This window comes from Crotalus tigris, unplaced genomic scaffold (assembly GCF_016545835.1).
Source record: "Crotalus tigris isolate CLP2741 ecotype Arizona unplaced genomic scaffold, ASM1654583v1 scf7180000023722.550826, whole genome shotgun sequence".
In the NCBI taxonomy this organism is placed as follows: domain Eukaryota; kingdom Metazoa; phylum Chordata; class Lepidosauria; order Squamata; family Viperidae; genus Crotalus; species Crotalus tigris.
In genome coordinates this window covers 194,370-482,727 of record NW_024100140.1, presented here as the reverse complement: position 1 = coordinate 482,727, position 288,358 = coordinate 194,370, and the positions used below count along the sequence as shown (strand labels likewise).

General features: G+C 38.0%; 5 protein-coding genes across 9 annotated transcripts; 4 read left to right on the top strand and 1 right to left on the bottom strand.

Moving 5' to 3' along the window:
- Positions 1–65,170: 65,170 nt before the first annotated feature.
- Positions 65,171–89,461, top strand: DAZL (deleted in azoospermia like). Of its 2 annotated transcripts, XM_039321235.1 has the most exons (11): positions 65,171–65,306; positions 66,875–67,015; positions 67,373–67,464; positions 68,380–68,431; positions 70,116–70,182; positions 70,501–70,631; positions 74,454–74,531; positions 76,931–76,978; positions 86,591–86,695; positions 87,536–87,634; positions 88,578–89,461. In XM_039321235.1, the coding sequence occupies exons 1-11, from the start codon at positions 65,304–65,306 to the stop codon at positions 88,629–88,631; spliced, it is 870 nt and encodes a 289-aa protein (XP_039177169.1). In that variant the 5' UTR covers positions 65,171–65,303; the 3' UTR covers positions 88,632–89,461. The 2 variants fall into 2 exon arrangements, with proteins under 2 accessions (XP_039177169.1, XP_039177170.1); XM_039321236.1 differs by lacking the exon at positions 87,536–87,634.
- A 10,536-nt stretch (positions 89,462–99,997) lies between these two features.
- RFTN1 (raftlin, lipid raft linker 1) lies at positions 99,998–218,451 on the top strand. Of its 2 annotated transcripts, none has more exons than XM_039321231.1 (10): positions 99,998–100,363; positions 118,696–118,848; positions 147,911–148,094; positions 159,904–160,012; positions 171,322–171,652; positions 177,338–177,541; positions 191,168–191,283; positions 206,839–206,942; positions 210,028–210,109; positions 217,363–218,451. In XM_039321231.1, the coding sequence occupies exons 2-10, from the start codon at positions 118,704–118,706 to the stop codon at positions 217,804–217,806; spliced, it is 1,719 nt and encodes a 572-aa protein (XP_039177165.1). In that variant the 5' UTR covers positions 99,998–100,363; positions 118,696–118,703; the 3' UTR covers positions 217,807–218,451. The 2 variants fall into 2 exon arrangements, with proteins under 2 accessions (XP_039177165.1, XP_039177166.1); XM_039321232.1 differs by lacking the exon at positions 99,998–100,363 and adding an exon at positions 114,502–114,602.
- A 10,942-nt stretch (positions 218,452–229,393) lies between these two features.
- Positions 229,394–263,335, bottom strand: OXNAD1 (oxidoreductase NAD binding domain containing 1). Of its 2 annotated transcripts, none has more exons than XM_039321228.1 (8): positions 262,537–263,335; positions 259,633–259,778; positions 256,964–257,027; positions 246,726–246,832; positions 241,229–241,370; positions 234,048–234,290; positions 232,705–232,813; positions 229,394–230,197 (listed from the first exon to the last, which is right to left on the bottom strand). In XM_039321228.1, exons 2-8 carry the CDS (start codon positions 259,752–259,754, stop codon positions 230,046–230,048), a joined length of 939 nt encoding a protein of 312 aa, XP_039177162.1. In that variant the 5' UTR covers positions 259,755–259,778; positions 262,537–263,335; the 3' UTR covers positions 229,394–230,045. The 2 variants fall into 2 exon arrangements, with proteins under 2 accessions (XP_039177162.1, XP_039177161.1); XM_039321227.1 differs by having other exon boundaries at positions 229,394–230,200; positions 262,537–263,155.
- Positions 263,336–263,496: 161 nt separating this feature from the next.
- On the top strand, positions 263,497–272,577 carry DPH3 (diphthamide biosynthesis 3). Of its 2 annotated transcripts, XR_005553934.1 has the most exons (4): positions 263,497–263,845; positions 265,488–265,562; positions 269,686–270,355; positions 272,331–272,577. XR_005553934.1 is itself a non-coding variant. In XM_039321230.1 (3 exons), the coding sequence occupies exons 1-3, from the start codon at positions 263,738–263,740 to the stop codon at positions 269,749–269,751; spliced, it is 249 nt and encodes an 82-aa protein (XP_039177164.1). In that variant the 5' UTR covers positions 263,497–263,737; the 3' UTR covers positions 269,752–272,572. The 2 variants fall into 2 exon arrangements, 1 of the variants encoding a protein (XP_039177164.1); XM_039321230.1 differs by having other exon boundaries at positions 269,686–272,572.
- Positions 272,578–280,324: 7,747 nt separating this feature from the next.
- LOC120297957 (vitelline membrane outer layer protein 1 homolog) lies at positions 280,325–281,964 on the top strand. The gene is made up of 3 exons (XM_039321229.1): positions 280,325–280,569; positions 280,661–280,773; positions 281,610–281,964. Exons 1-3 carry the CDS (start codon positions 280,366–280,368, stop codon positions 281,908–281,910), a joined length of 618 nt encoding a protein of 205 aa, XP_039177163.1. The 5' UTR covers positions 280,325–280,365; the 3' UTR covers positions 281,911–281,964.
- The last annotated feature ends 6,394 nt before the right edge of the window (positions 281,965–288,358 follow it).

Here is a 288,358-nt window from a genome sequence, read left to right as displayed (position 1 = left end):
AAAGTAAAGTTTGGTGTTCATCAGTTTTTCCACTGCCCCAGAGCGTGTCCCATGTGGAGCAGTGCAGCCAAGGATATGGCAGCCAGACAGCGTAGACAAGACTCTGCCCTGACACCCCATCGTGCACAGTTGATACTGCAGGGCGCGGGCAGAGGGAGTGGCCGCCATGGCACTGCTGGGCGATCTGCAGCGGGCTCTAGAGGCGGTGAGTGGCCCTGAGGGTAGGCGGGGTGGGGACAGGGCAGGGAGTGGCTGGGGGCGGGGCCAGTTTTTGGGCACTCGGTCTCTAAAAGGTTCGCCATCACTGCCCTAAGATAACAAAGTGGTATTTTAAAATGTGTATATTTAAATTCAGTGAATCTTATATATACTCATGAGAGTGTATATTTACTCATCAGAGTAAAACACCAGGGTTTGAAAGTCTGCTTATAAAGCCGGCTATTTCAGCGCTCTGCTCATAGAGCGCGTCACGGGTCTGCCGGTTCTGATTGACCGTATTATTTCTAATTGTTTCGCTTCCGTCTGCATGTTTTTGGATTTGGACATCCTCACCTCTCTCGTTGTTGCCGCCCCTGCCAGCTTTGCTCATGTCCAGATATATGCTGTTGTCAAATCATTCTCTGGTTCCTCTTGTCTTATAGCAGTGCTGGCTGTGGAATTCTGGGAGTTGAAGTCCACATGCCTTAAAATTGTCAAGGTTGAGAAACACTGTCTTATAGCCATCCTCCCCTGCTGTGTGTCTGAATGTGATGTCATGCTCCCCATTCTTAATTCCTGTGCGGGCTGTGCTGAAGGTTTCTCTCATTTGCTGGTTATGATTCTTTGCTGTTGCATGAGCCAGCCATTCTAATTTTGCACTTGTTGTGAATTCCTATGTTGTTGTTCACACTTCCTTAGTGCCTGATAAGCAGGCAGTAAGTCTATGTGATGGTTGATTGAGTGCTCTTCTGACAGCCAAGCTCCCTCAGTAATCAGTCATCTTTATAGGTGTCCTGGGCAATGGCCTCCGCCCCTGCAAGATCAAACGAATGGTTGTTGCTGGCCATATGGATCCACACCTGTGAGCGTTGCTCGTGTCATCTAATGGCCAGTTTGTACTAGTGAATCCTAGTTTTGAGTAATTTGGTCATCTCCCCAATGTAATTACAGCAGCAGTCATTGAATTTAATTCTATATACCACCAACAATCTTTCCTCATTGGGTAACGGCTCTCTGGAGTGCATTATTTTGGTACGTAAGGTTTGGTTTGGTTTATGGTCTATGCTGATGTTGTATAGAGCCAATATCCATGCCATCACCTCTGACACCCTGTTAATGTAAGATAGTGTTATCCATGCCATAGGTGTGCCTGTATTTTGTACTCGGTGAGACTTGTGCTGTCTGCTGTACTGCTTGATAAAATCTACTGGATAGCTGTTTTGTCTGCAAACACAGTAGGGGTGGTTCTTCTCCTCAGTTTTGCACGGTCCATGTTGCATGAGCGTCCACATGCTTAAACAGTGTTCTGATACAGCCAATCTTATGTGACATGGGATGATTGCTCCTATAATGCAGGATTCTGTCCATGTGTGTTACTTTTCGGTAGATGGTCATATGGAGGGTGCCGTTGGACTGGCAGCTGACCAGCACAATGGCATAGGAGTGCCATTGGTCTCCTCCTCCACTGTAAACTGAATACCTGGGTAGACTGAATTTAATTTGTTCATGAATCTGGCACTATCTTGCTGTTTGATGACAACAAAAGTGTCGTCCACGTATCTTGCTCAAAATATGGGCCGATACTCGGACATCAATTTGGACTCTAGTTGTTGCAGGACCGCCTCTGCAATGATTCCCGAAATCGGGGATCCCATCAGCATTCCTTTCACCTGCTCGTATATGGTGCCCTGGAATGTCAAATATATTTATAAGCAGACTTTTAAACCCTGGCATTTTACTCTGATGATGTTGGCAGTGGACTGACGAAAGCTCAGCTTATTAAACAGTCATTTTTTTACATTTATCCTGAAGTTTGACTATTTCTAATAAAGAGTATAAAAATACCTGAATCTATCATGAACTAAATTCTGTGATTTCCTTTTGAGAAAATAGCATGTAGAGACTTCAGTGTTCTCTACCGACAACAATGGATTTCCTTTCCTGTTTTATTTCCATTCTTTCTTGAAGATTTGACATGATATATGGTGTTTATTCATCTCTTACTCTTAACATTACAAACAAACAAAAAACAAAAACAAACCCACTACAATCTGTCATGCAAATTACTACTGAGAACTCAGCAGGAGATAGAAAAAAAGAACTCAACATTGTCTACTGTACAGTGTTACAAGGGCCATAATTTTCAGCACAAAGGCCATAATGAGAACTTAGTCAATAAAATGAGACATAAAGTCTACTTAAAATAGTTTAACTACAGCTGGATGTAGCTTATTATTATTTAAGATTTAATCTTCAATTTGCTTCACAGTCTGGGACTGGTAAAAACTTAACAGTTCAAATCCTAACCTAGGACCTAAGAGCTGTTAAGGTAATGTCTGAGTATATAGGCAGTTCTGAATAAGGTGGGTTTTTTGCAAAGTCAGGATATTCAGGTCTAATAAGTTAAAAATTTCCGTGTACTGTATCTAGGAAATCCTTTGGGTATTGAAGTTGAGTGAAAAATTTTAATTTACAGATTGCGGTATTTCATCATTTTTTCTAGTTGTTTCTCTTCAATTAGTGTATTATTATTATTATCAATCATCGCACAGTCAGCCAGATGTTCAGACTGGATTTGGCATTTTGTCTACCTATCGAGTCCTTACCCAGGACCTGGGATAGGCAGAAGTAGATGTTTGATGGTATTATAGGTATCGTCGCAGGATGAAAGCAGTTCCTAATAAGGCCGCCTTTTGCAATTGACTAATAGCAAATTTGTCAATGCCAATGGTGTTCAAGTGGTGCTCCAGTTGTTTTGGATTGCGCCCAAGGAGCCTATGACTATTGGTACTACCCTTGCTTGCTTTTGCCACAGTCTTTCTATTTCTATTTGTAGGTCTTTGTATTTTGTTATCTTCTCCAGTTCTTTCTCTTCTATTCTGCTATCTCCAGGCACTGCCACGTCCACTATCCAGACTTTTTTGTCTTTCTTATCGACAATTGTTAAGTCTGGGGTGTTATGTTGCAGGTGCTTGTCTGTTTGAATTCTGAAGTCCCAGAGCAGTTTAATTTTATCATTTTCTATGACTTTCTCTATTTTATGATCCCACCAGTTTTTGCTTACAGGCAAATGATATTTTTTGCAGATCTTCCAATGCACCATTGTTGCTACTTTGTCATGCCGCTGCTTGTATCAGTCTGTGCAATCTTCTTGCAACAGCTTACCAAGTGGTCCACTGTTTCTTCAGCTTCTTTGCATAGGCGGCACTTACTGTCTGTTGCTGTCTTCTCAATTTTGACTTTGTATGCATTTGTCCTTAAGGCTTGGTCTTGTGCAGCCAGAATTAGTCCCTTCGGTCTCTTTCTTCAATTTTCCTGCTCTTAGCCATTGCCAGGTTTATTATTATCTGCTTTCCCAGCTATTTTTTAATGTATTGGCCATGTAGTGCTTTGTCTTCCCATGCCTCTATTCTGTTCTTCATTTGGTCTTTCTTGTAGGCCAGTTTGGTCTCTCCAGTAGTTAGTAAGCCTTCCTGATATACTAATTTCAGTGCATCTTCATCATTGTTCTTCAGATATTCTTCCAAAGCCATTTTTTCTTCTTCAACCATCTGATGTACTTGTAGCATTCCACGCCCACCTATTTGCCTTGGTAGATAAAGTCTATCAATGTCACTGCGTGGATGAAGGGCATGATTCATTGTCATTATTTTTCTGGTCTGCCTATCCATTGCTTTTAGTTCTGCTTGAGTCCAGTCCACTATTCCAGCTGTGTACCTAATGACTGGGATTGCCCAGGTGTTGATTGCCTTTATGGTATTTCCTCCATTGAGTTTGGATTTTAAGATCTTCTTCACTCTCTTGATGTATTCACCTCTAATCTTTTTCTTGACTTCAGTGTGCTTGATGTTGTCAGCTTGAAGGATACCCAAGTATTTGTAGTATCTTCCTCATCCAGACTCTTAATGTTATTTTCGTGGGGCATCTTGATTCCTTCAGTTTTCACTATTTTTCCTTGTTTGATAGTAAGTGTGGCACATTTGTCCAAGCCAAACTCCATTACAATATCTTGGCTATATATACGGACAGTGTTGAGCAGCGATTCTATTTCAGATGGCGTTTTTCCATACAGCTTCAGATCATCCATGTAAAGGAGATGGGATAGTCTAGCAGATGTTTTTGATGTTTGATAACCATGTCCTGAGTTATTCAGTATTGTTGACAGAGGAAACAGTGCAATAACAAATAGTAATGGTGATAATGAATCTCCTTGAAATATTCCTCTCTTGATATTAACCTCTCCCAGCTTTTCACCATTGATCTGCAACTGTGTCTTCCATTGTGCCATCGATTTTTGCACAAATTTTCTGATGTTTCTACTTACTCCTGTTATTTCTAGGCACTTGATTATCCAATCATGTGGCAGAGAGTCAAATGCCTTTTTGTAGTCAATCCATGCCACATTCAGGTTGGTCTTCCTTCTCTTGCAGTTTTCCAAGATCATTTTGTCTATTAGGAGTTGATCTTTTGTTCCTCTGCTATTGGGGCGGTTTCCTTTCTGCTCAGGTGGAAAGAGATTGTTTTCAACTAGATGCTGTTGCACTGCATCAGCTACTACACCAGTTAGTAATTTGAAAGTTGTTGGTAAGCAGGTAATTGGCCTGTAGTTACCTGGTGTTGCCCCTTTTGCTGGATTTTTCATTATTAGGTAGGTTTTCCCAGTTGTTAGCCACTTTTCAATTTCTCCTCCTTGTAGTATATTGTTGAACTGTTTGGCAATGAGTGGGTGTATAACAGTTAGATGTTTCAACCAAAACCCATGCAGTTCATCTTCACCTGGTGCTGACCAATTTTTGATTTTCTTTGCTCTTTTTTCTACCATTTTTGTTGTTATTACTAGTTCTTTCATTTCAACTTCTGTTTTATTTGCATCCACCTCTTTTAACCAAGCCGCATCCTTGTTGTATTTCTTTGGGTTATCCCATATCTGCTTCCAGAACTGCACTGTTTCTTCCTTGTCAGGTACTGACTGATTCCTTGCAGTTTCTCCATTGATGGATTGGTAGAAACGTTTCTGATTGGATTGAAATTGGAGGTTCTGCCTATAGTTTGCAATTCGAGCTTCATATCTACTGATTTTCCTGGCTATAGCTGTTATTTGTTGCTTTATTATTTCCAGTGCTTCCTTGATCTTCCTTGTTTCTAAGTGGTATTTCTTGATTAGGTATTCTTTGGTCTTCTTGTTCTTCAGCTTCTTTTCTTTCATCTGTTCTAGCTTGCTTGCATGTGATCTTAACTTGCTGATCTTATTTTCTAGTCTAACCTTCCATTTTTGTGGTGCACTGTTTGTTTGTTTTTCTTTTTTGTTGATTTTACATCCCAGGTATTCTGTTATAACTGCAGCTGTGCTGTACATTAATTGGTTTGTTTCTTGCAATGAATTGGTGCTTATACTTGCTATTGCAGTATTTGCATCTTTTAATGCTTGTGCTAGCTGTTTCTTTGGAACAAGCTTCAATGCAGGCAGCCTTATTCTGTTGTTTTTGTGCTGTTCTAGATGCTCAATTATTCTTTGTTTCAATTCTTTTATTTCTTTAGTTAGAGGGTTTTGTTCTTCCTGAGGAAGAGGTGCCTGGTTTCCAAATGAGAACAGTTGTATATCTCTACTGGATTCTTTCACTGCCAACTCCCCCTGGTTTGCCTCTACATTCTGAATTACTTCTTGTAAGGCTTTGATTTCTTTGCCCTGGGTAAACCTTTGCAGTTCGTCCAATTCTGTTTCTGTGAATACTTTATTTCGTGTTATAAATCGGCGTTGATCTGCTAGTCTCTGTTCTGTTATTTCTGATTCTGGATGTTGTTCTTTCCAGAATTGGTGCATTCGTTTTAGATATCCTCGCCTTGTTGGACTTGATCTGTAGTAACAGATCATTATTTCTTTGTTTTCCATTATTATTATTTATTATTATTATTATATTATTATTATTATCGATCATCGCACAGTCAGCCAGATGTTCAGACTGGATTTGGCATTTTGTCTACCTATCGAGTCCTTACCCAGGACCTGGGATAGGCAGATGTGGATGTTTGATGGTATTACAGATATCGTCGCAGGATGGAAGCAGTTCCTAATAAGGCCGCCTTTTGCAATTGACTAATAGCGAATTTGTCAATGCCAATGGTGTTCAAGTGGTGCTCCAGTTGTTTTGGGATTGCACCCAAGGAGCCTATGACTATTGGTACTACCCTTGCTTGCTTTTGCCACAGTCTTTCTATTTCTATTTGTAGGTCTTTGTATTTTGTTATCTTCTCCAGTTCTTTCTCTTCTATTCTGCTATCTCCAGGCACTGCCACGTCCACTATCCAGACTTTTTTGTCTTTCTTTTCGACAATTGTTAAGTCTGGGGTGTTATGTTGCAGGTTTGGTCTCTCCAGTAGTCAGTAAGCCTACTGTTAAGTCCAGGGTGTTATGTGGCAGGTGCTTGTCTGTTTGAATTCCAAAATTCCAGACCAATTTAACTTTTTCATTTTGTGACTTTCTCTATGTTATGGTCCCACAAATGATATTTCTTGCTGATCTTCCAATGCACCATTGTTGCTACTTTGTCATGCCACTGCTTGTAGTCAGTCTGTGCGATCTTCTTGCAGCAGCTTACCAGGTGGTCCACTGTTTCTTAAGGCTCTTTGCATAGGTGGCGCTTACTATTTGTTGCTGTCTTCACAATTTTTGTAACCATTTGTCTTTAAGGCTTGGTCTTATGTGGCCAGAATTAGTCCCTTAGTCTCTTTCTTCAACTTTCCTGATCTTAGCCATTGCCAGGTCTTGTTATTATCTCTTTCCCAGCTATTTTTTTAATGTACTGGCCATGTAGTGCCTTCCTATGTCTCCATTCTGTTCTTCATTTAGTCTTTCTTGTAGGCCAGTTTGGTCTTTCATGTAGGTCAGTTTGGTCTCTCTAGTAGCCTTCCTGATATACTGACTTCAGTCCATCTTAATCACTGTCCTTCAGATATTCTTCCAAAGCATTTTTTCATCTTCAAACATTTGATGTACTTGCAACAATTCATGCCCGCTGGCAAGGCTCAGGGGAAGCGCCAGGATCAGCGCCTGTTTCTGCCTGATTTGTGCTTCTCCTAGACTGGGAGAGCTCAGGGGAAGCACCAGGATTAGCGCCCCTTTCCTCCTGATTGGTGCTTCTTCGAGGCCAGGAGAACTCGGCCCCTTTCCGCCTCATCGGCGCTTCTCCGAGGCCAGGAGAGCTCAGGGGAAGCGTCAGGATCAGCGCCCTTTCTGCCTGATTGGTGCTTCTCCGAAGCTGGGAGAGCTCAGGGGAAGTGCCAGGATCAGTGCCCTTTCTACCTGATTGGTGCTTCTCCGAGGCTGGGAGAGCTCAGGGGAAGCTCCAGGATTAGCACCCCTTTCTGCCTGATCGGTGCTTCTCCGAGGCCAGGAGAGCTCAGGGGAAGCGCCAGGATCAGTCCCCTTTCTGCCTGATTGGTGCTTCTCCAAGGTCGGGAGATCTCGGCCCGTTTCCATCTAATTGGCGCTCCTCCAAGGCTGGGAGAGCTCAGGGGAAGCGCCAGGATCAGCACCCCTTTTTGCCTGATTGGCACTTCTTCCGGAGCTGATCCTGGTGCTTCTCCTGAGCCCTGAAGAAGTGCCTATCACCTGGAAAGCAACATTGATCTGGGCCAGTGCACTCACACACACACAAACACGTGCAAGCAGTTACAGCTGAAGGCATTTCAGCCTTCAGCTATGGCTCCCAGTCCTCTGGCACCTCATTGGCTCAGACCAGCCGTCCATCAGAATCCACGTCCCCTGATTGGCTGGCTCCCTCAACGCATCCCTCCCTAGCAGAAAGGGTTTGGCTCTTCATGCCAGCTTACCGCCTCGCAGGGCTCCTGATACTGTAGGCCCCGCTAGCCGGGAAGGCGCACCGGAGTCCCGGCTGCCAGTAAGGTGATCGACCCACTCTTCTCCCATTGCCCACTCTGCCCAGCTTGAGCCTGGCTGGAGCAGTTTTGATGCTTCCAAAGGTGGCCACTTCAAAGTCACACAGGCAGCCCTCAGCCACTCTCCTCCCCTCCATGCCTCCAAATCGATCCCCAATTGGAGAGAGAGAGGGAGGGAGGGAGGGAGGGAGGGAGGGAGAGTGGAAGGAAGAGAGGGAGGGAGAAAGAGAAAGAAAGAGGGAGAAAGAGAGGGAGAAATAGAGAGGAAGAGAGAGAAAGGGAGAGAGGGAGGGAGAGAAAGACAAAGAGGGAGAAAGAAAGAGAGGAAGAGAGAGGGAGAGAAATACAGAGAGGGAGAGAGAAAGAGGGAAAGAAAGAGAGGGAGAGAGAGAGAAAGAGAGGGAGAGAGGGAGGGAGAGAGAAAGAGAGAGAGGGAGGGAGAGATAGGGAGGGAGGGAGGGAGAGAGAAAGAGGGAGAAAGAAAGGGAGAGAGGGAGAGAGAAATAGAGAGAGGGAGAGAGAAAGGAAGGAGAGAGGGAGAGAGAAATAGAGAGGGAGAGAGAGAAAAAGGGAGAGAGGGAGAGAGAGAAAGGGAGAGATAAAGAGAGGGAGAGAGAAAAAGAAAGGGAGAGAGAAAGAAAGAGAGGGAGAGAGAGAGAGAAAGGGAGAGAGAGAGAAAAGAGGATAGAAAGAAAGGGAGAAAGGGAGAGAGAGAAAGAGAGAAATAGAAGTGGAGAAAAAGGGAAAGAGAGGAAGAGAGAAAGAGAGAGGGAGAGAAAGAAAGAGGGAGACAGAGAGGGAGAGAGAAAGAGGAAGAGAGAGATTAAATTAGTAACATGGTTGTTAAGTGAATCTGATTTCCCAATAACTTTGCTTGTCAGAAGGTTGCAAAAGGTGATTGTCATGTGTCTGATTAATGAAACACTTCAAAGAACCTTCAGGCATTTTTTTAACCTAAAAAGCCTTTAGTGTTACAGAGATGTCAGCGCAGCATGGTGGAATGCTAAGATCTGAATTTCCCTTCCTTTGCACATAACATTCCAGGTATTTCCCCTCTCCTATTTTGGGGTTATGATTCACATCTTCCAATTAACTTGGAGGGCAAAGATTCACTTCCATTTCTTTTTCCCTGGGCTTTCCTTATATTCTCTTCCCCTTTCACTGTCACCAGATTTAACTCTAAAAATACCAGACAGTTCTGCATATATTGTCAAAGCAAGAATATTCAATATTAGCAGTGTTGACAGTGATCACATGATCCTGGAATAATATGACCATCATAAATATGAATCAGTTGCCAAGCATCAAAATGTAAATCACATGACCTTGGGGATGTTGCAATGGTCATAAGTATGAAAAATGGTCATAAGTCACTTTTTTCAGTGCCGTTGTAACTTTGAACAGTCACTAAGCAAACTGTTGTAAGTCAAGGACTACCTGTACTTTATCACTTTTTTCCAATTTTTGACACCTTGCTAGGTGACTGGTGGTACTCGAATGTTGCCATATTCTAAAAGTGGTACAATTGGTGAAAAGGTTGAAAAGCCTTGATCTAAATAATATTATCAGTAGGAGTGAATCCACTGTTTTTCCAACAAGATTGGAAATACTTTTATTTTTAATGTGATGGTGTAATAAATTCTAATCCAGGAACTCTCAGTTTCATTGCTTAATTTTCTTTCCATCTTACTGCTTATCTTCAAACTCAGTTTGTTTTTGTGATTGATCACTATGCTTTAATTATGTTAAATTTGTAACAATGAAAATACATCCTGCATATCAGATATTTACATTACAATTCATAACAGTAGCAAAATCACAGTTATGAAGTAGCAACAAAAATAATTTTATGGTTGGGGATCATCACAACATGAGGAACTGTATTAAAGGGTCGCGGCATTAGGAAGGTTGAGAACCACTGCCCTATACCATTTCGGACAAATGGTTGTCCAGTCTCTTCTTAAAAGCTACCAGTGTTGGAGCATTCACCGCTTCTGAAGGCAGGTTGTTCCACTGGTTAATTGTTCTAACTGTCAGGGAGTTTCCCCTCAGTTCTAGATTGCTTCTCTCCTTGATTGATTTCCATCCATTGCTTCTTGTCCTGCCTTCTGGCACTTGGGAGATTAGCTTGACTCCCTCTTCTTTGTGGCAGCCCCTGAGATATTGGAACACTGCTATCATAACCCCCCTCGTCCTTCTCTTCATTAAACTAGACATACTCAATTCCAGCAACCTTTCCTTATATGTTTTAGCCTCCAGCCCCCTAATCATCTTTGTTGCTCTTCTCTGTACTCTTTCTAGAGTAGGGCTTTTCAACCTTTTCACCCATTGTATCACTTTTAGGATAAGGCAATATCCGAGTACCACCAGTCGCCCAGCAAGGTGTCAAAAACTTGACCAAAAAAAGAGAGGAAAAAATGATAGAGAACAGGTAGTCCTCGACTTACAACAATTTGCTTAGTGACTGTTCGAAGTTACAACGGCACTGAAAAAAGCAAATTATGATCATTTTTCACACTTAATGCTATTGCAGCATCCTCAGGGTCATGTGATTTACATTCGGATGCTTGGCAACTGATTCATATTTATGATGGTCACAGTGTCCGAGGGTCATGTGATCACCTTTTGCAACTTTTTGACAAGCGAAGTCAATGGCCAAGGGGGCATGGCCAGCTCATCACTCAGGTTGCGGGGTGCAGGCGGGGATGTGGGGGGGATCTGTGATTCTCTGGTGGATGGAGGTGGGACAGGCATGGGCACCTTTTCCTCCCTCTCTCCCTCCCATTGTCCCTTCCTTCCTTCCTTCCTTCCCTCCCTCCCTCCCTCCCTTCCATTGTCCCTCCCTCTCTTCGTTCCTTTCCTTCCTCCTCTCTTTGTCCTTTTCTTTCCTCCCTCCCTCCTTCCCTCCCATTGTCCAGTGCTACGGGAGCGGGAAGGGCATAAAAGAGCCTGGAAGAGGCAATTGGACTTTGGCTACCGCTGCCACAACCACTGCTGCAGTTCCTGCCTGCTGCTTCTCCTTGGCTGCTTCCTCTGAAAAGGAGAGGCAGTCGCGCTTGGTGCAGCCAGGAGCTCAGCACAGCCACTGTTCTTCTGCAGGCGGAGGAGAGCGCAGGCAGCGGAGGAGCACACAGGGTGGGGAAAAAGCTATGGCTGCCGGACTCCCTCTTCTGTATTGTGCATGACCGCAGCTGGAGGAAAGCAGCAAGCGGGGAAGTGGCTCATTCATTGCTGCAGCCCTGGGCATTTCTTTTAGGGGCATGGCAGAGCCTCAGCACCAGGCTGGACCCTGGGAGGCTGTTCATCATCAAGCCGAAATGCAGCTGCAGCTGCAGCTGCAGCAGCTCCAACCCTTCCCCAGGTGCAAAGGGGCACTTTTCAGGCTCCAGCCCCATCACTGCACTGACCTGCGGGCGAAAACGGGCCTTGCTCTCCAGATGAGAGCCGAGCCCAGCAACCGGAGGGCAGCCATGAGAGCGATGGGGAAAGTGGGTGGGGCTTGCCAGTGAAGGCTGCCTCACGCCCTCTAATGGCAGTTGGAGTGATGACATGCAGCTACCAATCCCTCCCTGCTCAGCTTGCCCATTCTTATTCCCCCTCCCAAAAGATGCGCCCCTGCCCATCTCACTCGCTTGCTAGTGCCCACAATCTGCCCAGCCTCCCCTCTGCCTGCTTTGCGCAGCTCCTCCTGGGCCCCCCGCACCCACCGTTAACCCTTCCGCCACCATACAGGGTAAGGTTGGTGCCCCTACCCAGATGCCCTCGCCTCCCCCAAGCATTTTTTTTACTCACCTGCTTTCAACTGCACTCCCTTTCTCCTTTTGCTTCTCTGCCTTTGCCACGTGTTTGTGGGTAAAAAAGAAAAAAAAAGTTCCATGAGACCTTGCGAGAAGTTAGAAAGTCTCATGGAACATTTTTTTTTTGTCTCACAAATACATGAAGGCTGAGAAGTACAGGAGAAAGGGAATGCTGCTGAAAGCAGGTGAGTAAAAAACGCTTGGGGGAGGTGAGGGCATCTGGGTGGGGGCAGGGGGACCCAGGCAATGCATCGCGCAGCTCCAGCAGAATCTCCACTGAAGACTGCTTGAGGCTGCTTGCTACCTCCAATGCTGCTGCCAATCACCTGGAGCTGCGCGCTTTGATCCTGGGCTCTCAGTAGGACCCAGGAAATGTGCAGTTTCAGCTGATTTTGCTACAAGCCTATACGGCGCTGCTGCCGCTTCACCTCATCCACTTTTACACTTTTTTTACTTGTTTGTTTTACAATTTTTTTACATTTTTTTTTCAGTCCGTCCTATGCGTACCAGTTGAAAAGGCCTGTTCTAGAGTCTCAACATCCTTTTTACATTGTGGTGACCAAAACTGGATGCAGTATTCCAAGTGTGGCCTTACCAAGGCATTGTAAAGTGGTATTAACACTTCATGTGATCTTGATTCTATCCCTCTGTTAATGCAGCCTAGCACTCTGTTGGCTTTTTTGGCAGCTGCAGCACATGTTTAAGTGATTGTCCACTAGGACTCTGAGATCCCTCTCATAGTTACTACTGTTGAGCAAGGTACTCCTTATACTATACCTGCAGTGATTCTATTTCAGATGATGTTTTTCCATACAAATTCAGATCATCCATGTAAAGGAGGTTGGATAGTTTGGCAGATGTTTTTGATGTTTGATAGCCATGGCCTGAGTTATTTGGTATTGTTGACAGAGGACAGAGTGCAATAACAAATAGTAGTGGTGATAGTGAATCTCTTTGAAATATTCCTCTCCTTATATTAACCTCTCCCAGTCTCTCACCATTGACCTGCAACTGTGTCTTCCATTGTACCATCGATCTTTGCACAAGCTTCCTGATGTTTCTTACTGACTCCTGTTATTTCTAGATACTTGATTATCCAGTCATGTGGCAGAGAGCTGAATTCCATTTTGTAGTCAATCCATGCTATATTCAGGTTAGCCTTTCTTCTGTTGCAGTTTTCCAAGAACAGTTTGTCTATTAGGAGTTGATATTTTGTTCCTCTGCTACTGGGGCAGTTTCCTTTCTGCTCAGATGGAAAGAGATTGTTTTCAACTAGATGCTGTTGGACTGCATCAGCTACCACTCCAGTTAGCAATTTGAAAATGGCTGGTAAGCAGGTAATTGGCCTTTGTTTCCTGATGCTGCCCTTTTTGCTGAATTTTTTTTATTATCGGGTAGGCTTTCCCAGTTGTTAGCCACTTTTCAATTTCTCCTCCCCGTAGTATGTTGTTGAACTGCTTGGCAGTGAGTAGGTATAGAACAGTTAGATATTTCAACCAAAAACCATGCAATTCATCTTCATCTGGTGCTGAACAATTATTAATCTTCCTTGCTTTTTTCTCTACCATTTCTGCTATTATTACTAGTTTAATACTAGTTCTTTCATTTCAGCATCTGTTTTATTTGCATCCACCTCTTTTAACCAATCTGCATCCTTGTTATATTTCTTTGGGTTATCCCATATCTGCATCCAGAACTGCATTGTTTCTTCCTTGTCAGGTACTGACTGATTCATTGCAGTTTCTCCATTGATGGATTGATAGAAACGTTTCTGACTGGATTGAAATTGAAAGGTTCTGCCTATAATTTGCAATTCGAACTTCATATCTGCTGATCTTGCTGGCTATAGCTGTTATTTACTGCTTTATTATTTCCAGTGCTTCCTTTTTCTTCCTTGTTTCTAAGTGGTATTTTTTGATTAGGTATTCTTTGGTCTTCTTGTTCTTCAGCTTCTTTTCTTTCATCTGTTCTAGCTTGCTTGCATGTGATCTTATTTTCCAGTCTGATCTTCCATTTTTGTGGTGCAGTCTTTGTTGATTTTGCATCCCAGGTATTCAGTTATAACTGCAGCTGTGCTGTATGTTGGTTGGTTTGTTTTTTGCAGTGAATTGGTGCTTACACTTGATATTGCAGCATTTGCATCTTTTAATGCTTGTGCTAGCTGTTTCTTTGGAACAAGCTTCAATGCAGGCAGCCTTATTCTGTTGTTTTTTGCTGTTCTAGATGCTCAGTTATTCTTTGTTTCAATTCTTTTATTTCTTTAGTTAGAGGGTTTTGTTCTTCCTGAGGAAGAGATGCCTGGTTTCCAAATGAAAGCAGTTGTATATCTCTGCTGGATTCCTCTACTGCCAACTCCCTCTAGTTTGACTCTACATTCTGAATTACTTTTGGCAAGGTTTTGATTTCTTTGCCCTGGGTAAAGTTTACAGTTTGTCCAAGTCTGTTTCTGTGAATACTTTCTTTCATATGATAAATCGATGTTGCTCTGCTAGTCTCTGTTCTGTTATTTCTGATTCTGGATGTTGTTCTTTCCAGAACTGGTGCATTCATTTCAGATATCCTCTTCTTGTTGGACTTGATCTGTAATAACAGATCATTATTTCTTTTTTTCAATCACTTACGATGGGTAAACACCTTTTCTTCCAGTAATTCTGCAGCTGTGGCCCTGGTTGCTCAGCCAACAGTCATGAGTCTAGCCCTTTTTTCACCAGATATCCAGGAACTCCAACATTTACTACAAATCTTGTTAACTTAGGCGAAACTGAACCAGTATGGCTTTCTGAAATTTACGTTTCATCATATTTTTTATGGGAGAGACACTCTTTGTCTGATTCCTCTGATGAGACCTATCCAATATGGTTGAACCTCTGGCATAACTCTCATGTTCCTCAGAGTACACAAGCCCCACAACCACCTCAAGGTGGTGCCTCACTGGGGAATTATTATTATTGTTGTTATTGTTATTTGCACAGCCAAATGTTTAGACTGCATTTGGCATTTTTGTTCACCTATCAAGTTCTTTTCAAGGACCAGGGATAGGCAAATGTTGTTCTTTGACAGGGTTAACAGTATCATTGCAGAACATAAGTGCTCTGAATATTATTATTGTTTGCTCCACAATCAGCCATATGTTTAGACTGCATTTGGCATTTTTGTCCACTTAAGAGACCTTCCCAAAGATCTGGGATAGGCAGATATTATTTGAAGACATTAAAGAGTTCATTGCAGGATACTATTGTCATAATTCATCACACAGTCAGCCAGATGTTCAGACTGGATTTAGCATTTTTGTCTCTCTATTGAGTCCTGAGGTAGGCAGATATGGATGTTTGTTGGCATTACAGATATTGTCCCAGGATGTAAGCTGTTCCAAGTAAAATTGCCTTTTGCAATTGACTGATGGTGAATTTGTCAATGACAATGGTGTTCAAATGCTGCTCCAGTTGTTCTGGGATTGCCCTCAAGACATCTATTACTATTGCTTTTACCATTGCTTTTTTTGCTAATTATTATTACACATAACAATATGGCCCTCCATAGATCCCTCCCTTGTTATAGGGGAGGGGCTTGTAATGCTCTGATGAGGTTGAGAACTATGTTGATTATATTCTATCAGAAAGGCCACCCATGACAGACAGGTCTAAATGTATTCATCAACCCATTTAATAGGGTGAAAAAACAGGACAAAAAAGAATCGTATATTGGATCAATCATTGCTTGGATTACTGTACCGTGGCAAACACCAATGTTATAGATTGCAAATTCATGGGAGATCTTTACTTGAGTCATGTAAACATAAAGTGCTTGGCAGCAGTCTTTAATATGTTGTAAAAGCTTTCCTGCTTCAGTTACAACCTTTAGATCATGCATTCGCCAGTTAACCATCATCCATCATAACACCTTTACTGTTACCTTCAAGACCTAGGATTTAACTGTTAAACTAAACTTAAACTAAATTAAACTAAACATAAAGTTGAAGCATTCATGACCTTAACATTAAGATTAAGATATTAATTAGAAACCCAGACTTGACATAAGGTGCTAAGTACAAAACATTATTAAATGTTAGCATAAATGTTAAGAATTTATAAAGAAATTGGAGCAGAAATATAGCCTCATGAAAGCGGTTTTAAATGCCTGGTCATGGAATTATTTCAGAGCATAATGAATCTGCAAGAAAAAACCATTAAGAGAAACTCCACTCTTGTCTTAGATCTATATTTAGCAAAGAGACAGTATTTATTACCTTCATGTATGATCTGACCAGAAGAAACAATAGGAGAAATATGACCTGGTTGATATTCCAATTCCTGGTCTTAAGGGAAATGGAAGTTGGAAGAGAGTACTTGTCTCCTTGGGAATTGTCCTAACATGTCTAATATTCCATCCTGTCTCATATACACTTAAAATCTACACTAAGCTACTGAGAAACTGGATTTGGAGTTATTTGCCATTATTGTGCTGATCATACTGATCCAGTTTTGGTCACCACGATGTAAAAAAGATGTTGAGACTCTAGAAAGAATACAGAGAAGAGCAACAAAGATGATTAGGGGACTGGAGGCTAAAACATACAAGGAACGGTTGCTGGAATTGGGTATGTCTAGTTTAATGAAGAGAAAGACGACGGGGGATATGATAGCAGTGTTCCATATCTCAGGGGCTGCCACAAAGAAGAGGGAGTCAAGCTATTCTCCAAAGCACCAGAAGGCAGGACAAGAAATCAGTCAAGGAGAAAAGCAACCTAGAACTGAGGGGAAACTCCCCGACAGTTAGAACAATTAAACAGTGGAACAACCTGCCTCCAGAAGTGGTGAATGCTCCAATACTGGACGTTTTTAAGAAAAGACTGGACAGCCATTTGTCTGAAATGGTATAGGGTTTCCTGCCTGAGCAGGGGGTTGGACTAAATGACCTCCAAGGTCCCTTCCAACATCATCATCACCATCATCATCATCATCATCATCATGATTATTATTATTATTATTCAAACCTTTGGGTAAATAGTGATTTATCCACATTTTTTTCATGTTTCATTTCAGACACTGCATACTAGGTATATCAATCTATATTATAGGTTACTAGGAAGACAATTCACTTGTCCTTTGTGAAATGAATTTGTATTCCCAGACAACTCCTTTAAAGTGTTATTTAAAAGATCTGTCTAGGAATTTAAATTCATTACTTTATTGATAGAGGGCAAAGAAATCACAGAGGATTAAGAAGATTAGAACAGTTACAAATTCTTATCTATTATTCAAGAGTCTTGTAAATGGCTAGTGGAACACATTTCGTCCATTATGTTTAGTGCACACAGAATGCAGTCTACTATATAGGGGTCTCTTTCTTATCAGCAATAACACTCTCTGTCTGATTCCTTAAATGGCATATCTACAAAAAGAGGATATGTGTATATACATTTTGGATAGGAAAGGTGGTAGTTCACAAAAAAAATCTAACAAAAAAATCCGAGTGATTCAACCAAATGGCACAAAAATGTCAATAAATATTTGAATTATCTAGTCTTCTCAATTTATTGTCAGCCATATGTAGATCTAGATGACAGATAGGCTGAAGTCTGAAAATAATACTTCTACTAGGGTTTTCTTAAAAGGAAGATAAAGAATCTGAAGATGAAGAAGAAACTACAGTATTGATAAACAATGTTGATCTCCCACTTTTCTCAACTTTTTTCGGAAATTTACTGTTTTCTGTATTTGTGATTCAGTCAAGGATAAAATCCTAAATATGTAAGTTTTTATTTTGTTTTGTTTAACTACAATCTTATGGTTTCTTTTAATATGGACCTTTTTACATGTCTGTTTTTCCTAAAAACACAAAATGACTCTAGTAACTTGTAGCTTCATGTGCAATAAAAATCAAAACATAAAAAGTAAAATTGAAACAAGAAATGTATAACTATAATTCAAATATATTTTTATATATCAAACATAATTTTGTGAACAAATTCCATTATATCATATATAATACATTTTATATCAACAATTGTTTTATATTTGTAAAATGACTATGAAAGTATTCTATATAACCCAATTTTTCTAAAGCTTACATTCAAAAAAGGTAAGTAAATATCTTTCTTAAAAGTCTAATATCCCATGTTTTTAGGATCCTATTGAAAACTCCCAAGTGTTATTAAGATCATATGTTTCCTGATGGAATTTTAAAGCTTTCTATGAAAAGGATTTTGTCAGGTGGAGAGAGATATTAATCCTGGGAATTTTTGGATGATACACTGTAAAACCCTAGGGCAGATAAGAATCAGGAGCCCAATTACAAGGAACAGTAATCTAGCCACTTGTTTCAAAATGGTGCACTGGAAAAAGGAAAATTAAATTGTGCTGAGAATGAAAAATGAAATTTCTTGAAGAATGCCTATTAAGAGTTGCTATCAGAACACGTAGCAACAATTCATCCTTTAACAGTACGTGTGTTTGACAAAAGCCCCTTTAGGATCTTAGTGGGCTGGGCCCACACTCTAAAATGTAAACAAAGTGAAAACAAACACTGTTTTATTTAATTAAAATTTAAATCCTATCAGTGACATTGAAATTAATAAGAGAACTTCTTGTCAGCCGTTCATGATAGACCCAATCAAGAAATCAACTCCAAAGAAAGGTTATGAGAGATAGCTAGCCATTAGCACCCAAATGAAACACTTTAGACATCAGAGTTAGCCCAAACCCTGAAACAAGTGGGCAATTTCCTTTAGAAAAAGAAATCTTACAATTAAATATTCTCAAAAAAGAAAATATTACAAAGGAAACCCAGGCCCATAAAGGATGTAGATCATGGGTGTCAAACTCAATTTCACTGAGGGCCGCATCAGCATTGCAGTTGCCCTTGGGCGGCTGGGTGGGTGTGGCCAGAGTGGGTGCAGCCTACTGGGTGGGCGTGGATGGAGCGGGTGCGGCCTACTGGGTGGGCGTGGCCAGTTCTACATCATTTGCGTCAAGGGTGCCTGTGGGAGCCTGGGCAGGAGTGGGACAGATCTGAGGGTCTCTGCCAGAAGGGGGTGGGACTGAGTCAAGTGCCAAGGTATGGTCCACCGGGGCAAGTGCCAAAATCACACACTGGCTTCCGGCTGGCCTAGGCCAGGGCCAAGGCACTGGGGGCCATTCCCTCACTGTTTCCAGGATGGCTTCGTGGGCCACATGAAACCACTTTGCGGGGCCCCAGACCTTGTGTTTGACATGTCTGATGTAGATGATCCCAGGAAAGGTGGGGAACACCTCAAGAAAAGGTCACTTAAGGGATAAGCCAAACCAAATGAAGCCCAAAGAAAAGTTTTTTCCCTCTCTTCCCCCCGCCCTGAGCAATTCTAGGCAAGAATTGTTTAGCTAAAAGAAACATTCTGAGGACAGGAAACTGGAGACACACACACCTTGGACAAACAATCAAACCCATCAATCCCACTAGATAGGAGCCAGGGAAATGGGCTGGGTGGGGGGAGCTGCCAATGCCACTGCCCTGAGGCTTGGCAAATCCCCCCCCCCAAGCAGCCATTATTCCCCCTCCCCAGCCAGCCGGCCACCATCCCCTGACCTACTTTTTGCCTGCCCGGCCGGCTAGCTCAAAACCTCACCAATCTTCTCTTCGGCGGTGGCAGCCTAATGGACCTGAGCAAGCTTCTGGTTGCGCCGGCCTGAGGCACAGGGGAAGGGGAGAGGGGGGCAGGTGGTGCAGCAGCTTGGGTACCTTGGCTCCATCCAAGTTGAAAGTGGAAGCACAGCAGTGGGATTGCTCTCAAACAATAAGAGCCGGGTGTATTGCTTGCTCATGTGCACCTGCCTTATTGAGAGCAATCCCGCTGTTGTGCCATCTCTTTCTTCAACTTGGATGGAGCCCAGGAGCCACTGATGGCCGCTTGAGTGGGGAGGATGAGCTTTGCTGCTGCTACTGGACCACGGCAGGGTGCTCCATCCTGGGGGGAAAGCAGCGGCAGCCTAAACCTAATACCTACCCTGCCCCCTCCCTCGCCTCACCTCACCCTGCAGGACGAGCCTCTTGCCCACCATCCCATTTGCCAGAGACCCTCTGGATCTTCTCCAACCCTGCCCGGCCCCCACAGGCATCTCTCTCCAGGATCAATATCGAGGTGGCCACACCCACCCAGTCTGCCCTGACTGCCGTAGCCATGCCCACCCAGTGGGCCATGCCCACCCGGCACCCGGTGATACATAAGTAGGTTTTGATTTGCAATTTAGGCACTCTGTCTCTAAAAGAATAGATCATTGGCGCTTCGAAAGGCTACATCCATGCCCACGATGCAGGGAGGAAGGAATGCCTGACCATAACTGCCTGCACTGCTATAAGTGCAGCAAAATGGACCACTTTAAATTTAACTGTAAGAAAACCTCCTTGCGAAATCACCACTTGCCACCGGAGCCCCTGTCATTCCAAAACAGAGAAAGGAGATATTGGGAAGAGCCCCTTTGGGAGCAAAGCAGAGGAAACAACATCCAAGATCAGTGACTAGAACCAGGAAAGGAGGAGTTTCTGGCCATTTTTGCCAGGCTTGCCATTCCCTTAAAGAATGGCCAGGATGGAGAACCCCTTGTCACAATCACAACTGGGGAAAAGAGTATGAGTGTTTGGTAGATAACGGGGCCATCTCATCTCTTATCACCACCACCCCCTTTAAAGACTCTGTAATACATTACCAGGGAAGTTCATGTAAGATTTCTTAAAAGATCTATATGGGATGAGATCTTGAGAGTAACAAGAGATCAACCACTGAAATATAAAGATAAAGAATTTGTAGTTGTTAAACAGATTCCAAGAAGGATAAGAGAAGCCAAAGAGAATACCAATTTTTAACGAGGAAACTCTTTAATAGGGTAGTGAACTTTAGATGGTTGGTCCCAGAGGGATTATTAATCTTCTGGGACTCGAAAAGATATAGAATAGATACTCCATCTCAACCTGAGGAATTTTTTAACAACCACAGAGTCTTTTTAAAAAAAGGCGATGCTGAATCCAAGAAAACAGAAGAGACGATGGGTGCAGGAGTACCAAAACAATCGGAGGAGGGAGAATAAAAAAAGACGCAAACAGAGGAAGATGTAAGACCGAAAGATCAGACAGATTACTTCTCCTAGAAGATTGAGATCTAGATATAATTGAAACTATGGAAAAGATTGGAATTTTTTCAATAAACATAAATGGACTTAACTCCCCATCAAAAAGGAGTAAAATATTTAATAGACTACAAAAATTGAAAATGGACATAATCTGTCTTCAGGAGACACATATCAAAAGACAGCATTCAAAAATTTTAGAACAACCAAAGATAGGTAAACTTTATTTTTCTTCAGCACAGCAAAAGAAAAGAGGAATAGCATTTTATATAAAAGAAAAGATGAATCCAAAACAAATTTATTTTGACGGAGAAGGGAGAATACTAATGGTGCAAATTACATGGGATCAAAAACAAATTTTGATGGTTGCAATATATGCTCCCAATGAGAAACAAGATCACTTCTTTCAGTAATTATATGATAAATTAGTGGAGTTAAATTATCAGAATCTTTGCATACTTGGTGATTTTAATGTAATAATTGACGCAACTGTTGTTGTTAATTGCGAAGTCGTGTCCGACCCGTCGCGACCCCATGGACAACATTCCTCCAGGTCTTCCTGTCCTCTACCATCTTCTGGAGTCCATTTAAATTCACACCTACTGCTTCAGTGACTCCATCCAGCCATCTCATTCTCTGTCGTCCCCTTCTTCTATTGCCCTCAATCTTTCCCAGCATTAGGCTCTTCTCCAGTGAATCCTTCCTTCTCATTAGGTGGCCGAAGTACTTGAGTTTCAACTTCAGGATCTGGCCTTCTAAAGAGCAGTCGGGGTTGATCTCTTCTAGGACTGACCGGTTTGAACGCCTTGCAGTCCAAGGGACTCGCAGGAGTCTTCTCCAGCACCATAGTTCAAAGGCCTCAATTCTTTTGCGCTCAGCCTTTCTTATGGTCCAACTTTCACAGCCATACATTGCAACTGGGAAAACCATGGCCTGGACTATGCGTACTTTTGTTGGCAGGGTGATGTCTCTGCTTTTTAGAATGCTGTCTAGATTTGCCATAGCTTTCCTCCCCAGGAGCAAGCGTCTTTTAATTTCTTGGCTGCAGTCCCCATCTGAGGTGATCTTGGAGCCCAGAAAAATAAAATCTGTCACTACCTCCATTTCTTCCCCATCTATTTGCCAGGAATTGAGAGGGCCGGATGCCATGATTTTGGTTTTCTTAATGTTGAGTTTCAAGCCAACTTTTGCACTCTCCTTCTTCACCCGCATCAAGAGGCTCTTTAGTTCCTCTTCACTTTCTGCCATTAGAGTGGTATCATCTGCATATCTTAGGTTGTTGATATTTCTCCCGGCAATCTTAATTCCAACTTTTGATTCATCTAGCCCTGCCTTTCTCATGATGTGCTCTGCATATAAGTTAAATAGGCAGGGCGACAGTATACAGCCTTGCCGGACTCCTTTTCCAATTTTGAACCAATCAGTGGTTCCGTGTTCGGTTCTCACTGTTGCTTCTTGACCCGCATATAGGTTTCTCAAGAGACAAATGAGATGGTCTGGTACTCCCATCTCTTTAAGAACTTGCCACAATTTGTTGTGATCCACACAATCAAAGGCTTTTGCATAGTCAATGAAGCAGAAGTAGATGTTTTTCTGGAACTCCCTAGCTTTCTCCATGATCCAGCGTATGTTGGCAATTTGATCTCTAGTTCCTCTGCCTCTTCGAAATCCTGCCTGTACTTCTGGTAGTTCTCGATCCACATACTGCTGGAGTCTAGCTTGTAGGATTTTAAGCATAACTTTACTAGCATGTGAAATGAGTGCAATGGTGCGATAGTTTGAACATTCTTTGGCATTGCCTTTCTTTGGAATTGGAATGTAAACTGACCTTTTCCAATCCTGTGGCCACTGTTGAGTTTTCCAAATTTGCTGGCAAATTGAGTGTAGCACTTTTACTGCATCTTCTTTTAAGATTTTGAATAGCTCAGCTGGAATACTGTCACCTCCACTAGCTTTGTTGTTGCACAGATTTTCTAAGGCCCATTTCACTTCACATTCTAGGATGTTTGGTTCGAGGTCAATGACCATCTCATTGTGGTTATCTGGGATGTTAAGCTCATTCTTGTATAGTTCTTCTGTGTAGTTTTGCCATCTCTTCTTAATCTCTTCTGCCTCTGTTAGGTCTCTGCCATTTTGGTCCTTTATCATGCCCATCTTTGCATGAAACGTTCCCTTCATATCTCCAATTTTCTTGAAGAGATCTCTGGTCCTCCCTGTTCTGTTGTTTTCTTCTATTTCTTTGCACTGTTCATTTAAGAAGGCATTCTTATCTCTTCTAGCTACTCTCTGGAATTCTGCATTCAATTGGGTGTATCTTTCTCTTTCTCCTTTGCCTTTCGCTTCCCTTCTTTCCTCAGCTATTTGCAAAGCTTCCTGAGACAGCCATTTTGCTTTCTTGCATTTCTTTTTCTTTGGGATGGTTTTAGTTGCTACCTCTTGTACAATGTTGCAAACTTCCATCCATAGTTCTTCAGGCATTCTGTCTATCAGATCCAGTTCCTTAAATCTATTTGTCACCTCTACTGTATATTCATCAGGAATATGATTTAGTTCATACCTGAGTGGCCTAGTGCTTTTCCCTACTTTTTTCAATTTAAGCCTAAATTTTGCAACGAGAAGCTCATGATCTGAGCCACAGTCAGCTCCTGGTCTTGTTTTTACTGACTGTATAGAGCTTCTCCATCTTTGGCTGCAGAGTACATAGTCAATCTGATTTCTATGTTGACCATCTGGTGATGTCCATGTGTAGAGCCGTCTCTTGGGCTGTTGGAAAAGAGTGTTTGTTATGACCATCGTATTCTCTTGACAAAATTCTATTAGCCTGTGCCCTGCTTCATTTTGTTCTCCAAGGCCAAACTTGCCTGTTATTCCGGTTATCTTTTGGCTTCCTACCTTAGCATTCCAATCCCCCATGATGATAAGGACATCATTTTTTGGTGTTAATTCTATAAGGTGCTGTAGGGCTTCATAGAACCGGTCAATTTCATCCTCTTCAGCACCAGTGGTTGGGGCATAGATTTGGACTACTGTGATATTGAATGGTTTGCCTTGGATTCGAATTGAGATCATTCTGTCATTTTGGGGATTGTATCCCAGTATTGCTTTTCCTATTCTTTTATTGACTATGAAGGCTACTCCATTTCTTCTGAGGGATTCTTGCCCACAGTAGTATACCTGATGGTCATCTGAGTTAAATTCACCCATTCCTGTCCATTTTAGTTCGCTGATTCCTAAGATGTCGATGTTCATTCTTGTCATCTCTTTTTTGACTACGTCTAGCTTGCCTTGATTCATGGATCTTACATTCCAGGTTCCTATGGAGAAAAAATCTTTACAGCATCGGACTTTCCTTTCACCACCAGATATATCCACAGCTGAGCGTCCTTTCGGCTTTGGCCCAGTCGCTTCATTCTTTCTGGCGCTACTAGTACTAGCCCTCTGCTCTTCCCCAGTAGCATATTGGACACCTTCCGACCTGAGGGGCTCATCTTCCAGCGTCATATCTTTTTTCCTTTTAGTACTGTCCATGGGGTTTTCATGGCAAAGATACTGGAGTGGTTTGCCATTTCCTTCTCCAGTGGATCACATTTTGTCAGAACTCTCTGCTATAACCTGTCCGTCTTGGGTGGCCCTGCACGGCATAGCTTATAGCTTCATTGAGTTACGCAAGCCCCTTCGCCACGACAAGGCAGTAATCCATAAAGGGGATTGACGCAACACGGGATTATAAAAGCTATAAACAAGGGAAAAAGGGGGGAAATACCCTACCTAAATCTTTTTTAAAGATGAAAGATGAATTGTGTATAAAAGACATATGGAGAGAAATGAATCCAGAGAAAAGACAATATACATTTTATTCAAATAGGCATAAATCCTGGTCAAGAATTGACATGATATGGACCTCATATGATTTAAAGACTATGATACAAGAGGTGGAAATTGAACCCAATGTTTGGGCTGATCATAATCCAATTAAAATGATTTTGAAAGGAACTAGGAAAAAATTAAGATGGTCATTGAATAAATCAATATTAAAAGAAAAAGAATTTTTACAATTGACAACGAAAGAAATGGAAATCTTTTTTCAAATAAATAAAAAAGAAGAAACTTTGATTCAAAATCTTTGGGACACTGCCAAAGCTTATTTTAGAGGCTTGGCTATAACTTACCTTGCTAAAAAGAATAAAGAAAAGAGACAGACACAACTTAGCTTGAAAGGACAATTTAGGAATTTAGAACTTGAGTTACAAAATGATCCACAAAAGAAGAAGCTTAAGACACAAATGGAATTAATAAAACACAAATCAAATTTATTGGAGATGGAAACAAGGGCACAACAGATAAAATATTCAAAACAGAATTTTTTTGAAAATGCCAATAAACCAGGAAGATGGCTTGTATATAGACTGAAAAAAGAAAGAGAAAAAAATTGATAAGTAATTTGCAAGACTCAAAAGGCGAAATACATTATCATAATGACACATTGAAAAAAATTGCTAAAACTTACTATGAGACACTTTATAAGGCGAGGTGGTTTCCAAGGAGGCAATACAGGAATACCTAAGAAAAGCTAACCTTCCAAAGATACCAGAGAACATGCAACATATGTTGAATGAGAAAATAACAATGATGGAAACTACTGAAGCTATAAAAAACTCCGGGACCTGATGGTTTACCAGCAGAATTTTATGTAGCTTTACAAGATATAATAAGTCCGATACTGAAAGATCTTTGTAATGAAACTTTTTTGGGGATGAAAATACCAAAATCCTGGACAGAAGCTAACATTTCTCTGATTCCCAAAGATGATACTGATCTCACACAAGTTAAAAACTATAGGCCAATATCACTATTAAATGTGGACTACAGAATATTTACAGCAATAATAGTGGAAAGAATGAAGAAATTTTTGAATGAATTTATTCATTCAGATCAAAATGGCTTTTTGCCTAAAAGACAGCTAAAGAATAACTTAAGAATTATTAAATGTGTTAGAATACTATGAAAAGCATCCGGGGAAACAAATGGCATTGATATTTTTGGATGCACCAAAAGCTTTTGATAATCTTAACTGGCAATTTATGTTTCATCAATTGCGAGTGATGGACTTTGGTGAAAATTTTATAAATGCAATTCAAGCAATCTACAATGAACAATCAGCAAATATATTTATAAATGGAGACTATACAGATAATTTTGAGATTAGGAAGGGTACAAGACAGGGATGTCCACTGTCTCCCTTGTTATTTATTCTTACACTGGAAGTATTGGTCAGGAATATTAGACAAGATGGGGAGATCAAAGGACTGGAGATAAAAGATCAGAAATATAAATTACAAGCTTTTGCAGATGATTTGGCTTTTATCTTGGAGGAGCTTTGGAAACAGCCACTAAATTATTGCAAAAAATAAAGGAATTTGGAGAAGTGGCTGGGTTGAAAATAAATAGGGAAAAGACTAAAGTACTTACAAGAAATTTAACAGAAAAACAGAAAGCTCAATTTGTGGAAAAAACAAATCCCCAGATAATTAAAAAAGTTAAATACTTATGTATTTATTTAACATCAAAATGTATTAACAGTAAAAGAAGATAACTATGGAAGATTATTGAATCAAATAAAAATGGATTTGGAGAAGTGGAAAAACTTTCAATTATCATTACTAGGAAGGATAGTGACTATTAAGATGAATATCCTACCTAAATTGTTATTTTTATTTCAGACAGTTCCTGTTAAACTAAACCAGAAATTTTTTGATGACTTAAATGCAACAATAATGAGATTTACATGACAAGGGAAAAAAGCAAGAATCAAAATTAAACTGCTATAAGAATCAAAAGACAGAGGGGGCTTTGGGCTCCCAGACTGGAGACTTTATTACCAAGCCTCTATTTTGTTGTGGCTTAAAGAATGGATCACACTGAGAAATAAACGACTTCTTTACTTAGAGGGACATGATTTGCAACTGGGTTGGCATGCTTTCCTTTGGTATAAAAAAAACATAAATACTTCCAAGCTCATGCCATAAGGAATGTATTACTTTCAGACTGGGAAATACAGTAGTTAAAAAGAAAATGTACAGTATATGAAAATACCTGAGTGGCTTTGCACAATGAAAGCATTTGCGTATTCAAATTTAATTAACTATGACAAACTTGTGACCTATAAAGACATTTTAGATAAAGAAGGAAAACTTAAAGATAGGCAAGAACTTCAACAAACTGGCATTGATTTAACATGGTGGTCATACTTGCAAATTCAAACAAGATATGAAAAAGATGTAAAAGTAATGGGATTTTACAAAAAACTGACACTAGATAAAATACTTTTGAAAACAGATGAAAATCTGATTAAGAAACTTTATAAATTCCTGCTAAACTGGAAGATGGAAGAAGAACAAGTGAAAGAAACAATGATAGTGTGGGAAAAGAATTTTGGTTATTCTATAGATTTAGAACAGTGGTTCTCAACCTTTTTAATGCCGCGACCCCCCAACCGGTCGTAAGTCGAGGACTACTCAACCGGTCGTAAGTCGAGGACTACTCAACTGGTGCAGCACCGTTTGCAGAACAGGACTTTTGGTGGGCACAGCAGGGCAGAGACAGCCTGGACAATTCCTATTGGTTTTTGAAAGCCAATAGAATTAGACTCTATTCAAGAGAGTCTATTTTATTGGCTTTCAAAAGCCAATAGAATAAAAGGGAGTACCACAGCTAAGGAAAAGGGGGGAAAAATGGTGGACTGCGTTGTTTGGCGACCCCCATAAAATGGTTGTTCGATCCCAAATGGGGTTCCGACCCACAGGTTGAGAACCACTGATTTAGAAGATTGGCAAAAACTACGGGACCGAAATATTAAATTTACTAAAGCAGCTGCATATAAGGAAAACTTATATAAAATGTTTTATAGATGGCACATGACACCAGTTAGATTAGAGAAAATGTTTAAAAATGTATCAAATATTTGTTGGAAAGGTAAACAACAACCAGGCACTTATTACCATCTCTGGTGGATATGTCCTAATGTTAAAAAGTTTTGGTTTAAAATCCATATGTGGCTAGAAGAGATAATTAAAATACAGATAGAATTTAAACCAGAACTCTGTTTGTTAGAAATATTAGGTTTGAATTATGGAAAAGAGATTGAGTATTTAATATTGCATGTGCTGACAGTTGCAAGAATAATATTTGCCCAATTTTGGAAAAATGAAAATTTACTATCTGACCAGGCTATAATAACAAAAATACTCAAATGTGCAGAAATGGATAGACTGACTTTAAAAATGAAAGAGAAAGAAGACACAATTTACTTTAAAACATGGGGAAAATTTTATTATTGGTTAGAAACACGCTAAAGTGAGAAAAGGTTATGAAATTTAAAGAGATAATTGATAATTTGTATTTATATTCCATGATTATTTGTATGAACTTGTTCTTATTTCTTCTTCTTCCTCTTTGTATATTTATAATCTTAAATAATATGGTAAACTATAATTAATATGTAATATATTATTATTTTAAAGTGATTATAATTAATATTAAGCATTGTTAAATAGTGAAATGAATGAGGTTTATTGACTAATTTATTTATTTATTTATTTATGAGACTTATATACCGCTTTAAGTGCAAGCACTCTCTAAGCGGTGCACACCAGTAAGCAATATATATATATATTTACATTGCCCCCAACAATCTGGGTCCTGTTATTTACATGAGTATATGGAAAGTTTTTAATAATAGAGTAATTATTAAGATTTAATATGTAAACCCGGACTGGTAGACTTGCTGAAGCGATGTTATTTTGTGGGATTAATCCCACTTTTGTGTTACCCCTTTCCCCTGGTCTAACCTTTTTGTATGTTTCCCATTGTCTTATCCTTTTTGAACCTATCCCTTTATTACCTTTATAAAGCTCAATAAAAATATTTTAAAAAAATAAAAATAAAGACTCTATAATACCTGGAGCCCAGGATAATATTGTCGGAGTGGGGGGAATTATCCTGGTAAAACTCACTGAAGAACTAAAAGTAGAGATCGGCTCCTTCTCTGTGGAACACGCCTTCACTATTTGCCCAAAGTCTCTTTTGTCCCTTATGGGCCAAGACTTGTTGTGCAAAATGGGGGCCACAATAAAGTACACAAGACCGGAGTAATATTAGATATCCCTGCAGAGTGCAAGCAATTTTTAGCCCTAAACAAAGAACAGCTGCACAAGGATTTTAGAAACCTCCCTGCCCCCCTCTGGGGCTGAGACTCTACTGAGGCAGGATTATTGAAAGGAGACACTCGTGTTAGGATCCAGGTGAAAAAGGGACCAACCCTGTGCATACCTCAATACTGGATCCCAACTGAAGCAATAGAGCCCATTAGGAAACTGATAGAGGCTTACCTAAAGCAGGGGATTCTCCACCAATGCACCTCCCTCTGTAATACACCTATTTTTCCAGTCCGCAAGCCAAAATTAGACCAAAATGGAAATCCAGTCTACAGGTTCGTTCACGATCTCAGACTAGTGAACAGTCACGTGATACCCGTGCCCCAATAGTCCCCAACCCAGCTACCATCATCGACGAGGTTCCAGCATCGGCTATGTGCTTTACTGTCATAGACCTCTGTTCTGCTTTTTTTAGCATCCCAATAGAGCGGGATTCCCAGTACCTTTTTGCCTTTACCTGGGAGAATCAACAATACACAGGGATGCACCTACCCCAAGGGTATACAGAGTCCTCCACCCTTTTTTCACAGATCATCAAAGCAGACCTAGCCTCCATTGTCCTGCCAGGGGAATCTACACTGATTCAATACCTGGATGATCTCCTGCTAGCCTTAGACACTAAACAGATCTGTAAGGCTGACACCTATCACCTGCTTTTATCATTAGCAGAGAAAGCGTCATCATCTAAATTACAATACCTGAAACAGGAGGTCACCTACCTGGGCTATATTATTGCTCCTGGAATCCGGAAGCTAGCTGCAGGGAGGGTTGAAACCATCCTTAAGAAGTCCCCTCATATTAAAAGACAGGTGTGAGCCCTACTGGGAGTTCTGGGATTCTGCCGTCATGGATTCCATTATTTGGGGAGTTAGTAAAACCGCTCATTCAATTAACTATTAAAGATATGCCGGACCAAATTGCCTGGACCAAACTATTAGACCTCACTTTCTCTAAAATAAAACAAACCGTGGCATTAGTGCCAGCACTAGGTCTCCCTGATTACAAGATCCCTGCTGTTTATCCACGAAAACAGGTGTCTTGGCTCATAGATTCAGTTCCCTAGTACGACCCATTGCATACTATTCAGTATAGCTTGATCCAGTGGCAAAGGGAATGGTCTCATGCCTGAGGGCTGTAGCAGCCACTGTAGAAATTGTAAAAAGATCAAAAGACCTAGTTCTGGGTTACCCCATTGTCCTAAAGGTATCCCATGATGTGTTTGCTATCCTTCTGAAATCACAGATGCAAACCTTTACCCAGTAGCGTCTACCTCAATATGAAGCCGAGCTCGTCACTTCCAATCACATCTCATTTGAGAGGTGTATGACTTTAAATCTTCATTCATGCTTGAAGGGAGCAGAGTGACAGGAGCAGCTGTCATCTCTCTCCCCAAAATTGTGTGGGCTATGCTGCTCACTCTGTTTTACAACACTCAAGCCGCTGAGCTCGCAGCTTTAATACAAGCCTGTGAGGAAGCAAGGGACCGGTCTACCAATATATATACTTATTCGAGATATGCATTTGGGATCTGTCATGCTACCGGAGCGCTATGGAAACAGCGAGGATTCCTGACTGCATCCAGACAGCCCATTGCCCATGCCAAATTAGTCTCTACATTATTAACTGCCATTCAGTTGCCTTCAAAAATACTAATTATACTTTGCAGGGCACATCAAAAGGACAATTCAGAAACCATAAAAGGTAACCACTTTGCAGATCAAGCTACCAAATGGGCTGCCACACGGCCCCTTTCAGCAAACCCAATAGCCCCTGCCTTAAGGGTAGACTTTGAAATCCCATACAAAGATTTACTGGAAAAGGAAGTTGTAGAACACTGGAAAAGAAAATTTGAGGCTGAATTTAAGGAGGGCTTTTGGAGGGTCCCTGATGAGAGACCCATAGTCCCCTTTGGTCTCCTATGACTTATCTGCCAGCGACTACATGTCAAAGGCCATTATGGAACACAAGAAATGGTAGATGCAATAAGGCGAGTTTGGTATGCACCCAGAGCATATCAGGAAGCCACACGAGTAGCAGGAACTTGCAAAACCTGCCAAGCTAATAATGCCACCTCCAGAAAAACCACTCACATTGGAGGTAGACCATGGGCACAATGCCCATTCAAAAAAGTACAAATGGATTACATACAGCTGCCCAGAGCAAATGGTTTTCAATACGTCCTTGTATGCAGGGACCAATTAACTTACTGGATTGAGATTTCCCTATAGTAATCAGTGTTCAGTCATTTCAGGGTGCAAAAAATGGCCACTCGTACGCAGAATTTATTGCCTTTTATATAGTATTATAAGCAGCAAAAGTTTTACATGGCAATAGCATTTCATTGGTTAACTCCTTACCGATCCTTATGAATATAGAAGCCAGAGGCCCCAAACAGGGAGCAGTTTGGCAATAACATCTTGTTGGTGTGAGCTAGCTGATATCAAGCAGGCAAGGTCATTGCACCAACCTGCTTAGCTTCACATCACCATGGTGATGTGAAGGAATGAGATAGATGCAGAGAGGAGGGGCACACAGGCTTTGGAGGAGCAGTTTTCTGCACACAACCTCTGCCTGGCCTCCACCTCTACATCTCACTCTTTTTTGTTTTGTTAGATGAAATATCGTCGTAAGAGGGGTTAATAAAAGGATTATAATCAGGAGAGGAGCATCCTTGCAGTTGTTTATGTAGGGCCAAAACCTGACCCTGAGGCAATGCGAGAGAGGATCTGGGGTTTAAAGCTTTGATACATATATTGCAAAAAGAAAGGAATACATTGCATAAAACAGCACCCACCAAGATCCTAAAGTATCAGTTTTCAAATCAGAGGCCAAATTGTGTAAAATATTAATCTGATGCTGGATGGTTCATGAATTATCAGAAATATTGAAACAACACATTCCCTCAAAACTTTCACAAACCAAATGTTGACGCAAAAGCAAATAATCAATAGCAGCACAATTTTGCAAAATAGCCTTTCTCAAATCTCGCAGTTCATGGTTGATTGCTGAAATAGCTGAAGAAGTAGCATTAATTGTTTTTGCTAAATTACATGCAGTAGTATTAATGTTGAGGTGAGCACGAACAGCAAGTCCTGGTACACCCACTAAAGATATAGCCAATGCTACATATTCTGCTTTATTAAGTAAAGTTGTCTCAGAGTCACAAGTGCTGTCTAGCGTGACCCCATGTCGAGAACGGTTCGAGTGAGCTTGTTGTTTGGAAAGCAAAACAGGAAACAGCCGGCTGAGGCAACACTGCGCTTCACTAATATTAGCAGGAATTTAATTAAAAGTTTCTTGACCACATGTAAAAAACCATCCTTGCAGTAGCCAAGCATGTCCAAAATGAAAGGAAGTCTCTTCAAAAGCTGTGCAGTTTAAAACAGGTGAGCCAATGTGATGACAATGAGGTTTTTTATTTGAAGAAGTACAATTAACTATTTTTGAACATGTAATATTTGCAGGGATTGCTACCACCAGGGTATGCAAAGCAATAGCATCAGGGGGTGGATAATAAGTAGTAACCCCCTATCTAGATATAGCCTTATAGTTAAAGTTCCCATTGAATAAAATTCTGCTATCGTCAGTGAAGTTTTGAATTACTGCAGAAGGGGTGAAACAGGGACTAAACATGTAGAAAGCAAATTTTCCATGTCATACATTTCAGATAAACAAAAGACATCATTTTGTGTGATGTTAGATTTTGCTTCATTCGTTGCTCAAATGATTGTTTGGGTGGGATTTGAGGGCTAACACACACTTAGGTATTAACAAATTAATTCATTCAGTTCCATGCTAACTGCTTGTATAAACAATTCCACATACAAAGATTTCATTTCATACTTTCTCCAGGCAAACCATGTATTCTTAATAAGGCCTTTTTGTTTTGTTGTTATCAGAGAAGGTTTTGACCATCTTCCAAGTCTTGGAAATAACATAGAACAACACAGACAAACATATATACACAAATACTGTTAAAACAACATTTATTTAGACATATGATTTGTCCTGCAAGAAGCGAGAAAAATCATGAGGTGATTCCAGCCAAAAGTGGTTTTGAGGGCCCTTAATCATCTCCTATTTTTCTCACCATTCCAAGTCCAAGCATAATGTTCTGGATGGCCACACACATACATACATACATACATACATATATATAAACACAATACTACACACCAACACAAAGCACCACCAGACATTGTTTGACAGAGTTAAACTTAACAGCCACATGAAGTTTCAAAACATTCCAATTGTTCAAAACACATTGCAGAGGAGTACATTTTAAGTTAATTTATGTCTTTAAATTACTCTGACGATTCCCCTTATTATCTTTTTTCTACTTCAAGATAGTTCCGCTAATATTTTCCTTGTGGGGGTGTATGATGGCTGGGAAGAAGTAAAAGAATTAGCCTCTTCAGAAGGAGTTGGAAATCCAATTAAAGATACGTTATGAGGAATAAATTTTACTTGGTTGTAATCAGAAGGGGGCTGGTAGTTAACTGCTGCCCTTTTGAAGCATCTGAGCCACATTTTTCCACTGCTTGACAGCACTGAATACCATTGATGTCTGTACTGGAGCCCAAGGTTCAAGATGTAAAGTATGCCCTATCTTTTAGTCTAAGCATCCGGTGCTCAGGATTCCAAGGGCAACGTTTCCCTACCTCAGCCGCTAGCTTCCTTATGTCTGCCTCAGGCTCTAGCAGGAATCTGAGTTCCTGTGCCTGTACGTGTAGCAGGAATCTGAGTTCCTGTGCTTGTTTCTGCTGGTGCTGAGATAACTTGTGACCCATACTTACCATTGAGAGGTCCCATAGGATGAAAGTGCACTTAAGGGTCTATTCCAGATGATGGTAAGTATGTTGGTTGTTGCTCTTCCCCGGAGGGGGTTCCCAAAGGTCCCTGTCGGGTGCCAGCTGTAGTAATCAGTGCTCAGTCATTGCACGGTGCAAAAAATCGCTGCTCGTACGAAGCATTTATTGCCTTTTATACAGTATTACAAGCAGCAAAAGTTTTACATGGCAATAGCATTTCATTGGTTAACTCCTTACCAATCCTTAAGAATATAGAAGCCAGAGGCCCAAAACAGGGAGCAGTTTGGCAATAACATCTTGTTGGTGTGAGCAAGCTAATATCAAGCAGGCAAGGTCATTGCACCAGCCTGCGTAGCTTCACATCGCTATGGTGATGTGAAGGAATGAGATAGATGCAGAGAGGATGGGCACACAGGCTTTGGAGGAACAGTTTTCTGCACATGACCTCTGCCTGGCCCCCACCTCTACATCTTCCTTGCCGCCATGCTACAGCACTAGAAACAGCCAGACACCTACTAAAAGATATAGTGTCACAATTTGGCCAGATATGGATAGAGAAAAACATTTTGTGGCACAAATTCTCACCGACCTATATCAGGCCCTTGGCATCACCCAAAATGTACACACCCCTTTTTCTCCAACCAGTTCTGGAAGTACAGAAAGGGCTAACCAGGAAATAAAAACTCTCCTGGGTAAACTCTGCCAGGAGACACATTTAACATGGCCACAAGCCCTACCCATTGCCTTGTTTTTATCTAAGAACCAGACCTCGACGAGACATGGGTCTGTCACCATTCGAACTACTTTTCGGCCGCCCACCAGACACATTAAAAGGACTAGACCCTCACTCCCTTAACCTAGAAAGGGGGGATATGGTTCTTTCTGCTTATCTTTCAACCCTTCACCAAAGACTGTGAACCCTGTGGAAGCAGAGTGCACTGACACAGACTCTGCCCCTGGAGGAGGCCCTTCATCCATTCGAGCCAGGAGAAGGTGTGGATCAAGACATTTGCTAGGCAATCCCACTACAGCCCAAGTGGAATGGACCCTTCCAAGTCCTATTAACAATGCAAACCACCATTAAGGTCGCTGAAAAGGATGCCTGGATTCACTGGACCCACGTAAAGCCAGCCGTATTGGACCACAGCAAGGATCTGATTCCAGCTCGAAAGGTGCCACCCATAAAGCTCAGAAAAGACCCAGAGACAGGCAAGTGGCCGCTGAGAACTCTTTTTGAAGTAAAAGAAGATGGGAGGGAAGGCTATGGGAGTGATGGGAATGGGGGTTGTTAGAGTTTGTTTCATATTATTATGTATAAATGTTGTATCAGGACTCTTGGAGATAAACCTCCTTCCAGAAAAGGGAAATATTTGGGAGTATTTAGCATGGAAGATTCTAAACACCACCCACTTCTGCCTAGCAGGGGAAAAATCTGTAAAGGACATTCTTACTACCTACTTCATAGGTGCAGCTTCAGGACCACACGCTATATTTAATTATACCAGGCTGAGAATTTCGACATCATATAATACCATTTTTGACTGGGGAAACACTACAACTTCTAAGGACCAGAACATGTACACCCTGAAAATTGCCGAGGTAATACAGGCTGCTTACTGCTTCAAAATGGCTATAGGGAACACAGGGTCCCCAAGTGCGAGGATCTCAACAATAGGGAACTCAGTTGCAATTACACTGAAACCATTCCATTCACATACAGCTACATAAAACTCCCTTTAGGATGGTTCCTTTTATGCGGGTTGAAGGCATACTCCTATCTCCCAGCTAATGCAACAGGAGGGCCATGCACATAGGGAGACTAACTATGGTAGTGCCTTCTCTCCAAAGACGACAAAAGAGAGATCTGCAGGAGCTGACCCGATTGTGACCCAAAAAAACCTGGCTGTTAATAAAAGCAGAATACGGCTGGCCATCTCTTTGGTCAGGGTACCCACCTGGCAGTACATAATGCCAGGGCCCTGAACAGCCTAGCTTGTGCACTAGTGAAAGGTTTAAATTCGACTTCCCAAGCGTTGGATGCCTTGAATCAAGAACTGAAACAGGTGAAAGAGGCTACACTTGAAAATCAAGCAGCCATTGATTATTTGTTGCTAAGACATAATCATGGGTGTGAAGAATTCAGAGGACTCTGTTGTTTCAACTTAAGCAAACACTCACAGCTGATAGAGGGTGATATCCGATGGCTAAAGGAACTTACACATAAAATTGGATATGAAAATTCTCCCTTTGACTTCTTATCAGGACTTTTTGATTGGCTACCAAATTTACATTGGCTAAAAATTCTCATTCTGAGTGCAATCACAGCTACTGGTGCAGGTGTTCTTCTATGTTGCCTTTTTCAGATCTGTCCAAAGAACATGTTTCTCACTAATTCCAAAGCAAGACACCAAAGAAAAGCATGTTTCCGTAATGATGAGTCAAATTGACCATGATTACCAGATTTACAGTAATAATGAACCCGGTTGGACAGAAGGGAGAGAAACAACACCCCATTCCTCTCCTTTGCCCAGAATGGGGGAATTGAGAGATAGCTAGCATTAGCACCCAAATGAAACACTTTAGACATCAGAGTTAGCCCAAATCCTGAAACAAATGGGCAATTTCGTTTAGAAAAAGAAATCTTACAATTAAATATTTTCAAAAAGAAAATATTACAGAGGAAACCCAGGCCCATAAAGGAAATAGATGATCCCAGGAAAGGTGGGGAACACCTCAAGAAAAGACCACTTAAGGGATAAGCCAAACCAAATTTAAATACCAAAGAAAAGTTTTTCCCTCCCCCCCTCCCCAGCAATTCTAGGCAAGACTTGTTTAGCTAAAAGAAACATTCTGAGGACAGGAAACTGCAGACACACACCTTGGACAAACAATCAAACTCATCAATCCCACCAGATAGGAGCAATATAATGCTAACAAAACAGACATTAATCACATATAGAAACCCATTTGCATAAACAAAGAAACATTTCCTAGGAACAGTACTGAATTCTCCCTGTCTAAACAAGCACAAACTAGGAGAGATCAGGGGAACAACTTCCTTTACAAAATCTAAATCATAATCTCAATAACTCAAGGAGTATAAAAACAGGACCCTTCACCTTGGGAAGGCACTAGCTAGTCCAGGAACCATTGCTGTGTCACTACTCTGTCAGGTTTCTGCAATAAATCTACTTTCTGGCAGCTTGCTTCATTTTGTGTCAATTCTTCTGTCTGAGCTGAAGGTCTGTTTCCCAGCTGGAAACACAAACAAAGGGGAATTCTTTCTACAATTAGAACTCTATTTTATTGAGATAAGTATAATAACAGAATTTTGAGAGCCTGTCTGTGCTTTACCTCTCCTCCCTCTTACATCCCAGTAAATCAGGGACAAGGCTGGAATCTTTTCTGAATGCTATCTTGTTTCCCAGGACTTAAGGAATGTGTATTTTTCAGCCCTCTTGCCTATTTCTCTCAAGATCATGTCCCTGATTCCATACTATTCATGCATTTAATGATCACATTAAAACTTACAACTTAATGGAATTGCAAGTGGTCTATTGAAAATTCTACACCGCTAAAAAAGTGAAATAAAAGAGAAGTGAATGAAGTGATGGACTTCATTATTGCAGTGCTAGTTATAAAATTAAAAGTTCAGAAGGCCCAAGCTGGGGACAGATCAGCCTGGAAAAGATTTGTCTATGTTGTTGCTACAAGTCAACACTATCTTGTGAACACGATTAATATATAGAGTGCATCCAGGACTTTCACAGATTGTGATCTAGATTCTCAAAGTCGGGGGGGGGGGGGGGAAGCCAGATTTGCTTAATGACTGCGTGATTTATGTAACTTCAGGGATTTGCTTAACAACCATGGCAAAAAAAGTTGTAAAATCAACCCTTGATTAGCAATGGAAATTGTGATCCCAATTGTGGTCGTCGGTCAAGGACTACCTATATATAAAGGTAGTCCTGGACTTACAATCATTCATTTAGTAACTATTTGAAGTTACAAGAGCATTGAAAAAAATGACTTATGACCATTTTTTTGCACTTACAACCATGCAGCAACCTAAGGGTCACGTGACCAAAATTTGGACACTTGGTAACTGACTCATATTTATGATAATTGCAGTATCCCAGGGTCATTTAATCACCTTTTGCGACCTTCTGACAAGCAAAATCAATGGGGAAGCCAGATTCACTTAACAATCATGTTACTAACTTAAGAACTACAGTGATTCACTTTACAACTGTGGCAAGAAAGGTCATAAAATGGGGAAAAACTCTCTTAACAACCATCTCACTTGGCAATGGAAATTTTAGTCTTAATTGTGGTTGCATGTTGAGGGCCATCTGTAGTTAAATTATTGATTGAATATCATTGTTTTTGAGTGAACTCTGAAACAGGTATTTCATATTATTTTATATGTACAGTACTTAGAACATTTTAATATTGTATATAGGCATCTAAATACTGCTTCTACTGCTTGACTAATCTTTTCAAGGAAAGTGAATGAATCATTGGCAATAATGAGCCCAAAAAGGATAATTTAAGCTTATTCATTTGTGGCTTGAATGAGAACTCTGGTTTGCTTGATTTGTTTTCTTGGCTATCTATGTCATTCTCAGGAGTTTTCACCAACATCAAAGTTCCAAATTCTACTTTATAATCACAGGGAATACCACTGCTTTTATTATTCTGATTTTTGTATGTATAGACACATCCCAGTATAGGAATATCTTTTCATGGCTACTCTACCAAATCTGTGCCATATTTGATGGCTTCTTCCTTTGCTATTTATCAATGGTTGATCCTAAAAAAAAACCTTCATTAAAATATTATATAAAATTAAATGAATAAAAAGGAATACATTGTTAAGAAACCAATTAAAAACATAGACATGATACCATGGAAATAAGTTAATTAAAGAAATTCAATGTATTTTTTTAATTGAAACACTAACATTTTTTTCAAATAATTAAAAGATTCGTCTTTTTGGATTTGCTGAGCAAAGAAAAATATTTTTTCTACTTCAATTTCCTTTCTGAGAAAGTTAATGTGTTAATTTTTTAACAGATTAACTTTTGTAGATGTGGGATAAGCAAATTTTATTCATATCCTTGCAGTCTTGTTGTTAAGCCCCATCTTGTGGTGAAATGGAGTATCTCTGGAAATAACATAGGACCGGAACTGAATAGAATTACATCCACATTTATAATTATAACTTTTTGTATTATTCAGTTAAGAAAAATACTACAATACTGTAATTAACGGAACTGAATCCTCAATTCTGATTTTAAATTAGAATTGGCTAGGTAAAATTGTAGAGTTGATCTTGTGGAATGAAAAATCTTCATCAGGGTCCAGTCCAAGCTGGGAATAAACAAAATGGAGACTGCTTTAGAAAGAAAGTTGGAGTTTATTGAAGAGCAAAGCCAAATAGCTGACCATATATAGTAGGGAGTGGTGGGTTTTTGTACCTTCTTGAGCTTTTGTTTGGAGTTATTCTTGTGGCATGAACTTTGACCTGAGTCTTAGTGTGCCTTTTTGGTATTCTGATGGTGGTGGGTTAATCCTATTATGTCCCAAAGGTCACATCCTGCTTTCCTGGGGGTGTGGCTGATGACTATGTCCTGTCTTGAATATTTTTGGGTGTGTGTGTGAGGGATTATTGATTCTAGGGATCTTTGTCTTTCTAATCTCATCAGCTCCAGCTTCCTGGCTCCAACCTTTCTGAATGGATGATGATATCTGCATTTCTACAGAGCTGGTTTCTTCTTGGGGGAGGGACACTTGGGGTTATTAAGAAAACCTGGGCATGCTTTTCTGCCTTTTTAAAAATCCTTTGAGGAAACATAATATTCTGCCTTTTTAATATTTTCTTCTCAGGGGAGGGGGGGCTGACTTCCCACAATTCCCCCCTTTGTGCCATATAAGTGCAGATGACACATTTTTCCTGGAACAAGATTAAAATTTGATCTGGTCAGGGAGACTTGATGGGCATTTCTATGGGGGCTCCAGGATGTGAGGAAACAGGCTGTCAGTTGTCCTCTGTCTGCTGCCGACAAACTCCAAAACACGGGAACAAAGTGACCAGCAAGAAGTTAATGCATGCAAAATGAAAGTCAGCACTCCTGACTTGCTCCTATTGCTTTACGTAGATGTGCCCCGCCCTCCAACCACCCCAATCAGCAAGCCAGCATCCGGTCCGTGTAGTTAAAAGCCATAGCTCAGTGTCCGTCCCTCTTCCCTCTGAAGGCATCAACATGGTCTCCACAGACACAGCTGTCCCAGCTGGCAACCAGGCAGTTCCCCCAGGAGGCAGCTCTACGCGGAAACCAGCGTTCTTCCCCGGCCGCTGGCAGCGCAGGAGAGGCAGCCGCAGTGAGAAACGGCTTGCCCAAAGCCCAGCTGATCGCCTCCGCCGCCCGGTTTGTCTCCAGGAAGGCCCCCCTGGCTCTGATGGAATGGAAGGAAGATGCGACCACGGCGAGAGACGGCCTCCCCCGACGCCCAGCTGTTCGCCTCTGCCGCTCAGCTGGCCTCTGGGACTTCCCCCCCCGGCTCTCGGCAAGCAGGAAGAGGCGACCGTGATGTGAGGTGGCCCCTGGTGAGGCATGGTGACCTCGCCGATGCCCAGCTGGTTTTCGGCAGTTGGGAGGCACACGGGGTCGGCACACCAACATCGGCTGGCTGCTTCCCCCACTGGTTAGTGTCAAGCCGGGCTTGACACACGCTTTTAAACTGTTAATGCAGGAAGGGGAAGACATTAATAGAGGCAGCAGAAAAAGATCCCTGCAGTGGCTCCCAAAAGGGGAGCTTTTCAACCATGAAGGTCTAAAAGGGCAAAAGTTCTGTTAGGTGGAAAAGAAATTGGACATCCAATGTTCTATGCCAATTATTTTAGATATTTGATGCCACTTTGAGCTTTCCAGTCAGGTCTGCACATGCCTCCAAAATTCTTCACAGCCATGTTTTGTCTCAGTACATAACCACTAGCTGCCTATTTTCATAATAGCCAGGCTATTAATTTGCACACAGTGAGCCCTAAGACTCCCACTCTGAGTCCACCAGTGCAACATATTTAGGGCTTGAGTTTTGGATATCTCTTTCCTGCTACTTCCTCTGTGAGAGCATATGAATTGTAAATAACCTGAGGGGGCATAGTTCCTCCCCCTTGGAATTTGCAGGAAGGTATGCATGCAAAGGCCTTAGTGCCTCAGAGCAAGAACCAGCCTAAGGAGCTTTACTGAAGGTTAGGTGAAGGGAATAGTTTCAGCGTGATTCTGAATGGTGTATGTGCATGTGTGCATGCAGCTACTTCTACTAAACAGGCAATACAAGCATCCTGGACAAATTTTCCCTCCCACCAAACAGAAATCCAAGGTGTTCAATATTTGCTGTGCCAACCATTCCAAAATGCCATCCCTCCATAAATACATACAAATGGCTTATTACAATACAAATGAGGCAAGAAAGAAAATCTTACAATGAGTTTCTGCCCTCCCCCCATAGTCTTTCCAGTTGTCTTCTGAGGCTTCACGTGAGGGTCAATGGCTCCAGGACTCCTTCCTTCCTCTGCAGCTTTCACAGGTATCTGGGGGGATGGTAAGACTTGGGAAGATCTGTTCCATTCTGGTTTTATGATGGCTTTCTAGTGGATGGCTAGATTCAAACCCAATTCCCTGGCTCAAATGGATGGAGGCAGCATCTGGGTCAGTGTGCTCTGCTTCCAAAGATTGTAGGAGTCATCTGTGCAGGGCTGAAAGACATGAGAACAGAGTCCCCTCGCTCCTTTCTGGGTAGACTCTCCCAGGAGAAGTCAGACAAAGGCATGGAGAAGAGAAGACAAGAAATGAAGAAGTGGAATGGGGGGAGGTGTAGATTGCAGACAGTGTGAAAAGGCATTAATACTGCAATTGTTAAAGAAACAGATAAGACCAGTCACAACAAAATGGGGACACCACAGATGAGGACGAAAGAGAGGATGGATTCTGGTAAGAGAACAACAAAAAATGAAAGGTCTCACTTCTGAAATTGAACATTTGTAACATGTTAAAGAGGACGTAAGGACTTGCAGCTTGAAAATGCTGGGCAGCTTGAGAATGTTGAAAGCTCCAAATAATTTTATAAGCTAGTATTTTTATGTGTACAATTTGTGAGGGCATGGAGAATCTACCTTTAACATTTATTTTAGAATAGACCACATTAGAGATTGAAAATAAATGCTTATATGTTCCAGGATTAGTTTCATAGTAGTTTCACTAATTAGTGATAGGATAAGAAAAGTAATTTAAGAAGAAGATTATTTTCCTACACAAGCAAATTTGAGCTCATGAGGCTCCTGTGGGTAGACACACCTCATGTTTCAGAAGGATAGACAGATAAAACCCATTTACAACACAGAAAATGCACAAATAAAACAAGCAAATGAACAAAATTTTCCTTCTGAATGAGCCTAAAATATTCTCTCCTAACAAGGAAAGGAAAAAGGAAATTCAATTCTCTTCATACCGTTTTGCTGGCCAGGCAAACAAGGTGAGAGTATTTTCCTTTGGGTGGCTTATCTTAAGCAGAATTTCTAGCAGAATTTTAAAATTATTTTCTCTTTGGAGAAAATAATTAACAGTTACATTTACCTCACACACAAAGATTTTGACACACATATACACACAAAGACAAGGAAAAGAGAACAGAAAAGGGAAACAGAACTGTTAGTTTTACACACCCTGGTCATTCCCATTATAAATCTTAATTAGATGAAATTTGGGAAGACACAAGTCTTAAACATATTAACCGGTTGCATAGAAAAGAGAGAGAATCGTTGTTCCTATATATATTTTCCAGTCCAAGCTGGAAATAAACAAAATGGAGACTGCTTTAGAAAGATGGTGGTAGTTTATTGAAGGGCAGAGCCAGATAGCAATGTGGCTCTGGGAAAGCTGATCACATGTAGTAGGAGTGGTGGGTTTTTATACCTTCTTGAGCTTTTGTTTGGGTTTGTTCTTGTGGCATGAACTTTGACCTGAGTCTGAGTATGCCTTTCTGGTATTCTGATGGTGGTGGGTTAATCCTATTATGTCCTAAATATCATATCCTGCTTCTCTGGGGTGTGGCTAATGATTATGTCCTGTTTTTGGATTTTTTGTGTGTGAGGGATTGTTGATTCTAGGGATCTTTGTCTTTCTAATCCCATCAGCTCCAGCTTTCCTAGCTCCAACCTTCCTGAATGGATTATGATATCTGCATTTCTACAGAGCTGGTTTCTGCTTGGGGGAGGAAGACTTGGGGTTATTAAGAAAACCTGGGCATGCTTTTCTGCCTTTTTAAGACCCTTTGAGGAAATATAATATTCTGCCTTTTTAATATTTTCTTCTCGGGGGGGGGGGCTGACTTCCCACAATCTTTAAGAAAGCTGTTTTAGTAAGAAACAAAAAAATTAAATCCATATTTAATATTTCATCCATATTTGGAAAGCTGAATGGGATGTAGAGGTAACATATTTAAATAAGCATTAACTTATTGCTGATTTTAAATTTGTATGTAAAATAAAAGTTTAGAAATGCAGTCTTGAACAAATACAATTAACTCTCATATGTCTTATTACCAGAGAGAGCAGCTTATTAGAAACTATGGGTTACGCTTTTTTATTAATAGACAAAGTCACAGAGGACACTATGGCATCATTTCAAATAGACATGAAAATCAGTTTTTAGGTGCATGAAATCACTTTTTAGGTGCATGAAATATATCCAAGGTAAGTATTACTAAACAAAAAAGAAATGGGGCTGCATATGCTTACTCAAAATCTCCATGGAATGCTTTCTTGTCTGTAGAATCTCCAATTTTGCCATGATCTTAGTGTCTAAAGAGTTTTACTTATCCTTCCAAGTTTCTGATTATTTGGTGACTTCTACACATTCAAGTATAAATTAGTTTGTAATCCAGAGAAACAAAATTGAAAAATATACAAACGGATATGTGTGTTGACATGAAAAGTGTGGATTCTTGTTTCTATAGTCTCTCTTCTATGGAGAAGTACCTGATTCCGACTGAATAGCAATATAGGAGGAACTCCTTCTGAATAAACATGCACAGAATTGATTATGCAAGTTAAGAGACAGAATTACATTATATTACATCAGTGGTTCTCAACCTTTTTAATGCCGCGACCCCCCAACCAGTCGTAAGTCGAGGACTACTCAACCGGTCGTAAGTCGAGGACTACTCAACTGGTGCAGCACCGTTTGCAGAATGGGACTTTTGGCGGGCTCAGCAGGGCAGAGACAGCCTGGACAATTCCTATTGGCTTTTGAAAGCCAATAGAATTAGACTCTATTCAAGAGAGTGTATTCTATTGGCTTTCAAAAGCCAATAGAATAAAAGGGAATAGCACAGCTAAGGAAAAGGGGAAAAAAATGGCGGACTGCGTTGTTTGGCGACCCCCGTGAAATGGTTGTTCGACCCCATATGGGGTCCTGACCCACAGGTTGAGAACCACTGTATTACATTATATATTATGAACTATTTTGTATTGATCATCTTAGAGAGCATTGTAGTCATTATACAAATGGCATACATTTGTGATAGACTACAGTGAAACAACAGTTTCCAGGGATATCTATTCCAAGGAGAGGGAGTGAGACAATAGATATTACAACCTGGAGCTGGATAGGAGGCAGAGGAAGAGAAGATAGTGGCTCCCTAGAATTCTTCAGGGTATATCCATTAGGGTAATAGTAGTAAAGGTTTAGTAAAGCAAATCTGTCTTTCTATTGGGTATGAGCAAATAAAGAACCAAACTTTGGTTGGATTGGTCTATGTCAGGGATGTCAAATTGGCGGCCCGTGGGACAGATATGTCACGCAAAGGCCATGCCCAGCCCAGCTCTGCAAAGGCAAAAAGCATTGTGATACGTAACAATACATCACATGACGTAATTGAGTTTGAGATCTGTGGTCTATGTCATTCTTGCACTGAGTCTGATAAAATCTCTGCTCTATACTGTGAAGAATATATTGTCTCTGAGGACATAAAGAATGTTGTAACTCAACCTATCTATAAACTATGCACCCAGCTGACAACACAGATGATATTGATGGACCAATATAATATAAAGGAACTTTTTGATTTTAAAAAAACAACACACTATCAGTAAGGAACTTCCAACCATTTGGGAGTATATCAGAGTATAGGTAAAATGCCAATTTACCAGAAGACATTGGAGAAGTTGTTGCATCTACTGCTCTAAATACTCTTTATTATTTTAATTGATCTTTTTTTCTTTTGCCTAGTGAAGTAAGTTAATTTGTTACATGCAGCCACAAACCATTGTTTTCTATTATATAGTGCCAGAATCAATTATTAGAAATACAGACATGATAAATGTCTAGTTTTGATAGGACACTAGGGCATCTCCCAAATCACGTGATAAACTGACCCCATGTGGAGAGGCCTGAATATAATGTTTCTATTTCTCAAAAGAGCTTTTCTTATATTCTTCCATTTATTTAAAAGCACACTTGTGAAAACCAGAAAGTACCAAGTCAGTTTGGCCTTCAGATAAATTCTGATTTGCTCAGTTGACTCAGGATATCAGAAATGGAACATTTACATTGATTGGGCAAAGCAATAATCAATCTCTTTAAAGAGGCTGGATTTCACTAATATCAGAATTAAATTAGGAATAAGTGTTTAGAAAATAAGTTTTAATAAAAAAGTTTTATTTGATGCTGGTGCTCTCCTCTGTAGTGACTTTCATTTTTAAAAAATAAACAAATATAAATAAATAGAATTAAGTTCACAAACAACTTATTTAGTTACTAAATCTTAGTAGGTACCAAGAAATAGTGGCAGAAAGTAGTGTCAATCTTTATGGAATGGAATGCACTAATTACAAATGAAGCTATTTACCCTCTCTCAGCCCAACTCACTTCAGCTCTTCTTATCCTAATGGATATGCCTGGAGGATTCTGGAGAGCTAGTGATGATTGTGTGAAAATAGGAGAAAGAGGGAATATTAGCTGTGATTTTCACCTTGAATTATTTATAACAATAATAAAAGGCATATTTAAAAAATCTAAAAAAAGGTTTCCTTATCACTGATGGAAAGCAGATATCTTCTTATTTATGGTTAAACAAGTATATTTTTCTCTAGGCTAAGGGAGAAATATTTTAAATGCATTTCATCTAGACATGTGGTCTATTTATGCATAGGATATGTCTTATTTTTACAACGGTATGCATAGATTTTGCTATATGATACCTGTAATTGACAAGCCAGCTTTTATAAAGTGGCATTATTTTTGCCTATTTACTTCAGCCTATACAAACTTCAACAATATAAGAAAAATAGTCCAACAATGGAAACCATTATATGACTGTTAATCATAAATGAATCAAGACAGAATACAATGATACATTCCTATTATTCCACATCCCAAAATGATACATTGAATATCATTTCAACTCTGGTGATAAGATACCATTCTTTAGCCCCACAGAGTACAATAGCTTTGAATATACAAAACAAGCTGCACAGCATCCATTATGCCTTTTTCCCCCATCCCCAACACACACACCTCACTTCTTCCTGCTACTCCCTTATGGCACATTGCGTTGAGACAGGTATCTCATTTTTCCTAACATCTCATAGCTCTCCATTCAAAGTTTCTTGATGGTGAACAAATTACAAAATCAGAATCAGGTTTAGTTATATCTAGCAAATAATATATTATCTAGCAAATAATATATTATCTCAGTTTGAAAAAGACACTGTTTAAATGCTCCGCAATTCAAATATTACATCTGAAGTTGAATCAGAAGGGGCATTGTCTTACCTGAACGCCTTTTCTCAGTATGGAGATGGAGAATACACCAATGGGTTTTCTGTTTGCCTGCTCTTAAGACCAAGTTAGCCAAACTTGACATGCCCCCTGTTGCTAGGAGATCCAGTCTTGACGAGGGCAAAAGTGGCTGATGGTAGAACTAGGTGTTGGCTCTCAGACCCCTAACTCCGGCCTAACTGATCTAAGGGGTGAGTGTGGATTCTCCATCTCTGTACTGAGAAAAGGCGTTCAGGTAAGACAGCGCCCCTTCTCCAGTACAGGAGATGGAGAATCTACCAATGGGACATACCAAAGCCTCACTGTCCCAGTGGGTGGGAAACAGATAAGGCCGGCTCTACGTCCCCGGAGACCACCTGCTGGAGGACCCTCTGACCAAAGGAGGCATCCGCTGAAGCGAAGCGGTCAATCCTGTAATGGTGTACAAATGGAGAAGGCGAGGACCATGTTGCAGCCCTGCAAATCTCCTCGATGGATGCCTGAGTGGCCCATGCCGCAGAGGTCACAGCACTGTGAGTGGAGTGGGCTGTGATATGACTTGGAGCTGGCAGGGAAGAAGACTGGTATGCCTCCGCGATACAGGCCCTGATCCACCTGCCTATGGTGAAAGTGGACACCTTCTGCCCCAGGGAAGCTGGGAGGAAGGAAATAAAGAGGGCCTCAGACTGCGAAAAGGTGCCGTGCATTTGATGTAATGCCTCAGAGCCCTGCGGACGTCCAGTGTGTGCCACTGCCGCTCCAAGTCATGGGAAAGATTGGGGCAAAAATTAGGCAAAATGACTTCCTGTGCCCTAAGGAAGAGTGAGTTGGCCTTGGGCACGAAGGTGGGAATCCAACTGGTGGAAGATACAAAGACCGTTCCTGATTGAGAGAGCAGCCAGCTCGGAAATACGTCTGGTTGACATGATAGCGATCAGGAATGCGACCTTGTGAGATAAGGCCCATAACAGTATAGTAGTAATGGGCTCAAAGGGCGGTTTCGTAAGTGCGTGAAGCACGCGAGGCAGCTCCCAAAAGGGATACCTGTGTACCACGGGAGGTCTAGCATTGCATGCGCTCTTGATGAAGGCGCGTATCCCAGGATGGTGAGCTAGAGGGACTGCATTTGTGCAAGTGAGCAATGTTAATAGAGCTGCCACCTGCCTGCAGATGGTCACAGGTGCCAGGTCACTGCCAAGACTGTCAAGAAGATAGTCTATGATCTGAGGGATATCAATTGGTAAACATCCAGTTGCTGCCTTCCACACCAATGGCAAAAATTTTTCAGGTGGAATAGTTAAATGCAATTGGTCGCCGGCCTGCGAGAGGCCTGAATCATAGTGATTGCCCGTGGTGAGAACAACTCTTGAGTCATGATCTTGCGCTCAAGCGCCAGGCGGCTAGCTGTAACCACTGAGATTCTGGGTGTTGGAGGACCCCCTGGTGTAAGGACATGCGATCCGGGGGAATCTTCCACGGGGGAGAACGGGAGAGATTCATTAGGTCGGCAAACCAGGGTCTCCGCGGCCAGTATGGGGCCACAAAGATCACCTCTGCCTGCTCTTGGAGCAGTTTGCGGATGGTCACTGGGATGAGCGGGAGGAGGGAGAGAGGTAAAGTAGGCCCTCCGGTCACAGAGTCTGCAGGGCGTCCGTCCGCTCCACCCCTGGGAAGTAATAGCGGGAGAAATACCTGGGGAGTTGGGCATTGGTCGACGATGCGAACAGGTCGAGGGCCAGTTGGCCGAACCTTTGGGATATCTCAGAGAAAAGATCCGGATGTAGTCCCCATTCTGAGGGAACTATCGTAGAGTGACTCAGAAAGTCTGCCTGCCGGTTCTTCTCCCCTGAGATGTGCTCGGCCCTGAAGGAGGCCAGGTTGGCAACCGGGCCTCGAACATGAGGGACCTGGACCTGGTGCCCCCCTGCCGGTTCACGTGGGCCTTGGACGCCATGTTGTCCATAAGGACCAATACGTGATGGCCTCTGATCTAGTGTTGGAAGTAGTGAAGAGCTAAGTGAATGGCCCTGAGTTCCAGCCAGTTGATGTTGTGTCTCAAGTCTGCACGGGACCAAAATGTGCAAACTGAGACTGTAGGTGGGCTCCCCAGCCGAATAGGCTGGCATCTGTCGTGATAGTGGCGGTCGGGCTCCTTGAAAGGTGACCCCTTGGTAACCACCTGTGAGAACCATCAGTGAAGGGAGCTCAGTGTTTGGACCAGGAGCCTCATCTGCCGGCTGGATGCGCTGGCATTCAACCGCTGGAACGGTAGAAGGAACCATTGGAGCGCCTGCAAGTGGATTCTGGCCCACGGAACTATGGCTATGCAGGAGACCATTTTCCCTAGTAGCTGAGAAAGCAAGACCAGTGGAACGATGCGGTCCTTGTACACTCGGCGAGTTAGGTCCCTGATACTGTCCAACCGTTCCTGGGAAAGATAGACCACACAATTGGTGGTGTCTATGTATGGCTCCCAGGTGCAGAAGTCTGGATGAGGGAACCGTCTGGTTTTTCCGGAAGTTCACCGAGAACCCGTGCTGTTGGAGGACCTGAATTGTTAGGTCCAGGTCCGATTGGGCCACCTGGAAGGAGGACGCTTGGATCAAGATGTCGTCCAGGTAGCACTGGACATGTACCGGTACCTTCCGTAGATGGGTGGCCAGCACAGTCAGGATCTTGGTGAACACCCTGGGCGCTGAGGAGAGGCCAAACAGGAGGGCCCTATATTGGAAGTGATGGCCCCTGTAACAGAACATGAGGAACCACTGGTGATCCGGGAGGATGGAGATGTGGAGATACGCTTCCGTGAGGTCTATTGACGCCAGGAAGTCTCCCTGTCTGATGCCTCCCAGGATGGACTGGAGTGATTGCATCTTGATTTTTTTGTAAGCGATGTAATAATTCAGACCCTTGAGGTCTAGAATTGCCCTCCATCCCCTCGAGGTCTTGGGAACCACGAAGAGAATGGAGTAGAATCCCCTTCCCCTGCAATCTGGCAGTACCAGTTCTATGGCTTGTATTTCCAAAAGATGGTGAATGGCCTCCTGCATAAGCCCGGTTGATTGGATCCCAAGATGTGGGGCAGGTGATGAAATGACCCAGGGGACTGGACAGGAACTCGAGGGACAGGCCATATTGAACGGTCTGTAATACCCAGCTATCTGTGGTTGCAACCTCCCACCGATGGAAGAAGTGGGTCAGCCTGCCCCTATGGCAGTGGTTCTCAACCTTTCTAATGCCGTGACCCCATAATACAGCTCCCCATGTTGTGGTGACCCCAGGGGCGTGGCCACTGAGTGGGTGTGGCCAGCGAGTGGGGTGTAGCCACCGACTGGGCATGGCTACTGAGTGGGCATGGCCGCTGAGTGGGCGTGGCTACCGGGTGGGCGTGGCCACCAAGTGGCCACCGCGGGTCCCATCGCCGCAACAGATGCACAGCTGCCCTTCCTCTTCCTTGACGCAATCTTTCGCCCACCCCAGTGACTCCCTCCCATTTCTGGGGTCCAGGCATACCCTCCGGAGCCCCGGTGTTTACCGACTGCAGGAAGCACAGGGTGCCCACGTAATCCTGCTCGGTTGAGGACACAGAGGCGAAGACGCAGCTGGCGGTCCGTATCCTTTGCCGGTTCCAAAGGGAGAGCACTGGTGCCGGGGGCCACTGCCCCCGCCGCCGCTGCCGACGGTTTAGATACCGACTGCACTTCCATGGCTCCTGCCTGCCTCAGCTTCCAGATCATCCTGACCCCACTTTCCTCACTCCGTGGCCAGCTTTAGGCGCCCTCCATCCCCGAGGCGCACGCCAAACGCACCACAAGGATCGAGTCTCTCGAGCTCGACCTACCAGCAGGAGCGCCGCGCTGGGACATGGCGAGGAGGCGGCGTCGGCGGCTAGGAGCAGAGCACAAACAGCGCTGAATGGAGAGAAGTGTTTCTCTCCATTCAGCGCTGTTTGCGCTCTGCTCCTCATAGCCGCCGCTGCCTCACCATGTCCCAGCGCGGGGCTCCTGCTGGTAGGTTGAGCTCGAGAGACTTGATCCTTGTGGTGCCTTTGGCGTGCGCCTCGGGGATGAAGGGCGCCTAAAGCCGAGCGGGGAGTGGAGCGTGCGCCAGCAGGAGCGCCGCGCTGGGACATGGCGAGGAGGCGGCGGCGGCTACGAGGAGCAGAGCGCAAACAGCGCTGAATGGAGAGAAACACTTCTCTCCATTCACCACTGTTTGCGCTCTGCTCCTCGTGGCCACCGCCGCCACCTCCTCGCCATGTCCCAGCGCGGCGCTCCTGCTGGCGCATGCTCCACTCCCCGCTCGGCTTTAGGCACCCTCCATCCCCGAGGCGCACGCCAAACGCACCAAAAGGATCGAGTCTCTCTCGGAGATGGAGGGCGCCTAAAGCCGAGTGGGGAGTGGAGCGTGCACCAGCAGGAGCGCCGCGCTGGTACATGGCGAGGAGGTGGCAGCGGTGGCCACGAGGAGCAGAGCGCAAACAGCCCTGAATGGAGAGAAGTGTTTCTCTCCATTCAGCGCTGTTTGCGCTCTGCTCCTCGTAGCCGCCGCCGCCTCGCCATGTCCCAGCACGGCGCTCCTGCTGGTAGGTCGAGCTCGAGAGACTCGATCCTTGTGATGCGTTTGGCGTGCGCCTCGGGGATGGAGGGCGCCTAAAGCCGAGCGGGGAGTGGAGCGTGCGCCAGTAGGAGAACCGCGCTGGGACATGGCGAGGAGGCGGCGTCGGTGGCTACAAGGAGCAGAGTGCAAAGAGCGCTGAATGGAGAGAAGCAAGTGGTGAGTGGAGCGCACGAAGGGACTTGACCAGGGCAGCGGGCAGAGGGGAGGGTCGGCTCCGGAGGCGGAGGTGGCACTCAGAAGTGAGGGAGGGGGTGGTGGCGAGACGAGCCCAAAACAGTAGTCTGGAGAGCACAGCAGGCGGCGAGGGGAGAGCCCGGAACAAAGAGAGAAGCGGCTGGGCAGCAGGAAAAATGACGGGATTTCTACGATACGATGCAAAAAAAAAAAACACCTTGCCTTGGCACAATGGGAAATAGTGAGAAATTGATGCACAAAAGTAATTTGGGGCTCATGTTGCTTTGCGATCCTTGACGCTTAGAGAGATAAGTATGCAAGAATTTTTGATTCATTTATTTAACTTTAACAAAACGAACTACAAACTTAAACTCCACTGAAATAATTAGGGAGTACCCGTATACGCCGGAAAATACGGTACATATATTCCTCTGCCAAGCAGAGGAAGCTTAGCGGCAGGCCAGAGAGGAAACTTACTGTTTTTAGTTGTTTTCTCTCTTGCTTTCTGCTGCTTGCTCTCTCTCGCTTGTCCTCTGTATTGCTTTCTTCCACGTGCTCCGAAACCGAAACTTCCTAACTTTAAATAGAAAAAAGCTGCGCATGCGCAAGGAGGAGGGAAGCAGGAACGGCACTTTCTATATAGCCAAATAAGGAAATAGAACAGTTAGAAAAGGGAAAAAAAATGGCGAACAGCGGGGTTTGGCGACCCCCGTGAAATGGTCGATCGACCCCAAATGGGGTCGCGACCCATAGGTTGAGAACCGCTGCCCTATGGGGAGGGTGACATGAGAGTCACTTGGACCTCCTGAAAGGACATCCTGTCCCTCAAAATGGCCATTTGTTTTAATTCCGCTGTCTGGGCCAAAATCCTGCCCTGTCATATGGACAGTCATATGGGCAGTCCTGTCTGAGCATAAAAGAACGGAAGGGTTGAGTGGTTGTTGAGCCCAAAGTCAGCCAAAAGGACTGCCTACAGGGATAAGGAGTGGCACACTTGTCAGACCGTTTGGTGAGATGAGCCATGACCTTCCACTTGTCCTTGTTTTCCACAAGTACGGGTTCAAGGATTCCTCAAAGAGGTGGCTGCCTTGGTAGGGGGCGGTTGCAAGACGCCATTTGGCCTTGGCATCAGCCTGCCAGTGCTTAAGTCATAGCATTCTCCTAGCTGTAACGCTGGAGGCTAAGGACCTGGAAGCAAAGTTGGCCGATTGAAGAGTTGCGCCCAATGAATACACTGTTGCCGCAACCATTTTGCTTAGGTCCTGATGGGTCCAAATGTCCTTGGGAGGGAGTCTGGCCTGAAGCTGACAAAGCCATAGGAGGGTGGTTCGGGCAAAAAAGGATGCGAAAGTGGCCGTTTTAATTGCCCACGCGGCCTATTGATGGGTCTTTCAGAAGGCTAAGTCCCATTTTCTATCCTCTGCCTTGAGCGCCTCGGCCATGTCCCCAGAAACCACAGTCTGGGACATGAGAGGAGTCCAGGCTTCATCCACCTTTGGTACCTCCAGAGCCTCAGTTAAGTCTGTAGAGGTGCTAAATAACTTTTTGTCTGTTGCACCTATGGAGGGGAAAGATGATGGGGAAACCCATTGCTTCTTAACCCCTTAAAAAAATAGAGGGACAGGGAACATGGTGCTGGGCTGCCACGATCTCGAAGAAGACCGGGTTCGGGCTTGCCTCGGATGTGGATTGCAGCTGAGGGGACTGATCGGACCCTATGTTGGCCATTGTGGTGGCTTTGCGGAGTAATGGAAGGAATAAGGCCGGATTGAAAAGGCCTCCTGACGGGGAGCGGTCAGCTCTTCCTCCTCTGACAAGTTGAAATCCGGCTGATCACCTCCCGTCGGGGACGAGTAGCCCCTAATTGAGGAATGGGCGGGAGATGTGGGTTCCTGATATAGGGGAATCCCTGTTGGAGGTACATAAGGCAGAATAACAGAGGTAGAAGCCTCCTGCCCAGGCAGTTGATAAGCCCGTGCCACGAGTGCCCGATCTACAACTTTAGAGAGTAGGGCCTCAAGGCGGCCATCGGAGAAAATGTCTCCGAATTCTGGCTCCCTGAGTCCAGCTGCTGTTGGGGTAAAGGTGGCCTCAGGGACCGAGTGCGAGGATTCCTGTCCTCGAACTGTGGGCGGGCTGGCAGCTGTGTTCTGATCTGTTGCTGAGGTGGAGGCATCCGCCAAGGACCACAAACCCTGAGCCGAGGCCAAGGAACCTTAAGGGACCGCCAAATGATCCGTCTCTGGCCTGGCCTGCCTCTGCGCTCTGCAGAACTCCTTCTCCAGAGCCTGGTACCTGCGGCTGGCTTGCTTCTCCGCCAACTTGAAAGGCTTTTTCAGAGTGGCCTTAGCCTTGTTCTTGAGCTTGCCTGCTGCCTGTTTGGATGTTTTGTGCTGGCCGTAACTTGAGGACGGGGAGGCAGTGCTCATGGGAATAGGTACCGTTGAATCCTCCATCCTGGGTCGAGCTACCTCAGGAAACCTGAGAGGGAGCTCTGACAGGCAAGCAGTTGGTGGGAAGAGGAATTGGAGCAAGTAATGTGGACTGCTCCCCTGACCACCTGACCAGTCAATGAGTTTCTCTGGGCTTAGGACATGGCTGTGAGGGCAGGCCGAAGGCACGGTTGCAATCCGCTAAAGATTCCGCCCCGAGACCTTAGGTGGCCAGTCAAGGTGCACCAGAAAGTCCAATGAAGGACGCAGAGGGCCTAAATTGAAGGCCTGGCAGAGGAGCTGCTAAAGGAGAGTACACTCACGAGCTCAAAATGGCGGCCTAGGATCAAAGCTAGCTGAGAATGGCTGAGCACCCTTCTACTCCAGTTAAGGGCTGCAGTAAAACTGATTAGTCTAATTGCTGGCAGTCCTAAAAACCAATCCACAAGGGGAGAGAGTGAAAAGTGCCCCTACGAGCAGACCACCATTGAGGACTGAATGATCTGCAAAAAGGGCGCAGTCAAAATGGTGGCCGCTCCAAATGCGTCAGGGGGTTCCCTGAAGCTCCGTGTGGAGCCAGGAACCCTTCCGCTGACCCCAGTAGCTTGAAAGTTAATTTTAGAAGATCTGTGAGGGAAACCTGCTTTAACGAGCAAACAGTCGTCTTCGGTCACCAGATGCTTTGGCAGCACCCAAAATGGTGGCTGTGACTTGCTGGCCATTGGGGAAGCTGTCTGAAGCCTCATGAGGCAAAATGGCTCCTTTACAATTTTCGGAGGCTTCGGCGGTACCCAAAATGGCGGCCGCAACTTTCTGGCCGTTGGGGAAGCTGCCTGAAGCCTCGTGGGGTCGTTTACACTTAGTAGATGATGGGAGCAGCAGCACAAGTGAGGGGAGAAAGAAGGGAACTCATCCAGAGCCCTGGGGAAGGAAAAAAACGGCTGCAGACACCACCACTCAACCTAGCCTCAGATCTTCTGATCTGAGGTAGCGCTGATCCCAGTGTTTCTGGAAAGGAGATGGGGTGTGAGGAGAGAATCAAAGAATCCACCAACCTGCAGAATTTGAAAGGTAAGAGTAGAATCCAGCAATGGAAAATTATCTGCTATCTAATCAAATAGAGACTGTTTAAATCAGAGAGCCAAACCTGACATGTGTTCAAGAGCTTGAGACCAAGTCAAGACTGGATCTCCTAGCAATAGGGGGCGTGTCAAGTTTGGCTAACTTGGTCTCAAGGGCAGGCAGACAGAGAAAATCCATTGGTGGATTCTCCATCTCCTGTACTAGAGAATGCAGAATTTGGATGACTTAAATATAAGAAACCAAAGGACTAGAACAGGTTTGAGATAACATGCTGCTTGATCAAAATTCTACCAACTATTGCATTTCTATATCATAAATAAAATATAATCTTTTTAAAAAAGCAATAGATTAACAAATATTAAGAGCTCGAAAAAATATCTTGCAGTGATATTATTGAACGTTTCTTATAATTCTGTTCAATTATAATTATTGTTTATAAATCCAAAACAATTACTTCCATGCTGTGCTAATTTCTATACATTCCCTGTGTTTTTTTAAAAAATAGTTAACATTGGACTCCTTTTTTTTCTATTATACTATTCATTCAATATATTTTTGTAATTATTCTTGCCGCTGTCTGATTGTTTCTGGTCTTTTGTTTTTATTAATATTGTGAATTTCAAACTATTGCCAAATTCCAAAGATCTGTGAATTTAGTTTAATGAACCATATGTCTTTTCAAAAATAATTTTCTTGGAATTCAGTTAGATTAGCTTCCAAGTAAAACTTGAGTTTAGTTTTTTTAAATGATTTTTTCCCCTTTATTGAACTGCTCTCCTGTCTTATTTTCAAGTATCATGTATCATACTTACTTTCTCCAGTTTTTCCCGTCCACAGCAATCTTGTGAGGAAGGTTGGGCTGACAGAATGATTGATTCAAAATCATCCTGTAAATTTGGAGATTAGGGCTTTAAACTCCTAGTCTAACATGCTTTTGAAATAGCAAAGTATTGAGTCAGAATAATCTAGACAACAAAATATGTGTCCTAGTCCACTGAATTTATAAATTTAATCCCAAATATTCAAATCCCAGCAGTCATTTCAATTTCCAATTAAACAACAAAAAATTTAAATCAGATGTCTAACATCCCATGAAACTTAAATTTTCTATACTATATATGAGTGGTGGCAAACCTTTTAGAGCAAGAGTGTCAAACTGCAGGCCCGTGGGCCGGACACGTCACGTGGAAGCCGCAATGCTAAAACCGGACCAATACGTTGCACGATGTCACAAGTTTGACGTGCCTGTTTTAGAAACTGAGTGCGCAAACTGCAAACCAAAACCCACTTATGTATCACGGAGTACCGGGCAGGCGTGGCTCGCCAGGTCAGCGTGGCCTGCCGGGTGGGCATGGCTATGGTGGAAATGGCAGACTGTGTGGGCATGGCCAGGGTGGGCTTGGCCAACTCGGTGTTTTTCTGGCGGGTGGGGCAGTGGGCAATTTGCTCAGTGGGAGGGCATTGGGGTAGGCTCCTGAGCCCTGCAGCTCTTCTGAGGGAGCAGGAGGGGCTATACTGGGATCGGGGCTCCTCGTGCCTTCTGCTGCCCACCTGCGCTCTTCTGCTGAAGATGCCGCGGCTCAGCTTGCCTGGCAGGGCAGGGGCGCACTCGCACACGGGGATGCATATCGGGCTGCTGCCTCACTTTCCATGCTGTGCCGTGACTAGACTGGGCACAGAGCCTCCTCACAGCTTCCCCCGTGGATATCTGGAGCGCCCACCCTACCTACCGCTCATCCTGGGGCAGCTGCTGCCGTCCCATGCTCTCCAGCCCATTGCCGACTAGCCGGGTGCACCGAGCTCTGGCCTTAGCAGATGGAGGCCGGAGGAGAGTGAGAGCCGAGGCCCGAGCTCAGTGCATCCGGCTAGCTGGTGACAGGCTGGAGAACATGGAATGGCAGCAGCTGCCCTGGGACTAGCGGTAGGTGGGGTGGGTGATCCTGATGTCCGAGGGGGAAGAAATAGCAAGGAGGCTCTGTGTCCAGTCCAGCCCAGCCACGGCACAGCACGGCAAGCGAGGCAGCAGCCCCATGTGTGTCGGACCCAACCCTCGCAGAGGCCCTTCTCCTGCCACCCAGACCCAGTTCCTTACCTTCGCATGGCTTGTTCTGCGGCCTCATGGCAGCGGCATTGGGCAGGAAGCAGCAAAAGGGGCTTACTGAGGATCGAGCTGCATTTGCCACTGCCCTTGGAGCTGGCAATCAGCAGAGCCCCTTCACAGAAGGACTCAGGGGCGCCAGGATCCAGCTCTACGAAGCCCACATTCTTCTTGCCCGAGCTGCCCAGACACAGCCCCGTTGCACGACTTCTGCAGCAATGCCACAGGACAGAGCGGGACAGCCATGCACGACAGAGACACTACTTGGGGCCAGAGGGGAGGCCCGCAATCTGCCCAGTCCAGCCCAGCCCCGCCTTTTGCTACCACCCTAGCCCCACGGGGCTGAGGTGAGGCAGCCCTACCCTCCCCCAGCTGCCATTACCTCTTTTCTTGCTGCTGTCACCAAACGAGGCCGAGACAGGGCAAGGCGAGGCAGGCCCCAGCAGGCTGAGTCATTTCTCACCAGCAATGTGAGCTACCTACCTGGGTAGAGGCCAACTCGGGAGGAAAGTGTCGCGGACAGGACTTGAGAGGCAGCTTCTCTGTTCCTTTCCTGGGTGAGAGAAAAGAAAATCTTCAGAAAAAGGAGAATCTCTGGTCAGTTGGTGCCGCCACTGCCGCTTTGCAGGCGCTATTCAGGTGAGGAAACCTGCTCTCCTCACTCGCAGGAAAGCCAGAGGGCTTCACTTTCTGTCCCCCTTGGCTCCCTCATGGCTAGACTCCGAGCTGCAGGGAAGCGAAAAGGGGCCACAAATGTGCAGCTGGCACCCAAGAGGGGCCTCTGAGCTTCCTGCGCCCACCTCCTGCCAAAGGTTGGGTGGAAGACGGGAGATACCGCACGCACTCGCTGTCCCGCCCACCCGCATTAGGCCAGTGCTGCTGCCAGCGGCTCACACGAGGACAAGCCAAGGCACGACAACCCCCTCTCAGCCGCCATTATTGCTCGGCCGCTGCCACCTTACACATAGCCGAGGACGCTGCCACCGGTTTACACAAGACAAGGCAAGGCAACCCCCTCCTGGCCATTATCACTTGGCCGCCACCACCACCACCAATGCCTTACACGTGGCTGAGGCAAGGTAAGGCAACCCCCTCTCGGCCGCCATTATCATTCGGCCACCGCCACCGGCTTTTACAAGGAAAGGCAATGAAAGGCAGCCCCCCTGCCCCTTCCACCCCCATTACCGCTCTGCTGCCCCCAGCGCCCCTCATCCTCATCCTCCTCCTGTGCGTGGCTGGCTGCTGAAACTTACCACTGTCGGCTCATGCTCAGTCACTATCTGCTCCGACTCGTGCTCGCTCTCTCGTTGTCTGCAGCAAATGCTGCTTCTGTCGAAAGTTCCTCTTTTTATAGCCTATTGCCTATTCCCAGACTGTGCATGCGTGGAGAACTGTGCATGCACGGAGAGGAGGAGGGAGCAGCTTGGCCCAGCAAAGGCTTGCATGCCACCAGAGATGCTCTGTGTGCCGCCTATGGCACACGTGCCATAGGTTCGCCACCACGGCTATATATGATTCATTAAAAGCTACTGTTTTAGTCCAAATTTCTGGAATACACAAATATTCCAATAGAAAAATTTCAAAGAATTTTCAACTCTCAGTCTGAAATAGTTGAAATAAAATACACAAAGATGTGTGATTCTATTCACTTACATATATTTTTTTGACCTGTACAAATAGCAATAGTACTTAGATTTATAAGGTTCATTCTCCAAGCTTTTGCATTGCTTTCTGAATGTTTCATTACCAGGCTAGTTTACTTCTTCAGAGTTGGGGATGTCAGTGCTCTTCTGTTTATAAGGGTTTCAGGTGTGAGTGTGTCACGTGTGGATCCATGACTGGTCTTGTGATGGGTTAGGTGTGAGTCATCAGTGAGTCTTGTGATGGATCTTGTGATGTGAAGGTTATATCAGGCCAGGGTCATTCTGTTTCTGGTTCCCTGTGCAGTTGTTTTGGATTCTGAGGGATTCATAGGCTGGTTGTAGGTCAACTGATTGTTGATGAAATTGCTTGTGGAGTGCCAGGCAGGCTTTGATAAACTCATTCGCGTGGCGGGTGGAGCATGGCCGATGATTTTTTGTGTTGTTCAAATTGAATTGGTGCTGTTTGGTGTTAGTGTGGGTAGAGATAAGAATTTGGGATCATGGTGCTTGACTGCCAGCTGGTGTTTGTGGATCCTGCTTTTTAATTGATGTAATGTTTGTCCCATGTAGAATTGGTTGCAATGGTTACAGTTGATTTTGTAGATTACATTGTTTCTTTCATCCGTCTGTATCTTGTCTTTGGTTCTGGATAATTCCTGATGGAGTGTGACTATGGTTTGTGGGATATTACTATTCATGGGGATTGGAGAATTCTGACTGTCATTTCCAACACCTCTTTTCTGTTATGGTAGGGTTAGATTTGTGTAGTGATTGGCTGTGTGATGTGTTGTGGTTGGGTGCTGTGTGTCAGAATATGAAGGCTTTTGGATAGTCATTACAGAGAAAGAGGTTGAGCAGCCATTTTTCTTCTGCTTTTCTTAGTGTTGTGCTGCAGTGTGTCCTGACCCTTCTGAAGAGGGTCTGAACACAGTTTCTTTTGTGTGCAGTGGGGTGGTTGCTTGTGAAGCTGAGCATCTGGTCTGTGTGCATGGGTTTGCAGTAGACATGGGTTTCCAGTTCTCCATTGTCTAGTTTCCTTATGGCAATGTTGAGGAATGGGAGTCTGTTATCTGTTTCCTCTCCGTATATGAATTTGATCCCAGGAAATATGTTCTTGAGCAGGTGGTGTGTTTCTTCAATTTGGGAGTGTTTGATCATGACAAAGGTGTCATTGAATTAGTGTGTCTGGAATTTTGGTTGGATGGTGGGTAGAGCTATGGATTCAAGTCGTTGCATGATTGCTTCTACTATTATGCCTGATATGGGTTATCCCATTGGGGTGCCTTGTACTTGCTTGTAGATTTTCCATTGAACTTGAAGTATACGTTGAGGCATAGACCCAGGAGTTTTATGATGGTTTCTGTGGACATGGAGTGTTCATAGTGCCATTCATCTTTTGTGGATATGGTGTTTAGTGAGTAGGTGATGTATGGTTTGTTTAGCCAGGTTGATGTCAATTGAGAGCAGTGATGTCAAAAGAGACCATAATTTCTTTCTTGTTGATCTTGGTGTGTTTGATGCATTGGAAAATTGTTCTTGGGGGTTTATGGAGTGGGGTGAGTCATTGAGTTTCCTCTGCAGTGTTTTTGCTAGTTGTACGTTGGTGTTCCAGGCAGAGATACAATTGGGTGTAAGGAGATCCTGTTTTTGTGTATTTCAGGGAATCTGTAGAACCTGGGTGTGGAGGAGTCTTGAGGTTGCATGTGTTTTTTCTCTAGTGGAATCACCCATATCAGGCCTAATAGTAGAAGCAATCATGTCACAACTCAAATCCATAGCTCTATCCACCATGCAACCAAAATTCTGGACACACTAAGTTGATGACACCTTTGTCATCATCAAACAATCCAAAATTGAAGAAACACACTGTGCTGGATCAATGTAACCCTGACTAGAGCATAGAGATCTGTATGTTAGAATGTTTGGCATTTATTGGGTTAAGCGCTGTCTTCTTAAGAGATGGCTTATGGGTAATGTAGTTTAGCTATTTTAGTTAATCTCATGTTAACAGGTCAGTAGGAGGAGCTACTAAGTTCTTCACAGGATATCCTGGCTACGTGCCAGTTTGGAATGCCTTTGTCTGAGATAAGCATGGGACCACCGCAGGACATACAGGGTCCCATTCCACGTTAGAAGTTGGTATGGAGGAATTATTGATTTCTTACCTAATAAAGATGGATAGATATACTGAGTTCAGCAGTATTCCTGAATTAAATGTCTGTTTTATAATCATCTTTGTTTGAGTCATCTGTCTGATCTAGAATTGCAAAGCATCTTAGTTCAGGATCAGAACATACATCATCTACTCAATGACATATTCCCTGGGATCAAATTCACACATGAAGAGGAAACAGACAATAGACTCCCATTCCTCAACATCAACATAAGGAAACTAGACAACTCTGCTTGCAACTCATACAAATAGAACTTTGCATGTGAGTGCAAGCACTGATAGCTTGCGCAAGTGGAGCTGCATGTGCATGCTCTCCCGCCTCTTGTGCAAATGGAGCTCCTCATGCATGCTTGCCTCCCCCTACACTGTCCAAACAGGCTGCAGCCCGGTAGTGGGCTGAGCCCAAGGGTAGGGTACCCCTGTTGTAGATGACTCCTGTTTTTGTTTTCTTGGGGCTGCTAAGTCTTTTGATTTACTTAAGATGTTTTGAAGGAATTTAATTGGCTTGAGTGCTACACTGATTACATGTAGTTGTAGTACTCTGTTGGTGGTTTCTGAAATATTCTTGATAAATGGCAGTATTATTCTTTTTTGGACTTATGTTGGTTGTGCTGTGTTGAATAGTTAGGTACTTTTTGATAAAGTCCCGTGGATACCCATTTTGTTGGAATATGTTGTACATATGTTCTGTTTTCTTTTTCTGCTGTTCAGGGTTGCTGCAATGAGTTTGTGCTCATCTAAATAAAATTCTTACATAGCTTTTGCTGTGGAAGGTTAGGTTGTTGCTTTGGTTGGTGTGGGAGGTTTTTCTGTATATTTGTATTTCTAATTTACCATTTTGATCTCTGCTGATCAGTATGTCCAGGAAAGTATAGTGAGTTGTTGTTTTCTTCTTCTCTGGTAAACTGGATTCCTTTGAAGATGTTGTTGTTGGTTCTAACTGGTACTTTTTTATTATGGTGAAGATGTCATCTACACATCTGATCTATATTTTAGGTTGCATTTGTGGAAGTGCTCTGGCTTCTAGACATTGCATAATGACTTCCACTATAAGTCCTGAAAGCAGTGAGCTCATAGGTGTACCTTTAATTTGTTGGTAATTTTATCCAACTAATTGAAAGTAAGTGGTTAGGCAGAGGTTTACAAGATCCATAATTTTATTTTATTTTATTTATGAGACTTATATACCGCTTTAAGTGCAAGCACTCTCTAAGCGGTGTACACCAGTAAGCAATGTATATATATATTTACATTGCCCCCAACAATCTGGGTCCTCATTTTACCTACCTGGAACTATGGAAGGCTGAGTCAACCTTGAGCCGGTGAGATTTGAACCGCTGACCTGCTGAACATAGTCAGGTAAAGTGGCCTGCAGTATTGCACTCTAACTGCTGCGCCACCTCGGCTCTTTTTAATCCTGAATGTTTAATCCTGAATGTTTCAGTCTTGTATTTGGTTAAGTCAGATGTGCTGCGGAGCAATATGCTCATAGATTCTTTCACTAAGAATTCTTTGACTTTGACTAATTCTGGATCTATGGAGGTGTTTGTTATGTAAACTAAAATATATTTTTCTTAGCTTCTTCTTTTCAATTCTGTTAATGTTTTCTTATCTCAAAGTTACACCAAACTTTCTTATTACACAGAATTTCTTTACTTAAAATAAATGGCATTTTATCTTTCTATACACATAGTATAAAGTAATAATCTTTTGCTACACAATATATATATATTCATTTGTTTAATTAAGGGTCTACTATTGACAGGTACCAGAATTACTATATTTTTATACATAAGATATATGTCTTCCTAATTGCAAGCATCTTCAAAAATTCCTATCACTCCAGGTAGAAAATGAGAAGGGAGGAATATTTATCTTTTTAGGAGACTTTTTAGGTTAGTGTTTCATGTTTTTCCTATTATCTCCATGAGAGAAAAAACAAGTCAAAGAAAAAAAGAAAGTAGAAAATGTTATGAGTTATAGCTAGAAAGATAAATTCCCTAGAGTTATGAATCTAGGAATAATTAATAGTGTTATAACTTTCTAAGTATAAATCTTATTAATAGTAATTAATGAAATATTTAACTAGTAATCCTTTACCAGTAATACTTATCTAAAAATCAAATTACCCATAAGATATTGTGATTCTTGTTATATACTGTTGTACATATGCAACCCATTTTAATCCCTACGTACATGTAATTATTTAAAACTGTCTTTAAGAGTAAAACTTTCCACAAAAACAACATTTTAAAACTGATGGTTCAAGAATTAAAACAATAAAAATTAAGAGAACCTAACAAATTTTCTGAACACTTGCAATAAAAAGATTTTGAACCCCTCCCCAGTGGAATAATTTAATTCAGCTACAGTACTGTGATTATAACACCCTTAGTAACCACACATTGTAGATATACTTGTTTAAAACTTTGTGAAGAGTCAAAGAATTTAGCAAATCTATATAATAGAATTTTTTTAAAAAAATCAAGAATGCACATAACTTTTTTACATGGCGTTGTCCCCGCCCAGACTACAATTAAAGCTGAAACTGAATTATAAATTCACTTCTTACAGCTACCATGATAAATGTTGTCATGAATTTTTATGATTCTTACAAAGAATACATATGGATTACAACTATAACCACCTATTAAAAATAGCATGCTCCACATTTACAACTTTTTGAAAACTTGATCTATAAAATGCATTTTTAGGCACAACATCCACTAAAACAAGTCCAGGTCTTAATTTACACCTATGAAATTGCATCTTTAAAAATTAATCAGAAACTTGTAAGTTATACTTTGTCACGGATCTTCTGGTGGATTTACCAATAACACCAACAAATCCCAAATATGTTTCTTGGATTTCAGTGTAAATGCTAAGACTCAGACACCTCACATTTTAAAGAAGATATCCACAAACCACAGTGGTTTTGATGCATTACAAGGAATATATGTGATGTGTGATTGATGTGGTTTGCAAGGGTTATACTATAAAATAACATTTTTGTACTATGGTGATTCATTATAAATAGATCTTTGATTAAAGAGCTGACTTCTATGGACTTTAAAGTTCCTGTGGAAAAAAATTATAAAGCTTTGTTCTGTTGATTATACATTTTTGTGCAATAGATGCTAAATCCATTTTATTTATCCTCATGTGAAGAAATATGTATATTTGGTAGTAACTTTGTGGGGAGTATTTCCAAAAGTAAATTAGATTTCATGATTTTATATAATAAAAATATAGATTTGAACTTTTACACTGCAGTCAAAAAGACAAGTGTGATATACACATCATTACTTTGGGAAAAATACCACTAAACACATAATTAGATCATTTTAACTTTTCTGGATCTGTCTACTGAGAACAATAAAAATACCAAAAATATTGGCCATTTTAGTGTTGCTAAGGACGGAAGAAGGTAAGTGCTATAGTACTTCCAACTAACTCGGATTACAATAATTCTAAATGGAAATATTAAAATGGTCTCACAATCAAGAGTTCTTCTCTTTTAAGCTGATCTGTTCAGATGAATAATAAACACTTCCATTGCTCGAATTTCAACAAGGAAGCCACAAGGCGACAACATGAAAGACAATTTTGGTTGTTGGTTAAGCACTAGGGCTAGAAACAGGGTGAGTGCGAGTTCTTGTTCTGCTTTAGGCATAAACTTTAGGTCAGTCACTCTGAGAGACTCCCTCACAACCGAACTCATCTCACAGGGTTGTCGTTAGTATTAGGCTTGAGCTAATTATAAAGGCAGGATAAACATGAATAAACACGACACAAGATGTACCTCAGCAGAAGTGACGGGGGGAGTGAGGGGATGGGAGCCAACAGCGTTAAAATTATTAAACTGACCATGATGTTAACAGCGCTAAGAAGGCTACCACCAATGGCTTAATAAAATAACAAAATACCTTCATGGGATTAAAAACGGAGGGAACGCAAGCATGAGAAAAGTTACCGTCCAAAGAATTTCCCCCTCCCCTCTCCCCCCGCCTTCCTTTAAAAGGCAGCTCTCATCCACTCCCGAAGCTCTGGGTGTGGCAAAACCTCGGCTGCTCACCTCGGGGCGGGGTCTGGGCAACTTTCTGATTAAGCGTCGGCTTAAGAGGCGCGCAGGTCGTGTTTTCGGGGGGAAGGGTGGGGGTTTTGTGGGGTTGTTACTTTAAAACGGGGAACACCAGTCTTAGTTATTGTTAGCGGGAAAGGCTTTGCTCTGACGTGCGGTAAGATGGTAAGTTCAAGTAGACCATGGGTTGGCTTTTCCGTGATACAACTCTTGTTGTGTTTTAAAAAATGGTTTGAAGGTCCGGGGGGGGGGGGAAAGGCAGTGAGAATAAAAAAGCATAGTTTGGCATACGGGCTGCCTAAAGCGAAAATATTTTATAAAACCCAGCTTTAAAAGCCACTTACCCTGGGAGATTTTGATGCAGGTTGTTCAAATGGACGGGACTGAAGGCCCGGGGCGTTGTGAAGAAGGGGGCAAGAAAAAGGCGGGAAGTGGCTGCACTCCCCATCCTTCGAGGTGGAGGCGTGCAAAGGATGTATGGAGATGGTAGGCTACGTCGACCAGAGGAAAGCCAAATGAAAACTGGGCGAAGATGCTTCTGAGGTGGAGGCGCGATCACCATTTTGTCGTCGCGTGGGAGTCAACGATCGATTTATGTCCGCCTCGAGTCATTTTGCGGGGTTCGTGCTAGACCACAGTTGTAAAAAAACTCCGTCCCCCGCCCCCTCGTCTGGGGATATTTTATGGATGGAGAGCGCGTTAATTTTCGTTAATAGAATTTACGGGTGTGAAATTCTTCCTGGATTAGCGAAAATCCTATCTCTAAAGTAGTCTTGGAGATATGACTAGCCCCTTTTGATTTCAGTGGGAATTCCTCCAAGATAAACGTAGATCGGATGGTAGCCAGTATTAAGGTATCAGACTTCAATTCTTTCTGCACTTATTTCAAAGTAAATCTTCAGAATTTGAAGGAATAAGTTGATCTCGGACATTGAATCCGCCAATAGTGTTGCAAGTTTGGAATGGAAAAATAACGGCTGCCTTTCTTTTTTTTTTACTATGTTAAGTGGAGACTGGCAAAGGCTCAATCCCAAAAAGAATTAACACCCAAGTTACAACTAACTTAAGAGCTCAGTATAGTGGTTTTTTTTCTTGAGCTTGGTATATATCAAGCATATATTGAGACTAATAAAATGGATGCTTTAAAAAGTTTTTGTGTTTTACTTACCATTATCTGAAATTGTATCTGTAGCAATCCAAAATATACTTGATTAACTTGTTATTTTGAACTCCAGTTCGTATAAGCTTCATTCAGCATAGCCCAAATATGGTAGTTCAATACTATACTCTTTAACAGGGCACTTCTGATCAGTTGATTGGGAGATTGTTCCATAAAAGTTTCCTAAGTTCCTATTTGCAAATAGTAGTTTAAAAGCATTAATATAAAGGATTGCTATAATAAATTTAATTCCAATGACCTTGATTAAGAGCACCAAATTCCTACTATCAATTCAAGGTGTATCCTTCTATAGCTTTGGAAGCTGCTGAATTGTTGCAACTGGGCAGTTTATCTTGAAACTGAAAATACTCCAATACATAGCCCACAATTTTAGAGAAATGTAAAAACAAGGATCCTCTATTTTGGATCAGTAGAATATATGCTTGGGTATCCTTTGTATTGTCATCATTTGTGTCACATTTTATATATACAAGAGGAATATTTTTTAGATATAAGTGTAATAGTATTTAAGAAGGAGGAAGATTTTTTTTAAAATTTAAAATTTGTTTTGCAGTCTACTTCAAATCAGGACTCTCAAAACACAAGTATTCCACGGGAAGAAAGCGCTCAGTTACCTGCTACCAGCCAAGGCTATGTTCTGCCTGAAGGGAAAATCATGCCAAATACCATTTTTGTGGGTGGAATAGATGTAAGGGTATGTATTTATTTTGTAATAGGATTTCTGTTGTTAGGCTGTGTCTTGTGTATTCACAAAAACTTGAAGCAGTTGAATTCTGCACAGTTGAATATTGCAATCTCAACTGAAAATAAACCCATTGGTGATACTTTCTGTGAAGAAACCCAGAATTGTAAAAGAAGTATTATTGTCTCCAAAATTTTCAGTGGATGTTTCATATGTTCTTATCCTTAGTATGTGTTGTTTAAATTGCTGTTTAATAAATAATTTGATAGTTATTTGGAATTTTTTTTAAAGTTAGAAGTATTTTACTATAAGGCTTTCTGTAGTATTGCCTTCATATATTTAGTATGCCTTTACATAATTTATCCCTAGATGGATGAGACAGAAATTCGGAGCTTTTTTACACGATATGGCACAGTTAAAGAAGTGAAAATAATCACTGACAGAACTGGTGTATCTAAAGGGTAAGTTGTTTGGTTTGGGTGGCATTGATAAAAAATAATTATGGAGGCATTAAGTAGCTATAGTACTTAGATCAAACACTAGTATTCAAAGATTAACTGGTTATGAATGATATTAATGTGGAATAGAATTAAAAGTTTGTAAACTAAACTATAAGTTTCAGGCATAAATTTTCTTTCTTTTTTTTTTTCACCATACACCATACACCAAAACAAACTTAAAATACATAAACATAAATCTTTTCTTTTAACAGAACAGTGCTATACATTTTAAATATTCTTTACATCTTATTTACATTTTATTTACATCATTAATTATATCTTTTTCTTTCTCTGTTCTAGCCAATTATAACATTTATTCCAAATTTCATAAAATTCTGTCGCCTCCTTGTCTTTTAATTTTCATGTAAGTTTATTCATTTCTGCGCATTCCAAGATTTTATACATAATCATGTCATTTGTGGGTGTATTTTCACTCTTCCAACATTGAGCATAAGGCATAAATTTTCATTCTTCAGTGGTGCTCTCAGTTTTAATTAGCCATTTCTTTGTTGCTATTATGTTTAATTGTAATATTGTTATTTTATTGTATATTATTTTAATCTATTGTAGAATCAAATAGAGGGTTATTGATTTTTTAAAAATAAAAATAGATAGTATCACTAGAAATGGGGCCACGGGCCAACTTAAAAGTTTTACCTTCAATTTCTTTCATATTAAAAGTAGCCATTGGTCTTCTAGTTTGAGAAGTGCGTAAGATCTTTCTTGAAATTATAGGGATATAAACGTTCTTATTAATTTGATCCCTTTATGTCATACTTCCTCTTCTATTTTTCTAGATGCAGCCATTTTAATGGACAACAGTAAATTACATAGTGGGGTATTAATTGAATATTAATATACTTTTTATCTTTATAGATATGGATTTGTATCATTTTTGGACAACGTAGATGTACAGAAAATAGTAGAAGTAAGTTGTTAGTTTGGGATAATGTAGATGTACAGAAAATAGTAGAAGTAAGTTAATTTGGGATCTACGTGGAATTGTTTAGAGACCTATTGGTTTCTTTTTTTGGAATGCAATCATAAGAAAAAAAACTAGATGAGATATTTGATTAGACTGTTGATAATTAGAATTTGTTTACAATTCAGTTAATAGTACTTGGACCTAAGAAATGATTGGACTCACTATTTTGATCAGCTTTCAGGGTGAACAAAATGAAATAGTTCAAGAAAACTGGATAAGTGGTTTCCTTGTATTGGATTCTGGCTTTCTGTATGTAATCCAAGTTGCAAAATTTGAGTTATTTTTACCAGAAAAAAATGCAGGTGAAGATTAATTGGGTTTTGAAATGTCTCCCAGACTATCTTGAGTCTAGTTTATTTAAAATTCTTTAAAATAATCTTTTCCTATTTTGTGTTTCAGTCCCCTATCTAAATGCTTTATTACTTTATGGCCTATGTCTGTACCATATTAGGAGATATTGAAGAAAAATTTCATCTGTAATCAAAGTCTTCTGTGTTCTATAGTTAACTGTAATATCAGTAGGATTTGATTCTGTAGTGTTTTGAAAATTCACCTAAAGACTGGGCCACATAATAGATTTTACATTTCTTGCAGAAGCTTGAGTCCTAGAAATTTTTTTTTCTGTTCAATTAATTCTATTCAATTAGTCAATATGCTCTTAATATTTGTAATACAGCCTAACAAAAACTAGATGAGCTGCATACATTGCTGTATATAAATTATATACAGAGATAGTCATAAAATGCAAGTGACTCCTAATAAGTTTAGAATAATTATTCAAATTCCTAAGCATATATTGAAAAAGTTTGAGCAGAAAGATAGCTAGGTATTACAGTGATAACTATCAATCTTTGATGGCTTTAACATGTCAACCCCTGTGCATGTGTCTGGCATAGTATCTCAGTACAAGGATGGACTTGAGATTGATCACGATGACCTCATTTCCTCACTAATCAGATGCCTCTGATAGTGAGTGGGTTTTTATTATTTATTATGTAACATTTAGAGATTGTCCCACATAGAGCAATTCTGGACAATGAATATATATTCAGTTAAAACAAGAATAAAATAAATTAAAATTTCCAGAATTAAAAAATATAGGAGAGGCTTTAGTGAATTGCAGGATCAGGTTTTCAAGTATTTCTGAAAGATCAGGAGAGTGGGTGCCCACCTCAGATGGTTGTTTTATAATCGTATTGCTAGCTCCTATGGTCACAATGATTGCTTTTTTATTTAAGATATTTCCAGTATGATTGATTATGTGTCATCAAGTTATTGTTGACTCATTTGTCAAATGGAATAATGCTAGATAGATACTTTATTTGACTTTTTCAGTACCATTGGTTTTTCTTGTTCTTCTGGTAACAGGTGGAGAACTGTAGCTCTTCTTATCTTCTCATTTTCGACCTTAGCTGTCTCAGAAGTCTAATACAGCTAGTCAATACAGCTAAATTCATATTTTATAACCTAGAAAAGAATTCTCTGGTGGTTTTTACATTTGCCAGTATAGAATTCTGTTACAAAATTGTTACAGACTTTAAGTAGTTGTATTAATCAAAACTATTGATAATATTTAGCCTGTTGAGAAAAGTACATGAATCAAAACCTTTAAATTACTCTTTTCTAGTCACAAATAAACTTTCATGGGAAGAAGCTCAAATTGGGACCTGCAATAAGGAAACACCCAAACTTATGTGAGTATTATTGAATTGGACAGCCTGTATAAAGAAAAGCTCTTGATAGAGGAAACAGTTTTGTTTCTAGATAAATATAAGGATGGCAAAAATACGTGGAGGCACAAACATATAACATAGATATTTACTATTATTCTACCACCAGTTACCTGCTTTCTTTTGGAAGATGCATATGGGAAAACGACTGTCATTGTGCAATAAGTCTTTTCATGTAACTCAGGTGCATACTGATAACAATTTATGTGGCAATGTGAAATATATTTGAGTATTGAAACATTTTTAAAGTAGAATACAACTTTATTTTTTTTATCTCACAAGGTGCCTATCATGTGCCACCCAGGCCAATGCTTATTAATTCCCCTACACCTCAGTTCCATAGTGGTTGGAGTAACCAGGAAACATATATGCAGTCTCCAGCTGTGATGAGTCCTGTCACGCAATATGTTCAGGTAAGGTTTTTAGAATGAAATTTAATTCATTTAATTGCATTTTAGAGAAAGTAAAATTGTATAACTAGTTTAAAAAGGATTCTGCTAAATTGGCATAATTTCAGATGCATGGAGTACAAGCTTATTAATATCTAAACATTTTATAAGAATATAATAGAAACTATTCCCATTTTCTATTCCTACTTTGAAATATTCTGGGGATACTGTCAATACTTTTTTCCCCTTTTTTCCTGTGGAGTCTGTCAAGAGTTAAAATTACATAAGTTAAATTCAATTGAATAAGATGGAATTAATGTTTATTCATCTGTCATTTCCCACATTATCTTCTGAAAGAGTAGTACTATTTCTTGAGCATGTCTGGGATGTGGAGACATTGTCCTGGATTCATGATTACTGCTGGATGAACAGATGGAAGCTATGGCCAGGAGAGCTTTCTGGAATGGAAAGCTATGGCTACAGTGATTAATACCTTATCACTATGCAGTTAGACTTTTGTAATCTACTTAGCATGGGGCTACTTCTGAAGATCACTTAAAGACTACAGGAGAGGCAAAGTGCAATGGCCCACTTGCTAACTGTTGCTATTTCTTAAAATATTAAACTTATTTTTCAGATCTTGGGTTGAGTAGCCATAATTACTGGGTACAATTCAAAATGGTATTTTTGACTTTTGTTTTATTATATAGTATTTTATAACAAAATTACAAAATACAGAAGATAAACAGTGAAATTAAGATAGTTAATGAATTGAAAAAAGCTGAATAAATGCATAAAGAAAAGAAACTTTTTTTAAAAACCAAGCATGTAATAAGATAGAAATCACTGGTTTATAAAAAATTACCTTATAATACTATATTGTTATCAAATAGTGTTGACTTAAAACAGTTATAAAAGATTTGAAATTAAGGCTTTAAGTTACCTACTTCTATTAGAATTGACATATCCAAAGAGATCCTCCCAGGGATGAGGGTGGCTAAGACCAATAAGTATTGCTTTTTATCATAACATCTGCTTTCTGAAACAATATGGAAATGTGTTGGCTCCATCAATGAAGGCCTCTAGAAACTAATGAAATGGAACATTTCCATTGGGTTTCTAGAATATTATTTGCCATCATTATTTCTATTTTGTACTGTTATTGCTGATTTTCCTATTCTCAGTATTATATAGTGTAAAGGATGTAACAACATTAATCATGCAAAGGGCCGTGAACTTCTAAAATCACCTTTGTAGTTTAAGGCCACTCTTGAACAATTCTGAATGCTGTATCAAAAAGCGTGTCTTGTCTCCTCATGGTTGTTGTGTTTCCAAGCTAAACACATCCAGCACCTGCAACATTTCCTTATAACTTTTTTCTACTAGCCCCTTGTGGTTGCTTTCCTATGAAACACTCCATTTTGGCAATGTTCTTCCTAAAATGCAATGGTTAAAACTGGATGCAACTATCTTAGTACAATTTTACTAAAGCGGAATAGAGAGATACAATAACTTCTTTCCCTTTTAACTCAATGACTTCTGTTGATGCACCTTAGAATAACATTTCCTTTTGGGGTGAGCCACATCATACTGCTGGCTCATGTTAAGCTTGTGATTCACAAACATCCTTTTTTTTTTTTTAACATGTTGTGTGATTATTCTTCACCCTTCTTTCCTAAGTTTCATCTTTAATTGTCCTTTGCATTTTACCTTGTTGAAATACATCTTGCCGGTTTTGTGTCATTGTTTCAGTTTGTAAATATCTATCAACAGTATATTGTCTTCTAAGATTTCTCTATTATCTCTGTATTTGTGTTAAATGAAAAGTTGATATATTTTTAAATCCCTCTTTCGAAATGTTTATATTGAATAACACAGGAGACTTATTGTAAGTCACTCAATAGTTTCTTCTATTTCAGAGCCATTCACTTATTCTTTTGGTCAATCTAATGGTTATATAGTTAGTTTATATTTTTCCATGTTTTCTAGTAGAGTCTCCTAAATGATTTTTGGGTGCTTTGCTGAAGTGAAGATATATTGTATCTTCCACATCCATGGTCAACTAAACTGATCTGATGATTTGACATATATTCTTGAAAAATCCATGCCAAGTTCTCCAAAATAATGAATTATTTTCTAAGTGATCAAAGACTGATTTTATAATGGATCCTTAAGCTTTCCTTGCTACCTGAAACTGATCAGTTTGTGGTTGTAGGGAGCTTCTTTTTCCCCCCTTTTGAACATTTGCTTTTCTCCAATGTTTTTGTGCCATACCCATCCTCTATAATTTCTCTTAATATTCTGGAAAGGATCTCTATGAAAAAGCTTCTTTAAAACTCAGATGAAATTGAACTGAGATTCATAATAAACTTACATTCATTCATGATAAAAGGGTTTAAAATTTTCCCCTGTCCATTCCTGACTAACTCAAGGGAATGGTGCTCATCTCCAATTCTCAGCTGAGGGACCCTGTCTTGTCTACGAGATATTTTCATCTGGCCAACATAAAAATGTGGATCTAGTAATCTTCCTGCCAAGTGGTATCTATTTATCTACTCACATTTGCATGATTTCAAACTGCTAGGTTGGCAGGAGCTGGTGTGAGTAATGGGAGCTCACCTGTTACAAAGCATTTGGATTTGAAATCCAGGTTGTCAGTTTTGTAGCTGACAGGCCTAGTGTCTTAACTGCTAAGCCATCATGCCGCTCCATCATTGATGATAGCCAGGTGCTTCCTAATCATCTATTTAATTCAAGTTTTATTCCTTCCTTTTGCTTATGCTCAGTCAAATACATTTCTACTTGGGGGAGAAGGAAAGAAACAGAAGGTATTGTGCTTTCCCCTCTAGTTCAGAGGTCCCCAACCTATGGGCCGAGGCCCACTACCAGGCTGCACCTTCTTGGCCACTGGGCTGTATGAGTGGCTGGCCAATGCAGCTGACGCTAGCTAAGCTGTGAGCCTCTTGCTGGCACTAGGCGAGCCGCAAGCCTCTTGGTGGTGCTAGCAGCCCCATTTGTGGAGCATGCATGCTTTCAGCCCCATTCAGGCACACGCAGCCACATTTGTATGTGTGCGCATTCACATATAAAGGCCCCTATCATTCCCTTTTTCACTGGGCCGCCAAGCAGAAAGGTTGGCAACCCCTGCTCTAGCTGTCACCTGTTCCTATAAAATAATTTTGCTTGTAGTATAGCTTCTCCCTTTCTTTTACAACAGTACAGAAAAAAACCCCTTTTGTGTTTTTAGACTCTTGCAATTCATAATTCTTTTGGTATTTTTTATCTTTCTGCAGATACTAGCTATATTGGTTTCCTAAAATGCCTTCAATTTTTTTATCAGAAAATTTTGTCAATACATTTTTTTCAGAATTGTATGTACAATTTCTATAGGTCTTTCTCATTCTAAATCTATTGTAAATGTATTTAGATAAAACTTTGTTGTACAGTTTTCAGACATTAGTGAAGACTTATATTCTGTTTTTGTGAACATGAAAAGATAGAGAGTTACACAGTGCATTATTACTATTAAATTTATTTGCTGCCAGTCGCTGTGGCTTCTTGTGATATAAACTAATGATTACATTTGAAAACAGCAACCAACTAAGAATTGCTAACTAAAAAACAAAATGATAACACAAAATAATAAGAGATTCATGAATTTACACCAACTGGTTGATGCACAAAATATAGTTTGTTTGGGATGATGAACCACGTTCTACCAATAAGATATTTTATGGTAGAATATAGTTTGTCCATGACTTCTATCTTATAACATTTTCAAAACAGATTTCCAGACTTGTTCATATAAAAAACTATCTAAAATTAATTCTGTTTTTGAACTTACAGGCCTACCCTTATGGTTCCCCAGCTTTATTAATTCAGCAACAAGTTCCTGTAGGATACCAGCCAACTTATAATTACCAGGTTTGAGTATATTTCAGTTTTAGTATCCAAAAATAGAAGTGAAACTTAGAAATTAAGTCATATCTTAACTAAAGATGATTTAATGTGGCTTTCAGATCGTGCCATTTGATATTTTGAAATGTAATTGTAGGAATAACTAAGCAAGAAGAAGGTTGTACATATACTGGGTGGTAGTAGTTCTTGATAAATATGAATTGTATTTCAGTTATGAGTTTTTTTGTTACTAAACTGCAGTAATCCAGATTTTGAGGAGAACAAAATAAGGGGCTTATACCTTGCACCTGTCAGCAGTTGTGGGGACTTTTAAACTATCTAAAACTATTTATACAATATTAAACAAAGTTAGACCTTAGGATTGTCTATTGATTGCATATAAGATCAGGATAATTCTCTTTAGGTTCCCTTTCAGGAGAGGCAATAAACAAGGTCCAGAAAAGCAAACTTTCAATTGCTACTCCCTTTGTCTGGATCATTCTATCTGAGATCTGAGCATTCCATCTGATACCTGATAACCCAGTCCCAATGCTGCTGGGTTTTAGGAGGGCTATAAACACTTGGACTAGGAGAGGGCAGATATATTATCAGGCTGTTCTCTCTTACAATGGAGTTGAATTTATTAAGGAATTATTCAGTAAATGATAATATTGCAGATTCTTTTTTTTCTTATGTATTTAATCTTATTTACAAAGAAAAATATGCAAGCTGATTAGAGTTGGTATAGTTCAGAGCAAGAAATACAGTGGAAAAAAAATTATTTGATCCCTGCTGATTTTGTACATTTGCTCACTGACAAAGGATCAGTTTATAATTTTAATGGTAGGTTTATTTTAACAGTGAGAGACAGAATAACAACAAAACAATTAGTTATAAATTGATTTGCATTTTAAGAAGTGAAGTATTTGATCCTCTATCAAATAACAAGATTTCTGGTTCCCAGGTGTCTTTATACAGGTAATTAGCTGAGATTAGGGAGCACTCTCTTAAAGGGAGTGCTCCTATCTCAGCTTGTTATGTGTATAAAAGATACTTCTCTGCAGAAGCAATCAATCAGATTCCAAACTCTCCACCATGGTGAAGAGCTGACCAAGGAGGTCAGGGACAAGATTGTAGATCTACACAAGGCTGGAATGGGCTGCAAGACTATCACCAAGCAGTTTGGTGAGAAGATGACAACAGTTAGTGCAATTTTTCGCAAATGGAAGAAACACAAAATAACTGTCAATCTCCCTTGGTCTGGGACTCTCACCTCATGGAGTTTCAATTATGAGAATGGTGAGGAATCAGCACAGAACTACACAGGAGGATCTGTGAAATCCTGCACTGCCTGCTCAAGAAAGCACATGTACAGGCCCATCTGAAGTTTGCCAGTGATCATCTGAATGATTCAGAGGAGAACTGGGAGAAAGTGTTGTTATCAGATGACACCAAAATCAAGCTCTTTGGCATCAACTCGCTATGTATGGAGGGGGAGGAATGCTGCCTATGACCCTAAAAACACTATTCCCACCGTCAAACATGGAGGTGGAAACATTATGCTTTGGGAGTGTTTTTTTGTTAAGAGGACAGGACAACTTCACCGCCTCAAAGGGACAATGGATGGGGCCATGTACCATCAAATCTTGGGTGAGAACAAAATCCCTCCTGAGATGTATGCAAACCTGGTGGCCAACTACAAGAAATGTCTGACCTCTGTGATTACCAACAAGTATTTTGCCAAGTACTAAGTTATGTTTTGCAAAGTTGTCAAATATTTATTTCACTCATTAAAATGCAAATCAATTTATAACTTTTTTTGAAATGCATTTTTCTGGGTTTTTTTGTTAGTCTGTCCCTGTTAAAATAAACCTACCATTAAAATTATAGACTGATCCTTTCTTTGTCAGTGGGAAGAGATCAAATAATTTTCTCCCTCACTATAATCCTGACAAGCAAGCAAATAAATTTTATCATCCCTATAAACTTGATCATTCATTTTACTATTCCTGTGTTTTGAGTTGTGTAAACTTGGTTGCTTAGCTTAGGGTACCAACTTTAAATTTGGAAAACAGACATTCATATTTCTAAAAATTACTACTCAAAGATGCTTCATTGCAAGAGGGAAAAGCCTCAGGTGCTTTTTTCAAAAGGCAACTGGACTTTCTTAGTTTTTTTGTTTTAAAAGTTTTCACTTTTCATCCAAGAAGCTTCTTCAGTTCTTCAACAAAATGTTTTCAAACAAAGTCCAGTTGCCTTTTGGAAAAAGCACCTTTGGGATAACCATGACCTGGGTAATTGAGAATATCCATAGACACTGCTACTCAAAGATGCATTATTGTATTCCTATTATTTTATCAAGCAAGTTAAATGCTATATTCTGCTAAAAATCTGTTAATAGTTTCTTTGCTTACTGTTTTTTTAAGATTCCACCACAGTGGCCTCCTGGAGAACTAAGAAATTATATCGTGCCGGTAAGTCACATTTCTTGTTTTTATTTAAATTCAGTGGCTAATATTTACAATGATCAAAGGAGACCTGCCATCCTTATTTATGTACTAGCTACTGAGTATTTTTATATTGGCATATATGTTAGATTTACATGAACATAATTTCTCTGATATTTTATTAAACAGTGACTTCAAGGTATTTTTGAAATTTAGCAGAAACAATCAAAGAAGCTCCAAAAAATTACCTAAGTATTTGGATGTACTTAGGAGGAACACTTTCTTTAAATAGTCTGGATCAGATTCTGTAGCACTTTTAAAAAAATGATGCTAATCTTTTATGTTTGTTAGAAAATTCTGTTTTATTATAGAAATGGTAGGAGAGGATTATTATATAGCCATACAGATTGGTAGCAACAGATGGTTACATAACCGTACATACTGAAATAAAGTGTACAGTATACAGTCAACATGGATCTTGCCTACAGGAAACTCCTCAGACAGAACGTAAGGGAACCATAGATTATAACCATAGATGCCATCTACTGGCTGAATAATTCTGTAATTGTTGCAATACAAAAAATACTTTCTAACATGTTGAGACTCTTAGAAAGAGTACAGAAAAGAGCAACAAAGATGATTAGGGAACTGGAGGCTAAAACATATAGGGAACGGTTGGTGGAATTGGGTATGTCTAGTTTAACAAAGAGAAGGACGAGGGGGGACATGATAGCAGTGTTCCAATATCTCAGGGGCTGCCAGAAAGAAATTTTCCAAAGCGCCTGGAGGCAGGACAAGAAGCAATGGGTGGAAACTAACCAAAGAGAGAAGCCACCTAGAACTAAGGAGAAACTTCCTGACAGTTAGAACAATTAACCAGTGGAACAACCTGCCTCCAGAAGCGGTGAATGCGCCAACACTGGAAGTTTTTAAGAAGAGACTGGACAGCCATTTATCTGAAATGGTATAGGATTTCCTGCCTGAGCAGGGGGTTGGACTAGATGACCTCCAAGGTCCCTTCCAATTTTGTTGTTGTTGTTAGTATTATTATGTATTCCAACATCCCCCCTCAACAACTACTCCTTATAATAGCCCCATTTTAGCTCTTAGTTCTGTTTTCAGATTTTTATATTTCTTCTTGTCCTTTTTCTTCCTTTTCTTGCTGTTCTGGTTCTCCACAGAGCTAGCACTGCTGCTTTGGCCTTGGCTCTCTGAAGAGCTGACACTGGAGCTGCTTGGGGCTCTGGTTATGCTCTGGCTGGACTAGTGGACCAGGATCTCTTTCTCTTTCTCCTTTATGTTTCTGCAACATAGAACAGACTTTTGGCTGGGATGCTTTTATGCTTTGTGTGTATCTCCTGATTGAAACTTCTTGTGGCCCAATGCCAGCTCTTCTTTCATTCCACTTAGATCATCTTTTTCAGTTAATTTCTTTATTATGTTAGGACTTCTGTTTCCAAGTGAATGAATGTTTTTTTTCTATTTGGAAGTATTAGCTACCTGATTGCAGTTTAGCTGATACAATCTATCTGTCATTTTAGCCTTTGTAAGTAAGATATCCCTTTTGTGATAACAAAACTTCCTCTTTAAAGGTCACTACATTGCCTTGTTTTGTGAGCTTCATTGACAAAAGATTAGTTTCAAGAGCAAAGATTAGTATATTTTTCACAAATAACTTTCTGGTGACACTCTGAGAAATAAGACAGTAAAGAAAACCATCTCTGACCTATTACTTCTGATTATTTGTTTCTGTGGTGTGATTGTTTCTGTTTTACTCTGGTCAAGGTGAGTAATTAAATTTCTGTCATCAAGCGTTGTGACAAATGTTTCATAATTTTCTGATAAACCACTGAGTAATAGTACTGCAACATGAAAATCTTTTATTTCTTCTCCTATACCTCTCAGACTTCAACCATTTCCAAGGGTGCCTTGTGTTATGTAATCCTAACCTTTCATCAGCTTGATTTGATATAGCTTTCTAATCCAGCGGTTCTCAACCTGTGGGTCGCGACCCCATTTGGGGTCGAATGACCATTTCATGGGGGTCGCCAAATAACGCAGCCATTTTTTTCCCTTTTCCTTAGCTGTGCTACTCCCTTTTATTCTATTGGCTTTTGAAAGCCAATAGAATGTGCCTTCCCAAGGTGAAGGGTCCTGTTTTTATACTCCTTGAGTTATTGAGATTATGATTTAGATTTTGTAAAGGCAGTTGTTCCCCTGATCTCTCCTAGTTTGTGCTTGTTTAGACAGGGAGCATTCAATACTGTTCCTAGGAAATGTTTCTTTGTTTATGCAAATGGGTTTCTATATGTGATTAATGTCTGTTTTGTTAGCATTATATTGCTCCTATCTGGTGGGATTGAGGGGTTTGATTGTTTGTCCAAGGTGTGTGTCTGCAGTTTCCTGTCCTCAGAATGTTTCTTTTAGCTAAACAAGTCTTGCCTAGAATTGCTGGGGGGGGGGAGGGAAAAACTTTTCTTTGGTATTTAAATTTGGTTTGGCTTATCCCTTAAGTGGTCTTTTCTTGAGGTGTTCCCCACCTTTCCTGGGATCATCTATTTCCTTTATGGGCCTGGGTTTCCTTTGTAATATTTTCTTTTTGAAAATATTTAATTGTAAGATTTCTTTTTCTAAACGAAATTGCCCACTTCTTTCAGGGTTTGGGCTAGCTCTGATGTCTACAGTGTTTCATTTGGGTGCTAATGGCTAGCTATCTCTCAATTCCCCCATTCTGGGCAAAGGAGAGGAATGGGGTGTTGTTTCTCTCCCTTCTGCCCAACCGGGTTCATTATTACTGTAAATCTGGTAATCATGGTCAATTTGACTCATCATTACGGAAACATGCTTTTCTTTGGTGTTTTGCTTTGGAATTAGTGAGAAACATGTTCTTTGGAAACTAAGACAGATCTGAAAAAGGCAACATAGAAGAACACCTGCACCAGTAGCTGTGATTGCACCCAGAATGAGAATTTTTAGCCAATGTAAATTTGGTAGCCAATCAAAAAGTCCTGATAAGAAGTCAAAGGGAGAATTTTCATATCCAATTTTATGTGTAAGTTCCTTTAGCCATCGGATATCACCCTCTATCAGCTGTGAGTGTTTGCTTAAGTTGAAGCAACAGAATCCTCTGAATTCTTCACACCCATGATTATGTCTTAGCAACAAATAATCAATGGCTGCTTGATTTTCAAGTGTAGCCTCTTTTACCTGTTTCAGTTCCTGATTCAAGGCATCCAACGCTTGGGAAGTCGAATTTAAGCTTTTCACTAGTGCACAAGCTAGGCTGTTCAGGGCCCTGGCATTATGTACTGCCAGGTGGGTACCCTGACCAAAGAGATGGCCAGCCGTATTCTGCTTTTATTAACAGCCAGGTTTTTTTGGGTCACAATCGGGTCAGCTCCTGCAGATCTCTCTTTTGTCGTCTTTGGAGAGAAGGCACTACCATAGTTAGTCTCCCTACGGTGCATGGCCCTCCTGTTGCATTAGCTGGGAGATAGGAGTATGCCTTCAACCCGCATAAAAGGAACCATCCTAAAGGGAGTTTTATGTAGCTGTATGTGAATGGAATGGTTTCAGTGTAATTGCAACTGAGTTCCCTATTGTTGAGATCCTCGCACTTGGGGTCCCTGTGTTCCCTATAGCCACTTTGAAGCAGTAAGCAGCCTGTATTACCTCGGCAATTTTCAGGGTGTACATGTTCTGGTCCTTAGAAGTTGTAGTGTTTCCCCAGTCAAAAATGGTATTATATGAGGTTTCCATGTCGAAATTCTCAGCCTGGTATAATTAAATATAGCGTGTGGTCCTGAAGCTGCACCTATGAGGCAGGTAGTAAGAATGTCCTTTACAGATTTTTCCCCTGCTAGGCAGAAGTGGGTGGTATTTAGAATCTTCCAAAATAAATACTCCCAAATATTTCCCTTTTCTGGAAGGAGGTTTACCTCCAAGAGTCTTGATACAACATTATACATAATAATATGAAACAAACTCTAACAACCCCCATTCCCATCACTCCCATAGCCTTCCCTCCCATCTTCTCAGCGGCCACTTGCTTGTCTCTGTGTCTTTTCTGAGCTTTATGGGTGGCACCTTTCGAGCTGGAATCAGATCCTTGCTGTAGTCCAATACGGCTGGCTTTACGTGGGTCCAGTGAATCCAGGCGTCCTTTTCAGTGACCTTAATGGTGGTTTGCATTGTTAATAGGACTTGGAAGGGTCCATTCCACTTGGGCTGTAGTGGGATTGCCTAGCAAATGTCTTGATCCACACCTTCTCCTGGCTCGAATGGATGAAGGGCCTCCTCCAGGGGCAGAGTCTGTGTCAGTGTACTCTGCTTCCAAAGGGTTCGCAGTCTTTGGTGAAGGGTTGAAAGATAAGCAGAAAGAACCATATCCCCCCTTTCTAGGTTAAGGGAGTGAGAGTCTAGTCCTTTTAATGTGTCTGGTGGGCGGCCGAAAAGTAGTTCGAATGGTGACAGACCCATGTCTCGTCGAGGTCTGGTTCTTAGATAAAAACAAGGCAATGGGTAGGGCTTGTGGCCATGTTAAATGTGTCTCCTGGCAGAGTTTACCCAGGAGAGTTTTTATTTCCTGGTTAGCTCTTTCTGTACTTCCAGAACTGGTTGGAGAAAAAGGGGTGTGTACATTTTGGGTGATGCCAAGGGCCTGATATAGGTCGGTGAGAATTTGTGCCACAAAATGTTTTTCTCTATCCATATCTGGCCAAATTGTGACACTATATCTTTTAGTAGGTGTCTGGCTGTTTCTAATGCTGTAGCATAGCGGCAAAGGAGATGTAGAGGTGGGGGCCAGGCAGAGGTCATGTGCAGAAAACTGTTCCTCCAAAGTCTGTGTGCCCATCCTCTCTGCATCTATCTCATTCCTTCACATCACCATGGCGATGTGAAGCTACGCAGGCTGATGCAATGACCTTGCCTGCTTGATATTAACTTGCTCACACCAACAAGATGTTATTGCCAAACTGCTCCCTGTTTTGGGCCTCTGGCTTCTATATTCTTAAGGATTGGTAAGGAGTTAACCAATGAAATGTTATTGCCATGTAAAACTTTTGCTGCTTGTAATACTGTATAAAAGGCAATAAATGCTTCGTACGAGCAGCGATTTTTTGCAACGTGCAACGACTGAGCACTGATTACTACAGCTGGCACCCGAACAGGGACCTTTGGGAACCCCCTCCGGGGAAGAGCGACAACCAACATACTTACCATCATCTGGAATAGACCCTTAAGTGCACTTTCATCCTATGGGACCTCTCAATGGTAAGTATGGGTCACAAGTTATCTCAGCACCAGCAGAAACAAGCACAGGAACTCAGATTCCTGCTACACGTACAGGCACAGGAACTCAGATTCCTGCTAGAGCCTGAGGCAGACATAAGGAAGCTGGCGGCTGAGGTAGGGAAACATTGCCCTTGGAATCCTGAGCACCGGATGCTTAGGCTAAAAGATAGGGCATACTTTACATCTTGAACCTTGGACTTCAGTACAGACATCGATGGTATTCAGTGCTATCAAGCAGTGGAAAAATGTGGCTCAGATGCTTCAAAAGGGCAGCAGTTAACTACCAGCCCCCTTCTGATTACAACCAAGTAAAATTTATTCCTCATAACGTATCTTTAATTGGATTTCCAACTCCTTCTGAAGAGGCTAATTCTTTTACTTCTTCCCAGCCATCATACACCCCCACAAGGAAAATATTAGCGGAACTATCTTGAAGTAGAAAAAAGATAATAAGGGGAATGTCAGAGTAATTTAAAGACATAAATTAACTTAAAATGTACTCCTCTGCAATGTATTTTGAACAATTGGAATGTTTTGAAACTTCATGTGGCTGTTAAGTTTAACCCTGTCAGACAATGTCTGGTGGTGCTTTGTGTTGGTGTGTAGTATTGTGTTTATATATATATATGTATGTATGTGTGTGTGTGTGTGTGTGTGTGTGTGTGTGTGGCCATCCAGAACATTATGCTTGGACTTGGAATGGTGAGAAAAATAGGAGATGATTAAAGGCCCTCAAAACCACTTTTGGCTGGAATCACCTCATGGTTTTTCTCGCTTCTTGCAGGACAAATCATATGTCTAAATAAATGTTGTTTTAACAGTATTTGTGTATATATGTTTGTCTGTGTTGTTCTATGTTATTTCCAAGACTTGGAAGATGGTCAAAACCTTCTCTGATAACAACAAAACAAAAAGGCCTTATTAAGAATACATGGTTTGCCTGGAGAAAGTATGAAATGAAATATTTGTATGTGGAATTGTTTATACAAGCAGTTAGCATGGAACTGAATGAATTAATTTGTTAATACCTCAGTGTGTGTTAGCCCTCAAATCCCACCCAAACAACCATTCGAGCAATGAATGAAGCAAAATCTAACATCACACAAAATGATGTCTTTTGTTTATCTGAAATGTATGACATGGAAAATTTTTTTTCTACATGTTTAGTCCCTGTTTCACCCCTTCTGCAGTAATTCAAAACTTCACTGACGATAGCAGAATTTTATTCAATGGGAACTTTAACTATAAGGCTATATCTAGATAGGGGGTTACTACTTATTATCTACCCCCTGATGCTATTGCTTTGGATACCCTGGTGGTAGCAATCCCTGCAAATATTACATGTGCAAAAATAGTTAATTGTACTTCTTCAAATAAAAAACCTCACTGTCATCACATTGGCTCACCTGTTTTAAACTGCACAGCTTTTGAAGAGACTTCCTTTCATTTTGGACATGCTTGGCTACTGCAAGGATGGTTTTTTACATGTGGTCAAGAAACTTTTAATTAAATTCCTGCTAATATTAGTGAAGCGCAGTGTTGCCTCAGCTGGCTGTTTCCTGTTTTGCTTTCCAAACAACAAGCTCACTCGAACCGTTCTCGACATGGAGTCACGCTAGACAGCACTTGTGACTCTGAGACAACTTTACTTAATAAAGCAGAATATGTAGCATTGGCTATATCTTTAGTGCAGGGGTAGGCAACCCAAAACACTCAAAGAGCCACTTGGACCGGTTTCCCACCAAAAACAAAACACCGGGAGCCGCAAAACCCTTTTGATATCTAAAATGAAGATAACACTGGATATATCCTTTTTTACCTTTATTATAGGTGTGTGTGTGTGTGTGTGTGTGTGTGTGTGTGTGTGTATACACATACATACACACATACATACATACATACATACATACACACACATTAAAAATAAAAGTATGGGAATATCCATACTATTAAAACAATGATCACCAAGAGAATGCTTTAAGAGAATAAAATTACATACACATACAGGTAAAAAAAGGATATATGCAGTGTTATCTTCATTTTAGATGTCAAAAGGGTCTCTCTCTCTCTTCCTCCCTCTCTATCTGCCCTTGGTCTGCCACTCCTCTTCCCCCCACTCTCTTTTTCTCTCTCTTTCCTCTCTCTCTCTCTCTCTCCCTCCCTCCCTCTCTCTTTCTCCCCCCCCTCCTTTCTGCTGCCCACCTGGCAAGCTTCAAGCTGTTGTCCAACAAGCTCAGGGGTAGGCAACCTCGTCTCTTTTATGACTCATGGACGTCAACTTCCAGAATTCCTGAATCAGCCTAGCTGGGCTAGCTAGCTCTCTCCTGCCCTTCCTGCAGAGACGCAGCAAAGGGAGGAGCTCCGCCCAGTAAGTTTTTCAGCTCCTCGGAGAACACTGTGAGTGCACTCTCTTTTACACACAGAGAGAGAGAGAGAGAGAGAGAGAGAGAAGCAGAGAAGCGCAATTGTCTCTGTCTCTGTCTCTCTCTGCAAAGGCAGAGAAGACTGGGAGCCACAGGGGAAGGCTCAAAGAGCCGCATGTGGCTCCGGAGCCGCAGGTTGCCGACCTGTGGAATAGACTCTCTTGAATAAAGTCTAATTCTATTGGCTTTCAAAAGCCAATAGGAATTGTCCAGGCTGTCTCTGCCCTGCTTAGCCCGCTAAAAGTCCCATTCTGCAAACGGTGCTGCAAGTGGTCTGCAGCAAAGGTGAGCTGTCTGGAATTTTCCACCCCTCCCTGCTGAGCAACTACTAAAAATGTAAGTAAAAAAGGGCCAGGGATGGGAGATGGGAGGGCGGCGGGTGCAGGGAGGGTTGCTGGCGTGCATGGGGCCCAGCGGGTGCCTTACCTCCCTTGGGTTGGGCCAGCTGTGGTCCAGCCAGTGGTCGGCCTGCTCCATCTCTGCCGCTTGGCAGCTACACCTCGGCTGGCGCAGGGGGCAGCACCACGCATGCGCAGCGCTCCCAGGCAGGGAAAGTCCTCGACTTACGACTGGTTGGGGGTCGCGGCATTAAAAAGGTTGAGAACCACTGTTCTAATCAAATGCAGTTTGCTGCTTAGATTAAAATGCAGTTTGCTGCTTAGATTAACTACTTCGTGCACCTTTTGTAATCCTTTCCACACTTCTTTAGCAATTTCACATTTACATACATGTATGATTTGATAATTTTCTATGCTAAGAGAGATTACGCTCTGATCTTTTTGATCTTTCTCTGTCGATTCATCTGAAGGCTGCTCTAGCATAACTTCATTTATACATTTTCATGTACCTTCCCTTATTAGCACCATTTTCATCTTGAATTTCCAAGACTGGTAGTTTGTTTCAGCTTTGTCACTGGCCATTTTCTTCTATTTATTTATTCTGTTACAGTCTTCTTTCTGTTGCTGTCTTGCACTTATTTGCTGTAGCTGGCTATGATTGGTTTATTTTTTTCTGTGCTGAATTTTATATTTGTCCTCTATTCTGGTTTTATACTGGTTTCATCTCTGGTTTTATACTGATTTCATCTCTGGTCTACCTGGGTTGAAGCTGGTTTACCTGGGCCCATAACCTGCTAGAAAATTCTGTTCTATAGAAATGGTAGCAGAGGATTATTATAGAGCCATAGAGATTGGTGGCAGAAGATGGTTACATAGCCATATAGATAAAATGTAGAGTGTACAGTCACCATCGGCCTTGCTGGTTAACAGTTTCAACTGTCACAGGAATCAGATCATAACTATAGATATAAACTAAACACTGTCCTATACTGGCTGAATAATTCTGTAGTTGTTGCAGTACAAAGTACATTGTAACATGTATTCCAATAAAGTTGCTGCTAGAAATGAACTTGAGTCTATCTACTGAAGCATTGGTTTACATGATTACTTTAACTAATTTGATTATAAATGAAGCCACGATTTCCAACGTGATGTCTTGGTATTTTTCAGTAGGATCAAATTGCTACATGTCTGCCAAATACAGTGGTACATCAGTACTCATTGTTAATTGGTTCCGGGAGGTGCGATGAGTACCAAACAAATTTTTCCCATAAGGAATAATGTAGTGAATCACAGAACAGCTGACAGTGACAAATTCTAGTTTGTGTGTTGTGTATCAAATGATGAGTATCAGGATAAAATTTTCATGTGAAAATATGTTGAGTACCAAATTTAACAAGTTTCAAAGCAGTCAAGTACCTAGGTACCGTTGTATAAGCAATGAATGAATGAATGCTACAATTAAGTTTTATGTATGTTTCTAACTTGCAATATTGAATTTTTTTCTGTAGTTTCTATTTCAGATTTCTTTGATCAGTTCATAAAATGGATAGCATCCATTTCTATTAACTCTTTTTAAACAGGCATATACTACAGTGAATTATGGTAGTGAAATGGATGTAGGAACTGACCAAGCAGAGTGTTCTATGACTGACACTGCACAGTCATGTGCAAACAGTCCACAAAAGGTAATAATGAATTATATTGTGATTCACCTTTACATAAAGAATAATTAAACTTTGGATGTGTAATAAATGAAAAGCAAGAGCAAAGTAAAAATAGTACAGGTAGTTTTTGTTTACCAACCACAATTGGAATTTACAATTCTGTTACTAACTAAAGTGTTTACTAAGTAGGAAATCAGGTGATTGCAGCTGTGCTTTCCAAGGTGTCAAGACTCATCCGTTTTGCACCTATGTTTTTTTTTTTTTTTTTGCTTACTAACCACTCCCCATTCTTTGGAATGCTCATCTAGGGCTGAGATAATTAAAAAGAAGGGAATTATTTGTATTTTCATTCAGTGGATAGAAAAGGGATTATAAGACAGTAAACAGGGACTCAATGGGGATTGAACCTGAAAGCAATGGCATTTGTTGAGCTCTATGGTAAACAGCCTGGTTAGTCCCCATTGTGTACTTGTTTACTCTCTTGAGATATTACCTACAGAAATTGCTTGGCTTTATTTCTCTCCCCCACAGTTAAAAGGTTAGGGATAAAGGGATTACAAGAGAGTATGCAGACATACAATTGGAACTACATCAGGTTGTATGTACAATGCATTAGCAGCTCTTGAAGACAATTTTTAAAATGTCCATCCTTAATACATCTGACCCAAGATTAACTCTGACTCTGAAATTTGGCTGTTTTATAATCAGATTTAGATTCATACATATAGGGCTTTCAAAGGATGAAAATGGAAGCAGATAAAGTAAACTGAGGGTTATCTCTTCATACAACATTTGTTCAGGCATTAGAAAACATCTAACACACAATATTCATAATATATTAATAAAGTTTAATTGTTTTAGAAATCTGTGGATCGCAGCATACAGACAGTAGTATCGTGTCTATGTAATCCAGATAATCGGTTGAGGAACAATATTGTAACTCAAGAGGACTATCTTAAGGTATCAATAAAACTGAAAGATAAGACTGCTTAAGAGATCTGTTACTAAGAATTATTAGAGAAGGTCAAATTTACAGTGATAGTATGTACTGGAAATATTCTGACTCCAGATTTGACAGAGATGGCTACAGTTAAGTACTCACCTCCTTTATAGATTTATTGCTGCATTCTAATTTGGTATTCAAATGCTTTTTGTACTGTTTTGATGATGGAAATTTGACAGCAGCGTCACATCACAAAGCTATAATAGAGAATGCATAAATAAATTCTACTTTTACTTTCTCACTGCAGAATAAATGAATAAATAATGAATATTCATTTATATATATTATTATAGTCACACACCAAAACAGTTTAGCCTAATTTAATCTAAAATATAAAATATATGTTGTTACATTTTAGGTCAGTTTTGTATATCTAATTAGCATTTGATACTTAAATAACAGTCTAATAAATTATGAAAATAGCAGAAAGGTAGTCTTATACCTAAAACTCAACCAAGTGTGTAGAATTAATGGCAGAGATAATCCCTTTTTTAAAATTTAAAAAAACCGAAAGGCCACCTTATAATTAAGATAAGGAATCCTGTCTTAGAGAAAGTTTTTACATCAATAATATTTATTTCCTTAGTTCCTTAAATTAATACCATCTATTTGAACCTTTACAATATGGACAAAAATGCTGTTCCAGAGGATCTTTATAAAAACTTTTACAATACAGTAAATAATGTGAATAAATAGCTTGTAATTAATAACTACTTGTTACCTTGCTAAATTGCCCCAAAGTATGGAAAGAAACTACACAGATAGCTTTTTACTTCCAGGCTTTCCTTAAATTGGTTTGTTCTTTGATCCAAGAGCTCTATTTTTAGAAGTAAATAATAAGAAATTTTTAATTTGAATCTGGCTGCACTTTAATTTATTTTCTTTAATCTTTATTTGTAGGAGAAGAGAGCACATCATTTTAGAAGAAGCAGAGCTGTTCTTAAAACTGTTTGACTCAACAATATATACAAAAAACCTGAAATATTCATGTTTGTCATTTGTAAAGATAGAAAAACTTGCAGTTTAATATTGGTGACAAAACATACTTGACAATTATGTAGCCCTACTGACAAAAGTTATTTGAAGTTGGAGTTCATTTGAAGTTTGTATATGATATGTTTCTCAATGTTTGAATTTATATGTTATTTATTTCTAGACATGTTTACATGATTTATCTAATCTAGATTTTTCTGTATTCTAATTCCTTACCAGAAAATTTCATGTTTAACAATTGGAGTTCTTAAACTTTCTAAATACAAGGTTGTGTTTCTAAGCTTTAAAATACATTTTACTGCATGTTGACACTTGTTTCTAACATTTTAACTTTCTCCCAGCTCACACTTAAAATAGGAGGATTTTTTTTTTCAAGAGATGTTTTTAAAACTGTACTTGAATCAGGTGATTAAACAGACATCCAGCTGCATCTCAATTACTGCCACAAATACATACTCAGTACAGTACAGTATTGCCTTACATATCCAATCAGTGGGGACCATTCATTAGCTGTGTGTGCTGCTTAATTATCAGTTTTGAAACTGATAGGAATAAAAGTGTACTCACGGATGTAATTAATAGTATTAACTATACTTCGTGAGTTACACTTTTTTATACTAGGCCATCCTGGCTAAAATATCTTAAAATTGTGGAAAAAAATGAGTACTATATGATCTTGTGCTTTTTAAAACGTCACCAGCTTTAAATCAAAGAATTTGTAAAACTGTTTAATTATGTAGACTTTTAGTTTTATATCAGTAACGTTCCACAATAAACTCTTTTGAGGTGGATTCCTTTTGTCACTGCGGTTTAGCAAGGGAGAATTGCAACATGTTTTTAAGAAAGTTGACTTAAATATTAATATTGCTTGTTTTGATCTCACATACCATAATTCGAATAAGACTTACAAACTGAGAAAGTAGTTTTGTTGTAAATGTTTAAATAGCCTTAAATTGAATTTATAAAGAAATTTATAAAGAAAAGTATTAAGATTGCATTTATTTTGACAAAATCATACTAACTTTACATGGTTAGGTTTGAGCACTTAGTGTTGGTAAGTATAGTGTGTCTTTTATTATTTCCCTCAATCTTTTTTTTATTTATTTAAAAGTTTTATAAATTTATTACAATATGAACCCCCCCACCCCTTCCCCCCTCCCCCACTTCCCAGAGCTGATTACAGGATAAAAAATAAAATAAACAGACATAATCTAACTAACATAAACCAACTATACTATCAATCAAAACCATAACACACTTTAACTCCTTCTCAAAACAAATATTAACAAATTAAGTAAAAAATAATAAGATAATTAAAACTAATAATAATTATCTAAGATCTACTCAAAAGCAAGATAATACTTTTCAATCTCATATTTCTTCTGAATGTAATCAATCCATCTTCTCCAAACTATAATATATTTTTCTTGTGAGTGATCCTTCAAATAGGTGGAGATTTTCGTCATTTCTGCTAAATTAGACACTTTAAATATCCATTCTTCCAGAGTAGGCAATAAGTTTTTCTTCCAATATTGCCCCACCAATAATCTTGCAGCTGTTATAAGGTTCAACATCAAATTAGTTTCTTTAACATCAAAATCTACAATAATACCCAACAAAAATAATTGCGGAATAAACTTTATCTTTCTCTTAAAAATCTTTTGAATATTCCACCAAATCTTAATCCAAAAAGCTTTAATATTGCTACAAGTCCACCAAATATGAAAATAAGTTGCATCTAAATTTCCACATCTCCAACATTTGGGCTGTAAATTCAGATACATGCAGGATAACTTTTGGGGATCCAAATGCCATCTATAGAACATTTTATAAAACTTGAGTGAATTTTACATTGGCTCTTGAATATTTTGTGCCCATTTGATCACACAGTCTTTAACTAATTCTGTTTCAGAATCCAATTCTATTAAAGCATTATAAATTCTTTTTATATAAGCTCGACTTTGATCTTTAATCTGTTTTACCAAATTCATATCCTCTAAAGTAATACTAACCTTTTGATCTAAACTCCACCTCGCTAACAATTGATTATAATGAAACCAAGAGTACAATATTTTCTTGCTTCAGCTCAATCAGACTTTAATTGCCAATCTTGCCCAACCAAACTAAGTAATTCTTTATAAGAAACCTTATCCAAATTCACTCCCCTAGATACTCCCTCTATCACGTGTCCAGGAATCCCCCAAATTGGGATTTTATAATTTAACCTATAATACTATTTCTTCCAGACACGCAACAAGGCACTTCTCAAAATACGGGTTTTAAAAATCTGATCAACTTTTTTATCATAAATTAAATAAGCGTGCCATCCATATAATAAATCCCATCCCTCAAGAGAAAGGATATTTTTATTTGTTAAGTTGAGCCAATCACTAATCAAAGTTAAAGCCGCCCTCAATCTTAAAGAGTAAATAAATCTATAGATAAAAGCACAAATGTATTCTTTAGCTTTCAGGAGATGGGACAACTAAAACTCAAGCATTTCTATTTACATTATTACCGCTACCTTTTCTGATTGTTTACAGTCTCGAATTTACCAAGAATATGTTTTGGCTTTCACTAACTTTAGGATGTGAAAGAAAACCTCTATCCAAAATCACAGTGTATTGTGCTCTTCAGTCCTGCAAAAAGAAGTGGAATACTCCTCATAAATGAAGAACCCTGGAAATATATTTGTGAATTCAGATTATTCTGAAAATAAGCACAAAGATAATGAAGTTTAAATGAAGGAGACAGACATATCTTTAAAAACATATAATGGGGATACCCTGCTCTCTGTTTCACTAGAAGGCATAATTTCTTGAGGTTTCAGGAGATCAACCCCACTGACAGTTTGTGCTCCTAAATTGAAAGCCTGTATATCCCAAGCAGAATGTTAGAGTTTACACTAAAACATTATAGAAATGATGTATGGGTATGTGAATTAAGGGTAATAAAAAAGTAAGATGTCCTGAAATAATTTGCACAGCACTAGTGTATGAGAAAAGATTCTAGAATGATTGTATGCTGTGAATCCAATGCTAGACAGATAAGGCTTAATGGTTGAGCCATTTGATATTAACATTTATGAAATCACAAAGCATTCAAGGGATGCTAGGTGGAATACAGTAAATAAATCACATGATTCAAATAAAACTGTATAAAAGGGTACTATGATGAGTAACAAGATATATTTTAATCTAGTGGTTCTGAAATCTGAAATTCTATATAAGGGTAAAGCAAAATAACAAAACGCACTTTTCTGAGTTTTTCAAAATTTCATGATGCTGGGAAAATTGGGGAAATTTGAAAAAAGAACAACCCAGAATTATTAGACTGTTTCTCAGAGAAGCTTTAGATAAACCAATAGGCCTATGTGAAACGACTTGTATTTGTCTTGGTAAAGTCCTTTGTACTGCAAAGATAACATTCCTCATTGATTTGAAGTGAAGGTATTCATGGTGATCTTGTCTAAAGTGGATGAATTGATATTTCCCCAGCTATTGGAACTGCCTGAGAGGCTTCAGAAAAAAGGAGAAATCAATGTGGTCATTTTGCTAAAAAGCACTGAGGGAGTGCTTCACTCAAGGTTCTCTTGAAGTGAAGGATTACAAACAGTATCTTCAAAAAAATGTATTGCCAAAAATTTCTATACTCTATATTGTAGGAAAAAAAATAAGCTTCAATAGAGGACTTGAAAGAATGCTGACAACTTGCATGCCAATAATCTAAGTATCACAAGACAATTCATGCAGCATTCCCAAGAACAAAGGTAAATGGATCCTAATGGGTACAAATTTCCATGTATAGGCAATGTCCAGCTAATAGACATTGTGTCTTATCTTGCATTTTGTATTATGCCCTTTCTTTTCCTTGTTCCCATTTGGGTTTGTTTTATCTGTCATATCTATTTGGGGTTTTGTAGTTTCCTTGTTTTTAAATATTTTTCACAATTTATAAGTCATCCAGCGCTGCTGAGAGTCTAGGGCAACATGTACACATTAAGATTAATAATATAAAAAGCTTCAATTTTGGATCCACAATCACAAATGTTTTTAAGATGGTTGTAGGGACTAGAGATGTTTTAAAAATCAAATAAGCAATTCATTTGAAAGATGTGCTGTTTCTTGTTCTTACAAATTTATCTTATTACAAATTTATTATGAAATTATCAAGTGCAGGAAATAAGGAGTTCAGACTTCAAATGAATATATAAGTTTATTGCAAGCTTAAGCGCTACAAAAATCTGAACTACTAAATTGGGAGAGATAAAAGTCAATAGAATTCAAGATGAGCTGGACTTAAATCTCTTGTGGGCTTGTGTGGCTCAATCTGATCATCTTAAAGAAATATATCAAACCAATTATAAAAAGAGATGTAACAACATCTTTGCTAAACTCTGCTCTCGTACCCTTCAGATACTGAAAATAGGTGTCCCAAGTTCTGAAAAGATAACTATCTGCTATAATTCTATTTGTTGATTAAAGAATAAGGCAGCCATTTTAAACTATTAGTATTAAACTAATTCATTTCTTGAATTTGCTATTTTATCAATAATACAAAAAAAGTTTAGCAGAGGAAAATAAATGTCAGACTAGATATCAACTTCACTAATGTTATCTCTTCTATCCCTATTGCAAAATAATCACTGGCCAGCAGATGGTGTATTAGACTAAATATTACTAAAATTTTAAGAGATAGCAACAAATGTACAGCTTTTATTTCTCAGCTTTCCAGCTGTACAAAGATATTAATATAGGGATGGCATATTCTTGAGCTAAAATACATAAGAAAAAATTAAAAATAGCATGAAGAAACCTGTATGGAAGATGTGTGTACGTTCATTTCTAATATCAATAAACATACCTCTATAAACTCCATATCTCACTTAACACATACTGAACCCATACTTGAATAAGTCAGTTTAAGGAGTTGAAAAGAACCAAAGTTATTGTTTAAAATCTCTTTGCTCCCCATGACCTACCTACCTACCTTCCTTCCTCTCACCTGCCTTGAATTTTTCTTCTAGATGTTTTAGAATTACTTGGTTATAAGTAGTCATGGCTAGTGTAACGTTTAGTAGATTTTTTTTTTAAAAAATCCTGATATATATGTGTGTTGCAATGTTATTCTTATGGACAGTGCTTTTTTTCTAAAAAAAAAAAAAAGTGCCTTAACTCACACATGTCATACAACCCGCCTTGTCTACCCTACAAGGTTCCATCCCAAAAAGGTGCCAGAACTCTGTTCTGGGCATTCTATGAGGGAAAAAAAGCCCTGCTTATGGTAGATGTTTTTTTATTATGGACACCAGTGAGTGCAAAGATGCTATCCTTGCTTCCCACTCAGCTCCCTATGCCACAAGAACTTCTAATATCTCCCCCCCCCAATGGACCCATATAGTCCATATACTAAGTATTTTTTTAAAAAGGTACGTAGCTGCATGCCAGGTTATGAATGGAAATTTCATCTCAAAAAAAGACAAGTAGAGAACATTCCAAGAAGTTTTCAGCAAATGGGAAGAAACAGTCTAATTTGCTTTTAGGTAAATTGTATTTTGTAGTTGATCACTCCATCGTGGCAGCAGTTTCGGGAATAAACCTTCCTCAGAAATGTCATTCATTTGTGAGAAAATAAAAGGTAAAGACTTTAGTTAAATAAAATAGCTAACTGATTCCTGTATTAAAATTTTATATTTTAATCTTCCATTCATCTTGGTACTTTCAATTAAATATATTTGAAAAACACTAAGAAATTCAAAATGATGAATTATTGTAATGCGGCAGTGGTATATTTTTTATTGACTTAATTAAACAATAAAACAATAAAAATTTCTACAAAAAAATACAATAGCAGCCATGATGATTAATCAACTAATAATATAGCTGTAGGAGATCTGCATCTGGTCAATAAACCTTAAAAACATTTATTTAATTTATATCCCACCTTATTTTTAAGGTTTCGTTATTTTTAATTTAAGGTGGCAAACATATCTAATGTTTCTTCCTCCTATTTTCCCCACAACAAACCTGTGAAGTGAGTTGGGCTGAGACAGAGTGACTGGCCAAGGTCACCCAGCTAGGCTTTCATTGCTAAGGCCAGGCTTGAACTCAGTCTTTCTATTTCTAGCTTTGTGCCTTAACCACTAGACCAGGGTTGAAGTCCATGAGTCATAAAAGAGCCAAGATTGCCTACCCCTGCACTAGACAATACTGGCTCTCTGGTTTCTGATATTTGCATATTGTACTAAATGCAAAATTATGTAAAATTCCTAAAAATAGTTCAATAGTACATTTAGTTCATTATTGTCTACATTGGATGTCATATTTTGCAATCTAAGGTATGACTTCTATTATGGATAGCAACACTTCCATTACAAGGAAATCCTAGCAATTATTTTTTTAATAAATATTTTATTAATTTTCTAATTTTACAATCATGAGTACTTAATAAACAATATGTTGTCTGGGTCTATTGGTAATTCAGTGGTACATTTTAATTTTCTCAGTCTAGTTCCAATACTACACCATCCAGTGCTTCCTTGGGTCTTTCTTCTTCCAGTGGTATGCATTTTTCCACACTGGGCAAATACAATTCTGTTAATACATATACAATTAAATATAGACATTTTCATATTTTTTCTGGTATTATACATAATATTGATAGTGCTAGTTTATAATATCTTTTCTAGCCAGTTGTATTTGCATTTAAAATCCATTTGTTCAATCAATATCCTGTTTTTCCCGCTTTTTAAATTTTTTAATTTCTCATAAATGTTCAAAATATCTCTATCGCTTATAATTTTCTCATAATAAATTAGATTTGGGTAACCAAAATCTTCCCTTATTCAAACCCTTTTAAAATTTTCATATAATATTATATGAATATTATACAAAGTATAATGTTCAAGTTACAAATCGTATCCTAATTATAATACTTTTATTTCTAGCTTATCTTTTTCTTAACAGTATTCAAACATCTGTTTAATAATATAATATCCCATCTAATAGGTCAAAACCTCTATTTTCTTCAGTCTTATTCTAGCTTTCTTTCTTTGCCAAATAACTTTCCAAGTCAGTGCATTTGAATCATCAAGTAAATTCTTCCTCTGTTTTGGTATATATTGTTTGGAATGAGGGAGAGAATTTGACTGAAGTATTTTTGGAAGAACGCTCAACCCATTTATATTCATTAAACAGCCTCCATCCTTCTCCTTTAGTTTTTCTTTTCATTTCTTGTTTGTCAATATTCAGTATTTCTCCTAACAGCTTTATCATCCGTTCAATCAGCTCTTCTTCCTTATCCTCAAATGTGTTCTGGGATCTTGACAAGTAAGATATCTTTTCCATTTCTGGTGTTATCACTACATCTTCTGATTTTTCATTTGTCTTATCTGTTAATTCCTTCCTTTAGGTCCTCCATCTTTGAATCCATTTCTTCTAATTTCCCTTCTGTTTTCTGGGTTACTAGTTCCTTCTTTGTAAGTTTAGGTTAGAAAATTGTTCTTTTATCTCATTTGCATTATTTTTTATCTCATCATGAAATAAAACAATTGTCTCTTGGATTGATTTCAACATAGAAAGAATTTCTTTCTGAGTTTCATTTTCTTGCTTGTATTTCAAGCTGGGGGCTTTGGAGACAAGTGTTAAAAATGTTTTTTTTATCATTTGTGGCTAAGTATGGAAGACCCATTTTGTTTTTATATGTAGTCTTTATAGTCCAATGGGGTCCCCAACACAGTTAAGCAGCCCAAGAGTTTTTCCCCCTTTTTCCAGCTGCAATTTGTAAAAGTGAAAGTTTCCGGGAACAACAAAGAGTCTTATCTAAGTCCGGGCTTCAAGCCAAGTTTCCTTTAAGCATAATAAATTGTAGTGTTGTGATTTATCACTAGATGTCATTGACACCATCTTCCAGCTTTCCAAATCCAAGCCTATTTTACAGACTTTCAAATATTTTTCTTTAAAAAGTCTCAAAAGCACTTTTAGTTCTCAAATTTCAAAGCTATATATCTGTATTAATTCTAAATTGATCTTGTAGTTTTCTCTATTTTTCCCCAAAGAAAATAATTCACTGCTTTTCTTTTCCAGAGGGAGCGGGGAAAATACTTCCCTCTCTCATTGGGGAGGATTCTTTGCTTTGGGCATTCTATTTTTCCAGGTCATAAAAAGAAGATAAAGTCTCACCCAGTTCCATCCATGTTGCTCAAAATTTGCTAGTTAGTGCTTATCTTCAGTTGTCAGCAGCTTTTTACTGACCACACAAATGTAGCTAATCTTTCCCCCACTGGTTTGGAAGGCTTCCTCAGATCCAGAGGAAGGGCTGCCACTCCTCTGCGATCAACAAGGGTCCCCTCCTTCTTCGTCACCTCTCCGGGGCAACTTTCAACCCTTTTTAGGATCCCCAGTGGGGAGAAATAGAACATGGAAGACAGAGCCCCTTTTTCCTGCATCCGTTACTCTGCAACGCCTAACTGGAAGTCAATCCTAGCAATTATTGATTTGCTGAGGGTAGGATGTCAGAATAGTTAAGGCACACTCTGTATTACCTAAAAATGTAGCCCAAAAGCATTAATAATTAGAAAAACTTGGATAATTGTTGCTTCTAAAATTCAAACACAGAATATGTTTATCCAGTATTATAGAATAAGCTTACTGCTATATGGCATGCTTAGAGGAGATTCTATATCATACAATACAACCAGGAAACAAAAAATATGAGTTTTACAAAATGCAAATTCCCCAAACAAATTTACAAACCATCTACATTTAAAAAAGAAATAGTGTAAATATTTTCTTACACTATAGCCTAGTAAGGAAGTGAATACTTATCTTTATTGAAAAAACATAGTGGAACAAGTGCAGATTGAAATCACTTTGGGATGAAATATTTTACAAACATTATTTTATGAAAAGATAGATTTCAGCTTGTTCTCTTAATTCAATGCTGTTGTGCAATATAAATAATTGCATCCTATATTGCTGATAGTAAAGCATACTGATCACCTATCCATCCTTTTGTACTTCAGTACATTTCAAATGATACAGGGATTATCAGATGTTTAACGGATTTTGAATACCTTAATAGAAATATTGTTCAGGCTTTTTAAAATTCAGAAATCTGTAAATTTTAAATAAAAGGTCTGAATCCTTACTTAGTCCTGTATCATTGAAGACTACTAATATTAGATAGATCTGAAATTGTTCCTGACTGGAGTTCTTATAACAATATATTGGAAATGCTGCATTTTCATTCTTCTCCATAGGCTGTAACGCTACTATCAAAACCTATACAATTATAGGGTCCCCTATTGGGAGTGCATGCTGTTTTTTCACACAGTCAGTAGACAAGTCAATGAGTAGGAAAAAAAAATGATGAGGTAAAGAAAGAGGGTATGAGAGAAAAACTACAAATGTAAAAAAGGAAATTCAAGGAAAGGAAGAACAAAAGACAAATCTGAATCAAAAGTCAGAAAGTAAAATTATTGGAAAATGTATAGGAATGTTTTCTAACTAAAGACAAGAGGCTGTTTATGCTTTTCTTTTTTGGCAGTTTTTAATTTTTCTTATTTTGTGCTAGATGGCAGCATTATTTACATTATCGGTTATTTGCAAATGAAACTAATTATCCTCAATAAGCCCCCAGTGCAACTTCTTTTCCCTTGTGAGGTGACAGCACGCAAAATCTTTAAAGTACGTCTGCCCTGTCTAGTTGATTTTTTATGGCAATGATGACAAGGTTAGGAAGGCTAATTTTACTGTAATTGTTACATGGAGTAAGGATACAGTTTACTCTAAGCAAAATATATGTATTCAGATTCTAATGTCCTCTAATACTGATCTTTCTATTTATACCAGAAATAGTATTAAATTATGTAAGGCTCCTTTTTTAAAGATAGATTTAGTCTGCCTACTAAATACTTACTTATTATGATCTAAATATCTAAATAATTTACTATTTGTGGTCCTAAAGTATAACCTTTCATTAGGCTACTAGAAAATAATATTGAAAGAAAATTAACACTGCTTGGGTACTCTTGAAGGTGCCTTTTTCCTAACATATATATAAATAAAACAATAAAACAAATGAAACATACACTATATCAAAACATATACAGATTATATGCTATGTGGTATATTGAGAGATAATTGTAATAATAAGTGATGAGAGATTGGTTTCACTAAATTTGTGAATGAATTAATATCCGAATGTCTGTTTTACTAAATTCATTTCCATAATTTCTTTATTCTTGGAAAAAAGACCAGAAGCTGTAACAGGCACAAATTAAATCTTTTTTTCAGGATAGACTGCACTATCACTATTTCCTAATTCCTATCCATACTTGAATGCAAAGGATTACACTGCACATTTACAAAGGCATAAAAATGACATTAAAATTAATCTAGAATGGCAATATTATACGTGGAAATGATCTCGGAATTGTAGTAATCACAGGCTGAATAAAAGTTTGTGAGTGCCATGATGTTAAAAAAGTAAATGCAATTTTAGGTTGCATCATTGTAAACATTTCCCCCCAAATCATGGCAATTTATTTTAAATTTATTAGGACTTACTTCCAGTACTTTGCAAAGATTAAGGAAACTAGAATGTTTGAATTTGGGGTGAGGTGGGAAGAACATGAATATTTGGAGCCCTGTTGTAGAAAAAAATGTTCTCTTTTAGTCCCATGGGATATACAGTAGTCTTCCTAGTATAGGAAAGTAGGCAATGTTAGGAAACGTCTGGACTCTCCTTTACTAGATGTATTGAAATAATGGCTGGGGATCATCTTTGGGGATGCTTTAATACAGATTTTACAGAACAGAAGCTGGATTTGAGTGCCATAATGGTCCATTTGATATTTGATTCAATGGTGAGTCATGTTCAGCAAAAATTATTCTAAGCAGCCAAGCTGTTTAGTCTCTAACTTTTTCCTCTCAAGACTTGTGCTTTCTAACCTTGTTTGCTCAAATTTCCTTCCTTTTTTTAGTGCAACTATGATTTGCTATTAGATCAAATCAATCAAGTTATGTTTAATTAAATATAAAATCAGAATCTGAACACAGTTTCAAAGGTTAGTTAAGCCTGCCCAACTTGATACCCTCCCCATAAATTGGATTATGGCTTCCATCACTCCGATCAGCAAGGATTAAAATTATTCAGGAGGCTATTAACCCGATGCAATTCCGCAAGACCTTCTCAGTTGGACGGCGGAGACTCGCTCGGAGAGTTGGTTTCTTTAACTCAACAGAAACTCCGAGAAATCAGCGTCGAGGGTAGGGATCATTAGGCATGCCTAAGGGAGTGTCCCGGCCTTTAAAAGCAGCCTCTATTCGGGGGCGAGAGGCGGCGACGGTTTTCTCATAGCGAGCAGCTTCACTTGGCTCCTCCCCGCCTTTAGCCCTGTGTGTAGTGAGGAAGCAGTTTCTTTCGGAGACAAGGCGAAGCATCGCGGTTCTCAAGCTGGTTGGGTTGCTGCACCCACAGTTCTTCCTCGAGTCGAGGCACCTCCCAGACCCGCTAGGGGTTCTTCCTCCGGCAATTGGTGAAGTGCCGAGTCTGCTGCTCAATTCCGAGAGGGTGGCGAGGAGCAAACTTTCAGCATTGGCGTCGCTGTGGGCTGCTCGGCGGAGCCTCTTTAAAGAAAGCAAAGCGGACTAGCGGCGTCGATTCAGAAAGGGAAGGCGAGCGAGTCTCAGGTGCGGAAAAATGGGGCGGTGGGACTGTGGAGGCAAGCAAAATAACCCCTAAAGTAGGGAATTGGGAGGAACGATCCGCCGGGCGTATTCGGAAAGGACGCTATTTCGTTTCCGAAATTTGTCTCGCCTTCTACTCTCTCGGTCTTCTGGGGGTTGGCGTTCAGCTCCTCGTGAAACTTTGCCGTTAGGCGGAAATGGAAAATGGGTATGCATCCACCTAAGTGCCCGTGCGTGCGGTGCTCGTGCTTTGCATCAGGTTTTTCTCCACACAGGTGTGAAATCTCACTCCCCGCACGCTCCTGCTTTTTTTTTTTTATTTAAATCTGCGCAATAGGCGACCTGCGGTTACCGTTGGTTATTGACGAAGCTTGGAGTTTTTGCAGATCCGAGGATTCTCTCTTCCAGGTTGAATTTGAAGCAGAACCATTTGGAAAACGGGGGGGGGGATGTTAAAGAGCCCCGTCTGTTGATTTCTTTGCAATTGAGGAAAGAAGAAAAAGAAACAATGCGACAACGGATCGCGGCCTTTATTATTGGTTTTATTAAAGAATTTAAAGGAAGAAAGTTGAGAATTGGTGCTTGTGTTTTGCTAGCCTCTAGTATTGAATTATTCTTGAAAACATCTAAGAAGGATAGCTTCTGAAGATCCCATAATGGAAGGTAGTAAGAGAACAGGAAAATTAAGGGCTTTTATATCTAACGCTGGAGCTATCTCGGCATATCCCACAATGAGTAAAAGTCTGTGCTGAAATGGTTACGGTAGAATGTCATTACATCCTATAGAAATGTACATTGGTATCAGAAACAAAATAGGTTTAATCCCCCCCCCCAAGCAGCTAGATATGATGCTTCCTCAATAATAGATGTCATTGCTGAAAGATCTAGCATAAACTTCGTTGAACAGTTTTTTTATTATTTGATGTTATCTCTGTGAAAGTCTTTTATGACTCTTAAGGAGGTATGCAAATTTTCTGTTGATGCTTCTTGGGCCTAATGCAAAGTATACAAGATATATTAGTGTTGGTGATGTGTCTAGCTGCAGGCTCAAACTAAACTTGTCAATTATGGCTTTTTAAAAACTAGCAATATTTTTCACAGTGTTCTAGAAACAGCCATTGGTAGTTTTTTTTAAATTTTATCTAAATTTAATTTTGTCTAAATCTTAGCATTTTTTCCAATATACAGTAAACTACATCAGGGCTTTTCAACCTTCTCACCGATTGTACCACTTTTAGGATATGGCAATATTTGAGTACCACCTAGAAAGGTGTCAAAAACTTGATGACCAAAAAAAAAACCTGTTCAAAGTTGCAATTGCACTTAAATGACTTAAGACCATTTTCACACTTATAACCATTGCAGCATGCCCAGGGTCATGTGATTATATTTGGATGCTTGGCAACTGATTTACATTTATGATGGTCATAGTGTCCCAGGGTGATGTGATCCCCTTTTGCAACCTTTTGACAAGCAAAGTCAATGGCAGGGCTGCTGGCGGCCAAGTGCTAAGGCGGGACTTCCTTTCTTCCCTCCCTTCCCTGCCTCCCTTTTTCTCATGCCCACCTGAAGGAAGAATTTGAACCCCCCCCCATATTTTCTCTCTTCCATATATTCATCAAACAAGGAAAACCTCCAGAGATAAAAAAGACAAACTGCTGAGTGAACTAGCTTAAAAAGGCACATTTTCCTTTAAGAATTAGCTACTGGCTAGAAAGGAAAGTTGAGCGCAGCCGTCACTTAAGAAAAAAAAAATGTACTAAGTTTTGGCTGCGGGTAAGGCAGCCTCCCCAAATGGCTCCATTCATAACTAAAGGAATGCTACAGGCAAAATCCATTCAGGAGAAAAATACTGCAAAATCCCTTGCAGCAAAACTTACAGCTAACAATAGTAAAGCAATAGAAGCTAACATCAGACATCAGCCAAATAGAAATTGCCAAATACTCCTTAAGAACACAAGGCCCACATTGCACAAATCCCAGAACTTCAAAGTCACAAAAGTACATAAGAATCCTTCCACTCTCCATCTCCTTCCCTCCTCTGTGCCTCACCTCCAGCCATTGCTGCTTTTTTTCATTCCTCTTGGAGAGTGACCCCTCCCCCACTGCATTTCTTGCCTGTTTGCTGCTGCCAGCACAAGTGGCTGCTACAGCAGTTGTAGATCTGCTCATGGCTGGCCTGCTTGATTCCTCCTCTTCCTCCTGTGCAGCTAGAGTTGACTCTGCCTCCTCCCAAGGCTGCTGCTGCGCTCTCTCTCTCTCTCTCTCTCTCTCTCTCTCACCTGCCCAAACTGCCTCCTTTTATAGCCTCTTCTGTCTCTGCCCCCCTCCTCCTCCTCCTTTCTCATGGGGGAGGGTGAGCCAGAAGTAAGCCTGTGGCTTTTGCCTCCCCTCAGCCACTCTGCAGCTCCAGAAGACTCTCACAGTAAGTCCTTGCCTGTGCTGGCTCTTTCCCTCCCCCTCTACACTTGGCTAGGCAGGGCTGCGTACCACCTGCCACTCTTTAATGTACCACAAGTGATACATGTACCACCGGTTGAAAAGCCTTGAACTATATTACTTTTCTTTAACTTTCTCTAATTTGGTATCTAAGTATCACCACAGTGACATTAGCACAACATCTGTTAGAGTTGAACATGCCAGGGCTTTAACATAAGAATATACAAAAATGCTGTTATGTCAAATCTATCATCTATCTAGTCTAGCACTGGACTCTCACAGTGTTAAAGCCAGTGTCTGTAGCTGGTTTCTCTAATGAGATGTCCTATACTTTTTTTGAGTGACAAATGGTAAGAAGACTGTTAATGTGGAGACACAAACCACTTAAAACTAAAGGATGTTGTGATTTTTACCATATGAATGATGAAGTCAGGTCACAATAGAATAGGTGGATTGAGGTACAGCAGTGCATATGCTATATTCAGAAAGCTAAATTGGCTTTAGGGAGAACTCTTTAAAGGACTTTCAGAATGCAGTGGATGTGGGATTGTAAATATACTTATTTTCTTGATAGAGAAGGCTCCTGTTAAGCTAATAGCTATTACCACTTGTGCAAATAGCAATTGGATTTCTTAGATTTGCTCTACTTACTTATCCTACTAAAAATATATCTGGTAGTTAGAATGGCCTTAGAAGCAATCCTTGACTACGTGGTTTGAAAAATTGGATTAAGCATTTAGGATAGGAGTATCATCAGAGCTTCCCAGTTTGTGTTTCCCTATCTACTCCAGCAAAGAAAAAATATAAATGGAGCAAAGAAGCAAAATCATACTTCTGGTGGGGGAGGAGGTTATATGGATTTGTAAATCAGTTACTCCACTAATTTCTCTGCATATATATTTAACCTGTTTTGGATTAACAGATCTGAAGATGCTCTGGAATTCCTTGGTTTCATTGGGGATGCTGGTAAAATATTTGTAGGTATATTTTTATTAGTTTTGCCATGAGTCTGTTTGAATAAATAATCGTCTCTGCAATGAAATAGAGTCTATTTAAAATTAGTTTGGATTACTATAATGTAGTCTTTGTGGGATTGCATTTTAAACAAGATTGGAAACTTCAGTTGATACAAAACATAGCCACAAGAATGCTGGTAAACATAAAGTGTTGGAAATATGGCATATTATTTTTGTTTGATTGTATGGTTTTGTTCCCAATACCAGTTCAAAGCACCCTAAAGCCAAAATTGTCTGGCTTGATTGTCTGGCTCATCACCTGTTATCATGCTAGGTCCATATTATGCACGTGAGCATACATTGTCAAGGCATAGATTGGTCAGATTTGCTTCCCACAAGCAAAATTAATTGTGAATTGACAAGGAAGGTTAAAAATTGCTCTAGTAAGTCCCCCCAGCTTTTCTATCTTGCACTGTGCCCTCTGCCCCATTGTCTTCCTGCACTCATGCAGCATCACATTGCTCCGCCCAGCATCCTCCAACTCACCCATACCTGTGCCTGGCCACTATTACCACCACCATGTGGCATCCCCACACTTCATAGTTGAGGCTCCCACTGCTTCCTGCTTAATAACCTGCATTTCTTGGGGTTATGACAGCAATCAAACTGCTGAGATTGTCATTATCAAGCAATGCAGTTATGTGACATTGCCATTTACAATTGTATCCCTTAGTATTCCTGTATTGGAATAAATAGCAACAAGAACAATAAGTTACTGAAGTTTTTGTAAGAATTTCAGTATTAAGGTGGGATATATGAAGCATTCTGAATCTTCAGAATATGCTATATAAATGCTAGGTATTGTATCTATTAAATTATATGTATTAGTTTTCCATAGTTTGGTGCCTTCCAGATGTTAAAATCCTGGCTCCCATAATTCCCATCTGCTGTGCGGTTTTGGGGTTATGGGTCTGGGTGAGCACTCATTGAAACAAATGGAAATGTATCCATACATATAATGTCCAATACCTGCATAGTTCATGTAACTTAATTAAGGCTTGATAACAGATTGTTTATATAATAAATGAGTAAATTAACCTGTACAATGCCTCAAGATCCTGGCCATTTTGAATTTCATAGAAATTTTGAAACCGTTCTGTAGCGCTATTCTTTGTATTTCTCCACTGCGTCTCCCAACTTTATTTTCTTCGATTGATAAAACTAATTGCTTATATCTGCACGACATATTGTATATATGTGGTCTATTTCCAAATTCAACAGAAAGATTTATCACTTTTTCTTCACAAAATGTTAAGACTTCAAGCCTTGTCAGAATATATATAAATTTGCTGGGTTTAAATTTTATATATGATCTATCAGTGGGTTACTTGTACAATAATACAGTGCAGTGTGCTATGATAGCATATTGTACAATAATATGCTTTTTTAAAAAACAGAAGAAAGCATTAACACATAGAGATAGCATTTCCTCACTAGTGGTTTGTAGTATCTCGTAGTGTGACCCAACTATTGTTGCAATTTAAAGCATGTCCTCATACTATTTTAGCGGTACAATGAAGGCTGGATAACTCTTGAAGACACTAAAAAAACCTAGTGGAAAAATGACCACGTGTGACACCCTTCTTCCCAAATACAATATTTTGTGCCTGAGGTTTCTGACAGAAAACAGATTTAACAAGAGCAGAACGTGAATAGTGCCTTAAACCATGGACCAAGTACTCTATTTCCACTTCCTATATAATCACAAAAGAATTTTTTCCCAAATAGTCAGGCAAGGCAGGATATGTGGATGTCAGCAAATATTGAATAGAGAAGGAGAAACTTCTCTTTCCAATTAGATTGCTCTGAAAATGTCCTGCCTATTTGTTAATTTAGAAAAAAAAAATAGTGGTATGAATGAATGCCCCTCCTTTAAGTTTCTGTTACTCCCAGGAAAATTGTTTAGGGGTGCAGAGAGGGATAATCCTTGCTTCTGCAATGGAAATCTCCTGAAAATCCTTGCCATATGACTATTAAGAAAAAAAAAAACCTTCTATACTCTATAGAGATTTGCTGTACATGACCTAACTCCTGAAAATCATTCCCCTTGGTAGACAGCTGTAAACTTTAGAGGAAAACCTTGCTTTGTGCTAATGGACATTCCATTTTAAATGAAATGGCTATGTGGAAGGAGGATTTTCGGGGAGTGCTAATAAGAGGGAAGGTCTTTAACATTTGATGTCAAGAAAATATATTCATAGTTAAGACAGCAAAGTCCCATGCCTAGCAGGGTTTTTACTTTGTAAAAATATTAAATTTCCCCTTTCCACTTAAAAATGTTCAAAGAAAAACTAATAAAAGCTTTATTTTATCCCAGTTGCTACTTTTTTGTTTAATTAGTTTTCCTCCGCTTATGTATTGTCTTCGACTTACAACCATTCACTTACTGTCTGTTTGAAGTTACAGTGGCAATGAAAAAGTGACTTATGACCAGCTTTCACACTTGTAACCGTTGCAGCAAAGTCATGTGATTAGAATTATTTAAGGTTACGTGAAGAACTGTCTCACCCCATTGGGAGTGGCCTTCTCCATCCACCTCCTCTTTCAGCAGAGGAGGCATGCTGTGGGCCCCATAGATCAAGGACTTCCAATTGGCGGAGTCCAGGAGAAGAGCCTTCTCTGCTGTTTCCTGCCCTTTGGAATATCTCCCCCCGAAGAGATATCCGCTCCCACCCTTCTGACCTTCTGCAAGAACTTGAAGACCTGGCTCTGCCTGATGGCTTGAGGCCCAACAGAGGAGTATCACACTGAAGATGGTAGATGAATTAAGAGGCAGTCTCACAGCCTCCCCTGTACATCATGCTCCCTTCCTACCATTTTTAACAATAGTTCTATTTTTGATTATAATTTCAATTTGTATTGTTTTAGGAATATTTATCTTTTATGCTCTTCATGCTCTAATCCAGGGCTTTTCAACCTTTTCACCCATTGTACCACTTTTAGGATATGGCAACATCCAAGGATCACCAGTCGCCTAGAAACTTGACAAAAAAAAAAAAAAGAAAAAAAGAGATGTACAGGTAGTCCTCAACTTACAACAGTTTGCTTAGTGACTGTTTGAAGTTACAATGGCACTGAAAAAGTGCCCCCCAAGGCACAGCCGAGCAAGATACCTGCCTGCCCACCCAGTGGCGCTCTTCTTCCTGTCTGAGGTTTTCATTGTTGTAAGCATTTTTGTTGAGGATTGGCAGTGGGGGTGGAGTGGGGGTGTTTGGTTTTTATTCCCCTGTCTGCTGGGTGGTTGCAGCAGATTTTGGTCACTTCACCTGACCCTGGGACACTGTGACCGTCATAAATATGGATCAGTTGCCAAGCATCTGAATATAAATCACAAGACCCTGGAGATGCTGCAACATTCCAGCTGATCGGCACTTCTCCTGGGCTCAGCAGAACGCCAGGATCAGTGCCAAGCTCCAGCTGGAGCCTGGTGTTGATCCTGGCGCTTCCACTGAGCCCTGACAGCCCCGAAGAAGCGCTGATCCTGGCACTTCTGCTGAGTCCTGACAGCCCTGCAGCTCCAGCCATCTCTCGCTCAGGCTTGTGCAGTGCTCCCACTGGTTCAGCTCATTCCCCTTCCCCGCTACCACTTTTCTAGGATGGTCACGTACCACCTGTCATGTGCCAATGTACCACAGGTGGTACCTGTACCACTGGTTGAAAAACCCTGCTCTAATCCACCCAGAGTTGTTTCATTATGAGATGAGTGACAAATAAAATACTCTTTATGACCCTGTAATCCTTAATTCAGAATACAGTCAGAGTGACTGAATGGAGCTGAGCATTTATTGGACGGATGTCCTTCCTGATACCATGCAGAGTTCACAGCAGATATTTTTTCTTTGCGCCTTAAGAGAAAAACATCTGCCACTACTTAGGATTGAACTCTCAGCCTTCTAAATGGGAGGGGAGCATCTTCACCATGCTGCTCATGGGTGACAAATACATTTAATAAATAAATTATAAAATAAATGCAAATTTGGTGCTTTGCAACTGACATATGTTTATGACAGTTACACTGTTCCAGTATCATGTGATTACCATTTGTAATGTTCCCAGCTAGCTTCTTACAACAAAGTCATTGGGGGGGGGAGCCAGATTCACTTAACAATCCCATTATTCATTGCAGTGATTTGCCTAACAATTATGGCAAAAAATATCATATAATGGGGCATGACATATTTAACTATTTCTAAGCAATGGAAATTTTGGGCTTAATTGTGGTCTTTTAAGTCGGAGACTGCCTGCATTGTGATTTTCATTGATGTTTATACTTTACTGTTGTTAGTCTTTTTTGTGAAATATTTAGCTTTATGTTACGATTCATATCTTCTTGTTCTGTCCATAGTTATTCTTTTATATCTTGAAAATTTATATATACCATACCATACAATTTGACATTTGAGAAAAGCTATATTAAAGCAAGAGTTAGAAATAGGTACTTTTTTTTTTACAGATACTTATTATAGAAGATACTCTTCCCATATCTATTTTTGTGTCCATTCCAGTTGATCTAACCTAGCATAGAATTGCACAAGAGAGTTTAATACTGTTGTGATTCTGATAATAAGAATTCTTCCTTAAGAGGAGAAAGGATCCAAAGATATTTTATTAGTAATTGACTGATCTTACTTTCTCTGTGTACATTGTAGACTGACTTAATCAGGATTAGGCTGTTTTAGGAAGTAGAACTGAAGCAGAGTTAACATAGGCTTGTATGGACTAAAACTACTAACTGCATCACTAAACTGAAGTGGTAAATGAGAGCAAAAATGCAGACAAACAAGAAACAAACAAAAGGTATGCTTGCCAGACCCTCATCAGATTTAGTAGTACAAAATAAAATGCATATAAACATCTTACCCCCACTCCCAAATCATCAATAGGGGTTGAATATATAGTATTTCAGCTAGGAATAAAAAAAAATCAGATTGTGTCTAAGAGTTTTGAGATGGGTGTGATTGACAACTTAAAATCCTGAATAAGAGCACCATAGAGTTAGGAGGAAAGAGTACCCTGCTACATTTTGTTGGAAATCCCACTTGGGTTTTTTTGTTTGTTTGAAAATTCTTCAGTGTATTATTACATTTTATATGACTTGATTTTCAGATAACTATGAGTATAATACATAACTAAAACAACTAGATGATCAGTTATGTGACAGGTTCCATAGATATGTCAGGATAATAGAGTTCTTTTTCCTCTCTCAAATCTCATTCTATTTTAAGACTCTATGTCTGGATTGCATTTGTGCATTTTTGTTGCTCTGTTAAGAGATTATATATCTGTGGAACAGCAGCGGTTTCTGTAAAAGTGGAATCTGATGAAATGTGTGAAAAATAGTTATTTTAGCTGCACATGAACTTGCTGAAAAATGGGAATTGTAGTATTTTTTTTCTCCCACAACCATGATGAGATATCTTTCATAACCAGGAGGTGTCCTATTAATGATGCTCTCAGCATGCTGCCAACGTCTTAAAAATGGAATTTGAATGGACTCCCCTTTGAGTTTATGTGTGATATTGTTAGATTGGTCAGAGGGTTGCTGTTAAGCAACATAAAACAAAATTTACATACTAGGAAACAGCCTGGTAACTATTAGCACTTAATCATATTGATCTAAATATTTCTGCAAGTAATCCTGCCAGCTGAGTGGACCTGATGATTGATTTTTTTAAAAAAAAAATCCTGCAATTAATTTATTTCAGTTGAGATTATTTACACTATAATTTGAAATCTTTAATTCAAGCAAAAAGTTAATCTATTTGTCTTTAGATCAGTACTATTTTAAAAAAAAACAATCACTTCAATTGGAGACTTTTATTTATATCTCAGACTTAAAAGTATTACAACAGAAATGATGGACCAATTGATTTCTTGTTATTTTTGTTATCCTGTAGTCCTTATTTCTAGCATGGAAAATATCATAATTTTGAATGTACTGTGTAATTCTTTTATGTTTATTATTGTCTATCTTTTCTTTAGTCTATTATGTTCATACTCTTAACTTTTGCATAACACTGTCTGTTCTAGTTGTGCGATCATGAGTGGCCACGTTGCATTAGAGCAGTGATGGCAAACCTTTTAGAGACCGAGTGCTTAAACTGCAACCCAAAACCCACTTATGTATCATTGGGTGCTGGGTGGGTGTGGCCCATTGGGTGGGCATGGCCCATTGGGTGGGCATGTCTTCGGTGGTAATGGCAGACTGGGTGGGACTAAAAAGTTCAATCGATCAATTCCAACTTTGCGAGATCTTTTTTGTCCCACCAGAAGTTGAAATTGATTGATTGATTGAACCTGTTGTTTTTTTTTGCACACGGCGGCAGAGGCCTAAAGCGAAAAGGTTTTATAAAACCCAGCTGAAGGCCTAGGACAGGGGCAACGGCGCACATGCCTACAGAGAGGGCTCTGCATGTCACCTGTGGCACGTGTGCCATAAGTTCGTCACCATGGTATTAAGAGTATCCAGATAGTGGGATTATAGTTCTGCTTTTATGAGTAGGGAATGAGAAATAATTTCATCTGTGGTGGGACACCACCCTTGGGAAATTACACTAAACTGTTAACTTCGTTGGAGAATTTATAGAAAGAATTGTGTGAAACTGAAATTATTATATAGAAAAGGAAGAGATAATTTGAAGACATATACATGCATACATACAGGTTGTCCTTGTTTAGTGACCATAGTGGGAACTTGCAACTTGGTCATTAAATGACATAGTCACTAATTAGAAAATCATGTTACTTCAACTGTGCTTACAACTTCAGATTTCTTTTGCGGTATCAGAAATACATGAGCCCAAACAGCTAGATAAGCCGAATCAACAGGGAGAATTTCTATAATTTAACTAACAAGGATGCCTGATACAGGGGCAAATCTTAAAGCCCTTTTTTCTTACTTCCACACCATTTGGAATGCTTACTGTTGTGCTGGGATATACTATATAGCAGTGGTGGTGAACCTATGGTACGCATGCCAGAGACGGCACTCAGAGCCCTCTCTGTGGGCACGCGTGCTGTTGCCTCAGCAGAGTTCGCCAGAGTAGCGAGCACGTGGTGTTTGGAAGCGACAGGGCAGGAAGTGAGTGAGCAAGCAGTGTTGGCCCCAGGGGAAGCCCCGGAGATGGCGAGGGACTGGCCCCTGCCACCCTGGTCCCAGGCACGCTCACCCAATCTGTTGTGACCACTGCAGCCATGCCCACCCAGTGGGCCACGCCCCCCCTGAGGGCACCACAATACTGATGCAGCCCTGGCACTTTGTGATAAATAAGTGGGTTTGGGTTGCAGTTTGGGCACTCGGTCTCTAAAAGGTTCTCCATCACTGCTATATAGGAAGAAAAGTATCAATGTTTGCATTTACATTCATTGAAAAAAAGAGATTAGAAGAGAGTAAACAGGCACAAATGGGAAATACATATCAAAAGGAATGGGCTGATGTTGGCAGTTTGCCTAGTGTGATCCTGGTTTCAAGTTCCAAGCCACTTAAAAAAACAACGATGTAAAAGTGATTAAAATCTTGTTAGTTTCAGGCAGCAGCTGTGAGCTACCTAAATAAGATCACAGAGATGAGCCTATTATCCTGAGGTTAACATTTTTTTAGGGACATTCTGTGCTGCAGAAAAAAACAGGAAGAGATAACTTCTTTAGGCAATCCCTTTGCTTTGTGACAAGGGGAAGGAAAAAATGGGTCAGGGACCAGCAACATCAACTAATTGACTATAATGGTGAACATTTGACTGAGAGAGACTGCATAAAGTCATAAAGGTGAGCATTAGTTGTAAAATTACTTTTTTTTATCACCCAAGGGACTTGTTAAGCAAACACATACATACATACATACATACATACATACATACATACATACATACATACATACATACCTATACACACACATACACATTATTCTGTTCTGGAGAAAGCAACAAACAGACCACCAAATAGTGAGCAATAGAAATAAAAGGTATAAGATTTGAGATGAGAACAGGTAGTCCAGCTTAATACATCTTATTCCATTCACTAAATTTCTCCAGAATTTTGCTAATGTTCCTTGTTTTCACCATCTACTTAAATTGATTTGTATATAATTGTATTTTTTCTTTAAATTTCACACTTCTCTCTTCTTGAGTATCATTTCCTTCCAACTACAACTTCTTAATTGGCTCTCATTCTTCGCTTCCTCACAATACCATTCTCTTTCCCTTTATGTTGAGTGATAACACCATTGTCAAAAATTACTTTGCTGATGTGCCATTTGTTGGTTCTCATGCAATGCGTTTAGAAACTACATAAAGAAAATAGATACATTTATGTTTTAACAGTGTATTAATAGTGTAAATATTGTTTAAGGCAGTGGTTCTCAACCTGTGGGTCGGGACCCCATTTGGGGTCGAATGACCATTTCATGGGGGTCGCCAAACAATGCAGTCCGCCATTTTTTCCCCTTTTCCTTAGCTGTGCACTCCCTTTTATTCTATTGGCTTTTGATTGTCCAGGCTGTCTCTGCCCTGCTGAGCCTGCCAAAAGTCCCATTCTGCAAATGGTGCTGCACCAGTTGAGTAGTCCTTGACTTACGACCGGTTGAGTAGTCCTTGACTTACGACCGGCTGGGGGTCACGGCATTAAAAAGGTTGAGAACCACTGGTTTAAGGGATTTGTTTGTTGCTTGGAACCATAAGGACTGTAGGGAGTTTATAGAACTTCCATGCAAAGCACAATACAAGTCAATATAATAATTAAAGTAGTAATTATTTAATATGGAGTTAAATTAAAGCTAAAGCCAATATGTTAAATTGATGATGCTATTGATTATAATTAATTCCTAAAAGCCTTCTAGAAGAGACAGCCCCAATAGAGCATCCTTAGTCAGCCTGCAAACTATTCTAGAGAGAATTGCTATAGAAAACACCCACTGAATTGGTTGTTTTTCCAGATGTTTCATTATCCAAGTAGATAACATCATCAGAACATCAGATCCCACAGTTCTTAACTCCAACCTACAAATATTTTCTTATATCAGTATTCATCATAGTTCCTGGTAAATGCAGATTTTTAGAAGGCATTTCTTAGTTTGGGTAGGATAGATAGAAATGTTGGGAAAAGATGGTCCTAAGATATACAAGCCACAGCTTTTTAGGTACAACCAACACTTTAAATTGCACTCAGAAACCTATTGGTAACTAGTGCAGCTCCCAGAATTGAAGTGTAGTCTAGTGGTAATTGATCATATGCATGCCACTCCATTCTAGATTAGCTACATTTCCAGTGATTTTCAGGGATTGTCCCATGTAAAATAAATAATCTACATGTTACAAGGGCATGGACGACTATCTTTGATGCATCTTCTTCCAAATAAGGCCTTGATTGGCTGACACTCTGCAAAAGCCCCACTTGCCACAGTTTCCACTATTCTTTGAGGATCCCCAAATGAAAACTGCTCTTTCTATCCAAAAACAACCCCATAAAGAGTAAAATATAATAGAATAAAAAGTTTAGATGAATGCATTTTATCTGTTATGGTTTCCCCATTTACACCCTTACCACCTCCAGATGCTAGATCTTGATTTCCATCACATTTTTTTCAGTGAGCCCATGGTAGAATTGTATAACTAAGTATCATCTATCTGCATATTAATGATACCTCACTTTGAACTGATAGATGTCCACTGGTCCAATACAGATGTTGAATAGGATAAGGGGCATTTCATACAGATAATCTTGATTTATGAATAATTGTTTAAAACTGTTCAAAGTTACAACTGCTTTGGAAAGAGTGTTTTATAGGCTATAAATTACTTCCACTATAAAGTACTAACATTGCACCATATACATATCCCAGTTACATGATCGCATTTTGGATGCTTGACAATTTACTTGCATTTATAACCTGTTGCAGCATCCTATAGTGATGTGTCCAGAATTCGTAGCAAAAAACACATTTAAAAAAATGGATTTGCTTAATGGCCATGCTATTCACTTAACTATTGTAAAAACCAGGTGAAAAATTAAGTCCAGTTACTCAGATTCGCACAACTTATAATCAACATTCTGATCTCAGTTATGATTGTAAGCTGACTATCATTCTTACCTGAATGAATATACACCTGCATTAAAATGCGTATGTGTTTAACCTCCCTCCCAACAATCACATTTAGATCTGGACCCATTCAGGTGACAGTAAAACCATTGTAATATTATGCCCCAACTCTCAACCCTTGGTTTAATAGAATACTATAGTGAACAGTACTAAAGGCTGCTGAGAGATCTAAGAAAGCAAGAATTGTTGTACCATATTTATCTAAGTGTTGCCATACTCATCGTCTGTGAGAGTGATTAATACAGGTTTTGTCCCATGTGTAGGGTTGAGTCCAAATAGCCAAGAAACTAGATAATATATGTTCTCATGAGGTTTCTTGCATTCCTTTGAACTTCTATAACTGTAGATCGTCATTTTCTCCATAACCTTTCACCGTAATGAAAGATTTAATTTAGACAGTAGATGGCTACTCTAGTTGTCCAAACCTGTTTCTAAGAAGTAGAGGAACTAGTGCTTAGGATATCTTTCTCTCAAAAAGGCGTTGATTACAGTCTTGATTTAGAACCTAATCTCCTCTTTGGTTGCTTTTGTTAACCAGGCAGAGTACGGTGTCCATCTACAATGGTAGAGCCGCAGGATTTTGACCATTTCTTGGGGTACTGTACACAGCTTTAGAAGTCTCCCAAATAATACCACACAAGGAATTACCTCTGTCACCTTAATAAGGTTGTCTGATTTTCAGTTCATAGTAAATGTAAGTAATGTTATTTGTAAAGTGCTTAGCCAGATAATCATAGTTTACACTGCCTAGATTTTCAGCCCACCCTTCTCCAAAAAGACACTTTCAAGAATGCAGCTGGTGATATTCTGCAGATGCAGAAAGGGCAGAGGAATAATTATGCCTTGACATCTTTATTGTCCCCATAGTAGGTCATCTGTGGGTTCTTATTTGTACTAAATCACATTTGCTGCTGCTTCTTTTTGTCCACTGTCAGTCACTCTAGCCTTCATTCTTCAGGAGTTGCATAGAATCTAAGGGGGGGGAGGTCAGGGAGAGATTTGTATAAACAAATAATAAAGCAAAACAAAAGACATAATTGCCTTTCAGATCCTGATGGTTTCACCATGAAGAGTTTTACCACCCATTGTATTATATATGCAATATACATTTTAAGTACCAATTGATAGGATATGAAAAAGCAGCTGTTTCCTTGTTTTTTATTTGATAGATCCTGCTAAAGTTAGCTTATATGTACTGCATATACCCATGTTGCAAGGCTTTTATCTTTCTCATCTACTACCCCCTCTTATTGGTATCATATTATTATTATTACTTTGTTGTTTTGCCTATACATTGAGAGCTGCTGCACCAGAGACAAATTCCATATGTGTCTAATATTATTCTAATCTAAAAAAATATTTAAAAGAAATAGCTTTATTAGAGAAATAAAGCAATCAATCAAAGCAACCAGTAACCCTTGGCTTAGTAAAATATGCTAAGCGGACACACATGTTCTTTACCTGTCTCTTGGAAGATAGATTTTTATCTGTTTCTTTCTTTCATATTATCTCTCATATCTTAATATTATTGTCCTTTGCATCTCTGATTTTTTTCATCAATGAAATTCACATATTGAGAGGCAATGGTCTCTTATGTCACTTCACTTGCTGACTAGCAATGAATCTTGCTAGTAGCTTTACCATTTTAGTAAAATGTTTCATCGAGAATTGGGCGGAAATAGCAAAGGGAGAAATAAGAAACAGTTAAAAGGATTCCTGCAACTGACAAATTGTTATAGATACCAGAATATAATATTCAACATCCTAGGAAACTGTTTATATTGAATCATATTGTTGATCCCTCTAGTTCACTGTTGTCTATATTTATATATATTAGCCCCAGGTTGGCGAATCTATGGCACGCATGCCACAGGTGTGGCACGCAGAGCCCTCTCTATGGGCATGCGCACCATCATCCCAGTCCTAGGACTTCAGCTGGGTTTTATATAACCTTTTCACTTTAGGCCTCCACTGCCGTGTGCAAAAAAAAAAAAGGTTCAATCAATCAATCAATTTCAAAAAGATCTTGCAAAGTTGGAATTGATTGATTGAACTTTTTCGTCCCGCCCAGTCTGCCATAATCACTGAAGCCATGCCCACCCAAAGGGTCATGCCCACCCAATGGCCACACCCACCCAATGGGCCATATCCATCCGGCAGCCGACGATACATAAGTGGGTTTTGGGTTGCAGTTTGGGCATTCGGTCTCTAAAAGGTTCGCCATCACTGTATTAGCCATTTCTCTCTCTCTCTTCCATGAAAGACTGCCTATCCAATTGCTTTTTGCTTCTTGATAATGTTTCATGTTCTAGCACATAGGTTTGCTTGCTGTTGCTGTTGATTATTATTGCCCAAATAAAGGAAGTGTTTTCCTTTATTTGCAAAATAATTTACTAGTTTCTGTTGCATCTTACAAAAGATAAATTGAGAGTTTCACAGCTAGTTGCTGTCTGAGATGAATAGTCTTTAACTCTCAGAAGGATGTGCTGTATGCGATGAGGCAGAGTATTCTGCTTTTGATGCTACCATTTTTTTATCACAGAGAACTTTAGAAAGTATTTAATTTTAAATCTTGATGTTATATTTTTCTTCAATATTAATGCCATTTACAATAATACCGTATATGCCGGCGTATTAGGCGACCTGGCGTATAAGACGACCCCCATCTTTTATCGCCGAGTCGCTTTCCTAGAACGTCGTCTTATACGCCGGAAACTACCAGTATTTCCGGCGTATAAGACAACTCGGCCTATAAGACGACCCCCGTCTTTGGCACCGAGTTTAGCGCTTCCGTAAGTCGTCTTATATGCAGGCATATACGGTATATACATTCTGTTAATAGTGTATGCCAGTGATGGCGAACCTTTTAGAGACCGAGTGCCCAAACTGCAACCAAAAACCCATTTATTTATCGCTGGGTGCCAGGTGGGCGTGGCCCACTGGGTGGGTGTGGCTATAATGGTCATGGCAGACTGGGTGGGTCTGGCCAATGTGGGCATGGTCACCTTGATGTTGGTTGTGGGGAGGGACACCTGTGGAGGCAGGGCAGGGTTGGGGGAGATCCAGGGGGTCTCTGGCAGGTGGGGCAGTGGGAAGGAGGCTTGTCCTGTGGGGTGAGGCAAGGCAAGGCGAGACAGGGCAGGGGTGCTATTGCTGGAGGGCAAGGCGAGGCAGGGGCCGCACTGCCCCCGCACAGAGGCCAGTGAACGCATGGGGGCCAACAGTGTCTGTCAACAGCCACAGCCTGCCAGCCCCTCAATCGGCACTCTCTGGGGCTCCACAACCCACCACCAACCTATCAGAGAAGCTGCCTCTGAGCTGGACAGATGACCGACAGTTGAGGAAGCGATGCAGTGGGTCGTGCCCAGAAAAAGGAGAGCATGCAAGGCCAGGAGGGATGGGATGGGGGGGGGAGGAAACCAGTCATTCTGGGATGCATTCGGCCATGTGGAATCTTGTCAAGTTAGCAGGCGGCTGATTGAAGAGGGACGGTTGCCATCTCTGAGGCATGGCACGCGTGCCCACAGAGAGGGCTCTGAGTGCCACCTCTGACATGCGTGCCAAAGGTTCGCCACCACTGGTGTATGCAGTCTGGTATAGATTTTCAGTCTATAGTTATTCAAATGGCTGAGCATTTTAATGATTTAAGAGTTTCAAGATCATAGTATTCATGGGGCGATTATTGGATCGTTTAGATAATTTGATAATTAAATAAAGACAAAATGATTTTTTCTTCTACCATCTTACATTGTAGAATGTATAGTTTTAGAAATATTTTTCTGCTCATCATGTTTTATATAATTTTGTTTTCAGTTCATTTTTCATTTCATACATAATTTGAGTTTGATTACTAATTTAATTATCCAGAAATAGTTTAGGATGACTTTTGAGATTTTTCTCATTTTGTCTTTTAAAAAATAAAAATTAACTACAAGGTGGTTTTTTCTAATCCTCTGAGAAATTTTCAGGTGCACTCTTAAGTGACTTTAATGAGCGGGATATTTTTTTAAAAAACAATTATTTTAATAAATTGATGTCCCCCACCCCTTTATATTGGCTATTTTGCTATTCTCTGCCTGTTTGGGGCTTTTAAATAATTTACAGTGTGGTCAGTGTTGAAAAGAGAAAGGATAATTCCCAGATTGACGTTATATTTCCTTTAAAAAATTGCTCCTCAGGCTGCATAAGAAAAAAAAGTACGCCATAAGAAAATAAACTATATAATAAACTTCTAATGAAATCTGGGAATCATAGCTTTATATAATTAAAGTTTAGGCTTCCCATAGTATGATCATGCAATGTCAGATGTTGCTGCTAGCACTTCTTCTGTCGTATCCCTTTATTTGTTCTATTATTTGCCATTTATTGGAGAGGTATTGGGGAGCCTTTCTTCTTATGAAAGATTGGAGACTCCTTGCATGTCTAAAAAGCTTATAAAACCAAGGTTTTAAATGGCATGAGGAATCCCTTTCAGTAGGAAAGATAACTCTGGGACAAAGATACTCTTAGCAGGTAGAAGATAGCAAGATGTGTACAGTGAGCGCATTTGGTTAATGCACTCCTTCCCATTCTTCTTACTGCTTGAGGAACATATTGCTTAAAGAAAGATAAATTCATAACCAGATATACATTTGATGTATAGGATTGAATGTAATTTAAGTATTTAATTATGCTGCTGAAAAGTCTATGAAAAGTTTAATGGTTCTTAATATAATAACTACACTTTGTATTAATAAAATTATTTAGACACCTCATCCATGTTTTTCTTCTCCCTTTCTTGCCATCAGCTTTTACAATGGGTTGCAGACTAAATAAATTGGAAAAACATGATGACAAACGGCCTGGTAACATATATTCCACTTTGAAGAGGCCCCAGGTTGAAACGAAAACTGATATTTTCTATGAATACCACTTTCTAGATTTTACAACTTTAAGTAATGGTAAGTCGTTCCTCTCTTTTCAACATATTATACATATGTAAGTCAAAATGATAAAAGCTCAGCTTTAAAAGTTTTAACAGCATTGTATCAGTTCTATATATGGGGACAAGAAAAGTGTTTGTGGCTGGAAGCTGTGCTCTTTAATTATATTATTATTTTTGACAGGTAAACATTATAGTAAACAGAGCAATGATATAATAATTGATGTGCAGAAGTGGAATTATGTGGGTTCTATGAGTTTGGAATTTTGGATCCAAATAACAAAGACATTATTATGCAGAAATGCTAGGTATTGCTCATAGTTGATTCTTGAATTTGGCTAACTTATTTACAAAATTCCTTCCAACATTCATATTCTGTGATTTGATGAAAGAGGAAGAGAGATCTGATTTTCATTGTTAAGGTGACCAACTTTTTTACAATGAAAAGGAGGACACAAATAAATTGAAGAAAAAAATATCGTAAATAAAGTAAACATTTTATTCATTGCAACAATAATACAGAATACACTATAATATGATAAATGCATAATAAAAACATTTGTAACAATAATATTTTATATTGTAATTATGCTTACATGCCTATTAATTATTATTTAAATGAGTACTTTTCCATTGAATGAATATTTTTTGTCAATGTATCATCTTCTAACAATATATTGGAAATATCTGAACAAGAAATATCCTTCATATTGAATTTTACGGCAAGTGCTGCAGCTAGAGTATCAACATTCAGTCTCGATTTTTCACTTTTCCAAAAATCATTAGCAATTGAAAAAACCCTTTCAACTGCTGCATTAGTTCCAGGGCAGCACAACATAAATTGAACAAGAATAAATAAATTTGCAATGGAATATGTTCATTTTTGAAATGGCTGAATATTTCCACCCATCTTTTATCAATTTCAACGTGTTTATTTTCCCACTATATTAATTTTTCAGAATTTAAAAATACATTCAGTCTTCTAATTTCTTCAAAGAGACAATTGTCATCTATTTTATTGTCTGTCATTTCTTTAGATAAAAACTCAACACAAGATTCAATATCTGTCCAATATACTTGCGATGAAGTAAAAAAACACCATTAAAAACTGTTATTTCCTGTGATGTTTGTTTCAGACCATTCTTCGATATATTGAAAACATGTTTGGTAAAAATTCTGCACTTCTTTGATAAACTTTTCTGTTATGCCCGGATTTGATTCCTCTAAGTCTGACGGTTTTCTTTTTATAACTAAAGGAAGAAATTTTTCTTCAAATCGAGTTTTATATTGAAAGATAAAGTCATTAAAAATAAGACTAACTTCTGTAGCTGAAATGTGTTCACCTTCAATCTTTTGAATTGTTTTGTGAAAAATAGATGCTTGATTATGTACAAAATACATTAATATCTCAGATATTTCATTATTGAAAAATGATTCCAGGATTTTAGGACATTTGTCTAAACTTAAAAAATATGAACGGAGAGGCTCAAATAATTGTAGAACATGCTCTACAGCAGGTGTTAGAGCAAGCTATCTAACTTTTGAATATCCTAAAAGTTTTTTGTATTGAACATTTGCTTCTTCACAAAATTGTTTTAAAGTAGCCACACGAACGGTAAAACGACTAAAATACAAATAAATTGTAGTTATTATTACTTCTACATCAATTGGCATGGCATATAACGCCGTGTTGAATGCATTTGACAAATTATGTGCATTACAAACTATTCCTAGTAATTTCTTTTGGAGTAAATCTTGTAATTTTACATACACATTATTCACCCCTTTGCGTCTTCACCTACCAAAAGTTGTGTTTGTATTATCAACTGTTATAGTGCAACAACTTTGGATTTCAAATTGTTTTCATTTATTACTCTATATAGATGGTTTGACAAAATTTCAGCAGTTTAGCCCTCAATGGATTCTAAATTTAAAATTTTTACTTGAATGCCCTTGGTAACATTAAAATATCTTACTAGTATTGGATACAATTTAGTTTCCTTATGATTGGATGCATCAGATAAAACCGTTACAAATGCTGCAGTTTCCAAGTCTTCTGTAAGTATTTTGTCACAGTAATTTTAAAATACTGATTTAATAATAGCCTCACATTTTGTCCTGGTGCATGAAAATTTAGCATCGTGAAACTTTTTCAATAATTTAGTTGTAAATCCATACCACGAAAACTTTGATTGTGAATTATGGTATGGAATGCAAATGTTCCCTCCATTGCAGCTAACTGTTTTTCATCTTCAGAATAGTTTGAAGTTTTAAAAAAAACTTGTTACTTTACAACTGGAAGCAGATGCATCTGATGATTTCTTATGTTTCTTGGTGATCAAGTGTTTCGTAATAGCTGCTCTGCCCCCAACTGCAATGCAAAATTCTCCGCTGCAAATATTGTAGAAAACAATGTTATCCTTCTTTGATGTGATGAATGGAAATTCCTTATTCAATTTATCGTTGAAATGGCATTTCCTCTTTTTTGATTTTTCCATCCCTAAATGAAATTTAAAATTTAAAATAAAATATAGAGCTACACGAACGATGCAAGCACATTCATTATAAATAAATAAAATTAATTATTAAAACTGAAACAATAACATAAGCAAATAAACTTGTAAATAAAATTATACCGACCAGGTGTTTTGGCGCGCTCAGCAGCAATTCCTATTGGCTTTCGAAAGCCAATAGGGGGAGTAGCATAGCTCATGCAAAAGTTGAAAAAAAACCATCAAAAAAAGGTGCCGGAATGCCATTCTGAGCATTCTATGAGAAAAAAAAGCCCTGCAGATTAGTCTTCAAATATGAAAAAGGAGGACATGTAAGAGGACACTTTTCGAGGGAGTACAGAACTTACAAAAGGAGGACTGTCCTCCCTAAAGGAGGACGGTTGGTCACCTTATCATTGTGCCCATGAAAGAGAGAAATGGGGTACAAAGTAGCTATTATTAAAAAGATGGCATGATACATTTGTCAAGTAAACTTAGATAACCTTTAGATAAACAATTGTACAATTGTTTTTTAGCTCTTTTCATATATACATTCAACAGTTCTGTGATTTAGCCTAAAGAAAAGGGTTATATTTCTGTGAGGCAATGCAAAGTATTTGAAGCAAAACCAGCATTTGCAGTCAATAATTTATATTTTGTGTACATGTATTTTTTGTACCTACAAAACTACTTTGGTTATTTATAGCTTGTAACTCTCATATTGAATACATAAGATAATTTTCCATAGTTTGTACAAACTGACTTGTTATGTTGCAGTTTTTTAGAACTTGAATGATTGAAATGTGAATTATGAAAACATATTATATATATATTCATGTATCATGATGGTGATGATGATAATAATAATAATAGCACCCAAGGCACCTATTACTATTGGTACTACCCTTGCTTGCTTTTGCCACAGTTGTTCTATTTCTATTTGTAGGTCTTTTTATTTTGTTATCTTCTCCAGTTCTTTCTTTTGTTTTCTGCTGTCTCCAGGCACTGCCAAGTCCACTATCCAGACATTTGTCTTTCTTATCGACAATTGTTAAGCCTAGGGTGTTATGTGGCAGGTGTTTGTCTATCTGAATTGTAAAGTCCCAGAGCAGTTTAAGAAAGTCATAGAAAATGAAAATGTTAAATTGTTCTGGGACTTTAGAATTCAAACAGACAAGCATCTGCCACATAACACTCTGGACTTAACAATTATCGATAAGAAAGACAAAAAAGTCTGGGTAGTGGACTTGGCAATGCCTGTAGACCGCAGAATAGAAGATAAAGAACTGGAGAAGATAAAAAAAAAATACAAAGACCTTCAAACAGAAATAAAATGACTGTGGCAAAGGCAAGCAAGGGTAGTACCAATAGTAACGGGCACTTTGGGTGCAATCCCCAAACAACTGGAGCACCACTTGGACACCATTGGCATTGACAACTTCACCATTAGTCAGTTGCAAAAGGCGGCCTTGCAGCTTCTATCCTATGACAATATTTGTAATACCATCAATTCAAACATCCACATCTGCCTATTCCAGATCCTTGGTAAGACTCGATAAGTAGACAAAATGCCAAATCCAGTCTGAACATCTGGCTGACTGTGCAATGATCCATAATAATAATAATAATATAATTGGAAGGGACCTTGGAGCTCCTCTAGTCCAACCCTCTGCTCAGGCAGAACATTCTTACATACATTTTGAGTTTTCCTTAGAAATTTATAATTGTTATTTTTATTGAATATAATAATCTCAAACTAAATTGTGTTTTTAAAATTTACATTATAATTCAAAGATATGATACCCTTTCTTGACCCATTCAGCATTGTTTCTTTTTAAAAACATTTGCTGTCTTAAAATAGCTTATATGAAATGAGAATCTCTGACTGAGAGCATAGTCATATAAAAATGCTCAGATTTGTGACTTAGCTGGCATTATTTTTGGAAAATTAAATTTTCTTCATTCAGTTGTAGCATTAAAGGTTTATTACTATTTTTACTTTGTAGGAAAAGGAAATGAGTCTATAAAAATAGAATCTGTTTCCTGTTTAAATTTCAAAGTATGCAAAATGAGGCTAGTAACCATTGTGCAAAATAATAATGTGAATTTTGTGTCATGTCAAGAAATTATACCATGTAGCTTGTAACAATACCTATTTTCTAGACATTTTAAATTTGACCCATTTCCTGCTTAAATCTTTTAAATTTTTCAGATTTGCTTTTGTCTTTTAATATTGGCAAACTTCAAATATATGAGCTAAAATAAAATAAATGCAAAGGAAGGTAATGTAATCTGGGTTTTGTGTAATATATAAAAGTGAATTGGGTTCAAAATGGGATAAAATGTAGATCATATTGAAGTAGTTAAGAGTTTTTTAGAGGGGAAAAAATTAAACTCATATAATCTTTTAACATTCAGTTATTTTTTTTCAATCAGTTCAAGTGAAATTTGAGCCTGGGTGGCCTGGATGGGAGATAACAGACTTCAACTGAATCCTAATAAGACTGAATGGCTTTGGGTGCACAGACTTGCCAAGATCTTTAACTCTGGATGAGGTGGAACTGCCCCAGATAGATCCAGTCCACAACTTGGGGATTCTCCTGCACTTGCAGCTCCTGCTCAAGGAGCAGATGGTAGTCATGGCTAGGAGAGCTTTCACACAAGTTTGTATTATGTGCTAGTTGTGGCCTTTCCTGGATTGGGATTCTCTGTGCTCAGTCGCTCAGTCCCTGATCATCTCACAGTTGGACTGTTATAATGGGATCTACCCTTGAAGTGCATCTGGAAGTTACAGCTGGTGCAAAGTGCGGCTGCATGGGCAGTTTAGGGACTATCTTTGAAGAGCATCTGGAAGCTACCGTTGCTGTAGAGTACCGCAGCGTGGGCAGTTTTGGTGGCCCCAAGCATGGTCCCTGCTAGTCTACTTCTGGGTGCAATTAAAGGTGTTGGTGATTACATTTAAAGCCCTTCACGGCATGGGTCCAGGCTACTTGAGGAACATCTCAGCTCACTGGGATTGGCCTGTCCCACTCCTACTGGTAGAGAAGACATGCTCCGGGCCCTGTCAATCCAGTTATTTCAGCTGGTGGGGTCCAGGAGGAGAGCCTTCTCTGTTGTTGTTCCTATCCTCTGGAACATCTTGCCCTCTGATGTGAGGCTGGTCCCAATCCTTTTGTCCTTTCATAAGGGCAGAAGACCTGGCTCTGCCAGTTGGCTTGGGGCCCTAATGGTGGAGCAACATAGTGGAAGCAGTTAATTGAGTAACAACATATCCCATCTACCTCCACTTTCCCCCTGCCCTCCCTATGTGACATTAGAATTTAGCATTTGGTTTAAATTTATTTATGTTTTAATGTATATGCATAAATATCACTTTATGACTGTAAGCCGCCCAGAGTTACCCTGTGCTAAGATGGGCAGCCAATAAAATTTATAAATAAATAAATATTTGTCAAATTTATTTGTCAAATAAATAACCAAAGAGTGCATTGCCCAATTTCAAACCTCAGAGTTGAGTAGTACTGGCTATATTTACTATGCGTTTATAGATAGGTTAACTTTGTATAGTATAAAACTATTTGCTTATTGAAAAATTTTGGATAGAGCTTCTTACGGATACTTTTTTATTCCCATAACATCTTTATTGTATTAATGTACACATGTTTATCATATAAAGTGCTCTCTATCCAAAGGTTTTCATAGGTCCCAAGGTGTTGTTTCCCCTTAGATTAGTGGTTCTCAACCTGTGGGTCGGGTCCCCATTTGGGGTCAAATGACCATTTCATGGGGGTCGCCAAACAAGGCTGTCCGCCATTTTTCCCCCTTTTCTTTGGCCACGCCCCTGGCACCCAGTGATGTATAAGTGATTGGGGGTCACCACAACATGGGGAACTGTATTATGGGGTCGCGGCATTAGAAAGGTTAAGAACCACTGCCTTAGATAATCCTAGATGGAATATAATTGCTAGAATAAGGTGTTATAGAGCTGCAAGAGTTATACAATTTTTAAAATATGGCTTTGTTAAATATAGCTTTGTTAATATACTAAGTCATATGCCTCAATTTTGATAGCTGATTGCAATTTTTCCTATAAATAATTCTGACACCGATTATTAAAAAAGGAATGGTATGTAACTAAATAGATGAAGAGTCCTTACTTAGGACCCAATTTCTCTTTTTTTGTTTCTGTTTCAAGTGAAATAATCCTAGTAACACACAATTTATATTCATTTTTTTCAATGGTTGTTTTGCCAAATTATTTGAGTATCTTACTTTCCAGTGTTAGGAGTAATATAATTACATTATTTCAGTAAAAAAGCTGAAGAAATAAGAGATAAAATAAGTATCCTGTTAGTTTCTCATCCTCAGTATTCCATCTAGCCCATCTTTCTTTTTTCTTTCTGTATCAAGAAAAGTGTAGGAGTGGAGTAATAGGCTTAAGTTTAAAGTAGACCACAGTGATGATGTGTAATTAGTTTCTGGCCCTTTTGCATTAAGTACCCAAGTGTTTTGAACTCTGGTGAACAGAGTATTCATTCTAGGTAGATCAACTGGAGAGAGAATCATAATCTCATGTAGCACATTTCCCCATTGCATATAAAGATTGGCACAAATATGGTGTTGCAATATCCTTTTTCTTCTATTTCTTCTCCCCAACCTATGAATGAAACAAATATACATTCTCCTTGGATATTAGTCATATTTTCTCCTTAAGCTGAAAGTATCCAGCATCAGTTGTAGGATGTATAACATCTGGGGTACTTCACTAGCTATTCTATTAGCAGTGCTGTCAAGTGATCTGTAGCATTTGAGATTATCCAGGTACTTATTGGTCGTTTCAGGCTGATATGGGCATGCTTCCTCTGTTCTGGTGCACGATCAGCTTCATCTGCCACCATTCTGCTGTTGTCTTTCACTGTGTCCCTTGTGGCTTTGGTTGTTTCCTGCCTGTCTTGTTTTTTGGTAGTTTGTCAGCACTGCACTTCCTTTGACAAAACAAAATCGGGCTCAAGAGTAAAAACAAAGCAATTAATGTGGAACAGAGTTAACTAAAGAGGCAGGTGTGAGCATCCATGATGGTAGTGGGGCAAATGGTTAATGCACATGGATGGCTATAATATCGTGCAGAAGTTGCAATTTATTTTCTTGCATCTAATTTCAAGACACATAAGAGTGGCATTTGCACAATGATGTGGCTATAAATAAAGTCATTACAGTGTTATCATGATTTATTATGGATGCTGCTTTAGCAAGCTTTTCAGGTTAATTTCATGTGGTCAGATGCAATGCTGCAGGGAAAGGCAAAATGGGGAGAGTGAAGATTGACAGAATAAGCAGAGAATGAGCAAGCAAGCAACTAAGGAAATAAGGTTGGAGGAGAAGAAGATAGGAAGAAAAATGTGGGCAGGGAGAGAGGAACAAGGCAAAGAAGCTGGCTTTGAGTTAGAAGGTAATCATCTCACTCTCAGCTGCACTGGAGACCAGGCCAGGAAAGCTGAACCTTCTTCATTCTTCTCACCAAAGAGTGAATGAGTGCAGCCTTCATCACCAAATGGAAAGCTAGCAGTGGTTTTAATGGACAGTAAAGCTATAATTGTGCAAAATGGAATGATAATTAAATTGGCTTCTTACATGTTCTGAACTGAAGGATCGCTTTCCAGTCCTGAGTTTTCATTTATCCAGTGAAAGGTCCATCAGCTCTAAAGTGTCAAGACATTTCTCCCATTGCTGTAGTAAATGTTTACCTGTGATGTCTAGTGATATCTAGAGGAAGGGAAATTAAGCTAGAGGAAACAATCATCCACTTTGTTTAACACATTCCTCAAGTATATAATCAGGAAATCATCGGGGCTAAAAATATGAAATATAGGGAATGGCAAAACTGACAATAAATTTCATGCTGGCTTCATTTTGTGCCAACTCAGGGATGGATAGATGCCTCTTAATTCAGTAGGAAGAAAGATGCATACAAGGTCATATATACATCTCTCCCTTGCCAAATGCTGCTGATTGAAGATATGACCGTTACTTATCCCAGTTGCAAAAAAGGGGGTTGCAAGTAGCTCCTATAGGAATAATATGTTATGATTGAATTATTATTTCTGGCATTTGGCCATTCTGATAGCTGGCACATTTTGAATGCAAGGAATTCAACTTTTTCAGCATGGCAGTTGCTGACAGTTCTTGGAATTGAAGTAATGTATAAACATCTGTAGTACAGACAGATTAGAGAAGCTTAGCTTAAATGATCCATTATGAGTAGCAAATAGGAAGAAAAATCTGCAGAGAATTATTATAAAAAGGCAAATATATTTGTGTGTGTGTGTATAAATTGTATGTGTGTGTGTGTGTGTATACACACATATTCTGAAATGATCTAGTACAAATTCTTTTGTAACAACTAATTTGGATTATAGAATGATTTTAATAAAAATGAATTTCATAGTGGGTAAGAGAGCATGGCTTATATTGGAGAGCTTCAGTGCATGCTTCATTAGTAAGTCTGGACATGGAAGAGTGCATCTTTTTCCTATATTCACTTCTGTCTCCAGTGTATCAGAAATTAATACTGTCCATTCCTGTTTTCTGTTATAAAGCTTATGAAACTATCCCAGGCTTCTATTTATGCACTGTTTTTTATGTCTACAATTAATCTAAGAAACAAAGTTTCAACCCAATAATATTTATTTTCAATTAAGCAGAATAGTCTCCTTGGTACTTCTAAATAGCTAATCAGCAAATTGTAAGGAAAGCTTTTTCAGTAACTCTGCATATACACAGATGAATGTAAAAGTGTAGTTACACACGGTAAGCACTTACTTGCATATAGAAAGATGTAAAAACTTTGTGGCTTAGTTAACAAACCATGGTTATATATGTGAACCTACTAATGCTGGACAAAGTAATCTAATTTAATAATAGGTGCTTCCATGTCTCTTATTTCTTATACTGTTCATTTCCCCATGATCTGGATAGCCCCCACCCTGCTGGTGTTTTAAAGGGTTTTGAAGACCTGGCCCTTTGCATAGACTTTTGGTAAGGGTAAGTACACCCCACTCCTAAATATGTGGATTTATTTTTGTTTTTGTCCACTTTGTTGGCATCCTTGCCATCTTCATTCTTCATTTTTGTCTGTAATATTTTTGCTGTTTTAATCACTTTTATTTCCTTAGGCTCAAGCAATCAATCAGAATAGAGCTGGAAGGGACCTTGGAGGTCATGTAGTCCAGCCCCCTGCTCAAACAGGAGTCCCTATATCATTTTAGTCAAGTGGCTGTCCAGTCTCTTCTTTTTTTTTTCTTTTTTTTTTATTGAAAGTTTTATAAATTTTACAAAAAAACAAAAACAATACAAAACAAAAGACAACATATACAAAAAAGAAACTAAACATTACATATATAAAAAAAAACCCCCCACCCCCCACCCCTCACAAAAACCCTCCCTTCCCCCCCCTGAGCTTCCCAGAGCAGAATATAGGCTTAATTAAAAATTAAGAAATAAAAATAAAAAATTAAATTAAAAAATTTATATTTATATATATATATAAAAAAATATCTATCTATATATATAAAAATAAAACTTATAAAAAAGCTATGTGATATTTTTGTATACCCAATCTAAATTGTATAAATTTTATCCATTTGTCCCAAACAGCAAGGAACTTCTCTTGCGTTTGTTGCTTTAAGAAAGCCGAAATCTTTGCCATTTCCGCCAGATAAGCTACTTTAAGAAACCATTCCTGCAATGTAGGCAAAGATTCCTTCTTCCAATATTGTCCTACTAACAGCCTAGCGGCTGTAATCAAATTTAACATCAATACAACCTCCTTTGTATCACAATCTGTAACAATGCCTAACAAAAATAATTGCGGAGTAAATTTTACCCTCCTTCTAAAAATTCTCTGGATATTCCACCATATTTTGATCCAAAATGCTTTTATCTCTCTGCATGACCACCAAATATGATAATAGGAAGCATCCTTATAACCACATCTCCAACATTTGGGTTGCACGTCAGGGTACATAAGAGACATTTTTTGTGGATCAAGGTGCCATCTATAAAACATTTTATAAAAATTCTCCCTAAGGTTCTGTGCTTGTGTAAATTTGACATTTCTCACCCAAATGGTTTCCCAAATGTCCAATGAGACTGGGACACCAAAATTCTGCGCCCATCTAATCATACAATCTTTAATTAATTCCGTTTCTGAGTCCATTTCAACTAATACCCCATAAATTCTCTTGATATGGGTTTGTCTTTGATCCTTGACTTGCTTAATAAGATTTCCATCTTCTCTAAGAAAACCCAATTTACAATCCACCTTCCATTTATCTACTAGTTGCCTATATTGAAACCAAGAATAAATAATATTTTCTTGCGCTAAATCTTCCCGTAATCTTAACTGCCAGTTTTGCCCATCCCATCTAAGTAACTGACTATAAGACACCATGTCCATTTTTACTCCTCTTTTTATTCCTTCTATCGCATGCCAAGGTATAGCCCATAATGGAACTTTAAAATCACTTTTATAATATTTTCTCCAAATCCTAAGTAAAGAAATTCTTAAAATATGAGATTTAAAGACCCAGTCCATTTTTTTATTAAATATTAAATAGGCATGCCACCCATAAAGTAAATCCCATCCCTCTAAATGAAGTATCTCAGGATTTGTCAAATTTACCCAATCACTGATTAGTGTTAAGACCACCGCATCGTAATATAATTTCAAATTTGGTACCTTAAGTCCACCCCTCTCACGGAAGTCTTGCATAATTTTAAACTTAACCCTTGGCTTTTTCCCTGCCCAAATAAATTTATTAAGACCCTTCTGCCACTCACTTAAATTAATCTCATTTTTCAAAATCGGTAACATTTGAAACAAAAAAAGAAACTTGGGTAGAATATTCATTTTTATCACTGCAATTCTTCCCATGAGGGATAATTGCAACTTCTCCCAATTCTTCAAGTCCTTCTGTACCCTGACCCACAACCTTTCATAGTTATTTTTAAATAATTTTACATTAGAAACAGACAACATCACCCCCAAATATTTTACCTTATTAACAATCTCAAAACCCGTCAAGTTAGCCAAAATCTGCTTCTCCTGACTAGACATATTTTTAGGTAAGATTTTAGTCTTATTTACATTAATCTTGAAACCCGAAACCAAACCATAATGATGAATCAACTGTAATAAGTTTACTGCAGAATAATCAGGTTGCGACAAAGTAACAACCAAGTCATCCGCAAAAGCTCTCAACTTATATTCTTTTTTGTTAACTTCTATTCCTTTAATTTCCTGAGACTCTCGAATTTTGATCAATAATATTTCCAGTGTTAAAACAAACAACAATGGCGATAAAGGACACCCCTGTCTAGTACCTTTCTCTATTGTAAAAACCTCCGACAAACCTCCATTAACAATAAGTTGTGCCATTTGTTTTTGATATATTACCGTAAGAGCTTGTAATATCTTTTCGCCAAAATTCATTTCTTCCATTACTCTTAGCATAAAATGCCAATTCAATTGATCAAATGCTTTTTCAGCATCTAAAAATATGAGCCCTGCAGGAACTTGGTTGTTCTTGTCTAAATATTCTAATAGATTAATAATTTGTCTAACATTATTTTTCATATACCTTCCTGTTATAAACCCTGATTGATCTTTATGCACAAGATGATGCGCCACCCTCATAAGCCTATTTACCAAGATTTTTACAAATATCTTATAATCCACATTTAAAAGAGATATAGGCCTATAATTTTTTGGTAAAGTAAGATCTTGATCCTCCTTTGGAATCAATGATATAAAAGCACTACGCCATGAAGGAGGAATCTCTAAGCCCTGTAAGATACCATTAAAAAGATCATTTAATGGTTGGATCATCTCCTCCATTAAAGCTTTATAATAAACAGCTGTTAACCCATCCGTACCCGGTGCTTTCCCTAGTTTCAATTGTTGAATTGCTGAGGCAATTTCCTCCTTAGTAATTAAGCCATTAATTTCATGTTTCTGATCCTCAGTCAGTTTAGGAAAACTTGCCTCAGCTAGATATTTATTTATATCTAGCAGTTGCACATTAGTAGATTTGTATAACTTTTGATAATAATCCAAAAAAGATTTTTTAATCAATTCCTTCTGAGAAACTAATTTACCCTTGTAATTTATTTTCTCTATTATTCTCTGTCTCTGTTTCTTTCTTAATTGATAAGCCAACCATCTCCCAGGCTTATTAGCATTACAAAATGTATTTTGTTTCATAAACAATAAATTGGTTGCCGCTTGATCTGCTATCAACATATTAAATTGTGACCTTAGTAACTTTACAGATTCTTTAATACTTTCATCAGAAGGATTTAGAATCAAGGCCCTTTCTTTTGATTTAATTTCATCTTCAAGTTCTCTACGTTTCTGAATCTGCTTCCGCTTATGACAATTATTCATTTTTATCAAAACACCACGCATAAATGCTTTACCTGCATCCCATACCATTGACATTGAAGTCCCCTTATACATGTTCAAAGCAAAATAGTCCTTTAAACACTCCTTTAACTTTTGAACATTCTTCTCTTGTCTGAACAAATTTTCATTAACTCTCCAGGATCTCCTTTCCTCTTTCTCTTGAGTCAGCTCCATCCAAACTGGGCTATGATCCGTCAGTGATCTAGGAAAAATCTTTACATTCTTTACTTTATTATACAAATCCGTAGTGATCAAAAAAAAGTCAATTCTTGAAAAAGATTGGTGTCTATCAGAAAAAAAAGTGAAATCTCTCTCCTCTTGATTACATTCCCGCCAATAATCCCTTAATTCCCAGTCTTCCTTCATATCAAAAAAAGCTTTAGGTAACCTTGCTTGTTTAAGAAAAGGAGAGGAACCTTTCTTGTCCCTTTGTATATCTAAGACACCATTCCAATCACCCATTAATACCACTGATCTATAGTCAAGCAATGTTATTTTTTGATGTAACTGCTTATAAAATTGTTCCTGTTGTTGATTTGGAGCATAAAGTCCCACTATAAGTACTTTCTTACCATATATACCAAGTTCAATCATCACATATCTCCCCTGGGGATCTGATTCTACCAGACAAGCTGGTAGGTTTTGTTTAACATATATAACAACTCCCCCTTTCTTCCCAGGAGCAGAAGATATAAAATGAGATCCCAAACGAGCATTGACTAAATATTTCTGATCTTTAAGTAAAATATGAGTTTCCTGTAAGCAAATAACATCATTGGTATGTTGCTTCAAATAATAAAAGATTTTTTTCCGTTTCTGAGGAGAATTCAATCCATTAACATTCCAGGTCAAAAACTTTGCCATCTCCCTTGGCACGCAGCCTGGAGAAGACACCATCAAGATCTGAAAGAGCTGCATGTGTTGCATAACTCTTGGGTCTTGCTCCTCCCACCGGCGATGATGCACTTCCAGAAGAATTCTCTTTAGGCTCTTTTTTACGTTGCTCCTTCTCTTTACGCTTATAAGCTGCACGAGTCATCCTCTGCTCTTTAACCTCCATCTGGCGTTGCCTTTCAGCTTGTATCATCCCAGCGGAAACCAAACCTAATGCCTCAGATTGCTGCTCGACTTCCTTGCCACTCGGAGATTTCTGACCAGATGGAGTTGAGCCTGCACCCAGGACCGAAGTATAAAACTCTCTAGCTTTGTCAACTGTATTCAATCTGTAGCGTGTCCCCGCATGGCTCAAAACAATACCCATCGGAATTTCCCATCTAAATGGCATCAATCTAGCTTTGAGCTCATTGGTTAAAAAAGCGAAGTCTTTCCTGCTTCTTAAAATTTTGGATGGGATTTCCTTTAGAATGATAACATCTTGGGCAGCAATCTGAAATCTTTTGTTGTAAAAGGCTTGTATAATCTCATTCCGCAGGGACTTCTTTGTAAAATAAATCACCACATCTCTAGGCAAATTCTTCTGCTTAGCAATCCAGGAGTTAAGTCTATAAATTTTTTCCACTTCTCTATGTAATTCTCCTTTATCCATATCCAAGGCCACTGCCAGATCAGTAAGGACCACCTCCACCAAATCTTGATTCATATCTTCCTTGAGGCCTCTAATCCTCAAGGCATACTCCATCTGTCTGTACTGAAACATCAAAATATCTTCTTGTGAGGACTCCACCTTCCTTTCCACATCTTGAATTTTATCATCAAAGGAATCAACTTTGTTTTCCACTTCCTCAAGCCTTGCATCGAGCTTAACCACCACAGTAGCCAAGCCTGAAACTGCTGCAAGTATATCTTGTCGTAAATCATTATTATTTTCTTGCAATTTAGTCTTTATCCCCGTTATCTCTTCTTTAAGATCAGATTTAATTTCTGATTTAATCTGTGAGGCAAATTGCTTCATTTCCTCTCTCATTTGAACTACAATCTCTCCCATTATGCCTCTGACCTCTTGTGCTGAAAGTCCAGGCAGAGGGGGGGAGGGTGGTGGCTGAGCCGGTGGTACATGTTTAGATTGTTGTTGTAATTGTGCAGTGGAAGTTATAGGAGAAGAAACAACCTTAGGTATTGAAGCAGGCTGCTGTCTCTTTGAAGCCATTTTAAAAAGCGCAGTTCTCACTTCCCTTTCCCCTCCACACAAGAAGGGAGGAGGAAAGAAAAAGAAAAAGAATTTAAAAAGAGACAAACTATAGTCCTTGAAAATCCAGAGAAAATCCAAAGAATAAAAGATAAAAGAGCAAACAATTCAAAAGAAAAAATTCTAAGCCAAAAACAAAAGCAAAAGCCAGTCCTTAAAAAGGGAAAGTAAAACAAAAGGGAAAGGAAAAAAAAACTCCGACACTTTCAAAACGCCATCTTAAATCCTTTCACTAATATAACAAAGAAAAGGAGGAAAAATAGTAAAAATCAAATAATAAAAAAAAATAAACACCTAAAGTATATAACAAAAATCCTTTAAACTGCTCCGTCCGTTTAAAAATTACTCACCAAAATACTATAAACACGGAGATAGAAGCGGCGGTTTCTTTTGCTTCCTAGGAAGCAAAAACAGCTGGGAGGCGGAGATCAGCAGGAGCTCCGAGGGAACACTCCTTTCACCCCCTCTAGAAATAAATCCAGAGGGGGTTTAGGGGTTCTACCTCTATTCCTGCGTTCTCTGTCCCTTCCCTTTGCCCGGGAAGGGAATTCCGAGCCGCGGGCCAGCTGATGCGCGCTGTGCTCCGCGGCTCTGACACTTCCCCAGCTGGACGGCTAAAAGATAGCCGCCATCGCCGTCGCCTCGTACCGGAAGCTCCCTGTCCAGTCTCTTCTTAAAACCTCGAGTGATGAAGGAGTTAGACAGTATATAAATTTAATTAATAATAAGAAAAATTATTCAGTTAAGCATAAAGCTGCTAAGGCAGATATATCGTTAACAATTTACATATAATTCAGATTACATACCTAAGTTTGTGATTTGGTTTGCTCAACCTGAGGTAGCAGTTCATAAGAAAATACACACACAGACACACACACACACACACACATATCCATACCCACATTTCCATATTATTTGAGAAGTACAGTACACAAATTGGGATATTTTTTTTAATAACCAACTAGGTAAATTTGCAGTTTCGAGATTATGGCCAAGGTCCAATATGTGCATTTTGATAGACCATCTTGCAATAATGAGAAATTGCTTAAACACCCACACAACTGCTGCTTGATAGACAGATGGTTAAAATCTTTTTTCCCAAGTGGTGACAGCTTCCCTACTGAGAGAAGATGGGAAATCTTGTCTTTTGACTAAGAGTTAATGTAAACCAACTGATGATAGAGGGATGTACATTATTCTCATGGAGGGGAAAAATAAACTTTAGTGAATGTCACTAATGAACCAACCAAGATAAATTGTAATTGCTTTACCTGAGTAAGCAATACACATTTTATTCCATATGGTATGGTTTCATTGTTCTTTTGTTCATTTCAGACTAAATGAATGTAGTGTTATTTAGAATTTGTTCTGCTTCAGCAAGTAGACTATGTCAAGCTCCTCAAAACATGGAATACACATACAAGTATGCTCCTGCAAAATGAATTATCTTCTTTTGTTCCCTAATAATTTTGTGTGCACTCTGAAATATCTCCTTAAGGGGTAGAAAACTTTAAAGAAAAGTATGGCAATGTGATGGGAAAGAGAGCTTGTAGTTGATGGAAGGTGAGGTGACAAATGAGTCAAGTATAGTAGAACAGGGGTCCCCAACCCCCAGTCTGGGGATTGGCACTGGGCCGCAGCAAAGCCCCATCCATGGGATGCAGGCAGCATGCAAAACTACGCCCCCTCAGAAAAACTTCTCTCCACAGACCTGGTCCCTGGTGCCCAAAGGTTTGGAGGCCACTGCACTAGAGACTTCCAGCCTTTATGGGCAATACAGCAGTATTGGGTAGTTAGTAGTATGAAATGCTTTGGAGAAGTTTAATAGTGGGTGTATACTTCCCCGTGAAGGTTCAGATGATCATCCACCAGAACTATCAATGCCTTTTACTAGTCTTTGCTTACCTGGATCACTAGGCACTGAAGCCACCCTCTTGTATCTTTGTTATCTCTGAGTTAGACTATTACTGTAGTTCACTTTTTTAATGTGGTTGCCCCTGAAAATCCCTTAGAAGCAGTAGCTGGTACAGGTACTTTCCTTCTGAATGATAGTCTTTTTAAAAGCATTACATCTATCTTGTAAAAACTGTATTTGTTCATTGCCAATTGGTTTCCAGACCCAGTTCAGAGTGCTGGTGATAAATGCCTGCATAACTTGGGCTCCTGTTACCTCTAGGTTCATTTCTTCATGTAGAATCTGCTTGCCTTAAATGCTTTAGGAAAGAAAAAAAATATTGAAAGTGTCTAATCCAAGAGAAATTGGAGGGTTTGGATTCTAGAAAATGATATTCTCAATAGTAGCCCTCTTACTTTAGAACAGTATTCCCCTTATGGTTCTCATTTCTATGCTCTTTAAAAAAATGGATATGTTCAGTCAGGGTAAGCTTACCTAGCAATTCATTTTCAATGAATAATTTTTATTAATTATGTTTTAACCAATGTTTTTGCATATCTAGTAAATAATATCTATACATACTGTAAACTGTCATTTCAGTTAGTTGAAGATGCAAAAAAGTGATAAATTTTCCCTACTTCCTTGAATTTTTTTTTAATAAACATGGAATATCTTTGACAGAGTGAAATAAAGTTAATATAGAATTAACACTCAGCTATAACTTAGCTTTCTTTCTCAGAGTTAGTTTAGAATCTGGAACTATGTTGTTACAAAATTCAGTGATTTTAAAAATAACTTTAGATAATATCATTACATTACAATATTAAAATTAAAATTAAATGCCACAAGTGAAATTCGAACTGTACTATAAAAATGCAGTATTTATTTTATTTATTATGTACATCTATTTATATAGCCATCGATGTTGCCATTGTGACTTTGGGCAGTAACTGTAGAATTAGAGTCCCCGAACTCTTTAGATCATTGACCCCTTCGTGAAGTTTCAGATTCTTCATTGACCACCAAACATTTATTATAGGAAAATAATTTAATACATTCTACTTTAACTAATACAGGCAGTCCTTGATTAACAACCATTCGTTTAGTGAGTGTTCAAAGTTACACTGAAAAACGTGATTTATGACCGTTTTTCACACATCCATTGGTCACGTGATCAGCAGTCAGACACTTGGCAACTGGTTTGTATTTATGATGGTTGCACTGTCCTGGGCTCATGTGGTCATCTTTTGCGACCTTCTGAAAGCAAAGTCAATGGGGAAGCCAGAAGTGATTCACTTAACAAGCGTGGCAAGAAAGGTTGTAAAAAGGGGCAAAACTTGCTTAAATGTCTCGCTTAGCAAAATCAGCAAGCAAATTGTGGTTCAGTTTGCTTGCTAATTGTGGTCATAAGTCGTAAGGACCACCTGTAGTACTACTTGCTATTACTACTATTAATAAAAAAATAATTGAAAATGAGCAAGATAAACTGAATACAAAGAAAGCATTGGTACATAAAAACCACAGTTTTAACTGTGATTAAAAGAAGAAAGTGTGGATAAGTGATGTGGCAATAGCAGAAGTTAATAGAATAGAAGACAAAGAATTGGAGAAGTATCAATATCTGAAAATCGAAGCTGAAAGATTATGGCACAAACTGATAGTGGTGATCCCAGAGATTATTAGCATACTGAGTGCCATATCCAAAAATCTTGGACATCACTTTAGAAAATCTGTACATTGACAAAATTTATATTACTGTCAATTACAAAAAGCCACATTGCTTGGATCCATGCAGATACTATGCTGATTCATTATGACATTCTAGATTCTTGGGAAGAACTTGATGTGAATGAAGGCCGAGACCAGCTAAAAAACTGGCAGCTATGATTTCAGTTGTTGAATATAATAATAATATCAAGCCCTTAGATCAGGCATGTCAAACTCACAACATCGCATGACATATCGTGACTTTCCCCATTGCCAGCAATGGGGTGGGCGTGGTTTCAGCATGACGCATCCAGCCCGCGGGCTGGCAGTTTGACATGCCTGCCTTAGATAATCCCATCGAGCCTTGGGGTCAATATTGACCATTTTGGGAACCCTGGATTAAAGCCAACAAAGAAAACAAAAGCAAAAATTAAAATAGTCTAATAATGACATCTGAGGATAATCTAATCCAGTCTACACATCCACAGCAATATTAATAAAAGTCACATTGATAAGCTCACCCAAAACTTAGATATATGTCTGATAGAATCCCAAATCCTCAGTGACTTAAGAACTGTAGAATTAAGATAAAAAAAATAATGGTTATTATAACACATATATAGAATTAGAAAAACCCTTCCAAATATATGTATAATTGCACGTAAATATTTATTAAATATTTATCCAAGGTGGTAGTTTGAAAAGAAAGCATAGAACATTCTAAGGCATTTGGGATCTGATAAAGTGGTTTGTGTACAGCTGAACCTCCTGCAAAGAAATAATAATAATTCAATTACCTATTTATCTTCCTTTAATATAATGCTTTCTCTTGTAGCTGGAAATGTCACAGATTATCTTCCCTAGTTAATTTATTTTTAAATTATAGTATCCTTTTAATCAACTACCATTTCTTCCCATGCCTCACATGGGTCTTCATTTTTTGATTTCTCAGTTGAAAAGCATGCTATTTTAAGCAATTAACATCAGCTATGTGAACAAAGAATTTTAACACTGCAGTGTGGTTAAATAAAGCAGTGAAAACTATCCGTCTTCCAACAGTACTTCCTAAACTAAGTGAATACAGATACAATTATCAATTATTGTGTCAAGAATAATATATAGTATTAATTTACTCACAATATTTAGATGACTGATCTATTTTCCAGGCAGTATATAAAAAAACAAATTGGATGTTTCATATTTTATCACTTTTATTTTATACTGTGTGATATTCCATAATGAACTTCCTCTGTGATATCATAATCTTTGAAAAAATGAATGAATATCAAAAACGTACATCATTTTAGGGAACATCATAGGAACCATATTTGGTATTAGCTTGGAAAAGAAATGACATAGTACACATATTTATGTTAGAACAACATCACAAACATCTAGCCTTGAAATTATAGAATTAATAAAGTTTCAGGGTTATATAAAATTATTTAAAAATTGGCAGTATCAAACTTTAAGTCTCATCTTGTTTTACTTCTAAGCACAGGTATGTGCTTAAGCCAAAACATCTTCAGTAAATCCTTGTTATGAGGAGAAAATAAATTTCAGCACATGGAGATTTTCAGATAAGCTTAAAACAGGCTTTTGTAATTTCATCCAAATAGGCAAGATTTCCCCTTTGTTGTTGTGATTAGATATTCCATTTGTATGTGCCTGTTTGAATTTTCTCTGTTTAAAAAATTGTAAAACAACAGTTGTATGTAACAGGTGGCCAACAATTTTTAATTATATCTAGAATTACAATTAAATAAAACAGTTACAGAAAAAAGGATCATCAATCTCTTTAGAGCTGACTTTTTAAGATGTTTATGAGATATAATCGTGATAATAAATGCCCTAGATTTTGCAATTTTTCATAATTGGAACTGGTCTCATCTCATGATGTTATTTCATTTCCATTTGTGTCATATTATAATATGACTAACAAGCCCCTGAAATATGATAGTACAATATATATTTTTTTTACGTTACATTGCTTACAAAAATATAATTTCAAAATGATAAGCAAACATGTAAAGTAGCGCATGGATGATTGTTTCTAAAGATTACTTAGTATCTAATACTTACTTATCTGTCAAACCACCCACTCTATTTCTCTCTCAACAAATGATAGCAAAACTGACAGGAAGTGTAAGGGATGCAGTTTGATAACAAAAAGTCAGACAATAATGAAGCATTTTATTCAGTGAACATGTGGTGAAGAACAATGAAAATAATCTTGCAAATATGTTTTAATTTTAGCTATTGATCATTTGTAAAGCTTCATCAAGGCAGTCAACCCAGCTGGTTAAAAAAAGAAGCAAAACTACAGAGAAAAGACAGATGCTGTTTCTGAGCACAGCTTTCTGAAATAAACACAATACAGTACCAAAATAAAAATTATTCTGAAACAGTTCCAAACTTCACATAACAGCAGCTTAACAAGAGACTGCTTATTGTGCAATTCTTTCCCTCTTCTTTTCTCTTCCTTTTTTCTTTTTCAGATGCAGAGTACAAGTAGAGGTCAGTTTGTTTTGCATTTTAATAAACAGTATGATGGGAGGTAACAAATTAATTCATACAATAACACTCTTTGTTATTCTTATATAAGAAAATGGTTGCAATCTTTCATTATTATCTGCATCATCCCTTGACTTCTTCAGGACTATCAGTTTAATTTCCAGACTTCATACTTTATTCATAATTTTCAGATTAATTTCTTTTGATATTTTCATTTTTAAATGAAAATCTATGGGACTTCTTCGTATTCGAATGTCTTAATCTTTTTAATGTGTGAAGGCTCCCTGTTATTTGAAATGAACTTTGTACAATGACTATTATGAGAACTTGCTGAAAAGTTTGTTGCTTGGCACATCTGTCAAATTTCAGCATAATGATCAAAGATACAGTTCATATGAGAAGCTAATGAGAGTTTTTCATTCCCTTCTAAGGTATTTCTTTCCTCGAGGAAAAAAAAAGCTGTATCTGATCTTTAGAAATGTGCAGTCTCTGATTCCTTTTTAATATTTTTTCTTTGTACTATTTTGCATGAATTGCTGACAAGAACATTTCAGTTTACAGCTATACAGATCGTTTGTACCCCCCCTCCCCAAATAGACAGGAGCAAAAATGGGCTTTATTAAAATAGATATCTTATACATAGATAGGAAATTTATAAAGTTTTAGCTTGAGCTTAAATTCAAGTAGTTTCATAGATTATTTCATACACAGAAATTAAGATACAATAATGTGTTTTACTCCTCATTCTTGGATACGACATAAGCAAAGTAGATTGGGTTGAAACAGTAAGACATAGGTCTATTTGAGATCAGTGGATGAGATTGTAATCATTCGGAGTAAAATCCTAAATCAAAATATACCGACTAAAGAGGATGGAAGCATAAGTAATGGCTGTCATCTGAAATCTCTATTTTCATTTCAAAGTACTTGCTGCCAATTCATGATTTGCCAATCAGACTATGTCAGAACAACAGAGGGCAATGTCAGAAGTGCAAAAAATAAGTGCAAAAAAGTCCAGACATGGGAGGAGTCAAGTTATATTTGTCTGAAATGGTGTAGGGTTTCCTGCCTGAGGAGGGGGTTGGATTCGATAACCTCCAAGGTCCCTTCCAACATCATCATCATCATTATTATTATTATTATCGATCATCGCACAGTCAGCCAGATGTTCAGACTGGATTTGGCATTTTGTCTACCTATCGAGTCCTTACCCAGGACCTGGGATAGGCAGATGTGGATGTTTGTTATTATTATTATTATTATTATTATTATTATTATTATTATGGAACATTGCACAGTCAGCCAGATGTTCAGACTGGATTTGGCATTTTGTCTACCTATCGAGTCCTTACCCAGGACCTGGGATAGGCAGATGTGGATGTTTGATAGTATTACAGGTATTGTCACAGTTCCTAGTAAGGCCACCTTTTGCAATTGACTAATAGCGAATTTGTCAATGCCAATGGTGTTCAAATGATGCTCCAGTTGTTTTGGGATTGCACCCAAGGAGCCTATTACTATTGGTACTACCTTTGCTTGCTTTTGCCACAGTCTTTCTATTTCTATTTGTAGGTCTTTGTATTTTGTTATCTTCTCCAGTTCTTTCTCTTCTATTCTGCTGTCTCCAGGCACTGCCACGTCCACTATCCAGACTTTTTTGTCTTTCTTATCGACAATTGTTAAGTCTGGGGTGTTATGTTGCAGGTGCTTGTCTGTTTGAATTCTGAAGTCCCAGAGCAGTTTAATTTTATCATTTTCTATGACTTTCTCTATTTTATGATCCCACCAGTTTTTGCTTACAGGCAAATGATATTTTTTGCAGATCTTCCAATGCACCATTGTTGCTACTTTGTCATGCCGCTGCTTGTAATCAGTCTGTGCAATCTTCTTGCAACAGCTTACCAAGTGGTCCACTGTTTCTTCAGCTTCTTTGCATAGGCGGCACTTACTGTCTGTTGCTGTCTTCTCAATTTTGACTTTGTATGCATTTGTCCTTAAGGCTTGGTCTTGTGCAGCCAGAATTAGTCCCTCGGTCTCTTTCTTCAATTTTCCTGCTCTTAGCCATTGCCAGGTCTTGTTATTATCTGCTTTCCCAGCTATTTTTTTAATATATTGGCCATGTAGTGCTTTGTCTTCCCATGCCTCTATTCTGTTCTTCATTTGGTCTTTCTTGTAGGCCAGTTTGGTCTCTCCAGTAGTCAGTAAGCCTTCCTGATATACTAATTTCAGTGCATCTTCATCATTGTTCTTCAGATATTCTTCCAACGCCATTTTTTCTTCTTCAACCATCTGATGTACTTGTAGCATTCCACGCCCACCTATTTGCCTTGGTAGATAAAGTCTGTCAATGTCACTGCGTGGATGAAGGGCATGATTCATTGTCATTATTTTTCTGGTTTTCCTATCCATTGCTTTTAGTTCTGCTTGAGTCCAGTCCACTATTCCAGCTGTGTACCTAATGACTGGAATTGCCCAGGTGTTGATTGCCTTTATGGTATTTCCTCCATTGAGTTTGGACTTTAAGATCTTCTTCACTCTCTTGATGTATTCACCTCTAATCTTTTTCTTGACTTCAGTGTGCTTGATGTTGTCAGCTTGAAGGATACCCAAGTATTTGTAGTACTCTTCCTCATCCAGACTCTTAATGTTATTTTCGTGGGGCATCTTGATTCCTTCAATTTTCACTACTTTTCCTTGTTTGATAGTAAGTGTGGCACATTTGTCCAAGCCAAACTCCATAACAATATCTTGGCTATATATACGGACAGTGTTGAACAGCGATTCTATTTCAGATGATGTTTTTCCATACAGCTTCAGATCATCCATGTAAAGGAGATGGGGTAGTCTGGTAGATGTTTTTGATGTTTGATAGCCATGTCCTGAGTTATTCAGTATTGCTGACAGAGGAAACAGTGCAATAACAAATAATAATGGTGACAATGAATCTCCTTGAAACATTCCTCTCTTGATATTAACCTCTCCCAGTCTCTCATCATTGATCTGCAACTGTGTCTTCCATTGTGCCACCGATCTTTGCACAAATTTTGTGATGTTTCTACTGACTCCTGTTATTTCTAGGCACTTGATTATCCAGTCATGTGGCAGAGAGTCAAATGCCTTTTTGTAGTCAATCCATGCCACATTCAGGTTGGTCTTCCTTTTCTTGCAGTTTTCCAAGATCATTTTGTCTATTATTATTATTATTATTATTATTATTATTATTATTATTATTATTATTATTATTATTATATTACGTACAATTTTCAGTCAGACTCATGGGTTGTGGGAACAAAGAAGAGTCAACCTCTCTAAATATTTATTAACACGTTGAATCCTATGGGCATTCCACTCCAAATTTCTTCCCTTTGAATTCTGATCTGAGACCACTTTGAATTCATGTGGGCTACAAAATGTTACCTCTAGTAATTTAGAATTGAGCAGTCTGCATGTCTGAGCAGTAATGTGTGCACAGGGATTGCTTTTTAATGATAAATCTAGTTTGTACTTTCAGTTTGTAGATATGTCCATGAAGTTACCAGGTGCTGCTTTCAACTTGAAGACTTTTAAGTTTATCTTATCTTGCACCTATTTTAGTCTTGTTCACTGCTAAAATCCATTTGTCCTTGGTTTGCTCTTGTATTACAGCTGTGCAGTTTCAAGGTCTTTGTGAACCACAAAAAAGATTTGGAGGGCAGGTGCTGATTATGGACTGCTCATGATTTAAAGTTTCAGCAGCTTAGGTGATAATAAACAATGCCCTTTTACTGTTCCAGAAACAGTAATGTAGTATAACATATTGGATTTGTTGAGATTAATAAAGAATTTTAAAGATGTAATTCGTTACACAAGTTAATTTTGTATAGCAGAGAGCTAGCAGTTGGACCATTATCAGGCTTGCTTGTATGTTGTGTTGATAATTGTTATTGGTCACCTTGAGTGCAGAAGAAAAATGGAATAGGAGTATAATATGTGATATGTTTCAAAAATTGTCTGCTATCTCTCTCTAATAAGATAGCATGGAAAGATGACCTATACTACATACATGGAGCTCAACATAGAATCATAGAGCTGGAAAGGATCTTGGAGGTCTTCTAATCCAAAGCAAGAGTTGTTATTCCATCTCAGAAAAATAGTTGTCCAATCTTTTCTTGAAAGCACCAAGGATGATGCACTCACAACTCTGAAAGGCAAGCTGTTCCATTGACTTATTGTTCTAACTGTCAGGAAGTTTCTCTTTTGTTCCAAGTTGGATTTCTCTCTGGGTAGCTTCCACTCATTGCTTCATGTCCTGCCTCCAATTTTATTGTTTGTTTTGTGGGGGATGAGACTTTACTGGGTTTTCCTTTGCTATTGCTTTCATCTTCATTTCTTCATCCTCCTATTAAAAACATGAATACAAAATCCAATACAGTAATGTATCTGGCATTTGAAATAAATTTTGGGTTTGATACTCTCATTAGCTGCATTTTGGCACTTTTCATTGCATCACTCAGGCACCATGATTTAAAAGCCAACTACAGCTCATACAATTTGCATTTCCTAATATTGTGATAGGGAGATATTACAAGTTTTATTTTTGCTTCACAAAACAGATTACTACTAATAATATGGAAGAATAGTAGCTATTTAAATGGGTTAGTGCAATTATATTTGTCCAATAACACTCAGAGCTTGCTGTCCTTTGACCTTAGACCTTTCCTAGCCTACTAGAAACTGCCATTGGTGTACTTTAAGTATATTTGCATCCAAATTGATTTTTTTAAAAGTTTTCCAGTGTCTGCTGAGGGCATTGATTATATTGGCTCCATTAGCTGATTTTATAGTATTTGCTGAAGCATATAATAAATACTTTTTAAAGGCTGCCCTGTGAACTGAACACAACAGAGCTTGGAGGCTTTAGCCAATCATTTTTTCTTCCCATGAGAAAAGTCATAAATTCTTGTATATAGTGTATGTCAATATCATTTAAATATATTGTAGCGAGATCTCTTATTATACCGTACAATGCTTAACTAGTGTGTTAGAACTGCCACATAGCCCAGCAATGGGAAGACTTGTTTTTGTTCCCTAACCTGAGCTCCAGAGATTTTCAAAAGGTAAGTGCACTATTGGTAACTTGAGGTAAGGAGCAGAGGATGGGATCTAATAGGGGTGGGAAGCATGGTGGAAACCTTGGGAGACCCATATCAGGGCCTGCACCATATCTCCCGGGGCTTCCACTGGAGCCCTGAGGCACCCCAAACTCAGCTTAATGACCTACATGTTCATTTAATGACTACATCGGGGAGAGCTGGATGGAGGGTTGTAAATAATGTGACCACTTAATGGCCATCACAGTGTCTGACCATAAAGGGCAGGTTCAATTATTATCATGAGTCAAGGACTAGCTATGTACCATATTGAATAAAATCTTGACATTATTGGAAATAATAGTCTGTATACTATAACTTTTCTCAAAATTTTCTACATATTTCTAAATAAAATAATTTAGGTAAAGATTTTATTAATAACAGCTAAGTTTCTTTCTCCCCCTGCTTACTCCAAAGTACTTCAGTATAAAAATATCAATAAGAGAAGATATATTAGTAGTTTTATTAATAAAGGAGTATATTTGTAGCTCAGAGTTGAAGAGAGGTGTGTTCTCTGAGCTTGGTTGTTTTCTTGCAGATGTTTCATTACAACTAGGCAACATCATTAGTGCTACTACTATTAATGCTACTAACATCATTAGTACTATTGCTTACTATCATTAGTAGTAAGAAGTGGGGTTTGTTCTCAGTTTATATTCTAGTGGCTTGCCCTGGGGCAGTCTTAGAGATTCTTTGGTTGGGTTTTTGACTTAATTTAATTAAATTAAACATTAGAATGTAATGGCCATATTTGAATAGGTTCGTTGATCAATAACCAACAATTATAGGAGCTGTATGTGCCTGAGTATTTTAGGTTGTAGGATATACCAGCATACCAAACACTGAAAGCATGGGAAAGATAACATCATAATTCCCGATGAAGGCAATTTATCCACCCATCGCAAGGTCAGAGAGATGGAATGATGGAGAGAACAACTTGCCGACGAAACAACGGATTGACAACACATTCCATAGGTAGAACAGAAGAAGGGGGACGAGAAATGCACCTCACAGACGCCCTAAGTACATGCACCCCAATCCACCTCACAACGATAAGAGAAAGCGAGATAGAAGGATGCCACACCCTATTGGTGACCTCGCAATGGGTGCCCGTGAGCGATTGATAGTAGACCACCCCTTGGGAGCTTGCATGCGAGCAAGAAAGACAAGAGAGTTGTCAAATGGTGGAGCAGAACTAAATGTGTGCCTTGAGGCAACCTGGCGAGGGAGGCATGAGGCTCGTAATTGGTGGGAAAGAGGAAGGAGGATGAGAATGAGTGGCTGGAAGAAGATCCCCAACACACCCTGGTGCATCCCCCAAAAGGGACAGCGCTCCCAAACAGAAGAGCAGACATGGAGACACGCTTGCCGGAGGCTTGCTGGACGAACACCTGGACCCGCTTGGCAGGCCGGCCCGTGAACGCCTGCACACACGCAGGAGCGACAGGACAGAAGCAAGAAGACCGCGCTGAACACCCAGCCTGCTGACAGCTCCACAGGGGAAAAACAGACATGCCCCGAGATAGAAGCGAGGGGGGAGAACGAGCGAAAGTGCTCAGCACAATGTGACAGCTGGATGCATACGAGAGAAGGGATTGGGGGGAGGAAAGGGGAAAAGGGAACAGCAACTTGGAAACTACCAAGGGAGCAGCAAATGCATGCCCTTTAAAAACAAAACAATTAGAGACCTTGAGTGGACCAATGACCAAGTCGAAAAGCCGGGCGCAGAGCCGACCGGTAACATAAAGAGAACTCCCATTAACTTCCTTTTATGCTCTGACGATGTCGGCAGTGTTGGCTGACGAAAGCACTTGTATTAAACAGTTTTTAGTTTGATATTATCCTGGTTACTTACCGTAAATGCCGGCGTATAAGACGACTTCCACGAGCGCTGAAATCGGCGCCAAAGATGGGGGTCGTCTTATACGCCGAGTCGTCTTATACGGCGGAAATACTGGTAGTTTCCGGCGTATAAGACGACGTTCTAGGAATGCGGCCCGGCTATAAAGACGGGTCGTCTTATACGCCGGGTCGCCTAATACGGCGGCATATACGGTACTTCTATTGCATCACACACACACAAACACAAACACACACACACACACACACAGAGAGAGAGAGAGAGAGAGAGAGAGAGAGAGAGAGAGAGTATTAATTCTATACAGTAGATAATGTCTGAATCATGATTTGAAATGCAAACACAGTTAGAGCACATGGACCCTTGCAGTTAGAGCCACATTTTCCCCATTCAGTAATAGATGTAATAAAGAGGATCCCCTGAGATCATTGGAGAAAATCAGTAACAAATTTTAAAGACTTTTTGTACATTTTTAGTGTTCTTACCTCTCATGGATTCTGTTGTCATCCTTAAGCTTGCCTCAGCTTTGCCCCTTCTATTGCTACAATAGCTGCTTTGTATGCTCACACAAAGTGATATGGCAGTGATGTACTTTATGATGATTATCAGTTTTCTTCATTGATATCAACAGCAGATATTTTAAATCTCAGTGAAGTGCCAGGGTTCGGTTTATGGTTTTATAAATTGGGTTACTGAAAATGCCTCCATTTTCCATTTTTAAGATCAGCTTATGTCAATGGTGGCTATTGTATTTCACAATGTGGCTTTTTTTTTTTAGTTTTTTGTACTGAGAAAAAATATACTTGTAAATGGTTAAAATATTAATAATTGCAGAGAATAATTCAGATTTATTGATAAATCTACCTCCCCCCCCCACAGAGTTACCAAGTTCAGCAGTAATCAAGCTGTCTTCTTTACGTGATCTTCCACTTCAACTGCAAGACTTCTACTATCAGGGCTTCCGTTTGGCTGCTATCTATCCCTTTCTGCAGCCACCTAATAAGAATGAGAAGACACTTCAGGAGCAAATCTTCAGGGCTGTACTGATCAAGAAAATGGAAAGGTAAACTGACAAAGAGATTTCCTGCTGAACTTTGACCCAGGTCAGAAATTATAGCAGTATCATGTTACTATTATTGCACTAAGCATGAACATTTCTATAGTCTTACCATGCTTTGTGTGTTTAAGAATCTGTAGATTGGCAGCATTGTCTGAGGATAACAAGCTGAAAATGTATTTCATATTTGAGTCAGCCTTGGGCATAAAGTTAGGAAAAATTTCTTATATATTTGTGCTTCTTATTGTGACAGTGTTATTTAGTTAAGTGCAGCTGGAAAAAGCATTTTGCTCTTGAATATTTTCAGTGTGTTTTTAATGGTAGGCAATAATGAAATGAAAATATTTCATATTCATATTAATCGAAATCATCTTTCAATTAACAATTTTTCAATTCTGTATCTGCATAAATCTTTTTTTTAAATAGGAGAATGGGTTGTCTTTGATTTTTGTAAAAAGAATGAATGTTGATATATGCAATGTTGAGAGATCATGAGAACATTTGAAAAATTAAATTAGAGTTACGAAAAATTCAGTGAAACTTGAGAATTTGATAAACTATATTTTTAATACCAATGACTCAGGAAATCTTCCTCATATTTTTTTTTTTGATAAAAGATGCACATTTTGGCAATCTCAAGAATTAGTTTGTAGGGTGATAAATACAATCTGTATATCACCTGTGCTAGTAAAATAAAAATTATATATTTTATTGTTCTTTGAAGAAAAAGATGAAAATATTAAAAATAAAAACACTATCATATTTATGCTTGAAGCAGCAAGAACATATGTAGCCCACAAATGGAAGAAAAATTGCATGCCAACTTTAGACATTTGATATTATAAATATTTCAATGGAAAAATTGAGAAATATAGGATACTCTGATAGTTTCTGCATGTGTGGTAATATATGACAGCATTGGTTCACTCCAGGTACTGTTGGCAAACTGTATCATCTTTTGGGATCTTGGAGATGGGCATTTTCAATGGCTGTGCCTTATACGATATTTTTCTTTGCACTCAGAGAGAGTACTATCTGCCACTACCTAGAGAAGCAAGTGTCTTCACCACTAGACCATCACACCACTCTTTATATGCAGCCCACTATATATGTGGCCCACTAAAATTATTTTTTGCTGCTTTCCAATATTTTTTTAAAAGTCAGTAAATTTACCACTGCAAAATATTGCCACTATCAGGGAAACCTCAAAAAATTCCTTCATCTCCTGATCTTGCCACCAAGATCAGGAGATGAAGGAATATTGCCACCTACTATTAACCACCAAAGAGCTGATTAGCTTATCAGGCATTCCTTTGCGACTAGTAAATAATAATCCTTCACCAAAGCTAGAAACATACCGTAGTTAGAAAATATTTGTCCTCAGTAACATGCATTTATGGGTGAAAGATGAGTAAGCATTTTGAAGGGGAGGGCTTTTATTAATCTTTTATAAAAAATAATTCTAAACTTCAAATTTTGACTAGCTTTCACAGCCAGAAGATATTTCTAGTTTCACTAAGGCTTAGGTCATGGGTTGGCAACCTGCGGCTCCAGAGCCGCATGCGGCTCTTTCAGCCATCTCCTGCAGCTCCTAGTCCGCAGCCGTTTTTAAAGTAAACAGATCTTTATCACAACTGCTAATTAAATGGCACTTTGTTGGGCCAATGCCAATCCCAGCTCTTTCCCATTCTTGCCCTAAAAGTGCATCAGATACATTTGCTACCTCACAAACAACTTTCTTTGAGATCCTTCTCTTCGCCATGAAAATGTCATGTTGCTTCACAGGTGGGCTTCCTTGCTTCTGGAGAGGCGCATCAATTTAAAAAAAGAAAAGCCTGCATTCACAAGTTCGGTTTTGCAAGGTGCCACCCTGAAGGGTGACCAAGAAAAGAAGGGTGCAAAGAGCAGTTAGGGTCCTGCAGATAGTGGAAGAGCCCGGGAACTTGCAGTAGGCCAGGAGAAGGGAGTGAGCACCCAGCCACTCCACCGCGCAAAGATGCCCAGCCCAAGAGAGAGCGCCGGGGGTGATGACAGCGCCTCCTCCTCCAAAGGGGCATCTCCCAGCTCCGAGAGGCAGAGGCAAGCCGCTCCGCTTCGCCTGAGGCTTACTTTCGCTTTCCAAAGCAGCCTCAGCATCACCTGGTCAGCGCGCTTGCTCGGGAGGAGCTCAGCCTGGATCAGCTGGTGGGCAGGTTGCGCGTCCTCCTAGCTGGCCGCTCTTCTCCCGCCGCCCCAGTTGGCATGCTTGCAGATTCCCCCAATCAATCAATCAATCAATCAATACAGCCAATTTTAAAGGTTGTCCAGATAAAAGGGAGAAAAGAAGCTGGGCTGGAGCATCCTGGAAAGGCGAGCAGGCAGCACTTCTGCACGGGCTGGTTGGGCTTTTGGCAGGTTTCGGCTGCAATTAAGGCAGGGCGAGGTTTTTGGCTTAGAGGAGGCTGAGGGGGGAGCTGCTTGTGGAGGCATGTGTCTGCTCACATAAGTGTGAATGTGTTTCTTTTGCAGGGAGGCTGCTTTGCTGAAGGTTATATCTTCCTTCGTTTTCCTTCCTTCCTTTTCTTTCTGTTTTCTTTCTTTCTCTTTTTTCCTTCCTTCCTTCCTTCCTTCCTTCCTTCCTTCCTTCCTTCCTTCCTTCCTTCCTTCCTTCCTTCCTTCTTCCTTTCTTGTCTTCCTTCCTTCCCTCCTTCTTTCTTCTCTCTCTCTCAATAAGCAAACAATCTGGGCTCTGACTGGCTGCTCCGTGCTTCCTCCTCCTCCTTCTCCCCCCCCCCACACATGTAAACTGCATGTAAAAATCCCACAAGATCTACCAGCAGTGTTTTTGCTCCTAAGTCAGCCTATGTCTTTGCACACGCACAGACTTAAAGGGAGGCTTCCAAACCTGATACGCATACACATGTGGATGTCTGCAACTGGTTGTTGCAAAAAATAGGGGGAAAGGGGGGAAAGGGGGTGTGACTATTTAAAGACTCCCACTTTTCCTTTCCTTCTTCCTCTTTGGCAGTGTTGACTTCTGCTCCTCCAATCCTGGCTGCTTCTCATGGTCCCTGCCTGCCAGCTGCTGCATTTGACTTTTCTTTCATTTGCTTGGTGGACTGGGGATAGAGGCGCTCCCCCGCTTCTTTCCATTCCTGCCACAGTGATTTCTGAGAGTGGGGAGCAGCTGCCTGCTGGGCAAGCCCCAAAAGCTTTCTTCCTCTCCCCAATCTTGCCTTTCTTGCTCGCCCTCTGATATAAGTGTGTGCTGGGTTTCCTCAGCCTCCCCCCCTCCCCATTTTATTTTAATCTCACCACCACCTCCATCTTTTGCAAAGTTGACATTCTGGGGACTCGGACCTTGCTCGCTCCCAGAGTCATTTAGCGAAGCCTGAAGGAGAGGCTGCCAGCTCCCACCTCCCGCGGAGCAGAACTGCTGCTTCCTCGCCCTCCCAGCGAAAGAACCTAAGAGAGCTGGAAGACGTCCTTTCTTCCACTATCCGCTTCTCATCCTCTCTTTTCCAAGCACACCTTCCAGAAACCAGTTGGTTGAGATTGCAAACCCTCTCCATATTCCCCCTGGCTCTGTGAATTCCAGCTGAGTTTTCCTCCATCCGTCAGCCAAAGAGGAGGAATGGAGCATCCCTCCCAGAGCGAGCCAGAAGTTTCAACTCTGGCCTCCTGCAGCAGGCTGAGATAGGTGAGCCCAAGTGGCCATCTGCTGCCGCCTCGGAAGATTTGCCGCAGCAGCTCCTTCTCCCCGTTGGCCTCATCCTCCATTCCTTGGAACCTTCGTGCCAAAAGGCGGAAAGAAGAAAGTCCCAGAGAGGGAGAGTGTGGGGCTGGGAGAGAGCAGTCTTTTCTGAGGGGAGGAGAAGCCAGGATGGCAGAGCCATCCATACCAGAGCCGGATGGGGGCAGGGCCAGTGCATGTCTCATCTTAGGCTCCATTCTTCAATCAAGCCCACTGTTCCCTGCATGCGCATCTGCGTGCGCATATTTTGCGGCTCCCAGTTTTTTCTTTTGTGAGGGAAACAGGTCCAAGTGGCTCTTTCAGTGTTTCAGGTTGCCGATTCCTGGCTTGACAATATGGCTTGACAATATGGCTACCAAGAGCAGAACATTCATATTCAAACTCTTATTAAATTACACAGCCTGTAACCTATGTAGACATAGGTGTTTAGATGTTTTTAGATGATATATTACCAAAGTAGAAGAAACACACAAGATAATATCTGCAGTAATAACAATACAAAAGGAGGTTTGGATGGACAGATTTCTGATTTATTTTCTTTATATAAAAAAATTAAATAGAAATCCTTTGTTTTCACTTGAGATGGTTTTCACAGGAAAACCTGTCATTGATAGCAGTTACATGTATGGCTATGGGTTACAAATATGGCTTCTTAGGTTCCTGCTTCGGCATACATATTTTCTAATGAAACAATGATTGAGATAGGAAGATCATTTTATTATTATTTATTTATTCAGAACATTCTGAGTAAAAAGGATTCCTCTCATTCAAAGAGGGAACCGCAATCCTCAGCTTTCAGTCCCTCTTATAGTTAACAGATCAAAGAAAATGCAAGAGAAAAGTTGATTGTATAAGACAAAAGTAACCCTCCTTTTGATAGAAAATCAGTTACATGGAATCAAACATGTTACATATTTGCAGCCCATAATATCACACATGCTCATTTAAATGAATTTTGATAAAAATGGGCATAAAATTTAGGATGTTAATGAGGAAAAAAGTCATGAAGAGACAAATCAAATATCAATTATCGCTAACAATCTCTCTTTTATCAGAAGATAAATTCCAGGTGTCCTATCCTGACCTGTGGAACAAAGACAGTTTTTTAATCTTGTAATTTAACAACGTTAGAAGTTATCAGTCAAACTATTAACATCATTTAAAAAAAAAATAAAAAGAAATCAAAATAAAATACAAAATACCTATGTTAGTCAGCAAGTACAACAGTATTACAAAGCCTATGTTGGTACTACAAAGTCCATCCTGTGTAGCCCTCATTTCATCAGCCATTTTTATAGTTATCTGTGGAAGTAAAGCATTTTGCATCTTGTATTATTAGGATTTTCTGCAATATAGAATGAAGTATTTTCAGTTAAATTGCTTGATTAGGAAACCTTTTAGCCAACAGTATACAGTTTTAAAAGCTGTAAAATTGTATGCAGTGATAGACAAGTTATAAATTAGATGATAATAAAACATGTTTAATTCCAACATTTTATTGAAGAGCTTATAGTTAGTGAAGGTGTTTGTTTGATGTAACTAAAAACCAAGATTATTGGAGGCTCAGGTGTACGTGCAAATTCATTAAACAGCAATTTTATGTCCTTTAAATGTAGTTAAGTTTGCTTACTATGCTCTAAAAGGCTTTTATCCTTCATCTGTCTGCCACACAGCACAACTTGTTTTTAAACTACTCCATATAGGGCGCAGTTTGTATTTAACAGTGTCCCTGTGTTCCTATGGCCCTCTTTGTATCTATAGCTCATTTTTCATCTATCACCATCTATAATTCCATATAAGAACAGGAATCATTTGCTGTTTTTTTAAACAGAGAAATGTACATGTGTAATGTAACACTTGAAATAATATGTGCTGACATTAGTATTTTAGTTCTTGTTCTAATTTCATTTTAATCTGACAGATGAACATTTAAAGCTACAGATAGTCCTCAGTAGTCCTCAATTTAAGATCACAACTGAGCCCAAAAGTTCTGTTGCTAAGCAAGACAGTAGTTAAGTGAGTTTTCCTCATTTTATGATATTTTTGTTAAGCAAATCATTTAGTTGTTAAGCAAATCTGGCTTCCCCTATTGATTTTGTTTGTTAAAAGTCAGCTGGAAAGGTTAAAAATGATGACCACATGACCCTGGGACAATGCAGCTATCATAAATACACACCAAATACCAAGCGCCCTAATTGTGATCTTATGACCATGGGATTGATACAATGGTTGTAACTGGGAAAACAGATCATAAATCATTCTTTAGTGCCATTGTTACTTTGAATGATCACTAAAGTCAAGAACTACGTACCTTACCATGTTTGTATCTTGGAAAACACTTATTGAAACTAGTGATGATCATAGTACGGTCTTCTTAGGCAATTGTATGAATTTACTAAGTTGATTATTTGAATCCAGTTCTCTGTGATAACAGATGATTATATGAATTCTGAAAGGCTCAGTTCAAAGAATTACATGAAGTTATTTTATAGGATTCACTTGATGTAGTATTTTTTAAACTTGGCAACTTTAAGATTCTACTGCCTGCTTGCTCAATAAATCTCTTAAATTTGCCTGCTTGAAAATACTAATTTGTAAGGGGCTTGGAGCTTTTTGAAACTGAACAGTATATAAATTGCAATAATAAATACTAAATAAAAAGTTTTCAGTATAATTGTGGCATCTTGTATATATTGCTAGACTATATACTATTTAATTTAGTTTTCCCCAAGTTGAAATATTCTACAAATGTGTGTATTTTAACTTCCAGAACTTTCAGTCAATATTTCATAATCTGAAGATGGCCAGATTAAGAAAGGTTCTTCTAGCAGAATGAAGTGTTATTGTTGGTGCTGTAATTCAGTTTTAATTATGAACTCAGAAATACTCATAACAGGCAGCTTAATAAAAATAAGCCAACAGGTTGAAGTTTAATGCTTCCAAATTCAGAGTCATTCCAATTAAAGTATCATAGCCAGTAATAAACTTTAAAGTAAGTTAAAATATGATTCAAATTTTGTAATCTTTTACATCAGGCATATTTTTTTTCATCTTTTAATTCTTTCTAAATCATACTGTGAATTTTCTTAATTTTATTGTTATCTTAGAATAATCATATTATTAGTACACCATTTGGCATTTAATGCTCTATGAAACTTTGTTCATGAACAAAGGAGACTGAATTACAGACAATCTTGCTTTTATACTTCAATATTTCACATACAGACTCTCCCACACAAATATAAAATCACCAAGGTCTCCAGCCAAACAATCTCATTATCACCTTGTGTTTCCAATGCTTTCTGTATAATAAGAAATAATGCCTGATACGCACATAAGGCCTTGAAATGAACTGATGAAAATCCAAGATTTTTTTTTAATTATGAAATACATATCAAAGGTTGATGAAGAAGTTTCAGAATTATAAAAAAAAATTTGTTGGTGACAGGTATAAAGAGGTTGTAGATACGAATTTTCACGAGGGACTGCTTGTTCTCAGTGATTCTCACATGACAGAACAGATTCACACTGATTCACACTTTCAGAAAGCCCTGAGCAAAAGCATAATTGCTAGGTGGCAGTAGCTTATTAGAGGGCCTGTCTCTTTTACAATTTGATTCACTTCAGGCATATTGCTAGAATAAAAACATGAGGAAGAAGTATATCACTAAGAAGGAAACAAAAATAATAAAAAGGTCATTTATGGTTTCAGAGAAATATCTTGGCAATCTTGTTTTTTTGATTATCAGATAATCACTTTTGTGTGTTTAACATATCTTCTTCAATTAAACAACAACAACAACAATAATAATAATAGATTTGGAAGGGGCCTTGGAGGTCTTCTAGTCCAGCCCTCTGCTCAGGCAGGAAACCTTATATCATTTCAGCAAATGGTTGTCCAGTTTCTTCTTAAAAACTTCCAGTGTTGGAGCATTCACAACTTCTGGAGGCAAGTTGTTCCACTGATTAATTGTTCTGTCAGGAAACTTCTCCTTAGTTCTAGGTTGCTTCTCTCTTTGATTACTTCTTGTCCTGCCTTCAGGTGCTTTGGAGAATAGCTTGATTCCGTGAGATCTTGGAACACTGCTATCATGTCACTCCGCAGGTTAAGGCTGAGGAAAATGAGCTGCAGGAGGTTCCAGGCGAGAACCAGGAGCAGCTGCTACCTATTAGCAATAAGGAGGAGGTAGCGTCCACATTTCTTCCTGATCCAAAGACACATAGAGCAGGGAGAAGACAGGCACAATGCCAGTCAGCAACCTCACCTCTCATGAAGGGCTGCACTGGCATTGCCCTGAGGCCCAGCTCTGTGCCTTGTGTGCTTGTGCCATGTATCCTGCCCTGTTTGACTCCTGGACTGCTTTCCTGGACTTGATGTATGCCCTCTCAGTTACTCAGTGACTCTTGTTGTATTGAGCTTGGAATCCAGACCTGCGCAACAGGGCTGATTTCGAAGGACTTGTTGAGGGGGGTGTAGAATTCTTGCCATATGTGGGGGGGAGGAGCTGGGCAGCACATTTAGTGACCACTCGAAGTTGCAACAGCACTGAAAAAAGTAACATGACCATTTTTCGCAGAACTATTGCTGCATCCCCATAGTCATGTGATCAAAATCCAGATATTTGGCAATTGACCCATATTTATAACAGTTGTAGTGCCCTGGGGTCATAATGATCACTTTTTGCCATCTGCTGACAAGCAAAGTCAATAGGGAAGCCAGATTCATTTAATCTCTATGTTACTAACTTAATAACTGCAGTGATTCACTTAACAACCGTAGCAAGAAAGGTCGTAAAATGGGGCAAAACTCACTAAACAACTGTCTTGCTTAACAACATACATTTTGGGTTCAATTGTGGTCATAAGTCAAAGACTATCTGTACTGGAAATACGGAACAATGAAAGAGTTATAGAACGTCAATTCCAATTACATAGAATATTTATTTAAAAGTAAGATTAGGAAAGAAGAATTAATATCTTTTGAGAGTAGCGTGGCAGTTTAACATTTATATATTTGGAACATTCTGCCATTATAATATTCACCCATCTAGGCATAGGCCATTTTAACAGAATAACAGAGTTGGAAGGGATCTTGGAGGTCTTCTAGTCCAACCCTCTGCTCTGGCGGGAAATCTATTCCATTTCAGACAAATGGTTGTCCAATCAATTTTATAAAGAAGGTTATTTGAGCAGATTACATTACATTGTAGTACATGACATTGAGTCTCTGGTTTGAGATCAGAAGCCAGAGACATAGAATGGGGCTTGATTCTACTGTAATTATGGTGCCTTTGGTGATTTCCATCTGATCATCAAATGAAAATCCCTCTATGACTTGTGTGCTGTATTATTAACTTACATTCCTTACAAAGGCAATTAATAATAAACATTCTCACTTATTAAAAAACTGAACTGCACTTAATCTTCATCCTGAAATCTCAATTGCTACCCATAAAAATCTCACACAAAGTAAATTGTAAACTAACATAATATGTTTATTATTTTTGCCTCCAGGCAAAATCAGTAAATGTACTCAAATCTTGTAAGAATCCAAGAGACTTTGAGGCTAGTAATATAATATAACAGAGTATTTGAATGTATGAGCCAAAAAGAGCAACTTGGTTTGTAAGTGCTGAATGTTTATTGTATCAGTATTATGACTATATTAATATTAAGTACTAATACTAAACAAAAATCAGAGGATCGCAGTAAAATTTGGGATAAGGAAAAAATAGACGCATTACTTTTTTGAAGATTTTTAAAGTAAAAAAATAAAGTTCTATCCATCCCTGTCCTTACATTAAATTGTTCAGTATGGACGGCATATTATAGCATGGACAGTCTTGTGTCGTTCTGGAGAACAAAAACTAAATCAATTCAGATTAAAAGAGAGTTTTGAAGAATATTTTGACTAATTCAAACTGCTCCAACAGTAAAACAAAGTCTTTGCTCTGAAAAAACATTTTTATCTTAATTAGAAGCTGTTCTTATCCATTACCTCTGGAAACCGATATGTTTCCTAGTTCTTTTAAGTATTCTGAAAGTACCTTTCTGAATACCCACTTACCCCTCTCCTGTTTATTGGATGAAAGTAGCAATTTTGTTCTACTTCCTTCAGAAAAACAAATTAATGAACACTTGAATGCTATAAAAGAATCTACTGTATCCTATAATTTTCAAACAATGTGTGTTGTATCATGAAATTTGTAGTTCTACAGGTTTAGTAACAGAAAAGATCAGGTAGGATAAACCTCTTTTCCTGCCTGCTTGCTGCTATCCATAATGTCCCATAGGTATACTTTAATCCTGGGCTGTCTTGACGTCATTTTCACTTTTTAATTCTCTTGGTCATAGTTCTAAATGTAATAGAACTTTAGGACATTCATAGGATCCATCTCTCTCTCTCTCTCTCTCTCTCTCTCTCTCTCTCTCTCTCTCTTTCTTAGCAAGGATATACATGCATATATTTGAATGATATGGTTGGAAAACTCAGAAGATTATATTTTACTCTGCCTCCTATTTAGCTAATATTTAATTACTATTTGGGCTCAAGAACAACATGTAGTTTTCATTCAGATTAGAACTGTCTATTAGATCAAGAAATTAAATTATTTAAATGTATAAAGGTAAAGAAATAATTGTATTAAAACAAATACCATGTAGTATACGAAATCAGAGACGAGAATACCATTTTTTAATGACTCAATTAATTAAATATAAAGTCAAGTTTCGTTGGTTAATACCTGAAGGCATACTTTTAACTTGGCAGGATAAAAAATACAAGATAGATACACTTGAGAAAGCACAGGACTTTTATGAGAGTTACTTTTCACAAGGAGAAGAACAAGAAAGTAGGGAAGAGTCGGAGAATAAAAGTTATGATGAAGATCTATTAGAGGAAGTTGATCGAGAGCGAGAAATACAAAAGTTACAAGAAAGAGAAAGGTTAGAAAGAGAAGCAAAAAGAAGACTTATAGAGACAAGAAGTATAAAACAAAATAAAAACAAAAAAAATAGATCAAGTTAAAAATGGGAGACGTAATTAAGCTCTTTTCTATAAATATTAATGGATTAAATATATCAAGAAAAAGAGTTTAGACGTTTAACAATTTAAGGAAATTGGATGTAGATGTGATGTATCTTTAGGAAGTTTACATAAAATAGGATTATAGAAAATTACTAGAGAAAGTAAAATTTAGAAACATTATACACAATATTAGCATAAAACAAGAAAGGAGGAATTATTATATATGTCAAAGAAAAATAAAATTAAATAAATATACTTGGATGAAAAGGGGTAAATTTTAATATTGGAAATAGTATTAGAGTAAAAACAGTATAAGCACTAATAATATGAGAATATTTGTATGATCACCATGCTTAGATGGAATTCCGGTCAAATAAAAAATATGAGTGTTACTACAATGAATAATGTTGGATTCCTAGTAAGTAGTAGAATATGAAAGAAGGAAAATGTAAGTAAGAAACAATGGGGCAATAAGGACAAATATTTCAAAGAAGAAAGAGGGGGGAAATGTAAAGAATAGAAGAGTACTGTTACAAACTGCTGTTAACAAAAAAGGATATATTATGTGTGTATGTGTGTAATGTTTGTTGTGTTTTGTTTTGTTTTGTTGATCTAAAATAAAAAAAGAAATTAAATTATTTAAAAATCAGATATAAAAATGCACAACTGGATTTAAGACAGTATGTAGAAACAAGCCAATATTTTACTAAGAGTGGTAATTTAAAATATGTGAGAAAGTTTAATATGAGGTTGGAAAATGGTTGAATTATATGTAAATTAGATAAAGTTGTAAATCCATATTTTGTGATACTTAGTAAAAGTAAGGATTGTGTGTTTTTCAAATACATTAAATTCTGCTTCAAAACTACAGTCACTTATTTATTGTTATTGGAAATCTATAAATTTTTATACTTTCCTGTTGTATGATTTGATACCCTGTAAAATGTTTACTGTAGGAATTAGAATCAATTTAAGATATACATTATATTACAAACTTTACATAAAAGGTGATATTTTAGTGCTATGATATAATTGAGACATCTTTTCTTTTTCAGACCTTTACAAAGGGAGCCTGTCAATGAATGGAATTCTTTGGAGATTGAAAGTTGTTTCTTCTCAGACCAACTTTCAGATAAATCAAAAATACCAGACCTTATTAAAAAAGTAAGTTGATAAGTAAGTTGATAGAAAATGCTTGTAAAATAATAAAATATGAATGGAAAATCATGAACGGAAAGCCCCTAGAATTTATTACATTTCTGAAACCCATTGGTTTTCTTTATTTAAGTTAGCCATGCAATTTAAATAAATATTGCAATAACAATAGAGTTATCAAATTCTAATTTTCCATGTGTATTTAAATTGCAACTTTGTGGCCGTGTCCATCCTGCTTTCTTGGCAACAATACACAGCTTTCTTACAGGATGTTCTTACCACTTCCCAGTCTAACTTGCATCCTGAGTAACTGAGCACTAAAATTTGATTGCTGTACAACAAACCCTGCCCATTTTTTATATAAGGAAATGCAATGGATTGGATCTATGAAGAAGGAAAGTAGTGTGATGGATACAGTGAAGCAGCAGTTTTCCAGGCAGGAGGGAGCACATTCCAAGGTGGGGGAGACAAAAGACAATACAGCCAGTAACTAGTTTGGAGAAAGGGGATGAAATTTAGGTTAGCCACTTGCTTGAATCTCTCAGAGTATAATAATTAGGATTAGACTAGTATAGGTTTAGGGTAGTGAAATTCTATCTATATGCTGCAAGTTTAATAGGTTTATAAAAGTTAAAATGATCCAATTGATTCATAATCTTTTAGACCAGTGTTTCTCAACCTTGGCAACTTTACGATGTGTGGACTTCAATTCCCAGAATTCTCCAGCTAGCATTGCTAGCTGGAAAATTTTGGGAGTTGAAGTCCACACATTGTAAAGTTGCCAAGGTTGAGAAACACTGTTTTAGACTCAGTTTTCAGATTACCCTATAAAGAAAGCAGAATCTTTTATAGCTAAGTTCTATAAACAACTTGCCTGGCAGACTTTCCTAACTTTTCTAAAACAGGTTCTCTTTTCTTGGCTATGTTGAATTGTTGGAATCATTTGAGACAGCTCAGTTCATCCTGAAATGTTTCATATTTATTCAGTGTGCCTTGGAAAGCAATGCACAGAAAGAGCAATTGCCACACCCTGTGCTGGTAGTTGCAGTCATTTATTTCCGAGGCTGTTAAGAGTACAATCTGTTACAATAGCATAATTTGCAGATGGATTTTATCTGAGAGAAAAAGATAATGTGTGTGTGTGTGTGTGTGTGTGTGTGTGTGTGTGTGTGTGTAGATTAACAAAGTAGAAATACTTAAACTGAAGTGATCTTTCAGCAACATTTGTTTTTGTTTTTATTATTTTACCAAACTATTAGTTAAATATTTCAATTTCATGTTTTTTGTCCAACAGGAAACTAATATGGCACATATCTTAAGCATTAATAGTATCATAAAATTAATATGATTAAGAATATAGTATTACTACATTGAATGTTTCTTCAGTATGGTAATATTTTTAAATTAACTTATTTCAATTATTTCAAATAATGAAATCTAAAGTGTTTTAATTGCTTAAGTATAACTGTCCAAGATTATCATGTAATACAGTAACTCAACTGATTGATTGATTTATCTAATAGTTTAAGTATTATAAAACTTCAATTCAGTTTCAGTTACAATAATAATTATAAAGTAATTTAAAACCTAAATTAGAAAAGTTAAAACGATAATATTCTAATACTTTACAATAAAGGTAGTCTTCAAGTTATAACCATAATGCCTGCCCATTTTGGTTGCAAGTCAGCCCACTACAGTCTAAGCTGGGACAAATGTTAAATGAATTGCCTCAAGTAACAACCATTGATCTCTGGTTTCCCCAGTACAATTCTTAAATGAACATGTTGGTCATTAAGTGGAGTATGGGGTGCCTCAGGGATGGAGGAGATTCTGAAGGCCTAATGCAGGTACAAGCCCAAGGCCTCTCCTACCCCCTGAGTTACCCCATGTTTTGCTTCCTTCCCACTGGAATCCTACATGCCCTTTCCCACTGATCACTCCCTTACCTTTTAATGTAAATCATGTTCTGGAAGCTCTGTCATATTCGGAATGAAACCAAGCTGTTCTATCCCTTAGTGTCCCTAGATTGCATGGCTGTGCCGGAAGCCCTTTTCAGAGTAGCTGAAATGAATTATGGGTCCTTCAAAATGGTACTTGCTTCCAAAAGCAAAAGAGGAACAGCCTAAGGAAAAGAAGCTTGCACTTCCCCAATCCTCCTACTAATTTGTATGCATGCTCACTTCATAGTTGACTATCTTGTCAGTGAGAAACACTTGGGAAGGAAAATGCTGGGCGTCCCTGCTTTTCTGTTTCTGCCACTGTCCATTTCCTGCCAATCTACTTCTGCCTTCCTGGAACTAAATAGAAACCAGTTCTCTAGTCTTTCGGAGCTTTCTCCTGATGGCCAGCTGACTGGGGCAAACCGTTTTGAGATTTCCAGTTGAAAATGGTGTCTGCTTCCAGGAGGCATGGGAAGCAGGCCTAAGCACTTCAGAGTCCTGGGAAGATGGGATGGGGAGAAAGGAGGTGGACACTGCAGTATCCCCTTGGTCAAACGTAAGGGTGAATGACTGTGAGGATGCAACCGTCATAATTTTGAAAAGGTTTGTATGTAATCTGGGGCATCCTTGTAATTTTGAATAGTTGTTAAGTGAGCTGTCATATCCCAAGGTAAAATTCTTTTTCAAAGTACTTAATTCAGTTCCTAAGTTTCTGGGTTTTTTTATATTTGTTAAGTGTCCAAGAAACAATGTATTTATTGAACGATGTAGATACATAAAATAAAAAAAACAATGGACAGGAATGCCACTATAATATATAGTATAACATTTGTAAAACATTTGTGAAACAAAAAAATTCTAGAAATTTTCAATGGATGCGATGGTGTGAAAACAAACATATGCTCTTGGCTATTTTTTCAAAGTACATATGTTCATTTTTACTTTGTGTTTTGCATTGAGATAAGACCTTTGTGAATATAACAAAAGCATTTCATGATTTGCCCAGAAAATATGCTTGCTTTTAGCCTATTTTCCCGGTGACTTTCTAGAAAGTTCATTTTTCTGGTTAAACTGAAAATAGATGTGGTAAAGGACTATAGTGCTTGACCCCAGCATTCCAGAAATTGTCTGAAGAACAGAGATTTTGAAACTAAAGCTTGCTATTTTGTATATCCATATATGACTTGTTCAATATACTTTGCATACTTCAAATATAATGCTTGAAAAGACATACAGATTCAATGTAACATTTTTAGATTAAAATACTTTAAAAGTCAAAATCACATGTTTCTCCTGTTTTTAATGCTCTGATCTAGTAAATCCATTATGTCTTATATCTTATATGTTATCCTGTGCAACATTTTGGATTCACGGACCAGAGGGTATTTTGAAGCAAAATAAATGAATTAATATGGTAATCATTTGCAACATCTTAAAGTTGCTGTGCACTTTCCCAAATTGTGTTATCTGCATGCTTTGAAGCAAACTTTGGAAACAGAATCCAAAGTAGTGCATAGTTCTAAAATAAAACTCACATATATGGTAATGCTTGAAGGTTATAAGAAATACATTACATTGACTTCCAGATCAATGGAAATTTTATCATTTCCTTCTAATTAGCCCAACTTGCAGTAACTCCAAATCTTAGCACAGTTCCTGGCTGGCTGGTTACTTGATAGCTTGGATGGTTGATTAATTATTATGGAGTTGGGCCAAACTCAATATTAATTAATATGAACAATTACCATTCATTTCAACTTGCTGCTAGTCTCAGCTTTTCCTGGGACGATCCAGTAATATCTCTGATCCTGTCTACCTTGCCCCCCCCCTCTCCCTTCTTCTCCTTTTTTCAGCCTAGTCAAGTATTGTCATTTTTTCCAATCCATCATTCACTTCCATTACATGCCCAAGTATGTGAGCGTCTGCCTGTCAATTATTGCCATTCATGGACATATATAATTTATTTTTTTGTTCAAATTGTGTATTTGATACTAATAACTCATGATCTATTCTACAGTCTGCACCTGGAAGTAACCAGTTTAATAGGTAATATCTTGCTTCCCGTTTCCTTTTATGTATTTATTTTCTTTATTTCATTCTAATACTATACTGAACATTGATGCAGAATCTGTTTATTAATTTATGCTTATTTACATTTATTTGAATTAATTCTACATGGTTTATAATAATAAAACAATAAAATAAATAAACCAATTAATGCAATACCATTATAAAAACATGTTCATCAAGCCCCATTAAAATGCAATCTACCTACATAGCAATGTCCTTTCTGAGAGCTCCCTGAAAAAAATGAAGCCTTAATTGTAATGATGGGAGAAAGAGGGACAAACTTTATCAAATCAGAAATACAATTGCAGAAGGTCTTATATGTATTTTCCATTACTTGGGACCCGGAGAATTTTCTGTGTGTGTGTGTGTGTGTGTGCGCGCGCACACACACACACACACACACACACACACATCAAAGGGGGCATATTCCACATGAAGCTGAAGGTCCTGAATATAACAAGGATCTGCGCCATAAACAGCTCTAGAAGTGATAATCAGCATCTTGATTAGAGCCTGGAAGCAAAGCAACAACCATTTTAGCTTTTGCAGTATAATAATCATTCTACTATACCAGTTAACCCAAATCAGATAGCCACATTCTGTGCCAGCTATGGCTTGTAAGTTGTCTTCAAGGGGAACCTCATCTAGAATAGTTTAAGCAGGAAATAATAAGGTTCTGAGTCACTGTAGTTTACAACTGGTGAATCACTAAAGTTGGCCACAAGCCCCTGGTGTTGATTTATCTTATTTAAAACAGATGTTGGCAATAAAACTAATTAATTTCACAAAATTCAACTAATTCTATCTCATATATTATTGCATTTATTTAGTCGAAACCTTAATTAAATCCAATTTCTTCTGGGTTTGTCATTTTAATAATCCATTAATAGTAGTGCGTCATTAAGTTGTATTTATAATATTTATTTATTTATTTATTTGTCCTTGCTATAAGTACATTATATTTAGATTTTCTCTTACCATCAAGAAAGCCTTTGGGGAAAAATATATTTAGAAAAAATAGAATTTCAAAATAATGGCTAAAAATTCTGAACTTCACTAACACGTACTAACTTGAACAGACATTCCAAAAAATATGAATATGCTTTTATACAATATGCTGGAAGTTACCAGGCTAACAGGAAATTATTTACTAATCAATGCAGCAATGATTGGTGGGAGATTTTAACAGATGGCTATAGTTAGCCATCTCCCAAGATTAACTCTGGATTTTTCACACTGCTGTGCCTAGGCAAGGTTGCAAGAGGGCTTATCCAGTCAAAATAGGAGCAAATTTTGACAGCTTTGACTATACTGCTTGAAACATTGACTAAAATGTCAATGACTGGAGAGTATGATTCATAGTTTAAGAACTTTTATTCTGGACAGTTAAGATAAACTAATAAGTTAATTTTTTATGTAATGCAATTTTTATTTCAGCACTTACAACTGCTAACAATTTGGGTGGTTGCTAAATTAAGGTTCAAACTGTACTCTGTTAAATTGGTGAACCAGAGATTTGATAATTAAGAGAAGACCAAAGTAATATTCTCTCTATAAATATATTGCTTTGTTCATTTTCTTTCTCATATTTGTGAAGAAAGATTAATTGATTATGTGCTATCTTGCTAACTTTTGAAACAGATTTTTTCCAGGATGATCTGGCCCCAACTTGGCTTTTTAAATCTTTCCATTATTGTTGTAATTGAATCTACTTTCTTTGTTGCTGTCAGCCGCTGCTTCTGTTTCCTTCCACCTTTCCCAGCTTTATAGACTTATTAAAATTGCACAATAATTTGATAATTTCTACCTGATTATTTATGTGAGTGTAAATATTGGATTAATTTAATCATTGATCTATTTGTATATTTTCTTGCCTCCCCATTGCTGTTCTCCAACATCAATGTTTAAAAGCATAAAAATGCTTTTCTATCTGTTTCTATCTTTTGCATTAGAGAATTGCATTAGGGAAAATCTAATTTTATAATACAGACAAATGGTATTTGAGTTTTTTTTCCCCTAAGGTTTACATTGCTATTCTACATGTGCTAGTCTATATTTCTTGACTAAGGTTCTCTTACAGAATAGTATTATCACATTTCATAGGTTATTGATGTTTCTTACTCCAGTTTTAAAGTCATGCTTATCTTTTTTCAATCTAGCATTCCTCAAGAAAATTCAGCTTATAAATAAGGCCAGATTATATAGCTTTGTTTCATTCCTTTTATTAACATACGATGTAAATAAGTGACCTCAGCATGTTCTATCTGTACTGTAGCTTCTTGTCCCATGTTTAAATTTTGCATTAAGATGATGATGTTAAAGACCAAACAATAATAAAGTAATATTAGTGTGAAATACATTTAACTAGTGCTTAACCAGTGTATAACACACGTCATACAACCCGCCTTGCCTACCCTACAAGGTTTACCTTTCTAGTTGAAAAAAAAACATCCTTTAGTTTTTAGTGTATCTAAAAGACTAGGATTTTGTTCAAGGTAAGTTTATACTGTACAATACATGATATATTTGGAGATCTCAGAAATTAGTAGATTAGCCTAGTTTGCATATTGGCCTGAATAGTTTGTTGTTTAATTTTGGTTTATTAAATTATACCAAATACTGGAGGTGACTGCTATATGGATGGCGGACTCTAACCACTCGACTCCTTCCCCCCAGCTCTCTGTTCTTCACCAATCCATCTTTTTGGTTATCATATTGATGCATTATTCTTGCTGTGTACCTTTGTCATTGTTTATTTTATTGTTCTGTTATTTTACTTCTGTTTACACTCCTTTCATCTTTTTATTATTGAAAACTGCCTAAAGTAACCCCATGGCAAGATAGACAGCAAATAAATTTATAAATAAGTGAAAAACTAAGTAAACAATATTTGGCAAATGTATGCAATCAATTAGGCCATAAATTAGCGGTATCTGTCCAATACATTAAGCTAATATGAAACTACATATTTGCGTAGCACAATACATTAACTCATCTGTTAATTATCTCTTGGAATGATAGACTCAACATTATTATTTGTAAGACCATTACTTGCTATATCTATATCTTATTAGGCTAAATATCCATCAGATTTCACAGCGCAGCAAGATATGAAGACTCAGATATCCATCTGCGTTCAATTAACTTTTTCTGAAACCATTCCCATAGTCCCCCAAAAGAGTGAGACCATAGTCTCTTTTTCTAAAACTCCTTCTGATTTCTGTTTCATTAAGTTTGATATATCATTCAAATTATCTACTGCGGATATTTTTATCCTTAAATCCGAAGTAATATGTTTACCCCCATTACTATATTAATACTGTTTTAAAACAGCACGGCTGATATTTGCTTGCTTTTTAAAAAAAGAACAGAAATCAAGCATATCCATAATAGAAATATTGTTGTCTTACATTTTTATTGCAAACTGGTTGGTCATTGTTATTCTTTTTTACAGATAGGATATTAGAGACCTGATTATTTTTCCATAAGAAGGTAATGATGTGAGTCAGTGCTTTATTCTTATTATACAAATAAGGAATTCAGGCTGAAAAATTTAATACTAGCATTTTGCTGAGCTGGCAGTTTGAATTATGTTAGATCAAAGTACATAGATTTTGTCTATTCTCTCTTCTGTACCAGGCTGAGTCTATGGTAATATTTTTTAAAGAATATTTTTGGAAAACACACTAATACTTATGCCTGTTGCTCAATGATTACTTAGTGCTGGGAAGAGTGGTGGTTGACCAAAATATGCCACAATCTAGTTTGTTTTGTGTTCAAAGATGCAATCGACTCTCTGGTTAACCATAAATAAGAAAACAAAATAGTTCAACTTTAGTAAAGCAGAAAAGGAAGGGAAATAGTAAGCTTTCCCAAAAAATTCTGTAAATTTTCGGTGGCCAAAATTTATGCATTTTCTATAGCTTTGGGAAATATTCCTTCATTTATAGCATTCCTTCATTACACTAAGTTGCTTTTTGTACTCACTGAAAATATTTGAATCAATGTGTGCGCATTATAAATATGTCTAATATTCAAAATTTATTTACATTAGAGGCAGAAGAAACAAGGTATTTGGAAGAAGATAGTACATCTTCTCTACACTGATTCCATGTTACAAAAAGAAAACGTATTTACATTGCTTTTGTTTGAAGTTTAGCTTTCTATCTCATGCTGTTATATTTATCCCTTAGAATTGCAAAAGAATGTGGGAATAATCACTGCCATATCTGACATGCTAACTGACACATAAAACAACACAATTTTGCATTTTTTCCAGCCTGGAAAATATGCCAAAAGTGAATACCATTCTTCTTTGGTTCAGCTTCTCATCAAAGTGAAGAGTGGATTTCATGATGGTGATATTGAAGGAGAAGGAAGAGGAGAAAAAGAAGAAGAGAAGGAAGATCAAAAGAGAATTTAACATACCCTTTGACTTTAGATAGTCACAAGCGATATCACATTAATAGCAAATAAGCAAAAAACTGATAGAAAAACCGATAGAAAAGTAAGACTCTGATAAAGAGATGATGCTGGTTTGATATCTTTATAAACTCTGATATAAACAGACTGAAGTTACATAAAATGAGCAAATGGCTGGGCTTGTATAAAAATAAAAACCACCAAGGACGTAAATTAGATTGAAATACACAGAAAAAGAAATTAAGGACAATTCTTAGCTAGACTTTTCTTTTTCCTCTAGAGAATAGCCTAGTCTTGGAACAGATTTTGCCTCTATGCCAATTTGTTAACATACAGCATCATTCCTGGAAATTCTACATTTATTGATTGATTAATTAATATGGCCACAAAACTGACACTGGGTAGCTTCTAATTAACCAATAAAAATGAAGTGAACAATTTGAATTAAACAATACATTATGCGTTATATGAGTCTGTGGAAAGATGTTATATTTCTGCATCCCAGTTTCTATTTGTATTTTGAAACTACAAAAAATAATAGAAAACCTTTGGCCTTTGTGAGCTGTTGGATGTATCTGTCCCTTATGAAGATGTAGATTTTATCTCTGAGATGTGTTCGCGTGTGCTTTTGAGTCAGTGTTCATTCCTGGACCAGTCCTGGCAAGATTTTGAAAGTGGTTTTCCATTGCCTGCTTCCTAGGACTGAGAAAGAGTGACTGGGCCAAGATAACTTACATGGCACTGGGCCCAAGATAGGATTAGAACTCATTGTCTCCTAGTTTGTAACCTGGTTCCTGAACCACTACATCAAGCTTGTTCTCTGTCTCAAACAAGGGAATGTGCATTGGAATAGAAGACAGTGAATGGATAGTAAGAGCTTATGTGTCCACCTACAATATACTATTTTCACCATTAAAAGGAAGGGTTTTGCCACAAAGAAGAGGGAGTCAAGCTATTTCCTGAAGGCAGGAAAAGAAGCAACGGATGGAAACTAATCAAGGAGAGAAGCAACCTAGAACTAAGAAGAAATGTCCTGACAGTTAGAACAATTAACCAGTGGAACAACCTGCCTCTGGAAGCTGTGAATGCTCCAACATTGGAAGTTTTAAAGAAGAGATGGGACAACCATTTGTCCGAAATGGTAGAGGGTTTCCTGCCTGAACATGGAGTTCTATTCTATTCTATTCTATTCTATTCTATTCTATTCTATTCTATTCTATTCTATTATCATCTAAACGCATTTCTTGCTTTATTCTCTATCTTTACAAGCTCTTATGATAATCAGATCTCTTTCTTATAATTATCCAATTGTAGCCAAACCCACACATTTTATAAATGTATTTCAGTACCTTTCAAAATGATTTCCAGATGAAATTTCTCATCGTTTTTCAATTATGCTACACAATGAGTCAGCATTTTTATTCTAGTACACACCATACACCGAAATCTTTTTCCCGAATCTGGTCTCTGATATTAGAGACCTCAGTAATCTGTTAGATTATTGTTCAATTTTTCCCCAGCCTATATTACTATTTTATACTTGCATATAAATTGAACTGCATTTGCAATTTTAACTGCCATTTCTTTTTTTTTCTTTTTCAAGCTTTTCATTTTTCTACCTGTTGCTATGATGTTATTTCTGTATCCGTGCAAAAATAGATAAGTGCCACTATGATGCTGTTCCTGTAAAATACATTGATAATTAAGAAACCTGCTTCTAGTCAGCAATTTTAGTTGAAAGAAATATAAATAATTTCAGATGTTTATAATAGTAAGATTTTTTTCTCTTTTGCTGGCAATATTTAGAGATAATTTTTCTCATTTAGTAAAATATATTTTATTTATTTATTTATTATTTTATTATTGAATATATTGAGATTAGTAATACAGAACAAAGCCCCTGACTCTTGAGAAATCATTTTTATCAAATTCACACCTAACAGAGTTACTAAAGTTATTTGATCATCCAATGACTTTATTTACTAGTTAATTTATTTATTTAATTTAAAAAAAAAACTGCATGATATATTAAGTCAGCTGCCCAAATTGCAATCAACATTACACAGGGCAAACTAAACCTAGACTCAGTTACTGGGAAGTATGAGGGTAAACATTGAATTCATTCATTCAGAAGAATAAAAAAGAATGGTAGTATATATATATAAATTTCTCAGTTAGTAAATTTTCATTAAATGGAGTTTTATGAAGTGTAATTTTTTATGATATTTTATAAAATAGGTATTGTTGCTGAAGGAATACTGCTGTTCTTTGTTTTCACTCACAGATTTGTCTTTTCACCTAGCTCTCCCACATCCTGTACGTAACTTCCCTATATACTATTTATATAATGCCATACAATCACATCTGTTTTCTGAGTTCTTTAAAGTTGTTTTCTGCATAGCTATGGTTTGCAGTTCTGCCTTCAGTGCTGCTGTAATATTTTCAACAGTGCTAACATTTTCTCTCAGTGTCTTCTGATTTTCTATTAAAAATTAAATAATTTATAAACCAATACAAAATTGAAACAGTGCAGTCTTGGAGTTTAAGAAAAATGTTCATTCTAATATAAGAAAGAACCATATAAACTTTTATATTTTGGAGACTATTTACCTAATATAACATATTATGAATTCAATGCCTGATGATGGCAAAGTACCTAAAAATCTAAGAATTTTTCTCTATATTAGGGATTTTTTTATTTTTAAAGAAAAAAAAATCCTAATAGTCTTCTTGGATTGTAGTATACCAGTCTAATGGGACATTTTATGCACTAGAGAAAAATCCAACCATAAAATAACTTTAGTTTCTAGTTTCTGCACTTCTTTGAAGCACTCATATTTCTCAAGGACATTTTATAAATTAAAATATTATCTCCTGATTTTATAGATTCAAGATGCTGCAAGTCGGGGCTTGAAATTTGTTGGGATAGTACCTCAGCATGTTTCCCAAATGAACTCCAAGTGTAGTAGTGCTGTAATATCTATCAGCAACAGCTCCGGAGAATTAAAAGATGACAAGAATCCATTAGATATTCCTGAAGATTGTGCTTCATTAAATCTTGAAAAAGGAAATGACATTGATGTATGCAAAGTCCCAGCAGGAGAAGAAGAAGGTAGTAACCAGCAGGTGAACCCTAGTGAAGATCTAGGAGGTGAACAGGCGGTCACTGAGCATTTTAGCTTGAGCTCTCCTGAAGAACTTGGAGGGCAGCTTCATGGTGAGTATGCAGATTCTTCCTTAAGACTATTGAAAGTAGGTTGGGGTTAAGGTCTTGACTTGCTGTTTCATAAATGTAATATTTTGAAGGAATGAAAAATACATTTTGCCATTCATTTTGTACTAATGATGATATTATTTTCTATATAATGTGTAATAAGCATAAATGTACTTTGGTACAAACAGAACATTAAGAAATATACAATTACTGATCTGTTTTGCACACAAATAAGCTAACATTTGTTTAAGATAGTTATTTTTTGAATTTATGTATTAGATTCCCTTACTAAGAGAGATGTTTAGTGATATATATTGCAATATTATTGCAGTTATTTCTGTCTTTTTCTTTCTTAAGACAGTGTAGTATATATGAGATTCTCCCCTAATTTTGTTCCCACAATAATTATCTGAAGAGGTTGAATGGAGAAAGACTGGCTGGCCCAATATCACCCATTAAACTCTGCTCCAATACGATCTCTTGAGTATAAATCCTTACTTACTACAATGTCAGGAAAATCAAATTTGACTATAGCTTGAAAATGGTTTACAAATACTTGCTTTTTCTGTGATTGCTGTTTAGTTTTAACTTGGAATTTTGACTTGTTTCTGTGCCCTATCCAAGGTTGTTATTAATCCCAGACAAAAGAAGGATAACTATAAAAGGAAGCAGCTCTTAGATAAAATGGTGTTTTTTTTTTTTTTTTGGTGTTTCTTCCATCTTCCTTATCTTTCCAGCAATATCCTTTTTTCTGCTCAAAGAAACACAGAAATGTTGGAGAAGGACTGGATCGCATGTTAGAGCAGTAATAATTACAAAGCACTTCTGGAAGGTGGAATATATGAGAAAACAATTCAAAATCATCCTGTTTTGATTTTTTTTTTTTAGTGTAAGAAGAGTCAGAAAGAAACTGATAGATTTTTAGTATTCTGCTATTACAAGTTACAACAGTAAAGTAGCATTTATTGAATTTTGTTCCTGTTTCCTAATCTGACTTACTTTGAAGGGCTAATTAGTATATCCAATTTTATTTTCTCTTCTAGAGTTCCTCCCTATAGCAGAATAAACTTATGTGATTTGCTGCTAGTTTATAGGGGAAGGACATTTCACAGTATGTATGTTACTGCATTATTCTCAAAAAAAAAAACTTTATAAGTTTCAGTTATGCAGAATATCACATCTAAAGCATGGCTTTTGTTGCCTTCTCATCAGTTAAAGTATTGGTATCTATTTTTATGGATAAGCCTTCAGGAAACATGGGTTATATCAGCTAGGCTAGGGATTTCCAGCCTTTATGGGCCACTGGATGCATTATTCTGTGCCATGAATAGGATCATAAAACGGCTTCTATGAAGTGTATATGCTTGCTCACAAAATGTCTGCAATAGGGTAGTGGCCAATCAGAAAATTTAGTATGTAACAAAAATATCTGTTTTATATAAAAGCAATTTGCGGGTCATAAAAGCAAGTTACTGGCACAGGAACAAGAACTCAAGGCAGACTGTGACCTTGAAATGTCACAAACAAATCAAAATACTTATTTCTTTGGAGGAGAATTAATAACGCTAAATTAATGCTAAAGCAAATTCTTCCAGCATGAAACTAAGATTGAGGAACACATTTAGATTCTTATTTTGTGATTCAAGCTATTGAACTAGTGTAGTTCTTCATTTTGTTAAAAAAAAAAAAGCTTTGTATATAGCAAATATAGATACTATTGGGCTTAATCTGGGTATTTTATTAACTTTCGAAATGTCAGTTTGGAATTCTATATCATTTTTCTGATGACATCACTACTACATAGCCATACCTGTGGCATTGAAAGGCTGCAAAAATAATCAGAAAAAGAAAAAAGAATGAAGAAAGAAAAACTATAATCAGGGCTTAAGGGCTCCCGTGGGAATTAACCAGTACTATGGTCCAAACTCCAAAAGTAGGTAGTGTTAAATCCATTTTTTTCAGTTTTATTATTATTTGGTGCTTTTGTGATAATGCAGCTTTTTAAAAATTCCAGGTTTATTATTCATCAGCAGAGGGTGTAATGTCAATGAAATTCACTGCCATCACTCTACCTAATGATGGAAAATGCTCACACATCTTTGGGAAGGAGCATTCTGAAAGAAGCTAAAATTGATTGGAATAAAAAATAAAGTAATAGGAGATCAACACAAGAAAAGAGCAGAAGAAGCACTGAGGTTCATTTGGAGAAAGCTAAGAAAGCTACTGCACTTGGTAGACTTATTTAGGGGGATTGGTTAAGATTGAGTAGAATCTGACATGTAACCGGATGGAAATAATTAGCATACATAAGATGAAAGACAGATTAAAAGGGTTAGATTTTCTACCATTTATTTTTGTATGTGTGTTACTTCAGTTTTCTCCTTGCCAATTTCTGCCAGATTCAGATTTATTTCAATTTACTACTTCTTGACTGAAGATGGTGCACATATCAGAGATGTCTACGTCTTCTAAATAAAGGAAACAAATTTTGAAAACTGCAGTGTATATGGAGTCACAATGACATTAGACTAGCTCAAGTGTTGAATAATGATAATTTGTAGATAATAATATTTGCAATTATGCAGATTAATAAAGTTTTACTTTTCATCATAAAGTAAATATTTAGACTCCCTTTTTATTCAGCCTTGTTTGGCATGGTAGCATAATTACTTGAAAGACAGTAGTAAATTAGTAATATTCTTGTGTCAAAAATTTAAAACAGGTTCCCTGTAATTGTCATGTTTACTTTTATCCTCGTTAGAGCTCTTACAAATTCCCTCTCTCTCTCTCTCTCTCTGTAAGACTTCTGAATAGGAAAGCTGTCTCTTTTTCTCTCTACGTGTGTGTGTCTACATTATGTCTTGCAAAATGATTATAATTAATATCATATATAGTATTGCATAAAAATAGAAACATCTGTACATGGCATAGAATCTGCTATTCTAGAAAGCATGCATTCTAGAATCCCTTTTGAGGATTTGACGGACTCTTCTTACAATCTCCTTAAATCATCAGATAAGCATTATCTTTCCCCTTCTAGGAATTGTTTTTGTTGTTGTTGAAAATTGCCAATATCAGGCCACACTTCTAAATTACTCTCTGTATTTAGAACTGCTGTTTAAACCTTGTATTAGGTTCCAAAGAGATCTAATTAAATCAGAATATTGTCATATAATACCTTTTACTAATTTTGCATTATTGTCAGAACAATAGATACACAGCTTTACAGACTTAAACTGAAGAGTTAAACAAACATTTAATAAACATAATAAACATTTAATAAAACTATTGATGTTTGATAATCATACTGATGTACACCAGCTTCAGTACTTCGTTTGAAAGTATACTCACCTGTCCAGGAAACAAAGGTAACTGTAGTAGTTTGGGTGCCTTCTGGCGTTAACAAGAACAATTTCCATACTGATATATAGGCATTTTGCCCACAACTGTAGCTATTTTATGAACAGACAAGCACCCGATTCTCATAGTAAAATGTGAGAAGATTCAAATTACACTGTCAAAATTCTAAAGTGCCCATCTGCTCAGAATAGTTGCCTATTCTTGTTTAAAGGAAAGGGCAACTCAGTAAAATAAGCAATTATAAGTAAGATAAATAATGCCAAATGGTTTAGTAATATTACAGTAGCTGTATTAGAAAAGAATATACCAGAAAAAAATTATGATGATTCTTGTGGTTATGCAACAGAAACACAGAGATGCAAACTAGACAGAGAGCAGTCCACTTTAAATGTTCTACTGACACAAATATAGCTGTAACTGTACATAGAGAAACAGAGTGCTATTATTCTTGCCTAGTTTATCAAAGTTTTGAAGAAAAGGTTAGAAGAAAAAACCCTGTTCTAAGTAAGCAAGGTCCCTTTATGATTAAAAACAATAAAAACAGTATCTTTTAGAAATTTTCTCAAGTATGAGGACAGTGAGGAGGCTGACAGAACAGCCTTCCCCAGTGAGATGTCTTCTACCATAGCTAGATATTTTTCATAGTAAATGCCATCATATCTGGAGGGGCTAATTTGGAGAAAGGCTGCCATGGTATATGACCTTACCCTGTATGTTCCTTTCCCCTGTACAATATTCCATTAAAAAGTATAGCTGGTAAGAACTTCTGAATATTTTTTTTATACTTAAAGTGGGGCTCAAATATTGTCTGTATTCTGCAGTTTGAAAGAACAATCAGAGTATTAAAAATGGGTCAAGTGGAAAAGAAAAAAAAAGATTTAACTTAGTGGTGACCATTGTCATAATCACTAATGACAAGGGGGAAAATGTGCAGGAGTTTTCCCAGAGGAAGAAGAAGCCCCAAAATGTTGCTCATTTTTTTAATTATGAAAAACAAAAAACATTATTTATGCTATATCTGCTAATTTAAACATATTATTCAGGCAATATATAAAACACCACTTTATTTGTTTTCTGAGGTTTTCGCGGGTGTTTGTATGTAGGTCTTTGGTTATTCGGGTTTTCTCCCGTGTCAAATTGGAAGTGTCTTGGTGACGTTTCGACGAAGTCCCATTCGTCATCTTCAGGCTGGTGTTTTTGGCTTCTTGCTTCTAGGAGCAATGTGTGATCGTAGCTGTTTCTTCCTTTTAACTGCTAGTGGGGGTATGAACTGATTGGATGGGAGTTTGGCTGTTTTCTGATTGAGTGGAGGTGTGTTCTGATTGGGTGGAGGTGTGTTCTTGTCAAGAATGGAAATTCCTGGAATTAAAGGAAGTAACTTTGCTTGCCTTTTCTGGATAATAATTCTGTATAGCACTAGGAGGTCATGAAATCAAAATAAAATAGCAACCAGAATTATTACTATCATAGCAGAAGTATCTTTCATTGCAAAGATTTCTGAATGTTAAGAAATGTGCCCTAAGCTAAGGCATCATTTGTTACTCTAAAATAGGACTATGTGTGGAGGTAGTGTTTAATATTCAAAGTTTTATATTGTATTTTAACTTTATATTAAATGTTTATTATTTATTCATATTTTTGATGTGATAAACAACCACAATTTTTAGTAGGGTTCCCCAAATTTTATGATTACCAAAATGTGTATATTGCTCTCTCTATCCTGGTGTTGCAAAATATTTTAAATTTTCAAGTGAAATAGAGCTAGATTTGACCTCTTGTCAGCTATTGCTCAAACTATCATTCAAATTAGTTCACAGGTACAGTTAGGGGTATTGTGAAAATATTTTTGAGATATCAGAGGCAATGTGCACCAAGACAGTTTGGCAACTTATGTTCTAATATATCAATTATTTTTACTGCTTTTGACATATAAAGTAGTTTCCTATTTTATTTTATTTATGCAGCTATAGGTGGCAAGATTTGATCATCAGACCAATATTTTAATCCAAGTATGTTAACTACATAAAAATCAATGCTACATATTTATATTAACTACATTATGCAGATCATTATGTATAGTAATTATTAAATAATTCTGTTTGTATTAATTATCCAAAACTTTCAATTCATATGAGAAAACTCAAGTTGTGCTTGTTAAATTTGTTATTTATTATATTTCCTATAATATAATACAGTTTTCCGACGATGTTCTCTAGTTGTGTAGCAGTCATGCCCCAGGACTTTAGATCCTAGCACATCTGGAAAAAGATAATGCATCATATTTGCTAGTCCTACAATTACTATTTCTACTCTTATATTTTTGTACAGAAACTGAGATCTTGGCACTCTTCAACCAGCCAAAGACCTTGCAGACATCCAGCCAATACTATACTGTAACTGTACCTGTAAGAATCATCAACAATGGAAAAAGCATTTGTGCCTTAGAAGCCAATTGGCTTGAGCACATGACAGATCACTTCCGGAGAGGGAGTAGATTGGTACATGGCATCTTGGGTCTTGGATTGATAAATGGTAAGAATTTTTTCTTCTATTACTTGCCTTAATTTCCTTAAATGACTCTTAATCTGTGCCTTGCTTTCTTGCTTCAGTTTCAATTTCAGCCTTTTTAATAGACTGAAATTATTAATTTTTTTTAATTATGCTTATTGCCCTTTGAAATTACATGCTGTTCTGAGTATGAATTGTTACAGTCAGGCAAGAACAATCTTTGAAGCAGCAGCACCTTTATAAGCTGCTCATTTACATTTCTGTAAAATGTGCTGTTTTGTGGAACAATGCTCAAATGGGAATGATCTATTTAAAATTTAATAAAAAGCAAGCCATGTAAAAGTTTCAATTCAAAGCCTATGAGATGTGTCTGAGAGAAAATGGACAGATTTAAAATCAGGTGGCATCTAAATTCACGTTAGTGGGGGACAGTTAAAGCGCTGACAGGTTACATATAAAGAACTGGGCATTCCTATGTGTTAATGACAAATTACTATGTGAGATAGGCAAATAACCATAACCATTACAGGTACAACAACAATGTATCAAGCAATTGGAATAAATATTTACAGGTCATTCATAGTTCAAATTTATCTTTCTCTTGTGCTGACCACATTCAGAAGAATGATTTCATTTCTATCCATCAGTGAGTATATTTAAAAGAAAACAGAAAAGGTTAATCAGTGAATCTGTTTATTATAAAAAGCAGGAATGGCCACAATTCTATCCAACAACCAATAGGCATGCACACATTGCCTACTTCAGATTGAAGAACAGCGGAGAAATCAGAAAACATTACTTTGGAAGTATTGTAGGAAAGCACATTTACTGGCTGCTTCTGGGCAAGGATTGGGGTGAGCTAAGGGTGGCATTGTCCATTCAGGCCCTTTCAGGTGACTGACTGACTGGCTAAATAATAAATAAATAAACAAATATTGAAACTTTTTTTCTTACATTCAGTCATGTAAAATTCTTGAAGACTGCATGGTTAGTACCTTCAGTTTTCATAGCCAGGTTTTTCATAAGTGGTTTGTCATTGCCTCCTTCCTAGAATTGAAAGTAATTGGCCATAGGCCATACAGATGTCTTTATGCCCAAACAGGAACTAGAATATATGGTTCCTATACCAAACTGGCTTTGCTAAGCACTGTTGTTGTTGTTGTTAATTGCGAAGTCGTGTCCGACCCATCGCGACCCCATGGACAACGTTCCTCCAGGTCTTCCTGTCCTCTACCATCTTCTGGAGTCCATTTAAGTTCACACCTACTGCTTCAACCAAAGTATTTGAGTTTCAACTTCAGGATCTGGCCTTCTAAAGAGCAGTCGGGGTTGATCTCTTCTAGGACTGACCGGTTTGAACACCTTGCAGTCCAAGGGACTCGCAGGAGTTTTCTCCAGCACCGTAGTTCAAAGGCCTCAATTCTTTGGCGCTCAGCCTTTCTTATGGTCCAACTTTCACAGCCATACATTGCAATTGGGAAAACCATGGCCTGGACTATATGCACTTTTGTTGGCAGGGTGATGTCTATGCTTTTTAGTATGCTGTCTAGATTTGCCATAGCTTTCCTCCCCAGGAGCAAGCGTCTTTTAATTTCTTGGCTGCAGTTCCCATCTGAGATGATCTTGGAGCCCAGAAAAATAAAATCTGTCACTACCTCCATTTCTTCCCCATCTCTTTGCCAGGAATTGAGAGGGCCGGATGCCATGATTTTGGTTTTCTTAATGTTGAGTTTCAAGCCAACTTTTGCACTCTCCGTCTTCACCCGCATCAAGAGGCTTCTTAGTTCTTCTTCACTTTCTGCCATTACAGTGGTATCATCTGCATATCTTAGGTTGTTGATATTTCTCCCGGCAATCTTAATTCCAACTTTTGATTTATCTAGCCCTGCCTTTCTCATGATGTGCTCTGCATATAAGTTAAATAGGCAGGGCGACAGTAGACAGCCTTGCCGGACTCCTTTTCCAATTTTGAAACCATCAGTGGTTCCGTGTCCAGTTCTCACTGTTGCTTCTTGACCCGCATATAGGTTTCTCAAGAGACAAATAAGATGGTCTGGTACTCCCATTTCTTTAAGAACTTGCCACAATTTGTTGTGATCCACACAATCAAAGGCTTTAGCATAGTCAATGAAGCAGAAGTAGATGTTTTTCTAGAATTCCCTAGCTTTCTCCATGATCCATCCGTATGTTGGCAATTTGATCTCTAGTTCCTCTGCCTCTTCGAAATCCTGCCTGTACTTCTGGTAGTTCTCAATCCACATACTGCTGGAGTCTAGCTTGTAGGATTTTAAGCATAACTTTACTAACATGTGAAATGAGTGCAATGGTGTGATAGTTTGAACATTCTTTGGTATTGCCTTTCTTTGGAATTGGAATGTAAACTGACCTTTTCCAATCCTGTGGCCACTGTTGAGTTTTCCAAATTTGCTGGCAAATTGAGTGTAGCACTTTTACGGCATCGTCTTTTAAGATTTTGAATAGCTCATCTGGAATACTGTCACCTCCACTAGCTTTGTTGTTGCTCAGATTTTCTAAGGCCCATTTCACTTCACATTCTAGGATGTCTGGTTCGAGGTCAGTGACCATCTCATTGTGGTTATCTGGGATGTTAAGCTCATTCTTGTATAGCTCTTCTGTGTAGTTTTGCCATCTCTTCTTAATCTCTTCTGCCTCTGTTAGGTCTCTGCCATTTTGGTCCTTTATCATGCCCATCTTTGCATGAAACGTTCCCTTCATATCTCCAATTTTCTTGAAGAGATCGCTGGTCCTCCCTATTCTGTTGTTTTCTTCTATTTCTTTGCACTGTTTATTTAAGAAGGCATTCTTATCTCTTCTAGCTATTTTCTGGAATTCTGCATTCAATTGGGTGTATCTTTCTCTTTCTCCTTTGCCTTTCGCTTCCCTTCTTTCCTCAGATATTTGCAAAGCTTCCTCAGACAGCCATTTTGCTTTCTTGCATTTCTTTTTCTTTGGGATGGTTTTAGTTGCTACCTCTTGTACAATGTTGCGAACTTCCATCCATAGTTCTTCAGGCACTCTGTCTATCAGATCTAATTCCTTAAATCTATTTGTCACCTCTACTGTATATTCATCAGGAATATGATTTAGTTCATACCTGAGTGGCCTAGTGCTTTTCCCTACTTTTTTCAATTTAAGCCTAAATTTTGCAACGAGAAGCTTATGATCTGAGCCACAGTCAGCTCCTGGTCTTGTTTTTACTGACTGTATAGAGCTTCTCCATCTTTGGCTGCAGAGCACATAGTCAATCTGATTTCTATGTTGACCGTCTGGTGATGTCCATGTGTAGAGCCGTCTCTTGGGTTGTTGGAAAAGAGTGTTTGTTATGATCATCGTATTCTCTTGACAAAATTCTATTAGCCTGTGCCCTGCTTCATTTTGTACTCCAAGGCCAAACTTGCCTGTTATTCTGGTTATCTTTTGGCTTCCTACCTTAGCATTCCAATCCCCCATGATGATAAGGACATCATTTTTTGGTGTTAATTCTATAAGGTGCTGTAGGGCTTCATAGAACCGGTCAATTTCATCCTCTTCAGCACCAGTGGTTGGGGCATAGATTTGGACTACTGTGATATTGAATGGTTTGCCTTGGATTCAAATTGAGATCATTCTGTCATTTTGGGGATTGTATCCCAGTATTGCTTTTCCTATTCTTTTATTGACTATGAAGGCTACTCCATTTCTTCTGAGGGATTCTTGCCCACAGTAGTATACCTGATGGTTATCTGAGTTAAATTCACCCATTCCTGTCCATTTTAGTTCGCTGATTCCTAAGATGGTAATATCAGCATTGCTTACCTACAATTAGCAAGTTGTGTAGAACAGGGCTTTTCAACCAGTGATACGGGTACCACCTGTGATAAATTGGCACCTGGCAGGTGGTACGCGACCATCCTAGAAAAGTGGTAGCGGGGGAGGGGAATGAGCTGAACCGGTGGCAGCACCACACAAGCCTGAGCGAGAGATGGCTGGCTGGAGCTGCAAGGCTGTCAGGGCTCAGCGGAAGCACCAGATCAGTGCCACTTTCCAGCTGATCAGTGCTTCGGGACTATCAGTGGAAGCACGAGGATCCAGCTGGAGCTCGGTGCTAATCCTGGTGCTTCTGCTGAGCCCAGAAGAAGTGCTGATCAGCTGGAATGTTGCAGCATCTCCAGGGTCGTGATTTACATTCAGATGCTTGGCAACTGATTCATATTTATGATGGTCACAATGTTCCAGGGTCATGTGAAATGACCAAAACCTGCTGGAACCACCCAGAAGATGGGGGGAATAAAAACCGAATAAAAACCAAACACCCCTCACCCCCCCCCCGCTGCTAATTCTCAACAGAAATGCTCACAACAGTGAAAACCTCGGACAAGAGGAAGAGCACCACTGGGTGGGCATGCAGGTATCTTGCTCAGCTGTGGCTTGGGGGACACTTTTTTCAGTGCCATTGTAACTTTGAACAGTCACTAAGTGAACTGTTATAAGTCGAGGCCTACCTGTACTTATCACTTTTCCCCCTTTTTTTTTTGGTCATCAAGTTTTTGACACCTTGCTAGGTGACTGGTGGTACTCGGATGTTGCCATATTCTAAAAGTGGTACAATTGGTGAAAAGGTTGAAAAGCCCTGATCTAAATAATATTATCAGTAGGAGTGAATCCACTGTTTTTCCCACAAGATTGGAAATACTTTTATTTTTAATGTGATGGTGTAATAAATTCTAATCCAGGAACTCTCAGTTTCATTGCTTAATTTTCTTTCCATCTTACTGCTTATCTGGTACAATGGGTGAAAAGGTTGAAAAGCCCTGGAATAGAAGATTTTGTCACCTTTACTAGTTTTTCCATTCCACCTAAACTAATATATTTTTTTATTTTTATCCCACTTTTTAAAGGTAGTCCTCAACTTATGACCACTACTAAGCCCAAAATTTCTGTTGCCAAGCAAAACAGTTGCTAAGTGAATTTTGGCTCATTTATTACCTTTCTTGCCATAGTTGTTAAGTGACTCATTGCAGTTGTTAAGTTAATAATGCCGTTGTCATATATATCTGGCTTCCTCATTGACTTTGCTTGCCAGAAGATTACAAAAGGTGATTATATATATATACCTGGTATATGCTGCAATTGTTATAAATATGAGTCAGTTGCCAAGTAGCTGAATTTTGATCATGTGACCATGAGGATGTTGCAACTGTTGTAAGTGTGAAAAATTGTCATAAGTCATTTTTTTCAGTGCCAAGTAACTTTGAATAATCACTAAACAAACTGTTGTAAGTCAAGGAATATGGGGACACATACCAATATAGGCCAGCATTTTTACCACTACACTAACTGGCTCTCTATGGATGTGATACTATGCTACACTACATTACGTTACATTACGCTACGCTATGCTACGCTATGCTATGCTATGCTGTGCTATGCTGTGCGATATAAATACCATCCAAAATTATTGGTAACTTAAAACATCCACATATTTTGCAATCTGTTGCATGACCGCTCTTGATGAGTATTATTAAACCAATTTTTTAGTTAATACCAAAAAGCTGATACATAATCAAGTTAGAAGTAACTTTGGGGTTTAATTTCCCATTAGCTTTGAGTAAACAATTTTCTGAAAATCTACTATATTATTTTTAAGAAAAAATAATCTGTAGGTACAAATATATCATATGTAAATAAAACTGCATTTTTAGAAACATAAGTTTAGAATAAAATGCCTCTTTGCTATAATATGGGATCTTTTTCATAATATGTGATACTCTCTTTCTTTAAGAATAAAGCTTCTTCCTTCATATCAGCTATTTTAGATCCCATGTAATGATTGCAAACCACAAAGTCTTAATTCTGCAATTGTTCATTCGCTTCACTATTATGTACTCTGGTAGAGGATAGTAATGTTTTTGACTTTTAGTCATTCTGAGTGTAGAAATCGTGGCTTATATAATATCAAAGATTTAATTAAACTCATTGCTACTCCTTTCTACAGATTAATTTTGTCTGTTCTTAATTGTGTACATCTCAAGCATGCATATTATTTTTATCATTCATAAATAATTATATAAGCAATTTTAGAGTACAGCTATAAAATTGCCCAAAGTTTTTGCAAGGGACTGCTTTAGATATAATATGCAAGGTGTGGAAGAGAAAAAGTCCTTGGTGTATGTTGGCAATCCATTCATAAAAAGTTCCCTAGTTTTAGATCTTCACCCAGTAATGAAATTTGTGATGATTGAGAAACTACAAGATAATGGCCCTTTTATTCTTGCTGTAATATAGTATTTGTTGATGCTATTATGAGAAGTGAACAGTTTGTTTGAGAATTTGGCTGGAGATCTAAAGATGTTTAATATTATTGCCTTTCTGTCTCTTGAAAATAAAATTGTTTATTTAAGAATTATTTTCCTGTACTTCCCTTAAAGAGTTCAAGGCAATGTACGTGGAGATTTTAGACAGATTCCTTTTGAATTACTGATTCAATGCAGATGCATTTAGCTTTAGCAATCTTCTGTTTTATTATTATTATTATTATTATTATTATTATTATTATTATTATTATTATTATTATGGATCATCGTACAGTCAGCCAGATGTTCAGACTGGATTTGACATTTTGTCTACCTATCGAGTCCTTACCCAGGACCTGGGATAGGCAGATGTGGATGTTTGATGGTATTACAGGTATTGTCGCAGGATGGAAGCAATTCCTAGTAAGGGCGCCTTTTGCAATTGACTAATAGCGAATTTGTCAATGCCAATGGTGTTCAAGTGGTGCTCCAGTTGTTTTGAGATTGCACCCAAGGAGCCTATTACTATTGGTACTACCCTTGCTTGCTTTTGCCACAGTCTTTCTATTTCTATTTGTAGGTCTTTGTATTTTGTTATCTTCTCCAGTTCTTTCTCGTCTATTCTGCTGTCTCCAGGCACTGCCACGTCCACTATCCAGACTTTTTTGTCTTTCTTATCGACAATTGTTAAGTCTGGGGTGTTATGTTGCAGGTGCTTGTCTGTTTGAATTCTGAAGTCCCAGAGCAGTTTAATTTTATCATTTTCTATGACTTTCTCTATTTTATGATCCCACCAGTTTTTGCTTACAGGCAAATGATATTTTTTGCAGATCTTCCAATGCACCACTACTTTGTCATGCTGCTGCTTGTAGTCAGTCTGTGCAATCTTCTTGTGACAGCTTACCAGGTGGTCCACTGTTTCTTCAGCTTCTTTGCATAGGCGGCACTTACTGTTTGTTGCTGTCAGTAAGCCTTCCTGATATACTAACTTCAGTGCATTTTCATCATTGTTCTTCAGATATTCTTCCAAAGCCATTTTTTCTTCTTCAACCATCTGATGTACTTGTAGCATTCCACGCCCATCTATTTGCCTTGGTAGATAAAGTCTGTCAAAGTCACTGCGTGGATGAAGGGCATGATTCATTGTCATTATTTTTCTGGTCTTCCTATCCATTGCTTTTAGTTCTGCTTGAGTCCAGTCCACTATTCCAGCTATGTACCTAATGACTGGAATTGCCCAGGTGTTGATTGCCTTTATGGTTTTTACTACTACTACTACTACCACTACTATTACTACTACTACTACTACTACTATTATTATTATTATTATTATTATTATTATTATAGTTTTTTTGCGTAGTGCTAGTGTTAATGAAGATGAGACCAGTATTGACATTCTAATTGCAAGTGAGACTCTGTTACAGAAAGCAAATTCCTTTTTGTTATCTTCAAATAGATCTATTTTTGGCACCTAATTTCAGTGTTTAGCACTATATTCCCTAGCATGGCACTGAAATAGGGTAGTGATGGTGAACCTTTTAGGGACTGAGTGCCCAAACTGCAACCCAAAACCCACTTATGCATCATCAGGTGCCGGGTGGGTGTGGCCCATTGGGTGGGTGTGGCCCATTGAGTGGGCGTGGCTGTGGTGGTAACGGCAGACTGGGTGGGACTAAAAAGTTCAATCAATCAATTCCAACATTTGCAAGATTTTTTTTTCCCGCGAGAAGTTTAAATTGACTGATTGAAACTTTTTTTTTTTTGTACACGGCAGCCGAGGCCTAAAGTGAAAAGGTTTTATAAAACCCACCTGAAGGCCTAGGACTGGGCGATGGCGCGCATGCCCACAGAGAGGGCTCTGAGTGCCTCTTCTAGCACCCATGCCATAGGTTCGCCACCACTGGGCTAGAGTGTTTTGGTGGCTGCCAATATTCTTGCTCTGACTTCTACCTTTTAAAAAAAGTTATTTCTAAAAATATTGGAAAGCTTCATCAACTTTCTTAGAAAATAACAGTGCTGTGTGTGTTATCTGAAAGTATGCCTTCCTGACAGATAAAGAACAAAAAAAATCAGCATGCATCATGCAAAGGAATCAGGTTAGAAGAGTTGACATGTAGTATTATGATACTTTGGTGTTTTATGTCCCATGACAGCCATTTTTATTTTGAGAATCAAACCCCTGTGCAACTCTTCTGTGAGAGTATCTACAACAAATACTTAAATTCCAAATGTGTTCACTAACTCAGATAAGTTGAGAATTTCTGATCTAGTGCTCACTTTATTCTATGTGTAAAGTGAGTATGAGTAACTACTATGTATATATTCCTTACTTTCTATGCCCTATGGCACATTTAAAAACTCATCTGTGTTTATCTGAAACAATTGCATATTCCATCCTCTTATCTCCTATTCCTGTTAGTTCATTTTTGTTCAGTTTTAGAATAAAAGACTTCAGGATGCAAGTCTATCCCCAATGTTAACAGAAAGATTAAACTGAGAAATAATGCCTAATGCAAATCTTTATAGTAGGCTTCAATAACTAAAATGGATTTGAGTCTTAATTCCAGTCCTAATCTACCATTTTATGCTGTCTCTCAATGTACCCTGCATTATATATAAATTATTTATATTTTTATTATCAGCATTATTGAAATTGCAGTATTTGTATGATAGTAGTGCTGGGTTACTTGCAGGAGAAAAACAGTACCCATTCCGAAATGGAGTCTAATCAAAATATACAGGAATGAACTTTTCATTAAAATCAATTGGTATCAGTTTGAAAATTGTTTGGTATGGGATGAAATTTTGACTATCATTGTGGGAATCATAAATTTGTAGAGGTGGATTTAAAATGCTCAGGAATGGAAAGCGTTTCTAGCATGTTCATCAATTTCATCAAATATCTTCAGTTGACTACATCCCATGTAGAAACAAGGGCCAGCCAGCTAATTGGCTAAGTTGTACCAGTTTTAAAAACTACCAAGAGTGGAATTCAATGAAACATTTAACGCAGCACAAATACTTTACAGACATATAATATTATTTACAGTATTTATAGTCTGTCTTGTTTCTGGGAGCTTTGGGTGCATCCATGAGAATCTCTCCTTATTTAAATCACCATAGCAATACACTTGTTGAGTCAGTAACAGGCCCAAGGACACCCAGTAAGCTCCATGGTTGAGTGGGGATTGAATAAATGTCTCCCTGGTCTCAATGGAGAACCTTAAAAAGTAGCTTAATTTGTGAATCAAATGAAAGCAGTTTTTAGAATGTTTTCTGTTGTATTATAGCCATAAATGCCATCACCAGTTAAAATATTCAGTGAAAATCTTGTTGAAAATTATATTAAGGGAAATATTTTTTTTAAATCCTTTAAAAAGGGAATTTTTAAAAGGCACTTGAGCGAATGCTTTCCTTCGGGTTGGGGTGGGGTATTCTTTTTGGCAAAACATGAACATTGTTAACTAACTTATTTGAAGACAGATGGTTTATTTTATTTATTTATTTATTTATTTATTTATTCTCATACAAATGCATACTGCAATTTCAAAAGTATGAATCCTTAGACATGCCAAATTAAGTTGTTTTTTAATTGGATTTCTAGATCATTATCAATTATTATTTAACATCTTAAATGATGCATATGAAAAGCATTATCTTATTGTTTAAACACCATAAAATAGTGCATTTACAAGACTCTGGAGAGTTTTCCAAAGAATAAGAATTAAAATTCCTTCAGAAAGAGTATTGCATGTTGGCTTAACAGTTCATTTTTTGCACAAGCAAAATAAGTTTAAATTTGTATAATGAGTTTGAGGTGAAGAATTCATTGGTACAGATCAGCTTGCTTCTAGGCAAACCTTCTAATTATAATTCTATAAACTATGATAAGATAATACATTGCAGAGGTTAAGATTAGTTTCTGAGGAAAGTTAAGTTTAATTTTCAGTCCAAAGAAAATCATGTTGTTATCAAATAAGAACATTATTTGCTTTCAGAATTACATTCAGATTGAAAAACTAGCAATAACATTGTAATAATAACAAGATGCCATTTCCATTCTACAGAATATTTAGCAAATTTGCTGTTAAATAAAGCCATCATCAAATGAAATGATCAGTAATAAATGTGTATATTGAACTCAAGTAATTCATATTTGTGCTTACTGAGAGGAGTTGGAAAATTTGACTCATTGTAAAATTCTTACATACATACATAATTTTCATATAGGACATTCTACATATAACTCAAATGCACAAACAGACAACTATTTATGTGTCCTTGTTACTTACCTGGTTGTGGCAAAAAAGTCACTAAGCTATGATATTCACAAATCATAATCAAGGAAAAAAACTCCTGTAATAAAAAGCAGCCAAAGCAGTGGTTGTACATCTATAAATTTGCAGGACAAACACCTATATCAGTGGTGGCGAACCTATGGCACAGGTGCCAGAGATGGCACTTGGAGCCCTCTCTGTGGGCACGCATGTCGTTGCCCCAGCCCCCCTCCCTCCACGGTCCCCTCCTCACCAGCAGCCCCCCTGGAGGAGAGTCGCCCCCGGGCAACAGGGACAAGACTCCGTCCTTGCACCCCCATAGCGTGTAGATGATGCTGCCGGGTGTGGGCAGAGGGCATGGCTGCCATGGTGCTGCAGGGCTGCCTGGCAATCTGCTGCAGGCGCGTGGCCCTGCAGGCGGGGGGCAGGGGGTGGGTGGGGGCAGAGCAGGCAGGGTGGGAGACGCAGCAGGGGTTTTTGGGCACCCGATCTCTAAAAGGTTCGCCATCACTGACCTATATTATATATGGGCCAGTGAGTTTTATAATAATAACTGTAATGCAAAGGTTAAGTTTTGTATGGAGCATTTAATAGTTCAAAGAAAACAGAGAACACAAGGAGACATTGCTTCCCAGTAGTATGATTGTCATCATAGCAGAAGATTTTTTTCCCCCATACTGTCTTATAAATCATGTGCAGGAACATTAAACTTACATTTTGCCCAGCAGAACAGCATCAAATATTTATATACCCAAGTGAAAATAGTCTTTTGAGATCAGTGAGGGAGCATCGTCCCATTAATAAAAAATTCAGTAATAATGGAAGGTTCTCTTTTAAAGGGAGGGATTAACCTTTTACACGAACTGATTGAAGGTAAAGAAAAATAATTATTATAACAGAGCTTGAGTATTTAGTTTAATGGTTATGTGATATGGTGATTAGAACAAATGAGGCATTACTTGGCCATTTAGCATTAAGTTTTATTTAAGTAAATAGAATATGTTGAGATATATAGGATTAATCACACAAAAATGTAAGTAAAAACAAGTTAACTACTCAGGAAGTTAGTAAAAACAAGAAGGTTTAAATAGATGTTTTTAAAATAACACATCAGAAATTCAGTTCTTGATGACTTTTCATAATTGCATTGTCAAAGTGTTGTGCAATTTGCCACTATAATGTAGTGGGAATATTTGTTTAGCAAACAGAATTGCCATTATAGGAGCTTTAAGTATATGGAGGCAGGGTAATTAATGCTGCATGAATAGGGGCACAGATTTGTAGATATTTTAAAAGCAATGTGCTTTAATTCATTTTTCTCTAATGTGATTTCAGTTGGAATGATGGCCTCCATGTATTTCTCCAAGTTTTTATCAGAAAAAGTAGCCCAGAAATTGTGGTTTGATGTCTTATATAGGCAAATACTACAAAAAGACCTTAGAAAAGCATTAGTAAGTTGATTCAAGATCAGGCAGCATAGACAGGAAGTAGAGTTTAGTGGGCCTTTTCTGTGGCTTGTTTTTGCCAGTTGCTGATGTTAGTTATTAGCCTTTTTTTCATTTTCTACCATGTTTTCTTCCTACCTTGCTTTCTTTTTCTTCTTCAGGGCAGCCTTTAAGTTCAAAAGACATTAAATCTATGAATATTCATTTACTCTTGATATGGCTTACTCACAACAAGGCAGGTATTTTCCTTGGACCACATTTCCATCTATTATTTAATGGTTTACAGAGGCTTCAAATACTTTGTGAGGTAGAGCGACACATGCCATAAGTATTTGTTGATTGCTTTAATCATTTTATCTTATGACTGGAGTAAAATAAATGTCTCGGTTATTTGCTGGCTTATCCTTGGCACATCTCAGTAGATGTTGGATCTTCTTCAGTGATATAAATTGACCACTGGGCAATCAGGATAGATAATCTACAGCTAGGTTCTCTTTCCATGGTTTATATTTAATGGTGAATTGATATGGTTGTATTATCAGTGACCATCAAGTCAATGTTGTCTTAGTTTGATGCATGAAGTATAACAAATTAAAGCGTGATGATTAGTAAAAAGTTTAAATGACTTCCCTATTAAATAATGTAGATGTATAAATCCCATTAGATGGCTAGACACTCCTGTTCTATAGTGGAGTAACTTGTTTCTCAAGATAATAGTTTCCTGCTAATTAAGGCAATGGGCCTACATCCCTTAATGGACCTTGTTTGAGAGTAGCTCTGATACCTATGAGGCATCTATCTTCATTGTCATGTGTCATGAAAATCTGGTCTCTTGAGAAATAGAGCTTGGCGTATAGCATACTTCACATTCTGAAATGCTCTGTCACATCCCTCAGTTTGTGTAACTTCCATTGGTTTAGCCTTCTGAATAAGATCAATCAAAGGAGCAACTAAATCCCAAAAACTGGGGATGAATTATTGATACCATATAGCTTATTCAAAATGAATTGTTTTTTAATTATTTGTCAAATCAAATGGCGGTTGGCTTCCACTTGAGATCTCTGTGGGTTACTATATATCCTAAGTATTTGATATCCAGATATATCCTAAGTATTTGATATTTTAATAATAAACAGTCTTGCTTTTAGTAAATGCTTAAAGATATGATGAAAATGTGCCAAATGATCTTGCCAGAAGTCCATAAAGATATCTGTATCATCTAAATAATACAGCTGTAAAATCTTTATACCACTGTAGCACTAAATCCTTAAGCCCCTGAAAAGTTGTTGGACTTCATGGAGTCAGAACAATATTACAATAATGACAGTGGAAGCTTTACAATTTATGCATCAGTATGTTTGGGTATGTGAATGTTTCCCATATGTGGTATACTAGTACGAATTAAATCCAGCACTCATGATTACCAGCAATGCATTGCAGAATTCAAATGGAAACGTACTAGTTCTATTACTATCATTCATGCTAATAAATTTTAGCCCTCCAGAGATATATTCCAGCTTCTAGTATTTCATAACATGGTAAGAAAAATCTTGGATTGTGATAAATAATGCACAGATTGTTGTTAACAGATAATAGCTAATAATACAGTTTATAGAACTTATTTGTGTCGGACAGATACCTTCCAGGGCATGACAGATGGAGTATTCATCTTTGAAGATCCTTCTGTAGATGATAGCAGAAGTATGCAAGGCTATGATGCTATTGTTGTAGAGCAATGGACAATCTTAGATGTAAGTATATAATTTTGACGTATTTCTAATACCTTGATTCACAACTCAATGAGAGAAATTTTAAACTAATATCTGTATTTCTTTAAAAATAATTGTTTTATCTTGCTTATGTTTTATCTTCATTTTTCACCAATTAATTTCATACTGCATTAATTCTCCCACCAATGTTGTGATTGTTGATTAGCTTCAATGTTTACTTTTTTATTGTGCATTCATCATGATTTCTGTTTTAGCCTTTTAAAAACAATTGCCAAGAAAATTCTCAGAAAGTGTTTCTTTCTTACAGCAAATCTATGCAGAATAAAATTATTCATGCATCGCACATAAAATTTACCTGAGACTTCTTACATTATTATCTGTTTGTATGGAATGTACACTTCATAAAACAAAACTGCTTTTTTAAAAGAAGAATTTTTATTATTATGTCAAGTCTCCTTATAATCTACTTATTCCTGCTTAGTTCTAAAATTGTTGAACAACTCTTAGACAAAATTAAGCTATTTATTTAAATGAGATTTCAAAAAGAAAAATTATATAAAAACATTTATGTCCTATGATTAATTTTCAAGCAGAGATATAAAAATAAATTTAAGAACATTTATACTCAAACAGCATATTCAAGCACTCAAATTTTTACAGTGATCTAATTAATATTAATAGAAAAAACAAATTCAGTTGCTAATCAAAACTCAAAGAGCAAGTAGATACAACTTATTTATTTATTACATTTATAGGCTGCCCATCTTGCTGTCAGTTGATTCCAGGAGCTTTTAACAAGTTAAAAACAACAATGTAAAAACAGGGGTGTCAAATTGCAGGCCCGCGGGCCGGATGCATCATGGCAAAACCACACCCACCCCATTGCCGGCAATGGAAAAAAAGTCGTGATATGTTGTGGCACGTCATGTGATGATGCGAGTTTCACATCTCTGATGTAAAACATTAAAATAGTAAAACAATAAATATTAATAAAATTAACATATATGGCTAAGGAAGTATACAATACACAGTGGGGTAGAGGTAGAATCTTTTCTCAATTCACTAACACCTCCCGTGTGGAACATCCCTGTTGGGAACCGAGGTCAATCAGCAGAACCTGTTCTAAATCCCAGAAGGCCAAGAAGGTGGGGGCGGATATCACCTTGAAGGGCATGATGTTCCAGTGGGCAGGAGCTAGGGGAGAAAAGGCTAATCATCTCACTAGCGGTATTTCAGAGGAATGTAGTTATCAGGCATCCTTTGTTTAAATTTCCAGCAAATTTAGCTGGAAAAAGTTCCTAAATGAAGAGCCTTAAAGATGAGTGTTTGCTGTGTGTGTATGTGTGTGTGTGTGTTTACATACATACAGAAATACATTTTCAGTACACATAAACACACACAAATACATGACTGAGTTTTTACCCAAAAATAGTATTTTGAGAAACAAATTATGATGATCTAGTCAGGATTTAATTTGATCATGATGATTGTAAATATTATAATAATATAAGAAGTCATCACTTGCAAAATCTTCGCTATCCAAATAAAATCAAGCTATAGTAATAAAGATTGTTTACTGTTTGGGTCAATCCTACTAGATTGACTTCATGGCTATTTTGTTGGTTTTAAGATAACATTTCTTGACTGCTCTGTTAAAAATTGGGCCAAGTTCTAATCCCTATTTGTTTAGATTTATTGCAAAAGTTTTGTTTTCATTATTCAGCCTTTGGTCTAGTTCCTGGATGGAGCTGAATATCAGAAGAGGGGGAAGTGTTGTTTAATGTTATGTCAATCACCCTGGTTACTTACTAGTTTTAGGTAAGTGTCTTGCTCTAAACTCCAGTCCTATGAACAAGAAAATTCCCAGGAATCAAAGAAACAGAGTCTCTCTTGAGTCAAGATCAACTGGGGTTTTTTTTTGTCAACAATATGGAAGTTATTTGCCTTCTTCTCAATTTTTCAAAAATGTCCCAGTCTAAAATACAAACCTGAGATTTCTTGGTATCCAGTCAAGTCCATCAAACAGGACTGCTTAGGTTTTGCTGGTATTAATAACTATTTGCAAGCTTAGGAGATGGGGAGGGAGAGTCCAAAATAAAAACGAAATCAGTTGACAGGAAGACCATAAATAAAATATAATCTAGAGTAAAGGCACAGCAGAATTTGGGGGATAAAAACAAAGAAATAGAAACAGATGAGGAGTACAAGAGGCTACTGCAAGATGTCAAAAGCAGCCGAATGTTGCCTGTAAAGCTGCCAGCTGGTGGAAAAGCTGCCAGCAGGTGTAGGTTTCAATGCTGCATAGCTCTGAGCACAAGCATCTCTTGTTTACAACCATATAAAAGTAATTAAAATAAGAGGATGAGGAGCTTACTAAAGAGCTGCCACACGGTGGCTGTCTTGCTTCCTCTTTCTCTGTTGTTTAAAATATTGTAGAACTTTATTTTTGCAGTTTTCCTGAGCCTAGTTTTCTAGGATGTAGAGGCAGATTCTAGATCCAATCTGTATTGGTCACCAAGATCAGAGATTTAGACTTTTGAGCTTTTGGATTCATGCTGGAGGCCATCCTCAGGGAATTTCTCTTTAGCAGAGGGATAGAAGTTCCCTGAGGATAGGCTCCAGTATGAGTCTGAAAGCTTGGAAGACTAAATCTCTGATCCTGGTAACCAACTCAGATTAGATCCTGCAACATTATCCTGGGACACGTATATTTGCCTTCATTCGTGACAATAATTTAGGGAAGGATGGCAAATGGAGTGCAGCAGTTTTCTTCATTAACTCACTTGCCTCCAGAACTGCTGCTTGACTCAGTCTTACTTGGTCCAGCATCTGTGACTCTACTGGTTTCTCTTGAAAATCTTGCTTTAGCAGTTTCTACTCTACTTCTTCCTCTGGGGGTTTGTCAGAAGGAAGATAACACAGCTCAATGATCTCATACTCCTGTGGAGTTGTTTTCTTAATGTGCTATTTTTCTTCCATGATGGAATTTAGAGTGGTAGATTTGTTGTTAGACTCTCATTCAATAAATACTGGTTAAAAGTGGATGAAATACGCTTTCCAACCATTCTGAATTCAACATTAGCAACACACTGAAGTTCCTCTTAGCTTTTCCCTTGCTTTGTATATTGATACGGGTATGAAACTCTAGCACATCTTATAATTTTTATCATAAAAATTATGCAGACTTTCATTTTTTTCTTTCTGAATGGTCTGAGAAATGTAGTTCAAGTTGCATTTTCATATGCAGTTTAGTTCAACAACATGACCTTCCTTTGAATGGGAATTGGCATTGTCATTCTAATGAAAAAAAAACTTGGCATGCTTAATTTCTACAAATAGAGCAGCTTCACAAGTGTAAGCAACAGGAATATGCTCATCATAGTACTCTGTATGTGTGTAAAATGTCAGTATGCAAAAAATGTAAACCTTCCAGCTGCCACAGTATATGATTCTTGCCAGCAGTCAACAGGATGTAAGACAGCTGAGTTATTTAACCAAATGTAGAAGAAACTGATATACGGCTTTTAATAGCCACATGTGTCCTACTTCCTAATTACTCCAGTTCTACAGATATCAGACTTTATTAATTTCAATAGGCTTTGTGTGATTTAGCATTAAATCTTTTTTCCTTGTTTCAGTTTTGCTTGCATAGATAGATCTATTGTGCTATTTTAACAATTAATTGAAGGTCAAGATAAGGTTGAGATTTGTGGATTTACCTGCAGTTAAAAAAGATCCAGTATCTCTTCCAAAGGTGAATTGATGTTAAGAGCAGGGTCAGGTTTTGACAGATGGCTAAAATCATAGATTTATCCACCTGTAGGAACCTGCGTTGCAAGAAGGATGGGGTCTTTCTACTGCTTTTCCACCTGCAACAACTGATATGTTGGTATGGGGTGATGGAGGCTGCAGTCCTCAGCATTCTGGTCCTGTGGATTAAGCAAGAAACCTTTCCAGAAAAGTAGACGAGGCTCTCCCCATTTACTTTTCTGAAAATTTAATGCCCCACATGGCCTGCTGATACACACAGATCAAAGAGGTTCTGAAAGAAAAAACTATGACTCTCCTTTGAGCCCCCCCCCCGCACAACTTGCACATAAACTTCAAGAAACAACAGGGAGTGATGTTCCTTTAAGGAGTAATCTTTTATTTCAGCCAACGTGAATGTCCCTCTATGGCAGTGGTTCTCAACCTTTTTAATGCCGCAACCCCCAACCGGTCATAAGTCGAGGACTACTCAACTAGCGCAGCACCATTTGCAGAATGGGACTTTTGGCAGGCTCAGCAGGGCAGAGACAGCCTGGACAATTCCTATTGGCTTTTGAAAGCCAATAGAATTAGACTCTATTCAAGAGAGTCTATTCTATTGGCTTTCAAAAGCCAATAGAATAAAAGGGAGTAGCACAGCTAAGAAAAAAAGGGGGGGGAATGGCAGACTGCGTTGTTTGGTGACCCCCGTGAAATGGTCGTTCGACCCCAAATGGGGTCCCAACCCACAGGTTGAGAACCACTGCTCTATGGCCTGATATAATGTTTCGGGATCTAGCAAAAGAAAATATGATTTCAAACATTCATGATCTTCTTTTCAAGATCTATCCTATATCTCCTCTAGCATGCTGGCACTGTCCCTGCAATCTCTAGTGACAGAAATTAGCAAAGAGAGTATTTCCAGCCATGCTTTTGTGGAAAACAGCCTTATACTATTTTTGAATAAGGAACATATAGCCCAGACTGGAAGGGCATACATCTTTCATGAACCAGAACAATAATTGAGGTATGATATCTAATACACGTTATTGACAATATGCTGTTGTAGCTTAGAGTAGGGGTCCCCAACCCCCGGTCCATGGACCAGTACTGGACCGCAGCATGCCAGCAACCAGGCCACACATACCAAGCAAAGCCCCATCCGCGAGATGCTGGCAGCATACAAAACCATGCCCACTCTGGTCTGTGGAAAGACCTCTCCACGGAGGTGGTCCCTGGTGCCCAAAAGGTTGGGGACCTCTGCCTTAGAGAAATGAAGATTGGTCATACGCCACAATTTTGTCATCCATAGACAATTCATGGCAATAGGCAACTACTAACATTATTTTTATTCTTCTCCACAACTACTAAGAAAAAAACTAGAAAAAAAAAGAAGACAGTCCAGGTTCAATACTTGACTATTCAATACAGGATTAGAAGAAATTTAGATAGCCATTGCCATCCAGAATACAGCCTCTGGACCAAATACACCAGAGATCTATGTCAGAATAAAATGCTTGTATTCTTCTTTAATTCATATCAATATTCAGAATCACAAGGATTAGAGCATTCATTTTTTGTTACCTTAATTGATGGACTATACATTTTTCTTTCTTTTTTTATTAAAAGTTTTAAAAATTTTGTACAATGTATATCCCAAATTCCTCCCACCCCTCCCCCACTTCCCAGAGCTGATTACAGGGTTACAAATAAACAATCATAATCTAACTAACATTACCCAACTATAAAAACAATCAAATCCATAACATACTTTAACTCCTTTTCAAAATAAATATTAACAAATTAAAAACGAAAATAATAATATAATTAAACCATAATACTAAAACTAATATAAATTCAACCATATTAAACTATTAATAATAATCTAAAATTTACTCATAAACTAGATAATACTTTTTAGTCTCATATTTATTCTGAATATAATCTATCTATCTTCTCCAAACCGAAATATATCTTTCTTGTGAATAATCCTTCAAATAAGCGGAAATTTTTGCCATTTCTGCTAAATTAGACACCTTAAGTATCCATTCTTCCATAGTAGGCAAAGAATCTTTCTTCCAATATCGCCGTACCAATAATCTTGCAGCTGTTATAAGATTCAACATCAAATTAATTTCTTTAACATCAAAATCTACAATAACATTTAACAAAAATAATTTATCTTTCTCTTAAAAATCTTTTGAATGTTCCACCAAATCTTAATCCAAAAAGCTTTTATATTTCTACAAATCCACCAAATATGAAAATAAGTTGCATCTAAGCTTCCACATCTCCAACATTTGGGCTGTAAATTAGGATACATACAGGACAGCTTTTGAGGATCCAAATGCCACCTATAAAACATTTTATAAAAAATTTCTCTTAAATTTTGAGCTTGAGTAAATTTTACATTTCTAACCCAAATTGTCTCCCATGTGTCCAATAGAATCGGCTCTTGAATATTTTGAGCCCATTTTACCATACAATCTTTAACTAACTCCATTTCAGAATCCAATTCTATTAAAACATTATAAATTCTCTTTATATGGGCTCGAGTTTGATCTTTAATCTGTTTTACCAAATTCACGTCCCCTAAAGTAATACCAACCTTTTGATCTAAACTCCACCTAACTAACAATTGATTATACTGAAACCAAGAGTGTACAATATTTTCTTGCTTCAACTCAGCTAAAGATTTTAATTGCCAATCCTTCCCTACCAAACTAAGTAATTCCTTATAAGAAATCCTATCCAAATTCACACTCCTAGATACCCCCTGTATCAGGTGTCTAGGAATCCCCCAAATTGGAATTTTATAATTTAACTTACAATAATACTTCTTCCAGACACATAATAAAACATTTCTTAAAATATGAGATTTAAAAACCTGATCTACTTTTTTATTATAAATTAAATATGCATGCCACCCATATAATAAATCCCATCCCTCAAAAAGTATATTTTTATTTGTTAAGTTAAGCCAATCACTAATCAATGTTAAAGCCACCGCATCATAATACAATTTTAAATTAGGCACCTTAAGTCCTCCTCTTTCCCATGCATCTTGTATAATCTTAAACGTAACTCTTGGTTTTTTCTCTGCCCAAATAAACTTGTTAATACCCTTCTGCCATTCCTCCAAGTTGGCATCTTTTTTCAAAATAGGTATCATTTGAAACAAAAAAAGAAACTTTGGAAGAACATTCATTTTAACCGCTGAGATTTTCCCCAGCAAAGATAACTGTAATTTTTTCCAATCATTTAAATCCTTTTACTATATATTTTTCAATGGAAAATTTCCAGTGAAAAAGCTTCCTTGTTCTTCCTTTTGGCATTGGGTCAGCAAAGCTTATGTCAAGAGAGATGGCAAATGCCTTTCACATCAGTTCATTTACTGGCCTCAGCTATGAAGATCGGAGAAAGGCTGCACTTGTCATGTACACAGTTAGCAAAACATCCTCAGTTCAGTGTTAGATCTGTAAATGTTAAGTGCATAGGGATTGTGGGCCTGATAAATACAGTTTGATGTCTGTAGCCAGTCAGTTGGGGAGCTCTGAGCAGCAGGAGGGCCAGTGGTGATGAGTGTGAAGTTCAATCTCCTGAAAGATCCTATTTGCTATTTTTCAGAGTGAACTAGAAAGGAGGAAGGAGAAAATGAGGTATTTGTGGCTCTTGGGGATCCTGTTTCAATATATATTAAAAATTGAATCTATTAAGCGTTCTACATATGTGGTTTCTTTGTGAATATATCTGCACATGTGTCTTCCTTGAAAATCTTCAAAATGCCAGATGTCAAGTTTTGCAGAGATCACTGGTAGATAAAACAGTGTGGTTTGGCAGCAGTTTGAACATAAGGAGCATTTTTCACACCTTTTTTTAAATAAGATGTTTAGACTAAATAATTGGTATAAAAGTAAACAGTCGGGATAAAAATAACTTTCCATTGTAGTTTTGCATATATTTTTGTTGCATACATTTTAAAAACTTTTAAAAAAATTATAAAACCTTATAGAAAATGCTGTTAAACTTTGCTAATATATATATGAAAAAACATAATAAATATTGGATTAATTTAACATATCCCTAAACAAAGTATTATCATGATATATAAAAAGACTTAGAATTATTATTAGGTTAATTATTAGGTTAATATTTACTCAACTTTCTTTGTAGCATTTAATGTGGAGGTGTTAAAAGTATATATCAATTTGCATGCAAGTAGAAAAATAATACTATATATACTTTGGACAATCTTTCTATTGTGAGAGCATGCTACAGCTATGAGCTATCTATCATATGAGCTGTTTTTAAGTTAATAACATAGTTGATGGAAGAAGAGGTAACACATCTTTTCAGACAAAAACTTTCTCACAAAAAAAGGAGAACTGATGTATTAGCAAGGAAGAGTGAAGAACTGCAGAGTGGTGGCCCCCATAGGAACAAGACAAAATAGATAAGATACTATTCACAGTGAATACATATTTTGTTGGTTCTGGAGGAGATGAAGGAAGACTCTTGAAATGGACCATGATAGGGTTCAAAAACCATAAAAGAAGGAAGATGAGTAATGAGAATCCTGTCTTCCTTATATAAAAGGCTCCAGAGAAGATTGAAGACAGAAAACATGTCCTACCATCTTGAAAGAAATAACCAGTTAATACAGTTAAAGCCCATATTTAGATGGGGAGTTCTGTAGAAATAGCTAATATTAACAGTAGCTAAAAATGGCATAAACTTTATTAGGGAACTTTACTTTACTAGTAGAGAATAGTTAATCTACCATAGTAATCCTTGGTTAGGCATACAAAAATCTGATCTCCCATTATTGTTTTACTCTGATCAGAGGAGTTAGTTATAAGAAGGTGGAAGAATGGAAGAGTGCATCTGAAACAGATATAAATTTCTTAAATAAATGCAAGTAAAATTAAAGTAATCTGTTTGCTGAAAGAAATGCTTATTTTTCTGCTCCAATAAAATGAAAAATCCATAAAGATTTTTAATTCTCTCTATACTGGAATAAATCAAGCAAAAAAATTTTATATTGCATATAATGCTATGTTGGTTCAATTTTCTGTGAATGCATAAAGCCTTCAAGACATGAATAAAACTACAGATTAGGAATTAAGGATTTGCCCCCTATTTATTTAGATAATATGTCATTGATTTTGTTCTTGCTGCATTTAAAGACAATTTAAGCTCTCTTGAAAAAAAAAATACAATTGCATGCATCTATTTGTCTTTTTTAGAAGAAGAGGAAGATATCCTTCCATTTAGTTTAGCTGGTGCATCTAAGTCAATGAATGGAAGAATACCCATCTTTCTGTTCTTGGTTTTGAAATGTTTGTCAATCTGATGCTTCTGACAGAATTAATTAGGAGAAACTCTTTTTACCCATTTGTGAAGGAATGGGATCCCCGTAACTTACTGTAAATCTGTCCACTTTTTTTAGGTTTCCTTTCTAGCCATTTTTCAATTTCCAAAGGATTTCAATCAATGTGATAATCTTATGGTAACTCAGCATTCAGATTTTCTTACCTGGTCTGATTGAGGACTAATCTATTTCTATGATAATCATGGACTTGTTTCAGTTGTTCCCAAGGATTGTTCCCTCATTGTTTTTGAGTTAGGCAGGGTGAGCATTTTCTCATGAGGGATGAGAACTTAATTCTCTAGTTAAGTTGCACAGATTCTATGGTGACTTGCTACATTCTGAACAGATACAATGTTCCATGAATTTATTTTATGAATTAAAAAAAACTTTAAAAAATGAAGGTAGTCCTAGTCTTATGATCGGTCACTTAATGACCATTCAACATTAATGCAGTCCTGCTAGGCTGCATTAACAGAGGATAGAATCAAGATCACGTAAAGTGTTAATACGACTTTAAGGTGCCTTGGTAAGGCCACACACTTGGACTACTGCATCTAGTTTTGGTCACCACGATGTAAAACAGATGTTGAAACTCTAGAAAGAGTACAAAGAAGAGTAACAAAGATGATTAGGGAACTGGAGGCTAAAACATATAAGGAACGGTTGCTGGAATTGGATATGTCTAGCTTAATGAAGAGAAGGACGAGGGGTGACATAACAGTATTCCAATATCTCACGGGTTGCCACAAAGAAGAGGGAGTTGAGCTATTCTCCAAAGCACCTTTAGGCAGGACAAGAAGCAAATGACGGAAATTAATCAGAGAGAAGCAACCTAGAACTAAGGAGAAATTTCCTGACAGAACAAATAATGAGTGGAACAACCTGCCTCCAGAATCTGTAAATGCTTCAACAATGGAAGTTTTTAAGAAGAGACTGGACAGCCATTTGCCTGAAATGGTATAGGGTTTCCTGCTGGAGCAGGGGGTTGGATTAAATGACCTCCAAGATCCCTTCCAATTGTTATTGTTGTTATTATTATTATTAGTAGTAGTAGTAAGTAGTAGTAGTAGTAATAGTAGTAGTAGTAGAGTGGACATCCCAAAAGGTAATTATGTCTTGGTTTCTAAATTCCTGTATCCATATCTTCTTCACATGATCGCTTGATTGCATTTGGGGCACTCTGAAGCTTGCCTGTATTTACAGCTGTGTTTATAGCACCTCACAGTCATGTGATCATGAGTTATACTGTTGTTGCCAGAAATTAGCATTTACTTCCAGTTTCCAGCAAAAATCACCCTATTGCAAACAATGGGCTTGCTTAACGACTAACGGCTTTGCAATTGCCACGTTTGCTTAAAACTTCCACTAAAAAGGTTATAAAATTGGGCCTGTCATGTGGTAACCTGACTTATGACTATCACTATTTACGATAGTAATTGTGGGCTCAATTACAGTCGTAACTTAAAGACTATATGTAATAGCAAATGGTTATGGAAACACTATTTTATATTGAAAAAATTATATCTCCCCCATTTACGCTGAACATCTCCCCATAGCCTAGTGAATGAAGTTTAGTTGATGCCATGTTAAATGCATTCTCACTCTGGAAATATTTACATATCAGTTTCTCAACAGAGGAAAGTTAACTACTTACGTCAGATAACTGATGAATCCAGGTAACAGCTGAGCAACATATCTAGGCAATAGGAGTCTTTCATGAGTTTGATTAATAATAGTAACAACAACAACAACAATCTTTATTGTCACTTTGCATGTACACCAATCAGCATACATAAAAATGAAATTTTGTTGCATACAGCTCTCAAAGTGTCACCACTTCTGATATACACTCCTTGTTTGTGGCCAGCTCAAGTTTCCGAACGTCCATTTTAGTCTCTAGGGAGTGAACAATGGCAAACAGGACAGATGAAACAGAGCTCCATGTGGATCAGCCCTCAAATTAGCTTGTATTTCTGCATGACAACCTCGCCTCCTTCCCCAAATTAGATCCTGTACCACTGATAACGAATCATATATATTTGGTATTATGCAGTATAAAGTTACAAAATGTGTAAAAAAAATTCTATGCCGACTTTTACAAGCTAGCATAATTCTGCTGTTGATGACATGGTGCTGGAAGAAATTTCAAAAGCACCCCAAAAGATGTTCGTGTTTGATTATATAATATTGTACAGGTTATTCTCCAGGTACAATAGGCCATTTAATAAACATCCTAAATTATGACAGACTTCCCCCAAAAACTACATATAAACTCATTTCAAAGTTACAATGGCTGCAAAATCCTGCAGTCATTCGCCATTACAATTCACCACAGGATCACTGCATTGCCCTCCCATCGCTCTCCTCCCATCTCATCCCACTGAAACACTGCAGTGCTTGGGTCTCTTCCCCATATGTCTATCATGCACAACAATTGTCTTCTGAAACTTTCCAGACTTCGTGTTGTTGGAGGAGGGCAGACCATGTGTCCCCAGCCATGCGGCAGTTATCCAAATGTAGCCACCATTTTGTGGGCAGGACAAAATGGCAGCTGCCAGAAAAATTGCTTCATTTTGCTGCTTTAGAGACGTCTGCAGAGTGTTGCAAAAGCTTTTGAAGGCTGCAGAAGCTTCTGCAGCACTGAAGAATTTGTTAAGCAAGGCAACAAAACAAAGCAGTTTGTTCCCAGACCATGCAGTAGTGACCCTAATGCAGCCACTTGTGGGCAGAACAAAATGCACAGCCACTTTTGCAACTGTGGCATGCAGCTGTGCAAAAGAAGTCATTCTAGGGTTCTAATAGGCCTCAGAGCTCTTCAAAAAGTAAGCAAGGAGAGGAATGTTTGGCCTGATGGGATGGTAAATCAGACCTAAGGTCTGGTGGGAATGGAAAAAATCCTGTTGGGTCCCAAGGCATGAGAAGTGGGTCGTGGGCTGTTTTGGAGGTGGGAGGGTCTTTGGGAGAGCCAGGGCAAGCAGGCCTGCACCTGTGCTAGGCCTCTTTCATCCAGAAGGCACCCCACACTGCACTTAATGATCTACACATTCGTTTATGTTTCCTTGGGAGAGAATAGGGGTGGGGTCATTATGACTGCTACAACATGTAACCGCAATGGGCAGATACCTTTACAGTCATGTCTTGACAACTGCCTGTATGATAATGGAGTTTAGGAATATTACTTTAGGAGTGATGCATTCAACAAAAGGCACTGTTCCAGCTGCCTGTGCATTGTGGCTTTTGCTTATTTGATGTTTTCCAAGAAGTATTTGACAGGCAGTAATCAAGACTGCTTATTCGTAGATCCTTCAACATATAAAAGGTTAAACTGGATTGATGACCATATACATCATTTCAGATTCTAAAGTTATTTCAATTCTACAGCTGCCAGACAATTTTGATCCAGAGACTGGAAAAAAATTGCTTCTGATGCACTTTCTGTAATCTTATACAAATGTGGATTGTATTATTTCATTTATTACTGGTTTTATTTTAAAATCTGTATTATTGAAGAAAAAGGGGTAAATTACTAATACATGTTGCTTTTCTTTATACTGACTTGGCCTAGATATTCTCCCATCCCATATCTCAAATTATATAGCTTTTTAGATTTTTCCTAATGAGCCAAACTATTGCTGAGAATAGGAAAACATTAATAAACACCAAAACCATGAATAAGATTGAATTCTTTTTATCTGCTGCAAGAGAAGAAAATGGCTAGCTCAACATTCTCTAGTTTTTTGACACTCAAGGTGTGATCAGAGATTACTTACCAACTGCAAGAGAATGGGGAATGAGTTCATTAAAGCTGTGCTCCCTTTCACACATTAAAAAAAAATGTCTTTCACTATGATTTGTAGATCAGTTTACACTCTTTTCCCCTTTGTACATATGCTTTCTTTTAAAAAAAATATTTAGATCTTAACTGAATTCTTTGGAGGTTTAAAAATGACTACTGTTATATATTTCCTTATATATGGTGTTATAAATGTTAAGGTTTTATTACATCTAAAGTTCTGTATGAATACATGTATGTGTTTTCTTTTTCATGCCCGTTCAGTATTATTTTTAAGAAGTAATTGGCCTTAAATGAAAGAGAAATAGAACCAAAATGGGGCCAGTGAAAAACAAATGATATGTATTAGAGTGTAAAAAATACTTGCGGTTTTAAAAACAATAACAAAATAATATCAAGACAATGATAATACACCAATCATTACAGCAGTTTTAAGGCCTCCAGATAAAAACATGTGTATATAGGGTGGGCTGGCTGATTTAACAACCCTGATGACAGTAGTTTGGAGGTAACGTATAGAGACATTTTATTCCAGATGATCTCTTATGTTTTGATCAAGTTAATATCTGTTTTAAGAAGTTTGAAACCGTGAATAGATTAAGGGGGGGGGGCTTTCTGGCCTTCCTTGCTGGATGCTTCTTTCCATCTTTGTTTAATTCACTATGCAAACATTGGACTATATTTAATAATGACATTGAAGAAAATTATATAATTTTAATATCCATCCTTAAAAAAACATTTTATTTTGTTTTAATTTGAATATTTTCCCCTTTTTTAGAATAGAAGGGGAGATTAAAAAGTTTTTTTTTTCATTTTTATAATCCAGGGTTTTTTTTGTGAGTATTAGTATTGTGCTTTTTATTTCTTTTATCATATAGGATTTTTTTTATAAAATAGGGTAGTATTTTTTAAGTATGCACTCTTTTATATAATAGTAATATTTGTCATTGTATAGTTATTGAATTTATACATTAAGATACAAATTCATAATTAATTATTTTAAAGAAATGTTGATTGTACTGTTTTATGGCTTGATAAAATAAAAATTGCAGTAGATTTTTTTTTAAAAGACTCCCTATTTAGTCGTGGAGTTTTATAAGAAGCCCAAATACTGTGTCCTACATTGTAACTCTGCCTCTATCCATGTCTGTATTTTTTCTTTAGTAGGAAAGAATTCTGATGAAAATATGAAATGGCTCATAAGATCTAATACTTGGTACCCTCAGGGATAGTTCCACCATGACTGAGTAGGAGCTACCAGAAGCAAAAAGGATGGTTAAATCTGAATAATCATAATAACAATAAGTTGTAGTAGCACCCCAGTAATAAAAATAACCTTGTGAGCTCACTTGACATGCCTATAGTGAAAAACACCTCTGATAGCAAAGGGCAAAATGATACGGCTTCTGCAAAAACCAAGCATGGACAGTTGTATTGCATCAGTACTTGAGTGCCTAGTTGCCAACAATACTTAGTCCTGCTCTGGGTCATGAGGAAAGAAGGTGACACCCCTAAAGAATGACTCCCTCTCCAGAGGCTTTCGGTCATTTAAAAGCTGGCAAAAAAAAACAAACCCAGAGATTTGATAGGCAGTAAGACACTACAGAGCCATAATAACCAAGGCAGTGAATTTCTGCTTTGATTGTATTAACTGCCAAAGCATCCCTGTACTTTAGAGCCAAGAAGTCTTGAAGCCTGCTGACTGGTTTTCTAACAGTTGAAGTCCAAACCATTCTAAAGAGTGTTCCTTGAGGAAATGGTTCATTGTTACATTGAGATGGGCCAATTCTTAGCAAATCTATAATTCTTCATCAACCTTTGTATAAATTGTGATTCTACCCACTTTTTTCCTATTCTAGATAAGATTTATGTATTGTGTTACATTACCATTTGAAGCCAAACAATCCTTTACCTATTGTGTGTGTGGAAAATAATTCTGTTTGAGTTAGAGCCCAATGCATAAAGCTTTACTTAGTGCTTGTTTGCATACTTGCTAAGGGTAAATAACAAATTGGTGATGTTCATGTGCTTATGGGTAATACAAAGAACAAAGCAAATTGCATTCATTTTGTTAGTTTGCTGCTACTGCTGGGATGTAAATGACCTGGACTCATTATTACCCTAATATTGTTTAACATACCATGAAATGCTCTGGAAGTCAGAAGCAGGATTCCCCCTCCCTTGTGTGTCCTTGGTCCATCTGGTGTAAATAAAGAGCTTATTGCTGTATTTTAGCTGTCATCATGCTGTATTTGTACAATCCAAAGCAAGATTGTCCATGCTAGTAGAGCTGAGATTTTTCTGTTGCTTGAATATTCTTTTGTCTGGAAGGAGGTAATTGTTCTCTTTCAGCTAATATTGCAGGAGGCCATTCATCCAGGGAATCTCCAACAAAACTAAATGAATTATTCCTGTTGATCTGATTCATCAGCTGCCACATGGAAGGGTTTGGAGCATGGAAAGAAATGTGTTTCTCCTGTTTAAACAAGATTATTTATGCCTTCAGCAAGAACTGAAAAATGATCCGTCATTCCTTTTCTTTTGAGATATCAATTTCTTTCCAACTTTTGCTGAATTTGCAAAAACAATCTAATCTATTAATAGTCATTATAAAATAGAATCACTTTTAACATTTAATTCTAATATTTTAATTTCTCTCTTCTAGGGGGTTCATATAGAGGCAGATTACAATCCCTTGTTGAACTCTCTTGCAGTGTATGGATGGCAGCTGACCTGTGTGCTTCCCACTCCAATTGTAAAGAAAAAGAGGTATAGTCAAGAAATGGCCTTTCGTTAAGTCTAAGAGTAAATAATAAAAACTGTCATTGATCTTACAATAGGGATCTTCTTTGGAAGCTTTTGTACAGCCTGCACAGAAGCTACCTATATAACAATAGAGCATGAAGTGTTCAGCCCTTTCTCTTTTTGTGCTGATAATCTTGCAGTGCAAGTAGAAAGCAGTCTTTGGCAAGCACAGGGGAAACTATGCAAACTGCAGATGCAAGTCCTATCAATTATCTGAGACATTATCAATTGTTTAATTTTCTTTTCCTGATGAAAGAGTGGATGAGGGCATTCCTCCTTGCTGGCTCATATCCCAGATTGTTCTTTAATGTAGGAGTAATATTCACCTGCACAACATTTTACTTTTCTCAAAGAGTCTTTAATCTCCAGACACAGGGATGCTTTTTGGAGGGGGTTGTGGAAAGCTACAGGGGAACAGGAAAATTTCATCCCATGAATATAAATGATTGTCATAGAATTCAAAAATACAAAAACCATGTGGCTTCCATGCCATTTGCTGCTACTATCCGGTGTATGTCTGCCATTTATCTTTGTTCCTTTGTAGAAGTTTTCATCTTTAAACACCATTAGCACTGGATTCAGTATGCGAGGATATTAAACCAGCATCTCGAGGCCAATAACAAACACAATTCCCCTGCCTCTCTAAAAAGTACTGAATTTTTGCTCGTATTCTTAAAATGGTAGCCAAGATCTAACATAGAATTAGTGAGGCTCTTGAATAGCCATCCTTAGTATGATGCACTAGCCTTGAATTGCTGTCCCCAACAGTTTACCCCAGTTGTATTGATCATGGATGATAGATCTTGCAATCTGAAGCATCTGGAAGGGAGCAAAGCTGGGACTGTTTTAAATTGCACCTGTCAATACCAGAGGGGAAATGCAAATACTTAATTTCCATCCTCATCCCCTTAAAGATAGTGCTTGAGCACCACATATGGAGTTGTTCTGTTTTTCCTAGAAAATGGCTAGGAAGTGACAGCTTGGCTTATCAACTTGAATTCATTTATCGACATGGATTATTGCTGATTACATTCATTTTTACACTCTGTTTTTTGTTACTTCAACTACATTTGTAGTAGTGTTGCTGTTACTAACCAGCTGGATGAGGGGAACAAATTACATTAGGATTGAAGAACCCATATAGCAAACTTTTTCACTATGAACCTATTTAATCAGATGTTTGAAAGTTAGTAATTGTCACATAATATGTTTATGATCTCGATAAATTGATTATATATTGAATGGCTATAGATGATAGGCTCAGTATTTGCAAATATATTTGCCCCTGTTGAATAAGCCACTTAATTAAAGCATAATACTGAATGGTTAATTAGAAAGGCCTCTTTAGCAAATTTAAATAAGGAATTACCTTAAATATCTTAATAGGCCTGGTTAATATTTGAATAGAAGACCTCTATTGAATACCTAGGCTTTAAACCAGACAGAGAAATTGAAAAGATGTCTTGAAAGAAGGCACTGATAAAACACTTCTGTAACAGGCACTCCCCCCCCCAAAAAAAGATGTATGTACGTGTCCATTAGTCATCAGAAGTTGATCTTGACTGAAAGAAGACTTTATTTTTATAGTACATGTAATATAATGGGAAAAAAAGTTGACGGTTGAAGATTTCCTACTTTGGCCCAATTTAGCGCTGACTTCGTGTTCCAGGTTAGTGTTGTAGTTAGTACTATAGAGCCTGTGTGATGGAGTGGCAGTGGAGATACCAGTTTCAAATCTGCACCAATGATGGAAGCGCACTGGGTAGCTTTGGAGTATGATAGAGAGTTTCTCAGCCCAACCAACCTCATAAGGACATTTTCAGGAAAAATGGGAGGAAGGAGCGTTTATACTCTGCCTTGAGCTTCTGGAAGGTACAAATTTGACAAATTATATTCCAGACAATTACATTAAGTATTCTGTGTGTATCAATCCATTGCACATAACTGTTAATTGATGGGATATAGACAACAGTATGTTGGAAGATTTTAATTAGAAAAATCTACCACTAAATAATGAAAAATACTTTATTAGATTCAAATATGTTTTTCGTTTCTCCTTTAGGCAAAAACAATAAACTCCAATGAGCCCTTAAACATAAACTAATTTATTATGATGTACATGTTTTAATCTTTAAAGTGTTATCGTACGTTGTTTAAGTCTTACAGAAGTCTTTTAAGACTTCTCTGATATATGAAGATCCTAGGTTTTTTTTAAATTTGTGAACCAAGGAATGTTTAGGGAGATCTTTAAAACAAGGCCTATAGAATTTGGACTGAATGCAGTCAAAATATGTAAGACTATTTTTAAAATGGGTCTGGCATAGTTCTCCAACGTAGTAAATTACGATATATATTATTTTTAACCAAATCTTCTCTTGGAATAAAGGTGATATAGTATATGTGGCTATATTTTTGGAGGGGGGTGGAGGTTGGATTGTGCTACCCCAAGCTTACAATCACACCTTTCTATTGAGATTTCAGTTAAAGAAACAGTGAATTAAAATACAATCTGTACAGTCTGAGTGTTGTTAGGTAGTGAATACAACAGGTATTTTCTTTCCTTACATTCATAACAGTATGAAGATACCTACCATAAGGGCTACACATTTTAAGAACTGTTTATTGATTAAAAGTTTATTTTTCAGTTCAAAAACATTTTAATAGCTAAACAGTTTTATGTGGTGCCCACATAAGGTCCTTTTACACCTTGGATGGACCTTCCAAAAGCTGCTGTTGAAAGATCCTCTTGAAAAGTAACAGGAGGGAATTGTTATTAAATACCTGAGTAACCATATTAAATTCAACTCACATTAAATTTAAATCAATTTTAGTTTTTTAATGCAACTCTGACACATCACTCAAGTATCAAGTTTTCTGCCCAGAGGTGGTATACTTCAAATTGTATCGCGATGAGAGAGTTCAGAAAAAGCTTATAGAGAATTGACAAGAACAATCCTAGTGACTTCAGTGAATAGTCCTTAATTTTAAAGGGCAATATGTAGGTATGGAAAACATTCTCAGGTTAGTGTTTTTAATTTTTATTTTGTAGAGATGGAAAACTAGCCACAAAGCAGATTGTCTTTCTTCAGAGACCTTTCCTGCCCCAGAAAACCAAGAGGAAGCAACCTAAGGTATATGGCCTTACACTGTTTAGTTTATTTGTCTTGGCAAAGCTTTCATATTTTAATTGAATTTAATTGAATAACTTATATTTTAGTAAGCAACATGTCAGTTGATTATTATTTAACTTTGCTGTTATTTTCAATTATGGCTTAGTTAAGAAAGCTAACATACAGCAATAAAGTATATAAAAGATAAAAAAAGAGGAAGCAAGGACAAGGAACACCTTAATTTAGATGGAGTAACACAGAACTCTTCTTAGTCAGTCCAGTCAGCCTTGAGGAATGCTAGGAATTATAATTTTAGTTGGAACATGGCTTGCTTCCTTTCCATCTCTCCAATGAGTTATTACACTCCCTCCCTTTTGCCTTTACATATTTAAAGCTTGGACTCTGCTTTGGCTAATTAAAAGGAAAGACATGTCAAAAGGTAAGGTCATGAAGTAAGATATTTTAGTTTATGATCTTTATTACCCAGGAAAAGAAAAAAAACCAAAATACCAAGTGTTATTTGATAGGAGTATGCCCAGATTCACAGGTAATAGTTTGAGACTTCACTTTGGACTTTGGCCCATTTAATTGCAAACTGAGGCACATGTGGTCTAATTAGATCTGGACAGAACGTATTTAAAATGGGAAGACTTGTTTGTCCTTTTGTTGACCATAAGAGAAATTTAAAAGGTTGTAGTGCTTTTGATTATATCAAAATGCTACAGAATTTGCAACTCAGTTTATAACAGGAATAAGATTGCCAAATATAATCAAAATATTTTGAACCTCTGCTTCTTCAACAACTATTATTTAAAATTCCTTTAATTTGACATAACTTGATTAAATTTGGACTAACAATAACTTGGTAAGTCAGTATAGAAGAACTATTCTAATTTTAATTAGATTGAAGACTGGTTGTGCAAGAACTATGATGTCCTTTTCTGAATGCAGTGAAGCAGGCTTCCACTCAAGCACATAAACACATGAAAATCGGCATATTCAAATTATTTTTTTCTATCTTACGACTTTTGTTGTTTTATCGTATAAAATAATGAAGAAAAATAAAAATAGGAAATTAAGAGAAGTAAAAAGAGGGAAGAAAATAAGCGGTACAAGAGAATAAAGAAAAAGTATTGATTTCCAACTCTTTTTATCACAATACAAAATAACATTACAGCCTCAATTTTTTTACTTTTAGATATTAGTATATAACTAGCCATTTCTGTAACAACAAATCTATCTAATCAGCAAAACCAAAGTCAAAATTTCATTTTTTTATCACAAGCACAAAATCCAGAAGTGATATCCAAATAAAAGACATCTTTAAATATATTCTCCTTTTTGAATATAACAGTTAATTTAATGATTTCTGCTTTATCATCCATGCTGTGGAAATAATATGTATTTCCATTTGCACTTAATAATCTTTATAAACTATCACCATTTATATTAACAAAAGTTATGCTATTCTTTCAGATCCTTTAATCTTAAAGGAAAAAAAATGCTTTCCCCCCCATCCATTTTAAAACACTAAACTTTTCTGTAAAAGCATTTCTAAAATCAAAACATTCTAATACATCTTTTTTTAGCTTCCCCTTAGCATACATACTTTAAAGTTTACTTTCAGACCAATAAAATTCCAACTCTAATTAACTCATTAAATTTAGATCCCTCCCTCCAAACTACCCTCATAGAATATTTTTTTTCTTCTTGTATACATCCTTTTTAAAAATCTAACCTTTTCTTTAAGCTAATACATTTTTTCTTTAACTTTCTCTTAACATAGATACTTTCAAATATACTTCAATAATATACAAACTTTAGGAATTACTTAAGTATTATATATAAAGGAAGAATACATTTTCAAACTTTAGATTAAGACTTTCTTTCAATTTCAAATATCAGACCGATAAAAATCCATCCTAATTCCAATTGACTCATTAAATTTAAGTCACTCCTTCCAGCTTGTCTTCATGGAATAAAATCTTTTTCTTCTCTGTAGAAGAAAGTAGTTATAAGGTTCTCTTTTTCTCAAGGATTTCTCAACCTTATTAATGTCCATGAGGAAAATTCCCAAACTTGTCCATTTAAAAGTTGCAGATTTTCTTGAAGCTCCTCTTTCAATTGTGTTGGGAGGTTTATATTTAAATCATCATAATAAAAATTGGTGTCAGGTTTATATTTTTCTTCTTCTTGTTGTGCCATATGGACATTGGCGATCATGTTGGCGATCCTGTTTTTATCAGCAGCCGCATGAAAAAGTGCTTCTGAGTTTTGTCCAAACTAATCCCTTAGATTTTGAAGCCACAATGTTCTTCTTCTGCCTGGACCTCTTTTGCCTTCAATCTTTCCCTAGAGAATTAAATGGAGTATGCCGTATTTTTCTGGGTGTCGCATCACATGTCCGAAATATTCTAATTTTTGTTTTTTAATTGTTTTGATGATTTCCTACGTAACAGCCGCCTGTAAATCCACATTTCAAATGCTTCTAGTCTCTTCAGGTGCATTTGATTCCTCTGCATTGTTAGCTACTTGTGAAATTGCTTTGGTGGTTTGGTAACTTTCTCTTTGCCTCTCTGAAGTAGTTTGAGAAGTTTTTTTTAATATCCTTGGAACGTAGCTGATTTATGAACTGATGGATTTTATTTAAATATTTTTCAAATACATCTCTAATAATTTGCTCCTCCATCTTCTTAATTCCCTTTTTAGTCATAGAGTAGCTTTTTTGTAAGTCACTTAAGAATTGCTGGCCAATCAAGAATCATAAAAATCGGAAAGTTTTAGCCATTCACAGCAAAGCAGACCAAGCTACAAATTACTAAAAATAATAGAACCACAGCTTTCTGCCCTTATATTTCTTCATCAACTTTTGTTTTTGTTTTTAAAAAAGATACTCCACACTTCTTTATTTTAGCTTGCCTTCAGCAGCCTTCTTCCTTGTTGTTTAACAATGAATAAATCCCAAGAATGGCCCAGATTTTCAAAAAGGAATAACAGGCTATGGCTAATGAGAGCCTTTTTTAACTTAATAAAGATTAAAAGTCCTTAAAAATGATTAAGGCATCATCAGTTCGAAAAATAAATTCCAAAACAACTGCTTCTTCAATGAACTGATTGCAATCCTGTCCCCCCAGCTTTCGGCATGCAGGCTGCTTTGAAGCACAGCTTCTAAAGCTACTTGCTTTATTGGAGGATCTTGAGGGATAATTCTAGGACTTTCCCTTACCTAGGAGAGTCATATAAACTAAAGAAATGCCAGTTTCTTCTGTTGGTAAGTTGAAAAAGCTACAGCCCAGTGTGTTGTCAGTTGGCCATCTTTTCACCAGAAGTCAACATATTTAAATTATTTTTTGATGCATTTCACAAAGAAATAGTATTATGATTTGAATAGGAGGGCAAATGGAATAGTAGAACTAAATAGCATTCGTCATATTGCTAACAGATAGGCTCCAACCACTCTGTGACCCAAAGAGAAAGAAATAAATGTTTAGTATACCAAGCCATTAGAAGTAGTTTAAAGAAGTTGCTTTCCAGCCTTACAGCATTGATATCAAGGTAGTGTAATTCTCTAGATCATTAGTACACACTGAATTAAGAAGGCAAACACAGTTCCTGAAATCTAAGTATTTTATTCACTGTTCCTTCCTTTCCCATCAGTCGTGATACCCCATTACTGTATCCCTATATCTAAAAGTACCAGGTATGGGCCACAATTCTTGTATCTCTTTGCTGCCATTTAGTGATCATATGAATTTTTGCACCCAAAATTTGGTAGCGCTGCTAAATTTACACTGTATTTTCCCCAGGTTGTTCTAGCTCTGATTTTACTCTGATAAATCATTAGTATGCTCTGGCCACAGTAGAATTTACTTTTTCCATAGTTAAATGTGAATGATGTATTTAAAGAAGAAAATCTAAAGACAGACTATATGTTCCTTTTGAATGGACAGAAATTTGAAGGAAAAATCTTGCTAAAATTGTGGTGCTGCAAGGTGATTTCTGAACACATGTCAGCATTTCTGTCAGAAAAAAAGAAATAGGATATGAAAAAGATCTAACTGAACAAATTAGCTGCATGAATTAGGAAAGTGTTCAGATAGATGATGTTGGTCCAGTTTAGCTAACCTACTATAGTAGTGAATTCATACTGCTAATCTCACCCTTAATTGTTTTGGAGGCTAGGAGTGTTCTTTGGGGAGCTTAATTAGCCAGAATTTGTTAGCTAAGGAATTTGTTGGAGAGCAATTTTTTAAACTTGATTGTGTTAATTTTTTATTATTGATCATCACACAGTCAGTCAGATGTACGTACTGGATTTGGCATTTTTGTCTACCTCTCAAGTCCCTACCAAGGATCTGGGATAGATAGATGTGGATGTTTGATGGCATCACAGATATTGTCACAGGATGGAAGCTGTTCCTAGTAAGGCTGCTTTTTGCAACTGATTGATGGCAAATTTATTATGCCAGTGGTGTTCAAGTGATGCTCCAGTTGTTTGGGGATAGCACCCAAAGCGCCTATTACTATTGGTACTACCCTTGCTTGCTTTTGCCACAGTCTTTCTATTTCTATTTGTAGGTCTTTGTATTTTGTTATCTTCTCCAGTTCTTTCTCGTCTATTCTGCTGTCTCCAGGCATTGCCATGACCACTATTCAGACTTTTTTGTCTTTCTTATCGACAATTGTTAAGTCCAAGGTGTTATGTTGCGGATGCCTGTCTGTTTAAATTCTGAACGCCCAGAGCAATTTAACCTCTTCATTTTCTATGACTTTCTCTATGTTATGGTCCCACCAGTTCTTGCTTGCAGGCAAATAACATTTCTTGCACATCTTCCAATACATCATTGTTGCAACTTTGTCATGTTACTGCTTGTAGTTAGTCTATGAGATTTTCTTGCAGCAGTTTACCAGATAGTCCACTGTTTCTTCAGTTTCTTTGCATAGGTGGCACTTACTGTCTGTTGCTATCTTCTGAATTTTGACTTTGTATGCATTTGTCCTTAAGGCTTGGTCTTGTTGCAGCCAGAATTAGTTCCTTGATCTCTTTCTTCAACTTTCCTGCTCTTAGCCATTGCCAGGTCTTCTTATTATCTCCTTTCCCAGCAATTTTTTTTAATGTAGTAGCCATGTGGTGCTTTGTCTTTTAGTTCTGCTTGAGTCCAGTCCACTATTCCATCTGTGTATCTAATGACTAGAGTTGCCCAGGTATTGATTGCCTTCGTAGTATTTCCTCCATTGAGTTTGGACTTTAAGATCTTTTTCACTCTCTTGATGTATTCACCTCTAATTTTTTTCTTGACTTCAGTGTGCTTGATGTTGTCAGCTTGAAGGATACCCAAGTACAGTATTTATAGTAATCTTCCTGATCCAGACTCTTAATGTTATTTTCGAGGGGCATTTTGATTTCTTCAGTTTTCACTATTTTTCCTTGTTTGATAGTAAATGTGACACAGTATTATTATTATTATTATTATTATTATTATTATTATTATTATCATCAGCATTATATAACTAATAATATATTATTAGTAGTAATAACATTATTATCATTATTATTATATAATAACTGTTAATAGTAACAACAACAACCAGCCATCAAACATCTACCTATCCCCATTCCTTGGAAAGGACTCTATAGATGGATAAAAATGCCAAATCCGGTCTAAATTTTTCAACCATTATTATGGTTCTTCATACAGTCAGACAGATGTTCAGATTGATTTGGCATTTTTGTCCACCTATCAAGTTCTTCCCAAGTACATGGGATAAGCAGATGTTGATGTTTGATGGTGTTAGAGGTATTATTAGATGTAAGTTGTTCCAAGTAAAGCTGCCTTTTGCAATTGACTGATAGTGATTTTGTCATAGATGTTCAGTGGCATTCAAGTGGTTCTCCAATTGTTTTGGGATTGCAGCTAAGACAGCTATTACTATTGGTACTACCTTTATTTTCTTTTGCTGCAGTTATTTCTATGTCTATTTGCAGATCATTATTATAGTTATTATAATAAAAATAATTGGGAGTCCTCATAGTGATGCTTAAAGGATTCCTATAATATCAGGAAATACTGAATTTATCAAAGTCGAACAACCTAATTTTACAAAAAAGCACCCTGCTTTGAATTACCTTTATTCTTGGATGTTACCTTAATAATTCTTAGGAACCTGGTTAGCTTTTGAATTATTCAGTTTCAGCTAATCTTAGATCATGCATCTAACTGAAGGTTATTCCAACATAATACATTGAGAGTAAAAGAACTTGAAAGAAAAAACATATTTGAATAATTGAAGTTGAAAGATTATGTCATAAACCAGCCAGACGGCACTTAGGAAATGTGCACATTGACAAAATTTCCATCTGTCCATTACAAAAAAAAAATCACACTCCTTGGATCTACAGATGTACTACACTGATACATTATGACATTCTAGATTCTTGGGAATAACTCAGTGCAAATGAAGTCCAACACCAGCTAGAGAATTGGCAGCTGTGATTTCATATTGTGTATAATACATCCTACAGAATATTTCCTTCCACAGCCTTTTTTTTCATTTTGCACTTGCCAGTGTGTAATATTTTTCAAAAAATTGAGTACTTTACTTTATTGTGGAAACAACCATACAAGAAGATAAAGTACACAAGTATTTATCAGATGATAGATGAAATCTCTAATGCATTTTTTGTTTTGTTTACTAGGATCCCTATTGGTTAAAACTTTGCAAGGTTTCAGATTCAATCCTGAAACAGTACTTCAGAGCACAGAAACCTGGAAAGATGCAGCTGCTGTAACAAGTTGTCAATTGGCACTGTGTTTCTGCTTTTGCATATTCCAGAAGACCTTGTCAGAAGCACTGTAAAACCCTCCTTTTGCACAAGGCTTCCTGTTTTCATCTATTAAGAAAATATTCTAACTACAGTGAAAGGTTTTAGTTTGTGAACTAAGCATATTCTTTTAAGGTAAAAAAATAACCTGCTGGAGCTACTAAATCACGATTAACACATTTTAAAAATACAACTAATAAAAGGCTGTTGACATAGGGAATTCACCTTTTTTTTCTCCTGAGAAGCTTAAGGATGTATCTGCAGAACAGTATCTGACACTCAAAGTAATGTCCTTTTTTTTTTTTTTTCAAAATCACTTCTATTTAAAAAGCAAGAACCAGAAGATTGTGTTGTCTTGGGACAAGTTTTTAAAATTAAACTGGCAAGTGAAGATTTCTCCAGATTTCTCTTCTTTTTCTAGCATAACCTGTACTATTATATCTGTTTTCAGTTTCATTGGAGGTTCTCTAAGCAAGACCAACACCAGAAGCAAGACAAGAAACCTCTGAAGGCAAAACTAAGTGCCAGAGTCCAACAGCAGCAGACAATAGAAAAGCAGGAGTCAGAAGCCACAAATAGAAAAAATTCAGAAACACGGTTCTCCACAAATGATTTGCAATTCCCAGTAATTTCATATCAGCAGCTGGCTTGTGCTGAAGACAGAACTGTTGAGCACAGAGCTATACCTTCCTACAACAATGAGATGCCTGCAGAAACGTGGAATGCAAGACAGAGTGGTGATCAAGACATGGGGGGCTTCTGTTTGAGCCAGAAAGGCACATATAAAAATTGTGAAAGCCAGATGTTTCAGGAGCATTGCATCACAGCAGATGATGGGATGTGTGAGGCACAAGGTGCAGAAACTGGCTGGATCCCTGAGGTTTCAGTTGATTGAGAGGGGCAAATATTTGCCAAAATAAAGAACTCATTTTGATTATCACAGTTAAACATAACTCTACAGTAAACTTGATTTGATGAGTTTTATAGGTACTTAGAAGAAACATTAGCACTACTGTATCTTCATTTTAGCAGTAGATCAAACTTATTCAGCCTTTTTTTGCTAATCATGCAATTTTATGGGTAAAGAACACTTTATACTTAATATAATATTTTTAAATAAAGTATTATTGATGTGTACCACTTTTTTATTCTCTTCCAGAGAATGGAATTTAGGAGTTTAGAAGCTTTAAATAACTGGTGATAATTAGATTTTGTCTTAGTGAAACCATTTGTATTGTCTTTGGATTAAATACTCTTTTTCAGAATTGTAAAGCAATAATGGAGATTCATATTTTGTTTGAAAACCACTAGTGATGGAGAAACAAAGCACACAATAATTTTCTATATATTTGTCCAATATATCTGTTTACTATTCAATCACTTAATAATCCAAACTATAAAACAATATGTTTATTTTTCAAAAAAGCACCATATTAAGTTTGTATTAATTAAAAAAGATTGGGTTCCTGTCATCTTCTTGTGTTGCAAAGAGAGGAAGCCTTGCTCAGAATTTCACGGAATAAATAGTACCAGAATGAAAGCCACTGTGGTCTTGAAATATGTGGGTTGATAAGAAAAATAAATTTCCTACACAATGATTCCACACAATGTGACAGTTTTCTCATATTTTGCAAATAGTAGTCTTTACAATAAAACTTGTGTAATTTGAATTTGTAAACCTCTATACTTGAATCTAATTGTACATATTCGTAGTTGCTTCTCTTATTACTGATTCATTATTTGGCCACTGTTCAGATTTTATAACGTGTTTTGAAAATGCTGTCTTTATACAAATTGAAACTTAGAGACTATAAAAATACTGTTTCTTTTCCCAGCTGGCTGATTCATGTTTGATAGTTCCCATTAGTTTTTCTGTAAAGTGTTTTAATTCAATAAAACATGGTCTCTAGGTACACATAATGCATACTTAACCTGTTTTTTTTAACTGTCAGCTTCATGTACAAGAAATGGCAATTTGCAGAACATTTTAAAACAAATGTGGACTACTTCAAATGGACACATAAGATATAATGGAAAAATAGTTTAAAGCATTTGTTCAATACACACCCAAGACACTTCTATCCATCCCCCCCTAACAACTGAAGAATGTTTATTCTAGCTACAGCTGCTTAGCTAACTATTAAGAAATAACTCCATTTATTTTTAGCATTCAATAAACAAGAATTCCCGTTTCCCAAAGCAAGCCATACCTTAAGCTTTTGCTTCAATACAACCTGTAATCTATGTGCATCCAGGTAGAACAGGACAATAACCATAAACAATTAGAAATATTTAAATCTGGATTTGCCTAACATTATCTAGAATCCAGAGCATAAAACATATGTCTACGAAAGGAATTCATAGGGTATGGTAACAAAAAAAAGTCAAGATGGTGACCATGGCAGTGTGATTGACACTCTGCCTGTTTTTCATGTGTATCGTACATATAGCACCTGTGCTTTGTGGCTGCCATCTTGACTTTTCTTTAATCATATCTTGTGGACACTCCTGTATCTATAGAACCTTTGAGGGAGAAAGTACACCCTCTTGAATCCGGTGTGCATACCAAAGGATCAGAAGTAGTTCTTCACCAAATCACCCTTATTTACTCCCATTTTAGTTCTGGTCAATTAAGTTTAGTTACCCTTTTGGCCAAATCAAACAACAACAGCTTGATATTAATGCTATAGTTTTCTCCTGGTTTTTACAAAAGATATCCAAGTACACTTTCATTTTAAATGAAGTTTAAATGGCAGTTTAAGCGGAGCAAGATCAAAGAGAAGCTAAAGGAAGAGGAATCTTCATAAACCATGGCTTATTCATAAATGTTACAATCAACATGGTTCTAATAATAGAGAATATGATTACTCAGCAAAATTTTCTACACTGCATGGAACTAAAAATATGCTGAGCTGCTTCATTTTGAATTAAGAGCAGCATGCAGTTACTAACACTAGTTCTCTGACACATATTCTCTCCCCTTCATTCTAGGCAGTCTTTGAAGCTTCATTTTCTATATTGCAACTTCTGGTCTGTACTATCCAGTTTTTACTCTTCCATAGTTTGCTTGTTCGATTATACCAGATCTACCAATGTTCACAATGATATTCACTACACTTCTAGTATAATACAATAATTAAAAATTGACAGTAATATTAAAAATAATTAGATATACACATTTTTGCATTAAATGATCTTTAAAAAAATAATACAAATGTTTGTTTACATAGATTTAAAAATTCAGAACACTTTGCATAATAAAAAAATAACATTGAACAAAATTAGTCTGAATATTAGTTAGTTCTTCATTTTCCAAAAAGATGTTAGAGAAGGAATAAGGGAAGGTTAATCCATAAAATTATGACCAAGAAATAGTGTCTCCAAGACTTAAAATATACACATACATACCTACATGCACATCAAGAAATGAAGAACAACCAGTACCCTTTCTCAGAACAAGTGTAGGATGGGGTTTTTTCAGCTAGAAGATGACAGTCCTATAAGCATTTAAGTACCAATTGATGCATCAGACAAAGCTGAACAATGGACCTCCTTGCCATGGTTTCCACCTATCCATTCAACAATAGTTGTTAATCCTGATGAATTCTTCAGATATAGTATGAAACTGAGAATCACTTTAACTGCCAACTTCTCCTTGGTTCAGCTTCAATCTAGATGCTTTCAACCTCCAGATGTTGGCACAAGATTTCCATGATATCAGTCTAGGCTACATTGGTGATTTATACTTAAATATCACATTGTGATGATACTGCACCACAAACTGAAAGATGATCTCTCCTAGCAGCTTCCCATTAATGTTAAACAACAGAAAGAAAAAAATGAATCCTGAAGCACCCCATGAGTGGGTAGCCACAGGGTTGACTTCTCCAATAATAAGCAGCTGGAACTGCCCTCAAAGGAAGGTGGAACATTGACCCCAGCACAGAAGAATATCATTCAATCATATTTATAGCTGAAAGATCCAATACGGTCAAAAGCGCTGCATTACATACCCTCATCTAGGTCTCAACAATCATCCACCAACAATCATGACCACTGTTGTTTCAAACCTAAAGCCTAAATTGTGACTGAAGGGGATCCAGATGACAAGCTCTAAGTCATTCCCCATCAAGTTGTCAAGAGTCTTCCCTAAAAAGTGAAGTATGGAGGTTTCCCAGTAGTTATCAAGTATCAAATATGGTGAGGAAGAGGCATGCTACAGTCTCTTTCAAGGCCATAGGTATTGCTTCCTTTTCCCATAAGAATGTGCTTCTTTCTTTGCCATGTTTATTAGTTTTAAATCAAATTTTAATGTTAATATTTATTCTAATATTTTACTGTTTTATCATGTTGATTTGTTCTTGGTTGTAGGCCTCCTCTAGGCAAGATGGGAGGCATATAAATTTAATAATAATAACATGTTGAGAAGCTTCTCTTTGGCAAATAAAGTGAAGATAATCTGTGTGTCTTTTAGTTGTGTAGTTTTGCATTATGGGATCTTCCTTTTGGAGATATAACCAGTCCTTGTCCCCATCTGCATGAATAATCTTCTACCCAATTAAGGAAGTTTCACATCAAATGGAATTATAATTTACAATTACTTTTTAAAAATACTGCTACAACCATTAAGATGTGTAAGAAAATCCCAATGATCAAGAATTAAAGCCTCAGTACAAAATAATTAATTAATAAATCACTTGGGAGAATATAATTTTGCAATTACATGGATATGCCCTTTCCTTTTGCTTCAGAGGAAATATTCTAGGTGAAACAGATTTTAACCTTGTTTGAAGTGCTTGTGTTATTGAAAGAAGTATTTGTTACTGTAGAATTGAACATTTCAAAGCAGCTCATTTTTCCTATCCTTAGCTGACCAAATTTTCATGGTGAAGAGTCCTTACCAAAATGTATTCCAGAACAGTAGGTACCTCGATGCCTATGACATCTTATGATCAGAGAGATGTATCCTTGTTACTGTGGTATTCAGTGAGCAGAAATAAAGAATTAGAGAGGGGAGAGGGGAGAGAAATAAAGTCAGCAATAAAAGTCAAGAGGCCTTAAAGTTAGGGACTTTGTTATTGAGGGTAATAGAAGAATGGGATGACAGAGAATGAGGTGGCTGGATGGAGTCACTGAAGCAGTAGGCGTGAGTTTAAATGGACTCCAAAAGATGGTAGAGGACAGGAAGACCTGGAAGAACGTTGTCCATGGGGTCGCGATGGGTCGGACACGACTTCGCAATTAACAACAACAATGCACCTCCCCTTTGCTAAGAGATGGGCTACCAGAGTATCTAAAAGAGTAATCAATCATTGTCAACTGCTTAAAATTATAAAAATAATAGTTCCATTAAAAAGTTGCTACAGAAGACTGGTTTATAGTTCCACTTTAAGCTTTACAGTGTTACTGTCACAGATAATCTCCCTTTTGAGGGAGATTAATTTCTTCAAGCTCAGTGAAAGCAAAATTGGCATTTCAAAGAAACAGTATCCTCGCTACTGTATTTATGCAAGTTGACAAGAATTCCCCTCCTGCTCTATTCTGCGGAAAGCCAAATAGTTCTGTCCCCTTCCCCTCACCTCCATCAGGGCTATGACAAGATGAGAGGGCTTATATGAACACTGAGAGAACTAAAGTGTTCCAAATATATTCTTTACATAGCCAATTGGTAGAATATATCTAGGGTAGAATGTGTAAAAAAAAGTGGAGATTAATTTCAGAAATCTGTGGGGATAGGCTGTAATGATTATTTTGCACTAAAGGAATAGCTGATGAACATCTACAACATGTGACAGTTTGTAGATTGGTTCTTTCTGGGTTATCTGAGTACCTTATACTCTGCATATATGTATGGATGAATATGTGCAAATGCTCACATGCATACCCCAGCAAAACAATTTTAGATTGGTAAAATATTAAAATACGTTATTTTTATTTCTGTTGGAATAATTTTTAAATTTACTATGTTAAGCAACTGAGATAAAGCCTGGTTAGGATTACCAGATGTCTAGCAAAAGGAAGACATGTTCTTGGTTTTTATCCTCATGTCTAGCAGGCATAGCCTTAAATAAAATATTATTCAGCTTTTTGAGTATTTTGGAGTATTTTAAGTGTATTGTGACCTTGTTAACTGTCTGTTTCTTTCGTTTCCTCATCTATCAACAGACTCAGCAGCTAGCTTTACATTATTTTATTTCCAGATTCCAGCAATCAACTTCAATCCAATATCTATGATCCATAATTACTGGATGATCTATGATCACTATAGCCCACAGATCACATGATCCATCATACATTCTTATGGTGTAATTTTAAAAGTGCATCATCAATTTGATATTATTGCTAGCATATGTTTGTGAAAATACATTTTGTTATAAAAATATCGCAATTGAATTTTTTCTTTTTGATACCAGAAAAGTAATTTCCTCTATAGGGCTAAGCACTTTTTTGCAGTTTTGATGTGATTTTTATTGAAGGTGCCAAGGATAAGCCCTTCTTCCCCCCATTTTCCGGGGTTCATTTCTCCTTGGCCTATTCAATTATCTGGTAAATCTAAATGTGGAACTGTTTTAAAATGCTTGTGAAGAGTTGTTTGTTATATGAATAGTTTTACAACTCAGTTCTTTTATGACAAGCACTCTGATGTCTTTGTGGAAACTAGGATGCTTCTTTGCAGTTCAAAATAATTGGGCGCAATACAATACTTCCTGTGTTCAGATTACTGATCGATATTACAGAACGTGACCTAATACTTATGCAGATGCATTCTCTTTCTCTCAGCTTTGGTTTCATTTCTATTGTGAAGTGAAATGTTATACAGAACGTGTCCAGAAGATGTCCCAGTAGTGCTAATTTCCTTTCTTTCAAGTTGAGGCAATGCAGGAGAAAATTACACTGCATAAAACTGAATGCCAATATATAGCAACATATGTAGATCCCCCAATTTGGTCCAGATGCTGTAGAAATCTCTAGAGCTCCTGAATGAGTTTGAGATGTCCAGGTTTATAGATTTTATATAAGTAATGAAAGAATATCAGGACAAAAGTTGCAGTAATTTAAATTGTTTGGATAGTTGATATTAACAATGAAGTTGTTTATTAAATACATATATGCTGTCCCTCTCATCATCATGTGACTCTAGATAGCTTACAACTTGGTAAAACAATATTTTTTAAAAATTAAAAACATTAAAAGAAAAATAGAGCATTAACACAGAAATTGCTAAAATGGGTGGGATATAAAAAGGAGTGGTAATGAGCTTTTATTTAATCCAGTAACCATCTCCACAATGGCCCATGTCCCCATCTTGGCCTTAGGTCAACCGGCAGAGCCAGGTTTTAACATCCTTTCAGAAAGCCAAAGGAATGAAGACCGATCTCATTGTAACGGGTACGATGTTCCAGAGACTGGGAGCCATAGAAGAAAAGGTTTTTCTCCTGGACCTTGCCAGCTGGAATTCCTTGGTTGATGGGTTTTGCAGCATGTTCCTTCTGCCAGCACAAGTGGGACAGGCCAATCTAATTGGGGTGAGACGATTCCTGAGGTAATCTGGACCCATGCCATAAAGGGCTTTATAAATTAAATTGGACCAGGAAGCTAACTCACAGCAGGTGCAACTCATGTAACAGAAATGGGCCACTCTAGGGCCCCTCAGAACTGTCTGTGCAGCTGCATTCTGTAGCTTCCAAATAGCCTTCAGTGGTAGACCCATGTAGAATGCATTGCAGTAATCCAGATGAAAGATGACTAGAATCTTGAGTGATTGATAAAAAAATCGTTTTCTAATCTTAAGTATATTAATTCAACAAAAAAATCAAAGTCTGGTATTATTTTTGTGACTAGTAAATGTATTAAAAAGCATAAGCTTTTTGTGCTTTTTTATAAATGTGAGAAAATAACTTTTGGTTTTCTACTAATATAGATTAAAATGCCTTTCTTCCTTTAATGCCATTTATTCAGTAATTTATTTTTAATGTTTATAGGCAATTCAGAGGATGTTTATTATTCATACATTTGTTAATACAGTTCTGGAGAAATGAATGGGAGGTAAAGAGGTCAATATGATGCTGAATTTTATAACTCAGAGACTTTTGGGAATTGAGTGTATATAAATAATAGAATTAAACAAAAATGTGTTTTATCAGTATTTGAACTTTGTATTTACTGAGTGTGGGATGTAGCAACAAGTATAAATGATACCTAGGATTTAAAATCTTAGTCTTAAATATTTATTCTCTACAGCTTCTTTATTCACATAATGAAAGACTCACCAATATCATTCCATATGATCAAGATTTATTACATAGTATGTAAAATAGATGCTTAATATCTATGATTATGTTAGTTTGTATTTTTCTAGTTGTTTTCTTTCCTTTTCCTTTTTATTTTTTAATATTATAAAATATGTATACACAAACCCATAACATAATCTGAGAGAAACCAAAATTTCTTTATAGGCAGAACCATCAATCAATGGCACAACTTTAATTCCTCTTTAATTTTAGCGATCAATTGAATAGGACAGAAGTCTTTTAAATAATAATACAGGACTGTCGTGACCACTTCTCCAAACAATGAAGCAATTTTTGTGACATAAATATTGGTCATGACTTCAATGTGGTTCATTACGATATTTGGTTTTTATTTTAATATCCATATCTATTTCACCTTGCCTGCTCCCTGGGTAGCAATAAGAATAGGATATGGTAAGAGAGGAAGGAAGGAAGGAAGGAAGGAAGGAAGGAAGGAAGGAAGGAAGGAAGGAAGGAAGGAAGGAAGGAAGGAAGGAAGGAAGGAAGGAAGGAAGGAGAGGGACAGAGGGAGAAGAGGAAAGGGAAGGGACAATCTGGCTCTACCTATATTGAGTGCCTCGGTGAATGTTTTTCTCCTCTGGATAAAATCTGGCAAGGAGGAAATTGGTGAATTGGAGAGAGATTAATAAGAGGAGCTCTCCTGTTGCTAGTAGTGGAGGCGAGAGACTTTATCTAATTAGGTGTCTTAATGTGCTTTCATATGTGTGTGTGTGAGGATTGGTAAGTAGTAGTGTATGGAATTGAGTGTGAGGATTGAGTACTATGTTGGTGATCAGAAATATTGGAGCTAAAGACCTTCAGAGTGGCCAGCTTATCTCCATAGAGATGTATGATGAGACTAGGGTTTCTGGTCCTGGGTCTTGAGTGGAGCTTGATTTGGGGGATGAGGCTGTTATAGGTGGATAAATACGGGCCATAATATTATTGTAGTAATGTAGTAATTCCTTGCAATTCCTATAGTACACACCACAGATCGACAACCTGCGGCTCCAGAGCCGCATGCGGCTCTTTGAGTCTTTCCCTATGGCTCCCAGCCTCCTCTGCCATTTGCAGAGAGAGGCACTTGCTCTCTCTCTCTTTCTCTCTCTCTCTCTCTCTCTCTCTCTCTCTCTCTCTCTCTCTGTGTGTGTGTGTGTGTAAAAAAGAGTGGACTCAGGGTATTCTCCAACGAGCTGAAAAGCTTATTTGGGCGGAGCTCCTCCCTTTGCTGTGTCTCTGCAGGAAGCAAGAAGCAGGAAGCAGGAGAGAGCTTGGTAGCCCAGCTATGCTGACTCAGGAATTCTGGGAGTTGAAGTACATGAGTTATAAAAGAACTGAGGTTGCCTACCCGAGCTTGTTGGAGAACAGCTTGAAGCCAGCTTGCCAGGTGAGCAGAAGATTGGAGAAAGGGAGAGAGAGGGGGAGAGAGAGAAAAAGAGGGGGAGAGGAGAGAAAGAGGGAGAGGAAAGAGAGAGAGGGAAAGGAAAGAGAGAAAAAAAGAAAAAGAGAAAGAGGGAGAGAGAGGAAGAAGGGAAAGAGACAGAGAGAGACCCTTTTGACATCTAAAATGAAGATATTATAGGTGTGTGTATATATGTGTGTAGCTCTTTGGTTATTCGGGTTTTCTCCCACGTAAAATTGGAAGTGTCTTGGCGACGTTTTGACGAAGTCTCATTCGTCATCTTCAGGCTGGTGCTTTCGGCTTCGTGCTTCTAGAAGCAATGTGTGGTTGTAGCTGTTTCCTCCTTTTAACTGCCAGTGGGGGTATGAACTGATTGGATGAGAGCTTGGCTGTGTTCTGATTGGATGGAGGTGTGTTCTGATTGGTTAGGAGCTTGGCTGTGCGCTGATTGGCTGGCGGTTGGCTGTGCTCTGATTGGCTGGGGGGTTGGCTGTGCTCTGATTGGCTGGGAGTGTTCTGTTTGGGTGGGGGCTTTGTTGTGCTCAGGTTAGTCTGAGTTGGCGGGGGGTTTAAAATGGTGAGCTGCATTGCTAAGTTTTGGCTTCGCGTTCGTGGTCGTGCCTCATCTTCATGGTGGGTGTCAGTTTGCTTCATGTATGGATTGGAGGGGTTTAAAGTGGCTAATGATGCAGCTGTGGTCTGGCTTCTGGTTTGTGGTCATGCCTCATCATCGGTGTGGCTCTGGGTTTGCTTTTTGCATGGATGTGTGGTGGTGACATCCTGTGTGGTTTTTGTGAGTGTGGGTCTGGTGTCATTTTTTGTGTTAAGGAGTCGTTTGTCAATCAGGGCGGGTTTCCAAATGGCTGATAGGCGGGAGGTATCATCTCGTTTGTTCATGCTGTGTGGGCGTTTTTCTATCTCGATGGCTTCTCTGATTATTCTGTTATTAAAATGTTCAGTTTTGGTGATAGTTCTGGTCTTTTTAAAGTCAATTTCATGTCCTGTGATTTTTAGGTGTTGGACCAGGGAAGAAGTTGGTTCCTCTTTTTTGACTGAGTTCTTATGTTCTTCAATGCGTGCACTTATTCTTCTGTTGGTTTATCCGATGTATGTGGTGGGACAAGTGGTGCATGGGATTTCGTATACTCCTTGATTTTCTAATTCAATTTTATCTTTGGGGTTTCTTAGGATGGTGGATATTTTTCTGTTTGGGCAGAATGCTGTCTTAATGTTGTGTTTGTGGAGAATCTTACTGATTCTGTCTGTGGTGCCTTTTATGTAAGAGAGGAGGGCTTTGCCGTTTTTTTGTTCTCTGTCTTGGGTTTTAGTGGGGGTTTCTTTTTGGATTAGTTTGGTAATCTTATTTCGTTGGAATCCATTGGATGTAAATACATTAGTGAGAGTGCGTAGTTCGGTTTTTAGGTGTTGTTCATCAGCTAAGCGTTTTGTTCTAGAGATGAGTGTCTTGGCTACGGAGTTGATCTGTGCTGGGTGGTGGTGTGAGAGAGCATGCAGATAGCGGTTTGTGTGTGTTTTCTTCTGGTAGATGGTGTGTCCTAGGGAGCCATTGGATTTCTTGTAGACTAAGACATCTAGGAAGGGAAGTTGGTTATTAGCTTCTGTTTCCATGGTGAACTGTATTTTGGGCTGTAGGCTGTTGAGGTGTATGAGGAAGTTGTCCAGCTTTTCTTTCCCATGTGGCCAGATTATGAAGGTGTCATCTACGTATCTGAGTCGGAGTTTGGGTTTGTGTTCAGATTTTTCTAGAGCTTGGGTTTCAAAGTGTTCCATGTAGAGGTTTGCAATGACAGGTGAGAGGGGTGATCCCATGGGTGCTCCTTCTATTTGTTTGTATTTTTGTCCATTATAGATGAAATATGTGTTGTGTGTATATATATATATGTGTGTGTGTGTGTAAGTATGTATGTGTGTACACACACACACACACACACACACACACACACAATAAAGGTTAAAAAGGATATATGCAATGTTATCTTCATTTTAGATATCAAAAGAGTTTTGCGGCTCCCAGTGTTTTGTTTTCGGTGAGAAACGGGTCCAAGTGGCTCTTTGAGTATTTTGGATTGCCTACCCCTGGTACAGACAATACTATACATAGCGTTCTAGACTAAGGAAAAGTAGCGTAATTAAGTTTGTTTAAACTTTACACCACCAAACCAGTACCTTTTGGTAAACTCAAAATTTCTTACATAATTATTTCCTAATTGCTGCTAACACAATAGCACCACAGACCCTTAGACACTAACCCTTCATGATGAACTACATGGACTCAATATATGCTAGTCCAGGGGTAGGCAACCTTGGCTCTTTTATGACTCCTAGACTTCAACTCCCAGAATTCCTGAGCCAGCCATGCTGGCTCAGGAATTCTGGGAGTTGAAGTCCACAAGTCATAAAAGAGCCAAGGTTGCCTACCCCTGTGCTAGTCAAGCCAAATGGCTTTTGGAAAGATGGGGGGAAAAGCCAAATACCCAGTTTTAATATTTCAAAATAAAATCTATTGAAATCAATAGGATTTTCTTCCAAATAAAACTGTTTAGACCTATTTTACCTAAGTACAGGACTTTCATACATTTATAATGAAGGTGCATTTTTGAATCTTGATGTAGTAGAATATAAATAATTCCAAGACTGACTCCTATGTGTGGTATGCTGTTTTTCCTCAGAAACAGGGCACACTTTAATGTTATTTCAAATAAAATAACTTTGAGAACTGATAAAAGGAATAATATTATCGAAATAAACTGGATCCAGACTCCATCATGTTTTGAGTAAACCACTGGAAATCAATAGCACTTCATTTATTCATGATTTGCTCAGCTCATTACATTGATTTTAGTGGTTCTACCCCAGCACAATTAATTTCAGATCCAATCTAATTACTGAAATGTACATTCAGAACTTTGTTTGCTAATAAGATTGTGCAAATTCTCTTTCCTGAAGATACAAGAAACTTCAAAAGCAACATCTTTTACTTTTCAAACAGCCTTCAATAGAAATACAAGGTAGACTGGAAATGGATAGATGAATTCCATGTTTTTATGTTAAGTTTGCCCTTCCCATAAAAGATAACGGCTTAGATTTCAAGTCATTCTTCTTCTCTTATCCCTATACCATGAAGTATTGCATACATAATATTTAATTATAAAGTTATGTATTACATACCAAAGTTAATAAAATATTTAATAAAATATTTTATTTTTAGAAATTGTCACTGTTCAGTACATGTACAAATTTAAAATGTTTCCTATTTGTTTTTCCAAATCGATTGTTAAAAATACATTTTATAATTTCATTATGAATTATTTTATTTCCACAATGGAAAAAGTTTACTTTGTGTAAACTTTTAGTGTTCATCAGCAAACATGCATATATTGTATCTTCATTTTTATTTTGCCTGAAGAGCTGCTGGATGTGCTACCACCACTTTTCAAAGAAAATATTGCTCTGAACCACCCCAAGGTTTTCAAGCAGCTTGGAGATAGTTTCTATCATTGGAGGTGGTCCACAAATGTACCACAAAGTATTCTTGGAGATACATTTTTCTAGGTCACTTCCAGATAATCTTCCTTCTAGTAGAGAATACATAGAGTTAAGAAAACATTTATAAAGACATTTAATAGAACTATACTAATTTTTTGAAATGGGAGCTTCATAAATCATGCTGGCATAAGCATTTTCTCCTTGAATTGTTATAGCAGCCAGATCTTCCAGAAGGCATGAGTTTACATGGATCACACTTCTGCTAGGACGACTAATGAAGCAGTGGTGCATATGCATGCATTTAAAACAGTGGTTCTCAACCTGTGGGTCGGGACCCCATTTGGGGTTGAACGACCATTTCACAGGGGTTGCCAAACAAGGCTGTCCGCCATTTTCCCCCCTTTTCTTTGGCCATGCCCCTGGCACCCGGTAATGTATAAGTGGTTGGGGGTCACCACAACATGGGGAACTGTATTATGGGGTCGCGGCATTAGAAAGGTTGAGAACCACTGATTTAAAACAACCAGGGAGATTCTTTAGAGAAGCCATGCAAGAATTCCAGAGGAAGCTGATCCTTTAACATTTCAAAAGGTGCTTCAACCATGTCAAAATGCATGGATGTATCCCTTTCCAATGCTTACTTAGTATTTAATAATTTACAAACAGAAGGTAGGATGCTAGTGGGTCCTTTTCTGCTGCTATAGAAAATTTATAAGAATGTGTTTATAGTCCTTCATGTTTTAGCCAAACTCTAATTGCTGTTAATAATATAACATCAAATTAAACATTTGCAATAAACATTTTCTTTAATGAAGCTAGTATCAAGGAAATTGAATAAATCATTAAAAGAAATATCTGTAAAGGCTATCCATATATCTTAGTAAGAGTCAACAGCAAGCAAAAATATATTAACTGCATTTGAAAACTGTTAACTTTCTTAAACATGCCATCCTTGCTCCAATGCCCATCTGGGAATGAGTTTTGTTGTCCATACTAGGGCACATTTTTCAAAAAACATGCATAGCTTGCATAATTAATCCCTCCTCTCCACATTTTACAGTCCTCACTTTCCAACCATTTGTTCAGACTGTTTAAAGTTGACAACAGTGCTGACAAAAATTAACTTTATGGCCATTTACAACCTTTACAGTGCCCTACATGTTGTGCTGTGTCTGACCTGTTTTTTCTATGTTTCGGCCCTCAACTCTGAGAGGGAAGACAAAAAAAGCAAATGATTTCTATAGCTTATGTTTCCTTTAATAGAGGGGGGAAATTGGAGAGGAAAAGATTTCAAAGAGTAAACCATTTCCTCTCTCTGCATGCAATCATGCCAGTAGTGGGAAAGGGTCACGCAAAAAAAAAAAAAAAAAGACTGCCAATAAAAATGATCAATGATTTAGACCAGCAATAGATGAAGAACTCATCAAATTTGCAGGTAACACCAAAATGGCAGGAATAGGCAACACTCCAGAAAATAGGCTCAAGATACAGAAGACAAATTTGAACATTGGGCCTTATTTAACAAAATGAAATTTAATAGTTCTACATTTAAGTAAGAAAAACCAAATTCACAAGTATAGAATAGGTGGTACCTGACTTAATAACTGCAAGAGGAATATTGGAGTCCTAGTAGACAAATCACTTAAATATGAGTTTTGTTTATCACAGTATAAAAAAAATGTTGAAAGTCTAGAAAAGGTTCAGAGAAGAGCAACAAAGATGATTAGGGGACAGGAAGCTAAAACATAAGAAGAAAGGTTGCAGGAATTGGGTGTATCTAATATAATGAAAGAAGGATTAGAGCAGACATGTCAAACTTGTGATGTCATGTGACATTGCGCAACGTATCGGGACAGTTTTGCATTGCTGGCAATGGGGTGGGCGCAGCTTCCAGATGACGGGTCCGGTCCGCAGGCCGGCAGTTTAACACCTCTGGATTAGAGGGTGACATGGTAGTAGTGTTCCAATATCTAAGGGGCAGATCAACTAGCAATGGATGGAAAGTAATTAAGGAAAGAAGCAACCTAGAACTAAGAAGAAATTTCCTGACAGGTACAACCATTAATCAGTGGAACAACTTGCCTCCAGAAGTTGTGGCTGCTCAAACACTGAAGGTTTTTCAGAAGAGACTGGACAGTCATTTGTCTGAAATGGTATAGGGTTTTCTGCTTGAACAAGGGATTGGACTAGGTGACCTCCAAGGTCCCTTTCAACTGTTATTCTGTTATTTTTTGCCCTCTGGCAGAGTAGAAATATTAGAGAGGAATAAATTTTCAGAGAGTTAATCATGTGGTTTCCTACTTAGTGACCACTTGGTCTAGAGCAGACATGTCAAACTCACAATGTCACGTGACGTCGCGCAACATACCGGGACAGTTTTGCCATTGCCGGCAATTGGGTGGACACGGCTTCTGCATGAAGCGTCCAGCCTACAGGCCAGCAGTTTGACACCTCTGGCCTAAAGGCAAAGTTGCTGGTTTCAGTTAGGGTCATTAAGTGAGAACTACCTGCATGCTATATTTATTTTGGTCCTCAGAGTATTAAAACTTTAATTTGTCATACAATTTTTTTAATGCATCACAAAAATACACACCCTTGATGTAAGGCAAAAATTTCTCACAAATTGGTGAATTCTGCTTGGTAATGTGGAAACTGCATGTGATTTTTCCAGGAAATGCATTTGTCAAGCCAAGAATCTGTTTCTGGAATGTGCAAGATATTTAGTCATACCACAGTCAAATAAATCAAAGCAGATGTGTTGTTGTATGGTCCAGATTCTACAAATTTAAAGAACCGTATAAGAATACTGTACTTTGAGCACATATTTTAAGAAAAAGGCAGTATAAATAATTCCCCCTTTTCTTACATTAATATATTATTTCAAATTCACGCAACAATTCCTTATAGTGGAGCTCAGATATATCAATAAATTTTCAAGAAATAGTCACCTACTTTATAATCTAACCCTGTGTAGGTTTCTTCTTCTTACACAAAATATACTTTCAACTGTGGGTTCAGCAAAAGAAATACGAAGTAAAAATAGAACCCATGGAAGGAATATACTCCTTTTAAGTTCAGAAGAAAACAAGTGTCTTTTCAAACCCCTGTATACTGTTTCCAAAGGTCACTAAATGATTGTCAGAACAGCAGCACTTCCAGCTGACAGTATCTTGACTGGGCTGGACATCAGAGGCCTCCTGCAAATGTAGCTAGCTTGATTTGGGAATGAAAAGATTATACTACTGCTGCTCAGATTAGGTCAAGCAATAGAAAATACAACACGTGCTATTGACATTCTTCCCCTTACCTACTATTGCATAATGCTCAGTTTTACCAAGCTGCTTCAACAACTGGAGCAAGTCTGATATACAATAGAAACAACAGAGTGAGCAACTTGATATCCCAGACATCTTGTAGGCCTGAACCCCCTATTTTGTAATTCCCAATGCTCCCTCTGATCACAAGTTATTTTGAAGCAGGAAAGATAAGAAATATATAAAATCAAGAGCGTTAATCAAAATATTTTGGGATCTCTTAAGGAAGCAAAGTTGCATTTTTCAAAAACCTGATCAAACTTGTGAAGGCCAAGTAAAATGCTCCTCATTTTACCTGAAGCAGCTGAAGTACCACATAGTTTAATAATATATTAAAAATAAATGATTATAGTTGCTTCTTGCTTAATATGATTATTAATTTTAGTTGGGGGGGAGCACAAAGTTTGAAAACCTATAAGTGTTTAAGCCCTAAATTAGCTTTAAAAAGTCCATCTCTTACCAAAATAGAAAATTCTTTTCCTTCCTACGTTTATGACACAGCCCCACCTACTTTGCATCAACCTCCTACCCACTGCAGCTCCTGACTTCTCAAATAAAAAAAGGTTAAGTATGTCTTGTAGCTATTAAATCAAATAATGAAATAATATATAACAAAACCTACCCTGAACAGAAGTTCATGTACATTTTTTGCACAATAAAAGAGTTTGGTTATTCCCACTTTGCAACTATTTCCTTTCTTCTCTTGAATTCTGTGAAGGTCTGTGATGTGGAGCAGTATAGAAAATAAAGGATTAATGCCTACTCCACCTGCTATGAGCACAATGTTTGCTGGAAGGTCTTCAGGCTGAGGATCATAAAAGAAGTTGCCTCCAACTCGCAAAGCCACTTCTGAATTAAGAGCACACTACAGGGAAGAACAAAAAAAGGCAAATAACAACAATATCAAAGATGGACTTCAAACAAAATCAGACAGGGAAATTCTTTTAAGTGAAAAGCCATGTTAGTAGTGTTACATAGTTAACTGCAAATTAGTTAAGTCAAATTAGTGCAATCCACACATTCTTCAATCAAACGAATGTTACTTAACTGATATGAGTAATAACATATGGTTTCATTCTTCTTTGATACTATGAGATAGATTTAAAGCAAACCAAGTTTGCTTTAAGCTTATCTCATAGAACGGCATCTTCTCAAAAGATCTTGGGAATTTAAATTAGAATTATAGTTTAGTGTTTATTTTACAACAATATACACAGATTGAGGCAGTAATTATAGTTACACAATATGCAATACAGTTAGCAATCACAAAGATACATAATTTTTCCAGATAAATCACAATTCTGAAGAAAATATTTAAAAGCAATATTAAACTAAAATAGGTAATAGGTAATAAGGTATAATCCAGTTTTTCTCAATCAGCCATCCTCCAGTGTTAATAAAGAATTCAGTTCCAACCCATTTGAGCAGACACCAGCCTGGGGAAGAATCCAATGTAATGCGACAGAAAGTGTGTTTTCTTCTCCATCTCTCAGCACTTCAGGACACATGCTGGACTCAAGAAGGAGAGGGAACTGCCTACCTTGGTTCCACCAATGAAAGAGATTCTGTACCAAATGAGGATTGTTGGATGCCTCACATTTTTTTTAAATGTTTTGTATGCATATGTATATACCAGGGGTAGGCAACCTTGGCTCTTTTATGACTTGGACTTCGTGGACTTCAACTCCCAGAATTCCTGAGCCAGCATGACTCAGCTTGAAAACTCTCCCTTTCCCCTCAGCATGGCTGGCTCAGGAATTCTGGGAGTTGAAGTCCATGAGTCATAAAAGAGCCAAGGTTGCTTACCCCGGTATATACCCATGTATACATACATATGTGCACACATATATTTTGTGCATGTAGATGTATGAATGTGTATCTATCTGTACGTGTATAAACACACACACACACACACACACACACAAACACACACACAGTATATATTTTCTCCACCAAAAGACAAACAGTGACTAAATAAAGCTCACAAATGTATTACATATGAGAACTGAAATGATTTTATTACTGAAGGATAATTTAAAAGTATTTCTAAAGTAGTCAGACCATTGGAAATTTGAAATAAAACACTCCAGTGGTTTGACTAAGACCTAGTGAGTCCCCTTAAAGCACTTCCTCTGATACAAAGATAAATCCCAATTCCAGTATGGTATCTTCCCCTTTGTCCTTAATCTAACCATTCTAACAATTGTCCTTTTTGAGTGGATGCTAGTACTGAAATTGCAGGCTGAAAAAAAGAGGAATAAGCTAGCCCTAGAAACACTTTGCTCATGATAGTTAGAATCCAAGATATATTTTTCCATAAGCTGCAGAATCATGTCTATGTGCTCATCAAAATTATAATAGCTATAAAACAAATGTATATAGTAAAAATAGTTTGTTTTCTGATTATGGTTATCACCATTATTTCCCCCAAAGTCAAATATATTCCTATATTTATCTATCTCTATATTTCCTGACCATCTTAAGAAAAAAGCTGGACTATATTATAGAACTAATGTTAACTTCTTAACAGTTTCAAAATCCAATCCAATTTAGCACTATACTATCATTACAGTTTCAGATCACTTTTAAAAATTAAAATATCAAAAACAATAAAATCATAAAACAATAAAAACCCAATAAATTGCTTCAGTACAATTAGTCCTCAATTTACAACAGTTCATTTAATGACCAAAGTTACAATGGCACTGAGAAAAATGACTTATGACCATTTTTCAGTTACGACCTTTGCAGCATCCCCATGATCATGTGATCAAAATTCAGATGCTTAGGAACTGGTTCATATTTATTGCTGTGTTCCAAGATCATGTGATCACATTTCACAACCTTCTGACAAGCAAAGTTAGTGGAGAAGCCAGATGTACTTAAAACATTTTCTCCATATGAGAGCATCCAGACACTTGACATAAAAAAAACCCTTAATGATAGCTAGCAGTTCTAGCATTAGCTAATGCTTTTAACTGCTTTAATTACTGTGATACTACAAGTTTAATTTAAAATATTAAAGCAGGAAGAAAAGTCTTAGGAAATGCCTCTGAGGCAGATAATTATGAGGTTAGATTTTTGGAGTTCTCTAATGAACAACAGAGATGTGATAGAAAATCTCCACCAGGATTTGTCTAAGAATGTGTGGTACAGCCACACTGGTTCTATACATTTTCAGAATACCTTTCAAAGTCAATTATTTTATTGAAATTCCAATGGTGTGTGACAGTAACCTATTTAAGAACAGTAGGACTACTTTTTATGGTATATTGTAATGGATGGATTAGGAGCAACCTGGGAAATGAAGAGGGATAGAGAAAGGGAGAGAATTGCTCAAATGATAAGATTGCATTGATTTTACACCGATCCATTAGTCAACAAAAACAGAAGAAAAGCATATTGTTCATAACACATATAAAGGGGTGTCCCCTCCACGACGCTTATCTTTTACAAACTATCCTTTATAAACCATAGTTTGGTAGTGAAAATGTTTAAAGAGATAAACAATTCATCACCCCACTGGTTTTCAGTGAACACAGTTTTTCTAGAGCAAAAAGGTGGCATCTAAAAAATAAACCTATTTTATTTCATATAAACTTTCATGAGTTCCAGGCCAAGTCTTTAAATATATCTGATAAAGAGGATGTTATATATAGGAATTTATGTGATAACACTTGCATTCGTATTTCAGATATAATAAGACTGTTTGCTATTTGAGTATTCGTCAATGAGCCCACTATCTGACACCTTTGTGTTTTAGCAACATCACAAATATTAAGCTTAGGTTCAAAGATCTTCTTCTTTCTGGTATTACCTCACATTTGTTCATTTTTAGAATGGAAATGAGACTAATTTTGTATTAGTTAATTTCTGCCATTTAACTGTGCTTTTTGAAATATTCCACCTGCCACTATACTTATATAATTCAATAAGAGAAGACTTTTGTATAGGTGGACCATGTACTGGCAGAGATTTTATATTTGTAAGAAAGAAAAACAAGTAAATCCAAAACGATATACATTAATTAAACACAGATTATGCTAGCTAAAATTTTACATTTATACAGATTTAAAGTTTTATGAAGAGCGAGGGAAAGAGCAGCTTTTTGTCTTTTGTACACAGATCATTACATGTTTAAGTGTGATGACAGGTATGGCATTTAACAAGTCTAGCACAATACCAATGAAGAAGAAAAATAATAGCTCTCAAAAGAAACCAGCCTGGCTGCATAAAGAACTCTCTGATAAATTGAAAGACAAAAAGGACAAGTATAGAAAATGGAAAGAGGGGCACATAACTAAGGAAGCATATCAGCAGATAGCTCGAGCCTGCAAAGATGAAGGGAGGAAAGTTAAGGCTCAAAATGAACTAAGATTTGCGACAAAAGTTAAAAACAACAACAAAAACTTCTTTTAACATGTAAAAAACAAGAAAAAAATCAAGGAAATGATTGGTCCATTAGGGAGAGAAAGTGGCAAGAAGGTGTTAAGCAACAGGGAAAAAGCAGAACTACTTAACTCGTTTTTTTTGTGTCCATCTTTACACAAAGGGAAAAAATAGTCCAACCTATGAAAAACAGCACTGTAAAAAACAGATTAGAAAAACAAGTTAAAATAGGCATGAAAATGGTAAGTGAGCACCTGCTCATCCCTGACGATCATTAAACCCCAATGTTGTGAAGGAACTGGCATGATTTCAGAACCACCAAACTATATCTTTCAAAGATCCTGACGTACTGGGGAACTACCAGAGGACTGGAAAAGAGCTGATTTGTTTCCATCTTCAAAAAAAGGAAAAAAAATAGATCTAGGAAACTACAGACCTATCAGCCTGCTCAATATCTGGGAAGATTCTGGAAAAGATAATCAAGCAATGAATCAGTGAACACCTAGAGGCAAACAAAGTCATTACCAAAAGCCAACATGGGTTTGTCAAAAACAGATCATGCCAGACAAATCTTATTGTATTTTTTGACCAAGTGACAAAATTAGAGGACCAGAAGAAAGCTGTGGATATAATTTACTTGGATTTCAGTAAGGCATTTGATAAAGTAGATCACAACCTACTACTTGATAAGATAGAAAAATGTGGGTTAGATAGCATCACCACCAGATGGATTCGTAATTGGTTGACCAACCACACTCAATGTGTAGTCTTCAATGGAACTGCATCTACATGGAGGGAAGTGTGTAGTGGGTACCCCAAGGTCCTGTTTTAGGCCCAGTACTCTTCAACATCTTCATCAATGATATGGATGAGGGATAGATGGCGGTTGTGAGGCCCCTGCTCAAGAAGCCTACCCTGGACCCGGCTGATTTAAATAACTTCCGTCCAGTCTCCAATCTCCCCTTTGTGGGGAAGGTTGTAGAGAGAGTGGTGGCACTCCAGCTCCGACGGTCTCTGGATGAAGCGGATTATCTAGACCCTTTTCAATCTGGCTTCAGGCCCGGCTTCAGCACAGAAACCGCTTTGTTTCGCGCTGATGGATTATCTCTGGCGGGCCCGAGACAGAGGTTATTCCTCTGTCTTGGTGCTACTTGACCTCTCAGCGGCTTTCGATACCATCGATCATGGTATCCTTTTGCGACGACTCGAAGGGGTGGGAGTGGGAGGCACCATTTTACGATGGTTCTCCTCCTACCTCTCTGGCTGGTCGCAATCAGTATTGGTGGGAGGACAGAGGTCAACCCCGAGGCACCTTGAATGTGGCGTGCCACAAGGGTCGGTCCTCTCTCCCCTCCTATTTAACATTTATATGAAGCCGCTGGGTGAGATCATCAGACAGCACGGGGTGAGGTTTCATCAGTATGCTGATGATACCCAGTTATATATCTCCTCCCCGAGCTCTCTCAGTGAAGCGGCCGATGTGATGGGCCATTGCCTTGAAGCCGTGAGGGTCTGGATGGGGATTAACAGACTCAGGCTCAATCCTGACAAGACCGAGTGGCTTTGGATGTTGCCTCCCAAGGATCATGTCGATTGTCCAGTGTTGACTCTTACGGGGGAAAATATACCCCCTTTGGAGCGGGTTCGCAACTTGGGTGTCCTCCTTGATCCACAGCTGAATTTGGAACATCAATTGACGGCTGTGGCTGGGAGGACCTTTGCACAAGTTCACCTGTTGCACCAGTTGCGACCCTACCTGGACCCGGAGGCTCTCCTTACAGTCACTCATGCCCTTGTCACCTCACGTTTGGACTACTGCAACGTGCTCTACATGGGGCTACCCTTGAAAAGTATTCGGAGACTACAGTTGGTCCAGAATGCAGCCGCACGAGTGATAGTGGGTACTCCTCGATACACCCACGTTACACCTATCCTCCGTGAGCTGCACTGGTTGCCTATTGGTCTCCGGGTCCAATTCAAGGTGTTGGTCATTACCTTTAAAGCCCTATATGGCTCAGGGCCAGGCTATTTGCGAGACCGCCTACTACCTCATAGTTCCCTATGTCCGGTTAGATCCCACAGGCTGGGCCTCCTTCAGGCCCCGTCGGCCAGGCAGTGCCATTTGGCGGGGCCGCGGAGTAGGGCCTTCTCTGTGATGGCGCCCACGCTTTGGAATCAGCTCCCCCCGGAGATTAGGACTGCTCCCACCCTGTTGGTCTTCTGTAAGCTACTTAAGACCTGGCTTTTCCGGCAGGCCTGGGGTTTATAAAACCTAACCCCTGGATGATTGTCTTTGTACTGTTGTTTTGTTATGTTTTATGTGTTTTTTATTGTTAGCTGCCCAGAGTCCTTCGGGAGTGGGGCGGCTTATAAATTTTATTAAAAAATAAAATAAATAAAATAAAAAACTCATCAAATTTGCAGACAACACCAAGCTGGCAGGAATAGCCAACAATCCAAAAGATAGGCATAAGATACAGAAAGATCTTGATAAACTTAATTATTGGGTGCTATTTAATAAAATGAAATTTAATGGTGAAAAAAGTAAGGTTCTACATTTAGGCAAGAAAAAACAGAATAAGTGGTACCTCACTCAATAGTAGTAACTGTGAGAGAGATCTTGGATGCCAAAAAAAGCCAACATAGTTCTAGGCTACATTAACAGAGAGATAGAGTCAAGATCACATGAAGTGTTGATACTACTTTATAATGCGTTGGTAAGGCCACATTTGGAATACTGCATCCAGTTTTGGTCACCACAATGTAAAAAGATATTGAGACTCTAGGAAGAGTACACAGAAGAGCAACAAAGATGATTAGGGGACTGGAGGCTAAAACATATAAGGAACAGTTACTGGAATTGGGTATATCTATTTTAATAAAGAGAAGGACAAGGGGTGACATGATCCAATATCTCAGAGGTTGCCACAAAGAAGAGGGAGTCAAGCTATTCTCCAAAGCACCTTAAGGCAGGACAAGAAGCAAATGATGGAAACTAATCAAAGAGAGAAACAACCTAAAACTAAGGAGAAATTTCCTGACTGTTAGAACAATTAACCAGTGGAACGCCTCCAGAAGCTGTGAATGCTCCAACACTGAAAGTTTTTAAAGACGAGATTGGATAACCATTTGTCTGAAATGGTCTTGGGTTTGTTGCCTGAGCAGGGGATTGGAATAAAAGACCTCCATGGTCCCTTCCAACTCTTTTATTTTTTTTATTTATTTGTATTGTATTGTAAATAATTTAATACACATTAAACTGTACTCTAGTGTTAAATTTATGTCTTATAGTACAGGTAAAAGGATAAGACAATTCAAAGTAATAATAATGCTGGATTATATATAAAACAAGATGTAAAAATAAATTTAAAGAACACTAAAAACAAAATTATTAGGAGCTTTTAGTATAGATACCTGAGTATGAATCCAGTGAGCAGGTGGGTGTGATGTATGTTTTACTGCAAGTTCTAATATTCCCTCTTCTTCCAACATACCAGGACTCGAACATATTGAGAATCCACCAACAACAGGAACTCCAGGTATAAAGAAGTCTACCCTAAAATAAAATAGCTTTCCTTTTAATTTCTTCTATGCAATGTCTTGGAACAGGTTTCTTTTTTACTATTTAAAACTTCTGACAAGATTATTCAAATGTGTACAGTTTGGCAAAGTTCACGGAAAATCACATAGAAGATATTTAGCTTGTAAAGCAACAATGGGTAAAATACCATTAAAGACCAGCAGGACAGATCAAATGTTAGTATTATTTTCAGATTTACAAATATGAATCATAGTCGCATAATAGGTTCTTTCCTCTTTGTATTCATTCAGGTAGTTCTCGACTTATAATCACAACTAAGCCTGGAATCTCGGTTGTTGAGCAAAGTGGTTGTTAAGCAAGTTGTCACATGACTGCCCATGCAACTGCTTTGTTCAATGGCCCAATCTAAGCCCTTCTGATTGCGGTTATTAAACAAATACATGGATTCATTTACTATACACATATCTCTGTTTTTAATCAATGCAATCAAAGCAGTTTACAATTTTTAACATAAAAGTACATAGCCTTATAAATGACATAAAAAAGGAAAACAAAATGAGACAAAAGAAAAATAAAATTTATGTTCTAAACATAAAATTGTAATTGATCCAGATAGAGTCATAATGGCAAATATATATGGTTAAAAGATTATTTTATCAGCAGTGCCACAAAACCTGTACTGATGGCATATTCTTAAAATGTAAAGTTTCATTTCAAGAATATTATATTACCATCCAATTTATTTCTATCTGAATCATTTTACAAATGAATAATTTCCATGTTATCAGAGATATGTTTGTCTGGCATTTTCAAAAGTTCAGTTGTAATTTTGTCAATACTGCTACAATTTAATCCAATTTTTAATCCAGCTTTTAAAAATAATACTTAACAAAAAGTACTTTAAAGTATGTGCAATTATTTATTTGTATTTTATTTATATAAACACATTTATAACCCTTGTAAATTAATCCATGTATTGTAGTGCCCTCTAGTGAGGAATTATTCTGCCTGTTAAATGTTGTAAAACCGAATTATGAACATATATGAAAGTTCAAATTTAGTGCAAAGTGAACTCAAGGTTTAGTCTGTCTTCTTTTATAACCCAATTAAAAACCAGCCACCATGACAGCATTTATCTGGACCTCATACCATTTACCTTAGAATATTATTACTGTTTCTTTTATTATTTGAAACCTTGTGGAACCTAATGCAAACTACAATTAAAACAGATTTATTTACAGAACACATCACTATAATGCTACTGGCACTCAGAAGAATCAGTAGAAAAAAAGACTACACAGGATATGTTTAACGGTTTATAAATACAGATTATAACGCTGTATAATCATTAAACCACTAAAATAAAAAATGAATTTTCAATCTGAAAAATGCAGTATATTGGATAATGTAATAGAAAAATATATTTATTAATCATTAATGCAGCCTAGGATAAGAAAGTAAAGCCCATTTAAAATATTATTGTGGCCTGATGTTCGTTCATTCATTCATTCGTTCGTTCATTCATTCATTCAATTTAATGGCCACCCATTTTACTGATTGATTGATTGATTAACTGATACAATTTACTGGCCGCCCATCTTACCATAGGGTAACTCTGGGAGACTTACAGTTATATCTAAATTAAAACATAAAAAGTTAAAATTGAATGACAAAAAACATGTTCTTGAAGATTTTCCAGGAAGGCAGAATTTTATGAGAGTCTTATTCTGTGCGTCAAGTCATAAGTTCTACATGTCCACAGGGATAAGAGTAAAATCAGTGCAACATAGTAATAAAAATACAGTTCTCCGTGAAATAAAACAACTTGGAGATAAAATTATTAGAATCTGATTTTTTTAAGAAAAGTAGATAAGAGGATCTTTTGATAGATCTTTGACCTCAATGAAGTACACAAGTAAGGACAATCACAGAAGGGATCACCAGAACTTTGAGCTGATTAGCTACATGAAAAAAGTTCTTGGGTTCCCACGTTCTGCGTATCTTTTGCAATTGCCTACAGTAAACGGCTTTTGGGTTCTAAAAAAAAAGAGCAAAATAAATCTAACAAGACTGACATTTGCTCTCCCCCACTTTAGACTGTTTGCAGAAAGTGTTTCACTAATTACAGATACCAACAACAGCTTATAATATATTCTGTACAGAAAGCTATAGGTATTTATAAAACTAAATGCACATAAATGTTATTTATATGCATTTATTCATAATTAAGCAGAACAAATGTGCTATATAAAACAGGCTATCAAGAGAGGCTGAACAGAAACCTGATTAGAGAAGAAATAGGTTCTATATATAATATATGCTAGAATACTTTCTAAGCCCTCCAAAGATCTTTTCCATTTAAATGTTTCCCCAAAAAAATACTTGTTGGGAGGAGACAGCTTCCCCCGTCCCCTTGGTCATGGATTTTTGCCTCTGTTGAACTGAATTTGCATGCAAAACTGCAACTCCGGGAGCAATCCTCATGTGTTGGACTCATCATATCTAAATATTAACAGCCAAGGTGTACCAATTAAGATATTAGACTCTACTCCACTCTCTACCAGAGCAATTCATTTAATGTCTTTGGACCAGTCACTCACTCTCAATCCAATTACCTCACAGGATTGTTGTAAGGAAAATAGGAAGGAGTCATATATTATCTGAGCTTCCAAGTGAAAGGCAGGGTATAAATAAAAGACAACACTTTTATTTTCCTACATGGTGTCCTACCTCATTGTGGAGTTCAACAGACACTGTCTAATTTCTAAATGTCAAAGTCAATGTCATAACCCAAAGTCAAAATCATCTACATAACCCTATCCATTCAATATTATTTGCATAAGTATGGATGAAATTTAATATTCATTTATTAAGCATAAACTGCACTGATAAGTAGTATTTTTAAATAAATGAAAGATAGTGTTTCCAAGTGACTACAGATCAGGCTTTTCTTAATTTTGGTATTATACATGCCTTATATTTGTCTATTTCATTTTAACTATTTTTTAGTTGTAAATACAGAAATATTTGAAAAAATGTTCATATAAATGAAAATTCAACTTGCATAATATATAATTTTAATTTTAAATAAAAAAGCAACAGTAATTTTTAGTAAACATATAAACAAAGAACAAGTAATCAGGCAGAAATGTAACCTTTACAGCAGTGGTTCTCAACCTGTGGGTCACAACCCCATTTGGGGTCGAACGACCATTTCACAGGGGTCGCCAAACAACGCAGTCCGCCATTTTTTTCCCCTTTTCCTTAGCTGTGCTACTCCCTTTTATTCTATTGGCTTTTGAAAGTCAATAGGAATTGTCCAGGCTGTCTCTGTCCTGCTGAGCCTGTCAAAAGTCCCATTCTGCAAACAGTGCTGCACCAGTTGAGTAGTCCTCGACTTATGATCGGCTGAGTAGTCCTCAACTTACGACCGGTTGGGGGTCGCGGCATTAAAAAGGTTGAGAACCACTGTTTTACAGTATCACAGATTACTGCTGAACACACTAGAATTTTCAACAGTATAATAGGTACTGTGATGAAATTTCAACAAAGCATCAATTTGCGAAGTCAAAAATTTCAGAAAGTAAGTGTAACCCTAACTATGTAGCTCCTCTGTGTGACAGAAATATTCATTGAGGAAAAAAAATGTATATGTTTGAAAGAATAAAAGACTTTCAGCCATTTCATCGCAAATGTAAATTTATTAACCTTTTCCTGCCACTTCTATTTTTCGGTACTATTCATTCGATCATAAGCAATCTTACTAGCTGCACTGGTGGAATGTTAGCATGCCAAACAGAATTAGAATAATTTAAAAGGAAGATAATGAAAAGAGTAATTATAATTAAAGAACCCAGTTTTCAGTATGATGATTACCAAAACATTTTTGAAGGGTAAATGTTTGCTTAAGAACCAACACGCACAAATTTAGTATGCATCTGTGCACATGTGCAAAGGGTGCTGCAAATTGCTCTACAAACATGAATTATTGCAATCAACATCTTGTTTTCTTGTTCTAAATGCAAAAGACTGCAAAATTAACACTACTAGTAACGCATGCTATTAACATCCTACAGAAGATGTACTTGCCAGATAGATTGATAATAGAAAGTAAAAGCAAAAATATGAACAAGAAAACAGTGTCCAGACTGAAAAATATAGTATCCAATTTGATATAAAAATGTACCTGAATTTTTGAGAGAAAACATTCAGATCTTGAAAATGTTCATATGATTAAATAACAAATTGTAATTTCCAAGAAAAAATACTGTCATTCTATTTTTCAAAGATTATATCATTATTCTGTATTTTACAAGGCAGTATATATGGAGCCTTGTTGTTGTTGTTAATTGCAAAGTCGTGTCCGACCCATCGCGACCCCATGGACAATGTTCCTCCAGGTCTTCCTGTCCTCTGCCATCTTCTGGAGTCCATTTAAGTTCACACCTACTGCTTCAGTGACTCCATCCAGCCATCTCATTCTCTGTTGTCCCCTTCTTCTATTGCCCTCAATCTTTCCCAGCATTAGGCTCTTCTCCAGTGAGTCCTTCTTTCTCATTAGGTGGCCAAAGTATTTGAGTTTCAACTTCAGGATCTGGCCTTCTAAAGAGCAGTCGGGGTTGATCTCTTCTAGGACTGACCAGTTTGAACGCCTTGCAATATGGAGCTTATCATGATTTTATCCTCACAGAAACCCTGTGATGTAGCTTAAGTTGAGCAACAATGAGTGGCCAAAGTCACCAGTAAATTCCATGGCTAAACCTTCTCTCCTTGTTTCTAATCAATATCCTATCCAGGTAAGATACCAAGTAATTCATTTTAGAGAGCTTCTTCTAAAAACGGAAGAGCATATTTATTTCCTTCCTTCCATCTGATATACTAAAAATACCACTGAATTTAATCCAATGATTAGGTTACAGAGGAACAAAATAAAAGTAGTACTACTGACTTTTTCTTTCTCAAATAGTAAATAGCCTTGCATCTTCTCAAATGAGATTTCTTATCTACATACTGTTGTTTCTCAATGATATTCACTTACATAGTCATATGACTTTTGACCTTTTGTGTTAGTGCAAATAAAACAGAAAGCTCTCTTTAGAGTAGAGTAGGCTTAAGAAATTTTTATGTAGAACCATTTCAAAAGAGATACAAGGCTAAACAAGGTATGAGGAAATTGCTGCAATCGCAATATATTCTATTTGCAAATTAGTTTATTCAAAGGTGACAAAATTAAACATTTGCATATGCCTGTAATAAACATTAATAATTTGATGTCAATAAAAATTGATAATTTAGGTATAAATATACCATCAATTTAGAATTTCATTAACTTCTTTTTCTATTTAATATATACAGATCTAAGGATCTTACCATTGTCCTGCCTTAAAAGTAAATTCCTTATCTGTTACTGCCAAACGGAGTCTTTTAACTGTTTCAGATTCATTGCTGATGCCACACACTTTTGCTTTAGAAATAATCTAAAAAGACAAAAACCATCATCATAACTACCATCACTATTTTAGGAAATAAACACAACAGAACAAAATATAATTGTTTCTGGATCCTCCCAAGCATGAAACACCAATTGTGAATTGGAATAACTATGATTTCTAATGGCTTCTTACAGTGCTACGATTATTATTAGATGCAACTTTCTCACATTTATAGAAATTTTAAGTTCTAATCTCACTGCAGATTAAGAATTCAAAAACAAGCAAAGACTAGGCTTGTTCATTCATTCATACATTTTTTTATGAACACCCCCTCACATATGATACAACTTACAAAAGATTAAACCACACCTTCCTTACCTTTGGCTTTAGCATTTTTAGTCCAGAAATTCATCTATAAATTTCAAGATCCTTATATTAATTCATTCTTTTATAGCAAAATTAGATATTTGTGGCTTATATAAAGCCGCAGTTCCATTTTGTTGTGCTTTTAACAGAAATACAATATGGACATTTAACCTCAAATTAGCTTAATACACCTATTTTTTTAACTAAAAAAAAAGAGGTCGAACATTCTGGTCCAGAGACTCATAGCCCCATTTCTGGCATGCCTTTTGCAGCTCTCAGATTAAAAACACAAAGTTTAAAATGCAGCTCTTTCTGAAAAAAGCTGCTTCTTTCCTGTATTCTCTGGGAGGAAAATAATAAAATCATTATTGAATAAAAAGCATAATTCTAAATAACCACAGACAAAATATTAAAGCAAAATAAATTCCTATTTTTATTATGTTTTATTAGATATTTACTACACTGTTTTCTCTGGGACCATCCTCTGTCTCTTTCCCCCTCCCAATTTTTCTGATAGCAGTATTACAAAGCAGACTGCATGACTCAAGACCAGCTACAAGTTTATGGATGGATGGGACTTGAACACAGATTATTTGGAATGTAACCAACAATAGCTTTTATATAACTTCTAATCAATCCAGTGATAACATTTTGTTTTCTTACTTTCCGCTGTGTTTCCTCTAAATTTCATAGTGTGGCAATCAGCTCATAAAATATAATTTGGAATTGTTTGTTAAGCTACAGAACATATTAATAAGCTTAAACCTAAAGTTCTTAAGATGAGTCAACCAAGTCCAAAAGCACAGAAAATGTTAAAATGATAAACTACATCAAACTACAATCATGAGTATTTCATTTCCCAGCCAGAAACACTAGAGTCCAACAAATGAAATTTGGCCAGCTATGTCTTAATTTAAAACATATGGCAGGAACAATTTCTGCATAAAAATAGTTGAGTATTTCTACTTTCTTGTAAAACAACAGGATACTTGCCAAGTAAACATTATCATACTTTTTACTTATTTTAAGACTTATTTTTTTAAGAAACAGTTATATTTCTTAATTAGACTTGCTCTCATGATGCTCATAATATTCTCCTTAACACAGAAACCCCAGAGTAAGAATAAGTCTAACATTAATATATCACATTATTTTATAACTGACTTCTGAACTGGATCTTGCACACAATAACAAAAAAGTGATGTCCCTTTAGTTTTTAAATAATCCCCAAAATGTTTATTTGTTTGATTTATATTGTTGCCTATATTGGCAAAGTGACTCTGAATGTCAGAAAATATTTTTGTTCCCACAGTTTCCAAGAATTGGAAATGTATAACCCAATGCAGCTCAGCTATTTCCATTAATTTATTTTGCCAGTGATAGCAGCTAAACAAATGTGAAAAGTGCTTTGCTTACTGTTATGAACAAAGTGAGAACCATACCAAAGTACTCTCCTGACAATGTCAGGAGTATCATATACTATAAGAGAAACCATCAAGAGTTACCACTCTAAATATAACCCTTAGTGAACCACAGTTATCCAAATGTACTTCTTTACTCCCATTGACAGGTGAAGCCAAGTAGAACAAACTTGAGTATCAGAATACCAGAACACCGTTCATTCATAAATTGTACTGTAAATATTAAAGCAGGACCAAAATCATAAGAAATATTATTCTTCAAATTTTGCTACTCAGTGTCTCATATTGGGGAGGCAAAATATGCATCGTAAGCCAGAATACTCATTCACACACCCAATTAGTATGGTCAGAGTTTAAAACTTTGTGTGGCGTGGAGCCAGGTTACTTGCAAGACCACTTTCCCTAAGAGTTTCTACTTATCCCATCAGCTCTGTCAGAGTGGGCATGCTCCACTTTCCCTGAGTGAAGCAATGTCACTAGATGAGTCTTAGGTAATGTACCTTTGTCATGGCATTTGGGTTATAAAAGAGCTGCAACACCCACCAACCCTCGCCAAAGCTATAGATGACCCCAACCTCACCAGTACTTCAGAAGAATCAAGTTGTTAGCTCTAGAGTCCTAGCATGGGTGTAAGGTGAGGATGTCCTTTGAGATTTTCAACAAGAAGAGCTCAACTTGTTGTTTTACAATTGTCAGTGTTTTACTGTATATGTTTGCCATTCAGATTGTTAATAGAAGGCGGCCTAATAAATTTGATAAATAAATACAAAGTGAAACAGTCATTACTGTTACATCTGTATCATCTGGAAATAATAATTTTCTCAGTTCTTTCTTTTTTTCTAGCTACATTTATTATTTCAGTGGCACTTATTTTCTAAACCGACTCTAGAAGATTCACAACAATCCATAAAATATGGCCAAAAATATATTCTTCCCCCAAATGCCAAACCAAACAACCTTAAACTTCATCTCCATCTTATTCCAATGCTTGGGGCAAAAGCCAGGTCTTCACAGACCTTTGAAAGACTAAAAGGGTAAGGATACCTTTGATCTCCACTGGGAGATTGTTCAGAGGACTGGGATGGCCATGAAGAATACACAATCTAAGTTCCCATCAGATAGCAACAATTAATGGAGGGGGCGTGGAATGCACTCACCCTAATCTAATAGGATAGGCAAATGCACACAGAGAGATGTGATCCTACAGTAACCTGGCTTAAAGGTGATTAGCAGCACCCTGAATTATACCCGGAAAGCAACTGAAGGGGCGTTGTCTTACCTAAACACCTTTTCTCAGTACGAAGATGGAGAATCCACCAATGAGTTTTCTCTGTCTGCCTGCTCTTGAGACCAGGTAGCCAAACTTGATACGCCCCCTCTTGCTAGGAGATCCAGTCTTGACGAGGGCGAAAGTGGCTGATGCAAGGACGAGGTGTTGGCTCTCAATTCCCTAATAACGGCCTAACTGACCATAGGGTGGGTGTGGATTCTCCATCTCCGTACTGAGAAAAGGCGTTCAGGTAAGACAATGCCCCTTCTCCAGTACAGGAGATGGAGAATCCACCAATGGGACATACCAAAGCCTCAGCGGATACCTTCTGTCCCAGGGAAGCTGGACGGAAGGAAACCAAAAAGTCCCCAGATCTGTGAAAGGGTTCCGTGCGCTTAATGTAACACCGCAGAGCCCTGCAGACGTCCAACATGTGGCACTGCCGCTCCCTCATGGGAGGGATCAGACAAAAGTCAGGTAAGATGACTTCCTATGTTCTATGGAAAAGTGAATTGACCTTGGGCACGAAGGCGGGATCCAACCAAAGGACCACTCGGTCTCGGTGGAAGGTGCAAAGGTCATTCCTGACCGAGAGAGCAGCCAGTTCTGAGATACGCCTGGCTGATGCGATAGCGATCAAGAAGGTAACCTTAAGAGATAAAGCCCGCAATGGTATAGTAGCTATGGGCTCAAAGGGCAGTTTTGTTAGTGCGCAAAGCACACGAGGCAGTTCCCAAGAAGGGTACTTGCGTACCACAGGAGGGCTAGTGTTGTAAGCCCCCTTGATGAAAGCGCGTATCCTGGGATGATGGGCTAGAGGAACTGAGTCTGAACAAGTGAGCAATGTCGATAGGGCCGCTACCTGCCTACAAAAGTTTGCAGGGGCCAGGCCTCTGTCCAGACCGTCAAGAAGATAGTCTATGATCTGGGGAATAGTTAAATTGTACACATCCAGTTGCCACATTCTGCATCAATGGCAAAAATTGTTCCATGTGGAATCATAAATGTGATTGGTCACCGGTCCACGAGAGGCCTGAAACATGGTTATTGCCCATGGAGAGAATAACTCTTGTGTCATGATGTTGCGCTCAAACGCCATGTGGCTAACTGTAACCACTGAGGGTCCGGATGTTAGAGGACCCCCTGGAGTAAGGACATGCAATGTGGGGGAATCCTCCACGGAGGAGAGTGGGAGAGATTCATGAGATCAACAAGCCAGGATCTCTGCAGCCAGTATGGGGCCACAAGGATCACTTCCGCCTGCTCCTGAACCAGTTTGCGGATGGTTGCCAGAATGAGCGGAAGGAGAGGGAAAGCATAAAAAAGGCCCCATGGCCACGGAGTCCGCAAGGCACCCGTCCCCTCCATCCCCAGAAGATACTAATGGGAGAAATACCTGGGGAGTTGAGCATTGCTCGACAAAGCAAACAGGTTGATGACCGGATGGCCGAGCCTGCTAAATATTCCGGAAAAAAGATCCAGATGTAGTCCCCATTCCGAAGAGTCTATCATGGAGCGACCAAGAAAGTCTGCCTGCCGGTTCTTGACCCCTGAGATGTCAGGTTGGGCTCTGCCCAGGATCCTAGTAACCAGGCCTTGGACCTAAGGGACATGGACCTGGAGCCCTCCTGCCATTTCACGTGGGCCTTGGGTGCCACGTTGTCTGTGAGGATTAATATGTGACGTTCCGGATCCAGTGTTGGAGTTGACAGAGAGCCAAGTGAATGGCCCTGAATTCCAGCCAATTGATGTTGTGTCTCAAGTCTGCGCGGGACCAACATCCCTGCACAAACTGAGACTGAAGGTAGGCTCCCAACCAAAGAGGCTGGTGTCAGTCGTGATGGTGAGGTGGTCCGGCTCCTTGAAGGAGACCCCTTGGCTACTGCTTGTGAGAACCACCAGTGTACAGACCTAAGGGTACTGACCGGGAGCTCACCTGCCGGCTGGATGCGCTGACATTCAACCGCTGGAATGGAAGAAGGAACCATTGGCGTTCCTGCCGGTAGAGTCTGGCCCAGGGAACAATGGCTATGCAGTTTGTGGTGTCTATGATGGCTCCCAGGTGCAGGAGCCTGAATGAGGGAACCGTCTGGCTCTTTTGGAAGTTCACCAAGAACTCGTGCTGCTGGAGGACCCGAATAGTTAGTTGCAGGTCCAACTGGGCCACCCGGAAGGACAACGTTTGGATCAGAATATCGTCCAGATAACATTGGACGCGTACCGGTACCTTCCGCAAGTGGGCGGCCAGAACAGCCAGGATCTCGGTGAACACCCTGGGTGCTGAGAAAAAGCCAAACGGAAGGGCCTTGTATTGGAAATGGAGGCCCCTGTAACAGGGCCTGAGGAACCGCCGGTGTTCTGAATGGATGGGGATGTGGAGATACGCTTCCGTGAGGTCTACTGTTGCCAGGAAATCTCCTTGTCTGGTGCCTCCCGGAATGGACTGGAGAGATTGCTTTTTGAACTTTTTGTAAGCAATGTAATAGTTCAGACCCTTAAGGGCTAGAATTGCCCTCCATTCCTCCGAGGTCTTGGGAACCATAAAGAGGACAGAGTAGAATCCCCTGCCTACGTGATCCGGCAGAACCTGTTCTATGGCCTAAATCTCTAGGAGATGTTGAATGGCCTCCTGCATAAGTCCCTTTTTTATCGGATCCCGAGAGTTGGATCAGGAGATGAAGCGACCCGGGGGACTGGCCAGAAATTCCAGGGACAGTCCAAACTGGATTGTTTGTAAGACCCAGACATCCGTGGATGTGAGTTCCCACTGATGGAAGAAGTGGGCAAGTCTTCCCCCTATGGGGAGTGTGGAGTGAGAGTCCTTTGAACTTCCTGAAGGGATGTCCTGCCCCTCGAACTGGCCTCTTAGATTGGTTCTGTTGCCTGGGGCGAAAGCCCGGTCTATCATACGGAGGATCATGTGGCCTGTCCTGCTGGGGTTTGTATGAACAGGGTGGCTGGGTGGCTGCTGAACCTGCTGCTGTTCGAAGGAACTGCCTGCGGAAATATGGATTGGCACTTTTGTCGGACCATCTAGTAAGGTGTGCCATAACCTTCCGTTTATCCTTGTTCTCAACAAGATACGGATTCAGTACCTCCCCAAAGAGATTGTTGCCCAGATATGAGGCAGCCATTTGACTTTGGCATCAGCCCACCAGTGTTTCAGCCATAGCATCCTTCTGGCTGTGATGTTGAAGGCTAGGGACCTGAAAGCAAAGTTGGCCGCATCCACGGCATACTCAGTTGCAGCCACCATTGTACTTAGGTCCTGGTGAGTCCGAATGTCCTCAGGAAGGACTCTGGCCTGTAGTTGGTGTAGACATAAGAGGGTGGTCCGGACAAAAAAGGATGCCCAGGTGGCCGTTTTGATAGCCCATGCCGCTGATTGATGAGTCTTATGGAAAGTTTGTTCCCACTTCTTGTCGCCCACTTTAAGTGCCTCAGACATATCCTCAGCGACCACAATCTGGGATACCAGTGGGGTCCAGACCTGATCCACCTTGGGGACCTCAAGAACCTCACTTAAGTCTGTAGAGGTACCAAGGATCCTGTTTATCTGACTCGCTTACGGAAGGAAATGAGGAAGGGGAGACCCATTGCTTTTTAATCCCCTTGAGAAATATAGGAGGGAGCGTGGTGCTGGGCTGCCACCATTTCAAGGAATATCAGATTTGGATTGAAATCCGATGTGGCCTGCGGTTGAGGGGACTGATCCTACCCAATATTTGCAGTTGAGGCGGCCTTGCGAAGCCGGATTGAATAGATCTCCAGATGGGGAGGGTTCAGTGGGGAGGGCCGGATTGAATAGACCTCCAGATGGGGAGGGTTCAGGGGGGAGTTCCTCCTCCTCTGAAAAATTGAAGTCCGGTTGGTCCTCACCCTGGCGGAGATGAGTATCCGCTCATTGAGGAGTGTACAGGAGATGTGGGCTCCTGAAATATAGAGATCCCTGCAGGAGGAACATAAGGCGGCACAGCTGATGTGGACGCCCCCTGTTCAGGTGGATGGAGAGATTGTTCTGCTAGAGCACAGTCCACCACCTTGGATAACAGGGCCTCCATTCGTTTGGAGAAAATATCTCTGAGGTCAGGACCCCTGAGCCCTGCTGCAATTGGAGTAAAGGCAGCCTCATGGGCTGAACCCAAGTGAAGTGAGGGATTAAAAACTGTATACTGAGGTCGTACAGAAGGTGTGGTGGGAGCTTCTGTCAGAGACCACATGCCCTGAGCTAAGGTCGAAGGACCTAAAGGAAGGTCAAACTCAGGGGCTGCCACTTGGTCCATATCTAATCCTGCCTGTCTCGGTGCTCTGGAGAGCTCCTTCTCCAGAGCCTGGTGCTTAGAGCTGGCATGCTTTTCTGCCAACTTGGAAGTTTTCCTGAGAGTGCCCATAGCCTTGGTTGTGGGCTTGCCTGCTCCCTCCGGATTGGAGGTGGTCTGTCGGCCATAACGAGAGGATGGAGGAGCTGTGCACATGGGTTGAGGCCCAGTGGAGTCCTCCATCCTAGATTGAGCTGTCTCAGAGAAACTGAGGCAAAGCTCTGGCAGGCAAGCAGTTGGTGGAAGCGAAATTGGAGCAAGTAACGAGGACTGCTCCCCTGACCACCTGACCAAAAAGGCAACTCTATCTGGGCTTGGTCACGGCAATGGCAGCTGATGCCGAAGGCACGGTTGGGGACCCGCTCTGGGCTCCGCCCAGAAGCCTTAGGTGGCCAGTCAAAATGCTCCAGATGGCCCAATGAAGGGTGCAGAGGGCCTGAATAGAGGCCAGGCAAGGAAAGATGAGGATCAATAGAAGCTTGATTAATTTAGTGTAGTGGTTCTCAACCTTCCTAATGCCGCGACCCCCAACCATGTGGTCGTAAGTCGAGGACTACCTGGTGGGTGGGGCAGGAGGAGGCACGCATGCTCCGCCTCCTCTCCTGTGGCTGGAGTGCACGCTGGGCATGCCGAGGTGCATGCAGGCCGTCGCCCAGCAACCACCTCGGCCGGGAATGCCGCACATGTGTGGTACCGCCCCCTGCACCGGCTGAGGCGTAGCTGGCAAGCGGCAGTGATGGCGCAGGCCAACCACCGGCTGGGCCACTAGCTGGCCCAACCCAAGGGAAGTAAGCCACCCACCGGGCCCCACGCACGCCAGCAACCCTCCCTGTGCCCACCGCTGCCATGCTAGCCTTATCTTGGCCACCGCATGTTTGGTGCGGTGGCAGGCAGGATGGCCATGGCACGCGGCAGTGAGGGTGCAGGGCAATCACCATCTGGGCCACCAGCTGGCCCAGCTGAAGGGAGGTAAGCCACCTGCCAGGCCCCACGTGCGCCAGCAACCCTCCCTGCATCCGCCGGTCTCCCACCTCCCACCCCAGGCCCTCTTTTACTTACATTTAGTAGTTGCTCAGCAGGGAGGGGTGGAAACGTCCAGAAACCTCGCCTTAGCTACAGACAACTTGCAGCACTGTTTGCAGACTGGTACTTTTGGCGGGCTCAGCAGGGCAGAGACAGCCTGGACAATTCCTATTGGCTTTTAAAAGCCAATAGAATTAGACTCTATTCAAGAGAGTCTATTCTATTGGCTTTCGAAAGCCAATAGATTCTATTGGCTTTTGAACGCCAATAGAATAAACTCTCTTAAATAGAGTCTATTCTATTGGTTTTCAAAAGCCAATAGAATAAGAGGGAGTATCACAGCTAAGGAAAAGGGGAAAAAAATGGCGGACTGCGTTGTTTGGTGACCTCTGTGAAATGGTCGTTCGACCCCAAATGGGGTTGTGACCCACAGGTTGAGAACCGCTGATTTAGTGTATAATATTATGAAACAAAACGTCCCTCAAAATTCACTCAGGCCTTTGTGACTATAAGACTCTGGCCTGATGAGGTCTAAATTTTATTTTATTTTACTCTATTTTATTTATTTATTTATTTATTTATTTGTTCATTTTTTAAAAAAAACATGGTATTCAAAATGGCGGCCGTCAGAATTCGGGTGGAAATTAGGGACTCTAGGGCTGTGTTGACCTGACCAGGGACCAAAGATCCAGAAGACAGAAACAATCAAATCACAGGAGGAAGATTAAACAGCCTAGGTATGCCAGGAAAACTTTTTACTCTTCGTTGTTTTAGTGGTAACAAAATGGCGGCTGTCACTTGCTCTGCCGCTGAAAACAACTACTGTGACCACACAGGGGAAGTTTCCCCAACGTTGGGAAGGTCCTGGCAGAAGCTAGTGCATTGGCTGTGGGAAATTGCTCCAATTTGTCTCCAATTGTGAGAAAGGAAAAAACAGAGCCTTGGGAGTCATTTTAAATTTCGCTGCCTCAAACTGGGAAGTAAAATAGAATCAATCTGAGGTGGGAACGCTGTTCCCTGGGTCTTAAGAGTGGAGGTGACAATATCACCTCAGGCAGTTTGTGAGCTGCTCACAAAAAAGCAACAAATTCCTTTCCCCCAGAGCCCTGGGGAAAATGGAAGGAATCAAAGGCAATTGTCTTCCCCCCCCCCCCACACACACATACACCCTGCAGTTCGAAAGCCTCTGATTTAAGGCAGCGCTCAGCCCAAGGCTTCAGGGAACTGTAGGAAATGTTTCCCAGACTGTGAGGATTATTAAATTATATTGAGGAATATTACTATTAAAGGGAGAACTCACCAATGGTTTACTACCTGCTAATCTGCTGAGAGAGCCAACCCTGACACGTCTTCAAGAGCTTGAGACCAAGACAAGACTGGATCTCCTAGCAAGAGGGGACGTGTCAAATTTGGCTACTTGGTCTGAAGAGCAGGCAGACAGAGAAAACCCATTGGTGGATTCTCCATCTCCTGTACTGGAGAAAACAAGTACAGCCAGTTGTGTTACTTGGGTAAATTGTGGGATCCCCAAAACTGTGCATACCACTGCATTCCAAATCACTTGCAGCTTTCAGACTGTCTTTAAGGGCAGCTCCATGCACAGTACATTGCAATAATCCAAAAGGGAGGTAACTAAAATGTGGATGACCGTGGAGCAAGTTGCAAAGGGTTATAGATGAAAACAGATGATTATAGAGAAGGGTCAAATTATTACCAAATTTATCCAATACCTTCACCATATATAGCACATTTCATACTCATACATTACGTTACCAACCTCATGTCGAAAGTCATTTGCTGTTCTCTCCAGATGATCTGACTTTCTTCTGGATTTCATTTTGCTATAAATAAGGGAAACTGAGATGTATCATTACTCAATATAATTTTACAGCTTGAACTGATCACTGAACACTCTTTTAAATAATAACTTCAGACTCATTGATCTCTAACCATGATATCATAAGAATGTGTCCCTTGGACTGACAAAAATCTATGTAATTGCTTACTGTTTTCAACAGCAAACTGATTGCATTATTTGGACAGTAAAAAACAAAGCATATAATCATAAAAATACTAGTGCCCAGTATTTAATACTTAGAAGTACACTGCTTCTGAACAATGCTTTGTTGCATTATTAAGACTTGAAAACTATCCATTACATTTTCTAAATCTTTAAAAAAAACCAAATCCTATTGACCCAGTTTATATTCATGAAGCAGAATGAGTTGTTAAAATAGAAAATCTGTATTCTTGAATTAAGCTTAGATACTTTTAAAAAAAGGTTATCTTTTTTATTTTTATTTTTAAGCTTATCTAAGCTTAAAAAAAAAAAAGCAGAGACATCACCCTGCCAACAAAAGTGCGTATAGTCCAGGCCATGGTTTTCCCAGTTGCAATGTATGGCTGTGAAAGTTGGACCATAAGAAAGGCTGAGCGCAAAAAAACTGAGGTCTTTGAACTATGGTGCTGGAGAAGACTCCTGCGAGTCCCTTGGACTGCAAGGCGTTCAAACTGGTCAGTCCTAGAAGAGATCAACCCCGACTGCTCTTTAGAAAGCCAGATCCTGAAGTTGAAACTCAAATACTTTGGCCACCTAATGAGAAGGAAGGACTCACTGGAGAAGGGCCTAATGCTGGGAAAGATTGAGGGCAATAGAAGAAGGGACGACAGAGAATGAGATGGCTGGATGGAGTCACTGAAGCAGTAGGTGTGAACTTAAATGGACTCCAGAAGATGGTAGAGGACAGGAAGACCTGGAGGAACGTTGTCCATGGGGTCACGATGGGTCGGACACGACTTCGCAATTAACAACAACAACAACTTTTAAAATAATTTTGTTATCAAATAGGCCACGTGTTTCAATTTCATTGAGGGCCGCATCAGCATTGTGGTTGTGCTCAGGGGGCTGGTAGGGTATGGCCAAGATGGGCGTGGCCTACTGGCTGGGCATGGCTGGGGTGGGCATGGCCTACTAGATGGGTGTGGCCAGCTTGACGTAGCTTGCGTCGGGGCACCTGTGAGGGCCTGAGCAGGACTCGGGCAGATCTGAGGGTCTCCAGAGGAGGGGGAGTGGGACTGAGGTGAGCACCAGGGCATGGTCCACTGGAGGAGCCTCACCGTCCGTCTTAGGCTGAGGGGGGGCTGGATGGTGGCGTAGGTTGCCCAGAGTGCTGGGCAGCCAAGGTCAAGCACCCAGCCCTCAAGCTCCTGTGGCACCAGGACCCGACAGCCCAGCCTAGTGCAGCTCCACTTCCCCGAGGGGGTGCCCATCTGTGCTTACCTCCTCCTTCCTTCCTTCACTTTCCATTTCTCTCCATCCCTCCTTCTCTGCCTCCTCTTTCTCATTCCCTTCTCCTTCCTTCCTCTCTCCATACCGCCCGGCGGATGGGATACGGCCAGTGGGATGAAAGGTACAGAAATGGGAGCGTGTTGTGGCACAAGCCGAGTGTTGGAGGGGCCAGCTCCCAGTCACTCTCTCTGCCACATTGTAGGGCTGGAGAGGGGAATGAGGCACTCATGTCGCATATAGAGCTACAGCCTGTAACTGCCGGCAGCTGGCAACGTGTGAGACACTCCATCAAGGATACTGCATCCCAAGCCCTAGGGCACAAGGCTGACAGAATTCCATGGCCTGAGCAAGGAGAGGAGAGGCCCAGCAAAGTGGGGCTGAGCGTGGTGAGATGTGACCTGGCAAAGCAGAGGCGGAGAAGAAGAGGAGAGGCCCGACAAAGTGGGGCATAGCTGGGCTTGATAGGGCGAGGACAGAAGGGGTGGGATGAGACAAATGAGCTGCAGCTGCTGTTGTATACCGCTGAGTGCTCACTGTTTCCTGTGCATGCGCTGAGGGAGCACCCAGCTGGGGTGGAAAGGGCCAGGCCAGCAGGGGCTGGTCCCTTGCCATTTCTGGGACAGTCCCATGGGCCAAATCTGTTGTTTGACATGTCTGCAACCAGTCATAAATGGGAGCTGGTCATCAAGAATCCCAACTGCAATCTAGTGTCTACAGAGATGATGCAAAGATCATTAAGTGTGAATATAGGTCTTGTAATTTTAAACCATCATTAAACAAATGGTTGTAAGTAAAAGACTACTTGTAAATTTCTTTTGTTAAGCAGCAAATCTGTTATTAATTATGTATATAACATGATCCCATGTATTAACCTGAGAAAGTAATTTATTATTTCTGCCCACAGTAATTTCAGAACCTTCATCTCCCATTTAATCATACTTTAAGTACTGAAAAACTGTACTAAACTGTTCAATAAAACTGTTTCACTCCAAACAAGGTAAGCCCTAAAGCCAGCCTATTGATCCAAATTTCACTATACTATATTCTAGAAGATGATGGTTAGCAACTAATTCTTTATTCAATTTTTAAAGAAAAGTAATACCAGTGCTATGTTAATATTTTCATTTCATAGTAATACTTAATATTTGATAGCTTACCCATTTATTGTGCAGTATCTTATAGCTGCCAGTCTTAGACACGAGTATGAAGAATAGCAGGAAAGAATTCTATTGGCACTTTTCATTAATATAGGCAAACCAAAAGCTGTTGTACATATCATAATGTTCTTTTATGTTAAATGTTCCTGCAAAGGCAATTTAAAAAAATATTTGCATCGATTTTTCAATAAACAAATATTGGCAGTAATGTCAAATAGCCCAGCTGTAAACTTTTAAAGCACACCAGGTATCACAAGAAGTATTTCTTTGGCACTTTGCTTCAAAGAAAATGAATGAACTTCTAGACTGTTGCTGACATCACAGAAATATATATGAACCATTATTCACATCATAAAGATCATATCCCTCTCAATCTGTGGCTGTTTCAAAGACACCCAAGCAGGAAACAATATTTGTGTCATATATGGGATCCTCAAACTTGCTGAGATATTTGTTGGGGAGAAAACCAATATCAAAGATTGGACTCAAAGAAATTCAAGAAGGAGGAGGATGTAGACCAGTTAGTAATATTATTTGTTAGTCCTGAATACAGTCATATTCCAATGAACCCTTACCAGTTCTGCTATAACTATCCAGCTCATGAACTAAAGATTTAAATTTCAATTAAGAACTTGTTAAAAACATACATTAATGCAATTCCATATATATTTACTGAAAAATCCCATTATGTTTAGTAAAGTTTATTCTCAACCTAACTTAACCTACATTGCTAATCCCTCATGCTGTTAATGTCAAAATCTTGTTTTGGTAAATTGGATATTGTCTATTTTATTTCTAAATCTCATGAACTTAAAATGAACAGTGCAAGGCAAGTTACAAATGATCAACTTTGAGGCGTCTTCAACAGTCAAAGTAATTGCCACAAAATGTGGATATCATCCATAATTCCTAGAATTCATTTCTCAATTTTTATGTGAAAGAAAATATGAGTAACAACATTTATTACAGAATCTTTGGGTATTTTTTTGCTATCTTCTATGAAAAATAAATTAGTTTCTCTGCTTCCAACTTTTGAAACAATTCTGCTTGATCCTATCATTATCTCAGATTCTTTTTTGAAACTGAATATGTATCAAGTTCTTGTTCTGAGAGTTCATTCCATATATTATTTTTATAAATAATCCAAAGCGACAACATATTCAACAAACCTTCCTCCTCCTATTTTCCCCACAACAACAACCCTGTGAGGTGGATTAGCTTGAGAGAGTATGACTGGCCCAAGGTTACCCAGCTGGCTTTCATGGCTAAGACTGGATTTAAGCTCATAATCTTCTGCTTTGTAACCTGGTTCTTAACCACTAGACCAGTGGTTCTCAACCTGTGGGTCGGGACCCCATTTGGGGTCGAACGACCATTTCACGGGGGTCGCCAAACAACACAGTCCCCCATTTTTTCCCCCTTTTCCTTAGCTGTTCTACTCCCTTTTATTCTATTGGCTTTTGAAAGCCAATAGAATAGACTCTCTTGAATAGAGTCTAATTCTACTGGCTTACAAAAGCCAGTAGGAATTGTCCAGGCTGTCTCTGCCCTGCTGAGCCCGCCAAAAGTCCCATTTTGCAATCGGTGCTGCACCAGTTGAGTAGTCCTCAACTTACAACCGGTTGAGTAGCCCTTGACTTACAACCGGTTGGGGGTCGCGGCATTAAAAAGGTTGAGAACCACTGCGCTAGCCTATACTGGCTCTTTTAAAATTCCCCAAAGCTCTTAATATTTTGCTAACATTTCAATTTATTACATTGTTATAGTAATCATTTTAACACTTGGATTATTATACTTGTACTACATAAGAACTGTACTGTACAAATAAGCATTTCTTTCCTTTTCCTACATATTCTGTAACATTAACTTTTGTAATGTACAATAGTGACATCTGCTGGCACTTAAAATCTCTTGTGCTAAAACATTTCAAACATCCACTTTTAGAAAGAGCAAATGTTTATTCCTTTGACATAAGATGGATAATATTTGGAACAAGAGTAATTGGGTTTCTGTGTGACTTCTTAAAACCATATATTTGTCTGGGTTTCCATTATAAATTAAGTTATGGAACATCTCCTTCTTCCTGGTTGTTTTCTTGAATTCCCAATGTATCCTATAGTGTTGGTATTTCCTGATGATCTCTCATATAATAATCAGGAACTCAGTTTTTAAGATAAGCTAAAGTCAATTATGTGCTGCTGCGACTACTTCCGTTACATAAGGCTAATATTTTATGTTATACATAGAATATCTTTATACTTTTCTCATTAACAACTACCATTAACTTCAAAAATCCTGTTTCAGTGTAACAATTCTTAGATTACACACTATACTAAGCAAAATGGAATTTGCTTGTTTCCGACTTAGTATGCTCTGCAGGCTCAGCCATTATGATTGGTAAAGGATGGTTAATGATTTATGATGTAGGAACTCAGCCAACTGGGATTTTGTTAACCATAATTCGGCAAAATATGATTTAGGGTGCTGTATAGTCACTGCCTTAAAGTCACTACCATGCCTACTGATTATGACTGACAAGAGTTGAATTCTGAAGTATTTTGAAGGCACCAGGCTGCCTTACCATCTTCTGTATATATTCACTAACAAATGGGAATTAATGTAATTATTTCTGAACATCAGTGGTAATTTTTTCATCCTACATTAGATAAACAGTAGTTCAGCTGGTTCATTTGGAAAGGAATGAATGAAAAACCAGATAGATAATTGGATTATAAACACATTAATTGGGCTTCCTTAAGTTATTGCTGCTTGGAGATGGTTGCGTCTGCAGCTCAATACACATTAAGGTCATTTCAAACTGTCAATAGGCCCGAAGAGCAGGAACAGATCAACTACCACAGAATTCACCTTTGGCCCCATCCAACCGTCTTTCGTCCGACTCACCTCACAGGGCGCGAAGTGCCCAACAGAGTGATCATTTCACAAGCAGATTTTACTAAATGGGATCCAGCTTCTCAGTTTTTGACCGCGAACCCTTATTTCTTCATTATGGATGAAGCATTATTTTAGACAGATCTTCCTTTTCTCTTCAGCTTTGACAGACTGCATTTATTTCTCCAGCGCTTCCTTGAACGCCGCTTCTTCCAGCTAAATTTCCAGCCTAACTACATCATTTAGAAGCCAACAATAACACTCGAGCGCCTTCCTCAAAGTCCTAAGGAAATAACCGGCACCCGGAGAAATTCAGCGGAAACGGTCCCTAAAATGGGAGGTACCATCCCAGCTCTGATTTCGGCACTTCCGGTTTAAATGATTCTGCTTTTGCAGGTCGGTGACTTTTTTTTTTTAAGAAATTCATTTCATGCTTTTTAGGCCTAACTCTTAAGATTAACGAAAAAATGGACAATTTCTACAGAAGAGTCAAGGTCAGAGCGATATTACTGTGGGCTCAATAGGAATGATATATAAAAAAAAGACCGTCCGACATGGAGGTGAAAAACACCGGCTTTTAATTTCAAGCAGAGGAACAAAGTGCACATCACCCTACAGCAGTGATTCTTAATCTCGGCAGATTTAAAGTTGTGTGGACTTCAACTCTCAGAATTGTTGGCTAAGGAATTCTGAAAGTTGAGGTCATCTCAAAGTTGCCAGGGAATGAGGAAAAACTGCTCTATACTTTCTAGTTCTATAAGTTAGGGGTGGGATTATAGGAATCCTTTGTTATTACGTAAGCCGGAGTTCTGAGGTGCTGCTTACCCCCCCCTTTCCCCCCCCCAGCAAGAACGTGATCCTCCCTCTTCAATCTTGGAGTCTCATTGGTCACTTTTTTAATGGGATGACACCGCTGTTCGAACCCATGAGCAACGGATATAGTATTTCTTTCTAAATTTTTACAGCTCTATAGTTTTTTGTCTTGAGCACGAGTTCTACCTCACTCATTTTTATTGGATACCATGCGACTTAGAGATGGTGTCAAATCTCATCTTGAATGCTTATTGGCTAGAAATCATTCGTTGCTTCAATCCGGAACAAATATGGTGGCGGTGAAGGTTTAGATTGCTTTGTTTTAGTGCCGTTGCCGGTTTTCTTGGTCACGCGGCGCTAGCTACGTTTGGCGGAGAGAGGCAAAGAATCGTGTTGCGACATGTCCATTTTCCATGACGAAGTGGAGATAGAGGACTTCGAGTACGATGAAGATACGGAGACCTACAGCTATCCGTGCCCCTGTGGAGACCGCTTTCTTATTACGCGGGTAAGGGGATGAGTGAGCCAGTCATTTCTAGGGACAAGAGACATTGCCATGTGACATACGTTTTTACGTGATGGAGCAAACCATCAAAATACAGATTGTCCTTGACTGTTCGTCATGTAGGAAAGTAGAACTGCGAATATAGGTGACCATTAAGCCTGCTGCCTTTCCATCTTCTGCAAGCTAGACACTGGAGCAGTGTTTTTCAAATTGGCAACTTTATGATGGGTGGACTTCAACTCCCAAAATTGCCAGCTCACCAAGTTTGATAAACATTGCTGTAGAGCTTTCCGAATATGTTTGGACTCCAAGCACTTCTGGTTTAGGATTGAGGAGGTTGTGGCCAGTACATCTAGAAAGTGACAAGTTGGGGAGGGCTGATGCTGCTCCTCTGTTCAGTCAGAGTGGTTATAAAATATTGTAATAATTTGTTCCAACTAAGAGAGATGTTCAATGAGAAGTTGGTATGCTGATAATAGGGCAAGGCAGACTGGATATAATCTTATTAAATACAAAAAAAAAAATGATAAGCCTGAGAAAGCTTTAGATGGACAGAAGCATTTTAATGCAGTGCCATCCTAACCTGGGTTTAAAAATCAGGATCCACAGCTTAATCTTATCTCAAAACTAAATTGGATCAATTAATATAGCATTAGATAATGTAGACTTTATGTTCCTGAGGCAAGGATAGACATTGTTCAGCTTTGAGGGAACTGTTGTGGGTATTTATTGTTGTTCTTTTCTGAGTTGAAAGATTTCTTCAGAATGTCATAATTTAATTGAGTCTGTCCAGAGAAATGTCCACATTTACCCAAGCTGTGCATTTCAGCATTATGATTTTGGGAAATAATTTGTATAGATATGGTTGAACAGATAAAAATTAATTTCTGATCATAGGAAATTGAGATCTATTATTAGTTTCCTTCTGATGAACATATGCCCTAAGCTAAAATTAGAACAGTATCTAAATGTCTAAACTGCTAAGATCTCACGAGGTAGAGTTTGAAAGAATTAAGCATTTAACTGGTTTTTAAAATGAAGCTTTTAAGTCAGTCCTATATAGATATTATGGTAAGTATGATCAGCAAGATACTTTTTTTTCAGAGAAGATAATATTAATAAATCACTTAAACAAAACACTCTGAAGGACATCTGCCACCTAGAGCAGTGCTGAATTTGTCTGTAAGTGAATTATTGAGCTGAGTTCAGGGCCTTTAGAGGAAACTATAGTGCCTTTTTGTTTTGGAGTTCTTTTCTCTTGAGAAATCCAAAACAAAATTGAGATTGACATCATATATAATAAATTAACATTTCTTTTCTCTTTCCAGTGTGCTCAACCAGTTGTAATATTGTGCAGATTCATAGAAGACATCTTTAAAAATCAAAATACTTAGATTTTGAGGCGAAAAATGCACATTACTTTTTGGCAGAAAAATTAGCATATGGACAGTTGGCTTTATACCCTGATATTCTACCTATTGACTTCAAATTTTAACAGGAGGAGTTCAGTGATTTGAGACCGCATACAGTTGTGAGAAGTATTCTGTTATTTCAAAAATATCTAGCAGATAGGACTTGGATTTTGCCATCTTCATTTACACATTAAATAGCTATTAAGAGGTCAAATTTTTATATATTATTGCAGGAAGATCTGGAGAATGGAGAAGATGTAGCAACCTGCCCAAGTTGTTCACTTATAGTCAAAGTGATCTACGACAAGGTGAGGAATGAGCAGGGGTGGATGTTGTACTTGTTTTAGACTATGTTTTCACAAGTGGTGACATTTTATTTATTCAAGGTCAATAACCAGCAAAGATCATCCAAAGTCATTGGGAGTTAGATGGCATATAAGTTTATTATGTAGCTACAATACTTAAACAATACATAATAACTGCCAAATATAATGAGCGATAAAATATCTTTTTTGCTGTATCTGTTGGAGCTGCTAACATCTATCTGTTGATAGATGTAAGAGAACTCATTCTTGATTAGGAAAAGGTATATCTATTGTGCCTGTTTTACAGTTCATTTAGTTTTGTGAATGATTTGAACTCCACAGACTGTTTTTTGAACATCTAATATTAACTAATTTGGATAGATGATAATTTTAGTCAAAGTGGAATAATGAGCAGGAGCCACTGTGGTCAGAGACCAACTTTAAAAATGAGCACTTTATTAAATAAATGCTGTGAGGTCAGAATATAATTGATTATTGGGCCCCCCAATATGTGAGTTCTCCTTAATCACCTTTCATTACACTATTTAATATGCAAAGCTAAACATCCCTAGCTAGCTGTGTTAAGCATTGATTTGCTATGTTTGTTCCCAAGTTCCTATAGTTGAGGCATGTCAAACTCACGACATCATGTGATGTCGTACAACGTATTGCGATTTTTTCTCCATTGCCGGCAATGGGGTGAGTGCGGTTTCGGCATGACGCATCCGGCCCATAGGCCGGCAGTTTGACATGCCTGCTGTAGTGTCTCACCTTGTTATCCAAATATCGCTTAGAAGGGGAGACATACCTTCCAAAGCAGGAGAAAGGCATTGTATCAGTGGGACCAATTCTGGCATTAAATTCCTGTAACAATTAGGGTTGCGTTTGGATGTTCCCAAGAGATGGAATGAAATGTTACATCCATGTTATTCCAAAGAATGTTGATTAAGGAAAGCAGGAAAAAGGAGGATAAACATTGCCAGATAAGAGACTTTGACTGGATAAAATAATAATAGAAATTAAGATCAGGTTTTCATATGATTGAAGTTGAGTGATTTTAACATAAAATTGTTTCTAAACAGGGTGCAAAGATTTCCACAAGTCTGGTTCTTAGATGCTCTCAATGTGGCTTCTAAAGAGTGTATAGCAAACTTTAATTAATTCTGCACTAGCTGAAAGCTTGGAGGACAGCTTCTCTTAAAATCATGTCTCTAATAGCATGATTAGATCATATGAACGAATTAGGTTCAAGAAAGAGGAATTGCCCATCTTGGCTTCTTACCCATTAGTATTCCAGGAAATCAAGAACAGTCCCTGAAATTTGTTTTCAGTCAGTCTGTGAAAAGTCTGAACAGCTCAGCTGTTATTTCTGTAGTAGATGAATCATCTTGCACAATAGAAATATAGATCAACAGTTTCTGTGCCTCCTAATTTATATTAGACCTTGATAGAAAGATATCAAAACAGAAAATTGTTGCATTCTTTAAAGCATTGATGGAATAACTGAAGTATTACAGAAAATACCTATTTATCCCACTCAGTGTGGTCTGAAGTTAGCAATGAAGCAGATGGCTTAGCAAATAGAGTCCCATCTGCCTATTAGTTTGTTTTGATATGTATATATAGTGCTTGTCTTATTTTTTAGATAGGTTTTATGATCTATTTTCTGCCTGCATATTAGAAGGCATAGTTTAGAATAGGGTGTCAAACTGCTGGCCTGTGGGCCGGATGCACCATAGCGAAACTGCGCCCACCCCTTTGCCAGCAGTGGCAAAAAAGTTGCGATATGTCGTGACACATCAAGTGACATTGCGAGTTTGACACCCCTGGTTTAGAACCAGCAACCTGATAAGAGAGGTGAAGAGATTGTTGTTGTCACTTTGATCATACTTCTATATGTGCTGGTATTTCATTCCTCAGCTTATCAGTTCTAACATGACCAAGAGGTTCAAACAGGACTAGCACAGTCTGTGCAGTCCAGAGGAAATAGCTAGACATCACATCTACTTAGCTTTATCTGTGAATTTGTTAATTTCATTATAGGCTGTTCTATCAAGAGAATTATGTTTGCTAGTACTTACCTTTAATACATTACCTTTCTTTAGTAATTGTCCTGGCAGGTCTCTCTTGTTTTCATAACTTTTGCTTGATAAATTGGAGGCAATAGTATACTTGTAATATCCTTATGTGGAAAGGTTTCTGATATTCAGCAGAAATATTGGCTGTTAGGTGACCTTTATTTGTTCAGAATCTCTGGGCTAGATCTCTGTCTCTTCTTTTTGCCCATCCCAGACTGTATGGGAGATACTTATTTTAATAACTGAATAAGTAAGCAGTAAGATGACTTACTGATTAGTTTCCTAAGCTATTGCCATCTTAAGGGGGAAAGTGTAGAAAATGGTGACAATTCTACATTTTTTTTTCTGATAAAAATAGTTTCTTTTCTCCTTGGATACTTGTATGCATGTAAAATACTTGCAAATTTAATTATATTTCCTGTGGTGCCCTGGTAGTAATAATAGCTTGATGCTCCACAAGTGTGAAAATTATCTAATACATTTCTGTTTCATACCACATTTCTTACAGATGTTCTATAACAGAAGTCAGTTAATTGCACTTAAAGCCTATTGACTTCAGTAAAAAATTAATGTAATTAAAGAGTAAATAATCTAATTTGTATTTTAATATGTATTTCATGTTATTTTCTGAATCACCTATTTTTGGTGAGTTTTATTTATTTTAGATCCCCACAACAAGTTTAATAACAAAGTAATTATCTTTGAGTTATTTGCTTAAGTAGGCAGAGATAGAGTTACCAGGAGAACAGCAAGTAACTGATCTTTAGGGTGTCTGTCTTAATAAATTCTTCTCCCTCTCATTTTGAATGCATAGTAATTCTAAAAGATAATTATAGGATAATTCTTGGATTGCAACCTATCTTTTAATCATTCACTGAAGATTCACTATACTTCAGGAAAGAAGTTCAGTGAATAATTTGTATCACTATTCATTTTATCTCATCTGCCTTTAAACCTAATTAAATGATTTCACCTGTTAGTTATGAAATAGGGGTTGGTATACAAGAGGATGATGATGCAAAAAACAATATTACGAGGGCAATTTGGAAATAAACCTTTTGGTTATCAATGACAGACACTCGCAGATACAGAACTTTTATTATATAAGAAAATTACAACATTACATTATTTTTCAACATAATTGCCGTTCAAATTGAGGCACTTGTCATAACATCTGAAGGGTTCCAAATTATTTAGTAGTAGTCACTCAGTGCCAAATCTGGGCTAAGGGGGGGGGGGTAATCAAAAACATCCCAACAGAGCTGCTTCAAAATTTCTTGGGTGTATCTAGTGGTATGTGGGTGAGCATTATCGTAAACCAATACCACACTGGAAGTGGGCCATAGAAAATCCTGCCAAATGTGAAGATGCCAAAGGAGTACTGCTAGTGAAGTTCATGGAGCATGGTTCGACCATCAGTTCAGAAGTCTACTGTGAAACATTACGAAAACTCAGACGAGCCATCCATAGCAAGCATCGGGGCATGCTGACTTCTGGTGTGGTATTGATTCACGATAATGTTCGCCTGCATACTGCTAAACGTACCCAAGAACTTTTGAATCAGTTCTGTTGGGATGTTTTGATTTACCTCCATAGCCCAGATTTGGCACCGAGCAACTATTACTAAGGAATTTCAAACCTTGCAAGACGGTATGACAAGTGCCTCAGTTTGAATGGCAATTATGTCGAAAAGTAATGTAATCTTGTAGTTTTCTAATGTGTATAATAAAAGTTCTGTATCTGTGTCTGCCATTGATAACCAAATGGAGGTTTATTTCTGAATTGCCCTCGTAGTTAGAAGCAATATTGGGGCAGTTTGCTTCTTCTGTCTTTATAACACTGAATTGTTTTGTTTTCCCATGATATTAAGTGCTCTCTTTTGCAGTGATGTTGTTTGTAGACAACATTTTATCAGAAAGTTATTTTTTGCCATTAAAATAAATCATTCATTATTCGGATTTGTACCAGCCTTATATTAATACATATACAATATATATGTGTACTTACAATATATACATTAATGTATGAGTCTTGTTTTCTTATTTCAGGAACAGTTCATGTGTGGCGAAGAAGTCTCACCTCTTACAGAAAGCAAAAAATTAGTTAAATGCTGATACTCATTCAGCAAATAATATTCTTGAATAGCATGGCAATGATTGGACAGAAAGGATACCTGCTCTGAAGATTTCATCCTTTATGCTTTAGCAATTTATTGCATATCAGCAGCTACTTCAGCTCAAACGGGAATTGATGTGAAAAAACTATGTTTACTTGTGCATAAAGAGACAGTGCAAATAAGTGATATTTGAAAGTAGTGAATAATCTATCAAGTTTAAGGCTGAAAATGAAGATGGTAGACATGTATATAAGTATCATGAATGCTTCTTGAATTCTTCTATTGAACCTGGACTCTAATTCTTCTGACAAAATACAAAATGTAAACTACTGGTTTTGTGTTTTAACAAAGAAAAACTGCAGCTTGTTTTATAAGATGGAGACAGTAATACAAATCTTTAAATTCAGCCCTATAATATGCACCATTTCTCAATCAACTGAGGCCATAGGCTTGTTGAAAAACATAGCTTGTAGTTGTTTGAGGAAGACTACTAGGTAAGGAGTCATGATGTCACAAGACGGGAGTGGTATTCCAGAAAGTGAAGGCCGTTGTGGAGAAGATTTGCTATCCAATCCATCCCCCAGATATTTGTTCCATATGAGGTATGATATTCTCAATAGGCCTTCTCTGGGTAACTATCATGGTCACTCAATTGGGCAAGATCAAAGAAGCAAGAACTGTACAAACTTCATTAATTAAGATATCATTAATGTGAATTTTAGGATAAATGCAGAATTTATCACTTTCATTTAAATCAGTTCATTAAGGTGGAATTTTTTTGAATGATTTGAAATTCCTTTTCTCGGGTTTCTTGCTATCTCAGCTGAATTGCTATTTATAAAATAAACTACTAAACCCTCTGTCTCTTGTTATGTCCATTTCCCACAATCTTTCACAATAACCAGGCTGAGCAAGCAAATTAAGTTTTAACAAGCCATTATTTGATTTATCCTTTGTGCTACATTTAAAATGACTTTATCACTAATAGCTAGCATTCTGACTTGAGTCAAGAATCCACTGATAACCAGTGCATCAACATTAAATTTGGAGTTATTTTTGACTGCTATATACCAACTGCACTTTTCTTATTGTCTCAGAGGTAGCACCACACAAAGTATGTAGTAGAATCCAGTTGTAGTAATCAGGAGTAAGTTACTTATGTCAGTCCATTCTAGTCATGCAGAGGTGTAAATATTAACTAAAGTCCCTATCATAGCATCCACCTCCTGCTTGAAGCAGAGATACCCACAGTTCACAAACATCCTTTGGGGGAAGAGTATAAAAGAGTATAAAAACCTAAATCAATACCAGATCTAATGTTAGCAGATTGGTTTACTCATGATTAATAACTCTGTCTTATAGGATTTAATCTCAACTTGTTTCTGTCTGTCAGCTTGTTTCTGTCTAGATCCTTACAGCCTCTAGACACCAGTTCAGGACTTTAATGGTATCTCCAGCTCCTCTTGGGGTGATGATGTACAATTAAAAGTAATCAAAGTACTGAGGAGAATTGATCCTGAACTGATAGATATTTTTATGTTTTATGTAGAAATTTAACAATGTAGGGGAGGGCACGCAGACCTCATATTGGGATTCCATGAACTTGAGCACTTTCTCCATGATCACTGGCTAGAACTACAGTTCAGATAGCACAGCAATGGAACCACCAGTTCCCAAACCTTGTAGGTGGTCCAAAGGGACAGTGTGTTTCGTGGTATCAATTACTGCTGAAAGATTAATAGGATCTAGGAAGCTTACTCAACCAATCTAGGATTTATCAGGATTATAAATGAACTTTGTTTGGCAAGGGCCTAGATCAGTGGTTCTCAACCTTTCTAATGCTGCGACCCCATAATACAGTTCCCCATGTTGTGGTGACTCCCAACCACTTATACATCACCGGGTGCCAGGGGCGTGGCCAAAGAAAAGGGGAAAAAAATGGCGGACAGCCTTGTTTGGCGACCCCTGTGAAATGGTCGTTCGACCCCAAATGGGGTCCCGACCCACAGGTTGAGAACCACTGGCCTAGATAATCCATTTCTTTGAGGATCGTCTAAAATTGATTTGCTGTCACCTTAATAAGCTTCCCTAAAAAGTTGAAAACCAGACAAAATTTATCAAGCATAACTCAGTTCAAGTATATTCAAAATAAGATCCACTACTGCATCTGGCAAGGCAGGCAGCATTATTGTCTCTCAAAGAAGCATTGATTCCTTGATTCCATTCACAACTTGCCAGAACACCCAAAAGACTTGGGAAAGGTGTGGCTCAAACCCAAAGGCAATGGAATTAAAACTAGAGAACCTATTCAGACTGAGACCCATAGCCCAGCATTTGTTTCTTTCACTGGCCAGTCAGATAGCTCTGATTGGAGATGGAGATATATAGTCCTCCCACTATTACTCACCAGAACTGATATATGAAAGTAATACTGAACCTTGGGGATGAATAGTTCCTGATAGATGTGTCTTCCAAGAATTTCTCCAATGCCCTTTTAAAGCTATCCTAATTACTATAGCATAATCTCATACTTGTTACATATTCTGTGGTAATAATGGCTGTCTGTGTTCCTCCTAGCATTCTTTGTATCAGCCAGGAGTGTGTGAGTCCGAAGAGCAGGTATTCTACCTATAACGGCACCTCTACAACTTTTAGTTTGAATGTGTTGTGTCAAAAATACCTTTTGTGGAGAAAGTTACAGATATGTTCTGTTTTTGAATAAATGTGGTTTTATCATAGAAGCAGTACATTAGAGAAAAGATATGTTATGTGTGACATGTGATGTACCTGTTAAGGGGCAAATAAACAGCTTCTTGGAAGACCAGATTGTTTCTTTTACTCAACAAACTTTGTTCTAGCTATATGCTATATATATGCTATATATATTTAATTTAATATATATATGCTATATATATTTAATTTCAGGGAAAATATATCAGTCTTCAGTGGCTATACTTCAATATTACTTTAACATCAAGCCTCACTTGAGAAATAATATATTTTTTAATTAAACTGACCTTCCTAGTAATAAGGACATTACACTTCAATTGCCAATGTATGTAGCTCTTTTTCAGGAGAAAAAAGAAATCTAAAAATATAGTCTAGCATTATTTTCTTGACTTTGTTAACTGGGGAATATAGACAGATATATACTGAGTACATGCAGAAATAATACTATGAGATATGATAGAAATATACTAGATGTTTTTAATTGATGAAATGTAGACTTTGTGTTTTAAGAATTCTCAGGTGCATCTTAGTATGAGCAAAGATAACTTTTATTAAATATTAAGTTGAAATGGTCTGTAGATTTATTCAGTAAACTATTTACTATTATTATTTAAATGATTTCCATAGATAAATATTTTAAAATTTCAATGTTCATATTGTAGGCAATAATTTTGTCCTGTTTTCTCATATACTAGAAATCAGTTCATGAAATCTGTTTGTATTATAGTAAGCTTGAACATTTTATAAATGGAACAAAGTACATATTTAAATTTAACAAAGTACATACCGGTTTTATCTATATATTATATTCATTTATAAATTTAATAAATAAAGATTTAAAATAGCATAGTGTTCTCTGTACTTTGCTTTCTAAAACTACCTATAGCTTATAGTTACTGAAGGGATAAAATAGCTCCTGTTTACATATATATGTTATACATACAAATGTGAGTTTATTTAAAGTTTTATACTGTTTAGGAAGACTTCACACATTTTAAACACACAAATACTTATGGTATTTTGTCTACAATTCTAAAACAAGTATCAGTAATGCAGTACTATTCAAAATTAAACTTACTCCTGTTAAAAGTATTGCCTGAATTTCTTGGAAACTTACTTTCTTTTCCCATTTTCAAGATAGAAAGGAAGTCTTAGAAAAACCCTGTGATACCAGAGCTTCTCAAGGCATTCCATCTCTGCGTCATTTTACTTTTTGACACCAACTACCATGGTCTCAGCAGGAAGTGGGGGTTAGAAAATCAGAAAGATTGAAATGGAGAAGACCACCCACCACCTTTGTCTGGGTGGTGCTGACCTCAGATGTCCAATTACAAACATTTAGCCTTTTCCACTCCGGGAAGATAGAAGAAGAGGAAGTGCCAATCTCACAATCTTCTTTGCAGCAGACAACAACACATGAATGGCCACTCAACTGAATAAAGATCCAACTGTGCAGGTATAGTGTGGTAACTGACTGGAGAAGCTGATGTCTTAGTCGTTTATGCTATCAAAACAGGCTAAAAATCAGAAGACAAGCAAAGACTACCTTAGAAATAGTCTCAGGTGGCAATTTTTGAGTGGCAATAGTTCATGCTAACATTGACAGTACCCATCCAGACCAAATTAAAAAAAAATGCAGCCTCTCTGTTACCTCTTCTCGCAATGCAAGGTAAGTTTCCCAACTTGATAAAGAAATTCTCTCTACAGTATATTCCTACAAAAGTCTTATTCTGATCACTTCATAATATACATAAGAGACTCATTGGTAAAGTGCCAGCAGTTGGTAATCTGATAAAATGATAAAGAACGTTCTACATGCTGTATAGGAATTTTTGTAATGCTTAAATAGCAAGATTGACATGAGGTTAATACATTCAATGATCGGAACCAGAAAAACTACCCAACAATACACTTTCAAATGAAAGTTCATTCCAATAATCTGTTTCATAACCTCCCAAATTAAGCTAAACAAGCTTCAATAAATGAGCTTGTCTATCAATCCCATCCAGGTCTGTATCAACATGTTCCAGCAACAGAGACATTCCTGTCAGTAGCACCTGCAAAATTAAGTATTCACTTCTGATAAATTAATCCAAATCTATGCAATCTACAGTGATGATAATTGAAGTTTTTTTTGTAAGTCTCTTTGAACTCTGGCTATATAATGAGAAGATATATTTATATAACTTGAACCGTGAAGAATATTGATTTTTGAAAATTATGTGTTTGAATTATTTAATGTAGGTTTACCTCAAGCCAAAATTTTTAGACATTTAGCCTTGATGTTTGATATTAGATTACCAGTAGTGTTTGCTCATTTTTGTGCCTCATCTGAGTACAAGGTTATCAACTGCTGTAGTTCTAGGGCTAATAGCAGGATATATATATATTCCCTTTAACTCTTTAACTCTTTGTTAGCAATCCAAATTTAACACACACACACACACACACACACACACACACACGATTACTGAAGGAGAAGAATCAAACATTCATTTTAGGAATCTTACCTTGCATTGTTTAATTCTATGCCTAAGCCAATGGGAAAAATAAACTGGAATATGAATTAAAGTTAGAGCATGTCATATTGCAGATCTATTATAGAATACAGTTTTCATTTTAAATAGCTATGTAGGGTGGAATCACTGACCATCTCTTTCTCTTCATCATAGCATAATTGAACATGTCCTTAATGTAGTTACTCTTGTATTCTAAGCTTGCTTAGTAAACAATGGTGTGTGTGTTTGTATGTGTGTTTGTGTGTCTATGTGTACACAGGTATCATTAGTTACAGGTATTCTGATCCAATAATAATAATAAAAACTTGTAGGAAAAACTCTATTAAGTAATTATATCAGTGATATATTATAAAAAGGCCCTTTATTCTTGAAGGAAGATTAATTTGTGCAATGTGAATCTTGGACAAAAATAAAATTAATTCATATAATTGATTAGGGTAACTTCTAGGCCTATTTTATGAAGTGGTTTGATGAGAGATTTTGACTGACTTTGGGGTTGCTAAACAAAAATTTGAACACTGGGCACTATCTAACAAAATGAAATTCAATGGTGAAAAAAGTAAGGTTCTACATTTACGCAAGAAAAAACAAATGTACAGGTATAGTATAGGGCACAGGTCGGCAACCAGCGGCTCCAGAGCCGCTAGTTAGCCCAGCTATGCTGACTCGGGAATTCTGGGAATTGAAGTCCATGAGTCATAAAAGAGCCGAGGTTGCCTACCCCTGAGCTTGTTGGAGAACAGCTTGAAATCAGCTTGCCAGGTGAGTAGAAGATTGGAGAGAGAGGGGGGGGAGAAAGAGAGAGGGGGGGAAGGAGAGAGAGAAGAAAGAGAGAGAGAGAGAGAGAGTGGGGGAAGAGGACTGGCAGACCAAGGGCAGAAAGAAAGGGAGGGAGAGAGAGACACAGAGAGAGACCCTTTTGATATCTAAAATGAAGATAACACTGCATATATCCTTTTTTACCTTTATGATATATATATATATATATATATATATATATATATATATATATATATATATATATATATATGTCTGTGTGTGTGTGTGTGTGTGTGTGCGTGTATGTGTGTGTGTATGTATGTATGTATGTATGTATGTATGTATGTATGTGTTTCTGTCTTCTCAATTTTGACTTTATATGCATTTGTCCTTAAGGCTTGGTCTTGTGCAGTCAGAATTAGTCCCTCAGTCTCTTTCTTCAATTTTCCTGCTCTTAGCCATTGCCAGGTCTTGTTATTATCTGCTTTCCCAGCTATTTTTTTAATGTATTGGCCATGTAGTGCTTTGTCTTCCCATGCCTCTATTCTGTTCTTCATTTGGTCTTTCTTGTAGGCCAGTTTGGTCTCTCCAGTAGTTAGTAAGCCTTCCTGATATACTAATTTCAGTGCATCTTCATCATTGTTCTTCAGATATTCTTCCAAAGCCATTTTTTCTTCTTCAACCATCTGATGTACTTGTAGCATTCCACGCCCACCTATTTGCCTTGGTAGATAAAGTCTGTCAATGTCACTGCGTGGATGAAGGGCATGATTCATTGTCATTATTTTTCTGGTCTTCCTATCCATTGCTTTTAGTTCTGCTTGAGTCCAGTCCACTATTCCAGCTGTGTACCTAATGACTGGAATTGCCCAGGTGTTGATTGCCTTTATGGTATTTCCTCCATTGAGTTTGGACTTTAAGATCTTCTTCACTCTCTTGATGTATTCACCTCTAATCTTTTTCTTGACTTCAGTGTGCTTGATGTTGTCAGCTTGAAGGATACCCAAGTATTTGTAGTAATCTTCCTCATCCAGACTCTTAATGTTATTTTCGTGGGGCATCTTGATTCCTTCAGTTTTCACTATTTTTCCTTGTTTGATAGTAAGTGTGGCACATTTGTCCAAGCCAAACTCCATTACAATATCTTGGCTATATATACGGACAGTGTTGAGCAGCGATTCTATTTCAGATGATGTTTTTCCATACAGCTTCAGATCATCCATGTAAAGGAGGTGGGATAGTCTGGCAGATGTTTTTGATGTTTGATAGCCATGTCCTGAGTTATTCAGTATTGTTGACAGAGGAAACAGTGCAATAACAAATAGTAATGGTGATAATGAATCTCCTTGAAATCTTCCTCTCTTGATATTAACCTCTCCCAGCCTCTCACCATTGATCTGCAACTGTGTCTTCCATTGTGCCATCGATCTTTGCACAAATTTTCTGATGTTTCTACTGACTCCTGTTATTTCTAGGCACTTGATTATCCAGTCATGTGGCAGAGAGTCAAATGCCTTTTTGTAGTCAATCCATGCCACATTCAGGTTGGTCTTCCTTCTCTTGCAGTTTTCCAAGATCATTTTGTCTATTAGGAGTTGATCTTTTGTTCCTCTGCTATTGGGGCGGTTTCCTTTCTGCTCAGGTGGAAAGAGATTGTTTTCAACTAGATGCTGTTGTACTGCATCAGCTACCACACCAGTTAGTAATTTGAAAGTTGTTGGTAAGCAGGTAATTGGCCTGTAGTTACCTGGTGTTGCCCCTTTTGCTGGATTTTTCATTATTAGGTAGGTTTTCCCAGTTGTTAGCCACTTTTCAATTTCTCCTCCTTGTAGTATATTGTTGAACTGCTTGGCAATGAGTGGGTGTATAACAGTTAGATGTTTCAACCAAAACCCATGCAGTTCATCTTCACCTGGTGCTGACCAATTTTTGATTTTCTTTGCTCTTTTTTCTACCATTTTTGTTGTTATTACTAGTTCTTTCATTTCAACTTCTGTTTTATTTGCATCCACCTCTTTTAACCAAGCCGCATCCTTGTTGTATTTCTTTGGGTTATCCCATATCTGCTTCCAGAACTGCACTGTTTCTTCCTTGTCAGGTACTGACTGATTCTTGCAGTTTCTCCATTGATGGATTGGTAGAAACGTTTCTGATTGGATTGAAATTGGAGGTTCTGCCTATAGTTTGCAATTCGAGCTTCATATCTACTGATTTTCCTGGCTATAGCTGTTATTTGTTGCTTTATTATTTCCAGTGTTTCCTTGATCTTCCTGTTTCTAAGTGGTATTTCTTGATTAGGTATTCTTTGGTCTTCTTGTTCTTCAGCTTCTTTTCTTTCATCTGTTCTAGCTTGCTTGCATGTGATCTTAACTTGCTGATCTTATTTTCTAGTCTAACCTTCTATTTTTGTGGTGCACTGTTTGTTTGTTTTTCTTCTTTGTTGATTTTGCATCCCAGGTATTCAGTTATAACTGCAGCTGTGCTGTACATTAGTTGGTTTGTTTCTTGCAGTGAATTGGTGCTTATACTTGATATTGCTGTATTTGCATCTTTTAATGCTTGTGCTAGCTGTTTCTTTGGAACAAGCTTCAATGCAGGCAGCCTTATTCTGTTGTTTTTGTGCTGTTCTAGATGCTCAGTTATTCTTTGTTTCAATTCTTTTATTTCTTTAGTTAGAGGGTTTTGTTCTTCCTGAGGAAGAGGTGCCTGGTTTCCAAATGAGAACAGTTGTATATCTCTGCTGGATTCCTTCACTGCCAACTCCCCCTGGTTTGCCTCTACATTCTGAATTACTTCTGGTAAGGCTTTGATTTCTTTGCCCTGGGTAAACCTTTGCAGTTCGTCCAATTCTGTTTCTGTGAATACTTTATTTCGTATTATAAATCGGCGCTGATCTGCTAGTCTCTGTTCTGTTATTTCTGATTCTGGATGTTGTTCTTTCCAGAACTGGTGCATTCATTTTAGATATCCTCTTCTTGTTGGACTTGATCTGTAGTAACAGATCATTATTTCTTTGTTTTCAATCACTGTGTATCTGCGACGGGTAGACACCTTTTCTTCCAGTAGTTCTGCAGCTGCTGGCCCTGGTTGCTCAGCCAACAATCCTGAGTCCTGTAACCCATTTTTCACCAGATATCCAGGAACTCTAATATCTAGCGCGGACCTTGTTAACCCGGGCGACATCCAAGCCGGTATGGCATTCTGAAATTTACATCTCACCATATTTTTTATGGGAGAGACACTCTTTGTCTGACTCCTCTGATGAGACCTGTCCAGTATGGTTGAACCTCTGGCATAGCTCTCATCTTCCTCAGAGTACACAAGCCCCACAACCACGTCAAGTATTATTATAAAATGTTGGTTGAAAGAGTTTGGAATCTAATTTAAATGTAATGTAAAACTGAATGTTACATTAACTTGTTGTTCACTGTACAGAGTATTCTAATTCTAACAGTGTCTTTTTCTGTAGTTTTTTTTTAACTCAAGGGTAGATGCACAAGGTTGCGACACATCTTTTGCCACCACCACCTGTCCTACCTGCTTTTTAAGTTTTTAAAAATTATTTTAATTTAAAAAAATCATAAATGGGTAGCTTTCATGCTGCATACTAATGTACCATTTTCTTCCATTTTCTTTATTTATAAAAATCTGTCACTCAATAGAATCTTGACTGGCATGTTTAGGGGAAAAAAACCTTGATGGGTAGCTGGTTCAGATGTATGCTTTCTTCATCAGAATAACAAAGACAAAAATGTGTTCTAGATGGCAAACAAGCAATATGACAAACTTGGCTTCAGATAATTAGCCACTTTGTGACAGGACAATTTTTCATCCAGCAGCTATTCAGTATAAGAACATATATACCGTATTTTCCGGCGTACAAGACGACTCGGCGTATAAGACGACCCCTGACTTTGGAGAAGATTTAGAAAGTTGTCTTATACGCCGGAAAATACAGTACATTTATTGGTTCTCTTGCTTGCCACTTTTTCTCCCAAATATACTTCAAAATATCATTGTAAGCTGAGCAGCATATAAATTTAATATATATGTACATATATATGTACATACATACATATATACATACATACATACATACATATTATCTACTAGCTCACCAGAATTATTTATTCTAGATAAGAAAATTATGAAGGTTGTAATCTGAATTGAAACATATTTATTCAGAATGTAATAAAATAAAACCAGATTTCCTCAATTTCTTCCAAACAAATTAAAGATTTGTTTATGACAATCATGAATTCTGTGTTTACAAAGTAAGAATGTACAAATGGTTTAAATAGATTAATATCTGGAATTTTCACAGATGTTTAGACTTTTGATCATTAAAGAGAAAAATAAAGTATGAATTACTTTTATGCCTGGTACACATTTTTCAGGGACAAACCTGAGGGAAATATTCCAGATTCAGTCAGCAGTTTGAGTTAATAAATTTTTGTTCCTAACTGTTAATGTATGTTTATTTTTCCAAGCAGAAAGAATCTATCATTGCATTGACACCTGTGAAGATAAACTAAGGTATAAAGTTCAAAGAGCATAACATTTTCGGCCCACTTCATCTCTTTGGCTAGCATATACAAAATAAAATGCAGCCTCTTTCTATCGCCCTTTTTCTTGTTTCTGTATGCCTTGCATCGGCTGTGGATAGGCAATATATCAGTGCTAATGGTACCTTTGCAAACCGAAGGGATTATGATTCGATAACAGTTAAAAATGGAGGACGTTGGGGGCTTTGGACATGGATTGACAAGTGTCCACCAGGATCGTATGCCATTGGATTTAGCATAAGGGTAAATCTATGTGCAGTGCTCATTTAGACATTGAATTAATTTATAAACTTGCTATCTGAATCTCAGTGTGTTTTTCCTCTTATTGCATTAGGTGGAAGAATATAGAGGAGCTAGTGATGACACTTCACTCAATGGAATCCGATTATTCTGTTCAACTGAGCAAAGCAATAATATTATGTACACTGTTGAATCTGAACCGGGAGAGTAAGTTTTGTTATCTCCAAATATCTCTGATTTGTTTAATTTTATAGAAAATTAGACATTGACACAAAAAGTGTTGCTTCTAGACTACCCTTTCTAAATATTTATCTTCTGAGTGAGCACAGAGGAAGCAATTCTATTTTCTGTATACTAATACAAATCTAATGTAATTAACATTACTCAATTGAAAGTACAAATATGTCTTATAAATGTTACTGAAAAAATGATCATGCTATTTTTATGCTTGTTCTAGACTGTAAAAAGACATTGTTCAATTTTTTTTTAAATGGAAGGAGTTTAAAAAGTTTTATAAAATGCAATTTGTTGAATCACTAGCTTTTTTCTACCGCACATTAGGCAAAAAAAAAAAAAAAGATGTGTTTGGAACTAATGTGATGAAGAATGTAGAAATCACACCAAGGGTTTGTGAAGTAATATAATTTACTAATTCCTATTTAAGTGACAGATGGTTACTTGCTTGCTACTTATTTAAATGCATTCCTTAACAGTTATTATCAACTAAAATTTAATCACAGGAAATTCTGAAATCTAGATGTCATTCCTGAATTATCTGTGTTTGGTTTGTTTTGGTTCTAAAAGGTTGTTTATATAAACTAAGAAAGACTGCCTATTAAATGGTCCTTAAATTCAGTGGAGAATATAGACAACCAGTAGTAAGATTTATCATGATAAAGTTTGCAATCACTTGTACAAGCTCAAAACAGGCATGTTTTATTGTTTCTTAAACAATTCTCACACAAGGTATAAAATAAAGTTACTGTGAGAGACAATCTTTTTGGAAAAAGATGTTGCTGATATCTTCTTCTTTTCTCCCCCAGATATGGACACTGGTCAGGAATTAGATGGTGTCCACGAAATGGTATTTTACGTTCTTTTCAGCTGAAAGTTGAACCAGAGCAAGGAGCTTTAGATGACACAGCAGTAAACAACATTAGATTCCGTTGCAGCAATGGTCTTCAACTTGAAGAAGCTGGTGGTCAATTTGGTGAATACAGTGAATGGAGTACACCCTGTGAGAAAGGAGGAATTTGTGGCCTTCAAACTAAGCAGGAGCCCTACCAGGGCATTTTTATAGATGATACAGCCTTAAATGATGTTCGCTTCTTCTGCTGTGAATAAATTCTTTAGAGTCAAAGTAATCATTTTAGCATGATTAAATGACTATGCAATGAATATCATTTGTTTCTTGTATTTGTTCCATCAAGAAAATAATTAATGATGAGTAGAATGTGTGTGTATGCATGAGGGTGTAAAACGTAGTACAAAATCTTTATTCTCTAACAGTGATCATGCTTTAAATAAATTGGTATTTTCATTTTATTTATTTACAACATTCTCTGAAGACAGAATACTACCTGAGGGCTCCAATCCCATTCAACTACACTGGTTTACTGATATAGTGTACATATTTATATATGTATATATGCGTGCGCCTATAGGTACATTCACACACACACACACACACACACACACACACACACACACACACACACCACGTCAAATATAGTGCAAATATAGCAATCTTCCAGTCTTCAAAATTAAATAAATCACAGAGAGGCTTGAACCAAAAGAGTTGTACCATGTACATTCAAATATTGTAGCTATGAACTGAAGCAATTATATATATAGATCAACTAGGCTGAATAAAAAAAGATTACCTAAAGTTTTCCATTACATTCAAAGACCAAATCAAGCTGTTTCTGGCTGTCACTTTTCTTACAAAATGCATTATACTTGGAAAACAATAATCTGATTAATATGTCACATACGCAAGTGCAAATTAGTCCTGAACTAACCATCTCACATTTTTAAGGTTATTCTTATGATGAATGTTTAAATAGTTGGAATATCTATTTTTATAACTTGATTATCTACTCAATAGTTGAAAATAAAAATGAAAATGAAAAGCGACAGCACAGGCCAAGTGCTCACCCTTGTGACTATATGTATTGTTATTAATTAATGGAATAATATGCCAGTGAATGAATTATCAATGCCATAAAAATGATTATCAGTTGAATATCATTTTCTTGCCTATCTTAACTTGCATTTCTATTTTGTTTTTTATGGCACTATTTTTGATAGGTTGGTCTGCTTTTTTCCTTTGTGTAAAGACAGATGCGAAAAACGAGTTAAATAGCTTTCTCCCTGTTGCTTGTCACCTTCTTGCCATTTTCACCCACTAATGGACCAATCATTTCCTTCACTTTTTTCTTGTTATTTACATGTTGAAAGAAGCTTTTTTTGTTATTTTTGACTTTGGTCGCAAGCCTTAGTTCATTTTGAGCCTTAGCTTTCCTCACTTCATCTTTGCAGGCTCGGGCTATTTGCTGATATTCTGACTTAGTTATGTGTCCCTTTTTCCACTTTCTATATTTGTCCTTTTTATCTTTCAATTTATCAGAGAGTTCTTTGTGCAGCCATGCTGGTTTCTTTTGAGAGCTGTTATTTTTCCTCTTTGTTGATATTGTGCTAGACTGGGCTTTTATTATCTCACTTTTCAAAATTTCCCAAGCATCTGGAGTTGTTTTCCCCTGGAGGATTCTCATCCATGGAATCCTTCCCAAACCCTCTCTAAGTTTATTGAAATTAGCTCTCCTGAAGTCCAAGACTCTAGTTTGACTGTATTCTAGTGCTTGTGCTTCCATAATGTTGAATTCCAATATTGCATGATCACTTCCTCCCAAGGTTCCTATGGCTTCAACACCTTCTATCATTTCATCTCTGTTAGTGAGAATTAGATCCAAAATGGCTAATCCCCTAGTTCCCTTCTCTACTTTTTGGGAGACAAAGTTGTCTGCTAGGTTTGTCAGGAATCTATTTGATTTTCCACTTGGTGCAGAGTTTGTCTCCCAGTTGATGTCAGGGTAGAGACTGCTATCATGTCATCCCTAGTCACCCCAACAAATTCCCACAATCATTCGTCATATGGTTTTGCTTTCAATTCCCTAATCATCTTTGTTTTCCTTCTCTGCATTGTTTTTAAATTCACAACATCATTTTTGTATCATGGTGACCAGAACTGGATGTAGTATTCCAAGTGTGGACTTCTAGTGCAGTATAAAACAGTACTAATACAATACTAATTTTGATACTATTCTCCTGGCTGTATTGACTTTTTTGGCTACTGCAGCACATTGTTAGCTGTACTTAAGTGACTGTCCATTAGGACTCTTAGATCTCTCTCACAATTACTATGGTTGAGCCAGGTGCCATCTATTTTATATCCCTGCTTTTGGTTTTTCTTGCCTAAGAGTAAAACCTTATATTTCTCATCACTGAATTGCATTTTGTTGAGTATGATGTTTTTCAGCTTTGGTATTGGAGAAGACTCCTGACAATACATAGACCACAGTGTCAAACTTGCCATGTTATGTGACGTGTCGTGACATATTGTGACTTTTTTTGCATTGCTGGAGCTGGGGTGGGCACGGCCTTCATATGATGCAACCGTGCTGCAGGCTGGTAGTTTGACACCCCTGCAATAGACAGTCAAGAAAACAAATAGATGCATCATCAAACAAATTAACCTAGAATTCTCACTGAAGGCATACATGCCCAGGTTCAATTATTCTATTTCAGACACATTACACAAAGACCTAGCTCTCTGGAGAAGGCACTAATACTGGGAAAAATGGATATAATGAGAAAAAGAGACTAATAGTAAAATGATAGACTCCATTACAGTAGTGATAAATGCACTGTTGGAAGATCTGAAAGACCAAGTTACAGTAGAGACAGATAACCATGGAGAAAATGTTTGCGGTTGTTAACAGCTGATTTGAACTTGATAGCACATTATCAATAATCAATCAATACTACCATAATCTTTAATAATTCCTAACAGTTTACATCTAGGAAATAAAAAACCTACATTAAAAATGGAAGTGCACAAAAATATTACTAATGCATACCTAAAGACATTTATCTAAACTGATTTTGTAACCAATGGATTTGTCTGTTAACGCTGTGTAAGGAAGGAAAATGCATCTATTGCACATAAAGTCCCTTTTATGATAGACATTGAGGATATATTTTTTGTATGTATATATATGTAGGTCTTTGGTTATTCGGGTTTTCTCCCACGTAAAATTGGAAGTGTCTTGGCGACGTTTCAACGAAGTCTCATTCGTCATCTTCAGGCTGGTGCTTTCGGCTTCGTGCTTCTAGGCGCTTCGTGCTTCATTGCTCCTAGAAGCACGAAGCCGAAAGCACCAGCCTGAAGATGACGAATGAGACTTCGTCGAAACGTCGCCAAGACACTTCCAATTTTACGTGGGAGAAAACCCGAATAACCAAAGACCTACATACAAACACCCGCAAAAAACTCAGAAAACATACACACACACACACACACACACACACACACACACACACATATATGCGTGTGTATGTCTATATGTGTGTATGTGTTTAATCTCAATGCATCATTAGGTAACCTCAAGCATAGATAAAATCACAATACTTTAACTTTTTGAATGCTTAAAGTAACTCTTTGAATCTTATTCTGCCAAAATGTCAGGGAATGCTGTATATAACCACTCTTGCACATCTAATTTTTTTAGGATTTACACTTCATAAACAGATATGTTAAGACAGTATATAAACTTTTAATAAAATATGTTAGTGAAAACAGATGTTACCAGACTCCAGATATTTTATATCCAGAGACTAACATGGGTCTCTACTCTCCTCCTATAATATCTATAATACTAACTATTTGTGAACAAATATGATTAAAAATCAGCATCACAGAATTTTCCACATTTTGGACCATAATTGATCTCCAATGATCAAAACTAATTTTATCTTGGAACTATCTTCTCTACTAATCTTTCACTCTCAGTATCTCTTTCTATTTACAGGGGGCTTTGTTTTGTTTTTGCACACAGCAAAATTCTTTGCTGAGTGAAAGGACTCCACATCCAGCTCATTAAAAACCATGTTGGGCCTTACTGATAATGGGATTCTTTGTTGTAATCCTCTTATTAAATGGGAAATACTTTCTTTGTACATGCAGCCTTTTTCAGACAATGCAACTGATTACATAATTTAGGCTTAATTATATCATATTCCCATAGTAAGGTATATAATTAGAGGAAGCTGTGCCATCTGATGAAACTAAAGGAGAACTTTTATTCTGGCAAGGAGCAATCTATGAGCCCCTATTTGAATTATAACAACTTCTTTTTATATACTTAAACTTAAAACATAAAAAGTGAGCTTTAACTATTTTTCCCTGAGGTATTCATTCTTCATTCCTAGAATGAAAATAGGCCGGTTGGAAAGACTGGTTAACAACTGCCATTTTCATAACAGATGAGTCTGAAGCTCTTAGTCCCAGGGCAATTTGTGTTTGGGAATAAAGGAGACTACAGCCAAATTTGGGCTGATAATGAAGTAAAATGAAATAAAATGTCAGTTCCTTACTTTTTCTTCCACAAACAAGAAACTCAATATATCTTAAGATTGGCAAGTCAAGAACAACTTGCAGCATCTATAATAAACCTGATTATATCAACATTTCATTGATAATGCCATCATGTCATTGCTGAAGTCCAGAGGATCTGGCCACAGTCAAGTGTGGAATTGCATCATTTGGTCCTCAAATGTCCACTAAAGACAGTCATGGTCAATGCAATCAAGTTGTTTATTGTTATAATGCTGAGTAAATGTCTTCAGTTTTGAGACCATAAACACTATTAACTTCTTAACACTGAGGCTTTTGGTGAATCTCTAGAACAGTGGTTCTCAACTTTTCTAATGCTGTGACCCCATAATATAGTTCCCCATGTTGTGGTGACCCCCAACCACTTATACATCACCGGGTGCCAGGGGCGTGGCCAAAGAAAAGGGGGAAAAAATGGCGGACAGCCTTGTTTGGTGACCCCTGTGAAATGGTCATTCGACCCCAAATGGGGTCCCGACCTATAGGTTGAGAACCACTGCTCTAGAAGTAACGCTTTGCTAGAAAATTTCTTTTAACATTTAACCTTGCATTGGTTTCCAGTTTCCATGAGAGTATTGAGAAGCTATTATTGGTACATAGGCCTCTATAATGTACATCAACTGTACTTTCCAGACAGTCTCATGTGCGCTGAATTACATTCTAGCTGCAAGGTAAAACGGGCATGAAACAAATGATATCCTGCTCCAGGAAGGATTATTGAAACATTAACGGACAGTGGGCAAGGGGCTTTCTGGCTACAGTCTCTACCTGTTGATTCCACAAGAACTGTGAGTCGACAGTTTTAAACCAACTCCATTTGGAGCAGCGTACAACTCTATCTAATGCTAAAAACGGAACAATCTTGAAATTGGTTGGCTTCTGGATCAACAACCAGTCCATCTTGTTTTGGTTTAGCTTCAACCAAATCCTTACAGTTTCCAGGTAAGGGTAGAGCTGGGATCCTTGGCTATTGATATTTATCAGATAATCAAGAGCTTAAAAATAAACAGTAGTATTTTAAAAAGAAGGTTTTATTATAACACCTGAATTATTCCTACATTTGCCAGTGGAGGTCACCAATTGCATACTTTGTTAAAGAGCAAGACCCATTATTAAGCTTCAATTTAAAATCTGGTATCTGCCTTGTTGTATTCTCCATTCACGGGCGAATGATGAAGACTCATGATGACAAACAACAATGCTTTATTCTCCTACTCCAACTCCAAGCAAGAAGCAAAAGGCACACAGGCCTTTTATAGGGCTTGAACCCTGGACAGAGTGAACCAATAAGAATTCTTCTTTTTTCGCGCCTTGCGCATGCGCACAAGGCTGGCGCCGTTCTGTCTGGTTCCGGGCAGCTTTTACAATGCCTGGGCCCATTTGTAAAAATTCTGGGCTGCTGAGGCCCAGGACACAACATCCCTCCCCCTGGATAGAACACAAACAATTCCACTTCTTTACAATCATAATAAAATAAATAAAAAGAAAATAATAGTCTGCTCACATGCAGACACCCTTCTTCTACTAGCATAGTTAGCCAACCAAATCACTCTCTAATGTGGACTTCGCGTGTCTATATTTTACCCTGCAAAGGTCCCATCTCCTCAACCTAGACATGTAAGGTCCTTGTACTGACAAGAACCTCACATATTCGCCTAGATGCTTAGGAGGGGTCTTAGCTTGTTGTGACCTACTCAAGGTTAGGGAGGGTACCTGACCTATCAGCTCACCTGCCTGGCTAGGCAGACCAGGACTTGTTCTTAAGGGCACCTGGCCTACCGGCCCGTCTGTTGGGCTCGCTAGACCAGGACTTTTATGCACAAGTTTTGCAGGTGACCCCTGGTGAGGCATGCCAGCAGGATTGCCAGAGCTCTCCCCAGGCTCCGTGAGTGCAGCTGAAATTCCCCAACCTTCTGAGTTGGCTGAGGATTCCCTATCTACTCTGAATGGCTCCAGGGAACTTAGTCCCTCGAGCCCGCAATCAGTCTCAGACATGACCTGCGTTGCAGGTGTGTCCCAATACTCCCAGTCCCCTGTGGCTGAGGTGCCAGAGTCAGGAGCCGCCTCAATGGCAAACCCTGCCTCAGGTGAATTCCTGTTTGGAGCTCTTGTGGATAC

Coding starts and splice junctions, on each gene's coding strand:
- OXNAD1 (XM_039321227.1), bottom strand. CDS start 259,754: ATGATATGTACAACAGCTTTTGGTTTGCCTATATTAATGAAAAGTGCC. Junction 234,291..241,228: donor CTCACTGGATTCATACTCAG/GTATCTATACTA, acceptor TCTTCCCTGTAG/TGTGCTCTTAATTCAGAAGT. Junction 230,201..232,704: donor ATTTTTGCCTTACATCAAGG/GTGTGTATTTTT, acceptor ATTCTCTACTAG/AAGGAAGATTATCTGGAAGT.
- LOC120297957 (XM_039321229.1), top strand. CDS start 280,366: ATGCAGCCTCTTTCTATCGCCCTTTTTCTTGTTTCTGTATGCCTTGCA. Junction 280,570..280,660: donor CCATTGGATTTAGCATAAGG/GTAAATCTATGT, acceptor TTATTGCATTAG/GTGGAAGAATATAGAGGAGC. Junction 280,774..281,609: donor GTTGAATCTGAACCGGGAGA/GTAAGTTTTGTT, acceptor TTTCTCCCCCAG/ATATGGACACTGGTCAGGAA.
- RFTN1 (XM_039321231.1), top strand. CDS start 118,704: ATGGGTTGCAGACTAAATAAATTGGAAAAACATGATGACAAACGGCCT. Junction 171,653..177,337: donor ACTTGGAGGGCAGCTTCATG/GTGAGTATGCAG, acceptor ATTTTTGTACAG/AAACTGAGATCTTGGCACTC. Junction 206,943..210,027: donor CCAATTGTAAAGAAAAAGAG/GTATAGTCAAGA, acceptor TTTATTTTGTAG/AGATGGAAAACTAGCCACAA.
- DPH3 (XM_039321230.1), top strand. CDS start 263,738: ATGTCCATTTTCCATGACGAAGTGGAGATAGAGGACTTCGAGTACGAT. Junction 263,846..265,487: donor ACCGCTTTCTTATTACGCGG/GTAAGGGGATGA, acceptor ATATTATTGCAG/GAAGATCTGGAGAATGGAGA. Junction 265,563..269,685: donor TCAAAGTGATCTACGACAAG/GTGAGGAATGAG, acceptor TTCTTATTTCAG/GAACAGTTCATGTGTGGCGA.
- DAZL (XM_039321235.1), top strand. Junction 67,016..67,372: donor TGGGTGGAATAGATGTAAGG/GTATGTATTTAT, acceptor ATTTATCCCTAG/ATGGATGAGACAGAAATTCG. Junction 68,432..70,115: donor ATGTACAGAAAATAGTAGAA/GTAAGTTGTTAG, acceptor ACTCTTTTCTAG/TCACAAATAAACTTTCATGG.